Source organism: Psittacula echo (assembly GCF_963264785.1).
Source record: "Psittacula echo genome assembly, chromosome: 2".
Lineage (NCBI taxonomy): Eukaryota > Metazoa > Chordata > Aves > Psittaciformes > Psittacidae > Psittacula > Psittacula echo.
The window spans coordinates 118222797-118511154 of NC_137737.1; the positions used below are offsets into that span (position 1 = coordinate 118222797).

A 288358-nucleotide genomic window follows, 5' to 3' on the forward strand; every position below is an offset into this window, starting at 1 on the left:
GCTGTAAATTAGAACCACGCAGTCTACTTCCCCCCCCCCCACTCCCCAGAGGGATGGGGAGGAGAATCGAAAGAATGTAACTCCCACGGGTTGAGATAAGAACAGTCCAGTAACTCAGGTATAACACAAATCACTACTGCTGCCACCAATAATAATAATGATAAGGGAAATAACAAGGGAAGAAAATATGATACCGCTCGCCGGAAAAGAGCCCGACCGAAAAGAGGACGTGCCCTTCCGGGTAGCTCCCAGTTACATCCCCGGGCATGACGTGCTGTGGTATGGAATACCTCTTTGGCTAGTTTGGGTCAGGCGTCCTGTCCCTGCTTCCTCCCGGCCCCTCCTCCTCCCTGGCAGAGCATGAGACTCACAAAGTCCTTGGTCAGTCTAAACATCACTGTTATCAGCTCTGTTCCGAGGCTGAAAGTCAAAAACACAGTGCTGCAACAGCTACTAAGAAGGAGAAAAACTGACTGCTACTGCTGAACCCAGGACAGTATCCACCCCTTATTCCATACCATTCACGTCATGCTCAGATCCCACATTTTCCATATACCCTCACTCTCATTTCAGTGCACTGTTATCTTAGTGCACGGACCAATTCCTATAAAGCTACTGAGTCCGTTCGGTTCATGATGTTGGGCTCCATCTCTTGTAACAGTCTTTCAGAGCAGGAGAAGCTGTGTGCAGTGTTGGATCGTTGCCTGCTGATGCTGATCATTCCTTTACTGTAGAACTCATCCGGTTCTATCAAAGTTCATTCTCTGTTGGGATGATGGTCGGAGGGAAGTCAGGGCCAGTCGCTGGTGCCCTGCAGACTTCTAGTTGATGGCTATAGCAGGCAACAGCGTACAATTGAGTTCATTGTCTGTTTTCCCCTAAAATCAAATCCCCTTGAGGTACGCATCGGACTTCCCCATCTTCCTGCATTACCCACCAAGTATATCCAGGTCCCTGAGCAAAAGCAATCCCACGAGTGGGTTTGCCTTTACCTGAAGCAGGAATAACCCAGACTGTCTTCCCCAGCAAATTCTTCATGTGCACCACAGGAACTTTGTCCCCCTCTACAATATGTAAAAGTTCTGACTGGGCTGGGCCAGCCCTGTTGGCAGATCCTCTGGTGTTGACCAACTAGATGGCCTTTGGTAAGTGTGTATCCCAATGCTTGAAAGTTCCCCCACCCATTGCTCTCAGTGCAGTTTTTAACAGCCCATTATACCGTTCGATTTTCCCAGAGGCTGGTGCATGGTAGGGGATGTGATATACCCACTCAATGCCATGCTCTTTGGCCCAAGTGTCTATAAGGTTATTCTGGAAATGAGTCCCATTGTCTGATTCAATTCTTTCTGGGGTGCCATGTCGCCACAAAATCTGGTTCTCAAGGCCCAGGATAGTGTTCCTGGCAGTGGCATGGGGCACAGCGTATGTTTCCAGCCATCCGGTGGTTGCTTCCACCATGGTAAGCACATGGCGCTTGCCGTGGCGGGTTGGTGGGAGTGTGATATAATCAATCTGCCAGGCCTCCCCATATTTGTACTTCAGCCATCGTCCTCCATACCAAAGAGGCTTTAACCGTTTGGCTTGTTTAATTGCAGCACATGTTTCACACTCATGAATAACCTGGGCAATAGTGTCCATTGTTAAGTCCACCCCTCGATCACGGGCCCATCTGTATGTTGCATCTCTGCCCTGATGACCTGAAGTGTCATGGGCCCACCGGGCCAAAAATAATTCACCTTTATGTTGCCAATCTAAGTCCATCTGGGCCACTTCAATCTTAGCAGCTTTATCCACCTGTTGGTTGTTCTGGTGTTCCTCAGTGGCCCGACTCTTGGGTACATGGGCGTCTACATGGCGTACCTTCACCACCAGGTTCTGCACCCGGGCAGCGATATCTTGCCTCTTTTTTGCTTTTTCTCTTGCGTAGAGGGGCAATCGATATTGGTACGAATTGGTCCTCTGGTTTAGCTGCAGTCATCACTGTGGTTTGAGTAGCAACAGTACTTGTCGCTGGGGGTGGTGTAGCTGCTGTGGTTGGAGCTGGGGTAGCTGCACTGTCTGTTGCAGTCGAAGTTTGAGTAGTGGCTGTACTTGTCGCTGGGGGTGGTGTAGCTGCTGTGCTCGGAGCTGGAGTAGCTGCGCTGTCTGTTGCTTCGCCCTCAGATCCAGGGACATTTTTTCCCTTTTGAAGGTGCTGGATAGCGTTGAGCAAGGCCCGGTAGGCATAGGCCAAGCCCCAGCACGTTGACATGATTTGTCCCTCTCTGGTATGACCAGGATGACAGCACACCTCATTTAAGTGTTTTACTAATTCTTCTGGATTTTGCAGTTGTTCGATGGTGAAATTCCAAAACACTGGAGGGGTCCACTGACCTAGGTACTTGCCCATACTATCCCACACACCTTGCCACTCATGGCTGTCCAGCCTTGGGGAAAATCTCTCGGTCCCCCTATTTTGTCGTCTAACCCCAGACAAGACCCAAACCCGACTCTGCTTAACTCTTGAGATCAGACGTAATGGTTGTGAACAAAACACACTCTGTATGCGTGCCAACATGGTGACCCCCATCACAATCAGCAAACAGGTCTCAACAATATTAAAAGGCCACTCAAAAATTTCAAAACTCTCAAACGATGCTGTAAACGGTCTGGGAGGGGCACTGGGAGGGTAAAAGAATGTCTCCTTCATAGGTTGACCACCCAGGAAGGAGAAAAAAGATGTATAGTTGCTAAGCATTTGTATTATATACCTCCCAAAGTATAAAGGTGGTGACCACACTGGGAACACAAGCCAGATCAGTTTCATGATCAATCCTTCTATTGTATTACAAGTCATTGCCACAAAATACAACGAGACAACAACCTTAGCCCAAGCCCCACACTTGAAAAACACCAACACAGCAAATACCGGCTCTAAGTAACCTACGGCATATTGAGACTGTGAGATCAAAAACAACAACTTTGAGAGCCAATAAATCAGCATTGTGACGAGTGACTATTAATCTAAAACACTGAATGCTTATCAAAAATACGATTAGACACACTCCGGTCAGATCTGTCGTTATCTCAACCCTTCGTGCCCCACGTTGGGCGCCAAAAAGAACTGTCGTGGTTTAAGCCCCGGCTGTAAATTAGAACCACGCAGTCTACTTCCCCCCCCCCCACTCCCCAGAGGGATGGGGAGGAGAATCGAAAGAATGTAACTCCCACGGGTTGAGATAAGAACAGTCCAGTAACTCAGGTATAACACAAATCACTACTGCTGCCACCAATAATAATAATGATAAGGGAAATAACAAGGGAAGAAAATATGATACCGCTCGCCGGAAAAGAGCCCGACCGAAAAGAGGACGTGCCCTTCCGGGTAGCTCCCAGTTACATCCCCGGGCATGACGTGCTGTGGTATGGAATACCTCTTTGGCTAGTTTGGGTCAGGCGTCCTGTCCCTGCTTCCTCCCGGCCCCTCCTCCTCCCTGGCAGAGCATGAGACTCACAAAGTCCTTGGTCAGTCTAAACATCACTGTTATCAGCTCTGTTCCGAGGCTGAAAGTCAAAAACACAGTGCTGCAACAGCTACTAAGAAGGAGAAAAACTGACTGCTACTGCTGAACCCAGGACAGAAAGATATAAAGAAATCACAGAAATTGTATTTCTGTAGAACAGAGAAAAATAAGAAGGATGAATTTTATGACTGCTGATGTTTCACGTAGCTTGGGAATGACTTGGAAGCAACGTGTTACTGCTGCTTGTGTCACTACTCTTCTCACTTGATCCCTACTGAGCATAATTCTTTGCTTAACATTTACAGTTTGCTCCAAGGATTCATCCACTTGATTATCTAAAGACTGTAATTAGTTTTTTCTTTTACATCACCTTACCATTTTAAATTCTTCAACCTGTCCAAAGCCTTCTCAGTACTTGCTGCCAATGTCCTAGGGCAGCAGACATGGCATAGGTGAGGGTAAGAACTAGTCACGGGGTAGAGGTGCCATTATGGGCTCTCCAAAGTAATCAGTCATTGGTTCTTCAGGAAGAAACCACCACAAATAATGTAGCAAGTCTTGATTCTAGATGTAGAGTAAGTGCAGATGTAGAAGTGGGTGCAGAATCTACCAGTATTTTTCATCTTACGGTTGCTGTTTGTTATCTTGCAGTGCTGCCTGCCCAACTTCTGCAAGTGAGAGTATATGGTTTATTTTACACCTGTGTAAAACAGAGCACTTCGATTCCAGTACACTGATTCCCATGTTTAACTCTTGTCAGCACTGTGTTTTGCTTGGGATTGCGGGAAGCACTGTGACTTGAGCACTTTGACTGTGATCACGTACTTGATCGTATTCCTCCTTTTCACTCCTCCATTGTGATCAGAATCAGTGTATGCAACTTGCTGTTTGTACTGCAGTTAGAGTTTCTTCTACTAAGCTTTCTGCTGTTTTGAAATTGTAATCCCTCTGGACATCCTACGAAGCAGAAGTCTAATCTGCTGGAGAGTTGTCTCTTGATTTTACAGTTTGTACTAGACAGCTACATTTTTGAAGTTGAGTGAAAATGCACATGCCACATTGGCTCATCTTAATCTTAGTTTGAGATTCATTTGGCTTGAGATAATGCGTTTTTCATAAGGGAAAAATAACACCCCAACATTATTGATGTTTAGTCTACAGTATGGAAGCTTGGAATGTGGAACTCCTTGTAAGTGGCTTTTTAATGCCTGTTATGATTTCAAGGATAATTATATTAGTTTTTACAATGAAATAAAATTTTGCAGGAATTTTGAGTCTAAGCCTTAGGACTTAAGGAAAATCATATACTTTTAGTCTCAATAATGAGAATGATCAAACAGTGATCTCAAAAACATTTAGATTGCTTGTCAAATACTACAGAAAGAGTTGAACTGCTTAAATTCAAAGAATTTTAAGAACATCTCTACAGGTTTATTACATAAGTAACTCAGCATAGTCTTTTCAGTGAAATGAAGATAGAGCAAATGTCTAAAAACTGAAATAATGTGAAAAGAAATTTCTGACTGTGGGAATATATATATAAAAAAATATTGTTTTGTGAAGTACCGTCATCTATGTGAGTTTGATTATGCTACTGGCAGAAACTTTATAAGTATGTCAAGTAATGGCAGGATTGGTTCTTCTGACTTTAATAAGCTTGAGACAGTTTTGTCACTTAACAAAAGTTAGTGGGTTTATTAACAAGGAAGTTGATGAGAGTACCTGAACTATATCTGGAAATTTTTCTTGATCCACAGAATTCAATGGCAATACTTAAACCAGTGTTGTGGTTTAAGCCCAGGCTGTCACTCAGAAACCACGCGGCTGTTCATTTGCTCCCCCCCGCCTTCCTCCCCCCCCACTCCCAGAGGGATGGGGAGGAGAATCGAAAGAGTGTAACTCCCACGGGTTGAGATAAGAGCAGTCCAGTAACTAAGGTATAACACAAAACCACTACTGCTACCACCAATAATAATAATAAGGGAAATAACAAGAGAAAAGAATACAACTCACCACCTGCCAACTGATACCCAGCCTGACCGAGCAGTGATCTCACCCTTCCGGCTAACTGCTCCCAGTTTACATCCTGGGCATGACATGCTGTGATATGGAATACCTCTTTGGCTAGTTTGGGTCAGGTATTCTGTCTCTGCTTCCTCCTGGCTTCCCCTCCTCCCTGGCAGAGCATGAGACTCAGAAAGTCCTTGGTCAGACTAAACATTACTAAGCAGCAACTAAAAACATCAGTGTTATCAGCGCTGTCCCCAGGCCGAAAGTAAAAAACACAGCGCTGCACCAGCGCTTTCCTCACTTCACATGGAGCTTAGTTGTTTTGAAACATGTTTTAATTTCCAACTGGTAGGAAATATAAGATGTATCACTGCAAGTAGCTTCAAGAAGTACTTTTGTTCCTTTGGCTCATATCCTTTTGTTTCTTGCCCTAGTTGAGCTTATTCCCTTTACCAGCGATGTCAGTTGTCATGTTTTCTTCCTTCCTGTCCTTGCAAATAGGCCAGTTTATAACAATAGGTATGCTGAGGTTTTCCAGAAAATCCTTTTTAAAATGCTCATGGTCGTTTATTGTAATGGGAATGTGAAGTAGAGCTTACTGAACTCCTGTCAAGTGTGTCATCTTCAAAGTCACTACTTGAAATACTGGCCTTGTAAGAGACCACTCATTCTTAGTGGAGGAAGAAATGCTAATGCTGTGAAGGAAATAGAGAATGATGCAAACAAAAACTGGGACAAGGATTGCTTTGTGACAGATGGAGGTGAAAATAATGTGCTTAATTTAAAGCCAAAATAAATAAATAAGGGAAAGCAACATGTGACCAAATGTTAAATCAGTCTGTGCTACTGGAAGCTCTTCTATAGTTCTATTTTCTGTTCTTTCATCTAACTATTTATATCACATCTAGAAGTTTATATCTTTATATTTTGCACTAAGAATCACCTTTTTATAGGTTCAGAAATTACATGTTATATCACAGTATCACAGTATGTTAGAGATTGGAAGGGACCTCAAAAGATCATCTAGTCCAATCCCCCTGCCAGAGCAGGAACACCTAGATAAAGGTTACACAGGAATGTGTCCAGGCGGGTTTTGAATGTCTCCAGAGAAGGAGACTCCACAACCTCCCTGGGCAGCCTGTTCCAGTGTTCCGTCACCCTCACTGAGAAGAAGTTTCTTCTCAAGTTTAAGTGGAACCTCTTGTGTTCCAGTTTGTACCCATTACCCCTTGTCCTATCATTGTTTGCCACTGAGAAGAGCCTGGCTCCATCCTCGTGACACTCCCCCTTTATATATTTATATACACTAATAAGGTCACCCCTCAGTCTCCTCTTCTCCAAACTATAGAGACCCAGCTCCCTCAGCCTTTCCTCATAAGGGAGATGCTCCACTCCCTTAATCATCTTAGCTGCCCTGCGCTGGACTCTCTCCAGCAGGTCCCTGTTAGGTCGTGCTATAATCTGTATGATACATCTTAGTTGTGTCTAACTTTTCTTTAAATGCAGTCAGGAATTGATAAGTGGACGATAAAACCTCTGCAGAGCTTTCACGTAAATTATTTTAATAATCTGGAAAATACTTTTGGGTTTGAATCAGAACTCAAATTGTAGGATAAATGCTGTAAAATATCAAAAATAGTATAAATTACAGCCTGGATGAAAACACAACAAAATGTGGTGGACATTATTAATATTATTATTAATTATTTTCTTAAAGCCTCCCCTTGTTACTGGAAGGTTGAAAGAACCTGAATTATACACTGATTCTGTGCAAGAATGTTCTCCAAGTGCTTCTTTTTGCAATAAGCTATTGTTTCATATTTTTAATTTGATTTTGCTTGCTGCTTTGCTTGTATGCTGTCCTCTTTGGTCTTGATACTTCATTCTTTTTATTCTGTGTTTGCTTTTCATTCTTCTCTCTAAAGCAGACAGCATGGGATATAGAAAACAAACTGGAGAAAAATTCATACTCTGGGTATTTGTCTTGAATTACTGAGAAGCATGAAATTATATTGTCATTCATTTGCTTAATAAGAACTGAACAGAACAGAGTTTCATGTTCTCATATTTCTGATCAACACCAATGTTGCAGGTTATACACAGCAGGAAATAATTCTGTGCACAGACTTTTCTCCTTTAACCTTACTTCAGTACTTTGATCTTTTATGTCTTTCAGGTTCATATTATGGCAACTGGTTTCCCCAGGGGCTTGGTTGATAAGGTTGTATTAAAGGATGTAATCCTTACTTGTGGCTGTTTAGATCAGATACAAGGTCTAGCTTTCATTAGGATACTGAAGATATCAGCTTTGTAGCTACCTTTGGGATCACTTAAAAATGGTAAAGCTAAAATTTATGCTGTTGAGACAGGAAATGCCATGTCATAACTACCATTGCTGAATGTGAAATATCTTGGAAACACTGCTAAACCAGGACTGTACCGTTATAAAACCAAACCAAACCAAAACGCAAAACCTAACCCAAACCCCTGCCACCCAAAAAAACCCAAACAAACAAAACCAAACAAACAAACAAACAAAAAAAACCAAAACAAACCAAACAACCAAAAAAACCCCCACAAAACCTCCAACAAACCTATGAAAGCAGGATCTTCAGGTATTTGAGGGTTATCCGAAATGACTGCCATGACTATATTATGCCATTAGGTTAAGACTTAGTATCTTTTTCCAGAGTATTTTACTAATTAAAATCATAATAGTAGACCACAAACCAAACTGAAACAAGAAGATGAATTTCTGTCCATCTGCTCCCAATGTATTCACTTTTGTAAATCTTTTCTTATGTGTGCATACATAGTACATAAGAATAGCTGCAGATATATATACATGCAGGCCCCAGTGCAACTGCTGTACAGCTGTTCAGTAACTAACACCCATTTGTGTATGAAGAAATTGAAGTAGTTCAATTGCATGCTGTACAATAATACAGCACTGTTCATTTTTTAGTGCATCTTAAATGGCATTAGTCTCGGTTATACCCAAAAGGTGTGGTCAAAGAGGGTTTATTTCTTCATGAAGAAGATATCAAAGCTAGGTAGAATGAATCACCCCTGGAGAAGATGATGCTTTTCTCTCAGCTGAAGGGGAATCTAAGGCTAGATGTCTACCTTTTATTGAATCACGTTTGGTAAATTCCACCATATATAGGCCCTGTATCAGTTTTCTTGCTGTCGTTCTGCTGACTGTCTTCTGGTTAAAGACTAATTGTACATTTGTGTGTTTTATCACTGAAATACAAAATTATCACTTCATCTTCTGAGAAGAAAGCATGACTTGTTGGTTAAGCAAGAGTGACAGCACTGTCACAGAAATGACTGAAATCTTCAGAAGGGAATCTGCTGGTGAAGAGTAAAACAGCTGAGATGGCAGCTGGGTATTTTGTCCTTCTGACTGAAGGAAAAGTGTGGAAGATCATGAGAGTGACACATCTCTGTCAGTAGTGAGTTGCTCTGAAAAAGCAGAAGAGACATATTGTCACCTAGCTATCATGATTTCCGTGACTAGAAAGAATATCTTATGAAAGAAAATCCTTAAAACTATGAACGTTTCTCTGTTCCTTGATTTTGGTAGTGTTTTATTTAAATACAGTATTCTGCAGTACTTATGTTTTGTGGTGGAAAAGGATCATTCCTTATTTGAGAGATAAAATTTGGCCTTTTAAAAAGTCTGATTTTTCTCCTTCAGGCTGTCACTGGAGAACCTTTATCTGTAGCTATGAGTGATGGGCAGGATTGATATATTATTTGATATATTTAGAGTTTTTTGGGTAAGTAAAGAATTTTTTTTTAGAAATTTCTTTTTAGAAAGAAGAAAAGTGTCAGAAATTGCAAGAAAGTTATTTCTTTTTAGAAAAAAATCACTATTTGTTTTCATCACTTGATGTGGGTGATAGAAGGGTGTATAATACAAGGGAATCATTCAGTGATGTAGATAGCAGGTTTTCCTCGAAAAGATTCTCAAATCGTCATAATTTAGCAGAGTTTGTTTTTCTTCTTTGGGAATTAAAAACCACTTTCTTAAGTCTTATCTGAGCATATCGTTTAACAGTTCCATTGATTAGAGTTATTCTAATACTTGAAAATGCTGAGGGTACTTTATTTGTCTTGCACAACTCTTGTTAATCTGCAGTAAGTCATCTATTCTCCTTTCGTCTCTGATGTAGGAGTATGCTGAAAATCTACTCTCCTTGCTGTAAGTTCAGCAACAAAACCACTATTGAGTATATTCTGTTTGTATTTATCCCTTCTGGGAACCATCTATACTATTCTATCTATCAAGTAATGCATATGGTTGTATTTTCATCTGAGTTACTAATTCATTCCAAACTACATGTTTTTCCTTTCGCCTTTAATGGTCTAGTTATCTGTGGTCTACAGCCATGGTCAAGATAATTACTTTGAGTCCCTGCCATAAAGAGAAAAAGCCCTGTGCACTGTGGTGACCGTGCTTGTACTCATGTGTAAAGAGAGGGCTTAGACTTTTCTTACATATTTGCTGACAATGTGACATTTAAAGATATGTCAATGTATTGCAGTTATAAGGAGAAGTTTTCCCCATCTTTTTCTGACTCGGATGTGCCCGTTCAGAGAAAAAACAATGCATCATCCGTTTTATTTTGCCTTCAAGCACTATGTAGGAAATTACAGAACCTGTTTTCAGCTGGATCCATCCACTGTGTTAAACTCATTAACCATGATACAGTTAAAACAAGAATTCTAATGCAAAGTGAATGAAAGAGAATAGCAAAACACCAAGGTCTAGATTAATCCTCTCTAATGCTATATGTTTGACTGTGGTGCGTCTGACATGCAGCCAGCTGTTCTAGTCTTCCTTGCAGTGGATGGAGAGAAAGCATCCTCTGTGGCAGTGAAGGCTTGGATAGGATTGACTGTGCTGCAGAAGTTCCTGTCTCTCCACCAACTGTAAAGGGAGAAGAAGGCAACATTCCTCTTATCCTGTGAGACAATGTGTCCACTAAGATTGCATAACCCTTGAAATCAGAGTTCATAGCAAAGTATAGTTTTAGTGGCCTTCTGTTGAGTCCATCTTCAAAACATATCTGCTATTCCTCCTCCATAACTAATATATATGTGACTGTCGGTTCCTAGGTCAAGATAACATTAATTATGAATTGCTTTATCATAAACAGTATCAGTGCCATCAAGTCAATGGTGACAGAGATAATGGGAAGCAAATCTGTGTTATGGGAGTCAAGCTAATTATGAAGATCAGCAATACTGTGTTCATGGTGACATTAGTGGAAAAGTCTTCATTTCTAACAACAAAGTATTTTTTAAAATTAAGTGTTCCATTCAAAAATCCCAAAGGAAAAAATGCAAGAATAACCTGCTTGAACATCCATACCACACACTTATCATAATAAGTCAGTTATAGTCTTTCCATCTTGGAAGTGAAATCTGAAATACATAGATAAAAATGTTCTACACTCAACTAGCTTGTCAGACACAGAGTTCTCTTCTTTGTTAACCTGTATTTACGCTATGTTTACTATAGATGTATATTAACTTGTTTTTATTATTGGCTGCTTTAGTTGCTACTGTGTCAATACTGAGCTTATTAATTCATTTTAAAAATAATGTACAATAAACCTTTTAAACAGTGCAAAAAATCTTTTCTCTTTCTCGTCACAAGTATTTTCTTGAATGAGGGAATTCCTGCTCACAAGAGGAAATCAGGTGGTTTTTGTCTCCGTAGATCGAGAACAATTCATTAGCTGTGTGACCGGTCCATGAGAGAAGCATGTTAACCTTGAGAACTAGACCAGAGTTATCTTGAAGGAAAATGTAACATATGGGAAGACAGAAAAAAATTTGTGTTATGGGAAATTCTTTTTATGAAATATAGTTTCTGTGAAAGCTGCCCAGAAAATTAGAAGATTGGAATTGATCCAAACTCAAATAGATTAATAAAAACACTTCAACTAGCAAGAGACTTGACAGACAAATTGCCATGTAGTTGCTGCTGTAAGAATATAGCACCCAGTTCTCATCTTGCACATTCTAACTGGCATATAGTTGTTTGAAAAATTGCTTCATAAAATTAAGTTGGGCTGTACAGGTCTTGTATCTTGTTTAAATTCATTTTGATGGCCACATGGAGCAAGGAAAAAGTCAGTGCATGCCTTCATTTCTGCTTAACTTTAAAAGTAAAGCCTGCTGCTGTGGTGTCTTATTTATACAACTGTTCCCTAGGTATTTTCCTGATATTCCACATATCCTGTAACTAGCTACCTGCTAGATTTAAATTAGTAACAGGATTTAAATTATCTATCAATCTTCTCTGAAATGTAGAAAGTAAAATCTTGGTTTTTTTGAGTTTGTAGTAGACTCCAGCTAAATAAGTTGAACGGATATGTGTAGCTTGAGTTGCCTTGTGTACACATGTCCCTGGGTACAGGATGCTAGGAGACTGTTACTCTTTTGGGATCACAATTATTGACCAAAATGAATGCTTAAATGTTGTTTGTAAAATCTAATGAGTGTAAGAGCCTTTTTCATATGGAATATCTTCGCTGCGAGGAAGACTACATTGTATGAAGAGAGTTTGAGTTGGTGTGAGTGAAGATCTCTCACCGTGGAACAAGAGTACTTCGGTCAAATCAGACTCTAGAGTTCAGGCATGACATTAAAGGACTAATAAAGGTATTATGGAAAGCTATGTCTGTTTTTTGAAGCCAGGATAATTTACAACAGTATATCACAAATCAAACTGGGAAATACAAAGTGCTACTGTTAAGCAAAAATGTTCATGTATCAGGAACTTGTTCAGTTATGAAGACACATGTAATGATATGAGTGCAGAGATAAAAGCCATTATTTTCTTCATCCACCTCTGGGTATGATTTTTCAGAAGCCTCTTGTGTATTGGGCCTGACAGGGGTAGAATTAATTTTCTTCACAGCAGCCCGTATGGTGTTGTGTTTTGGATTTGTGACCAACAGAGTACTGAAAACACACTGATGTTTTAGCTATTGCTGAACAGCATCAAGGTCTTCTCTCTTTGTCACTATGCCCCACCCCCTCTCCAATGAATAGCTAGGAGATGGGCAGGATGCTGGGAGGGCACACAACCAATCAGATGAGCTGAAATAACCAGTGAGATATTTCATGCCATATAGCATCATGCTCAGCAAGAAAAAGGGAAAAGAGGGGGTTTTAGTTCAGTTAGCCATCTTTGCCCAGAATCTGGCTGGGCTTTGATCTACCCGTAGGAGGTGGTGAGCCTTTGCATCACTTTTGTTTTGTTTTGTTTTGTTTTGTTTCTCTCTTCTTTAATTTTTACTTCACTTACTTCACAGTTTTTATCTCGATCCCCACTTTTTTTTTTAATTTTGCTCTTCCTTTCCTCTTCCTCTGTCCTAGTGAGGGTGGGAATGAGTGAGTGGCTGAGGGGTGGTTAGCTGCTTACTGGGGTTAACTCACAACATCTTGCTAGTCTAATAATTTGCTTGCTTCTCCCCCATCCCACACCTATTAAGACCTAGGGACCGTAGGGCTCAAAGGTGCTGTATGATATATATATAATATTTATTACAAGTTTGGGAAATGTATCTCATTTCTTACTCAGATTATGCATTATGTATCACTCGGGTTTACTCTTTACTGCCTGCTTGAAGCCAAAGCGCTAAGCAGAGGATTGGTGTGTGCAATAGCCAAAAGAAGGCTTAAGATTCAAGAAAGCATTATTTTTTTCTTTTCAATGTAGCTTTACAAAATAGACCATTGTTACAATATTCAATGCCTAAGCAGGATTAGAACTGGTAGGTTTTGTTTGCACTGGCTGGAGTTTGGGATGTTCAGAGAGTGGAAAGATTACTGTTAAAAGTAGGGGAGAAGGTCCACAAATGGCAGAGGTTCTTTCTGAACATTTCCTGCAACAGCTAACAAAGCTTTAAGTTCCTTGTGCATCAGTTCCTTTCTGGGAGGCAGCTGGGTAACATCAGCTAATCTGTAAATGTTCCTCTTGTTGATTTCTTTGAAAGAGGAACCTGTTTTGCTTAGCTTAGACTGTATGCACTGTGTTCAGAAATAAATGGTACTTGTGTTGAAGCCTCTGTTCCTATGTGTTTACCACTAGCAGTTACCTACTGCAAGACTTGGCAGAGGCCAAGTTACTAAGATGAATTGATAGTCCTTGGAGTAAAACCTACAAGGCTGAATTAAGTTCAGGATCTGATGAAAAAAAAAAGGAATAAGCAAAGGCCTGGGAAGAGGTCTGGGGAAGTCAGAAGGGCGTATTGAAAGACACTGCTTGCCTATGAATATTGACTGTATGCATGACATGTAGAATAACAATTGGCTCCAGTTCCTGAGGAAGTCAGGTAAACTGTTAAGAGCTTACAATACTTGTCTTTGCATTGATATCTCAAGTAATGCAACCAGATAAAAAAAAACTGTGGACCATTTTCTCATGGGACCTGACATTTGCAGTTAAGACTGGGAACTGATTTTATGTTTTTGCTTTAAGGAGATACCCACAGAAAAAAAGGTATTATAGTGTTTAGCATAAAGGAATGCTATTTTTTGAGTGTACAGTGTGTGGTGTGATTTTATATCTTCTAAGAAAAATACCAAATACTGATACCTTCAGACATGGAAAACATAATATTTTCATCACTAAGAAGTTCACAAATTTCACATAGGTATTTGCAAATATCTCTTACTTTCTTCTGTGCACTTCATAGTCTGTGAGGGGGGACACACCCATGTAGAAGCTCTGTGGATGGATCTTTAATACTTAATGCTTCTGCTTGTTGCATTCAGTAGTGCTGGTGGGAAGGTGTCTGTCCCTTCTTATGTCCACCTGCCACCAATTCAATAAATAGACATTTGGCTGATTCTGCAACCTCTGTATGTTGTTTGGATCAAAGCTTTGGCTGAAAACTTTGATTAGATTTACTGTAGATACTAGGATATTGAGTTCTGTATTCTCCAGAAAGGCTGAATGTCATCACATATCTTGCTTTACCTCACATTTGCTCAAGGGTGACGTTTAAGCATGAGGTTATTTTTCTTATTTTTAAAATATGCAATGGATATGAAGCAAGGCTTGCACGTACACAAAAATCAGTTTCCTGAGATGTTTTGCTGGTTTAGAAACATGAAAGCAGTAGCATATTTTCTAAATATTAGTTTCAAATTATATTAAAGAACAAAGTTTTCTGTAACTTTACCTACCTGAAGTTTATTTCTTGTTAAGAATGCTAGTTATCTTCAGAAGTTTTGTGAGGGTGATGTTTAATTTTCTCAGCCATGTTTTATTACAAATTGTGACACCTTAACACAGGTATTCCTTTAAAAGAAAGAAAGGAACAATTAATTTTATAATGTATTTTATTAGCAGATTATTTGTTTTAGTGAACTCCATATTAATATAGGATTTTTCTATAATGGTTTTGTTAATAGAAGTTGTAATAATGGAGGCAGCTGTAAATTAATCCCTCAGTACAATCTTAGCAGTCTTGTTAATTTCCTAAATGTCTTTTTCCTCGTCTGTATTTCCTCTGTTACACTGACAAATACAATCTGTGATTTCACAGTTCTATGTTTCTTTCACTAATTTACAGCCTTGGCCACCCAGGCATCTCTAATGTTAAACAAGAACTGAAATAGCCCTTGTTTTTACTGGTATTTTCTTGCTTCCATATTTGGATATGCTGGAACTCACAGTATCTAGTGGTAAAAAAACCCCAACAGAATAAGGAAATTAAAGGTAGAAGCTGTTCATGAAAGAATATGAAAACCAGATAGCTATTTTTCTTGTCCTTGCCCTTTCCTTACACAAATGCTAAATGCATGCAAAAGTGATAGGCTCATATGTGTATGTAAAAATCTTATAAGGCAGGTTTTAAGCTTCTGGGGCAGAAGAGGAATACAATGGGAGGAACATAATTTATGTTTATAGAATCATAGAACCACAGAATGGTTTGGGTTGGAAAGGACCTTAAGATCATCTAGTTCCAACACCCCTGACATGGGCAGGGACACCTCACACTAAACCATGTCACCCAAGGCTCTGTCCAACCTGGCCTTGAACACTGCCAGGGATGGAGCATTCACAGCCTCCCTGGGCAACCCATTCCAGTGCCTCACCACCCTCTCAGTAAAGAATTTCCTCCTTATATCCAATCTAAACTTCCCTTGTTCAAGTTTTAACCTGTTACCCCTTGTCCTGTCACTACAGTCCCTGATGAAGAGTCCCTCCCCAGCATCCTTGTAGGCCCCCTTCAGATACTGGAAGGCTGCTATGAGGTCTCCACGCAGCCTTCTCTTCTCCAGGCTGAACAGCCCCAACTTTCTCAGCCTCTCTTCATACGGGAGGTGCTCCAGTCCCCTGATCATCCTCGTGGCTCTCCTCTGGACTTGTTCCAACACTTCCATGTCCTTTTTATGTTGAGGACACCAGAACTGTACACGATACTCCAAGTGAGGTCTCACAAGAGCAGAGTAGATCACCTCCTTCGACCTGCTGGTCACACTCCTTTTGATGCAGCCCAGGATATGGTTGGCTTTCTGGGCTGCGAGCGCACACTGAAGCCAGCTCATGTTCATTTTTTCATCGACCAACACCCCCAAGTCCTTCTCCACAGGGCTGCTCTGAATCTCTTGTTTGCCCATCCTGTAGCTGTGCCTGGGATTGCTCCGACCCAGGTGTAGGACCTTGCACTTGGCATGGTTAAACTTCATCAGGTTGGCATCAGCCCACCTCACAAGCGTGTCGAGGTCCCTCTGGATGGCATCCCTTCCCTCCGGCGTATCAACCGAACCACACAGCTTGGTGTCATTGGCAAACTTGCTGAGGGCGCACTCAATCCCACTGTCCATGTCACTGACAAAGATGTTGAACAAGACCGGTCCCAACACTGATCCCTGAGGGACACCACTCATTACTGGCACAAGTTAATAAACATCAGGATTTTCTTCTGTTATTTCCAGCATCTTTGGATTCCATGAACCTGAGGGTATTTCAGATTTTGGACGTTTCTCTCTGACTCTCTCACATCTCTTCTTCAGCATGGGTAGTTTTGGACTTTTATCTGAAGCTGCTGTCTTTGACAAAAATTTACATGTCAAAGATTTTGTTAATTATTTGCTTAATGATATTGCAAATTGTGTCTAAGACTACTCTGGATGCACAGGTTGTGAGTTAGCATTAGCTTTCCCCTGAGGTCTTTAAAATGATCCCACTTTTCCTTTCTTTATATGGTTAGGATGATGGAGTTTATATTTTTGGCAGGATTCTGGCTAGCAGGGCTCGAGCAGCAAATACTATACATTCCTTTGTGTTCTGCCTTGATTTATGCTGCATGCCATTGGTTTTGTGGTTTTTTATCCTTCTTGTGAAATAGGCATGTATTGTCTAGAATTGAGAAATGAGCCTGTCCAAATTGTAGATAGATATACACACAAAAAAAAAAGCTTAGAAGATGAAATTCAGAAATCCTTTCTGGTGTGTGACAGATATGAGATGTACCCCAGATCTCCTCTCTGCTAGCTTGCTATTTGTACACAAAGAGCAAATGTTTAGTTATCTCACAGGTCCAGAGAAGGAGACAGGGTACTTATGGTAAGTAAAATTGGAGTTGGTGTAACGATTAATAAAACAAGAGACATACAGTGAAACTTATTAGCTCAGAAGCTTAGCCTGACAGATGGATTCTGTGCTTCTACTAAAAGGATACAAATGGTATAAAACTGAAGTGATTTAATGAGAAAAAGAATACTACTTTAGACTTCAAATGTCACCAAATCAGAAGCTATCTCTGTCAATGTTTCAGTACTTTGATTTATTAAAAGTGAAAAGTTTGAACCTCAGTATAACTTATATTCACCATTTATTTATTTACCATTAGACCCCTGGTTTCTTGGACATCCTATTGGAGAAACAGTTTTTAGTATCTAGAACACTTCTGAGAATTTAATTAGAAACATGAATTTTCTGAAGTATTTTAAGGACAGAACATTTTCTTGGTCTAAATCTAATTTATAATTGTCTAGATTTTATTCCAAGTGGTTTTTTTTGTTATTAAACATGGATAAGATGCTTACTACAGATCAGTAACATTTTGAGAATGCCTATTTTCAAGAAAGACTGGGCAACTGGGTTAAGAATCACATACGTTAAATTTGTTTCATGTCTTGCAGTTAAAAGAGTGATAAAGACTTACGGACCTTGAAATCTTGTCATAGTTTTAATAGAGGTTTACTGTTCTAGCCAGACAGAATATGTTGTTACGAAAAGGAACAGAAGAAAGTTCACTTTGGTTTTTATTGTAATTGCTTTCTGGGAACAAAAAAGCATTTTACCCTACTTTTTCAGTTCTGTTCTAAATAGTTTCATACAGTAAATATATCCACCATTACACTGTTGGAACTGAACAAAACTGTTAAAAAAAACACAAAACCTGATTGTATTTGTTCTTGCTGAATTGTCAAAGGTAATTAAGGAAGTACACTAACATTTTGCGTCTTTATAAAGAAATCACTTTTGGCTGCTATGGAGGACTTTGATACTTCTATTGGTAAAAATGGTCAATGTAGACATTGAAGTATTTGGATGAATAATGAATATTTTCTGTTACAAAAAGATTTAACAGCTATTAACCGTATTATGTTCACTACCAGGTCAAAGGTATGTTTCAACAATTTTTTTTCCAATTTGTCTGCAGTGGAAACTGATGCAGCTCACATCTAAATAAGTACAAATTACACTGATTTTTTGTTTGGGTTTTTTTTTTTTAATTAATTACTGTGTTTTTTTTCTACAGTTCTTGAACAAATTTCTAGATTTGGGAACTAATGTAATTCCTTTTATATAGGCACAGGCAGTGTTTTTTGGAAGAATTCTAAAAGCCTGCTCCCACCTACTGATAGTTCTAAATGTTTCATTTATTATACTGTATGGTTTTGTATTGTATTGTGTTTTACTAGTGTTTTTCCAGCAGTGCTTTTAATATGAGCAGTCCGAGTAAAGTAAATTGATGTTTTGTTCCTGATAGAAAAATGTAGCAAATAATTAAATACAACAGCCTTTGCATTGTTGCTCTTGCTGTGACAGTGGGAAGAAACCCTTTTCTGTCAGGTAAACAAGCTTATCATAGAATCATAGAATAGTTAGGGTTGGAAAGGACCTTAAGATCATCTAGTTCCAACCCCCTTGCCATGGGCAGGGACACCTCACACTAAACCATGTCACCCAAGGCCTCATCCAACCTGGCCTTGAACACCACCAAGAATGGAGCATTCACAATCTCCCTGGGCGATGCATTCCAGTGCCTCACCACCCTAACAGTAAAGAATTTCTGATCAGACACATTTAATTTTTTCTGTAGTTGTCTTTATGCCCTTTCCTATTAGTAGAGGTGGCTTATTTATGCTATGGTTGTTAGCACAATACTATATGAATTTTAGTGAGGAAGGTATGCCTGTTCTGATTGGTCATGACTCTTGTCAAACTCTGACACCTGAATTTTGAAATTACTCTTAGTCCACAGGTTTAAAGATTCATTAATGTTACCAATTTAAAAGTATATGCTATATCTGGATACATGAAGCCCTATCATTTACTCAGGTGAAGAATTCAGAAAGCTACAGACCAATACTTCAGTCTGTTGAAGACATACTAATATGTCTGTAATATCAGGTAGGTATCTGCCACTTGTGCTTAGCTTACACAGTTCACATTTGTCAAACGTATATTATACAGCATTACAGTTCTTAATTATTTTTGCTCAAAAGTCTGTGCAGCAGATCTTCCTTTTATTACTTTTTTTTAATGTACATTATACTATCATATTCTGTCTCTGCATAAATTAATGTTTGGCTCTTATTCAACAACACAGCCATTTTCTGATATTAGATCAGGTTTGTTAGCAGTATCTTGGGGGTAGAATACTGGTAGCAGTATTCTTAGAGGGTAGACTCATAGAACCATAAAATGGTTGGGATTGGAAGGGACATTAAAGATTTTTAGTCGTTTCCCGACTGGGAGGGACACCTTCCACTAGATCAGGTTGCTGAAAGCTCCATCCATCAATGTGGTTTCTTCATTCAAATGTAGTTTCTTAATGTGAATAATCTTTTAAAGTTTTGCGGTTTAAATTTTATATCCATAAAGATTCCTTCCTCCCCCCTGGCTTTTATTACCTTCTGTAGCCTTTAATTTCAACTGTTTTCTGCAAGCCTTTCCTTGTATCTTCACAATCCCTCAAGCTATACTGTTCCTTTTTCTTAATCTTTCCTTCATGTTTAATTTTTATGCTTTCGATTTATATTGAGAAGTATATTTATATTACTTTTTTTTCCTTTTTTTTTTTCTATGTTATCTATAGTCTTCACCTAATAAGTGGGTTTTTGTTTTTTTTCTGTTCACATATTAACTTCATCCTCCCTCTTTGCCTTCAGATCCTTTTTGGTGTAAATAAAGGGTGCCTACACTGTTCCTCCATCACATCAGCTTTTCCCAACTGCTTTTTCAGTTAGCCCCTTCCTATTTTCCATCCTCTCTTACTTCTCTGCTCATCCTTTCATTCTGAGAGTTTCAGCTCACCAGTCTAACAAAAATGCTGCTATTGAAAGTCATGTTCTTCTAACCACATAACTTCTCTCTTTAAATTCTTTTGTGTTCTTTTACCTTCAGAGTCAGATTTCTTCTCTTTCCCTTCCAAACTGTACTTTCTTATCTGCTGACCTCAGCGTCACGCTCCAAATACCTCCTAATTATATGTTGCTTTGCTCTTGTTTTAGCTCTCTCTGTCAGCCTGAAGCTTTGTCTCCATCAATTCTGCCCTTCATAACAGTGCCCCATTTCCTCTTGGTCAGGGGTGTTCTATTTTCTGAGTGCCTATTGTCAATCTCAGAAAAACATCTCTCCTTAAGTCCCAGTGCATCACAGAATACTTTTCTGATTTGTCTGTCTCTCCAGTGATAACTGTGCTCTTTTTTTACTGAAGCTTTACACCATACCTGATTTTATGAAAGATTCTCTGAAGAGCTGATTGTAAAGTGCCATGTAAAAATGCAGTGTTATAGAAAGGATGATTAATATTATTATGAATTAATATTATTTCAGACAAATTTAGAAATCCTTCTAAAATACTTATGCTTTGTGCTTTTCATCTCATCACTTTTGGCTCTCACCTTGTAATGTACTTTCTGCTTCACTAAAAGTATGATAATGAGGCATGCATAATTGAAATGAAAATCTCTTCAGAACCCGTTTTGATTGAATATGTTGAGAATCATAATCAAGCACTCCCGAAGATACAAAAAACTATGCATATTTATGCACAGCAAAAGTCTGGGCTCTGCATGATTTGCTTAGTTGGCTGACATACTGTCCTTTGAATTATACTAATTACAAAAAAATATCAGGGGTACACTAATGGGCAGTAAAAGAAATAAATAATCTTGCATATGCACAACAAAAGAGGTCTATATATGAAGTACTTAAATGAGAGTGGTACTTACTGGATGCATCTTGTGTACAGAAGTGGTCTCCAAAGGAGCAGAAAATCCATAAGAACAAGAAATCTGTATGAATCTGATACAGCCCAGTTTTCTTTACAGATGCATTTTTCCCTGTTATTGTAAATACTTATGCTCTTAACTTGAATTTTGAAGCAATTATTTCCTGACTTTTGGGATAGTGACGCATGAGCCTCAACATTTCAGTTCTGATCATGAATCTTTCTTTTGACAAGTTTCTTTTGTTTAGGAGGATTCTTTTGAACAGTGAATTTCTTTCTCTGAATTGTGGGTATTAGTAAGTTCTATAATGCATGCCATGCTTTGAATGAATTACATATGTAGATAGTGACATATAAATGTGTTTAAAATATTCATGCAAGAAAGCCAATGCCTGAAAAGTTAGGAAATGGCAGCAGTAAAATTCTCTGTGCAACTTTAGCGCAATTTCTGATCCATATTTGGGTGAATAATATGTTTAACTGCACAATGATCTATTAAAAAACAAAGTGCCTCAATGAATGCATAAGGTACAGAGTACTGACAAAATGTGTAGTAACGCAACATATCCTTCACATAGTGTAATTGTGCCATATTTATTTTGACCAAGCAAGACGGTTTTAATGAATACTGTCATTAGCTGGTTTTTTGCACTCTTATGATAGTTTCAGGATGCTTTATTATATCAACAGGTTTCTTTTTATAACATTCCCCTTCACATACATGTAAAAGTCACAGGGAAAATGGTCAAGGCCAAAATTATCAAAGCTGGAAGCTCATTATTTCAGACTATTTTGATGCTGTAATACATTATTTCTTCATAACAGGCCTCTGTTACTAGTTAAGTAAACAAAGTACTAGCAGGATTCTAGGGGGTTGAATCATATTATGAGACTATTATGATAACAGTAGAAACATATCGAAACTGCAGGTGATACCCATTGGTTTATGTTTCTTGTCCATCATACTGCAGGGACTGCATGGTCATGCCAAGAAAAGAATCCAGTATTTCAGAGTAGCGTTTAACTTACTTAACTGCAGCGCTGCCCATTGCTGCCTTGCCATGTTCAGCTGTGACTGTGAAATTCATCCTGAGGGCACAGTCTGGCCAGTGCAACAGATGAAACAGAAGTTCTGTGGGGAGAAAAATGGTATATGAAAACACACAGTTAAGCACATATTAATATATGTATACCAGGAACTTGAAGTAATGTGTCATGGTGACTCAGTATTACTGTTCACTGACTCTGAAGTACTTGACTGCGGCTGTAATTTATGTGCTTTTTATGTTTAAGGGTTTTTTGTTTGCTTGTTTTTCATGTGTATTTAATGTGCTTTATTTCTAGCATTTTTGGGGTTAGTGTTTGTTATGTTTTGGTTTTATTTTCCTCTGAAGAAGCTGAAAAGAGATTGAATCAAACGTTCCTATTCCTAGTTTGGTTAGGTGTTTTCAAATATTGCACAGCACAATCCTCAGTGGTTGAAAGTAATAGTTTAAGTGAAAGAGTTGCAAGCCTTGTTTTCTCAATAGAGACTTGTCTCTGGTCGAGAACAGAAGCCTACTTTCCAGACTGATTTTGCAGCTTTTTGCTAGATAGCATGGAAACCGTGAAGACTCAACACTGGTTAATTTTGAGCCTGTCAAGCCACATCCTCAAGGTTACAGACTTTTTTTTGCCTATTGTCTACTGCTGTTTTGTTCCATCTTTTCCTATCACCACATGCCTAGATCACATCTTTTGATCAAATACTTTGGGCAGCAGCAGAATGAATATAAGAAGGAAGGCTATTTAAATCTATCTGTGTATCTATGTATCTATTTATCTGTGTATCTATCTATCATCTATCTATCCATTTCACTGTGGATCAAGAAGCCTTAAGATTGGATCAAGGACCCTTAAGAAATAATTCTAGGGACAACTCTTAACAACTCCTACAGCCGTAGGATGCCATTGTTGGGTACATAAAAAGTCTAGCAACATGAAAAAGCTGTAATGGATCTACCATGCATCATAAAGTTGAAATCTGCAAAGATGAGAAGAGCAGTGAAGTGTTGAAGGGTAAGGAGAATAAGTCATATGAAAACTGGCTGAGGGAACTGGGGTTGTTTAGCCTGAAGAGAAGGAGGCTCAGGGAAAACCTTATCACTTTCTACAAGTACCTGAAAGGAGGTTGTAGTGAGGTGGGTGTTGGTTTCAAGTAACAAGCTGTAGGACAAGAGGTAATAGCCTCAAGTTGTGCCAAAGGAGGTTTAGATTGGATATTAGAAAAAAATTCTTCATTGAAAGGGTTGTCAAGCCTTGGAACAGGCTGCCTAGGGAAGTGGTGGAGTCATCATCCCAGGAGGTATTTAAAAGACCCATAGATGTGGCTCTTAGGGACATGGTTTAGTGATGGACTTGGCAGTGTTAGGTTGACTGTTGGACTCAGTGATCTTAAGGTATTTCCAACTTAAACTAATTCTATGATTCTAAGGCATAGTCTTACATATGTGTGCTACATATGTCTGATAAAATAAATTGAAGACTTGCACCCTGCTTAATTAGATCAGTTTCCTGTGGCAATACCTGAAGAAGTATTTCTGACTTCAAAACTAATTTCCTGCTTAACTCAGTGTTCCTGGGTGTTATGATGCAAGATCTAAATTTCTAAGAAAGTTTTTTTAACATGGGAGAAACAGTTTTCTTTACTCACTTAAACTCTTAGAAAGAATTATTTTTTTTATAGCTAAAACTTTCCAGTAGAAAAAACAGAGGAATATCCAAAAAGACCAACTACATTTTCTGTCTGCAGTATTTTCTGTGTTAAAATGAGTGCAGAATGTGCTGCATTAAAATGGTATTCTGGGTTAGCTTGGATTTAATATAAATCCTTCTGTTATAGTCAGACTTTTAAGCTAAGGACTGCAGCTCTGGACATCATCCAACTTTTGCAGTTAATTATGGCTGTAGACAGTGTTCTAAATTTTGAATCTCAGTCATATCTGTGGTGCTGCTTCTTCAGTATCTAAAAGAGGTTTGGCTATTAATGGAAGTCTGTTGACTGAGATTCTATCCAGAAGGCCTGAAATTACATCTGTGAGCTGAAGGATTAATTTAAAGAAATGGGGGACTATTGGATCTATTTCTCCACCATAGAATTGTGTACTGTCTTCTTTCGAGGAAAGGAGTTTTCTTGTATTTCTCATTACAGAAAGTCCCCTTGGTATCTGTTCCACATAAGGCCAATTGTAAGACTGTCAGCTTTCCCTATGGTTAGCTATGACCTGAGGTACTTGTAAAAATGAAAATACATGCCGTACATCTCTTGGCTTCTTTTTACAGTTCTGTTACCAGTCTTTAAGAATAATTTGTACAACGCCACAAGTTGTAGGAGTTCTTTTCCCGTCTTTGACTTCTCACATTTAGCACACCATATTGTTTTCTGTGTCAGACCATGGGACATTCTTAGCTATCCTTTTCAGCCTCTGAGTTGCTTTCAGTCTTCATGAGAGTCCTGGTGTGCAAAGCCATGCCCAGAATATTTAATGTTGAATTATGCTTTCAAATTAACATTAATATGACTTTTGTCCAAGTTTTTTTATATACCACTGTGCAATATTTAGTAGTATATTAAAGCATTTGCTAATCTTTGTATGTAAGTTTTGTGTAAAGGAATATTCATAATGAGAAATAATTAAAAATCATAAAATTAGATGTGGAAAAATCATGAAAGCAGTGCTATAAAATAATCATATGAAGAAACATGTAATACTGCCACGTGACTTCTTAAATTTATTTGACACAATAAATTGAGAGTTTAAGTTCAAAAGCATGTCTTTTAAAATAATTGTTAGAAACTTTTAGCCACTAAAATGTAAAATATTTTACTATTTCATATGCAGTAAAATGTTCTACTTGTTAAACACCAAAGTATTTTGTTCTGCTATACCTGATATTTAGTAGTGCCAAATTGCTTATGCAACTCACTTCTACCAGCAAATCACTTTTTTTTCCAGCTGAGGCAAAAGAACTTGTCTTTTAGGTTGGACTTCTCTCCAGCCTTAGATGTTTTCACCTACAGCAAGTGCAGGACTGGTCTTCTAATTTCTCTTGGTCTTTATTGTGCATTTAGTAGTTGTTTTCTTTCAGTTATGATTACTAAAGTTATGGTAGAAACAAGTTTTTAAGGAGAAATACTATAAGCCATAGTTTTATCTGAAAAAGGACCTAAAAATCAGCAGATGATTATGGAGCAAATCAAGAATTCCCATTTTCCTGTCAAATATCCTTCAACACTAAGACTACTGTATTTTTCAGTTCAAGATTCTGATTAAGTGAAATTGTTAGGAAGTAGAAGGAGAATCGCAGCAGAAAAGCAAAGCTCAGGAAGATTAGTTGCAAAGAAAGTGGGTCAAATTAGAGTATTACATTTTGTGTGAAAGAAAAAGATTTTGGAAATCAAGAGACATCTGATCAAGTTTGAAGACTGGTCATTCTTGAGGTAGAATACTGGGAAAGATGAAAACAAAAGGCTGAAATAAGAGCGTTCAGATAATGGAAGATATTTTTAAGGCTAAAAATGCACATATAAAGGATAAAATAAGCCATACTGTTATTATATATGAGGAAAGACAAAGTATTTATTTAATACCTTTGGGAGGTTTTATAGATCACAGCTTCTTGCTTCAGGAAGCCTTATGTTACTAAAGTATAAGGTGGAAGAATGTTACTTGTAATTGTTACCTTGAAAAAGAAAAGTTCTTTTAGGAAATTAAAAATATAAAGCATTCAGTGTCTGTTATGTTTCTGCCCTGCATGAGCCTTTGCTGTGTTGGTCTGGAAGATACATGCGATCAGCTAAAAAGCCATTCCTTCATTGTAGGATTCAGTGTGGAAAAGCCCTGATGGTTATGCTTATTTCTGTGCCATTCATCTTTAGTAATCTTAGGAAAGACTAACAAAATAAATCAAAACAATACACGGGAAAACTGTGGTAATGTAGTTCAGATGGAAAAAAAGGCTAGTTCAGTAAGTGACTACCTGCCAGGTATGGAATCCTAATGTTGTGCCTATACAGTGTTTTCATTTTTGTTTTATTGTTTTGTTGAGTTTTGCTTTGTGAGTTGTTGGTTGATTGGTTGGTTTGATTATGATTGGTTTGCTTTGGTTTGGTTCGATTTTGGTTTGGTTTTGTGGTTTGTTTTAAACTCTAATGGGTTAGAAAGCACTTGACTGAGTACCTGGGCTTTCCATTTCTTTTATGTCTGTGAAAGAGTTGTATATGTTTAAGTAGCTGATGTTTTGTAGGTCTGTGAGATGTAGAGAGGGATGAAAATAAAAGGTGACCTTTCAGGATATGGGGTAGGAAAAAAAAAAAAGTGAAAAAGTTGTTTTTATCAGTTGTTAATGCCAATCAAGTAAATGACAGCTATCCTGAGGTAAACCATAATTTCTGCTCTTGGAAAAGATTCCTGCCAATGCCCAGTAACTGATTCTTTCCAAGTTCTTTGTAGCAGGTAGTACCCAATGACAGAGAAAACTGCAAACTAAATATCATATTACAAGGTAATATGGTTTCTTTTGAATCAATAAAATAATTGAAACCATTGGGGTTAAAGTTTTTTGAAGCAAAGCTTATAGAATCCTTTCTGAGCTACTTAAGCAGAAAATTGTTTTATTGACCTCTTGGTCCATCCCTCTTCCTCTGGGGTCACACACTTTGTTCCAGTTTATCTCCTTAATGCTGCTGTTTTTGCATTTTCCACTTAGTTCATTCCTTTTGATTTGCCTCTTATGTTTTTAGCAGAACTCTATTCTCGTTTACTGAGTTTTCACCTAGAACCTCCTTCAAAACTCACAGCTTTTGGGCTTACACTAAGCTCCTGAGTTGACTGGACTGAGCAAAAGAACCTCTAGTGTATAAGCTAGAAATTGCTGGGAGCACAATAGCTGCCACCGTCCAATAGCTGCCCAACTAAAAATACACAAGCCTAAAAATTTTCATAAAGCAGCAGCCTTGGAAGAAATTCAGCTTGCAAGGCAGGAGCCAAGTAAAGATATAGCACTGCAACCAGACAGTGAGTTGGAGGAAAATGATTCCCAGGATTAGCAAGCTGCAGGATTTATACTTAGTGAACTGTTAAAAACCAACGAAGGAGGAAAATGAGAGCTATCAACAGCTGCAGGGCATGAGAAGTGTGAGAAAGTGAGAGGTTTTTGGAAATAGGATGGCTAAAACAATGACATTTTGTAGTGGAAAAGGTTGGAAACATTCTTTTTTCATTATTTTTATTAGACAAACTCTGCTTTGAAAATTGAAATAAAGCAATCAAAAAAACCTGTGAGAGTCTGGTGTCTTATGAAAAGTCAACTAAATATTCCTGTAGCTCATGCGTCAAACTTAACATATTTCTTGCTAAAGTGGTAGAAAAAAATGTTACCTATATGACTAGCTTTATCATGATCCCTGTGTCTAGAAGAGGAAAAGTTTGGCAAGGGAGGAAGTGCTTGTGTGTAAAATGAGACTTGGACTTTGTAGTCCACCCCAAATTCATTTGCAAATAAAGAAAACAAAATCCTATTCAAGAAGTGAAGTGAAAATGAGCTGCATTAGCAAATGATGACCTATGCATTTATTCAGTGGGCTTTACAAATCTCATCAAGGAGTGCTTGCATACTTGAATTAACTCTTAATAGACAAGCAATTATAAATATGCAATCTGTGGTAATCTCTTGCCACACATTAGTAACTGGAGTGATTGTGAATGTGTAGGTGAATACTTTGTATTTTGGTTCTATTGCTTGTTTTCAAGTAGTTTTATTAGCAAAAGAAGGTATATATTCTGAGGAAATATGAGTATTGCTATGTTGATGAAAGCATTTTGAACTCATTAAATATTCTTAATAGCTTTGATTCTTATTTTCTTTCTTATTACATTGGCTTAAAAAGAAATTGTTACAACACTGTAGTAGTTCTCACTTTCTACATAAGTTATTATTTTTTTTCCACTGTTGGTTTACCAGTCAAGGTTTCTGGACAGAATTTGTGTGCTGGACAGTGAATATGTTCTAATTTGACTAATTTTGAACATATATATTTTACATGTGTGTACATACTGTACAGAAAACCTTGAGACCCTCAATTCGCTGAAATAAACTATACAATTGTTAGTACCTTGCCTGTTAGCCCTTGAGAGTGAGCAACTTCTGTTGCTATTTGAAATAGCTGTCCAGAAACTCCAGAAAGATGATCTGAATTTTCCAGCTTCCTGGAAGGAAAAAAAAAATAAATCTGCAAAACCATTTTAAGTGCTTTACTGGAAACAGAAGGTGCTGCAAAGAAGTAGTGACTCCAAAAAGAAAAGCAGCAACCTATGCCTCTCAACAGCTTCATAAAACTTTTTAGATGGAATACAATAGTGTCCTGGTTTCATCTGGAACAGAGTTAACTGAAAAGGTCTTGGTTTAGATTAAGCAGTACTTTAGCAACAACTAAAACATGATTTTTTTTAATCAACATTATTTTCATACTAAATTCAAAACACAGCACTGTACCAGCTACTAAGAAGAAAAATACCTCTATCCCAGCCTATACCAGGACTTAGAGAAAAGACAGAAATGGCTATGAAAGTGAGTGAATGAGTGTCATCTGTGAAGCAAGGCAAACCGAATCTCTGGCAGCATATACTGTTAGGATAACCATTTTGAAGTGGATTCAGGATTGATGTGTAGCTGCTAATGAAATGGACATACTTGTTGAAGAGACATGGACATAATGTAGAAGGGAGTCTGTTATCAGATTTACTATAAATCCAATATTTTCAGATTTATAAAATGAATATTAGGGAAGTTTTTACTGCAAATGTTTTAATTATCCATTGCTACGTAGGTAGACATTTAAATTGTACTATATAGCATTCAGCTATACAGTTATTGGTACAATTTGTACAGTAGTCTGTCTAAATCATTCACAATGCAGAAAAGTTGAGATAGTGTCTGAGGCCCAATTTAAATATCTGCTTTGAGCTTCAGATTCTTAAATTCTGCAAGATTAAACAGTATTCAGGAGTAGCAGAACAAAGCAAATTGTAAGAATAAAGGCAGAAATTAACTTGAAGCCTGAATAAAAATTCAGACATAGGAAAGATAAAACCAAACTCCACTCACACTTAGAAAATAGTTGGATGAGAGAGAGGTTGGAAGAGAATACATTCAAGCCTTATTTAAGTAGAATTATTGCAATTTATGCTGAAAAAACTTGTGTAACTCTGCTTGTTATAGTCTTTGCAAAAATAATTGTACTTTCTAAATTAAAGTAATTAATCAAAGATTAATTATGTGTCATCAGATAATCTGCTGCTAGAAGTGTATGAATTTATTGTTCACCATGGATTCTTGCTAAAACATCTTTCCTTTCTTGTATTATAAAATAGCTGAAGAGTTGTGGTTTGCTGATTCCTGAGATTTAAATGCTTTTTATTTTACCTCCTAAACAAACATTTTTTTTTTTTTTAACCATCTAATACAGACATGAGTGTGAGAATTAGAATATATTCTAGAATTTTTTAAACTTATTTATGGCTTTTCTTGGTTTTTTTTTTTTTTTTTTTGGTGGGGGGAGGATGTTAGTTGAAAAAAGGACACAAGCAGTAGTTAAAGGTTTGGATATTATTTTTTATATGCATTCCATTCATTATAATTTGAATTTTCTTTCTATTTGCTCATTCAGTCTTCTTGAGCCCTTCCAGGTGAGTGGAAGAAAAGCGTATATTACATTTCAGCAGTAGGCTACTCATTATCAGTTATGTATTCTGCTGAATTTTAATCTTTTATTTATAAGCAAGTCTAGCAACATCACTGGTGCTATGGAGGACTGACATTTCCTACATTAAGACTTTGTCTTTTGTTCCTCAGAAACTAATTTGCAAAACTAAGCATGTAACTATGTAATTAAAAGCTGTATCACAAAGCATTGGCAAAAGACTGCACTGTGATAAAGCAAGCAGTCTCAGTCCTAACACTTTCACATTTTTGAGGAATAGTTCTGAAACCTTCACAGCATTCTTCTAGTTTTGTTAAGCTGCTTAATTATAAACCTGTACATTGGCCATCAATATTAATTTAGCATAAATGCTCCAAGTTGGCATCCTATCCTTCACTAAAAAAAAAAAAAAAAAAAAGGTTCACTTGCAAAGAGAGAGGAAGAATAACTGTTCTTTCCCATATCTACACTTGAGCTCATGCATATGCGTAGATTCATAAAATTAAAAAATAATCATGTGTAGAGATGCATGTGCATGCCTGTGTGAGTTACCCTTTTTTTTTTGTTTCAGTTCTTAAAGATTAAGAATACTTTTGTTTCCTTACCCTGTTGTATTTTTTTTTTTTTTTTAACAAAGTAAATGGGGTATTTGTACCTATACTCAATATGTACCTATATATATAGTTTTATATATACCTATACCTATGCTATATATTTACAATTTAATGATCAATGTCTACACAGATATGTCAGATTACTGTGAAAAAAATGTTCATGTTCTTCATATTGTCTCCCATCAGCAGACATGATGAAGATTATATGTGTCTTTGAGTGTATTTTCTTTGTAGTATTAAGTGCCTTCCATTATTTTATACTAGGCTAGTCAGTGTTTCTTTTTGAAATTAGAGAAAGAAAAGGAAAAAGTCAAGTTTAAAGGTGGATTCCACATTATTTCTTAGTGCAGGCTCAAGTATAGTATCATAGAACCATAGAATGGTTTGGGTTGTAAGGAACCTTAAAGATCATCTCTAGTTCCAACCCTCTTGCATGGGCAGGGACACCTCACACTAGACCAGATTGCTCAAAGCCCTATCTAGCCTAGCTTTGAACACTGCCAGGGACGAGTCATCTACAACTTCTCTGGGCAACCTGTGCCAGTGTCTCACCACCTCATAGAAAAGAATTTCTTCCTTATATGTAATCTAAATCTATACTCATTTAAAAACCTTTCCTCTTATGTAGTCACTACAGCCCCTGGTAAGAAGCCTCTCTTCATCTCTATTGACTCCATTGTAGAGGAGCTAAACCTAAGATCTTCTATCCCGTACTCTCTTGGAGACACATCCTGTTGTTGGCAAGAGGACAGTTTATTGGGCTACTTCCTAAAGCTAGCAAACACCATATACACTGTAGGTTAAATGTGCCCAGGTTTCAGGCATTCTGTAGAGTAGCCAGTTACCCCGTGGATTCACTGTTATCTTTAAAACATGTTTAAGGCTGAATCTTCACTAAACAGTCCCAGAATACTGCTAATGTTCTTAAGTGTTGCTCTTAAACAGTGGGTTTGTTTTTTTTTCAATACTCCCTTATTTTGAAATGCATTGCAAATTGCAAAATACTTTGGGTGATACTGGAGAATGTCAGTAAGTAATGTGTGTGTGCAGCAAGAATGAACTTTCTTGTAGCCAGCAGCTGTAGGTTGCATATTTGGTTTGGTTTTTTTTTTCATTTATTGTGAAATATCTTATACAAGTACTCATCTAATGTGTCAATTTCTGTTTCTAGTTTCCCAATGGTTCTTTATGTGTCCAATGATAGACCTCTGTGGAAGGCAAGATTACTCAGGAAGGAAGGAGCTTAAAAAAGACTCTTGAAACCTGGTGTGATCTTCATGCATTCTAAATAGCTGATTTCTTGAATCATTTCACAGTGGTTGTGAATGTTTCTGACTATGCTGTTGAGTTAAGGGAATGCATCAGGCAGCTTTCTCTTGCAGTATATAAAAAGCTAACATCTAAACAGAAATTCTTCCTGACAAAAGCTGTGGCTTGTGTCAGGAGTGAAAATGAAATGCAGGATGGATAATCCAATCCAAAATGGCACTTTAGCTTTGAGGACACACTACTTTTTATTGTGCAATCTGTAATTAAAAGCCAGACAATATCTCAATGTCCCAGCAGACAAATGAAAATACAAAATATGTGTGTTTTACAAGCAAATGGCAATTTAATTTTTAGATTACCATATTTTGTGTGGTCAGGAAAAGGGAAAAGATGACAGTCACAAGCCCTGATTTTGAGAATTGTAATTGGGCATAATGTTCATTCTCAAATTTACCTCATAACTTAGAAAAATAAGGCAGTAGAGAAGGCAGAGACATGCCACTGTCTGTAAAATGAACACATGATAAGAATTATTTAACTGATGAGTTCATTAAGTTTTATTAATATTGATAAATTAAGAACAACTGTAGTAAAGTTAAGAAAAAAAGAACACTGGCTTTTTGGGTAAAATTCAAGTGAGCATTTCTTTAAAATAGAATATATTTATGTATGTTTTACAAATGCATAATAACAAAATAGGTAAGTGGAAGCTGTATTTCCTGCTTATTTCCATTACTCACTTTTCTTTCTCATATAAAGTAAGATTTTGTTCAGTTTAACTAAATGCAATTTTTTAAAAAAAATCAAACAGAAGTAGTTAGTCTCATATGTTTACATCTCGTTGTTAAATACAAAGTTGAAACGGATGTTTAAAATTTCTTTATACATTTTAATATCAATAAATATTATCTTTTATGTACAAATACGTATTAAATGTTTTAACTTTCTGATAAAAATGGCTGTATTTGCAAAAATGATCAGCAATTAATTCTGCCCCACTGTGATCAGCAGTAGCAGTGACTCCTGGGGATTGCAGAGATTTAAAAGTTCCACAACTAGAGCTGTCCTACAATATGTCCTACTCCTACTAAAACAGCTGAAAAAGCAGTGCTGCTGTTTCAAGTTTCCCAGAGTTTTCCTAGCATAGCACTTTTTTTAGTCTTCTACTTTTTTTCTTAAAAATATCTTATATTCCATGCATATGCATAGTCTGTATAAGCAATGACTGTAGAATAGTTTTGATTGGAGTGTCTCTTCTCTTAATATTTGCATGATTTGTAGCTGTACATGTGAAAAGTAGAGTGAATTCTGTCATTCCCAAAGTAGAACATGGTTTCATGTATTGTGGTTTTGGCTATTCTGGCTTGGTAGCCTTAGTTTTCCATTTCTGTGCACAAATCCATCAAGTATTAAACACCTAAATTAAATAATTATTAAATGCTGTATTGTGCAAGCCATGCAAGTTTGGTTTGCGGATGTTGACAATGAGCCAGATCTAAAGCTTGAATGGAAGGCTAGCTTTAGGCCAAATTCTCTTCCATAGCTTAATGAAAACTGAACTGATGACTTCCTGCTACTGTTTTAGAGCTTTATTGCTAATAGCCAAACAATCCTGTGGGAACACCTTCAATAGCAGAATTGGAGTAGAATGGAGTAAAATATGTATTTAGGACATAAAGATGTAGTAATCAATACAGCTTAATTAGCCTCACACCTCCTTTATGCAATTAGTGTTATTAGCTCAGTGTTGACATCAGGTTTAGTGAATAAAATCCTATATGTTATAGAATGTTTGGCTCAAGCTTCTCTAGTGCTGGTCTTCTTGTAGCAATCAATGATCACCATCTTAAAATGGACAAGTGATACTTCCTTACTTCTTAAGTACATTGTTAAGATTATAAAAACACCTAAAAAGATCATAGCTTCAATAGCTCTGGTAAAATAAATAAAGCTGGAGCTCCCTCAGCCCAAAAATAATCTATGGATTGTATTGTTTTGACTTTCAGTGACTTTACCACTGAAGACGACCTCTGAGTCCATCAGTCATAAAATGGTGCAAAGCTTTCCATTTCATGTATCAGAAATTTTGCACAAATTGTCTGGAGCTTGTCATAGGTGAATGCCAAGGATTCTTTCGTGCATTGTTTCATTGTCTTCTAGCATATTCTAGTGATCATGTGCTTAAAAATTCTAAACATTTTCATGAGAAAAAATAAGATCACAATTGTTTATTCTCTTATGAGTAAAGTGCATTGAATGAAGTCAATGGCAAGAAGAGTGCCCTGCTGGAACTATAGTTACTTTTGTTAAGTTTGTGGTTTCATTTTCAAGCATGGGATTCACATTTCCAAAAAATACAAGTAATAACATTCAGTAAAGTTGTTCTTAAAAGTTATGTTGGCAGCATTTGCATTATGCATTATGTGGATTAGATACAGAAAGATGTGTTTTAATTTGGGAAAATTTATATATTTAAAGATTATGGGAAAGGTTTTGTTAAAATTCTGGTTTTATTTCTATTTTATTTGTTGCTGTTATGCAAGAGAGTGTTTTCTACACTGACTAGTGTTTGTAAATTCATTAATAAACAATATGGACAAAGGCAACACATTGTGTTCCTTAGCTTCTCTTTATTCCTTCTCAATTTTTCACAGATTACAATTTATTATAGCTAGTACTCTCATTTTTATCTGTCTGAATGTATTTAGAGGGTAGAAGATAAATGCACAAGAGATACCAGTTACGTATGTATAGGCATCCATGCTCCGATTTTTCATTCCTGTGCTTAGATTTTAGACATATCTTGTACATCAAGAGAAATTTGGGAGAGGTAGAAATTCTTATTGGATTTTACTTCAGTTCTTTATCTTCCTCATAAAACAGTGTTGGTGAGAATTATGCTGTTAACAAAAAAAAAAAAAGTGTAAAAAGGTACAGTGGTCTGGCCTCCCTGCAGTTGTATGCTCCCTATCTCAGATTTTCATGTAACTTTAACTATGTTATGAGGCAAACCCCCCAGTTTTTGTATCTCTCAGGTGTGGCTTTCCCACTTGCATTTCACAGACCTGCTGTGAAAGTTATTTGATTTTTGATATCATATATAGTGCCATGATGCTTAATGGTTAGGTGACCAGATGCTTCAAGATGCTTAAAGCATTCAAAGGGTACCCTAGACTGAGACAGTCATGCATGAGAAAGCTAATTGAGTGCATAAGTCCCTTTTAACTTGAATGCCTAAGCAGTTAGGAAGGAATTTGGTGCTGAGAAAACACAAGCATTGAGGTCATGCCTATAAAGATGTGGGGTTCTTTGTTTTCTATTCTATTTTTCACTTAGAAATGAATGAGTTTGTATTGCACTGGTTCCTTTTGTTTCTTTTATTTAAACAAAGTACCTTAAAATCCTTATCTAGGAATGAAGTTTATACCCTTCATCAGTGGAATTATTTATTCAGAAAGGTACTAGTGAATAAAGAAGTATCTCTTTGTCATGGTTTAAACCCAACCAGGCAGCTCGTTCACTCACTCCCCCCCTTCCTCCCCCCCCCACTCCCAGAGAGATGGGAAGGAGAATTGAAAGAATATAACTCCCACAGGTTGAGATAAGAACAGTTTAGTAACTAAGATGTAACACAAATCACTACTGCTACCACCAGTAATAATAATGATAAAGGAAATAACAAGGGAAGAGAATACAACACCTCACGACCTGCCGACTGATACCTTGCCCCCACCCAGCAGCGAACCAGCCCTTCCGGGAACTCCCAGTTACATCCCTGGGCATGACGAGCTGTGGTATGGAATACCTCTTTGGCTAGTTTGGGTCAGGTGTCCTGTCACTGCTTCCTCCTGGCTTCCCCTCCTCCCTGGCAGAGCATGAGACTCACAAAGTCCTTGGTCAGACCAAACATCAGTGTTATCAGCTCTGTTCCCAGGCCAAAAGTCAAAAACACAGCGCTGCACCAGCTACTAAGAAGGAGAAAAAATGACTGCTGCTGCTAAACCCAGGACACTCTTGTACTAGATGATTTAAGTTAGACAAGACAGTTAAAATGGGCCCAGCGGAAATAGCAATGATATATTAAAAACAAAGCAGTTGAGTAGATTCAGGCAGCTTCAATGTGTGTGGATAAAGCTATGTTTATGAATTGGATCTGCATGTTTCAGTGTTATTATTTCATGTATTGCGAGGAAAGTGATTGCACTGCCTTTATTAGTATAGGTTTTGATTAATTAAACCAAAGGGATTCCAAAAATCCAATTTTCTTCTCACCATTTTGTAGTTTGATTTTTATACTTGTTCGTTTTGATAGATGAAAGTTTCTGTAGTTGGTTTTACAATCAGACTGAGATTATTATTACATTGTGCAGTGGAGTGAGAGTACAGTACTTAAGCCACCCTAAGAAAATTTTATATTAGTTCAGTACTGCATGTTAAGGTTTGAATTTTCAATGTTTCAGGAGAATGGTTGTTTATTTAAGAACAGTTTTAATGAGATTTAAAAACCCCACAATTACATTCTGGTTTATTTGAAAAAAGTTCACGTTTTTTGCCAATTCAAAAGTCAGTGAGTTCCTTCAGTTTAACTACTTCTATTTCGACAAAATTAAGTTAGCAATATGTTGAATACTTATTTGCCTTGGTTATCTCAACTATACTTCAAACTAACATAGCCCAGCAAGTATTTAAGTCACGAAGGATTTATGTAATTCAATCTATAGGAAAATACCTAATGAACCACACACTGTTTTGCTGGTTACTCAGGACTGGCTATGGCTGCCAGTCATTCTTTGCAGTTACTTCCCAGTGATACATTTTGTTATTATTGTCTGAGAAGGTGTCTCAAAAGTGTTAATGGACATGTCTTGCAAGTTCTGGAATTTCACTGTTAAGGAATGCCAAGTAACAACTCTTTTGGAAGTAGATGTAGGTAAAGGTGCATTGTGAGAAACCTTATAGTGTTCAAGCAGGAGACAGAAAGCTCACTTTATGCGCTAGAAGGAAAACTTAGTGAAGAAAACTTGAACATTTTGGTCAAAATTCTATCTAAGCAACATGGATGTAAAATTACTATTCCGGATATTGCAGTTTTATTGTGCATTGAAGTAGTCCCAAATACACTGTAGATAGAGAAATGTGCAGTGTTATGTTGGTGTTGTACAAGCTGGGCAGCCACAGGCTGGATGCCCTTAATGCGCAGTTAATGCTGGATGCCGTTTTGGCAGTCTCTGTAGTTCCTTGAACTGTTTAGCTTTAATACTTCAGAGGTTATATCTACGTTTGCTCACTGTGATTGCTGTGTCTGGAGAGCTATCCTACAAGTAAATGCAACTTTTGATATACCTTCTGTAATCAGCTTAGTTCTCTTTTGTGCTTACACTGGTACCAGACCAAATATCACTAAATAAGAAATCACTAGAAGGTGTGCTTAAACAACTAAATCACCTGGTTGTCTGTTAGCTAATAATGTAATTACTAAGTATGAGGATAACAGAAAGTTATATTAAAATAGTGACTGTAATAAAATAGGGCTATGTAATTTTGTAATACTTATGCTGGACAACAGAGGACATTGCTCTGATACAAAGAGGAAATCAAAGACTTTCATGAATGGGTTGCCTTCCCTTTAAGTGTTTAGCTCTGAATTCTCCCCAGATTCCCTAGGCTGTTTGCCATGTGCTGTGCCACTCTATTCGTATCTCTGGATATATACCTTAAAACTGTTATTCACCATTTCTACTTGTGAGAGCAACATTCTTCTGGTCTTTCTCTTCCTGCTTCAAATCCCTATGGAAAATGTTTTTTTTCAGTTCTTGTGTTATTAGTTTCTCATGGCCACAGTTTAGCTTGCCCTTCTTATTTGGAAATTTTTTAAGGCCGCTCACTGGGTCAGTGCACTTTGAATCCAGGTGGGTTCCAGTAACTATCTCTGGTGCCAGTGTCTCACTGGCAAAACCCAGGGCACAATGCAATATTAAAATGGTGATTTGCTTTGGAAAGAAATGTTGAGCTCAAAATCAGAGTCTAGAAAAGTAAAAAAATAAACAAAAGAATACACTATGTGTAACTGCACATGCTGTGGTGAGTGCGAGCCAAGGTAATGTGTTTGAAAGCCAAAGCATTTGGAAGCAGCAGCAGGAGCCCTAGCGGCTTATGTGACTTCCCAAGAGCTTGTAACTGCTAGCAGAATGTGCACAGCATGGGCAAGCAGGAGGACTAGTTCAGGAGAATTAGTCTCAGAAGGAATGAACAACTTTGCAGGAGACAATGAGTGTTTATAAGAAACTTGGAAGCTTTGTTGGTTCTACTTCTGAAAGAAGTGCATAAAACAATGTGATGCCAACAACAGTGGTATTAGTGCCAGTAACTTCAGCAGTTAGGTGAAGGCAGGGCTTACAGGGACAATGTCGTTCATGCTGACTATTCTGATAAACTAGACATCTTTGTCTGCCAACTCCCGATGAGCTGGCTAGCTATCCGTTCCTACCATGCAACAGAAAGGTGCCATGTGTTATACAGGGGGAGAATATCCATTGTTTGATTAAATGAAATCACTTCAACTGTGTTATATATGTTCCCCTGATAAAGGGAAGTAGTCAGCAGAAGGACTAAGCGTGAACACATAATGGTATGTAAAAAACCCATCCTTTAAGAGAAATGAAAGCTCTTGAGATCAGTGAACAAAAATCTGGAAGTGTCTGGGTCTTTGAGTGTCAGGATCCCAGAAATGTTCTTTGCCTCTAAGATGTCGAAAACAGGATGAATTTACTAACTGCTCTAGGAAAAATGGAGAGACCAGAATAACTTCTCACAGTATCCTGAAGGAATTACATTGCTGCTTGAAAGAGAACCTTTTCATTATTTGTGTCTAACAGAAACATTTTCAGAAACAGCAGGTGATATTTTTCTAAGCTCAGTAAATAGGATTCTGGCAGTTGGTCACAGAAACCAGGGCAGAGTATTGAGCACTCTGTTGAGGAAGTGAGCAGCATGGAGTGCTCTGGTGCAGTGCACAGAGGAGTTTTCCAAACCAAGAGAACTTCAGAAGGAGCTGAGAGAACTGTCAGGAGCCTGTGGCTTGTGCAACAGGGGCTGATGACCTGGGCTGAACACACAGACTGAAGGAACAGGGTGTGGCATTGGTAGCAAGTTCCTATCTAGCTCCACAAGCGTATCTCCTCAGTGACTGCCCCACACCCCAGGTGCCCTCGCATGAAGGGTGGGAGGCTCTGCAAATGGAACTGAACCCTAACAAGGATGGTGGTTTATCTAACTTGGAGGTATCACTGAGGTTAAATCAGTCTATGCCCTGCTTCAAAACTGCTTGCAACAAAATAAAAAAAGATTGGTCATTGTCATAGGAGACTCCCTTCTGGAGAGAACAGAAAGCTCAGTATGCAGACTGGACTCACGTCTTAGGGAAATCTGCTGCCCCCCTGGGGTCTAAGGGTGTGTAGAGAATGGTTCCTACCCTGATTGGGCCTCAGATTATCCCTTACTGATTTTTCAGGTAGGCAGCGGTGAAGTCACAACAAGAAGTCCAAGGACAATCAAGAGACTTCAGGGCCTTAGGACAACTGGTTAAGGTATCAGCAACACAAGTGGTGTTCTCCTTTCTCCTTCCAGTTACAGGGGATAATGAGAGAAGAAATGGGAATAGTTAGCAGATCAATACCTGACTCTGAGCCTGGTGTCAGTGGCAGAAATTACGTTTTTTATGATGACACCAGGCCTGCTGACAGCCCTTCTAAGTGTGTAAAAAAAAACAGAGAAAAAGCAGGCTTTCTAACAATGTCTGCTGTTGACCCTCATTTCAAAATGGAGCCAGAAGAGGCAGATGTGAAAAGAAGGATGGTTTAAATGGCATTTATCAGTTTGTGGCTGGCTTTTCCATACGATAGAGGTCTGAATTATTGCTTCAATCGGAGATGCTTATTAAACAGCCAGTTCATTCTGCGTTCATCCCTTGGAGCTAAATCCAGCTTTCATGGATTAGGACCTTCTGCTTTGCGTCCAGACAGACAGTCTGAGCCATCCACAGATAGGACACTATGGCCTAAACTCCTTTTCTCCTACATGCCGAAGATGTAATTCCTTACCTTGAAATTCCTGTTTAGTTTTTCATAACTTCTTTGACTTGTCCTTTCCTTTGATGTTTTGAATGTTTTAATTATAGGAACATTAGGGTCTGAAATGTGTAGAGTAATGTACAAACAGCCCTATATACTGCCTGGGTCTATATGTCTTTTTCTGTGACGGGTTGGCATACATGACAGCCAGTGGAGATTTTATATGTCAGCAGGATACCTAAGTGCAGAATGCAGCAAATCACTCTTCATTGTTGAACAATTTTGTACTTATCAGTACAGTAACTGACAGCTGTGGTGTTCTTACTTCAGCCTAGCTTCATGAATACCCCCAAACTAGCTAGAGCTTGTCTCTACAGAAGCTATTTAGGCAGAAAAGTGCATTCTCTTTTATAGTTTTTGTTTGTTTATGCTTTAATCCCTACCTGCCTTTCATGTTATTAGCCTAGTAATGACCTTTTCTGGTACTTGCTTCTGCAGTTCCCTTGACCTTTGTTCCAAGCATAGGCAGAAATGCTCCTCTGCTTGCTAATGTATGGTCACAGAGTAGTAGTAGTAATTCATCTAAGCAGTATATAAGTAAAGCAGACCTATTAGAAACAATGGAATTTGTCATGGCATGAGATGGCAGTGAAACCTTCCTATTATGTTGGTTTACTTTGTATCTATATCTGCAAATATTTTGGTTGGTTCACCTTTTGGTTCTTCAACTTCCTATGAAGTTGTGAATGTCAGTTCAGTCACTTCCTTGCCTTTCCATGTTATGTTGTAGTAAACACAATATGATTGCAGTTCAAGTAAGTGCACATCTTCGCTGTCTAAGGACATAAATAGGACAAGGGTGGTAAGGAATATCCATAGTCAAAGTAACTAGATGAATTCTTAGGTATACAATCCCCTTTTCATTTTAAGCTGAAAAAATACAAATATAGAGGGGGCAGGGAATGCAGGGAAAATTCTGGTCATTTGCAACCATGAAGTACGTGTATCAGGTATGGGATTTGGTGGAAGTGGTCTAAAATTTTTTTTTTGCATCATGGTAACATCAGAATACCTTTTTGGTTTGTGTCAAATCATATATTGTTTGTTATCATGTCTTCTCCCTAGGAGGAGAAGTACATACAGTGAAGTAGGAGTTTTGTGCTTGAAGTTTTCTCTTTATAGTATATTTGTATGTCTATACATTTATGGCAGAAAAAGACTAAACACCACTGCCCTTAATTCCTTGATACACTGGGGCATGCTGATGCTCTCAAAAGCTTTGGATTGGCATTGTGGGCAAAGATTACAGTTCTCCAGAGAGGTTATTTTTTTTAGAAGGTGAAGTAATCAGTTTCAGTCCTTATCTGGTGTTTTAGGAAACTTCAGTTGATCTGAATCCAAGTGTGGAGATCCCAACAGAAAGATGAGAGCGAAGAGCTTGAGTTTGATACTGTACACTGGAAAATTAGTATATAGAACTTATGTTTGATAAGGTAGCTTAGTCAAGCTACATGTGTGTCCTGGATTCAGCAGTAGCCGTCATTTTTCTCCTTCTTAGTAGCTGGTGCAGTGCTGTGTTTTTGACTTTCAGCCTGGGAACAATGCTGCTAACACCAATGTTTTTAGTTACTGTTCAGTAACGTTTACTCTGACCAAGGACTTTGTGAGTCTTGTGCTCTGCCAGGGAGGAGGGGAAGCCGGGAGGAAGCAGAGACAGGACACCTGACCCAAACTAGCCAAAGAGGTATTACATATCACAGCACGTCATGCCCACTATATAAAATGGGGGCAGTTACCCAGAAGGGTTAGATCCCTGCTTGGGTCGGGCTGGGTGTTGGTCAGTGGGTGGTGAGCGGTTGTATTCTCTTCCTTTGTTATTTCTCTTATCATTATTATTATTGGTGGCAGCAGTAGTGGTTTGTGTTATACCTTAGTTACTGGACTGTTCTTATCTCAACCCATGGGATTTACATTCTTTCGATTCTCCTCCCCAACCGTCCGGGAAGGGAGGAAGTGGGGGGGGGGGAGTGAGCAAGTGGCTACGTGGTTCTGAGTTACTGGCTGGGCTTAAACCATGACAATGTGTAATTCTATAGTAGCTTTCTGTATTTATTAGCGAGTTTCCTAGGTACCCAAGTACTTCCAGTATCTTCAGGTTTACTGCAATTCTGTAACTGAACCATAAGATGATAAAGAGGTGAATAACAGATAAGATTCTTATAAATGAGGGAAAATCTCTTAGTCAGGAGGGAGTACAAATCGCTTTCAAAGTAATATGTGAAAGCTGAGCTCTAGCAAAAAAGAAAAAAAGTTCTTTTGGAATACTATTTGTCATTCTGGCCTTCTAAATCAAGGAAATTTTACTATGGAGTAGGTTGGGTTTTGGTGTTTGGGTTTTGTTTTTTTTGGCGGGGGGGAGGGAAGGAGAGGAAGATTAAATTTTGTTTTCAGTTTTGGATGCTTATTCTTCCTCAGTGGCCTGATTTCTTGAAAGCACTTGTACAGGTTTGGTGGCATCATAGTAGTTTTATTGAGTAGGTAGGACAGTGTTGTTTCCATGTTATTAGCACTTGCGACTGTGCTGTTGCAGTACTTCTTCTGGAAGTGGCCTTTAATTTTTGAAAAGGTTCAAAAAAATAGTTGCATATGAGGGAGATCACAAATAAGAGGCCTTTTAAGCAGTTCCCCTGGAACCTGTCAGCATCCGTCACACAGTACAACCTTACCTTATGGTCAACTTCATTGAAGCCTGCAGAGAAGACTGGAACAAGAGGATGGCCATTTGCCCTTTATTTGCTAAAAGGAGAATGTCCCTGAAGAATCTGAAATTCACTTTTAGCTACCTCTGACCTAGTATTCCATCTCTAGCACACAAATTTTTATGCCAGCCCCAGATATGTGCATGTCTCCAAATGATTCTTCATCAACTGTGCACACACACACTGAACTTTTACCTCGCACAGCCTTTCTAAGTACTTCTGAAATCTTACCTACTGAGTGGAGGTAAAAGTGTATCTTGCTATTAGCAGTTGAAAATTTCAAACTGTGCCTGCCACAGGCACTTGTGTCTGACTTTTGAAGACTGTTATTTGAAAGTTTCAATGAAACTTTTCCTATTTACAGGAAGTCTAAAGCGAGTTGTGCTTTCCCATTTAAAACCTTAACAAAACAACAGAATTTGTAACATAAATTGCTAGTTTCCAAAGGTTCCATTTAATACTAATAATACTAATAACTAATAATACTAATAATTAACTTAATTTAATACTTAATAATAATAATAATACTAATACCATTTAATACTAAATAATAATTCCATTTAATACTAATAATTTAATACTAATAAAAATTTAATACTAATAATTAATAATAATTTAATACTTAGGCCATTCTAAAGCCTGTAGAACTCAGCTAAAGAGAAGCTATTTACTGCATACTGCTGTGATCCTGGTGACAAGTTCCCACTGAGAGATGTGTTTACACATATTCCAAAGTTCCAGTTTTCTTCTGTTTCTACAACACAATTTTTAACAGTCCTCAATTCTTTCTAACAAAAAAAGTGATGATTTAATAATAAAAGTAATAAATTCCACAGTTAAAAATAATGCTCTGCAGTAAGATTAAAGAGTGAGCCTGACCATGCACACCATCTCCGTGCCACAAACTGGAGTTTTTATTGATTGGAATGATGTGACAAGATAAATACACTGCAATAATAGAGGGTAAAAGTCTTAGTTTGAGATAAGACAACATTGAATACCAGTTCCCAGATACACGTATGCATGCAGATATGATACATCTTAAAGATGGGAGCAAATTTATTTCGTATAGTTGCTAGTAAAGTGGCTTGAAGAGAAAAAATCAGGTCCTGCCACTTGTCCTTTCTTTGGGATTTACCTTTCTCTGAAGATTCTGCCCATTTGCTCCTGTCTCCTCATGTTCTGTTAGTCCTATTGATCCTGCTAACAATTCATCTTCAGGGTGCTGAAAATCACATCTCCTCCCAGCAGAAGAAGAGATGGGGAAATGCAGCACTGGGAGAGAAATCCTCCAGAAAAAAGGCAGTCTTACTGTGTAAAAGGAAATCTCTACCTAATGAGTTGCTAAAATTCCAGTTGTGGTACTTTCAGGCCACACCACCCTTCCTTCTTGGGACTGCTGCCTATGTCTGCTGAGCCCCCAGAGCTGATTCCTCATGGAAAAAGGAGGGCAGAGCTGCAAGCTTATCAGGGTACCTTGGGCAGAGTGAACAGTTTGTCCTTGAAGAGCTCTTCAGCTGGATATCCTGCACACATGAGCCATCTGCACGCCTGTGGCTGTGGTCTGCCCTCCTGCATACCCAAGTGCGCAGCTGTGGAGTGAAGGAGAGCAGCGGGGAGGTAACCTCAGCTACAAGGTAGGTGTGAGGACAATAGCAGGTAGCTAGGAAGGACAAAAATAAGCCTGAAGCTGCGTGATAAAGCATGATGAGGAGGTCTTTTGGGTCTTTTAAAACCCATCTAGAAATGAGTTTCTAATAAGTGACTTACATTTTGAAGACTGTAGCCGTAAGGTGAAGGACTGGACATTTAAGTGGTCACTTTTGTTATGGAAGGACTAATATTACTGAGAGGTTCCCATGCATAGATTTTATCTCTTTTTTTTAAGAAATGGGTATACGTTAATAAGGGGAAAAAGAAAAAAATCTCAAGTTACAAATAGAGATATTTATTTTACTCTTGTTGTCAGATATTTCAAAGGTTTGATTGCACACTTACCTTTAAGTCTGATCATTCTTTGACATTGGGGTAAATTGTAAAATGTATTTTTCTTTTTTAATAACAAGGAAAATGCTTATAACTTCAGGAACCCATATTTTATCACACTGATAAAGAATGTACATATGTGTAGGCATAATATACTAGAAGAAATGATGGCCTATTTTATATGTTTCTGTGTATGTTTATTTTGCTACTTATTTGCTTGGATGGGAAGATAATGAATCCTTCTGCATACACAATGTTTCTGTTGTAATTATTTGTAATTTACATTAGAATAAGGTAGTAGAGAGGCACATAGGAAGCCTTGAAAATATTTATACATCCTTCACTTTAAAGTTTTAAATTAAAGAGAGTATTTGCAGTTAATGAACAGCCTTGATAATCAAGATCAGCCAATACCTCCAAAGAGATTCTAGTATTGTCTTCTTTAATCTAGCCTGGTCACCTGGCTTTTGTTTTCTGACTTGTCCATCCTTTATAAACTAAAATATGTTTTAAGAAAGATACTGAATGAAGGCTAATTAACAGATATCATCCCTTACAGAGAATAATTCACCAATATTAACTATATCATCTGAACTGACCATAAGAGCTTGTTTCTGCCCTCTGAGAGCAAAGGTACCTTAGAGAACAGAGACTTTCCAGGACAGCTCAAGTTAAAGGTAACCTTTGTGTAGATGTCAGCTCTGGAAGGAGTGGAATATATCACATGTAAAAGATAAATCCAAAGGATGAGATGATTAATGGTATTTCTGGACCACAGAGTGTGTTGAGAATTTTTTTTTCCCTGTCTTTTGCCTTAAAATATTTTGTAATTTTTAAGATTAATTCTGAAGGGACTAAGGACTGTTTTGTGCTTTGTCTAAATTAAAGCTAAGGTTGCTGTGAAAAAATGCTTATTGCCTGCTATTCTCCAGAATATGAAAAAGACATTCACTTTTTATTTTCTTAATTTATAGTTTTTAGCAAGACTTATAGTCATACAGAAAAAGATCCATTAGACCAAATACAGGTTTCCTGAAACAAAATAGACTTCAAGTTGTATCAAGACTGTGCTTGGGTGTTTTTGTTTTATTTTGTTTTGTTTTTTCTTGGACATCTTCTTAATATTTATCTATGTGCTCATCTGGCTTTGCTATAGGAGTCTGACTGTGTTAAAAAGTTCTGTAAACTAAGTTCAAGATAGATGTGCCCAGCTTGTTAACAGTTTATTGGCTATGCTCTTTGGATGGCTACGTAGCTTGGTATACACCGTGCTTTGGACAGGGAGGAGGGGGGTGTGTGTCTAGATATAGCTATTTGTGTGTGTATATATATATATAACCTAGGGTAGACATATGGCTTGATTCATTGTTTTGTTAATTACCATCGCAAGTGCAGAGCTGCTGAAAGGTGGACATATGTTTGCACAGATACTATATTTAAAGGCCAATAGCACCATTAATGTGGAAAATAAGAATCAATATTTATCCAATGGCATGCCTGTCAGATAAAATTATAAATGGAGTATCTCTGTCACCAATTACAGGTATAACTTTAAAATTTCAATCATATCTGTAGGAAAATAAAATTTATTTATAATTCATCTGGACATTGAAAAGGTCTTAGAAAAAGGGTGAGAAATGTCAGTACATATTTTTAAAGTTCATTATTACCCATTTGTGTTAATTTATTCTGTTCAATTTAAATGTCTCATTTTCCTGCTACATTGACTGCCTTCCATGGATCCTGATTATTTTCTTTGTGAAGGAGGATAACAGTGTAATAAAAGGTCATCTGACGTTGCCTATGCTTGTTAGTTGAAGATTTTATGCAAATCTGCTAATAAAAAAACCCTTAAGATGCTGGAATAAAGCTGATGCTTTTCTTCTGACTGGCTCTATGTGTGTATTGGCCTTCTAGATACTCATATTGATTGTGTATGAGTGAAGTGTAGGATTGAATTTTTTGTTGGTAGTGTATGTCTGTCAGCTAACTGACAGCAAAGTTTTCTATGGTTATCAAAATAGCTAGAGAATACTCTTCCAGAGAGTTTATCACAATTGCACAATATTGCTGGAATTTTAAACATGCAACCAGGCAGTTCTGCTTATAGGAGAAAGAAACGATGTAATGCTGATGAAATAAAGCATTGCATATGTTCTGTTCTTCTGTATTGTATCTGTGCTTAATAATCTGCTTATTTGCATTGACTTATTATCAGCAGAACATAATGACTGTACTTGCAAGGTTTATTTGAGAATCTTTCCAGACTTCCTCTTCATAGTGATTTGACATCCTCTATTGAATTAACAGATAAAAATAAACAGTAGGTCACTGTGAAAATCATTTTGATTTTTATCATTTTGATTTATTTAAAATAGTCACTGGACCAATACTGAAGAGTAGACACAGCTTCCATCTCGTGGCTGCCTACATGATGTGGACACCCTGTAGAGCAGGATACTTAGGAAATAAAGAGGAGCAGCCAGGTGAAAGTGGTTAGACCTACCCCATTTGCAGACTAATTGCATTCTTTGTGGGGTGCCTTGGGTTCTTTCCAGATGATTTAAACCCACAGCTGGGTATTGTTGTAGAAATCTTCTCTGTAGTTTCAGGAGTAACAAGGTTTAGATTATTCTTTTTTTTTTTTAATGAAAAGTATATTCTTATCACTTCTGTTACTGATGTTCTGCATGTGCAAGCACTGCTGATACTACAGTCTAGCTGTGGACTTCATAATTCAGAAAGCATCTGCCACGTTCAGTATCTAAAGTCTTAAGGTCTTGGCTTTCTGTATCATAGGTTTTGGTATGTCCCAGTAATAAGCTCCTACTATTTCGTTCTGGTTTGGTTTTCAGTATACCATAAAAAATACAGCACTTAACAATCCCATTTAAAATATAAAGGATTTAAAAAACAGGGAATTTCAGTTCTATCAGTATCTGAGGATCCTTTTCAAATTACCTTCTGATGTGTGCCATACTGACATGTACTTTGCTCCTCAGTTCCCTGGATAGAAGCACCTCTTTAGAATTCCATACAGCCAAATGTCTTTTGCGTGTAAACATAGTTTCAGGCTGAAAGGGGAAAGATGGAGGGAGAGGAGCATCTACCTCTACTGAGGAACCAGGAGGTGGTCAAGATGCATGTCTGGGATCGCCCATTGCCTCAAGCAGGATTTAGTGATTGTGAAATCTCAAGCAGCAGAGATTGTTGCCAGCCTGTGGTCTCATAATAGAGGTGAAGAACAGGCTGAGTGATCAGAATCCATGTTTTGTATGATGTTAGGTTGTCACTCTTCATTGATTTTAACAAAGTTGGCATGTACATCATGTATGTTTAGAGTGTCAAACATTTTAAAGTGTATCTCTGCAACCAGGTAGGCTATATTAATATTCCATTATGAGAGGGTTTTTCTGTGGCTGAAGACAAAAATCTTTCTTGGTCTGGTCAACTTAAGCAAATACTTATCTCCTCTCAATAAAAGCATGAAACCTTTTACACCAGATAATTCAGGCTAAAGCTTTATTCTGCTTTATTTTTGGGGTTTTTTAAGTGCTCTGTAGTCTTCAATTTTGATTATGCTGTTGCTGGAGGACTGTGACAATAATTTCTTAAAAAGTATCTGATTCTATCTTTGTATTCTGAGGCAGGAATATTTTAAAGTATTTATTACTTTTGACAAAGAATATATCAAAGAAATGGCATGCTTAAGGTGTGTGTTTAGGTAAAAAGCAGCTGAATCTAAAGTTATTTTTGTAAGGTTGGCTCCCTCTATTCCTCCTCTCATACTTCATGCTAATAGAATTCCTCCTTCACTTTAATACGTTTTTCTGCCTCAGTCTGGACTTCTAAACATCTGAGCATGTATTTGTTACAAATAAGACAGGTCTCTAGCTTCAGTCTTTTCTTAACTATGTTCATGTTAGTAAGATCTTCTCAGCTAGAAATAAGAAATATGAATGTTTTTTTTAACCATTATCAGGAGCTAAGATCCGTAACTTTCTTTTTCATTGCAAAGTAACTCAAGATCTACTGGTTTTTTGTTGTTGTTTTTTTTTTTTTTTTCCTTTTTATTAGCATGTTACATTGTTAAGAATTTCTTGTACTGCATTTTTCTATTACTTCATATTCTGTTTTGGTTTGTATTTAATCCATATAAATATATTCAAATTTGAAATAAATTATTTCATAATCCATATTATGTTAATGATTTACTAATTATTTGTATCTTCCATAATAGTTTCCTATTATCTTTCTTCTTGATCATCAAGCTGTTATGTCTCCATTATTTGTATTTCTTCACATTCTCTATCAAAATTTCTTTCTCAATATAATAATGAAGCATTTATTTTCATTCTTTGCTCTTTCCTGTCTTTTTCTGTGTCCTCTAGTATTCAGATCTTATCTCTCTTGTTGGCATGCAACTGTCATGATACTTAAAAACTGCCTTTATTTTTACGTACTTTTTTTTTTTACCTTAAAAATGATTCTCGTTCTCAAGAATGTCCATTGTCCTTCAGTTGATTATATCAGAAAATATTTTCTTAGGCTAACTGTTTTATTACTCTTGTTATTGACACCTAATGAATGTATCTTTCTTTTACCATTTTTGAATGTCCAAAGTAGTTTTCAAGTCTTCCTATGAGCTCTCTGTAGTACAGACAAAACTATTAAGGCTTAGCTGCAATCCATTGTATCTATTTTAAACCCTTGTTCTTTCTACAGAAACTAAGTTTAAATGCTTCTCACTAGCTTTAACTCGAAATCATTCAAATTTGGAATAAATAAAATATTTTTTTCTTCCAAGGAAATAGGTTGCAGTTTGGAAATGACAGTAGCTTTTTATAGTAATGCCTGCTTTTTATGGGTAAAAAAGCTTCTCACAATATGGGGTAGATTTTGCAGCCAAATCATAAGAACCTGTCCTGTGACTTACGGAGTCCACACAGATAGCTGTCGTCTGAGAGCTACTGTCTGTCTGAATCTTGCAAGCAACCTTGCTTGCTGGATTCAAGACAGTTGTGTATATAAGCTCAGAGACTATTTGCTAATCCTGGTTAAATAGGGTTCTGAGCGCAGATCTTGGGCAAACATTCAGGCACGGAAAGAACTGGCTGGACAAAAGGTTGAGCATCTCCTATCTGCTTCTGCTGACAAAGTCTGGAGTTAGCTGAAGATGTATTTTGGATATCTTGTTAAAAATTTAGATCTAAATGTTTTCATTTAAGGCATAATATAAGTTTATATTGAATAATAAACTGAAAGTGGTGTTTCTGAGCCTATATCTAGTTCAAAAACCAGTGGCCTATCTTTTGTTTCCTTATTGGTGTAATAAAAAGAAATAAACGGATAAGCTAAGTGTAATTCTTGGGCAAGAGCATATCCATGTTATGTTTTACAAGAAGACCCAGTGTAACATTGGCAAGTTTACTTATGAGCCATCTTTAGACTGAGAGTTGTGCAGCTTTGCTCACAATGTCATTCTGCAAAGCACAACTACAGGCCCTCCTGTCTGAAGCTGGGCTGTGTCTGGCTGCCTCTGATTACAGATATGCTGCTGTCCTGTCCAGCCAAATTGCAGATACAACTCCTCAGACTTTTACACTCATCAAGAGTTAAAGGTTTGGCCTAGGATTTGTTTTAGCTGTTTCTACAAAATCACTCATGCGTTTCATCTCCCTATGTGTTGTTCCTGAGATTAAATTTCAGGAAAGAACCTTATAGAGAATATTAATATAAGGAAGCATTTGCATCACTATCAAAATCTATGTCTGTAATGTTCAGCCTGCCAGAGAAAGAGGATTCCTCATAATTTTCTTATATATGCTGGGTTTTTTTGCTCTTTCTTAAATTTGTGGAAATTCTAGTTCTAAAGGGCGAACCATAGCTTCCTATTGCATGGATGCAACAGGAAAAAAAAAGTAGGTATCCTTGAAGATGTACAAAAAATTATCTAGGTTACTTTAGGTTGGACTTATTATTTGAGAATTAGACTCTATTAAGAATATATGAATTGAAGAGTGGCAGGATTTTTAGGTAGATGGTGGTGTATCCCCAAGGTTTTTATGGTCAGACAGGTAGTGGGATTCAGACCAATCTGTATTAAGCTCCCTGTCATTCTTCCTGAGAGTTAACAGCAGAATTGCTCTGAAACAACCAAGAGTCGTTTGAATGGAGGAGCTATGTTGAGTAAAATAGATTAATATTAAAATGCCTGCAATTCAATTTGCTTTCAGACTAATGTTTTCCCTGAGGATATTTTCAACTTTAAGGGCAATAAAATCATAAGCTTATATTTGACAGGTTGGAAATTACATAGAAGATGATTCCTTGTAGAGTAGTCTGTTTTTTCAACTAACAAATCATATCAGTTTGCCTGCAGGTTGCTATCTAGATCTAGAAACCTAAAATCTGCCATTTCTTTTACCTGCAGCATTTTGTTCTTTAGCTGACTGAATTAGCCTTGTCCCCTGACAGTGCTCACTGTTTGGTGTGCCTTGCCTGAAAAAATTCTGTTCACTCTCCAACTTCTGAACACGGAATTTCAGATGAGGCAGCTTCTCAGAAGGGTGATTGTGAAACAGTGCCAGATCCCTTTTCTTCTTTGTTTCCTTTTCTCAATCCTGCTTTTGATTCTTTGTGCTGTACTTAAAAAAGGGAAGTAGTAAGGAGAGATGGGTGAGTTAAAAAATGAAATTTCTGTATAAGTGGTAGAATAGCGGAATAAGTTGGCTGTCATCCCAATGACACTTAGCTGATTCTGCTTCCAAGATCTTAAGAGTGCTACTTGACAACAAAATTATGACTCATTAATGATAAATGAAGTATAGCTTTAAATGTCACTGGTTATTTTTGTACTGTAAAGTGTGCTGATTTTGGCTGGGATAGAGTTAATTCTCTTCACAATAGCTGGTATGGGATATGTTTTAGATTCGTGCTGGAAACAGTGTTTATAATTCAGGGGATGTTTTCCTTACAGCTTGGCAGAGCTTCTGCAGAGTCAAGGCCTTTTCTGCTCCTCACAACTCCCCACTAGCAAGTGGGCTGGAGGTGCACAAGAAGCTCGAAGGGACACAGCCAGGACAGCTGACTGCGACTGACCACAGGGATATTCCATACTGTATGGCATCATGCTCAGCATATAAAGCTGGGAGAAGAAGGAAAAAGGGGGGGATATTTGGGGTGATGATGTTTGTCTTCCCAAGTCACCCTTACATGTGATGAAGCCCTCCTTTCCTGGAGATGGCTGAACACCTGCCTGCCAATGGGAAGTGGTGAATGAATTCTGTGTTTTGCTTTGCTTGCATGCACGGATTTTGCTTTACCTATTCAGCTGTCTTTATCTTAACCCAGGAGTTTTCTCACTTTTACTCTTCTGATTCTCTCCCCTATCCTGACGCAGGGGAAATGAGCGAGTGGCTGAGTGGGGCTTAGTTGCCCTCTGGAGTTACACCACAAGCTAATGGTATTCATATATGTGAATTCCCAAATCTTGACCAAGATAGTCTGATAATACTGGATATTAGTATAGGTTATATGTAGGGGAGAAATGTCGCTGTTTGTTTGAAAGATCTTTTGGAGACTGTTGGTCAGAGTCCCAGTCACAGTAAAAATCCAGTGGAGTCTGCATATCTGCATTGCTTTTTCTGGTGTATTTTGTAAGCTCTCAGTCAGGAGCATACACCTCTATTTCCTTCTCTGTTGAGAATTTCTGTGCAGTTTATTTGTGCATGAATTACCGTACATGCTGGATAGGAACATACTATGGGGTTTTATACACACAACGTTGAAAATAGTTCCAAGCTTTCAATTTTCTTGAGTTTGAGAAACATACCCACTTCAAAACACTTTCCTAGTTCTTATTTATTTCTTGGTTTACATCTGTCTCTGCACACCAGTAGTCTCAGATCATACAGCTTACTTCTAACTCATGATTTAGATACATTTATGAGTAAAGAAACTACCCAAAACTTTTATGGAGTAGAGAGAAACAGCTTTCTGCCTCAGCAACTGCTTATGCATATTTATTGAACAACTTCTTTGAGGCTGTTATCATGAGCTTGCTTATCAGTGAAAATGACTTGAAGTAGTCTCAGATCTCAATATCTGTGATTCCAATTAGGAATTTAATAAATGCTGGAGCTGTCTAAATCTTTCATTTATTCATAATGCAGCATGACAATAAACGGCTGATGACAGTGGAGAAATTCAGCAGGAGCCTACTGTCTTGATTAATTTTTTTTTTTTTTTGTTTGCTTGTAGAGCCTGCCTCTGTGACCATGACACGCTCAACTTCAGAGAACTCATTATTATTTCCATTGTGCTCTAGCAGTTTTCATCATTCACAGTCAGAGGTGTGCAGCTGATGTTAAAGAATTTCCATGCTCAGGGGAGGGATAAACACTCTTTTATTATTTCATGTCCCAATAGGACAGCCATGTCTTCTTAAGCAGAAAAGTAAAAATATGACAGTGTTAGGGATGTACATTTTCCAGTGTTTTATTTTATATTTGTACAGAAGGATGAAATAAGTGTTTTCTTACTTTGAAGTAAAAATACATGACTCACTAACCTTGAGTATTTATGTTATTAAAAAGTAAGAAATACAGAATTTAGTTTTATGTCTAAACTTCCCAAAATTGATTGGTAGTGAGGTTTCTATTCTTGGTCAATGATTATACACTTCCTCTTTAGTGGATTTCTGCCTTTAAAAAAAAAAAAAAGAAAAAAGAAAAAGGTAAATGCGTTATTTTTCATGACCTTTTTCTACAGGTGCAGTTTCCCAATGAAAGATATTGGACTGGAAATAGTCCAGGCAGGCTGGTTTTGGAGGTTACATGTTTTCAGATCATAATTAAGAGATATCAGACTCACAGTTTTATGATTTTTATTTATTTTCCCTTTAAGCACTTCTGTCTTTTTCAGGTTATGGGAACATTCTGTCTAAATCAGTAAATCAGAGAAATTTATGATGGTGAATGTAAATTGAGATTCCTATATGTCAAAACAAAAATCTACTGTGTCATCATCACTAATGAAACACTGGTGATGAAACAAATAATTTGTACATTTGGAATGTCTCACTAAGCAATGTTTTTACACATTTTCCCTTCAGTGCTTTTTTTTATCAGTGAATCATACAATAGTTAGGGTTGGAAAGGACCTTAAGATCATCTAGTTCCAACACCCCTGCCATGGGCAGGGACACCCCACACTAAACCATGTCACCCAAGGCCTCATCCAACCTGCCCTTGAACACTGCCACGGATGGAGCATTCACAACCTCCCTGGGCAACCCATTCCAGTGCCTCACCACCCTCTCAGTAAAGAATTTCTTCCTTATATCCAATCGAAACTTCCCCTGTTCAAGTTTGAACCCATTACCCCTTGTCCTGTCACTACAGTCCCTGATGAATAGTCCATCCCCAGCATCCTTGTAGGCCCCCTTCAGATACTGGAAGGCTGCTATGAGGTCTCCATGCAGCCTTCTCTTCTCCAGGCTGAACAGCCCCAACTTTCTCAGCCTGTCTCCATACAGGAGGTGCTCCAGTCCCTTGATCATCCTCGTGGCTCTCCTCTGGACTTGTTCCAACAGTTCCATGTCCTTTTTATGTTGAGGACACCAGAACTGCACACAATACTCCAAGTGAGGTCTCATGAGAGCAGAGTAGATGGGCAGGATCACCTCCTTTGACCTGCTGGTCACGCTCCTCTTGATGCAGCCCAGGATACGGTTGGCTTTCTGGGCTGCGAGCGCACACTGAAGCCGGCTCATGTTCATTTTCTCATCGACCAACACCGCCAAGTCCTTTTCTGCAGGGCTGCTCTGAATCTCTTCTCTGCCCAACCTGTAGCCGTGCCTGGGATTGCTCCGACCCAGGTGTAGGACCTCGCACTTGGCATGGTTAAACTTCATCAGGTTGGCATCAGCCCACCTCACAAGCGTGTCGAGGTCCCTCTGGATGGCATCCCTTCCCTCCAGCGTATCAGCTGAACCACACAGCTTGGTGTCATTGGCAAACTTGCTGAGGGCGCACTCAATTCCTCTGTCCATGTCACCGACAAAAATGTTGAACAAGACCGGTCCCAACACCAATCCCTGAGGGACACCACTCGTTACCGGTCTCCAGCCGGACATCGAGCCATTGACCACAACTCTTTGCGTGTGGCCATCCAGCCAGTTTTTTATGCACCAAGTGGTCCACCCATCAAATCGATGTCTCTCCAATTTAGAGACAAGGATGTTGTGTGGGACAGTGTCGAACGCTTTGCACAAGTCCAGGTAGATGACGTCAACTGCTCTGCCCCTGTCCATCAGTTTCGTAGCCGCATCATAGAAGGCCACCAAATTGGTCAGGCAGGATTTCCCCTTAGTTTGCCAACTCTCCAGCAAAACTTCTGCAGTTCCTGCAATGGCATTTTGTCTGAGTCACAGTAAGACTTACTTCTGCTGGAGTTCAGCCCTGATATATTCACACACAAGGTGTATGCCCCATGAAAATCCTGTTTCAAGGGTGAATTTTACTCTTCTGGATAACATTTACATCTTTCAGCTAGCAAACTATTTGTACTCATGTCTCCTTGTGCATTTGAATCATGGCACTGAGGTTTTCATGGAAACCTACCAATTTTATGAAGACTAAGGTTTTTGCTAAATGTACATTTTATAATGTTATTTAAAAAAGACAAGAGGAAAAGGTTTACTGAAATGTTTTATCACTGCAAAAATAATTAAAAATGCAGTTCTGTTTTAAATGAAATGAGGTTAAATCTGTATGCACAATTGCATACAGTGTACATTAAGATTTTTCATGTAATTAATGTATCACATAGTTATATTTCAGGGGAATATAATGCTGGATTTGATTTTTGTTGCTGCAGATAAAAAAAAAAAGATATTTAAGGAAGTTGCAATTTAATTTACCTGAAATTTAGCTCTTAAAAATGGGAATATTCTAGAAAAAAAGGTTGGAATGAACTTTGAGAGATCATTCAGTCCAGGCCTTCCCTACAGTGTGAGATGAGCTGTACTTAAGCCAATCCTAGAATATCTATATTTAATTAGTTCTTAGGAAAAAAAAAACCAAAACCCAAACAAAAACCAAAACACCTCTTGTGACAGAAGCTTCCTTCAGCAATTAATTTCTGTGGACTGCTGAAGGGTTTCTACTACTGGAAAATTCTTTTTAGGTTGTAACCTAAATCTTCCTCACTATGATTGAATCCCATTCTTGGCCTATGCACAACAAACACAGACAGCAGTTTGTTTCTACTCTCTGTTCTTTTTATAGATACATATATACATATATGTATTTATGTGTGTATATATAGAAGTATATGGCTGCATGTGTTGTTTTTTCTTAGTGCTCTATTCTGGGCTAGAATGATTTAAATTCTCTCAGTCTATTGGCCGTATTTTTTGGATGTGTGATTGGTCGTAGTACTGTCCCCTGAGCTGTCTCCATCTGTTTCATGTTTGGTTTTTTGATATATTGTACCCAAAACTATAAACAGTAGACCACAGGTGGTTCTTGTAGTGCTTGAGCAGATTGGATGGAGCAAATGTTCTTTTATTGTAGTTATCTCAAGCCATCCTCCATTGGCAATGTAAGTTAGGGAAAACTTCTTTCAACTGCTTGACAAGACCTTCTGTTTCTGAAATTAAAATGAAGTCTTTACTAGTAACTTGTGCTGAAGAACATTAGAATCACACTACAGTCTCTGGAGTAAAGAAGATCCGTACAGAGTAACTAACAGTAGTGTCAACGATACTTCAGATATTGCATAGATCTGAAGGTTGCAATGTCAAAGAAACAAAAAATGAAAACAACACATCATTTTGGTACAGCACAGTGGGAACAGCTGTTTTTCTGTAAAGTACATTGTTCTCAAAACTAGTTTCCTAATCTGGCCAAGCCAACTCTTCATATGTTATTACAAGTTAGTAAATACAGTGAGATGCTTTTGAAGGTAAGAGGCAAGGTAATGGAAATGTGTCATCAGCTTTTGACTTTTCCTGCTGTATCTTTAGATCAGTTCACTGTTGTGGTTGATACTGTCCATTTATTGAGATATTGATACATACAACAGTAAGAAGTATTTATTCACCTTTCAGTGATTGGATGGCTTAATCATGGACATCATCGTGTGACTGGGAGTACACCTTAGTAACTTTGGCACATAAAATGCATATCCCTTTGGCTTTACTTTACGTTTTCATTTCTTTGGTAGGCTTCTTCATACGGATAAATATACTCTGCTGTAAGGGCAAACTTTTTTTTTATATCTTGCTTATATTCCTCAAAGACAAATCATATCATTGAGGAATATACAACCTTAATGAGATTTTCAGTAAGGTTAACTTCAAGTCTAGCGTTAAAATTTTGATTCGGAGTCTGTTTTTGTTGCTCTGATTTTTTTTGAATTTGGAAACCCAGAGCACTAATTTAAGCTGCAAAAGTCCACTCCATTTCACATTTCCTGCTTATTGAAAAATCTAGGTTACTTTTATATGTCAAATATATTCCAAAATAGGAACATATAATTTGCACATATTGCCTAATAGTGATGGCACTAATGCATATTGTATGCAGTGGCAGACAGCTGTGTCAAAAAAACTGAAACATGTAGGAAAGCTACAATAAAACAAAAAAAAGGACACTTTAATTTCATTTTTAGTTCAGAGTTTAGACAGGCAATTGTATGAAAGTACAAATCACTACTAGGTTAATTCTAGTATTTCAGAAGTCCTATCAAAACCTGTGGCCCAGTTAATTAATTGCTTTTATATAGTGTGAATGAGGTTTGAAGCACTTTGCAAAAACAAAAGGCTGACAGGAATTAAATTCAGATTAAGAAATAAATACTGAGTCTACTATTTGTTGAGGAAAACCTCAATGAATTCTGCTGATATTAATTGGATGCAGTGAATGGTAACACCTACATTTTGGGATTGCATATCTTGTTTAACTATTTTTTTATGCCTGCTAAAAGATAAATACAATAAAATAGTGTTGATAATTTTTTGTATTTACAACATTTTAGATCTGTGCCCTTGTTAAAGCTTTTTCCATCAATAGTGGCTGCAGCACTGCAATGTGAAGAGATGTCAGATATTGCTCCCATAAGGTTTTAGAAAAGACTAGAGGTTCAACCGTGGGCTTGTCCTTATTACTTGGAGAAAGAGGTGCCCACTGGAAAGATCACCAGGAATTTAATAACCACCTTACATGTAAATGGGAACTGTGGGTGATAATAATTCACTAATAATATCCTGAAAAAGAAAACCAAAACACACCCGGAGTGGGATCATTTCCTTACTGAAAAATGAAATAAGAGGCAAAGCCTTAGAGAGCATTCAAAAAGGCTCAGCAAAATAAAACCAAAAAACATAGAAACTTTTTAGTAGATTTGGAAAGAATGTGGTGCCAGGTTACAAGAACCATTCAATAAATAAGAGTGAGACTATGAGATAGTTTAGGTGACTACTTTAGGGCCAAAATATATGCTCTTTATCCATCAAATCATTGCTCTGCTGGTGTCATAGAAGTGCCTGTACTGACTTTAAAAAGTCTTTGAAAACATGGTAAACAGGAGAGGCCCTCATGCAGCTGGAAAAAACAGATTATGGCACAGAAGTGAAATTAAAAGATACTGCTTTGGTGCCTATGGATTGATAATCATAGGCTGAATCTGATTTGGGATAACAGTGATATGACTGATCAAATTTGAGAAAATTTTTCTTTTCTCTTTCAGACTTTTGGCATGTTTACTATAAACATCCACAGTAATTTCTTTGTCTGCTATGATTGAAGCAGATTGACCTTCTATGCCACATCTCTGCTAATGAGTTTATTGCTTACTTATTACTGAAGTAAAGAGAGTGACTAAGATGCAAATATCACAAAAGATTAAGAGAGTTATAAAGCATTGTTTTCTGATCAAACTCTTGCTTAAGCTACTGTAACTATTTGGTTTCCAAAGCTGAAATAAAAAGACAGGTTGAAAGAATTTGGTTTTGCCATTAACACTAACATATAGCTTCATACATATCAGAGAGTTTGCCCTTGTTTTGGCCCTAGAATGAACTTTGTAGTACAGATGATAAAACATAACTGATAAAGGTCCTTGAACATTTTTTTTCAATTCACATTTATTTAAAAAAGATGGACATTATCTCCTTTTAATGAGTTTAGTTTAGTAGTACATTTGTGACTGAGCTAGGTGCCATAAATTTCAAAAGTAAATAAAAATTATTCAATTTCAAAAATAAGCTTATGCAAGATTATAAATTGAAATAAAACCCTATAAAACAGCATTGTAGTGCAGTTCAATCATCATTAATGGCCACAAAAATGCAAAATATTGGCTTTTTTTCACTTGAGATAATGTGTTCATTTTTGCTATTTCTTAATTTCATAATCTTAATTTGTGCCTCTTTAATCTAAAAAAAATTGATAATTTTAAAGCATGTTGGTTTAATATTGCTACATATTACCATTATATTAGTCATAATGAATGATAGCTTCTTTTGAACATCAGAACGTGTTATTTCTGCTTAAGCATTTTGGTGAGCGAGGCTCTTTTGATGGGTTGTAACAGATGCCTGTTCAGTTACTATGAAAAGAAGTGTCATTATTGTCAATTATGTAAGTGAAAATATTAGTTATATTTACTGTGATGTACTTTGTAGAAGGTAGATTGTCAGGCTAGTGGAATATTGGTCTCTCAGTGAAGGACAAATACAGAAGACTCTTCTCCCAACAGCAGTCCCTGTTCTTACAACATGTTCTCACAACTGTGGTGTGAGTGAAACTGAAGGGGACTTTAGTATCATGACTGTACCATTGTGTAAAATGCCATATTACAGAATCAGGGGTTAAGGGGTGATTCCTTAGTTCTGTCAGATATTATAGCTTTAAAGATCCTAATAGGCATGTGAAAATACAGTGGGGCTCAACACCTTCCTGTTAACCAGGAATAACTTGCTGAGAAATGTGAAGCTTTTAGTGTCTTTCAAGATAATGGCAAAATTTCCACTGAGGTCATCAGAAACAAAATTTCATCTGTGAAACTCTGAAAAAATAAAGCATAACTGGGAATTGTAAAATATTCTTGGTGTCTGGTAAATTTGTTCAGAATTCAGAGAAGAACAAATTTGAGAACAGTAAAATATAGAAGTTAACTAACTGTTGCCACTTGTAAGTTACCCGGGGTTTCTCTCAGATATCTGATATATGGCTATAGATTTTGTCTTCATTGTTTAACTTCATCTGATTTTGTAAAATGGACAGAAAATTATGCAATATGGTCATTACCAAAATCATATTCTTTTAAAACATTAAATAGCCTGTGATGTGTAAGGTGTATCTAATTAATTTCATATTCAGGGGAAATCTTATTACTTATGAACATTTGAATATATGAAAATAAATGCCTTCCCAGTCTTCTGAATATTAATGTTAGACATTGCAATATAACATTTTAAAACAGCAAATGTTTTCAGCTACATTGCTGTTAAAGACAGAGTGACTTTATTCTTCATGCTGAATGCTGTGTTTTATACTAAACTTCAATATACACTATATATTTGTAAACCAATATTAGCACTGAGTTTTAGTCTTATTGTGTTTGGTCATTGTTTTCCCTTATCCAGTGAAATTGGTCAGTGTTATTTCAGTTGCTTCACACGTAGGTTTTCATTTGTAAAAACATTTTTCTTCATGTTGTTGGTGCAAAGTCATAGAAGTCAGTTTTTTCATAGAAATAACATTTCATCCAGTCACCTGTGCAACAGTTGGCTGCACAATCGTTGCCTTTCAATGAGAAAGTCTCACCTCATTCAGTTGCACACAAGACCGATTATCTTTCACTCCAGGGCAACTGTTTCTGTGGTGTGTGAGGGAAAGGGCAATGTGCTTGTGTAAATTAATCTGACTGAACATTTGGAGAGGAAATTACATTATTATGTAGCATTTATGTTACTCTATTGCTGAAGGCACTGAGCCTTCCTCCATAATTGTAGCCATAATTCCATCTGCAGTAATATTTTAATTTTTATGGCATATACGATACCCTCAGTGAAAAGGAGAACTATTAAAAATATGTTTTTGCAGCAAGCTGTATGATGTATAGCATAGTAAAAAAAATAAATAAAATTTGTAATTACTAAATACAATTTAAATGCTATTTATTTCTTTATGGAGTAAGGAAGGAGTAGCTAACTTTTTACGGTTTCTGACATGCAGCATAAAGAAAAATTCATTCAGTAAGAAAACTCTATACAAGCATACATCTTTAAGTGGTCTGGTTGGGTCCTACTGCCCAGAACAAAATGGATCTGTCTGTTGAGTCTTACCAGCTCACGAGTGTCCTTCTGCACAAAATTAGGCAGCGTTAATGCATCCTTCACAGACAGAAGGAAAAGGATGGTCTCCGGGCGACAAATGAGTGGTCATCCTGTGCCTTCGTATAGTCCTTGGTCATCCCGCTTTAAGTACCTTCTTCCACCTCTTACTTTGAACATCCTCAGTATTAATTTGAAAGTGTGGAAAGGAGGTAATTGTTGAAGTGGCACACAACTTTATGCTAAGCTCTGGATTGTCGAGTTTCCTGCATTGTCCATGTGCTGAGGAGTTAGGGTGGGTTGGGCTGGAAAGTTAGAGGACAGTGAAAACCAAATGAGGGCTATTCTGCCTGTGGTTTATAGCCATGTTCTCACTCCAAGTTTACTATTAAAACCCAACTGAATTAATGTATTTTCATTAATAAAAAGGTTGACTGAACTTGAATAAAATCCTGCTGTGCTTAATTTCCTTTACTGATTCCCTTTTATCTACAAGAGATAAAAGTGAAAAGATTATTGTTAATCTTAAATGAGCTATTTGAGTGATAGTTGGAGAGCTGGAGGCCTTTTGCTTTTGGTTAGGTGACTCTGAGTTAACATTAGGACACTGAAAACAATAGTATATTATCTGCATTACCTATTTCTGACTTGCATCAAAATGTGTTGCTCCTTCTGACATTATTCAGTGCAATTATGTCCTGAGATACATCTGCACCTGCTTTTCATGCCTTTTGGAATGGGGATTTTGGATCTAAATGTTACATGTAGATAGGAGTTTCTGTTTATTTATTTGGAATTTATTTAGTGAAGGAATAATGGACGGAAAAAGAAAGATACTCTTCTGTAGCATATTAGCTGAGATTAGAGCTCTTCACTCACTGAACCCCACAGCAGACACTGCAAAAAAATTTTGAACAATAATTTCCATGTTAAACTGTATATATTTGCATTTCCTCTTCATTTTCTTTTCATAACTGGCTCAATTATCAAGAGAATCCATAAGAAAATCTGTGACATTTCTTACTGGCTTTTGCAAAATGCTTTTAATATTCAGTAGCTATATACATTTTGTTCAATTCATAGGCCATACCTACCGTTAGAAGGCAGTTTCAGAGTCTCTGAATGGTCTTGCAGTACTTAATTTCAGCCTGGATTGCCAGGGTAAGACATAGTATAAGTGCCTGCTGAATGTGACTGATATCAATTGTTCTTTTCACCTGAGGATCAGGAAGAGACAGTTAGACCTTGTACTACTTATTGCTGTAGAGCAGAAGTGTGGATCTCTAACATGCTGACATGTTTAACATTTCAGCAGTTCAGATCTTCTCTCTGGAGTTCTAATTTTGCTTCAGCAGACTAGTCCTGCCATGGGTAGGTGAAATGTGAAAGAAGTAGTAGAGGAAAAAAAGAGAGTATTAGTCAGTGCTCTAGTTTAATGGACCCCTAATTTTTCATCTCAAATAGCACATTTCTGAGATGCTTTGTTCTGTATTTTAGAACAGTATCTTTGAAGGTTTCTACCTGGGAGATTACAGAGCACAGAGTATAGAGGGGTAAAGTCTCACTTTAGAACTGACTTAACAAGAACAAGAGCAGTTTTTCAAATCTGTTGCATTATATAAACCACAGTCAGCTTACTGTATCATTTGTCAGTGTAATAGGTGAAAAACAGGTAGCTACAAATATGTACAAAGCATTAACAGGTTTATTGTGCATCCTTTTCAAAGAAAAGTTGTAAAAATGAAGAATTTGGAGAAGTGCCTGAATTCTAATAGAGGTAATACAAGCTGATTGCACATTTAAGTAATGATGTCATAATAATAATAATAAAAAAAATCTATGAGCGATAGGTTTCATCCTGGACACAGCTCATCTATCAAATGAGTTGCATATTAAGAAATACGTTCTTTTTATGAATTTACACAGCAGACTGCGATGCATCACATCTTGCAGTTTTCCCTTCTTCTCTGAAACAGAATTTTTCAGCATTTTACAGGACAGTTCTCTAAATTCTTTCCACTTAGACTTGGTAAAAGTTAGGTTACATTGCTCTGCAAGTATATAATTTTTCTTTTTTTTCTTTTGTTTTTTTTGTTAAGAATTGGGAAAGACACTCTCGATTCCAGTGTCACTTTGTTTTCTGGTTTTGAATTCCCTTCTGATTTTGGTAGACGATTCTTGTATCTGGAATATTAAAAGGGAGAAAAAAAAAATCACGTTTAGGAAGCTGTTTGTGTATACAAGATTAAATGACCTGTAATTGCCCAAAAGTTGATAAATGTGATACTTCATCTTAAAAACTTAGAAATGAGAAAACTGTAGGACTTGAAGCTACAATATTACCACAAACTCTTTCAGCTCAAGCTTTTGAATATTTGTGTACTGTAAGGTATTTCTAATACTGAATCTTAGATTGGATGCTCTTAAACCTTAACAAGTACACTGCAATCAGTTTTGCATAGCTTTCAGTCATAAATAGTCAGAACTTGAGTTTAGGAGGAACTCCAGCAGAAATCGAAACCAAGACCTAATGTAACTTATAAAAAGAGAAGCAGTGAGACATAAAATTTTTAAAATAATAATGATAATATTGGCGGGTTGTGGAGGTGGTAAGATGTCACAAGCCAAAAGGTTGGAAGTGAAAGGGACAGAGTCATGAATCCTGTGTTGTCAGTTACAGTGCAAAGAAGATTTTGAAGTGGAATATCACAACTTTGGAAAGATATGAGGAAAATCCATATATCCAGTTCACTTCTACTTTTTTACAGTCATTGAACAAACTGTTACCCAATTTTCCCCTAATGGCAGTTGCATAGTTAAAGAATTATAGGTCTGCAGTGATGAATATTAGAAGATGGGAACAAAAGCCACAGTCGTGGCCTGGTAAGTCTTCCAACTCTGAGATCTCATCTCCAGAATACAGAACGAGGAATGGGCCTACACCATAGAGTTTCTGGGAAAGTATCTAAATGGACAGATATATTATACTCTTACTAGTTATTTCAGTTTTGTAGGCTTCTGAACAAGAGACTTGAAATTTGTAAGGCAAATGAAAAAGTAGGTTACAAGTTTTGAGGAAAAAGTAAAAGAAAATAATTTTGCCATGTAAACCATTTGAAAGTCCAAGTGATGAGTAACCACCCTATGTTCTTATTCTCTACAACCTGATCCTAAGCCTCCATTAAAAGCTTGAGAAACTATTACACATGGAAAGAGATGTCAGAACAGAAGTTGTATGTTTTCTTCCCATGGTTTAGCCTAACCATGACCTTCCTTGCCTAATGCTGTGCAGAGCTGGTGTTGGGTTGACTTATCTGGGGGATGCCACAGCTGCTTCCCCAGGAAATGTATAAACTTGATCAGAAGCCATATCAAAGCAGGCTTCTTGGAAAGAGTGGTAGGAGATATGCATATGCAGTGAAGGTGATCTGATAATTTTGTAAGAAAACGTGGTTTTGTATTGTCTGTTGCAAGGTTGGTATCTTGAAGGTTTACAGCAAACTAGTCCAGGGAAAGAGGAATTACTAAGGCAGCTGAGTTTTGTCAAAAATATTGAAAAAGACTGAAAAATCCCGTGATGCTAGAACTCTGTTCAGCAAAAGACTTATTTTTAGCCTGTTAGAATTTCTAATGATGGGATAGTTCTTTGACCATGCATGGCACTATATTGTGTGCACTGCTGCTATTATTTTTATTGGAGTAACATTTTTTACATTATTATTTGCACCCATATAAAAAGTTCCCATAAAAGCAGACCACAGACATTGTCTTTGTTCCTTCTGAAGACAAGCAGTACACTCTAGGTAAGCGTAATTTGGCAACCTAAGAGAGCACATACAGTCCAGCAGTCTGTTGGGAAATGTCTTAAAATACAAGCTTTATCTTCCTGCTCTGTTTCCATGAAGGAGAACAAAAAAGTTCATTTGATTGGCAAATATTAAACCGTTTTTGAGGAGTTCACTGCTGTTCTTGGGTCCTCTTAAAAATCTTATACGTAACACTACTACTGTTGAGAAGGTGGTGCCTGCTGTTTTCTCCTACATTATACTGCAAGTTACGGCAGCAGACTGATGTATTGATATCAATTGATTTTCTCTAAGACAGTCTCTTTTAAAAGTCAGAGGAGGTAGTAGAAGACCATGAGACTGCATGTAAGAGACTGCATGAGACAAGTTTTTTTTTTTTAATCTTTTGATCTATTAACATGTCATCTCAAAGGAAATAAAATTAAGTAATGAAGGTTTTTACTCCTGTGTTCTTAACAGATATGTCCTCTCTCTTCAGTTTTTTCCACAACATGATTGTAAGAATCCAAAAGAACTGTGGACTTAGTGTATATTTACTACTTGTCAGTTCTTATGATCTTTCCGGAATCATGCTATGATTCCCGAATATCTATTGAATCTATTCTATGATTCTATGCTCATGTTCAAGTGGTAGCTTACAAATGCTCATGTCAATACTTTCGAACTCTCATGATATTTTATAGGTTGACTTAACGATTGTTAAAACTGCTGCTATTTTTAGGGAGGGAAAATAGAAAAAAAAAAAAGAAAAACTGATTTAAAGAAACCAAAATATTTCTCACTGAGTGAACCATTGTTTTAAACAGACACTTATGGCTGTTAAAACCATGAAGAAATGCAAGAATGTGGAAACTGTGCTGTTGCTTTGAGAGGTAGTAGCATCAGCTCACTAAAGAAATTGCAATTTTCAAAGGAGAAACCTTTCCCAAAGAGTGAAACACTCTCGAATACCTTCTTTAGCATTCTTGTTTTCACTAATTTTTTAAATCAGGCTCAGTCAGTTATGATTTATCAAGAATTCTTTTAAAATATGGTCAAGTATCACAGACAAGCATAGAACAACACTTCTGAAGCTGGAACCATCATAAAGGATTCCTATTCCATATCAGTATTTTTACTGACATTGTTTTTTTCTCACATAGTTTCAAGCTCACATAAAGCTGCTTGATACCAAGATTTCCTAGTCTGACTTGCCCTTTGGCATGTTCATTAACTGGCAAAAGAACATACTTTGGGGATTCTGAGTAGCAGAGTTCTTGATATGAATTTTCCAGAACTTCTGCTATGCCATCATTTCACATTGTCCTGTATATGTCTCAGATTTAACTTGTCTGCCGTTTACTCTCACTATGTCCTTATAGCTTGCCCTGATGGCATTGCTGTCACTTACACTGAAAGTAGGAGACCAGTTTTTTCCCTGGGCTATGTGGACGTCAACAGTTTCTAAAAGTAGTCACGTATTTTGTTCTGCTGCATGGTCTTAATTTAGCTGAGCTTCCTGCCTTAATCATGCCTTTGTGACAGGTTTGCCAAATCCCAGGTCCTCAAGCATTTTACACAGCCCCACAACACCCATATTAATTTCCTGCATCAGTGTGTTGTGCTAACATTTACTTAAATTGCTTTAATTCAGTGTGTCACTGAACTTCTGTACAGAGGTTGTTTTCTTTAGATATCTCTCACTTGAATATTTCTAAAATGATAAAGAATGTTTTTAAGCAGTTGTGACTCAGTTGGTATACAAAGCTGCACTTCAGTAATTTGTTCTCAATAGGCATGTCACAAGCAATGAACTTCGATAGTTCTGATAATCTCATGAAAAGACTTTTTAAAGTACAACATGGTTACCATAATCATTCGACAGCAGATGTAAGGAAAGTATCTCTTAATGCATCTCTGACCCTCTCTTCTCAACAGTACTGCTTATAGTCACCTTATTCCTAAGGTTTACATGACTTCTCTTTCTCCAAGTTTAACCTTTTTTTCCTCAGGTCTGCTGAGGGTAACGGAGGGAAAAAAAGCCAACAAAATTTAAAGTTAGGTTTTTCATATACCTAAAATACTTTCCCTTCAGCTTACCAGTCATAGTTAGAATATGGAATACTGTTGGTGAAAAAAAATTACAATTTATCTTCGTACATATGGATTTGATCAAGCTGACTTGTGCATACAGTTTTAAAAAATAATATGTAATGGGGAAATGCAAATGATTTTTTAAAAAACGTTTCACTTTTCTCTCTCTGCCCTTCTTATAAACAATCTCTTCTCTTTCTCTCCCCTTTTTATGCTTTTTATGCTTTTTACATCAGTCTTCTCAGATTGGCACTGTGTTACATTTATTAACACACAAACTTTGTGGATAGTTTGAGAATTTTGTTTCCTACTTCCATTACCCTGGGGAAAAAGTGTGCTGAAAAAGAACCCCATACCTCCCTCTAGTTTCATATCCCCACAGGGATAGGATGGAGTCTTTAAACTATAATCTTTCTATTCCTCAAAATAGATTTTAAAGTGAGTAAAGGAATTGTGACCTGAACTCTGTATTCTTCCCTACTCTCTTGATTGAGAGTTGTGGAAAGTAAAAAAGACGAGCAAAACTCCTGCTTTAGTTCAGTGACTGTGTCTGAAGTGCAGATGTCTTTGGTACTGTTTAGTGTACCAATATAGATGTACACCAGTATATCTGTGGGTTTTGGAGACATCAGTAGAATTATTTAAACTTGTGTCCCATTTGATTTGAGGACGTTTAAAATCTTTCAGGTAAGTTAAAAAGTTAGAAAATGCTTGAATTAAGCATAGCTATGCAAACTGAAGCCATCATCCTTTTATGTATACATTATGACTTGGTTACACAATCACAATCTAAATTTTCCACTGGAACCTACTTGAAAAAAAAAAAAAAAACCCAAACAAAAAAAGTAACCCATACTGAGCTATCTTCTGGTACTCTCACAGGTAGGCTTGGAAGCTTTAGAGCTGTCATTTGAGCTCTAGCTGCAATGTTCTGGCACTTCTTGTGAGTTTCCGAAAGATGAAGCTCCTAGTTTACGTTTATCATTATCAATAAAAATGGCTTCTGGCTTTGAGGGTAGCTGCATAAGACAGCCTACATCCCTGGTATTCAACTGCCCTGTCCTCTGAAGTCAGGTGGCTGTAAGATAATTGTCTATCAAGAATAATCCTTATACTAACTACTGAATCATGTAGTCTGTTGTTTTAGAGAATACTAGTTGGCACGGGCTAAATCCGTACTTAATAGCTTAATGGTATATACATTAAATTTGCAGACATTGCTTAATTTAGTATTCTTTACAGTAAAATGGGTGTATGCTACTATGCCTGTGGAATTTTGGTCTGATTTTGGGGTGCATTTCCCTGGGGGCCAGTGCTCTGTGGTGGTTATAGACCTTCATTTTCACTCTCCTCAAGGTTGTCTCTTTCTTCCTCATCTCTCAACTTGCCCATCAATCAAAACCTTCCTCAGTTTGGCCTACCCTATTTCCTTTCTGCTGTTCTACCAAGTTTCATATTCCCTTCCACATTCTTCTCATTCTATTACTGGTACACTTTTTCAACATGACTTTCAGCATCTTCCAGTCTGCTTGACTGTATAGTTCAATTTTCTCATTATCTTCTCTCGTCTACATTTAGTGACTCTCACCTGCATTTAGTGGAGTGTGAAAGACAATCATAGAAGGAGTTACTGATATTAGTCCCACCCATATTATATTGCATTGTGATCATGTCCAAGACTTTTACAGACAAAGAAAAATTTCTCATGGGTTTCAGGTTTTGACATCCTGGCTCTCAATGAGCTCAAAAATACATTAAGTAATAAATATAAAAATACATTTTATATAAAATATACATTTTATAAAAATATAAAATACATTAAGTAAAATCTAAACTGAGTAGCAGTCAATTATGTAGAAAAGGAGATGACCAATCAGTGACTGATTAAATAGGGACGGCACCTATAGCTGCCCACCCATATCTGCCCTGCCTGGGTATCATTATGTGGTGTCTCAGTGTTCCTGGAGCAGCATATTTTACCACTAGTCTGAATCAACCTCAGTTTTTAAAAGTGGAGCAGGCTGTATTTGGTGTTTCTTAGCAATTTGTTACTACACCCCTATGGCAGGATTAACAACCCGCAATAAAGGCTGTATGGACAGCTGAGATGACCATTTCACCAACCCAGTCCAGTTCAATCCCATCCAGATTTTCCATGAGGGGTGCTGCTCTCATAGGGATATTTTCTGATTAGCATTGTTTCTCACTGGCTACTTAACTTTGTTTGTTTTAATTTTAAAGTACTTTAAGTGCTGTTTTCCTGTGTGGCATATTTTGCATATCTCAGGTTCTCTTTTTATGCATTTTGACAATGTACTACTGGAGGAACAGTTTGACAATAAATAAACCTGACTTGATGATATTACAGCAGTACTGCTACAGATTCCCACTTTCTGGATTCCAGAGAAGTTAAAGAGGCTTTTGCTGCAATCATATACTCAAGTGGAAGATCTAATTATGTTGACTAATTTTGAGCCAACTTGTTGGTGTTTGTTTTTTGTAAGTACTGAATTCTTCTGTATAGAAGTATTTGCTTTGAAAAAAGATAAATGTGGTGAAGGCCATGCAAACCATGATCATGATATATCTCTGATGGCTAAATTGCCTAGTTAAGGCACAGGATTATTCCTTCTTCCTTCACTGGCAACTATTTGAAATGGATTATTTTTATTTGTTTTTTTTTTTTTTTAACTTAACCTGAGGAAAATTGGTGTTTAATGGTGAACTTTAGAAGTGACTTTGCAGATAAGGCAACACTGTAGCAGCAGCTGCAATAAACCTTGGGGGCTCTTTGCCATAGTTTTGCTGTCCCAGAGATCACAAACAAATGCATGGTATTTAATGGTGACCACTGGACGGGTGTGCATGTTTCTTGTCATATGAATTCTTCTTAGCAGGAAGGTTGCTGTTGATGGTAGTAGGAGCTAACTTGCAGTTTAGTCTAAAGCTATTAAATGATTACTTGATCACATTAATTTAAATACTTTTATCAATTAATTTTTCAATGTATTAATTTTTTGTGATTAACTTGATTATTTACAGAAAATCCGTAAATTGATATTTTAGAAAAGGAAGGAAAAAAAAGCCATGAAGAAAATCAGTGACGTTAAAGGATCAATGACCTGACAAAATGAACAGCTCATCTACAATACAGAGATGCCTTAGTCCACTTTAAATGTTCACACCTATGGACATAATAGGAAAGCATTTAAAACACTTCCACTGCTCTATCTCAAACCACTTACAAATGTATTACATTGTGATACATAACTTGTTAATATTAAATATAAGTGTTTTGATTTTGTGAATGTAGACTAGGAATGTTCTTTTTAATAATACGAATCATTTCACAGAAACAAATGATAAAATAGTAAGGAAATAAATAGTAAAGAAAGGTCAAATTCAAACATTGGTTTGGTTATGAATTTTCAAATGAAACTAGGGTTTTATTTATGTCTTGGGGCAATTTAAAATGACTTGTCATTTTGTTTTCATTGAAGATAATGAAACTGCTGAATGTCTCTGAGATTAGACTTTGTCATTTATTTCAGTTATGCTCATCTTGTTAGTTCAAGCTCTATCAAATTTGTGATTCAAACCAGCATATTAGCAGAAATGGTGTCATATCAATTGAAAAATCCTAGTTTATGTTTTCCTTGGTATATGGGAAACATTTCTGTCAAAAAACAGAATGGAAATATGTGCTACTATATGCACTTATAAATTGGAAGAAAAACATGTTCGTATTCTTTTAATCCAATGAACATCTTCTGTATTAAGTCTGGTGTTATGTCCCTTTTTTATTTAAACTTGGTTTAATTTTTGTTGTTAACTTTACATTATTTTGATTATTTTAAGCATAAAAACAAACACTGTCAGTGAACATGGCATGTGCAAGTATCAACAGCAGTTAATTTAAAACATTTTTTTAAAGTTAGTAAGGATACACTTGCCTACAGAAATTGAGGGAAAGTCCTGTTAGCAGTGGGGAAATATAAATTATGTGCTGGTATTGCATTCATGGTTTTTTAGTCTGAATCTGAAATGAAAGAGGTAGAATTAGTGGGGATTGTGTGACTGAATTTTCTGATAATGGAATCCATTTCCTAAAGAAATACATTTAGCCAAACAATTTCACTAAGTGTGTTTTAACACTCCTTTATTATATATGCCGCATACATTTTCTTAGTCTGTGGATATATAAAACTCAAAAATATTTTGTATGCTTATTTCATTTAGTGATTATACTGATTTTTTGCACTTCCCTATTTGTGAATCAATTTATCTTAGTTTGCATTAATCCATACTGTTCTGGTCACATAGGAAAATTTTAGAAACTTTTATGACTATTTAAATATATATGAATTTAGTTATTACCACATGATTCTGAAGTCTAGTTTCTCTGGACTTTACATGGCTAAATGTGTGTTTTATTATATTGTCTGTTGAATAAATCACAGAGTCATAAAAAGGTTTAGGTTGGGAAGGACCTTATAGATCATCCAATTCCAAACCTCCTGCCATGGGCAGGAGGGACACCTTTCACTAGATCAAGTTGCTCAAAGCCCCTTCCAGCCTGGCCTTGAACATTGCTAGGGATGGAGCAGCCACAGCTTCTCTGGGCAACCTGTGCCAGTGTATCACCACCCTCATCATAAAGAAATTCTTCCTTATGTCTAATCTAAATGTGCCCTTGGTCAGTTCAAAACCATTCCTCTTTGCCCTATCACACTACGTGCCCTTATAAAAAGTCCCTCTTCAGATTTCCTGTAGTCTCCGTTTAGGTACTGGAAGACTATTATAAGGTCTCTCTTGAAATTTTTCTCCTCCAGGCTGAGCAAGCCCAGCTCTCTCAGCTTGTCTTCAGTGGAGAGGTGCTCCAGCCCTCTGATCATCTTTGTGGCCCTCCTCTGGACTTGCTGGAGCAGGTCCAAATGCCTCTTGTATTGAGGGCCCCACAGCTGATAGCATTACTCCAGGTGGAAGAGCAGAATAGAAGGGATAATCTCCTCCCTTTACCTGCTGGCCATGCTTCTCTTGATGCAGCCCAGGAAATGATTGGCTTTCTGGGCTGCAAGCACACATTGCTGGGTCCTGTTGAGTTTCTCCTCAACCGGTGCCTGCCCCCAAGTCCTACTTCTCAGGACTGCTTTAAAGACAGTTTCCACCCAGCCTGTATTTGTGCTTGGGATTGCCCTGACCCAGGTACACTTGGCTTTGTTGAACTTCATGATGTTTGCACTGGCCCAGCTCTAGAGCCTGTCCAGATCCTTCTGAATGGCATCCCTTCCGCATGTCAACTGCATCACACACCGTGTCGGCAGCAAACCTGCTGAGGGTGCACTCAATCACACTGTCCATGTCCAAAGATGTTGAACAATCCTGATATTGACCCCTTGGGTCAATGTTCAAAGTTGGAAGTAAGACAAAGACAAAACTTACATTAAACTGACCTTGCCATTAAGTATTATCTTACCCACATGTTAATTTGGAAAAGCATGCTCAGCATTTGAAGAAGTGGAAGCATTGCTGTCTTTAGCTTACTTTAGTATCTAAGCAGTTCCCAAATTAAAGTGACCTGAGTGTTTACAACTATTAATTAATTTTGTAACCTCTTGTAGGAGATTGGTACAATATTGTTTGGGGTTTTTTTTAAACTTAAGTGTAATCAAAAGATGCAACATGATGTGGACGGTCTTTTTCCAAACTATTAGTATTCGGCATAATGCCAGAGGCATGAAATTTGTATTTGACTGAGAAACAATTGCCTTGGCAGAGGAATGTCAGTATCTCTTTTATAAGGAAGTTCTGTGTTGGGAGATAATGGAGAGAAAAACTGTACTGCAGTGCCAAATAATCAGAAAAGAGCTTGTGTTCACCTTTGATAAAAGGCACTTTTAGGCAAGCCTGAGACATAGTCTAAATCATGACACAGTTCATGCAGCCTCCAGAGCAGTTAAGAATGAAGAGACATTTAGTCCCTGCTTGGGCTCTGACATCTGCACTACGTCTCTTTGGAATTAAGTACATAATTATATTTAGACATGTCTAGTGAATCACTTAAAGGTAACACTGGAAAAGTGAGACACAAGAGTTGTTCTTTTCTAGCAACATTCCAGGCTTTGACCCAAAGCCAAACTTTTTTGTTCCACTTTGCCATAGAGCATTTCACATAAAGGCATGCACTGGCAGACCGTTGGCATTTAACCTCACCTTATTCAGACGATTCACCTGTAACACTGCATTTTCCCCCTGAAAGACTGCGTGTTGCATTGTTCTTTTTTATTTTGCTATTTCCATCAGCGTGTTTTTGCCAAGCTGGAACAGACTGGGTTATTCGTTAGCTCAATTTGCGGGTGTTTGGTCTGGGGGGCACTAGATAGTTGTTAGCCCAAAGAGTACCAGGTAAACAAACAGAAGCCCAAGATACGTTCATTCACTTAATACTGCCTTGGTGCTCACTGATTCTTGTTAAAAAAAAATGTTTATACAGTGAATTCTTAATTGGACTTGCAGATTAGAAATGCTTGCAACTAACAGAATAAATTATGATTGGTAGGTAAATATCGTTCTTGTTTTAACCAAGGTAAAATGAATTAAACATTAAAAGCCTTGTCAGCTACTAATGGCAGCTTCAATTCTTTTGAAGCAATAGCTTTGCCAAGAGCTGGACATTTTGTTAAAAAGGTTTGTAAGGTGATTATTTTCCTCACTGCTGCAGAAGTGCACAGCTTTGCTGAGTTCAAAGTTCATCTCAGTCCTTGGAATTATCAGGTAGATTGAAGTGAGTGCAGCTTAGGGGCCACCAGCTGTATAAGCATCTTTCAACTTAAATTAATGTATTAAAGCTGTAATTCTGTGAAATGTATATATAGATGCCCCTTCATGTATTGAACTGTATAAGGGAAGTATGAGGCTGTGTTTGGATCTAGAGACTGTTCCCAACTCACTCAGAATTTTTTCACCAGATGAGTCCAATATGTTACTATCATAAATTATTAAAAATCATTATGTTAACTGAACATAAGTAACTCAGTATTCAAATGAAATATAATTCAGCTGTTCTGAAACCAGTAACTGAATAGAGTTTTATTAATCTAAACTGTTCCTTTGATTTACTGTGCTGTCTGCATGCCTCTGACTACTCTTCCAGTACTAAACACTCTGACAAGCCAGATGGAATGAATATGCCTTCATGGAATTTGCATTTAGAGCAATGCCTCTTTTTTCCCCAACATATTCTTCTTTTCCTTAAAGCACAAAGGACCAGCTATGGTACACCTAAGGATAATTTCTAATCCTACTTTTCCTATTTACAATATATGTTTTGAGGTTTTGTTGTTTTTTTGTTTGGTTCGTTTTTGTTTTTTTGTTTTTTTTTTTTTTGTTTTTTTTTGTTTTGGATTTGAATTTGGTTTGTTTCTTAATTATTGTTTAAAAAAACCCCGAAACAACCAGCCCCTGCAGAGTTACAAATGTGTATGTTACATTTCCTAACACGCACAAAAATGACAGATATTCCTTCAGACTTCTCCAACATGTAGAGCATTAAAGATCTTGGTAAAAACAGAAGCAAAAGAATGACTTGAAAAAGCAAACATAAAGTTTAGTAGTGAACTTGATTGTAATTAGTTGCAGATCTGATATTTGTGCATCTGAAACATGGTTTTAGTCCATTACCCAGTTACCAATTGAAACAGTTCTCAGACAATAAGAATTTATTGTGATCTATCTCTAGCAAGTAAGAAGTATAGAAGCTGCAGTGATACCATATGCTGAACTGAACTGCATTAGATAATACGTAATTTTTACATGAACTTGCATACAGTATTGTATTCTTACTTTGTATCAGTAACCTTGAGAATGTAGTGTTTCTTACTATTCCTACTGTATTCCTGCTGTTGCTTCAATAGTATGTTTTTGGTTTGTGGTATTCCCAACACTTTGCAAAGTGTCTCTTATTGCTGTTTTGTGCACATGAATTTTTTTTTTTTTGTTTTGTTTTGTTTTTCTGTTTGCTATCTTATTTTATTAAGTATATTGGAGTATTCAGTCATGGAAGTAGTTTGTGAAATTACATCTATTATACCACTTGAATATGACCTGATTTATTATAAGAAGACCAGAGCATAGCTCAAGTGCTCTGTGCATTATCTTGAATGAAGTTTTGTCTCTGAGGGCTGCCATATGCTTAAACTTTACTGTTTTATTTTAGCCATTGATTTGCCTTCAGAATACCAATGCCATAATAATATTGCTCAGTAAATTTTTTTGCAGTATTGAATAGCTGCTTGTTCTGCCAAAGGAGTGTCAAATTCTGTTACCAACCTGTCTATGTTACATCCTTTGCATCTATCAGCAGAGATGAACTAAATAAGTTTGGTAACTCAGTTTTGGAGGAAGTGCAGATTGCAAATTGAGTCAAAAGGAAGGAAAGTAACTTTCCTGAGCTTGCTTGTTTACATATCATGATTGCAGTGGTTCCCAACACTTTCAGAGGAAGCCTCACTGAAGCCATTCTTTCTCTTTGCATGCTGCTCAGGCCTTCCCCTGTGCTTGCACACCTTGTCTGTCCTGACGTTGCTGTTTCCTCTGCATCTCCTCCCTTCAAAGCCACAGGCAGCTCCCTTCTCACTTTCAGGTCCCAAAGACACCTAAGGGTAAATGAAGAAAAATAATAATATATATGTATATGAAAAAAGAATGCTGCATCTGAAGGGGGCTTTAAGCTGGTAACCAGTGGACTGTCTACATGAGGCTGAAGGAAGCTCCTAGGAGAGCTGAAAAGGTCCTCAGGTGAAAGTGGTGGTGGTTTGGAGATAAGGGGTTTGCATAGGTTAGCCAGAGGCTGATCAGGGATATCTGTCCACAGTGTCTTTCACAGTTTATCATTTTACAAATGTTTTATTTTCAGAATTACTTAGTTTTAGATTTTCTACCCTTTTTTCATGTATTACAGGAGGAGACAGTTACTAATCCTTAGGGCATTTTACCAGCATAAGATCACAGAATTTCTGCATGATTCATGATACGTATTCCTGTAACTTAATCATCTAGAGTGTTTATTTGGTATGTAAATGCTGGAAACAGTGATGTTTCTGAGCTGATTTATGAGGTAATGCACTTTGAAAGCAAACCATCTATATGCTGTGTCTAAAATATCAAGTGTTATAAAATTGCTGATAGAAAAAGAACATTGATAATGGGCTTAAGTTCTCTGTGTGCAGCTGCAGACAATATTGGTAGGAAATAGAGGAATACAGAAGCAGAGCCAGGTATACTGCAAAGATTAGTAACTGAGTTGCGGAATGCCTGAGTGTGATTTTTTGTTGAGGATTATGTAGTCCAAGGTTTACATTTTAGACAATATTTTTACTAGTAAAAGCTGTTGTTACAGACAGTGAAAATTGCCTAAACCCAGCTTTCCCAGAGAAAACTGTGAAAAACCTTTCTGTGAGAACCAAAGAAGTTATTTAGGTAGGAGATGGCTGTCAGGAGAGTATTTGTTGTATATTTTATTTTACCTATTTTTTGGTAGTTTTTAAAGGATAAAAAAAGCGGGTTTAAAGGGGTTTTTTAACAAAGAATTTTGTATTCACGTGAAACTTCATGCTTCCAAGATTGCTAAATTGTTATCTGAGCAGAATTAGAAGCTATTTTAGATTGTGAGCTGTGTGTACAATTGGCTATAATCTTGTGAAGCCTAGTTGTTCTTGACTATTCTTCTATGTGGTAATACAAATATTTCCAAAATAAATAAATTTGTAATAAATAAAACCAACAAAAAGAAGAAAATCGAGAAAATGGAGTAATACTGAGTTGTAGAAATTACCTGGATTAGATATGATTTAGATCAAAGAGTAGCTATAAAAGAACCAAAGAGGAATTGTCATTGACTGTGGAACCAAAGTTGCCCAAACCCAAGCTTTGTAGAACTTTATTAATAAAAGGCAGAACATAACATAAGTGAAAACACTTTTAACGGCACTAGGAATTCTGACCTGACATAACCAGGGCCCAAGAAAGGAGGACACTGTGCAGTACTTCAGTTTATGTTTTAAAGATACATACTTTTATAGACCCACAAGGCTAAAAAGTCCGCAGAGGACATTTTGTTAAGGTGACTAAAGCTTCTTTCCCACTAGAGTTTACTCAGCACCTGGAAAGAGAGTTCATAAAAATTACAAGGAAACACATTTCATTGCACAGACTATCACACCAGAGGGAAGATCTTCAAAATTGTAGTAGCAACCCCGTTTTTTACAAGCACCTTGAGAGCAGAAGTAGAGATATAGTTTTTTATTGCATCTTGGTGCACTTGTGAAGCTGATAAATGAAGGAATGATGATGGGTCCATTTTAAATTCCTGCTTTGTAACCTATCCAACTTAGTCTAGCTCTGCTAACATAGAGCACAGGCTGTGAACCAAGCAAAGCTCAGTAAATACGCTGGAGGGAAGGGATGCCATCCAGAGGGACCTTGACACGCTTGTGAGGTTGGCTGATGTCAACCTCATGAAGTTTAACCATGCCAAGTGCAAGGTCCTACACCTGGGTCGGAGCAATCCCAGACACAGCTACAGGTTGGGCAGAGAAGAGATTCAGAGCAGCCCTGCAGAAAAGGACTTGGCGGTGTTGGTCGATGAGAACATGAACATGAGCCGGCTTCAGTGTGCGCTCGCAGCCCAGAATGCCAACTGTATCCTGGGCTGCATCAAAAGCAGCGTGACCAGCAGGTCGAAGGAGGTGATCCTGCCCCTCTACTCTGCTCTCGTGAGACCTCACTTGGAGTATTGTGTGCAGTTCTGGTGCCCTCAACATAAAAAGGACATGGAACTGTTGGAACAAGTCCAGAGGAGGGCCACGAGGATGATCAGGGGACTGGAGCACCTCCCGTATGAAGATAGACTGAGAAAGTTGGGGCTGTTCAGCTTGGAGAAGAGAAGGCTGCGTGGAGACCTCCTAGCAGCCTTCCAGTATCTGAAGGGGGCCTACAAGGATGCTGCGGATGGACTCTTCATCAGGGACTGTAGTGACAGGACAAGGGGTAACAGGTTCAAACTTAAACAGGGGAAGTTTCGATTGGATCTAAGGAAGAAATTCTTTACTGAGAGGATGGTGAGGCACTGGAATGGGTTGCCCAGGGAGGCTGTGAGTGCTCCATCCTTGGCGGTGTTCAAGGCCAGGTTGGATGAGGCCTTGGGTGACATGGTTTAGTGTGGGGTGTCCCTGCCCATGGCGGGGGGGTTGGAACTAGATGATCTTAAGGTCCTTTCCAACCCTAACTATTCTATGATTCTATGATTCTATGAAATACAGAACATTAACCTCATATGTGTATGTGCTTGGGTTTAGTGAAACTGCATCCATGGCAGCAAAACAAACAAAAATGTTTCAGTGCTATTATGAAGACCTACATTTTTGTAGGTATAGTTTTTATATTTTGTTTTAAGCTTAGGCTAATGGGGCAATTTTTTGTGTGGGAGCTTTTAATACTATATTTATGCAAATAATTGTAAGCACATAATTAACACAGAATAACAGTAAAATGCTTGATGGGGACGATTTTGGTATAGGTTTCAATTCCCTAGCCATTGAATGCAATTACTCTTTTGCCCAGAAGTGTTTATTGGAAATGTTATTGGCTGATGCATGAGCGTTTCTATTGCAGAACCAACAGCGGGACACTTTTACTATCCTCTGATAACAGCCTGTTCCAGTGGCTTTATCCCATTAATAAATGCATGCATAAGTGTGCACTGGGATGCACAGACTTTCAGTAAAGGCCAGGCAAAGTAATATTCACAGGATTTGGTGTGACATTTTGCCAGCATTCACACATATTCTTGACTTTCTAACATTTGTTTTTTTAACTCATAAATATTTCTGCGAAGTAGGCACACTTAAATGACACTGACTTACTTGGAGACATTAAATATATTAATAAAATGTGAGACAAAAGTTATTGATGCATGATGGTTTTTAATTAGGGGAGGAAAAAACCCCAACAATCGTTTAGAAGAGAAAGCATATTCTGAAGAGCAACATTTAATTGTCTCAATTTCTGTTACTTTCCAGTATACTCTTAATAGTGGGGGGGGGGGAGGGGGGGGGGCGAAAAATAAAAGCAGCCAAAAAAAAATAATTTAGACTTAAATAAGAAAAGTAAGTTTGAATGCCCCATGGAGAGGAGAAGGCTGTGGGAACATAAGCATTCCTTTTATTATATTCTATAAAATCAGGTTGTATACTTTGTAAGAAACAGGAGCAACTTCTAATACCTCACACTTCCTAATCGTGTTGCAACTTTGATCATTTCTCTTTTTAAGCAATGATTATAACTGGATCTAACAAAAAGAAGTGCAGTCTCTCAGCTCAGACAGGTAACCTTTATGTTTTGCAATATCTTTTTTATTCTAATTAAATCTTTGTCTCCATTTTAGACAAGTATCACTTGCTGTATCATAGCACATGGATTTCAGGACCACCTGTGAAGAGGTAAGATCAGATGTTTTTCTTTTTGAACAATAGTAGAATCAAATTCCATGAACTTTTAATCCTTTTTATATGCAAAATCCTTTTTTCCTCCCCTTTTTTCTGAAATGAAAGAAGTTACATAATCAGAGACAAGTTATTCAGCTGATCACTTTATGGTGGCAGACAGACTTTGTAGTAGAAGATGAAAGAATTTGCCCAGGTGTATTCATCCTTAGCCCTCACCTCTGCCCATTCCCATTTGCTTCTGTAAGCACAATGTAGGTGCAGGTAGCTATGTTTCGTGTGATCTTTGCTCTTCATGCAGTGTTTATATCTGAAAATATCAATGGAGTCAGAAATCTGGCGCTGTAAAGGAAAAAGTTGAGTAGGGAGAGAGGGGAAGATGAGCAATATGAAAAGCAATTCCATTCTGATTTAATGATGTAAGAGAGTTATTTTTGCTTAAAATAAGCATAGTTTCGTAATGTCAGTGCAAAGTACTTCTTTCCCCCTTCCACTGACTTTGCCCTAAAGTAAATGAAATGTACTTGTAGATATTAAAAAGAGCATCTTATTTACTCAATGATTGTCTATGAACAATGTTTGTAATGCAGTTTCACATCAGCAATTGAGGCACAGTGAGAACTGTTTACACCACATTGCACAATGATGTCAGTGCAGTATTGTGATGAAAACGTCAGGCCTGTACACTGAAAATTGCAAACAATGTTTAGGAAGTTATGACTGAGAGCAAGAAAAATAGCCATATCTGTAAGTGTGATCATGATCCCATGAAAAAAAATGAAGTGGAGGGATAGGAGCAGCACTAGAACCAAGAACTAACTGCAGCTTAAAGCCAAATTTGACCTGAGATTCAATTGGTATAAATTAGGGGGGAACAGAAAATAAACAGGCTAAAGAACATTAAATCATGACAACATTCTGAGAGGAGTAGTAGCATCAAAAGCTAATACGACAGTTAAGTTTACCTTTGGGAAAGAATGCAATGATGGTTGTTCAGGATGCTATGTATCAGGCTTTAAAACCTTAGAAAATTCTTGCACAGTCTAAATTCTATAGCAAAGTATATCCCAGATTATTTGCCTAGAAAAAAGCATTTTTGCTAGTTTTGAGGTTTGTTTTGGGTTTTAGAAGAGAACATTTTCAGTTGGAAGGGACTTTCAATAATCATCGAGTCCAATGGCCTGACCAAAAGTTAAAACATATTGTTAAGGGCATGTTGATTACTTTTTTTAATATATTATCATTTATTTATTAATAAATTTATTGACAAAGATGCAGATACATATTATTTTTATTGTATTTTTATGTCATTATTTAAACTGTACAGTAGTGTAAATTATTTAGTGGCAAAGTGACTGTAGGAGAGGATCTGGTTCAAGACCATCTTAAAAACCTAAACGTACACAAGTCCATAGGACCTGATGAAATCCATCTGCAGGTCCTGAAGGAGCTGGCGAATGAAGTTGCTAAGCCACTGGCCATCATATTTGAAAAATCATGGCAGTCAAGTGAAGGTCCCGAACACTGGAAAGAGGGAAATATAACCCCTATTTTCAAGAAGGGGAAAATGGATGACCCGGGGAATTACAGACCAGTCAGTCTCACCTCTGTGCCTGGCAAACTCTTGGAGCAGATTCTCTGGAAGGCATGTTAAGGCGCATGAAAAACAAGGAGGTGGTTGGTGACAGCCAGCATGGCTTCACTAAGGGGAAATCCTGCCTGACCAATTTGGTGGCCTTCTATGATGCGGCTACGAAACTGATGGACAGGGGCAGAGCAGTTGACGTCATCTATCTGGACTTGTGCAAAGCAATTTGATGGGTGGACCACTTGGTGCATAAAGAACTGGCTGGATGGCCGCATGCAAAGAGTTGTGGTCAATGGCTCAATGTCCAGCTGGAGACCGGTAACGAGTGGTGTCCCTCAGGGATCGGTGTTGGGACCGGTCTTGTTCAACATTTTTGTCGGTGACATGGACAGTCGGATTGAGTGCGCCCTCAGCAAGTTTGCCGATGACACCAAGCTGTGTGGTTCGGTTGATACGCCGGAGGGAAGGGATGCCATCCAGAGGGACCCCGACACGCTTGTGAGGTGGGCTGATGCCAACCTGATGAAGTTTAACCATGCCAAGTGCAAGGTCCTACACTTGGGTTGGAGCAATGCCAGGCACAGCTGCAGGTTGGGCAGAGAAGAGATTCAGAGCAGCCCTGTGGAGAAGCACTTGCAGGTGTTGGTCGATGAAAAAATGAACATGAGCCGGCTTCAGTGTGCGCTCGCAGCCCAGAAAGCCAACCGTATCCTGGGCTGCATCAAAAGCAGCGTGGCCAGCAGATCAAAGGAGGTGATCCTGCCCCTCTACTCTGCTCTCGTGAGACCTCATTTGGAGTATTGTGTGCAGTTCTGGTGTCCTCAACATAAAAAGGACATGGAACTGTTGGAACAAGTCCAGAGGAGGGCCACGAGTATGATCAGGGGACTGGAGCACCTCCTGTATGGAGACAGGCTGAGAAAGTTGGGGCTGTTCAGCTTGGAGAAGAGAAGGCTGCGTGGAGACCTCATAGAAGTCTTCCAGTATCTGAAGAAGGCCTACAGGGATGCTGGGGAGGGACTCGTCATCAGGGACTGTAGTGACAGGACAAGGGGTAACGGGTTAAAACTTAAACAGGGGAAGTTTAGATTGGATATAAGGAAGAAATTCTTTACTGTGAGGGTGGTGAGGCACTGGAATGGTTTGCCCAGGGAGGTTGTGAGTGCTCCATCCCTGGTGTTCAAGGCCAGGTTGGATGAGGCCTTGGGTGACATGGTTTAGTGTGGGGTGTCCCTGCCCATGGCGGGGGGATTGGAACTAGATGATCTTAAGGTCCTTTCCAACCCTAACTATTCTATGATTCTATAATTAACTTACCTCTGTGCCACGCAGCAGTGATGACAAGAACAGCCACAGAAAGGTGACCTAGCATATGAGTTCTATCTTAGCCTTTACAGTGCATTACAGTAAGTTAATTGAGAGATCTGTTTTATTCTGTATCTGGTTTCTAATGGGGGCATTGATTTCAAATTTAGCTCTTTAAAAATCAGCTGCTTTGTTGGACTTTCCATGATAAGAAAGTTCTGTGGCCTGGAGATCCAAAAGAAGCTCCTTTCGCTTTTAGATTAATAAACTTAAATGCAGTGGATTCAACCCTAGTTTATCTGCTTTGTGTAAAATAAGTCTTCTGCCACAGAATCAGTGCTGTCACTTCCAAGAAAGTCTGGAAACTGTGATCTACATCTTTCCTCCCAATCTAATCAAAGTTAGTAAAATATAGACTTTCAACCTACTTTCATCAAATGCCTGTGTCTAAATAAATCATCAGCAGCCTTATGCTTACATATACTGAAATTTTTAACTAAAACCTCAACACTATCATTGAAAAGCATCATCTACTTTGGTTTTCATTCAGGGAAAAACATACTGAGCTAACTCTGAAAGCCCAAGAAGGGAAGCTGCTGCAGCTACATGCCCCAGGTCCAACCAGTAGTGAGGGTAAATATGTATCCGCAATAGACACACGCATACAGAGCACGCATATGCACTACATGTATGTGCTTATATACATATGTACTTATGTACATGACTAATACATGTCACATACTGACACACAGAACCCTCACAGAGACACAGACAGCACCAACAGGGAAAATACCTGGTATCTGATGATAGGAAAGTTATAGTTAATTTTTTCTTGTGGCTTGTCTGCTTGCTAGTTGTGGGAAAATTTGCATTATTTTATAATTAATTGTTCTGGATTCCATGCTCTTTTCCCTTACTGATCAGCAAATGTATCCATTGTGCTGTTTTTTGTACTTAACAATTTCTAAACTGTAAGACTATCTGTCTCCTCTTTTAGCCTTTATCCTGAGCTTTCTGAACTTTACAAGAGCATGAATCATAGAGTCACTGGGTTCTTTAAATGCGCTCCCATACTCACTTGCCCTTCTGTATTCTGAAAACTCTTTCTTGAAAGATAACCCCAGTCTCTGACATAATACTGTCCTCTGCAGTGAAAGTACCCTTCTGATGAAAGTGAGGACTTGAGATTATTATAATGCATGAGAACATTTTCCCTTTAGACACTCTTCTTATTTTTCTTTTTTTTCTTTCTTTCTTTTCTTTTTTTTTAACCTGATATTTTCTATATACTTTATGAATAAGGTGCATGTGCAGCTTTCTAACTTTTCTTGCTCCCTAATTTTTGAAATCTCATCCTTTACTTCTATTAGCTTGGCTTTTTTTACCTAATATAACTTCAAACTTGCTTAAATTAATAAATACCCCATTCGTTTTAATGCTTTTAATCTATTAATCTGTCTTTATAGTACTGTCCATTGTTTCTTTGAGGGATTAGTTTGAATTGGTAAACTGTTTGTCCTCTGCTTTATGTATCCTGTGAATGGTCTTGTAGACTTCACACCCTTTAAAATTTGATGCATTCTGTTTTTCAGAGGTCTAGTTGCCTCTATTTCAGCATCCATTCTGTATTGTTTTGGGGTTTTTTTGCCTGCCATAGAATGTGGTATATTTTGAGCAGTATTTTTATTTCCTTGTGACTTCCTTTCATAGATCTTGGTATTTACTATTTTGGACTGTTTCTACTTACCTTTATGCTGTTTTCTGATTTACACATTTCACCTTAGGCTGATGATCTCCTTTGTTTATAAATGCTGTCAAATGGCAGTTCTGGGATTTCTAATCCCTTGGGTTTGTGGAATTTTTCTTAAATCTAGCTTTCACTCATGAGTTAATCCCAAAATCACAAGATGGAAAATTACTGGCAATTTGCAGTGCCTGTGAGAATGCAGTGTAATAGGTGAATTAATTTTTAAGAAACATGCATGTTCTCACAATAACTTTCAGTTTTATGTTACCTAATCTCTTGGTCTCAACTGTAATGATATAATGATATAATCTAGTCCCAGTATAGTATGCTCATTGGCAATTCAAACATCAAAACTTGTTTCCTGATAGTGTCAGAAAATAAGAAGTTTTGCTTTAAGAAAGTACCTTAGTTCAGTAAGAAGCTCGTCTATATACATATTTATATAAATGTATATTCTCCAAATGTCTATTTTACATATTGAATTAATCAGACTGTAAGAAACAAAGAAATTCTCTCAAAGAAAATTACTTACAAAGAATGCCATGGGCAAATACTTACCTGGCAAATACCTGGCAAATCAAAGAAAATGCATATTAAGTCCAAATTCAGCATTTTCCTGCTGTTCTTTGAGTTGGAGTGTAAAATCGATGTGCAGGACTGGACTTGCTATCTTCCGAATTGGAAAATGTTGGTATCCGATAGAATAGGCTCCGAATGACAAGCTGAACACATCCCTGTGTATCTGGGCTGCATTCCAGTATTTTACAATAAAAGTGCTTTTAAATTGCGCTAGCAATACCTCCACAGAATGAGTAGCTGGACCATTTAAAAAAAGATCCTTTGTGTAGTTCTGACACATATTCCTACCTCTTGTATTCATTACCATTGCCGTCTTCTACCTCTGATCAATTTCCCATTTTATTATTGTACTTACAATTATAAAGCAGTGAGAAGCATATCTCCAACTGCTCAGGGGTTAGCCTCAGTTCAAATAAGCATGCAAAAGTGTTGATACTCATCTGAAGTGAACTGCATACATATTTAAAGCATTTTCTGCAGCCCATTCTCCTTACTGACATCATATTCTTGGTAGTAGAAATAAATTTCAGGGCTTAAAACTAAATTGCAGAAGTTTCGTTCGTTTTAGGATATACTGGCCAAAGCAGGCACTAAAAACTTGAGGCCACTTTTCATAGAAAATGTATTACTTTTATCTTCCTTTCTTCCACTGGTTTATGGACTAGCCTATTCTGGGGTATCTGTTGAAGTCTTCCTACTAATGTGAAGCTAGAATAAGCAAAGCTACTCAAATTATTTTATTACCGCAAGGCAGAGGAAATAGAAAAAATAGCATAAACAAAAATACATAGTCATGTATTGAAAACTAATGAAGACTATTTAAAATTGCCTGAAATACTGAATAAGTCTCCTCCAGAACAAAACATAGAAAAGGTTTTAGAAATTACATACATGACAAGGAAAACCACAAATAGGGAAAAAAGTAAACAAAACCATTTTCAACAGAAAACCTGCCAGTAGCCTTATTTAGTCAGGATAAATTAAAAACTATTTATGTTGGAAGTCCTACAGAAAATTTGCTTTGACATCAATATGTAATTTTAAAGATGTTTCTCATGCAGGATTAAGTTTTGTATATGCTTGGTAGAGACTGCTGCTAGCATAAATGTATAAATCATAGTTTTTCTGTGAAGTTATTTATTAAATATTTGGAAAGGCCATATACATTGCACCATGCTATTTATGGTATGTGTTTCTAAATTTCTTTTAGGAAAGTTATTAGGGCCAGATCTTATACACAGCCAATATGGATAATATGCTGTAAGTCAGGGTATAACAGGAAAAGATTTTTAAATGGCCTTTTTTTCACTGCCTTATTGCTAATAATGAGTGTGACCATATACTTTATAGAAGCAGTCTGCCTTGAGGGCTCTGGCAACCTGTACTGTTTTCTGATAGTGATCTGAAGCAGAAAGTTCAGCACAGACTGATGTGGCAAAGCAACGAGGGATCAGTTTTCAGCCCCTCTTATATTAGTTCAGGAACAGTAAGCAGTCTAAGCTCTTGCCAAGAACATCAGCTCTTGCCATATCAGTGTTCTTGTCTAACACAGCTTAAAAGGGTATAGACTGAGATGTCAGAGGCAGCACTGTGCAGGTGCAACATTCACTGCATCTGTCACTTAGGTACTGCTACCTTCCTTCATCACTGCTTTTGCATGAAGTCACTGCCTTCTCTCCCACATGGAAACCCATTCTTTCACCACTGTGTATTGCTTCCATATTCGTTCCCTAGACTACCTCATTCACTTCATAAAGATGTGAAACTTAAACACCCAGTTTTCTTGCCCTCACTACAACAGGTGCCAAACTCTGTAGATAGGGAGAAGAAAGTAAGATGGTGTAAATTTAAGTAGGGCAATGTTGCTGGTGATTTTGTCTCAGTCAGTCAAGGTGCATTGGCTGAACAAGCTTTTATCAGCTGAGCTATGCTTCTCTATCCATATTTGCTATAAGGTGATGCAGTTTATCATACATTTGAACACAAGAAAATGCCTTGCATGATCTCACACTGACAGTTACAGTAGCTTGGCTGACGTGCTGTATGCTGGTTTATTGCTGTAGGTCAGGGGTAGGGCAGAGCCCTCTGCCAGTGAAATATAAAAGGCTTGAAAGGAAAATTTTAGCACACCCTGTCATGGAATCTCTTAAAAATTAGTAATGGGAACAAAACCTAACATCAGCTACAACCCACAATCCCCCACCTGATCCACACACACGCAGGGACACCATCTAAGCTTTTCAAATATAAGAAATGGCAAGGGTGTAGGCTGGACAGATGATCTCTCTCCAACCAGAATAATTTTGCTGGGGCTACATGGGTGAAAAATGTTGATATGCATAGTAATTTACATGAAAGCATATAAACAGGATGCCTTCCCTAAGTTCCAGCTCTGGATAAGGATGCAGGAGATCTTATCTTTATTCAGTTTACTGGATGCTTTGAATGGAGTGGGAGAAAGAACAGCAAAGAAATTTCAGAAGGCAAAAATGAAACAGAATGAAATAATTAAATTCCAGTCACCCTTCTCAAGGACTTCTCTTGAGCTTAGCTAAGTGAAACTGAACTACGTTCTTCTCCTTTACATGGTTGTTAATGCTGCTCTCAGGTAGGAGAGGGAGGAAGGTAGTATAATTGATGATTTAATTTTGAACTGTATCATAAACCAGCTTTTATAAAGGCCAACAACAGTAAAGTGGTTCATTACATTTTAGAGTGTCTGATGTAAATAAGATCCCTGAGTGTGTGCAGTCAGTCTTTCCAAGGGCCAAAATATTTTACTGTTCCCAAGCTTGGTTTCCTTGTTCAGACTGAATAAGTTCAGCCCACATGCATTTAGAAACTGACTGGAATTTTAATTTTACTCTAATGGCTAATTGTGTCTGCTATGGTTCTGTTCCTCTAATTCCCACAATGAACCCCCTTAGCTTTTGCAGAAAAACTCTGTGGAGATTTTATAGGGTTATTGACCAAATCAGGACCATACAGTCAAGTACAGCAGAGTTACTATTATCAGTGTACTAGAGGCAGAATTTATTTGTTTTCCAGTTATCCAGGAAGGAGGAAAGTCATGTCTGCAAACTTTTCTGCAGGAGAAAGGCATTTTATAAGTGGCAGATGTTTATAGGCTACTCCCCTTTTTGAACGTAGTTATTTACAGCTTGCTTTGTTCAACTTTTGTTGTCACTTGGTGCTTACTTCACAACTCCATGGAAAAAGGAGTTGTCTTAGTTTATAAAGCAAAAGTTTCAAGGAGAGAACCATGGGAATTTAACTATTTTACATTCTCTTTTTATTCTCTTTTTTTAATGTTTTAATATTCTATGTATGATGTGAGAGGGAATTTTTCAGTGATGCTGAAAACCTAACAGATTTGATTTGTCTCTCCATGTCAGTTTCTATCTTGTCCTGTTTGAAAAAGACACCTAAATATTCAAACAAGGCTGTATGATGTTTTCTGTCCATGGCTTCTGCTGACCAAAGTGTGAGTTCAGTGTATGGAACTCTTAGTTTTTTCTTTTTTACACTTAGTTAATAGAATAAAAATGTCAGACCAACTTTCAAAGTTATGACTGAGTTATACACATTACCTATTGGTGTCCAAGGGAAAGCAACTTCCTAAGTTTGAGTGTTGAGCATTGAACAGAAGTGACAGAACATTGTATAGAGCTATTTAAAGGTTGTCCTCAACCTTTCCACCTCTTTCAAAGCCTTTTGAAATCAGCTTAAACCTTTATTCTGACAGTTGCCTACTGTCAGTTCCATATTTGTGTTTCTTCTGTCCATGCTATGGATGTAAGGCATCAGAGCACATTATGGGGAGATCTTCCAAATCCTCTTTTAAACGCTTGTCTGAGAAGAAGCCCTCAGATTCAGCCAGGTCAGCCTTGGTAGTTAAAGTTCACAGCAAGACTTTTGTTTCCTTGATCTCCTCTCAAATCAGCTTTTTACAGACAGTGGGTTGAAATGTGACCTGAATGAAGGCAAAGTTTTATTGACATTGAGTTGAAGATTTTAAATGCTTTTATATCTGAATTTTCTGCTGAAATACATACATGCATACATGCATATCTCTGTACCTATACAAATAAGTATAGGTATCTAATACTGTTTAATTACCAGTTGTAAGGCTGAATTTTTAAATTGTTTGTAAGCAAATTTCTCATACCAAAAACACTCTACCAACATGACTTTTGTCAGTTATGAAATGTTATAAAGAATGCCATTTCAACACAGCCTTCAGGGAAAAATTATTACATATTGGAAGAACTTACACGTGCAGGCTTTTTTACTGCTCAGACTACTGCCCCCAAAAGTAGTACAAATAGGTACTACCACAAAGAAATTGTAAAATTGTTGGCAAGTCACTTGTTCTATATTGAAGAATCCGACAGAATTCTTGATCTGACAATAAACATGGAGTTCAAAAGTTGAGTAAGAAGTAAGTTACTACAGGCAGTTGCATTATTTGATCTCTTTTATTCTTCACTTCAGCATCTTCATTTGAAAAGGAATGTAAAAGCATAAGTCAGTATGCTCCCAGATCATGAAAAGCCCACACAGGTTCATGTAGGCTGTCAGTGCTCACATCTGGCTGGTTTGGAGGTGTTATTGTTCATATATCTGTGTCAAAATTGGTGTAATATGTGGAACATCAACCTTGATTTAGTGTCCAAGTGAGGTGTCATCATTTAATACAAAGATGGAAAGAACACAGCTGCTCTGAAGCTGTTTGAAAGGAATTTCACAAATTCATCATGGTCAGAATAGCACCTTATTTTTTTGTAAAATCTGCCTTTGCTATTGCTTCTGTAACCATCATTCTCTTGTAGCCTGAGCACAGTAAACAAATACAGTGATTACTGGTTACAATTTTGAATATTTGCTGCCATTTTATAACTGTACCTATCTCTAAGCTATTCTGTTTCAAAATACCACTTCTGGCAATGCAAACTCTAACATAAAGCTTTTTTTCTTTATTCCTTCCTTCAAAGACAAAGACAGGGATTTGTTTGCTGCAGGATGGTAACCAGGAGCCTTTCAAAGTGCGACTGCACTTAGCCAAAGATATTTTGATGATCCAGGAGCAGGATGTGATCTGTGTGTCTGGTGAGCCTTTCTATTCTGGTGTAAGTAGTTTTTATTTTTTCTTCAAGATGTACTCTATGCAAAGCAGAAATACTCTTTATGTATGTGTGCTTGTGTATGCCCACACACATACGTATGCATTTACTCCCACAGCTTGATATTTCATTTTGTACTGTTAACAGTGTGTTTTAATACATCATCTTTTGAGAGTAAATCTTAGCAATACTCATCTAAGAAGCAGCAATAAGATAATGAATAAGTTATATGCATGACGACAGTATTGTTTTTCTGTACTCACCCTTGAATATTGGAGCCACTGAATGCAATAGGAATGACACAAGCAGAGAATTTTACAGTGAGTACAGACACCTCAATATACTTGCATATCCAAGTACTGTCAGTGGACTTGATAAGACAGTTGATGTGTAACTTTTATGGCAGGCCTTTGCTGATAGAGGAATTATCGGCTGTCCTCCTTTGCTATGGTTGCTTCATACGGTAGTGCAACACCAGACTTCATGCATGCTGCTAATTCATGCTGCAAGGGTCACTAGTTTTACCAGCACATTATCTTAATAAAGATGGACTTCAGCTGGAACAGTGTAATAGTGTGATTTATGTTTTACTGGTTTTGTGTGATGTGTCAACTTTCTTATTTAAGCACCATATTGAATTTTGTGGATAAGAAATTGATCTTTGTAGACAATTATTTGGAAGATATGTAAAATGCAATATAGAGTAATATTGTAGGATATGGAACTATTATAATACTAAGTTTTTATTAAATTCTAGAAGATCACTAAATATGATAGCAGCCATTTACTATTCATTTCTATAGACATTTTTATAGGTTCTGTAATTGTATCTTATAGAGATGTTCTTAAGATCTGTGGGAAACTATCATAAACATTCTGCTCTCCTTTTGAAGTAAATGAAATTATCATAGGATTTCGTGTTAAATCTTGTGATGCATAGTAGTCTGATATCTGTTTATGTAAATATTATATGACTGTTACTATGTCTGTCTCTTTTATTAATTAATTGCTGTTGCAACATCCCTGTATCTCTAAATACAAGTGTAATAAAAAGGTTCAAAGCAGAAACCAGAAATAAATTGGTAGAATATTAGTTGTGCTAACAGTGTGGAAAATTTATAAGATAATCCATCTCACTGTTATGAACATCTTGAGGTGAACGGTTCTCAGTTTTTCTCTGAAACAAGAGTATCACACTGTCTACACTGTCTCCATACAGGCTGGGTTTATTTGCATGACAAATCTGACATTAGCTTTTGACAGTTTCATGCTGTATGAATACAGTTTTCTAAGACAGGTCTGTGTGCTTTATGTGGAATACAGATGTTCCTTTTATAAATCAGTTCCTCAACACAGAGGACATCTAGCAGCTCAGATAAAAAGAAATTATGAGTTCGAGCTCTGGCCATAGTTGTTTAATTAGCAACACACTGTGGCACCAATACTCCACCAACCCTATTCTGGCATTATTTATTAAAACATTTTATTGCTTTAAAATATTACTTTCATTATTGTGCTGTAATATCTATTACTTCTACTGAAACTTATTTAAATGTCATCATGAAATGCATATTTATTATTTTTCCATTTCATGGAAAGGATTTCTCTTACAGTTTTGCCCTCTTTAGTTTTTCAGTGGCACTATGAAAAGCAGTGGATGATTTACTTCATCAGTTACACTCTACTTATCTTATTTGCATATTGAATGCATAACACAATATCTGACTGATATTAGTGTGGTGGGAAGGAGTTTCTTTATTCCTGGAAGTGTCTTTTTGGCTTCTGAGCACTTCACCCTGATTTCCTCTGGTCTTGAATCAGTAGGTTCATTGAAGCTACGGATGATTGGCATTTCACAGACAGTTAACTGTCCTTTTGTCACAGGTCATTTAAATCATCTGGAATCATGTGCTTTGATTCTATAGCTTGATCAGACAGGTCACACAGGCTTCCTTTTTTACTTTTCCCTCATTTTTATTCCTGATGTATTAGGTTTCTCATTTGCTTGTTTTATTATTTTTCACTTTGCTTCACTGATTTTGTTCTTTCTGTCATTCTAGATCACTGACCACATCTGTTTTTCTTTTACATGCATGCTACACCACAAGAGCAAGTGCTTTCATTAGCAACAAAGACATTGATTGCCTGATAGAATAAACTCTGAAGAATAAATATAAAATTTGTAGCTGAAGACCAATATCATTGTTACATTTTACAGAGAATAGGTACAGGAAAAGTGTTTTAATCTGTTCTAATAAATAATCTTCAAATAATTGATTATAAGGATTTACTTAATCAGTTCTGCACTGGTAAGGAATGAAATGCTATTACTGTGTTTCTAGTTCAAAACAGTGTCTCTTCTGTTTGTTGGATCTAAGTCAATTTGCATGCTCCTCTTTAAAGGACTTTAAACAGATACTTAACGTTCCAGCAGTATCCTGATCTGCATCCTGAGGAGCTGTCTAAATGAAATCAATAGCTCCTTAGGAATGAGGTGCTGCTTAATGTGAGTACATGGGATAAGGACCTAGTTCTTAATTTAGAACACTTCCCTTTTGGTGGAAAACAGTTCTTGTTTTCCAAAACTAAACAGGTGCAAAGGAACCTTGTCTCTTCTTTCATTGTATACAGTTTGGAGTAATAAAATAAAAAAAATCTAAAATATTACAAGCAACATTAACAGTGTTAAGCACTAAAAAAAAAGCATCTGTTTTTCTAGTAGGCTGAACAAAGTGATAGTGCAGCAAGTGTACCTCTCGCAATTCCATAAAGCATCAAAGATTGTTCAGATTACCATGGATTAGATCTAAATTTGAGCATCAATTGCATCAGTAAGTATTACAGAGATTTTTTTTTTTTTTTTTGACTGCTAAGGATTTGGCATCCTTGTCTCTAAATAGGAGAGGCATTGATTTGACAGATGGACTGCTTGGTGGATAACAAATTGGCTGGATGGTTGTACTCAGAGTTTTGCTCAATGGTTTGATGTCCAAGTGGAGACGAGTGATAAGTGATGTTGTCCTGGTTCAGCAGTAGCAGTCATTTTTTTTCTCCTTCTTAGTAGCCGGTGTAGCACTGTGTTTTTGACTTTTGGCCTGGGAACAGAGCTGATAACAGTGATGTTGGTCTGACCAAGGACTTTGTGAGTCTCATGCTCTGCCAGGGAGGAGGGGAAGCCGGGAGGAAGCAGGGACAGGACACCTGACCCAAACTAGACAAAGAGGTATTCCATACCACAGCACGTCATGCCCAGGATGTAGAACTGAGAGTTCCTGGAAGGGCTAGATCACTGCTGGGTGGGGATGAGGTATCGGTCGATGAGGTGTTGTATTCTCTTCCCTTGTTATTTCCCTTATCATTATTATTATTGGTGGTAGCAGTGGTGATTTGTGTTATACCTTAGTTACTGGACTGTTCTTATCTCAACTTGTGGGAGTTGCATTCTTTCGATTCTCCTCCCCATCCCTCCAGGAGTGGGGGGAAGAAGGGGGGAGAAGTAGACTGCGTGGTTCTAATTTATGGCCTGGGCTTAAACCACGACAGATGTTCCTCAGGGGTCACTGTTAGGACTGGTCCTGTTCAACATCTTTGTTGGTGACATGCACAGTGGGATCGAGTGCATCCTCAGCAACTTTGCCAGCAACACCAAGGTGTGTGGTGCTGTTGACATGCTGGAGGGGAGGGATGTCATCCAGAAGGACCTGGACAGGCTCTAGAGTTGGGCCAGTACAAACATCCTGAAGTTCAACAAGGCAAAGTTCAAGGTCCTACACCTGGGTCGGGGCAATCCCAAGCACAAATACAGGCTGAGTGTAGACTGTCTTTAAAGCAGCCCGAGGATGTGGACCTGCTCAAGGAAGTCCAGAGGAGGGCCACAAAGATGTTCAGAGGGCTGGAGCACCTCTCCTAGGAAGACAGGCTGAGAGAGTTGGGCTTGTTCAACCTAGAGAAGAGAAACCTTGGGCGAGACCTTGTAACAGTCTTCCAATGCCTACAAGGACGCCTTACAGGAAATCTGAAGAGGGACTTTTTACAAGGGCACGTAGTGTGATAGGGCAAGGGGGAATGGTTTTGAACTGACAGAGGGGACATTTAGATTAGACATTAGAAAGAATTTCTTTATGATGAGGGTGGTGAGACACTGGCACAGGTTGCCCAGAGAAGCTGTGGCTGCCCCATCTCTGGAAGTGTTCAAGGCCAGGTTAGACAGGGCTTTGAGCAACCTGGTGTAGTGGAAGGTGTCCCTTTAAGCTTTAAGGTCCATTCCAACCCAAACCATTCTATGAGTCTGTGATCATAAATCTCTGTGACAGTCTATTATATTATGGGACAGAACAGTAAGGTTTGTTCACTTCTTTAATCAAAAAGAAATGCCCTGAAAACAACTGAATTAAACCATGTGGCAACTTCATCAGTATTGATGGCAGAGATATAGAAGATCTTTATTTTATACTTCCTTTTAAAAATATTTCTTGAATTACATGAAATTATATTCACTAAAGTTTGCTTTATAAGCTGTTCCAGATGACAATGTGCAATAGGGGAACTCCCAGCGTTTTTTAGACCTGTGGGCCAATAGCCTGGACTAACAAGAATAGCTTAATACAGACCTTGCTGAAAATTATGATGGGAGGGGTGATAATCTAAAACATGGCATGTCTGATCTGAAATATGAATCTTCAATAGTTTTACCCCCAGGAAAATGTTAATCTTTGCAATTCCAGAATCAGTGTTATTGTTTAGAGTTAATCCTCACAATTCCTATCATCTTTCATGAACATCTGAAATTCAATTAAGAGGATTATTGTGTTTTATCAAGTAGTTTATCTGGGTTTTTTTCTTCTTTTCTTTAATAGGTTTTATTTCTTTGCTAATTGTACTCAGATTTTTTTTCTAACAGAGTATATGTGAGATCCGTAAACTTAAGAATATGACAGTGTACCATCTGACAAGATGATTTATTGAAATCAGCTACTGGTTTGCTAAAAGATTGAAAGCAAACTGTGAGCAGCTGGCAAATTGACAAGTTCAGCTACCAGGAGAATTTACACCTTTTAAAAATTTTCTTAAAGGCTCTGTTAAAGAGCCATGGATTTTCTGGAAAGCTGCTAACTCACCTGATGGTAACATGAAAGTGATGCTTTTGAGTAATGTAGTTGCATGCTGCTGTGTAGTAATGCATTATTTAATTAAATGTTAATAATTTCTTCAATATTTTTTAAAATTAAGGATCTTCTGGGGAGATTGATGTGAAGATCGTTCATAATTCCAATAATAATAAAAAGTGAATATTCGTTTATCTTTTAATTTATAGAGCAAATAATAAGTAGTAAGTATGAGCTAAGAGTATTATGTAATATAAGCTCTAAGAGTAGTATGGCATTTGTCCAGGAATTTAACTGAGATTAATACAAATATATCTGAATGTAACCTATGGACTGTAGCTGGGTTTTTGATGAAGAAAAGAACACCTTTTCCAAGATCAGAAAGGAACACTGACTTAAATTGTTGAACTTTAGCCAGACCTGATTCCTGGCATTATTAATCACGCAATCATCCTTCTTTTCTTGTAAAGATAAGAACATGTTATCTCTTACTTTTAAAGTTATCCTTTTGGTATTGTGAGATCAACTGTGTTGAAAGATTTATAACTCTATACAAAGCCCATTATGGTATTACAAAAAAATACATTCAATTAGAGATAGTTTTTCAACTCATAAACTGCACAATAACATGTTTTTCTTGATTTTTAAGATTTAAATCATAGAAGTATTATCAATTTTTAAGTATCAGTTTAAATTCAGAACATATTACTTTACTGTCACTTGCTTGAGCAGTCAGATGAAGCTATTACATTTCCCATGCTTGCACGTTTTAGTTTTGGAGACTTCCTGAGAGTGAGTTTTAAAGCTGTTACATTGGATGAGCCTCTTATGAAAGCTTAAAATTTCCTTTTCATGTATTTTGGTGTACGGAAAAGAAGTTCAAATAACATTATCAATGATAATGACTAGAAAAAATGTCTGAAAAGTTAGCTCAAAATAGTAAACATATGAGTTTATTTTCTCTATTGTATTTCATAGAATCATAGAATCATAGAATAGTTAGGGTTGGAAAGGACCTTAAGATCATCTAGTTCAAACCCCCCTGCCATGGGCAGGGACACCCCACACTAAACCATGTCACCCAAGGCCTCATCCAACCTGGCCTTGAACACCACCAGGGATGGAGCATTCACAACCTCCCTGGGCAACCCATTCTGTATTTGTGTAATATTTTGATTCTGTTGTGTGATTGAATAGTATGAATGATGCCAAAGTGAAACTCCCTGTCCTGGAGAGAATTGCAAATATGTGAACACATAGGTCACCTTTCAAGCGCTTTCCATTCTTGTTACCTTCACAAAGCTACCAGTAAGGATGGTGATTTTTTTTTTTTTTTTATCATGTTGGTATCTGTCAGCTATTCAGTGGAGTGAATCCATTTTTTTACAGAAGTCCTCAAATATCTATCAGATGGTGGTAACTTTTTTTTCTCCTGCCAATCTGGACAGCTTTTAAAAGTGACAGCCTGACAGATGTAAATGTGCTTATTTAAGGACAACCTAAGCTGGCTTATTTTTCTGCAGTTACTTAAAAATAAAAAGCATAACCATCTACTGAGGCTCAAACACAGGACTGCCATTTGTAAAGCCAAATATGAAAGAGCAGAATAGCTTTTTCTCATTGGGAGAAGGCTTTTCCCCAACCAAAAAAAAAAAAAAAAAAAAAAAAAAAGATAGTGCATACCAGAAAACACTTAGAAACCCCAAATCATTGGTCAATGGCAGTGTATGATATAAGGCATCAGCTGGAAACTACAGTTATCACAGAACTACTTACTGTAGTTCTGTGATATTCCTACCAAGCCTAGTGGGAATTCAGATGCATACTGACTATAGGTTTCTGTGTTGTGTTTTTTTTTTGTTGTTGTTGTTTTGTTGGGGTTTTTTTTCTTTTATTTCTATAATAAGAAATGCAGTATTTTTGAAATAAATTGATTTTAGGAGTGGAATTTTTATAAGTAGATATTCAGGTAAATGTTTCAGCTTTTAGACATACGCTGGGAACATTTTGAAGTAAGAACAAGCTAAGGGTCCAGTCCTTTGTTTGTTCAAATCAGTGTTAACAGTCTACACAACACAGCTGCATTTATCATCCTCAGTCTCTAGCATAGTTGCAGAGGATGGGGATTTCCAATTGACCAGCATTTCTCCACCATCCCTTACTGCCAACTTTCTCCAGTTGCATGAGGAACTGAAATAATGAGACAAGCTTCGAATGTCACACAACAGAAGTTGTTAGCAGATGAGCAAGTGTGCTGGCAAACCTTCTTAACACTATTAATTCAAGTTAGAAATGTGACTGACCTGTGTCCTGTGTCCTTTACACTCAGAATGAGAGCAAAGTTTGACTGCTCATGTCAGTTAATCCAAAGAAATGCCAGTAAGAAAGAGCAGAGCATTACCAAAATGAGGATATTAAATCTCTCTTCATAAAAATGTATGAAAAACAATTAATGAAAAATAAATTCTCATGGCATTTTTTTTTATTTCAGAATGTAGGTGATTACTAATAGCTAATAAACTACACGAGGTGATGGTCTTGAAGATACTATGGTATCAAATATAATGAGGTTGATCTATGAAGTTGCTGCCAATGTATTGATTATATATTTATATTTCATTGTTACATTTTAAAAGCTATAAAACTCTAATTTTTTCCCCTGCATTTTTCCATGTCACTGTGCTATTGTAGATGCCTCTCAGTATTTATTTCTCTTTTCCCACCTGCTGATTTGTTCCGCACCCATGCAGATTTTTTTCCTGTTCTTCCATACGTATAGTACCTTGGTGTCTATCTGCTGTGACAAAGAGAGGTCTTCTTTTCTGTCTGGACCTAGACAAATTAATTCTTCATACCTTTACTCTTGCAAGATGAATAACCAGACACACCAGTGTCCCAGTTTAATGTAATATTTATATCCTAGTAAAAAGGTTGAGTAATCAAATATTGAAGTTTCACACACTGTTAACTCAGTTTTATGAAGAGATTTGAAGTTTCTGCATCCTTCTGTTCAACTGTTATTTGACTACTTTTGCAGAGACAGATTATTAGATCACATTAGATTACTGTTTTATGTTATACAAAATAAATAATTTCAAAGTATTACTAATTATTCGTTATTGTTAGTCAGTTAAGCAATTATAAACTTCTTTTTACATCACATGAAAGTCAGAATAAAATATTTGAATCTTTCTGTGCCCTAAGATTTAATTGTTAAAAATAACATTAACTCTTGACTAAATGTAAATAATTAATGAGTACACAGGATTCTGTGGTTTTGTTTCCTATTTACTGTTGCTGTGCTCACAGAGTCACTCAGTCATTCTTCACTTGTAATCACATTTAAAATTATGTCCATGATCTCTAGAAGATTCTGTGGATTTTAAGGAGAAATTTTAATACCTCTTTAATTAAAGCCTAAAAAAACATTGCTTCTATTTCAGTGCAAAGCTCTAAGGAAGAATTTTTTGGGCAAAAGTCTTAGCTCTCTTTTCAGTCAATGAGCATATGTGTGGATGAGGAATTTTCTGAGTTAAAGGCATGGAAAATGCTGACAGCTTGGCAGCAGCTTTGAATTTTTCAATAAAATGATAACTACTTTTGTTCTGTCCCAGGAAGCAGCTTCTGAAACACTGCTCTAAATCTCGCATTTAAGGATCCTAGGAGCTCTAACTTTCCCTCTGTTTGGTGTAATGTAGATAACAAATGTGATAATGGAATAGCAAGCTCGCAGGATATTTTGTGTAGTTTTAGTATTGGACTAAGTAGCTTTTAATCAGAATCAAGTTTTAATTTGTAAACTTGAAGGTGAAGTTACTCTTGGAATTTGCAAAACCATTGCAAACTCAAGCATAGAGTATTATCCTTTGCCAATAGAAGGGAAAGTGAAGCTAGGTAAAATTTAATAGACTATCTACAGCTGACAGATATTTTTCGTTAGATTATATTTTAAGTGGATAGTTGGAATCAGTGAAGCATCACGATCCTAAATCTGAAATAACCATAAATGGTCAATCAGGATATTTAGAGCACTTCTTTACTGATACAAAATGTGCTGCCTTCAAGAGTTGTTGCCATATTTCATTATGGCCTGGGTTCAGGAGTAGCAGTCATTTTTCTCCTCAGTAGCTCGTGCAGTGCTGTGTTTTTGACTTTCAGCCTTGGGACAACGCTGATAACACCGATGTTTTAGTTGCTGCTCAGTAATGTTTACTCTGACCACGGACTTTCTGAGCCTCATGCTCTGCCAGGGAAGAGGGGAAGCCGGGAGGAAGCGGAGACAGGACACTTGACCCAAACTAGCCAAAGAGGTATTCCATACCACAGCACGTCATGCCCAGTATATAAACTGGGGGCAGTTACCCAGAAGGGCTAGATTAATAGTTGTAAAGCCTTTTAAGAACTTAAAGCCATTGGGCCAGTGAAAAGCATTTTATTATTGTGACTGCTTATTTGAAATACTAAATAAAGAAATCAGAACAAAATAATTTGCTCCAGATTTCTGGTCAAACTTCTTTATTTTAGTAATCATTCTATTACATTATTTTACATTAAAATATAGTGCAGGGTTTATTCAGGTCACTTTGATTGAAGATGGCACTGAAAATGAAACTTGGTTTGGGATTTTTTTACAAGTCACATGCAAAAAATCACATGCAAGTGATGCAAGTCGCAAAGAAAATCTTAGTTGGATAAAGAGTTTTCTGGCAAACCATTGCAAAGCTGGTATCTACCATCAAAATACTTATTCAGGTTACTTTGCAACTCTAAGGAGAGGGATTTGTTGATGTTCTGTCTCTCTACTGAATATAAGACATAGATGATGAAGATTATCACCTATCTTGGGCTCCTGCTTTGACTGACCTGCACTGAATATATTTATTTTTCTTTATGGATTACAGTTTTTACAGGTTTATGAAAAGTGTGATGTTTCTGAAAGTTCTGGAAAAGCTTTTTCACTATATTGTTGATGTAGATTTGCAGTTGCAGACTGGGTGATTATTGCTAGTTTACTGATGAAATACAGAGCTTGTGTAATTCTGATGTGTATTTTTGAAGATCATTAATTGTTTACAGGTGTGTAATTGCTAACTATTATGCTATGAAGCATATGTAAGTCTTTACGTTAAAGATACACCAAAGTCATTCTTTATCATAAGAATGAGAAGTGTGTTAAATTAGCCTAGGTTAAATGCAGTGCAATGCCTTCGTTGCACATAATCACTGAAGTGACTCTAGTTTGCAGTATTTTTTTAAAGTTCAATTCAGTTCAGTAACAGACATGAAATATTTAATATCCACTAGAAAAGATCCTAGAAAAAAAAACCTAGATGAAACTCTCTTGATAAATTATGTTGTGCGCGAAAATTACAGTTGCTTGAATTTTTTCTGTTCCCTTTGCTTACTTTTAGTGTTTTGTTTATTGAGTAGTCAGCTATGCTGGTGAAGTATTTCAGAAGCATGCATTTCTTCCTCTTAAAAAGTAATTCTCAACTCCAGTGGAAAATGTTTTTTGTTTCCTGTTAGACAGCACTGGTAACCTCACATAAGACTGCGAATCAAGAGTTTTCAGGGCTGATATGACTCTGCCTTCACTTAAGTGAAAATCAGAAATAATATTTTATTGAAGCTTTTACACTGGTTTTTGAAAATAAAAACAACGAGAATAGAAATATTATGCAGGACAGCTTTTTATGAGGCTTTTTTAAAGCATAGCTCCAGTTTAGAATATATTCATATGTCGCTATTTAAACTTCACGTATGGGCTACGAATTTTACTGAAGATTTATGTTTTTCTCTAAGCATACCACTTAATTTGAAATTTAATTGTAAAGGGTGATATTCTTTATTTCACTCATGGTTAATCTAGTACATCAAGCTGGTTTATTATTCAGCATCTTCTTAGGTAATGCAGATATTTTCTATTTGATTTGACATGTATAACAAAAATACTAGAATTCGTCTGCTAGAATGTGCAAGTCAAGCTTCTGTTCTTAACTAGATGTTCAACACAAGCTGGAGCTGAATATGAGGTGGAGTTAACAGGAAAAATACAGCTACCACTGGAGCCACTGCTGAGTGTTTCATGTTCATCTGTGTAAACTCAGCTTAGACCACACATCAGGCTGTGGCTTATATTGGTTTATCCTGAATGTACTGCCTGCAGCATTACCTCTGGCTGAAACCTCCTGACAGACTAAAGGTTTTATAAGTACAGTTAGTGGCCTGAAGGGAAATAACTGTGGACTGAACCCAGTTTCTGGGAACTTCGTTATAAAAACACCTTCCTAGATGGTGTGGGTTGAGAGCTGTGGAGACTCTTCTGGTCCTTCTGCACAGTGCAGAAGAACATAGATGAAACAGGATAGTCGTATATTCCTCTATTGCTATGTTATGCATTCATTAGTGGGTAACAAATATAAAAGTATATTTTTTCATGCATTTCAAATGTAAAAAAAATATTGAAACATTGGGCCATTTAACAACAAAATTATATACCTCTTTCTTAGAGTAAACATTTACAAGCTTTAGACTAAATAAATAAACAAACAGAAAGTCTCATTTTAGGCCACCCATTTTGTCTTGCCATTCGAAACACAGAACTAGTTTATGCTTGCTCTGTCTGCAGTTACTCAATTCATCAACAAATTTGAGAAAGAAAGAAAGCAACTGATTTCCCCTCAAATTCAAGTTCCCAAAACTCTTATGTGGTAGCCTCACATGCTTTCTTTTCATTTCTGCATATGAAATAAGGACAAAATACCTATGTAGATATTCCATCCTTTCTGTTACTGGTATGTTTCTGATAAGAGACGTTCAAATCTGGCTGACACTGGCTGATTATACTGAAATAGTTGAATATATATACATAAAATATATATTCAGACTTACATTATGCAATATATAATTTATAAGATCTAGACCACGTATAGAGGTCATTAAAAACTCCATATATTTCATGTATTGGTGTATGGATATATGGAATATCTGCTACTAAGGCTTTTTACTGCTAACCAAATTGACTAATTCTAAATGATCTTTGGAAATAAAGTCAACAAGAAAAACTAGAAAATCAAAAAGTCTTTTTTGTAAATGTTCATATCTAAGGGATACACTAGCCTACAGTTTTTACAGGAGTGCATTTAAAATGAGCAATAAAAGTAAAAAAATGGGCTGCTTTAAATAATTCTGTCTGTAACAACATCCTTTAAATCTTTGCTTATGATTTTTAAACCACAGCTATGACATCAACAGTGGCTGTGATTGAATTATTTTTTATTAATTTGGATTAGGACTGTGCTTTGAAATGGTTTTCTGGATGATGTGCACTTATGTGTTGGTTCACATCATTGAGTGGTCTTGGATTGCACAAGCTGTATTCCTTTTGGATTAAACTAAATTGGAAAATGTCCTACAGGAGTGCAGTTTATGTACTTCAGCATGTGTTGTTCAGTCTGCATATGGGACCAATTTCTTACTAGGCAAGGTTAAGACCTCTAAAATGCATGTGTTGTGCGGTGTTAAAACTTTACAGTTCTGTTCTTATTGCATTGCAGTAATTGCTAGTATGGTATAAATTGAACAAATTAATTCTAGTCTGAGACAGAACCTCAGTTTTTTTTTCCAGACTTTTTGTCTTTTTTCTCTGTGGCATAGGTTTCATGGGATTTTCGCATTATGAAATTCGCAAGTTTATTAAAACAAGAAAAATTAATGTAGGGAGAAAGCACAGGAACAACTTATCAAAGTGTGAATATAGATGTTATGGCAGAAAACATTAAACCTAACTTCTTTTTTTTTCAGGAAAGAACAGTAACAATTAGGAGACAGACTATAGGAGGATTTGGATTAAGTATAAAGGTAGGATGGGGTTTTGGGGTTCTTTTTTTCTATTGCTCCCTGTTACACAAAAAGTGTCCTTGTATATAGTTAATGTTACTTTTAATGAGGACAAACTATATTTTAGAGGACTAGAAACAAGAGAACAATCATATTGTAGGATGTAAGCTACTGTCCAGTAGGTAAACCAGCAGCTACACTGCCCTATGGAATGGAAGGCAATGTAAAGGTCATTCCCTTAAGATTTAAGGTGAGCAACTCTGTAATAAAATTTGATAGGAGAGTTGAAAACTGTTTGCAACTACACAGACTGTACTTTTGTTCAACAGCACTCTAATTCAAATGGTTATCAATGAATGCTAAATTACACTAGCAGACACATGGAACAGCCAGTAAGTTCATCATCAATTCTCCTGCAAAGGATATCACATTAATTCACTGCAGTTCATTAGTAGGACAGAGTGTTACTGCTTTTTCATATTTATTTTGCTGTAGATCAACCAAAGGTAGCAATTTATCAGGCTACATATTTTTGCTTTCTTCAGCAAGGCTTAGGAACATATATAAGTGTAGGTGATCCTTTTTTGAGGGAGAGGGGAAGGGTTATTAATTTTTGTCATCAAACTCTATGCTTTTGAAAACCTGTCATAGTGTAAGCTGTTTCCTTAATTTTGAATCTCAGTGTATACAACACAACATTAATTCTATCTTCTAGACAGAGCAGTCCTCAGTCTCAAGATAGCAATATTTCACATGAATGCAAAGAGGCTTAAATTACGCATACAAAGTGAAAGTATAGACTTCTCTGTGAACATCTGCTAGTGCTGACCCTGTAAAAAGGGACTCAAAAGAGGGATTAATGTGCATTTGTGTTGTCCTTGATAAGAATATTGCTGAATAGAAATACTAGTTATTAAAATATGTCTTGGTACACTTGCCATTATTGTCTTGACCCACTGAAGACCTCTAATCAACGAAAACTAATTGCTATTTTGTGCCCAAAGTTTCTCGCAAGTTTAGTCAACATCTCACAAGTTATTTTCCTCTAATATAAGTTACATTTCGCTGAATAGCGATGAAGTAATGCATATCAGTGTAAAATTAAGTGTATGTCTGAATGAGGTTTTATTTAGCTGGTGCCAAGAAATAACTGGTTACAGTAAGGACTTTTGAGGTTTGGAGAGCAAATCTCATTAAGAGTCACTAAAATTGATTTCTTAGGTATACATTACAGTGGGTTATCTTTTCAAATTAAAATTGCTAAGAAATTCAATATTATATTATTGAAGTATCAGGTACATTGCATAAAATAAAATATCATTGAGAAATATAAATTAAATAGAGAATGTGCAGTGGTCTTTCTTAAGTTAGTGGAGTGAGATATTCTTAAAATTTTAGAGCAAGATGTCCATTGTACTGCAGAAAATCCTTTGAAGTGCCAAAACAGATTGTTAATTCAGCCTAGACAGGAAAACAAATCTTGTCTCCATAGGGAAACAAAACAAAACAAAACACCTATATCAAGTGTACTAGAAGCAGCTGCAATAGAATTTACAAATAAAGGCTCTAAACTAAAATTATTTATTTTATTCCATAGATATTTTGATCAGTATTAATCTTAAGTAGTGGAAAGGTGAAGCTACCTAAATTCAGAGTTGAATAGATTATTTCTTTTTAATTTTTGGAATAACTAAAAATAAGGTTATGGAATCCCTTCAACAAATATATTAAATAGGAAAGATATCTCTTTCAGCAAAGGAAGCAAACTTACTCGGATGAAGTAGAATATTTAGTGAAAATGGCAAGTAGAATTCTATGTGTGTTAAACAGTATTATTTGTTTCTTTTTAGAAAATCAATAAACATGGAACCTCTTTTGCTAGATTCCATTTTTAGTAATCCTTAAAAAAGAAAGATTGACAAGCAATTGGATAGTCAACACAATGTAAACACAATAATTATAGAATAGAATCATAGAATGATAGAATAGTAAGGGTTGGAAAGGATCTTAAGATCATCTAGTTCCAACACCCCTGCCATGGGCAGGGATACTCCACACTAAACCATGTCACCCAAGGCCTCATCCAACCTGGCCTTGAACACTGCCAAGGATGGAGCACTCACAACCTCCCTGGGCAACCCATTCCAGTGCCTCACCATCCTCTCAATAAAGAATTTCTTCCTTAGATCCAATCTAAACTTCCCCTGTTTAAGTTTGAACCTGTTACCTCTTGTCCTGTCACTACAGTCCCTGATGAAGAGTCCCTCCCCAGCATCCTTGTAGGCCCCCCTCAGATACTAGAAGGCCACTTTGAGGTCTCCACGCAGCCTTCTCTTCTAAGGGCTGAACAGCCCCAACTTTCTCAGTCTATCTTCGTACGGGAGGTGCTCCAGTCCCCTGATCATCCTCATGGCTCTCCTCTGGACTTGTTCCAACACTTCCATGTCCTTTTTATGTTGAGGACACCAGAACTGCACACAATACTCCAAGTGAGGTCTCCCGAGAGCAGAGTAGAGGGGCAGGATCACCTCCTTTGACCTGCTGGTCACGCTCCTCTTGATGCAGCCCAGGATACAGTTGGCTTTCTGGGCTGTGAGAGCACACTGAAGCCAGCTCATGTTCATTTTCTCATCGACCAACACCCCCAAGTCCTTTTCCACAGGGCTGCTCTGAATCTCTTCTCTGCCCAACCTGTAGCTGTGTCTGGGATTGCTCCAACCCAAGTGTAGGACCTTGCACTTCATCAGGTTGGCATCAGCCCACCTCACAAGCGTGTCGAGGTCCCTCTGGATGGCATCCCTTCCCTCCGGCGTATCAACCGAACCACACAGCTTGGCGTCATCGGCAAACTTGCTGAGGGCGCACTCAATCCCACTGTCCATGTCACTGACAACGATGTTGAACAAGACCGGTCTCAGCACCGATCCCTGAGGGACACCACTCGTTACCGGTCTCCAGCTGGACATTGAGCCATTGACCACAACTCTTTGTGTGTGGCCATCCAGCCAGTTCTTTATGCACCAAGTGGTCCACCCATCAAATTGATGTCTCTCCAATTTAGAGACAAGGATGTTGTGTGGGACAGTGTCGAACGCTTTGCACAAATCCAGGTGGATGACATCAACTGCTCTGCCCCTGTCCATTAATTTCGTAGCCCCATATAATCTGCTACTATAATTTTAAGATAGTAGTAAGAAACAACTTAGAACTGGAATTTAATGGTAAGCAAACTCTATGAAGACTTACTGAAATGGACTTTTTAGGTATGTCATGAAATGTCAATCTAAATTCCAAGTATTCTGAAGAGTGCTAGTTCACTTTTTTAAAAGGTACCAATCATCGTATGCTTCCTCTTGCAGATGAGTAACAGTTTGTTACTTTGGGGTTTTTTGAAGATACCTAAACTTTAATAATGGACTTACATTTATTATTAGTTTTAAATAGAAAAGTAACTGTTTTTGTAGAAGTGAGGAGGCTTTTCCTCTTTGTTTCAGTAACTCTATTTCCCATAAAACCCTATATTCTTGTTGCCTTGCTACTCTATGGTTACTTGAAGACGGGGGTTATCTGAGGGCTTTATTAAAGTGGTGTGTATCAGGGGATGCAGTTTATCTGATATGTGAGTTATAGCAGTACAGTGATTAGTGCCACTTACCTTAAAATATTTGTGTTTCAATATGATTTTGTCTAGTTTTGGCATTCAGCTTTTTAAAAAAATCTGCTTCTGAGATTGCTTTACACAAGATCTGAACTTAAGCCCTTTAAAATATTGCTTATAATCCACTCTTTGAAGGTATGAAAGAACAAAAGAAAACCCATTTTTGTGTTTTGCTGTACTTTATTTTACTGAAATTAATTGTAAATGTGCGATTGAATTTGAAGCAGAACTGATCTGGTTTACAATCTTCAGAAGGATTTTTTTTTCTAATTTCTGAAGCCCCTTTAGAACTCTCAGTAATAAACCTCTCTGTGTGAAGGAATAGCCATGGAGTTAGATGTAGAAATTGTGTAATGTAGTATTTCAGTCATTTATCACATCTCCGACACGTCTATGATTTGACACAAGAAGCTGCTAAGTATATGACTTCTGAAAGAACATCATGTTTCTCAGTAATTGGAGTGTAGAGTTCTTGTGGAAATAGACAATAAAATTGATGGTTCATTAAATAAATTAAGGTTTGCAGTTACAGTCTGACTTCTGGCTACCAGGACACTGTACACTGCCATTTTCCTGACTGTGTTGTTTGTTCTTTTTAAATGATGAATAGCATTGCACATCTGCTGAGATTCCATGTGACTTTCAAAATTCAACTCAATCAAAAAATCTCTAAAGCAAGCATATGCACTTGTCCTGCTCACACTTATGTACATACTTAGATGATTCTTTTTGTCTTCATTCTGTGATATTTTTCATTAACACATTTTCTCTCTGTTTCAAATTGAAAGGATAAAAAATAAAATGAAAAGGCTAGAAAGCTTTAATTAAATAGATGAATCATCTAGCTTTTAGTTTAAAAATTTATCTTTTCATCTTTAAAGGCTTGTGTATGTGATTCCTGGCACAGTTTTGGCTTATACCAACTAGTATACTTTAAGACAGTCTTTGAAGACAGTTCAGAGCTTTACATGGACTACTTCCAATAGGCAACATGTATAATGTCGCCATTTTTCAGTTGCGAAGATTATCCTCATAGACATTAGCCATATTGTGCCATTAGACCTTAAAGCTGTTTTTGTTAGCTCAATAAATGTTGCCTTTTAGTATGAAATAAAAATGTCACCTACATTGTCTGTGGATGCTGAAGTCCAACAATTGCTGTAAGGTTGTATGGACTCCCTCTGCTTAGAAAAACAAAATAGTAATTTTCTTATTATACTTGGAGCCAAACACAAAATCAGCATTTGCCAGTAAAAGTTGCTAGTTTTAGTTCCATATTTTTCATTACTAAAATTTCAGAAAAAAACCCTCATACATAAAAAACTGACTTAAGAAGAAATCTTTAGAACTGTATCATGCAACACTTTGAAAGGAAATGTAGGTGACCTTCCATCAGTAATGGCCAACATCCAGGACAGTGACCTTCAAACAGCTGTCAACGATTAGAGCTTCCTCTGCCTTTTCTATCAGGACCACCTCCGCAGGTGTGTAGCTACCTTTATTCCAAGCTCATCCATGCCTGCCTAGAGAGAAATGACAGAGAAAATTTGTATTGCAAAGATGGGTGTTAGAGTCTGTTAGAGGTCTGAGCCCTTAAGACTTCAGCACAATTACTCAACATTACTTGACTCCTGGTCTGAGATCGTAACTACATTTCCACATTTAGAGGGATGGAAAATTTAAAACATTGGAAAGGATGCATTGTCTAGATAGGTGGTCAGCTATTTTCTCTGAAACAGAAGAGTAAGCAAATTCTTAACCAGGATTCCTAGGAAAAGTAATGGTGTGGCAGACTGTAATTTGAGAGGATCTGAATTTGTACAGGTTACATTCAGGCTTACATGTTGATATTCTTTACAGAGGAAAGAAATATTTGTGTCTTTGTGTGTATATGCCTTTCTCTTCCTTTGAGTTTACTTTTTATTTAAGGTTTCTTTTTAATACTTTATTGTTAAGCACCATAAATATTTCCAGTCCCCACAGGATAAATTGAATGAAGCAACAGCACTGAATTGCTGCTGAACTGTTGAATTACTGTCTAGCTTTCCTTTATTTCCTCCCATTTATTGAATACCTACTGTTCCATTTCATAAGGTTTCCTTTTTGGTTCCTTGTTACTTATTCCACTGCTCTGCTCACTCTTTGTGCTTGTGTAGGAGGGACAGAAACAAATAAAGGCTACCCTTGAGATGAAAAGTCCAAACTTGCTTTTCTTGGGCTTTTGTTTACCTATTTCTTGCCAGCATGAAAACTGATCACAGCATGGCTGCCATTGTAGTGCAATGTCCATTTTGCTTTTTGCAGAACACAATTTCGTACATTAATCTCTCCAGAATTCACAGGAACTAATGTTCTTTTTCTTCAAGCTTGTAGAAGTTTGAACAACATTCAAATCACTTCCTGAGCTGGCGATAGCAACTGGGAACTTCTTTATGAGAGGCAATAAGGAATTAATCCCAATCAAGTTTTGGATTTATTTTTTTTTTTTTGGTTGTTTGGTTTTGAGTTTGGGCTAGTTTTTTTTTTTTTTTTTTTTTTGCTTTTGGGTTTTTTTTAAGAAAGAGGAAATGCAGAATAATTATTTTATCAGTCTCTCTGAAACCTGCAGGTAGAGAAAGGGTAAACTTAATTTTAAGTAAAGAGCTGTTCCTAGTGACTGACAAAATTGCCATTTATTCTGTTTTCAGGGTGGAGCAGAACATAATATTCCAGTGGTCATTTCTAAGATTTCCAAAGAACAAAGAGGTGGGTGTCAGATTAGTACACTGTGTTTTGATGTGCTCCTTATAACCCAGTGCATTAAATCTTGAGATTCTCCAGGAAGTGTTAAACAAATGCTTTATCTCTCCGTGTTATTATGATCTCTATCCTCAGAACTGTTCTCTGAAAAAGTACGTAGTTTATTTCTGGAATATTTTGTGAACAGTCTTCTACATGATTTAAAAAAAAATAAAAAAAAGTTCTTGTAAGGTATTATTTTTAAGGTATTTAGAGAATAAAAATGCTTAACAGATTTAACTTTTGTGGCTTTTATTTCCAAATGATTATTGCCAGGAAGCTGTAGCAGATCAAATGTTTGCCCATTAAAGCATGGTAACACAAGAAGAGAATGTATGTTTTTTTATACTGGTTAGTAGGGTAGTACTTGAACAGGGGTGGGTAATGACAGAACCTTGATAATACCCCTGTGTTGTTATTAGATGCTGTGCTATGTTAAGCCTTTGCAGCAACTCATACCTAGAAAAACTGGTGCTGCATAAGGATTCATTTTTAATACAAGCAGAGCTGATGCTGAATTGGTTTTGAAGTATTGTTTTTGACTGGAAATGTTTTGAAATTACTGGAATGATGTAATATGTACTAGGAAGATGAATAATGGTTAAACAACTCATGATGTGTGCAGTGATAAGAGATGAAGGTTGTGAAACAGTACTAGCATTGGGTATTTAATGTCTGTATTAAGTTTGTGTATATTGGTGTACATTTGTATAAGGTCAGAAGCACAAACTTGGAAGCATTTCCTTCCATCTGTTACGCAGTAATTTTAGGTTCCTTATTCTGCACAATTAAAATGTGCCAGCATAAAAAAATTCTCATATTCACCCAAACAGAGAAAGAGAGGTACAGAGGGATCAGGATACTGAGAACTGAAAGGCAACCTTGAAAGGCAGATGTGAAAGTTGTATGCAGGGAGGCTATAGAGCAGCATGGAATGAGCCCCTAAGGAAGGCAATAACATTAACTTTAAGAAGTTATACTTGTGACTCTGTTCTTTTCAGTATACATATCAGAATATAATACATAATAGTGTGGCATATATTATCTACACTAGCTATTAAAATGCTATTAAGGACTAAAAAAAATAAAAAAGAAATTTAATTGAGCACGCAAAAGTGCACACTTTTTTTGTCATTTTTTTGCTGCAGTCGCTGATACATTTTCTCTAACCTCAATACCTATCTAGCTATAATGTCCATTACTGCTTTTCATAAAAATGCTACTGATTTTTAGAGCTAGTTTTGAGGGACCTCTGTTGTACAACTGTCTTGTAATATCATGCCATGCATCTGTACTAGGGATACAGATACAGAAAATGCTGTTTAACCCAGAGGCTGTACCTCAAAATTCTGCAGGCTTGGTTCTGCCCTCCGCCCTATTGACTCCAGCTCTTTCTTTGGATCTTTAAAAAAGAATGTGATATTTAATCCAATTATTAAAACTAGTGATGCACGTAAGGAGCTTAGGCTAGAAGATTAGGATGTATGTGAAGTGTTAGTACATATAAGCCCAGTGTCTGATGAATATTGAGATGTGCATTTATTTAAGAAAAAATAAAAAAAAAATTAAAATGTCAATCCTCCAATAATTTAAGCATCCTTCATTACATATATCTAATAAAAACAGTCCTTCAAAAACATATTGGAGTATTATAATTTATGTTAATATTGATTCCAGTTTTACAACTCAAGTAAATATGAGTAAAGTCTTTTCTAGAAAGTGTCTTCTGTGATGTTTTGGGATGGTATAGATAATAATCCCATATAATCTCTTAACATTCCTTAGTTCTTATGTTAGGGATTATTTATTTCTTTATTGACACTTAAATAATCTTGTTATATTTCTTGTGTATTTATAAAGTATATTTGCATTAGATAGCTCTGTAACACAACACAATATTAAAAAATTGTGACTTTAAAATTAGATTTTATAAATTCCCTTGTGATTTATAAAGTATAGATTTGTTTTAAAAATAAAACTCAGTTTGGATGGTGATTTTGTACAATACACTGATTATCTAGCTCTTCAGCATATAAAGTGTTATCCAGCATAAATCTCCACAGAGTTTACCAATGATGCAGTCTCTGAGGTATCTTTGGTAAAAGCTTGCAAGTTAAATTTGTCATTCATATGTAGCTCTGGAGTCTCCATGTTGCTTTTTCCTTGGAGTCTATAAGAAATGGTCTCTCACAGGCAAATTGGACATAGTCCTGCAGTCATTTTCTATTAGGAAAAGTATGCCATACCTCACCATAATGGCCTGAAATGTGTTAATGACTGATGGAAGATGTTTCATAGTCTTATATTGGGCTGGGTAACACTGATATGCCAGTATTTGGGGATTTAAAAAAAAACCCCAAACATCCAAATAATTATTTTTGTTTAAATTTTTAAAAGATTATGTAAACACTTTCAATAGGAATACATGTACACAAAATGTAGGATATTTTCTGCAAAATGAGTAAAAATTATGCTTTCTGTTTTCAGCTGAACTTTCAGGTTTGCTTTTTATAGGAGATGCAATTCTACAGGTGAGTAAAATTACAAGTTCTTTTGATTGTATTTTTCTAGAAAAGTAAAATGAAATGTATACTTATGAAATATAGAGTAAGTCTTCTCTTTATCTTTTTAATAACAGATTAATGGAATTAATGTGAGAAAATGCAGACATGAAGAAGTGGTGAGCATTTCGGGGTTTTTTGTCTACTTTTTTTCTTTTGTAGTGATTGAGATGGTAGTGCACACTGATTGCAGTCTGCTGGTATCAGTTGTATTATTGTTATTTCTAAACAAATATGTCTGTACCTTTTAGCATGGCAAGAAGCTAAGATCTTAATGCAGTCTTTTCTTCCTAAGTTTGATGTAATTGCTGTTCACAGATTGACTTTTCTACATTAAAGGTGGCTATTTTATTATGCAGATTTTAGCTGTACATATTCCAACATTTCTTCTTCTGGCTTATACCTATCAAATTTCAGCAGTGCTACACCTTTCTGATTGTGTGTGGTCATTTTAATTTCAAAAGCTGTAATTTACACTGTGTTGGAGATTTGCAGATTGGTTGGTTTTAATCCCAGTTAAAAATTGAAACAAAACCATTCATCTGCCTTTAATTCTCTGGCTGTTACTTATGAGGGTGCTCTTGTCCTTCAGTTAAGCAGATATCAATATGGGTTTAAAATAACAGTGTATTAAGGAGGTTCCTTCTAGAGGAGCCATGTGTATTTGAGAGCTTTATGATAGAATGATTCCCTTGGTAAGTCAGCTTTGCTAAAAGTATCATTTACATTTGTTATATTTGACTCTTTTTTTAGTGCTTTCAGAAGTAGGAAGACCTGTATTTCACAAAAGAATGCCAGAAATGAGAATATTACAAAAGAAATTATCTTTAAATTCTGTGTAGTTCCATAGAATTTGTACCTATATTTTTAAAATAATGTAGTAATGATATATTTGAAAGTTTACTTTTCTAAAATTTACTTTGCCAATAAATTATTCTGGATTTCATACAGCATTCCGTTATACACCAGATCATTGAACATATGGCATTCAGGTATAAATATTAATAAAAATGAAGTACTGATGAGCAAGTTAGTGCAGGCTGAAAGAGTAGATCACTGCACTATTCCTCAGTGCTTGTGTGAAGTGGTTTCATGTTGGAAATTTGTGCTGCAAATCATGCTTCATTCTTCAGAGCCTTCATCATACCACCTTCCATATACACTGGCTAATAGTAATATTTATAGTACTTTTAAGTTTTGGCTGTGCAACAGTGATCAGCTTTTAATCTTTTATAAGCTTACCACAGTTATTTGGTTGATCTCTCAATGGGATTTCAATAGGCTGTTGAAATTTCAAGACATGAGAAAAAAAAGAAGTGTAGACTTGCTCACTCAAAGGCATATTGAAAACTGGTAAGAACATCAGGATTGTTTTTTTATTTTTTTTTTTTTTGAGACAGTCTCTGAACCATTACAATTATACATAAATCTGTTGGCTATTTATGTCAGATTGAAGAGATTTTGGAAAAGCCAAAAGGTGCATATTGACAGAGTAGCATGTGCCATCATGTTAAATTTTGGTTTATACCTTGTTTGTCTAACATAATCTGCTTCTCAAACTCCATATAGATAATTTTCTCTGAATAATAGAAAAAAAGGTATATCTTATTAGTTTTGAATGCACATTTATTTATGTGCAAGTATTTTAGGAGTTTAAAAAGCAGATAAATTAAATCTTTATTCTAAAAATAATTTTTAAGAATTAATAATAAATATTGATCAATATTTAAATAAGATAAAATGTCCATACAACATTTTATAAACTCAAATACACAGAGGAGTTATAAAATATAAAAGAAATCCAAAAAACAAAGTGAGTGAACTCTGATAATCTGGGTTTTTTTTAGAAATGTTCACTATCATAAATTACATATTTGTGGAGTACACTTGTTGCAAAGTCAGCTATAGTAATGATAGATGTGGTTATTCCTTGTGCAGTAATCAGTGGGTTTAGTCATAGCACTGAGTAAAGGACAAGTACATGAACTGGTCTGCCTGCAGGAGTTAGGTGGGATTTTGTCTGCAGCTTGCCCTTTGCAGTTTGAGTTGTTCTAGCACTTCTGTCTGGTAGGGTCTTTGTCAAATACAGGATCTGTAATTCTAATCTGAAGGTAATAGAGAAAATAGGATTCTTGTGGGGCATAGTTGCCCACAGCAGGGAGATGAACAGTTGAAATTTTCAATCCTTATTACATTTAGATATTTTTCAAATGGCAATGTAAGGTACATGAGCTCAGAGGTTTGTTTCTTTCAGATTTTTTCTGTAACTAATTAAGACTTAGCAGGTAACATATTTGAGAATATGTTAGTGGTCTGGGTTGTCTTAATGTCTTGTTCATTTTAAACCAGTGTGGAATTTTTTTTTCACTGTGTAAAGCTGAAGATGCCTGTAGAAAATTCAGACTTCCATCTATCTACAGTGTGCATCAAAATCAAAAATCAGTCTTGTTGCTTGCAGAAACTTTTTAAGCATATGTCATATCTTCGTAGCATGAAAAGACCTGTGGCATAATCACTGCAGCCTGTTGTATTATACTGATGTTTAGTTGACCTTGGTATGTCACCATGTTTTACTGATGCATATAAATTTATTTGAATTTCAAAATTAAGTAGTTGTATCAAATTTGTGCCGTGTTTCATAGCAGAGAGAATCTTTCCCCAGTATGGAGTGAACTTGGTTGGCTTAACACTCATGGACCCTCCTTTGTTGTCTTTATCGTCTTCCATTGGTTGTTAGATCTGATGATACAGTATTCAGTGATGAACAGATCCGATTACTAAAGAACTACATATAATCGCCTGAATCTCACAAGGAGATAGGTAGATATAGGTAGGCAGATCAGATAGACAGACTCTTTTAAGACTGGATAGGTAGGTTTAGTCAATTCTTATTGTTCCTCTACACCATTCCTTCTGATTTTTCTTTTTTCTTTTTTTAGCTTTAGTTGAATCATTTAATTTTGAACTTAGGTTTCTGGTTCTAGAGGTGAGATGTTATTCATATTGTGAAAGCACATTATGAGTTTTTATCAAAGGCTGAATGTCAGTTTGTTGTTGTGGCTTGTAAAGACTTCCACTGGAGTACAGCATAACACTGCTTCAGTCTTAGTTCTTTCCTATGGTAAAATAAATACATGCTCTCTGTGTTAACATGTCATCATGGAAGGAGCTTGAGGAAAAAAAAAAATAAATCTAGCAGTTCTCTTAAAAAATATCTCTCAAAATCATACCGGCAATTTGACTCCAAAAATGCAGTATGAACTTGAATGTAGAAGTAAGAAGAAACCATTATATCTGTTAATTTACATAAGTCTGTGCTCTTTCTACTCTGTATTTCTTAATTTTTCTTTTCCCAGTAGACTGTCCTTTACATTTTACAGCAAGACTTTTTAAAGGCTGAGATTAGGATTATGCATAAACAAACCTTTGAGTTTAGGCTTCTTGTAGGCTAATTAAAATGGTCCAACAGTGCATAACTTGTCAATCCACACACCTAGTCTTTTAAGGGCTCACAATGGACATGATTATTCATAAGGCTAGAAACTAATATATTTGCAGTCTTGAAACTAATATACTGTAGTACTTACCTCCATTTATTGTCAAAACATAAAACAAAGATAGATAGGCAATCACCAACATGATGCAGTTCTTGTAGCCCACATGGACATTTTGGGGGGTTAAGTGTCTAGCCTGGAGCCACCTGACAATGGACAAACTTGTGGGATAATGTGAGAGGCCCTGCTGTGAGCTACTTCCCTTGATCTAGTACTGAGTGGCTTGGATTGGGAGAGTGCATGTCAACTCAGTTGCATGCTACCAAAAATCTTGTGTTGTATCTACTGTTTTTACTGTTTCCAGGGTTATAGTGCACCAAATCATCTGGGGCTCATGGAGAAGGAAGAATTTTAGTCAAATTAATTCTGATATGTTTAAGATTATGCCTCTGTGGTGACTAAAGCATCTCAGGTAGTACCAACGGCTATGGTTAGATATCACTGGTGTTTCTTTAGATCTTCGTATCTGTTCTTCTCTTAGGAAATTAAATAGAATTAAATTACTATAGATATGAAATAATTTGTTATTTATTATTTTGGAAAAATTCAGGGAATGTTTTCTAATGAAAAATGGTTCCTATGTACCAGTTAACGTGGCATTCGTGCATTCCTTGAAAAACAACGAGAAAAGCTCATGCAGAAGTATGTAGGTAGGTATCAAAACAGCATAGATATTTAGACTTTGGAGGATTTTTATGTAGCGCTAGCTACAATATGCAGCACTGTGTTTCAATTCAGCCATCAGCTGCATTTTGCACAAGACATATTTTTCCAGCAGAATGACCTGACGTCCATTCCATATGCACTGGATTGTATCATTTGCCTTCCTGTTTTCTCTGCATTTATAGCAGGGCCATAACTGTGCCAGCTCTCCGTGAGTCATACATGTTCTATGAAACAGACAGTGTACGGCTTGGTGTTGCTTAACTACAATCATGTGCAGCTGATGAAACTCATTCTTGATTGTTTTTTTGTTTGTTTGTTTTAAAACTGTGGTTTCATTCAAACTGATGTTTAAATCCCATTACAAATAGCTTAAGTAATCTTTTTTTGTAAATGGTTTTAAGCGGAAGAACAAGCATGATGCATTTCTAAGTTAGAACTGGAAACAATATGATCTGAAATCTCAGTACATCTTGACTTTGTGGATGTGTCTTTTGGTAAATTATGTTTTTATATTCTCTTTTTTTTTGCTTAATTGTGAAATAGAGACTTAGGCTATTATCAGATTTAGCTCCCTGGATTATATGAAGTACTTAAGGATCTCTACAGATAAGGATTTCTACACTAAAATTGTGCTGTTTGATGACAGTGTTAACAGCAAACTGCAAATACAGATTATCACCTTCTTATGTGGCAGAGATTCTGTACTGTATAACTCATACCACAGCCATCTAATCCTTTCCCCTCTAGACTGAATGATGACTTTAAATACTGGAGCTGTTTAGACAGCATTTCTAAAAGAAGACTATAATCAATCTGCAGTTTGTAACTTTTGAATTTAAAGTGAAATATAATTTTTTTTTTTTTTTTTTCAGTCCCGTATTTTTCGTAAGAAGAGGCCAAGTTATTATTTTTTCCATACAGCTTCTGTTTGCTATTTGAGTCTTAGGTAAAAAAAAAAAAAAAAAAGTGCTAATGTCACGTTAACTGCTCTGGTGCAATTAATGAAAATATCTGTTATTGAACATATTTATTGTTCATTAAATATGGATCTAATAATAATCTGTCAAATATTTCAGCATTAATTTGAAAGAAGAGCCCATCAAGCAGAAAAGAACTTACCAAGTGTAAATAGTTTACTGTTTTTTCCTGTGTGGTGGAAATTCCTTGGATTAGCTTATATCCTAGAGCAGTGTTTTTAACGTGTATTCAGATGCTTTTCTAATCTGGCTATGTTTTTTTCTTAATTTTTTTTTTTATCAGGCTCAGTAAAGACTTGAATTTATTCAAGCCCTATGATGTTAGACTTTTAAAATACCTTCATGTGTTGCTTGACTTCCTAATTTATATTTTCATTTTTTTCTCAAAATACCTGTAGCTATACTAGTAATTTTAAAACTACTCATCACTGCTACCAAGTTTTAATAGTTGAACATGCCAGCATGACTAATACCGTGCCTATATGACTAATGTTGTTATTTCCTTATTACATAGTTATGGTTCTCAAATCACCAGTTATGGTGCAGCATCCTTCAGATAACTGCTATTGGTTCCTCCTTTGTCATGCAGTAGTGGATTTAAAGGGTGTACCATCAGACATACGTCATTTGTGACCTTGTTTACATTGTTGTTTTACTATAATGACTCAGGTTTCATTGCTTCTTTGGGAAGCAAATAGAAATATTTTCATATTTGCTTGTACATCTGTGTGTTTCACTCTCCACGAATTTTTGAAAGATTTCATTCTTCATAACATCTTCCACTGGTGGAGCTATATCTCAGTTTGACTTTGGTACAGGGGCTCAATTTTTCTCTGCTATGCATAGATGCAATACTTCACAATAATTAAAAAATAAGAAAATGGGGCTGGCTTTCTAGTAGAGCACCAGAGTCCCAGTGATTTTTATTCTGTTTCTATGTCATTTATATTAGAAAAAGCATAGTCCTCTTCAGCTAGGGGTTTGAGGGGTTTTTTTCAGTTGCACTAAGTAGCCCATAATAATCTAGTAAGAGTAGACAAGAATGACATAGAAAGCATCAAAAGCCTCCAAAAGGCGGTGGTAATAAACATACAAAAAAAGACTCCGCTTTGATGTAGGAAAACTGAAACTTTCTGCAGGCATGAAAATTATCTTTCCTAACCACTATTAAACAAAAATTCATTTACCTTTAAAGACTAGAAAATACTACCTAACTGGCAACAACTTTATTTTCTTTAAACAGATAACAACCATGTGATATAGACTGAAAGCAAATACTCACTTCTGAAAAGCAACCTCTCTATTTCTTATGGTTTGACGTGGGCCCAAGGGAGCATATTGGACAAAATAGAGCATGCGTACTGATTTAGCTAGCCAGAAGGAGTCAGAAAAAAGAGGTGTGCTCAAAGAAGTGCAAATATGCACACGCACAGTCTTCTGACATTTTTCCAGCTGTTACAGTACCTGATTTAACTCTTCAGAATTGTCATTGTTTTGGCTATAGCAAAATCAGATGGGTGCCAGGAAGAAACCTTTTATCCAGGGGTTATCTAAAACCTGTACATATTTTTAGATCTTTTTTCTACAATGGGTCTTTGTCTTTTGACAGTTTGTTCGATGGAGGAGGAAGAGGAAAGGAGAATGGACTTTATATATTTTTCAATAGTATCCAGTGTTGAACTGTTCCAGCCAAATACATGGAGGTTTCCAGATGGCCCACCCCATACTTCTCAGCCACTAGTATGGTACAGTATGGTACTGGTGTTTCAGTATCTGTTTGTCCGCACTGGGCCTATTTCTAGATGTATACTTTTTTCCTTTTGCCATGATAGTACCAATGTCTTTCTACAAGTTCAGTTTGGTACTACATGTTTCCCATCAGCTATTTTGCAAGACTGTGACCAGTATAACAGCTTGCAGTAGTAACAGATTCACAGATACCAAGAAAAATTCTGGTGCATGTGTGATCACAGAGGGAAAAAAGTCTTCATTAAAAATTACAAAGGTTACCCGTTCTTCAGATTTCAGTGCAGAGACCGGCAGGAGTTGTTGCCTCCATGTGCTGTTAAAACTTTTCTGATCAAAATGGGAAATAGTCACTGCTAAGGCTGACATGGCATTACAAAGATAATTACATCTATCTTTAAATAAGTTCTAGCAAATGTACATGGCTCCGTTTCACTTCACATGCCCTTGTCAAGCCAGTACTGATTCAGGTATTTCAAAGGTTCTAATTATGCTAATCCATTAAAAGGAAATGCTCTACATGAAAAAAACTTTCATATTTTAATATGTTGGTGTGCTGTAGAAAGTACTGAGGATATTTCTGGATTCTCTGAAATACTGAAATGCCTTTGCTTCTTATACTATTCTGAGAATAATTTATTTACATAAATGGAATAACAGACATGTTTAACAAAATCTTCACCACATCTCAGTCATCTTAAATTTTTTTGACATCTTTTGTTCAGTCATATTTACATGAAAAATCTAGCAAAAAACACATTCAGAATCCCCTGTGCTCTTCAGGTCATCATGTACAATTTCTGAATCACTGATTCCAGTGAGAAATGTTGGTGAGAGATGGCATTTACCATAATGAATGCTAACAGATAAAATATTTAATTTAAGCATCTTTCATCCGGTAAGGTTACAAGGTTTTACAGACAGTATAAAGCATCTTTCCATCAATCGATAAGTGAAGCTTTAGAGTAAAATGAATCCCCTGCACAACAATGTTAACAACAAATCTGTGAGACAAAGTATTATTTTCTTTTTCTAATTAAAACACTGGGAGCTTTGGAATTTGGCAATACCACAACAGTTAATTTTTTACTTTAATTCTATGACTACAGCTTTTAATATCCCAGAAGGTATCAAACCCAAAATATCTATATCTCAACAGAAAACTGTTTTCTAAACGGGAGTAGGTTTTTTGAATCATCTTTCTGTATAAAAATTTTTTAGGTAGCTTTGAGTTACATAGTTTCTGTTTTGCTTTTTTTCTGAATTTTTGTAGAAACTGACAGCACACAGAATATTATAAAACCAGAACTATTAAGGTTTGAGGGACCTAAGACTTTCTAAAAGTGAAGCCTGTAGTTTGTGAATTCATGATGCTTTGACATATTCACCTAGCAGCAATGTAACAGAATTTTACAAAGCATTTTGGTTTTCTTTAATTGTTGATATTGCAATTTTTACTTCAGAAAACACGTCCACTATATATAATCTATAAATTATGAGGTTTATAAGATTTTATAGTCTCAAATGGTAATTAACTGCTGGCAAGAATGGATTTCCATGGGGTTATTGCCTAATTAGAAAATAAGAAAAGGTAAAATAAGGGTTGCGATGGGATATGTAGCCTGATCATTTTGGACGAACGTATCAGATTTATGCTTAACTTCAAAAGTCATGAAGACTTCATGCTATAAACTTATTAAACATGTAATTCAGCGCATTTTCATCATTGTGCTGAATTACAAATTAGGGTTTTTTTTATTTTAGTTCCTTGGAATTATATGTTAATCTCTTTTCTTTCCAAAATATCTGTAAATGTCCTCCAGTTAATTAATATCCACTGTGAGTACCTCCAAACTTAGTTTTGCCAAGACCCTTAAAATTTAGATGCTGATGAAAATGATTCTAAAAATGTTGAGGTAATATTATTTGTGAAAATTTCATGTTGCAGGATAACTATGTTGGATTTCAGTCCAACAAACTATATATGTATTTGGCTAAAAGTATGAATTTAAGGATTTTATTAAAACGAAGGCTTTCTCTTTTACAAATACTTATGGAGACCAAGCTAATTTTCTCAACTTCAGCTAGATGCAGTACAATTATTCTGCAGTAGAAAGTCTGCCATTCAAAGTATGTTCTTATGTATTTCTCAGCTGAAAACTTTTACCACAGAGCACACTCCCTGTAGTGCTAAAATATCTTTCTCAGAGATTAGAACCTTAGCTGACAAGAATCTTAGCAGAGTTAACTGCGTATATTGATCTAAGACATTACTTCAAATACAGATTTGTCCAAGAATTATTCTTTATGTCATTGTGAAGTTGATAACATTTAGAACTGAACAAATAGGAATAAGCTTGTACATTAATATTTATTCAAATTTAGAATTAAAATTTGATTTCAAACTCTTTAAGACCATTTTGTATTCATTTTTCATGAGCATTTATATGCTGGTGGTTGATTAGTGTGACTATTCATGAAAAGTAAATGTTAAGGTCATATTTGCCAGCAGCAAATTTTATATTGAATATGTAAATGTGAAATTTGCCACTAGCTGTGTGTTTGACCCCAGCCTTGCACTGGGATTAGTGTGAGCAAACTCTTATTCTGGACTGATCTTTTTCTCCCACAACCAGGGCTCTGCCTAGACAAAATATTAAAGCCATGTTTTCAACAATCTTAGATATGTCTCTCTTTATAAAAGATTTAAAAAATTAAGAATGTGCTTCGAAATGCTGTGTCAACCAGATGACTTTCACTCTGCAAGCACAAGGAACAGGAACACAATAGCTGACATGTAGTTTAGTAATGTGTACTGATTTTGAAAATTACTAATGACCTTTTCAGAAATTGCATGCAGAAAAAACTGTACCTCTTTAGTAAATGTGTCAGAAATTTCATTTCGAATATAACTGTAAGAGCACTTGCTCTCATAAATTTGAAGTATGGAAGCAGTTTTAAGTAGCGGTGGATTCTTACGCATTTAATAGATAAGCAGGCAGCATCATTGTTTTGTTAATGATCAGGGCTAGAAAACTCAGACCCTTCCAGTTCATTGCTTTAACAAGAACCAAAAAAGTGCAATATGATCGATTATGAAAAGAAAGAACTCAAAATCCTTTAAAACAAATAATTTGATAGAAATTATTTCCTTCTGTCAAGGAGTGCACATCACCTGCAAAATTTGGAGACTTGAATTCCATCTTATTGCCTAATTTCTGTTACAGTTTACTAGAAAAAAATATTTCCAGTTTCAACTTTGCTTTCATTTTTTACTTTCACTTCTTTATTTAAAAAAGTTATTTTTGGAAAGGTGAAATCTTCTCTCTGAAGCTTTCTAGCTTTAACATAATGTCTTCTGGCAGAAGAAAAATATCCGTTCTTAAAAGGATTTTTAGTGATTTTTAGTGATTTTTATTCTTAAGTTTAGCTGGGTACTCTAGGAATCATGCAGATAAATACAGAATGATTTTGTTCCTTCTGTAAATATACCTGATGTTATTTTTATTTTTCTTCATGTAACATGGATAATGTACTTAGTCTTTTTCATTATACTGTATGTTTTATACAAGTTTTGTATAGGGGATGGAGACTTCTAAGTCATTCTTCTGAAGTTTTCCTTTCTAATTGCTGCGTCTGTTGGTTTTGAGACGAAATACACAGCATTTTTCTTCAATTCAGCTTATGAATTTGTAATCTGTTGTTTTCTCGTGCACTGCTAGATAGCTCATACACTATACTTACTTTTTTATAGAATAATGCATGCTTTGTCATGAATTGTATGCCATAATACCTGGAAGCCACAAGCAAAATGTTAATATTCTACATTAAGAAATACTGATATTATTACCTGCTGTGTTGGCTTTCCCATTTTGTTTATTAGTAATTTCATAACTGAAGCTCTGGCCTGTATCCAGCACTGAGTGTTTTTGTGGCAGATCTTATCACCAGAAAGTGTCATTCCAGAGTAACCTGTTTTTTTGCAAATTACTCTATCATAATCAAAACTTTGCTTAAAAGTGTGTCAGGGAAATCTGTGATGGAGTATTTACTGTGGTACATATTATAGTATACTAGTCCATAAATAATAATTATTTTTTTTTTTAGTCCAAAGAATGTCTGATGAAATTTTTCTTTTCATTTGAAGATGGTTTTATCCATCTTTGCCATCTAAAGTAGCTGTTAGAGAATAAGAGTACCAAGAACTGGTTGGTACCCTACAGAGAATTAGTAAGTTATGGTTCTGGCTTATTCTTGCTGCATTATATCATATTGGACTAAAACCCACTAAAATGATATCTGTGTGAGTAATAAAGATAAAATTCACAAGAGTGTTGTGCCAATATGATGAGTAGGAGGCATTTCTACATATTACCTGAATATTAAAATATGGCCTAGATTTTGCTTACAAGAAAAGTCCTTGAAATTTTATGTGATAGATCCTTGAATGTAAATGTGCAAAGTGTCTGGATGTTGCTTAAATTCTGCAGGTACTGGCAGCTTTTTTTAAATATTCTCCTTAACATGCAGGGTAACATGAAAAGATATCACCGCAATCTCAGCATAGCCTACTATCAGAGTTGGTTTCTGATTATTACGAAGTTCAAAAACCTTGTGACTTAAATAAGAAATCTTCTGTAGACTGGTGGGGTAGCCTCTCATTCATCTGGCTGTACACATCAGTGCATACAGGTTGCTGTGCAACCTTTTGGCCAACCTGTGTAGAAAATAGTAGATGCTATTATAATGGTCTAAGTCGTTCTTCCATTTCAGTAGGAGTTTTGTTTGGTTTATTAAGAGGATCACACATTTTTCCCAAAGCAGCTTCAGTCATTATTTGATTTGACAATGTCAGTGAAATTGATCCCCAAAAATATCCAGTTCCTGTGTAAATGTATGAGCTATCATACCAATGAGAGGTTTACCCAAATATGGTAGAAGATGAAATGTCCATGTTAATACAACTAGTTGGAAACAGAATTAGGTTTATGGATATATAATATTTGACTGATGGTTGGGTTGAGTAGTTTACCTAAATACATGGTGGTGATTTTATCCATCTCATGGAGTTGTAATTTACAATTAGAAAACTATCTTAAAGTTTTGTGTTGTCCAAAAGAATTACAGTTTCCTACTACATATCCTTAAAAAAATTGTAGAATAAATGAGGTTTAGTTTCAGCCACACTAGGAACAGGTCTACTGGTATTTCTAGGTTTTGTTAAGGCATTTGCCTCATTTCTGTTAGCCAGTTGTTTTGGAGCTCATTAAATATATAATTACAAAATATATGTTCATGAATTAGCTTGGGAAGTGAGTGGGTGCCCAGCAGCTAAATACATAATAATGTTCATAAAGTGGAACAGCTGTGAGAGTTTAGAGGACTTTAAAACTGTATAACTACACAAATCATTTAGTGTAGCTGAGTAATTCTAGAAAAGCAGAGGCATGCATGGAGTAGGTAAAGTGAAAACAAAGATAGGCAGGTCTGAACTCTGGCATGTACTCACTACATACAGATATACTGAAAAAGCTCATGAAACTTGGGATGAGTTTGGTTTGGAGTCATCTGGTTCTTTGATTTTTTTGTGAGTTTGCATACGTATTTTCTTGTTGTCATGAACTGCATGTTATATAGAGCTGAATGGCTAATATATGGATCTTTGTGTATTTATTTCCTTCTGTGAACCACAGAATATAGGTTGGGAAACAGTAACAAGACCCATTGTCTGGAATTAGAATCAATGTTTGCCTTAGAATCAACAGTCTGAAGCTCAGGTGGGATGAGTCAAACAACATAGTGATAAATCATGGTAAAAAATGTATTAGAGTTGGAATCTATAGAAGGAATTAACGTTTTTAATTTTTCAGAGTATGGTATGAAGTGTTTCAGTTCAGGGACCTATGGTGTCCCCTCTGACCTATGGTGAAGGGCTCCAAGGTAAGGTGTTCCCAGTTTTGATAGGCTTAACAAGTTCTAGTCCCTTGCTTTTCATAGTTTCTGTATCGGAGCAATGGCCTTGTAATGATTTAGTGTGAACTATGACGACCACTAAGTGAAGTCTGCAGTGAAACAGAATTCAAAATTAGGGAAAATGACCTAAGAATGCAAATTAAGCACTTACAGCAGTATTTTTTTTTATGGGTGATATTTATTAATTATGGTAAGATTCATGAAAGAAAAACAGGAAAATGCTGCAGACTATTCCTTTCATATTTTTTTCCCCTCGGGTGTTTGCTTTGATGCCTTTTGCTGAGGCACTTAATATATTACTTTTGAAAAGATAAACATGCGACCACACAATAATTGCACTCTACTGCTATTCTGATTGAAAGATTATTAAACATTTTAGTTGATTATGGAGTTGATTAAACATTTAGTTAATTATGGAGCATAAAAAAGTTTAAAGATTTCCAGAAAGGTGTTATCAGATCTTTAAGACAAAGTCACTTGTAAATACTCTGCTCCACAAGTGTTATACTTAAAAGTTTAAAAACAGTTTATTTTTTCCAACTTGATTTTAAATACATCAGTGAACTGACAATATCATCTTTTTACCTTGGAACTGCATTGAAGAAAGAACTGAGGAGTCTGTGTCCTCTGTGTGACCTATATTTGGTGCTCTGTTGCCTGATGAATTTTATTTTTCTTTTTTGTACAAGTTAATTATATTTCCAATACATTATTTGTGAAATTAATCTCTTTCTACTACCTTCTTACACTTATTCTTGTTGCTTACATCTGATTACTTTATTCGTTTCCTATGAAGGAAACTGTGCAGATGTCTCTTCATGTCAGCTAATATAAATGTCATGCTTTGCCTGTAGGTTTGAAACATGATAAATTCTGTCTATTTTTAAAGGTGGATACTTAGTTTTCATACTAATACTTTACACAGGAGTCATGAGGTTGTGTGTTCCGGTACCTCTATGTCTAAAGCTCATGAGCTTGTGAAAACAGGTAGGGCAAGGATCAAAAAATGAAACCTGAATATAGCTATAAGGTAATTTATGTTGTTCATCTGAGAAATCACCTGATAGTCTAACTTAAAATGAGTGCTGTCACTTAGAATCAGGAATAATTTTGTCTCAAAGTGATCAGTCTTATGGGACTTGTCAAAAATATCAAACTCTGTGTATCTGTGTATGTTGCTCTGAAATGATCTTTTGTGTAGTGCCTTAGTAGCTGAAATATTCACTGAGTAAATGTTACCTTGATTCGATTCCTGTGTCATCTTAAGAAGCTGTAAACTTCTATGTGCCACTTTTCAGAATAATTGCTCAGTTGTAGCCTCAGTAGGGAATCTTTGCTGCAACTGCTTATCTTACTGCATCTCCTTGCACTTTTTTAAAGCAGTGCCAGTAGTAAGACACATGCAGAAGAGGGCTCTGAATAGAAAGGCATGTCTCGTGCCCCATTCTGCCCCACATTTCCTTTTGCCTTGTTTGAGGAATGTCACAGTTCTAGTATGCAGTCCAATTGTATCTAAATATATGACTGGTTCTGGAACCAGGCAGCAAAAATTTAAAACCTACAACTATGGTAGTGTCAAACAGTGGTCTGAATTGCACTTTGAGTCATGCAGCCTGAGTAGGAACTGCTGTCATAAAATGATGTTTCTAGTTTGCTCTGTATATCAGAAATTTTCTGAAGGAAATAAGCTTTGATAGGTTTTACTGTTTTATTTGTTGATTAACTTTCATTGTTGGCAAATACTGTGATGAATATCAGATCATAGGAATTAAAAACTCCTCATAAAGTGATGTGTTTTTAATGCAAATATTCTGTATTAACTACATGGCTTTTACTGAATAAACCAGTTAATTTTTAAAATAAAAATGATTCAAGACAGTTGTGTGCATGCATTGAACCTTCTAGCTTTGGGCTTTTGTGTGATTGTACCAAAATCTACCAATGAATTTGCTAGTAGTGCACTGTATAACTGCACAGTGGCTAGGAAGGTATCTTCTGCTTTTTTTCTTTTACTTCCCTCCTCCCTCCCCTCTCCCAGATGTTTATAATTCAATGTAGTCATCAAATAACTGAATTTTCCTTTAAAGCTAAAGAGTGGAATTTACTTCAGTTCAGAACACAGGTCTTGGGGACTATATAATCTTCTGGTTTAAATCTTTACCACTTCATTGGTGGGTAAATTTCATTGGTAATTTAATAAGGGATTTACTGTCTTATTCAGGAAAGAATGCTTACTGAAGTCAAAGGAACTTCATGCCTCAGTGCTTTCCTGAATATGTTGAGAGAGACTTCAACATATGCTGAAGTGTTTTCTTGAAGTGGGACTTTAAAAGGTTTTATAAAATTAAAAGGCAATATAATTGTAGACATTATTAAAAATTCAGACTAGTGTTACTATTATGTAGAGGTTTTATTCAGTGGTATCACACATCACCAATAAAATTAGTTTCTTTAAATGGCCCCCTTGCAGTCATTAAAGTAATTTCATGGAAATATAGACAGTGTTGCTTCAGAAACACTGGCTCTTCTAATTTTACTGTTTCACACAGCTACTGGTTGAGACAAGCACAATAGTTATTTTTGCCTGTCTCACTTCACTCAGGAGTATCCGAACTTTTGTAGGGCTATTTGTGGTAGATGTAAATTGATTCTTGATCCCACTGGCAGTAAGCTTATGCTTTGCATAAGGAAATTTATTGGCAGTATTTAATGTTCCTGTTTGTGTAATTCTTTTGACATCAACTCATTCTACATTAAATGCATAAACCTGATTTCTAAAACAGCATCAGGGATTTAATATAGAGCCATAATGTTGATGAGATGTTAAGACTTCAGTGTCACAGCTTCTTCCTGCTTCAGGGATGACTTCAGTAGACACTGAGCACTAGCAAATCAATAGCTAGTATTGCTCACTAAATGAAATTAAAAAATAAATCTAAATCAAGTAGTAACAGCAATACTGAATAGCTTTTTATTATTTAGTGCATAAAACGTCTGTATCAACACATTGCTACTTGCTAACTACTACTAAAGTTTACTACTATTCATTACTAACTACTAAAATAAAACCCTGCTATAGTAAGTTGAATTAGTTGCATGAAATCTAATGTTTTGTAAAAGATCTTGAAAACATTAAAAATCTAGGGCGTCACAGGAAATAAACCCCATACATCTTGAATGGTCAGTGCAGCCTCTGGGAATAAAATAGATTATTACTTTTCAGTGGTACAGAAAAAGAGCAAATCTTCTTAATGGTGCCTGGTCATGCATTTTCTGCAATCTGGGATGCAGTGCTTTAGAAATTTTCAGGTCAAGTGCATAGACATACAGATCTCTTCCGAAGGGAGTTTTTCCATGGATTATGTTGGGAAGATATAATCTTGTTAGACTTTGGAAGTGCTAGGTCCACTACTGAGTTAATTTTTTTCCAGGCAGATATTCCATGGATTTAGCACTACCTTATCTTCACCAGATTCTTCACATATGATGGGGGATCTTTTAAAAATTTTTATTTGATGTAAGTTTAGAACTGCCTTCTCTATTACCAGTAATGAACGTAAGATCTCTTACTTATTTACCTACATTTCATTTGCACTGATTTTTTTTACCATTTACATCCAGTGGGGATTGTATTTCAGAAAAAAACAATTAATTATGGCCTACTCACACACCAAATAGCTAACTTTAATGATCATAGAATCATAGAATAGTTAGGGTTGGAAAGGACCTTAAGATTATCTAGATTCAACACCCCTGCCATGGGCAGGGGCACCTCACATTAAGCATGCCACCCAAGGCCTCATCCAGCCTGGCCTTGAACACCGCCAGGGATGGAGCATTCACAACCTCCCTGGGCAACCCATTCCAGTGCCTCACCACTCTTACAGTAAATAATTTCTTCCTGATATCCAATCTCAACTTCCCGTGTTTAAGTTTGAACCCGTTACCCCTTGTCCTGTCACTACAGTCCCTGATGAATAGTCCATCCCCAGCATCCTTGTAGGCCCCCCTCAGATACTGGAAGACTGCTTTGAGGTCTCCACGCAGCCTTCTCTTCTCCAGGCTGAACAGCCCCAACTTGCTCATATGGGAGGTGCTCCAGTCCCCTGATCATCCTCGTGGCCCTCCTCTGGACTTGTTCCAACACTTCCATGTCCTTTTTATGTTGAGGACACCAGAACTGTACACAATACTCCAAGTGAGGTCTCACAAGAGCAGAGTAGAGGGGCAGGATCACGCTGCTTTTGATGCAGCCCAGGATACGGTTGGCTTTCTGGGCTGCGAGCGCACACTGCCTGCTCACGTTCATGTTCTCATCGACCAACACCCCCAAGTCCTTCTCTGCAGGGCTGCTCTGAATCTCTTCTCTGCCCAACCTGTAGCTGTGCCTGGGATTGCTCCAACCCAGGTGTAGGACCTTGCACTTGTCATGGTTAAACTTCATCAGGTTGGCATCAGCCCACCTCACAAGCATGTCAAGGTCCCTCTGATTGGCATCCCTTCCCTCCGGCGTATCAACCGAACCACACAGCTTGGTGTCATCGGCAAACTTGCTGAGGGTGCACTCAATCCCACTGTCCATGTCACTGACAACGATGTTGAACAAGACCGGTCCCAACACCGATCCCTGAGGGACACCACTCGTTACTGGCCTCCAGCCGGACATTGAGCCATTGACCACAACTCTTTGCGTACGACCATCCAGCCAGCTCTTTATCCACCGAGTGGTCCACCCATCAAATTGATGTCTCTCCAATTTAGAGACAAGAATATCATGTGGGACAGTGTCGAACACTTTGCACAAGTCCAGGTAGATGACATCAACTGCTCTACACCTGTCCATCAGTTTCGTAGCCCCATCACAGAAGGCCACCAAATTGGTCAGGCAGGATTTCCCCTTAGTGAAGCCATGCTGGCTGTCACCAACCACCTCCTTGTTTTTCATGTGCCTTAGCATGCCTTCCAGAGAATCTGCTCCAAGAGTTTGCCAGGCAGAGAGGTGAGACTGGCTGGTCTGTAATTCCCTGGGTCATCCATTTTCCCCTTCTTGAAAATGGGGGTTATATTTCCCTTTTTCCAGTCGTCGGGAACTTCACCTGACTGCCATGATTTTTCAAATATGATGGCCAGTGGCTTAGCAACTTCATTTGCCAGCTCCTTCAGGACCCGCGGATAGATTTCATCAGGTCCCATGGACTTGTGTGCATTCAGGTTCTTAAGATGGTCTCGAACCAGATCCTCTCCTACAGTGGACCTAGGGTCTTCATTCTCACAGTCCCTGCGTCTGCCTTCCAAGACTTGGGTGGTGCAGTCAGAGCCTTTGCCAGTGAAGACCGAGGCAAAGAAGTCATTAAGAACCTCAGCCTTCTCCAAATCCAGGGTAGCCAGTTCTCCCGATATCTTCTGGAGGGAGCCTACGTTGTCCCTAGTCTGTCTTTTATTTGTTACATACCTATAGAATCCCTTCCTGCTATCTTTCACTTCCCTAGCCAAGTTTAATTCCAACTGGGCCTTAGCTTTCCTAATGTGGTCCGTAGCTTCCCAAACAACATCCTGTATTCTTCCCAGGCCACCTCTCCTTGCTTCCACCTTCTATAAGCCTCTTTTTTCCTGTGAATTTTCCTGAGCAGCTCCTTATCCATCCAAGGAGGTCTTCTGGCCCTCCTGCTGCACTTCCTTCTAGTTGGGATGCAACACTCCTTAGCTTGTAGCAGGTGATCCTTGAATAACAACCAACAGTCTTGGGCCCCCCTGCCCTCTAGGGCTATATCCCATGGAACCTTACTAAGCAGGTTCCTGAAGAGGCCAAAGTCTGCTCTCTTGAAGTCCAGGGCAGTGAGCTTGCTGCATGCTCTTCTCACTGTCCTGAGGATCTCGAACTCGACCATCTCATGATTGCTGCAATCAAGGCTACCCTGGAGCGTCACATTTCCAACGTCACATTTCCACATTTCCTGCTGGTGAGCAGGAGGTCAAGCATGGCACCTCTCCTTGTTGGCTCCTCTATTACTTGCAAAAGGAAGTTGTCTTCCACACAGTTGAGGAACCTCCTGGATTGCTTGTGCCGGGCCGTACCTTCACTCCAACAGATATCAGGGTGGCTGAAGTCTCCCATGAGAACAAGGGCCTGTGAGCGTGAGGCTGTTCCTATCTGTCTGTAAAGTGCTTCATCCACAGATTCCTCTTGATCAGGTGGTCTTTAACAGATCCTCACAGTAATGTCCCCCATCGCTGTTCTCTCTTTAACCCTGACCCACAAACTCTCTGTTGACTGCTCACCTGTTCCCAGACAGAGTTCCATACTCTCCAGCCTATCCCTAACATAAATAGCAGCTCCCCCTCCCCCCCTGCCAGGCCTGTCTTTTCTATAGAGCCTGTAACCTTCCATTCCAACACTCCAGTCATAGGAGCCACCCCACCATGTTTCTGTGATGCCTATTATATCATACCCCCATAGACGTGAACACACCTCTAATTCCTCTTGTTTGTTCCCCGTGCTATAGGCGTTTGTGTAGAGGCATCTGAGCCAAGCTCCAAATGAAGCCGGCTCATTGGCTGGAGCAGCTGGAATATCTCTGCATCACTCCGAGCATTTATTGTAGGTGCTGGCAACTCACTGGGTGTGTTGGGATGAAACAATGCCCCCCTCCCTCAACACATCTAGTTTAAAGCATCCTTGACCAGCCTGGCAAGCCTCCTACCGAAACTGCTCTCCCCCTTCATTATTGGACCAGCTCCACCAGCCCCCTGTAGACCTGGCCTACAAACTTGGGTCCCATGTTCAAGACACCCAAACCCCTGACTATGGCACCACCCTTCTAGCCATTTATTAACCTGGCCAATCCTCCTAGCCTTTTTAGAATTCCTCCCCTGTATCCTGGAGAATTGGCGAAAAGACAGTCTGAGCTCCAGAGCCCCTAACCACCTCTCCCAGGGCTCTGTAGTCCTTCTTTATGTTCTCCAGGCTACTACTGTCTATATCACTAGCACCCACATGGATCACTAGAAGTGGGTAATAGTCCGTGGGACTCACTAGAGCAGGCAGCCTCTCTGCAACATCCTGATCCGTGCCCCTGGTAGGCAACGTACCTCCCTTGAGACTGGGTCAGGCCAACAGATGAGTGCATCTGTCCCTTTCAAAGTGGAGTCCCCTACTACTATGACTTGCCGCTTTTTCCTGGCAGCACCAGTAATGATATTCTTTAGCAGTGCACCAGCCGGTTGTTCCTGATGCGAGTGTGTTTCCTCATCAGCCTCCTGCAGGACAGCAAAGTGGTTCTGGATGGGGACAACAGATTTAGGAGGAAGCCCCTTGCTTTTAACTGTCCTCTTCCTCCTTTTCTCCCTTTTTTGTTGTGTTTTTTTGTTGGGGTTTTTTTGTTGTTTTTTTGCTGTTTCCTAGCTTCATGGGTTAATGGCCTCCTTCTTTCCTCCGTGAGCTACAGGGGATGCTTGATGAAAAGTAGTATTTGTATTCTACCCAATGCTGGAATATTTTCTGCAAGGGATAGGATCTTTATGGAAATCAGTGGTCAATCAGCAATTTTATGCAGTATCCCTAGTAAAACTGCTTTTTGGAAGGTCCAGAAAGTTCTTTAGAATAAAAACTGGGGCTGGAATAATATTAGTACACTTTTTCCAGTGACCCGTTGTTGCTTTTAACTACTGAAAAAAATGCAGTGCCACTTTAATACTACTGTTCAACCTTCAGTGAATCAAGATCTCCACAGTACTCTATTTTGCTCTTTAAAATGCACCTTATCCCTGAATGGGGAGAAAAAAACCCTAAATTAAAACCCATGTTTTTTTTCTGATTTATGTACTAACATATTAGGAATTCAACTTAGTTATATTAAAAGATGGAAGTAGACAATGCAAAATGAGAAGAAATTTGAGTCTTCTAAATTACAAATTTTTAAGAGAGCCTCATTTTTTACAGGAAGTAGAAAATAGTCCCTAGCTTTTTAGTCTGATGCCATTTTTATCAGGCATACAATATATGATGGTGCTGGCAAAAAAAAAAAAAAAAAATCTAGAGTTAGTTACGCTGATCAGCCTAGCTCTAAGGTTTTCTTATAAGTCAGAAAACATGCTGTAACTCTGAAAAATATGTATAAAGGATTTAGATACTCTATTTCCATCTTGTCTTTGAAAGTAACCTTCAAATATTTCTAGAATTATCACTGCCAGGAATAACAAACACATATGTTGTCAATGATGGTGCTTGATTGACAAGATATTGGCAATGTATATACAATAAATGAGGGAGCTCTTTTCCAAGTAAGAGAGCAGGATGGCTGAGTAGATATCTATCCATTTCTTTATCTAAAAAATTATATCATGATTGACCTTGGGTTTCTTCAGTATGTTCATGGGTTACCTTCAGTTGTAAAAGCTCACTCCTGCTTTGTTAGTGGAATATTCTACCGATTTTCAGGACTGCATGGATATACTTGTGCCGATGAATTAGTTTTCCATGAATGTACATTTTCCAAGCCTGAGGAAACATTTACTTTCACAGAGTCATCATTTTACTAAAATTGCGTTATAAAGTTGAGCTAAACTGATGTTAGGCAATAAGGAAGAGAGAAAAAATAATTCATATGCCAGTAATCTGAATATTGGTAGAATTCCACTCATGTTTGTAAAACTCTAGAAATTCATACTGTATTCCAGACAAATTGTTTGACTCCGTGTTTTCAAGTGGTTTGGGGTTGTTTTTTTTTTCTCATAGACATAACCCTCCATGACAATTTGTCACATTACTTTGGGCTGTTATATTTTTTTGTAAAAGATAGCAGTATTCCATTTAGGAACAAGAGCTGTTCTGGTATGCCACTAAAAATATTCCTCACTAAAAGTAGATTTCCTACTGTATCTTGTTCTCTTTCCGCGCAGAGAAATGGCGGTATGGCATGGTGTACATGTTGAATGAGGACACAAAGTAAATGATTCCTAAAAGGCATATTTGATTTAAAGCAGTTTAGTAATTATTAATTTCTTACATAAAATAAAAACAAGAAATATAAAATAACAGTAAAGCTTTTAACTGAAAGCTACAAAAAGACAATAAATTTAATTAACAATCCCATTTTCTTCAGCTAGCCTTATTTCACAGAATGTCTTTGTCAATGACTAGGAAGTAAGTGAAATGGAATTGATAGCTCACCTCCTCTTTGTTGTAATTATATGCCTACTAGTTTTTTAATCTTTTATATCTCTTTAGTCTTTATTCTGCATGTCAAAATGGATTACATGCTTCATACACTCGAAAATGCACTTCAGTGAAATAAGTATTACTAGTTCAACTAAAATGTATACCAACTTAAATTCTTCATCCTATAAGATAAAGAGGTGTGAGAGAAAGAGGTGTGAGAAAAAATATCACGTTAGACTACTTATGGCAACTTCTAGCCTTTAAAGGACAATATGTTGTCAAATGAAATCATACATGTTTGTGGCTTATTTTACTCTTGGAAGATAAAAGGTTCAGGGGCAGAGTTTACTGTCTCAGCTTCTTTCACAGATGATATCCACTTCTGAGATATCTTAAAAGGTGACTTCATAAATTAAAGTTGTAAATGCTGTAACTTTTCCACTTATTTCTTCCCCATTCCTGAGTGAAAAGAAATAATTTTTAGAAGTTAGGGGTATTCATAGTGTTCCTGCAGTTTGTGTATCCACATTTGTCCTTTCAATAGGTAATACATGCCTGTGAGTTTCTGCTTTGGCTATGACTACTCTGAACTGTGTGATTGCTACATAGAGAGGAGAAGGATGAATTTTCTATGAAAGCTGAGAATACAATAGGGTTTCTCTGGTGGAATTCAGGACTTTGCAGTCTTGATCTACTGTTCTGCAGATTTCAAGTCATTTTCTTTCTATGAAATATGTACACTTAGGAATTCTAAAGTATAAAATATATCAGAACTGATAAGTGCTCATCGAAGAGGCTCTTGTTAGAGATTAAGCTTTTTGGCATATAGAGTAAGTGAATGAATTTTTTTTTTGCTGTATGTTTGTTTATTGCACACATATGTATAAATACACATTACATTGCAAATTGTGCTGTGACAACCACTATACTTTTTTAAACAATAGAAAGCCTAAAATTTCAGAGTGTATTTCAGATACTGGATCCAAAATTCTGTCATCATATTGTTGAGGAGGAGGTATTGTGCTTGCATGTTTAAAGGCAAAGTTGACATTTTTTTCTTGAAGAATTTCTTTAAGTTAACTTAATGTAATGCAGTGATTCCATGTGTAACCATCAAACCATTTAGTTATATGCATAAATGTATACCTAATGTATAGTTACATACATTTATAACTAAATCTGTAGGATAGGTTGTTGCTGGGAATAGATTAAAGAATAGCAATCCTCCATAAATTATTTGCAAAGCTTTCTCACAAGCAGCATCATCACAGAATGGTTACCTGTGTGTTACCCAGCTACTATGAAAACACAGTATAAAGGGAGCAGATCTATGCTACTTTAAAACATTAATCTAACGTGTCACTGTGTAGCTGGCTCTATGCACAGTATGAGCACAGTCACAGAGATAGAGACATGGTCCTGTCTTTGTAAGCCCAAATTAAATCAACCCTTGAAGAGTTTTGAAATTATCAGCCAGAACAAGAAATGGTTGTTCTGTGAATCAGAGTTGTGTGACCTGATGCTTCTTGACTCACATGTTATAAACTGATTCAAATATTATTCCTTCACTGTAAGTATAGCATTTTTGCTTAGTTGCTGTTGTGCCTCCTTTGTGCCACTCTGGAGAAGTGCCTGGGGTTCCCTTTCTCTGCCTGTATGTCTTGAGGGATCTATCAGCTGTAGCACACAAAAGCTAAAGGCATGAACAAGAGCTGCAGGAGCAATTGTTGGAGAGTACAGGAATGCTAAAAGCAGTCACAGGTGGATAAGTAATTTATATGCATTCCTGTGTCCAAAATGCAAGCTGCCCTTTGGCAAAACCCAAGCTTGTGCTTATCTAAGACTTAAGGCTTAAAATAGGTACTTTTCCTCTGTGGCTGTAAGGAAGATTAGGTCTCTGATCCATGCTAGAGCGCTTCAGCTTAATTTAACTCTGCTGTTGGAAAGACTTAATCAGAGGATTATGGCACAAATGTGGAAACTACTGCTATTCTTTTGGTTGGGGATTTATGAGACAACCTGGGGGAAGGGGTGGTGTGTTTTTAATTTTTTTTTTTTTATGCATACAAGCTATTGTGGCTGATGCTAGACCTGAAAGAAGAAGGAGGTGCACAGCTGAACAGTTTCAGGGAGCAAGTTGTGCAATAATGCAAAAGCCAGTGCTACTGTAGGAGGCAAGTGGCCCCCCATGGCTCCACTACCTGCATGTGTGTCTAGAATCACAGAATCACAGAATATTAGGAATTGGAAGGGACCTCAAAAGATCATCTAGTCCAATCCCCCTGCCAGAGCAGGAACACCTAGATGAGGTTACACAGGAAGGCATCCAGGCGGGTTTTGAATGTCTCCAGAGAAGGAGGCTCCACAACCCCCCTGGGCAGCCTGTTCCAGTGTTCTGTCACCCTCACTGAGAAGAAGTTTCTTCTCAAATTTAAGTGGAACCTCTTGTGTTCCAGTTTGAGCCCATTACCCCTTGTCTTACCATTGGTTGTCACAGAGAAGAGCCTGGCTCCATCCTCGTGACACTCACCCTTTATATATTTATAAACGTTAATGAGGTCACCCCTCAGTCTCCTCTTTTCCAAACTATAGAGACACAGCTCCCTCAGCCTTTCCTCATAAGGGAGATGTTCCACTCCCTTAATCATCTTAGTTGCCCTGCGCTAGACTCTCTCCAGCAGATCCCTGTCCTTCTTGAACTGAGGGGCCCAGAACTGGACACAATATTCCAGATGTGGTCTCACCAGGGCAGAGTAGAGGGGAAGGAGGACCTCTCTCTACCTACTGACCACCCCCCTTCTAATACACCCCAGGATGCCATTGATCTTCCTGGCCACAAGGGCACAGTGTTGGCTCATGGTCATCCTGCTGTCCACTAGGACCCCGAGGTCCCTTTCCCCTACACTGCTCTCTAATAGGTTATTCCCCAACCTGTACTGGAACCTGTGGTTGTTCCTACCCAAATGTAGCACTCTACACTTCCCCTTGTTATATTTCATCACGTTTTTCACAGCCCAACTCTCCAGCCTAAGTCTCATTGGATGGCAGCACAGCCTTCTGGCGTGTCAACCACTCCTCCCAGCTTAGTGTCATCAGCAAACTTGCTGATAGTACACTCAATTCCCTCATCCAGGTCATTGATGAAGATATTGAATAATACTGGCCCCCGCACTGACCCTTGAGGCACTCCACTAGATACAGGCCTCCAACTAGACTCCGCCCCATTGACCACAACTCTCTGGCTTCTGTCCTTCAGCCAGTTCGCAGTCCACCTCACCACCCAACCATCCAGTCCACACTTCCTCAGTTTAGCTGTGAGGATGCTGTGGGAGACTGTGTCAAATGCTTTACTGAAGTCAAGGTAAACCACATCCACTGCTCTGCCATAATCCAACCACAATGTTATGTCTTCATAGAAGCTCAACTGACAAGTATATAAGAAACTTTAAATCTTGCTTTCTTTTAAAAAAAGTGTTATTGCAATTAATGGCTAAGCAGTTATGTTCTGGTATGTGAAAGCTATGTGGCATTGCTTGCATTTGCTGATGCATTTTGGTCATACATATTTCATGGTGCCCTGTCTGTATTTCTCTTCCAGGTTCAGGTCCTTCGCAACGCGGGGGAAGAAGTGACTCTAACTGTGTCCTTTCTGAAAAGAGCACCTGCTTTTCTCAAACTGCCACTGAATGAAGATTGTGCATGTAAGCCTTTATTAAGTAGCCAAAAGAAAACTCTATTCAGTGGTCATGAATGCTTGAAGCTTGCAAAACTACTGTGCATTGAGGGTGATTTACAGAATCTTTTTTGGTCAGCACTACTGCCTGAATATGAGCTGCTCATATTGCCAGGTCTTGTAGTAACATTTACCTCAAGCAAAAAATTGCTATCTTTGCTGATTCACACCAGTCAAACGCCTTGTGATTTGTTTTTAAGCAAAGTTGCAGGTAAAACAGTGGAATTACATTAGTTTACAGTACGATACAGAGACATTTTAGTCTGAAAGAATTACGTCTAGTAAATGTGACAGTGAGATTGTGTGTATATATTTAGATGGCTTAACTTTCCCATTTAAAATTCAGAGGCTTTCGTGGAGGTGTCTGTCTACCTAAGAATAAATTATTCTAGGATGATAAGTATTTTGTGTAAGTCCAACTTAGTTTTAGTCAACTAGCCCCATGGGAGACATATGGAGACAGCTGTCTTCCTTTAATTATATTAAATTGTAAGTGTGGGTGCATAATTATAGACAATTGCAGCATATCCAAGCATATTTATATGTCAACCTGTGCCTTTTGTCACCATGTTTTCCTTCTGTTTCTTGCTCCTAAGAGCGTAAAATGAATTGCTTAATTTTTAAGCAGTAAAACAACAAATATTTTGTTTCAATGCTTTCAACCATTTTTTGTAGTAATTAAATAGTCAATTATGAAATAATATTTTATACAATCATTTGTTGAAATACCCTCTTTTTTTTTCGCCTGTGCATTAAAATTTAGTGGGACAAGAAAAAACTTAGAACACCATAATGTTACATAACAGTACATTTGTTCCTTTTATGAAAGGTTGTGGTACTGCAGAGTACCCGGAGTAATGCATAGAAACATGCATTTACATCAATCCTATCATGTTACTTTTGGGCTTTAGCATATAGTTTCCTAAAATGTTACAAGAAGAGTTAGAACTGTAAACATCATCAAGACTAACAAAAGCATTGTCGTGACTGGTTCCTTCAAGTGAAAACCGAGCAAGGGGGTGCACACTTCCTTTTTATTATCAAATTTGCAAAAAACGTTGTTTTGTTTTTTTTTTTCTCGCTAAACAGACTATGAACTCTCTTAAGCAACGCACCAGGAGAGGTTTTCTTGAGCTTCTCTACTTAGCTGATGAAAGCTACCCATTCAAACCAGAGGACTGATACCGACTGAATGGAGAAAGTACATGAATGTTAGATATGACAAATCTAATGGGGGGAGGGTATATACACACATACAGACATACACAAATTTGAATTCTAGGATTATAAATTAATTAAGATTTTTTTGTCAATTCATTTTTGTATTAGGTGCCCCCAGCGACCAAAGCAGTGGCACATCGTCTCCCCTATGTGACAGTGGTTTGCATCTCAACTACCACCCCAACAACACGGTAAGAGCATTATTTTTTTTTAGTGGAATTAAATAAGAAAGTAATTATACTATAATACCTAAGTGGAAGTACCTAATAAAGGACAGCAGCATGAGAGAAGCTCTAGTTAACATTGGAGATAGACAGTTCCATAGAGGGCGAAAGAAGTTCCCAGACATTATGGCTGGGAATTAAACTAGACAAATATTATCAGCTGAGATTGTGCCTTGATAGATATGATTACTATTTTTATCTCGGCAGTAGGGATTTTGCAGAAGTTTTTTTCTTCTAGATTGTTTCCATGGCATAGGAATTAAAATTATAAAAATGAAAATATATCTATTGAAAGAAAGGCAGAAAGTTTTTTTCAGGATAGTTTTCTATATTAGGTGCATGGTTTTGCCAATTTTTAAGTTCAGAGTATTTTACTTCTAGTAATTTACACTTAAAATATTGCCAAAGAGTGATGACATTATAGAGCAAAGTCTCTCTAGGATGAAATGCTACAGATATCTGATCAGATTTTTATTAAAAGATGCAATGGAGTGCAATGAGGGTCTTTAAACAATTTTCTTACCCAGGAAATACAAAGTTTCCATCATTTTATATAGTTCTTAAGGGGATTTTGCTGTACATTTGTCTTTATGATAGGTGAAAACATATGTAATATCTTGTGTAAATAGGTAAAGCATATAGTTTTGACTAAACAATTTTCATTACATGTTAAATCCCACACACAATTACCAGGTTTTGAGGTGATTCGTTAAAATAGACGTATGTAAATGTCTACAGGGCCACAGGGAACGACTGAGTTATGGTTGTGTAGTGAATAATTTAGAGATCACCTTTATTCAGGGCACAGATATAAGGCTAGTAGCCGATGATGAGATACATAGTAAATATTCACTTTTATTCATAACTAGTCATTTAAAAAAGAGGACACAGTCTGTTTTCCCTAGGGTTTTAGAATACTGTTCCTCACACTTCCTCTAAGCCTACTGATGTTGAGGTTTATACAGATTTATTTTATTTGTGGGAAGTTCAGAATGTCTCCACTACTAGCTAAAACTGATGCCAAATGGTCTGGGGAAAGTGGAACACTGCCAAATAAAATATAAAGTCTCTGAAGTCTATCTCTCTCTTTCCAAATCTGCTGAGTCCTTATAATGAAGCCCCAAACTGATAAGGACCTTTTAATTTTTTCAGGATACATTATCATGTTCTTCATGGCCAGCATCCCCAGGACTTAGGTGGGAAAAAAGGTGGTGTGATCTCCGGTTAATTCCACTTCTTCATTCACGATTTTCCCAGTACCTTCCAGGATCAGATTTGTGCAGGTAAAGAAGTCCAGAAAGTTGAAACAACTTGACTTCTTGGTTGACATATAAAAGCTATAGGGAGTTGCCTTGTTAGAGGAATGGCATTATTAATTCTACTGCAGCTGTCGGAGACATGAAATATTGGAGCTTTCATAAAGGTCTGTTTAGATACACTTTCACCCATGTTCTGCTTTGACATCAGCCAGAAGGAGGGGAGGAGACGTGATCTTCCCACTTGCACCTAGTTGTCAGGCCCATTTCTCAGTTTGAGATTGCACACATAGATCATCATACTTAGTAACTGCTAATGCTCCTGTTCTGGAAAGCTTCTTTCTTAGCTGTTGTTTTTTAATACCTTTTGTTTTGCAATGTGCTGAGCTCAATATTTTCAGGCTCATTTTTTCTCACTGAGCTCTGCAATGTAATTTCATTTTTAAAATTTACTTCCTTCTGTTTGTGTTAAGTATTTTGCCCGATAACTTCATTGGGTGAAATAATCCTATTGTCTGAGAGCAGCAAGGGCTGGCTGCCCCGGAAGGGAAGGTGAGCCAAGAGCTGACAATGCTGGACAAGGCAGTGTCCATACAGACAAGGGCCCTGTCCTGCTTCCCTCAGTGGAGGAGCAGAGCAAGCCTAGAGGTGGTCTTCAGATGTGTCCATCATGGCAAGGTAGGGCCCAGGTCAGGATGGAAATTCAGCCTACACGTCAGGTCTGAATCAGTGGGATACATGACCAGGCACAGGCGTAGGTGAAACCGAACTCAGGCAAGGACCAAAGGCAAAAACTGAGCTCATAAGCAGCTCCCAAGTGAGGACGGCCCCCTACTCAAGCTGTTCCACAGCAGCCTGATCCCGCATCTCACAGCCACATCATAGCAGAATTAGCCTCAAGCACAGGCTGCTGCTCCCCCAGGAGGAGGAAGAGGGTGGACTCTGGGCCCTGACTCTTGTATCAATGGAAATGCTAAATAATAGTTTTTGATTTATGTTCTCATAAATTCAGATTACTGTCTTCTGTCTCTAAAATTTGAAGGATTGCTGTTGTTACTTTCTTCTAGGGAAACCCTTTCATAGATCTGAGTATCCTTCTTATTCTCTGTGTTTCTTTCATAATTCTAATGTATTTTCTATATGACAAAGTGATCAGGACTGCAAGGAGGGTCTCTCCTGGTTTATATTAAAACATAATGCTGTTTTGCATAGTTTTTCTCTGTTCTTGTCTAATACTTTGTAATAGCCTATTACCTTTTGACTGTTACTGAGCACTAAAGTGTTTTTCAGAGAAATGTTTGTTGTAACTCTTGCATTTCTTTCGTCAATGTTTATAGCTACAGTAGAGTTCTCTTTTTATTTACATATAGCTAAGGTTCTTTTTTCCCATATGTGTTATTTTACATTTGCTAACATCTAATTTCAGTGCTATTTTGTCTCCCAATTACTGGGAAAGCTGTCCAAAGCTCATAGTCAGGTTAACAAATATGGCATCACTCTGATGGATGCCGAGTGCCCACCAAACCGCTTTATCACTCCCCAACTCAGCAGGACACAGGGGAAGAAGGGTGATTGAAAAATCCTTGGCTCAAGATAAAGGCAGTTTAATAAAGCGAAAGCTGCACACAGAAGCAAACAAAAGATTTATTATTTACTGCCCATCAGCAGGTGATGTCCGGCCACTTCCAAGAAGTAGTGTTTCAGTGCACATAGTGGTTAAAACTTGTTAAAAGTTTTAAGTACCTAGGTGTTTTATGTATATATAAGAATGAAGTTGTAATACAAAAAAATCTATGAGTTACAGCATGTAAGTCCTTGACTGGAGGACAGCTGCATACAGTTATAGAGCATGTGTCTCTATTACTACTACTTCTAACTAATCAGAAACATTAACTCCTAAAATAAGCACAAAGGACTTACTTGTGAAGCTGTGAAGCCTTACTAATTGAAATAAACTCTGGCTTTCCCATGTAGCCTTCATGTCTTCCAGATTAGATGTGTGAGTCTGGGAAGAATAGTGTGTTATGCTATACCCTAGTGGCACATCAGGCACTAGCAGTTTAAAATTTCCTGCTCTTCCATTCAAACACATGAAAAACTATAAAATTAGTACAGAAAGCTTTGTTGCTATTTCTGGAAAGACTTTTTCATGGAAGAACCTTCCCGATATCTTTTCTCTGTTTCTATGCTCACCCTTCCATGTGTTTCTATGGGTCCTAAACTCAGCTGTTACCATCTACCCCAGGGGATGGGTTAATGAACCCCACCCCTGAAACTGGGGGAAGAGAAGTGTTCTTCAACCTCAGTTTGGGGGTTTGCATAGCTTTAATTTTACTGTTTCTTATCACAGCATGCTTCCTTCTTATTCATTCTCACAAACATTTGGAAGTCGGACAAAACCTACCCTTAGCCTCAGTTGATTCTAAGGGCTGTTGTTTCTTAGAACTACCTAGGTCTGACAGCACTTTCCTATTCACAGACCTGAAATTAAAGCAGGTTAAGGAATAGTTGTTTTACCAGTAGATAATTCTGATGCTTAAAACAGCCTGCAGCTTTTGACTAGCAATAGCAAAATCGTATTTATTTGACTCCATGATCCTTTTTCTCATTAATAACAATGGCAGGCTCAGGGAGGTGTTAAACCAAAGGCTACCACGGTGTATTGGTTGAACTGAAAGGGAACAGGTTGTATTCACCATGGAAACAGAAGGGGTTTTATTAAATTCTGTGAAAACCTTCAGCTCAATGTTTAGCAGTGGTTGAAATAGAAAAAATTAAGAGCATGAAGCATAAGTGACCCAAAATTGTGACGGTCAAATCTGAGATCTGTTCTGCTGTACACTTCAGATAAGATGTTGAATTGAATAGAACTACTGACATAGAAGATTAGAGCATAGTCAACTGTCATAGTTCTAGGGTTTTAAAATTCAGTCTTCTGCATCAATAGAACATGAGCTTAAAGTGCACATTATAGAACTTGTATATTACAGAGAAAGATTTCAGGTAGTAATGATATTCCTGGGATTTGGATTTCCAGAAAATAAATTTGAAAATATATTCATACAAAACAAAATACCTAAATCATACTTAAACCTTGAATAACTACTCTGATAATTTTTCTCGTTGTGTCCTTCTATGCTGTCTAACAGGAGGAAGTAAGAGTACTTAAAGAAAAAAAAAAGTATAAATATAAGAGAGGGAGTGGGGTTTTCTTTAAAAAAGCATAAACCAAACATGTTGCTATCAAGAAGTTAATAAGAGTGTTTTAAATTACTGGAATATTTTAAATTGTTAATCCATCTCAAAATGTGTTATGAGAGAAAGGTAGATAATTTTTAAAAGAGACTGCTATATAGAACAATATTAATGATAGGATATTGTAAATTAGAAAGCAACATGAAATGGAAGCTAATTCATTAAATTTTCTGTAGTTACTATTTACAAAGCTGTTTTCAGTATAAAAAGCCTAATAACTTTATATATTTCAGAGTTTGTCTGTGCTTATTGATACTTCGGCAAGAACACTGTGGATGAATGTTTTTTTTGTATGTGCATAGATCAAATACCTAGGGAACAGTAGAAACAGTCTGATGCCCTGAATGCATCAGATTCAATATGTGTAGTGTGAGGGAAGAAATTTGTTCATCAGGATTGAATCTGGAATGGGGTTTCTTTACTCGTGCAAGTTAGCGTCACACATTAATAGACTACTTGGATTCCTACTGTGATTTACCATAGAGTGAGCAGAAAGAAGGGGAGTCCTGAATTTTCTTGACAGAGATTATCAACAAATTTGAGCATCATGCTATGTTCTTCATGTAAGGACTTACTTAGAATTTTATTCTTGAAGAATTTACCATTTATATTTATAGCCATTTAAAATAAGGATATAGCAAATAAATGCTAGCTACATTATCTGAAGATGCTTTAAATAAACCTTTCTCAAAAACTTTATCTGACATAAGTACATGTCCATGTCAATTATGTGACCACTGAGTAGCTCTCAGTTTGTACCTTTGGGAATTTAATGAGAAGTCACTACCCATGTGAAAAGGCAACTAAACTGAAAAGTTAGCTGATGGATGTAGATAAACCACTGGTCTCTGCATGATCGTGTTAGGATATGTAAGTCTAATCCTCCTGTAAGAGCTAGTTCTCATGATGAAAATCTCAAAGCAATGGAGTGAGTCTAGTTCATTTTTAATGCTTCTCCTGACCAAAGGATAAGCCTGTACTTGACATGGATGCAGCAAAGACCTTTATGGTAGAGATAGCTATTAGCTGTACGTTTTATACAACTAGAATATAATTTCAAAAGGCAGAAAAAACCCAACAAACTTTGCTGAATGGATATGTGTCTTGAGATTTCAGAAATTGTCATCAGTGACACTCAATTTTACCCTGAAGATAATGCTCACTTTGCTTGAGCCATTCTTAAAGAATCCGAGCTATGTACTTAATTTTAAACCATTAATTGATCATTAACGGTGGGTTTGTAGCAATGTGCCAGAGGTAGAACTTGGTATTTTCTGTATGTTTAGTATCTCTTACTCTGGGATATGGATTAATATTGAAGTTTTTTGGTTCTGAAGCCAGATACCTGTGAGCGTTCCAAAGGCTGTTAGCCAAGAAGCCTGAAGAAATTGGGTCAGCTGCTCCTTTAGCGTCTGAAAGTTTTCTCTCATTCTGTAATTGCTCAGCACTCAGCTGTGGAAAGTCAGTCTATGAGATGTGACAGATTATTGCATACATGCCCAGATTGGTGCTGGGGTCGAAGCACCCAAGTGTCAACTGCTTTTGTCATTGAATGTCTCTTGGCATTTCAGTGTATTTTGGTAATGATCCTATATTCAGAAATGCAATTGGAAAAGTCACTAATGCAACCCGATAAATTTTTAATTCTACAGCTTTTCTATCAGTACTTTAGAAAAGGAACAAAATTTTATAACCAAGAGCAGCCAACAAGGGGTGTCCAGAGAGTAACCTTACGGTATTTAAACAATGTATTAGAAAAATAAAACAAAAGTTGTTGAGAAAAAGGTACCGGTAATTCCTGAATTTTGCAAATGGTTGTCTAGATTGTGCAATGCATGCTTTCCCTCTCTGTGGTCTGCAGTATTAAAGTATTGACTTTTTGGCACGTATCGGCTATTTCACTTGTTTGATTTCTGAAGTCATGCAGTGTTGGGCAAGGTTCTGTGGAGCTAGTCCATGGAATTTCTTTATAGCTTCATGGAACCTTAATATAGACTGAGTTGGCCTTTTAGCATGATCATTTTAATATGTCAGGTGTTTATAAAACAGGAAAACCAGCAATTTATCAGGGTTCAGTGGCTGACCTTCATTGTAATTGAAAGAAAAGCATTTCTACAAGCATTGTTAAGATGATATGCTAGAACAGATGAAATTTTCTTCTGACCTAATCTATTATGATATGTCTATAGGCAAAATGCATTCCAAGTAATTGCTGTGGATGGGGTTTGCAGTGGAATAATTCAATGTCTCTCTGCTGAAGACTGTATTGACTGGCTACAAGCAATAGCAAGTAACATTTCCAACCTCACAAAGCACAATGTAAGTATGGATCCAAGTAAGCCAGAAGGTTTCCCAATCATATTTGATCATAACTGTCATAAAAGCCTAGTGGATTCACACACAGAATTATCTGCATATAAACAGTGCTTGAGGCTGTCTGAGAGAAGTCAACTCAAGTTTGTCATCAAATCAAACTTTGTGAGAAACCATTGAATGGGAAAATATTCTTCCCTGAAGTCATGTAGTTCACTTTATCACTATCAGAGTTACTCGCTTCTTAGCCATACCAGCTAGGATTAGAAACAAAGACCAGACACACATGAGAAAGCCAGGTGTGATGGGTAAGCACATATAAAAAAAAATAATAAAATCTCTACTTTCTTCTTAGTTTGAGAAAGCACATCTGTATAAAGACTGGTATAATCAGATCTGAATTAGATATTAGGTCTGTTTAGGTATTGTTTACCACAAGGAGAATGGCAAGATGCTTCTGTGTTATAGACACAGGTGTTCATTATCAGCAAAGGTTAAATGCTTCTGTGATTCATGCACTGTGCTTTTATGATCTGATCTTGTTGGATAAGTGTCTCTTTTTATTGAAGCAAGAATAAATGCTACAAAAAAGTTTTACCAAACTACTAGTAAGTTCAATTGAAAGGTCTTTTGGAACTGCCTAGGATGTGTTTTGTATTTGATAAATGACATGTAGTTTTTCCTGTAGAAGATCATCATATAGTGATATCTTTCCTGATTTTCCTCAAAAAGTACAGAACACATGGGTAACTCCATTATTTTGAAATGAGTTATAACAAGGAAGCCCTAGACAATTTAATTTACATTCTCTCAGATTTCCTTAAATCTGCTTTAGAATCCCAAACCTGCCTCTGAATTTGCTTTTGTTTCAAATACAGGGAAAGCATTGAAGGAAGTTATATTTCTTGGAGATTTATATTCAAGATGCAAAACTATGTTCCATCTGGCAGCAATATGTAAAAGTCATTGTATTATAAAAATGTGACAGACATGAATTCATCCACCATCTGCAAGCTTCCATGCAGTACAAGCCAACTTTATGGCTATTTATTCATCCTTACAGTTCCGTTGTTTTAGAGAACCTTTCTTGTCTCAGTAAGCTTCCTGGCAATTGAGGGTGCTGTTTTTCTCTCTTTTCATCTTTATTTCAGACTATTAATGGTTTTTGCTACCTAAAGCAGTGTATTTGTTTACTCACAACAATACATTGATGCACCTAAATTTTACCTGATGATGCTTTATGTAGCTCTGCTGAGACTATAATTATGGTTGCTTGGTGTAGTTTGAATTTTGATAATGCGCTGTTGTTATATAATGTATTTTCAGTGGTTTAAAAATGAACAGAGTTTATAATTCTATACTAGTTTCCATAAAATACAGAAACAATGTATCTGATTCTATGATAAGATGAAAATAGTAAATGATACAACTATTATGCCAATCATCATATTTGCTTTATCCCAGAGACATACTGTAAAGTACTCTGTGAGAGTTAAGGCTTATGACAGTTATCCATTAATCTATTTTTAAAACTGCCCTAATTGTTCATAGCCCATATGAATTTATGGAGACCAATGAAACTCTCTTTTCTGTAACATACTTTGTTTTAAATTGTCAGTTGCCAGAAAGAATTAGTTATTTGACAGCATATGTGATAAGTGAATGTAAGAAGCATTAGCATACAGAGTGGAAAAACCAGAACTGTTGCTCAGTACAATGATTAGATGTGATTAGAGGTCCCCATATTTTCTTTCTTTACAAGATGGTTATTGACATATACATACTGTTGATGTTAGTGTTTTCCATTAAGAGAGGCATTTACTCACAGTCTCCCTTACTGTGGCATCCAGTACCAAAGAAACAAAGAGAGCATCGGACTTTATTTGAACTTTTGAACAATTTGGCTCATTTTTGGTTTCAGTTCTTATTTCTGTCTAGAGGTTATGAAAAACAATTTGTTTCATTTAAACACCATTTAGCAGATGGAAATGTTAACTTTCATACTCTTTCTCACATCTTTCTTTTGAAAAAGAAGGAAGCAGGTGAAGACTATAAAAACTAAATTGTTTCTGAAAGCATTTCCTTTACCAGTGTATCAAGTTTGGGCTGCGTCGATTTGAGTGGAATTGATCTTGCCTAACTTTAGATGTCTTAAAGCAGAATGTCCAAACAGTGATCCATATGATTTAGTTTGGACATCTATATTATGATGAGATTAATTCACTGAGGACATTGCTTTCTTTCCTTTCACTGATAAGGGGCGCTAGGGTGGTGAGTTCAGACTCAGCACCTAGAAATGCGTATATCACACATCTGTCACACCTGCCTTTGAGGGGCCAAAGAGAGTTTCTCCAAATAAATCTGCCAAATAAATGTCTGGATAATTTCAAAAAAAGCATACTAGTTTCAACCAGAAAATCTGATTTATTTTACTTTTTCACACAAAAGCTGGCTGAAAAAAATGATCTGATGGTTCAAGACCCACAAATGGGTGTGGGAATAACATAGCTTTCTATCCCTGTGATCCTGTATCTGTCTTGCAGTTCTGAGTCCCTGGCTCCAAAATTTCATGTTTGAGTCTACAGTTCAATTAAATTTTTATAAGTATAATATCAAAATCTCTTCTGTCATGATCTAATATGTCCCAAAAGGTTATGTGACTCACTCTCAGAATCATCAGCATAGCCACTATCTACCAGAGAGCAAGGAAATAACAAAAATGCAAGAGTAGAAGCAAAACCAAAATCTTGACATCATTATCTTTCTTTGATAGGCAGTGTCGCTAACTGAATATACGTGATGGAAGCTGGAATATGGTGCCTGCAAGCAAACACATTTTGCCTGCAGTGGTTAGACTATCAACCATTGTATAGTGTGAGATAAAACTTAGAATCATAGAATCATAGAATAGTTAGGATTGGAAAGGACCTTGAGATCATCTAGTTCCAACCCCCCTGCCATGGGCAGGGACACCACAAAATAGTTACAATTTTAATGCAGAGATATGTGAAATTACGTCCTGACTATTAAATAAGATTAACTAAAAATATCAATATGCTAACTGAATTAGTGACTTCAAATTTTCATCAAAGGCAGATTCCAGATATGCACTCTATTTCTTCATATTCAGTAAATTTGAGCTAGTGTCCACTAGCATTTCTAGAATACTGAGAGTGATACCTCTAATTTTCATTTCTTTAGTACCCTGGAAACCATGGAGAGCTCATATATGAGATGAAATACATCCCTTTAAAATTACAAAACATGAATTGACTTGGTATGTAACCAGACTGTATACTGTAGAAATGCATTGTTGGAAGTGACTTAATATCACACTTTAATTCATGATATGATGAATCCATCATGTGCTGAAGTTTGGATAATTGTAAAGGGATTCTGTAAGTCAGTAGTAGAGGAAGAGAACAAAAGTACAAAACAGGAGCAAAAAACCCTACAAGTATAATAATATGATCTGTTCCACTTGTTGGAAGAATAAAATATCACAGGACTACTGCAGTGTTTATTAAGTTACTGAAATAAATTAGTAGCACATGTCTCATTTTTTCTGGTAGATGCTTCCACCAGTAAGAACATACTGTGGAATGTTATATTACATGAATAAATCAATGCCACTTACATGAAGTGAACAGGTTTCACATTTTAATTTTTTAGCTGAAATACCATGGCAAACCACCAGGGTGCTCTGATGTTAGTCATTTTGGGGGATTTTATGCTCTTAGATGCCCTGCAAATTGTGTATTACAATAATGTTTAATTTTTTGTTGGTTATTAAGCATGTTTGGAGCAAATCCAAAAAGGACAATATTATTATCAAACCTCATACAGTGGTATATGCTGTAGTCATGGAAAGGACAAATAGTGGCTATAATTCAGAAGTTGAAAGCCTTGTAAAATGAAGGCCGAAACAACAGAGGATTATAGGAAGTCTTCAAAATATTACTAATAGAATAGTTTTTACAGATAACATTTTTTTTTTCCAAGACAGAACTGCTCAGATAAATTGGGTGTTGTCAAATAAATTTATGTTCAAGTGGTTTTTAGGCCGTGTTAAGCATTCAGGTGTTTACAGAGTCCTGACGTTTCAGGTTTTTGTTCTGCATCCCATTCTCAACCTTGTAAAGGGAAGTCTAGAGAGGTAGTCATTCCAGTGCTGGTATTTAGGTTTCTGAAGGAACATTTAAAACTCAGAGCTCGATACACTTGTAACATCCCGCTCCCTTTTTTTTTTTTTTTTTTTTTATTTTATTTTGTGGTTCTCTTAAGGCACATAGATCTAAATGAATAAATGTGGTGAAAGCAGCACCAAAATTCCAAAAACAAAATACTATTTTTCCTCCCTTTTTTAACGTGGGATGTTACCATTCTGGCATTTTTGAGCACATCTGTTTCTATGTCACTGTTATCAAATATTACATGTGGCCTTGTCTCATATTTACTTACATTTTGGGCAGTTTGATGCAAGTATTATTTTACTAGTTGCCCGTATCTTCTTGACTGAAGAATTGTCAGGTATTTTATATCTTCTTGGGTATGCTGATTTAGCTGTAAAGAAAAAGTTAGGTCTTGCCAAACTGTATAGTTGTTGCTCCTGTATGTTTCATTTGCACTATTATAATGTATCTGAGTTTAAAGAATAATGTCTATCATGTGACAGGTCAGGAAAAAAGCACAAGAAAATAGTATTTCTTTGAGAAATATTGCTTCCAGAATAGCTACATTATCTGGGAAATTTGTAGCAAGAAACTTCCATCTTCCTAGTTGAAGCTGTTGTTATGACACATTATGATGATAGTACTCAGGAAGACATACAGTCTTGATTTGGAATATACGTTGTAAACTTCAATTAGTCATGATAGCTTTTCAAATGAAACAAAATTGACTTTCTGTAGCAAACTTCTCCCCAGTGTTAAATCTTTTAATGCTGTCTGTAATAATATCTTTCCAGGTTTGCTGTACATAGTATCACAAGTCTTGCAGTGATCAGTAATATCCAACAACATATTACAATCTATATTATGATAAATTACCACTATATAGCTCTAAAATACAATTTAAGAGAAACAATGTCCTTAAGAGAGAATAAAATCAAAAGCCCTTTGTAATATTCTTCAAACAGAAGAATCACAATTTGCCTGTTAAATGTAAGCCTTAAAAAATGAAAGCCATGTTACTGCAGAGAAAGTATTTTTGCAGTTTTATATATGATGCTGTCACACAGTAAAGAATACCTGAACTTTATCTGATTCATCCAATTTTGTATGGAGTCAAATTATATTGTAGCCTTGTACTGGCATTTAAATAAAAGTGAAACACCAGAATGTTCAATATGTACTTTAATCTGTGTAGGATTTATATTAAGCTCTAAGACTTTCTCTCTTACTTCATTCTGTTATTATTGAAGGTTTAAGTTGACACAATAATAAAGACTATAATCTGTTTAGTTACTAGACACTTTGCAGGAATGCCATACTTGCTCTCAACATCCCACCCCTGTAAAAGGTAGCAAGGAGCATATAATTAAGAAAAAAAAAATAATCTCTTCATTAATTTAAAGTGGCAAAGAAGCAATGATGAGAATAAAGGAAGTAGGAGCAGTCTGACTGGGAACACAGGTAAGCCACTCTGGTTCTTGCAGAGAGGTAACACATGGAAAAAGAAAGTACTTATAAATTGCCTTTTCCTGCCAAAATGCCAAGCTGCCCTTTCAGTAGCAGTTGGAGATTTCCAACTACTTTAACCTAGGGTTTTTTTGTGCAGTAAACTGTTCAATATTCCACAGTCGGTTTACTTTTAAGTGAGAGTGTGTTGAAAGTGGCTGTTGAATAACAAACTGTTGTTGATAAAATAGCAACCGGGAACTGGAAGGCTAGACAATAACCTTTCTTTTTGTCTTCCTCCTCTTTGCAGTCTTAAAAAACCCCAAAACCAAACAGGAATATCATTATTTGTATTTTAAAGCAAGGGTGTCTTGTTTTCACATCCCTTTCCTCTTGCACACTTTTACAGTGTGTTTTTAAAAGGTGGTTACATCAAAAGTTCTGTCTTTCTTCCACAACCAATTAGAAAAAAAAAAAAAAGAAATTGAAATGCACTCAAAAAGCAATAAAACACCTCAGAGTATACATTATTAATAGGCTAATGTGTTGAAAGTACTTTCTCCATTTGATTGTCTTGTTTCATAAAGTGCTGTAGATATCCAGCACATTCAGATAATGCACAGTTTATATTCACCTGAGGAAGAGAATGGACTCAGAGTGGAGGCAGATGGGTGGTGGAAAAAGACAGGAATTTCAGTCATTCCAGGACAATTTTAAGAGGTTGGGGGAAACAAGCCCAGTTGATGGGAAAATAGGCAAAACAACGAATGACCACTAGGCAGAATGTGCTGCAGAGGAAATGAGCCCCAGATGCTCTGGACTTGCTATTTCTATGCTAAGAAAAGGCCTTATGAAACAGTGACATGTTTCCTATCTCCTAATAATACCTCACTTTCTTAAGTGCAAATTCTGAAAAGTCTGAAATTAGAGACATGCCCACCTGTGTGGGCATCAACATGGTTGCAGCATTTGTTTGTTTGTATTCAACACTTTGTTTATTCCAGAAAATGAGATAATTACATACAAAACTTATTTCAAAGGCTGTCGTTGAGGTCATGAAGTTAAACTTAAAAACTGAGAATGAAGCACCTTGTCTCATTCTCATTTTTCAATGCATAGTATTTATGACTTGCCACTCTGAAGAATTATTCATTTCCTTTGTTTATTTTTACCTTTTTGAACTGTTTACCATTATACTATGAGAGATGTCTGTTTGGGGTTTTGGGGGGAGGGTTGGGGGACGATTTGGTTGGTTGTTTTTCCTTTTTTTAGTTTCAAAATTATTTGAGCAATTTCACAGGAATTACAGTACAGTAAAATGAAAGGAATTTTTTTTTTACTGCTTTTGTAAAATCACTTGAGACAACTTTGGCCTTATATAACCCTAACTTACTTAGAAAGTAACTTAAAGCACAGCTGTCATTTACTTATTTGCAATTACCTGATTTTTCCACCCTTTCTGATTGTGTATGTAGCTGCCTTAAACATGAGGGGCTTTTGCTTTTCTGTATTTCTCCTGATTCTTCAGTATGGATAACTTTTAACTTTGCCAGTATGTGAAAAAGAAGACCCAATGCAGTGTTCTTCATAGAATCCTGAATTTAATCAGGGTTATTTCACCTTGGAGAAAGAACTGTGAAATCATAGAATTAAACCCTATCATTAAGTTTAAGGGGAAAAAAAAGAAATAAACTGCTTTAAAGTTACATATGTGTCTGTATACATGTACATATATATACAAATATGCACACACAGAATAAGATTTAGTAGGTATTAAGTGTTAAGAAGTATATTAAATCTATAAAAATGTATAAAACAATTTTTTTCTTGCTTCATTTCTGTCTGAAATCAAACCTGCAATCTTATGCTCTATGGAATAATGTCTCAGAAGGTATTAATCACATATATTTGACTGATATTAAAATTACTACACATTTTTATATTTGACGCAGGTAATCAATTCTTTATTCTCCAATTTTACTTTTTTGTGAGACAATTATCACTTATGCCTGAGTAGTCTGTCAAGAGAGTGCTTTATGACTAAGGTGTACATACTGGGTTCTTAAATTCTATTTTCATATGAGATCTTCTGTGATGGGAAAAGTAGTCACTAATTTTTAGATATGGAGAATGAGGAAATAAAAAACAATACTGGGGAGGAGGCAATCAGGTAATTACAGAAAGCCTGTACATCTCGTCTGTAACTACTTAATGTTTCACTATCATAAAATACAATATAAAATGCAGCTAAGGAAGGACTTAATGTTGGTTAATCCTTACACTGACTTTCAGCTATACTAGAATAAAGATGATGTAAGATCAATGCAGATACACAATTTGGCTCTTTTAACATGATAAATTCCAGTTTTATTCATGAGGCTATTTTTCAAATATCATAAAAACCCCCTTACTTCCATTTCATATTACTGATTTGAAAATTACTCCATTGTTCTTCAAGTGCGATACATAAAAAATCAGTAAAAAGTATTTTTGTACCCCACTGTGCCAGTAATACACTGACCATTTGATTATCAGGATAAAGTGAGATTTTTTCATTAGAACAAATTATGCAGAAGTAGATTTGAATATGTGCAACTAATCTATATGGAGACGATTTATTTGTGGGTTTCATAGATTTCTAGTTTATACAGACAAGGGGTCTTAATAAAAAATCAGGATAAAAATGTCCAGTTTAAAAAACTATTTATAAGTCTGTTGGTTAATAATCAGACAAAAGTACAGCAGTTTTCTCCAGGGAAGAATATGTTACCTGCCTTGCAGAAAATACTGTTTTCATTGTGTTTATTTCCTAAGGTAATTTTATAAAGTAATAAAAAGGATAAAAACCTTCCTATCGAATCTCCACATGTTGCAGCTTCTCACATAATTCATCCAATTTAACATTGTCAAAGGAGTTCTAGCAGTCCTTCACTGTATCTGATTGCCAAGGAACTAAACATCTCTTTTTGTAACTACATTTTTTGTAAAAATGTAGGAATTTAATCTAATTTAGCCAAATTAAGTAATCTCATAGAAATGTTAGGTATTTGTCCCTGAGAAGGCAAGATCCTGTCACCCAAACTTCCTACAAAGTCAAGGGATAGAAGAAAATGTCTTTAAGACTTGAAGAAAGTGAACCAGTCTTCCTATCTTAGGCACTTACTTCTATCCCATTAACCATATAAAGAATGCAGGTATCTCCAGAGGGTAATTCAGTCTCCTTGAATTAAATACCTACCTTTCCCACTTTTAATAGGAAATGGCAAGAGGGTACTTTAGCATAATAGCCTACAGGTTGAAAGAGTTACCATGACACCAAGCTGTGTGGTTCGGTTGATACGCCGGAGGGAAGGGATGCCATCCAAAGGGACCCCGACACGCTTGTGAGGTGGACTGATGACAACCTGATGAAGTTTAACCATGCCAAGTGCAAGGTCCTACACCTGGGTCGGAACAATCCCAGGCTCGGCTACAGGTTGGGCAGAGAAGAGATTCAGAGCAGCCCTGCACAGAAGGACTTGGGGGTGTTGGTCGATGAAAAAATGAAAATGAGCTGGCAGTGTGCGCTCACAGCCCAGAAAGCCAACCGTATCCTGGGCTGCATCAAAAGGAGCGTGACCAGCAGGTCAAAGGAGGTGATCCTGCCCCTCTACTCTGCTCTCGTGAGACCTCACTTGGAGTATTGTGTGCAGTTCTGGTGTCCTCAACATAAAAAGGACATGGAAGTGTTGGAACAAGTGCAGAGGAGGGCCACGAGGATGATCAGGGGACTGGAGCACCTCCCATATGAAGAGAGGCTGAGAAAGTTGGGGCTGTTCAGCCTGGAGAAGAGAAGGCTGCGTGGAGACCTCCTAGCAGCCTTCCAGTATCTGAAGGGGGCCTACAAGGATGCTGGGGATGGACTCTTCATCAGGGACTGTAGCGACAGGACAAGGGGTAACGGGTTCAAACTTAAACAGAGGAAGTTTCGATTGGGTATAAGGAAGAAATTCTTTACTGGGAGGGTGGTGAGGCACTGGAATGGGTTGCCCAGGGAAGTTGTGAATGCTCCATCCCTGGTGGTGTTCAAGGCCAGGTTGGATGAGGCCTTGGGTGACATGGTTTAGTGTGAGGTGTCCCTGCCCATGGCAGGGGTGTTGGAACTAGATGATCTTAAGATCCTTTCCAACCCTAACTATTCTATGATTCTATGATTCTATGATTCTATGATTCTATGACATGAGAGACAGGAGCTTTCCATGCTACTTAGCCTGTAGACGTGGTACCATCTGTCTTACCCCCGGCCAAAGGATGTCCAGAGACAGAGGATGGCTGAGGCTCTGCTCCCTCCTCCAGTTCTTTTTGCTATTCCTTGAGCCACATGTAGAATTCACACCAGTACTGTTTAACAGGAGGTAGGGCTCTCATCCAGGCTGTCCAGTAGGATTCATCCATTTGGAGTATTGGTTAAGTGCAGCAGATACATGCTTATCTCCTGCAACCTGAGTATGTCCCATAGCATCAATGAGTACTCTGGTATTAGCTATCATGACCAAATTGGACACAAGCACTTCACTCCTTATACTACATGTTCTTATTTTTGCAGATTTTTTTTTACCCAAATCATTTCACTAATCCCATAAAGTACAATTCCCCAAACAGTTTTTTTAGCACAACTGAAAGGTTGGGAACATAGGGTTTATATATAGTCAGGAAGAGTCAGCTCATCTTCTGCAGTCGTTTGCCATGATAGAGAAAGATCAGCAAAAAACAAGCACCATATAGATGAGCAACTAAGGATTTTCTATACTTACAAATGTTGTGGTTAGATAAGTCTTCTTTACCCTTTTCCTTTCTTTTGTCTACGATCTTCCTTTGCAATCCACAAAAGTTTTAAAAGCTAACAAGAATGTCTCTCAGATATTGAGATCAAATTAAAATCCATGCTTTTGAGGTGCTCTCACATCACAGAGCACTTGTCCCCACCACTTTGGAGTGCTGAAGCTTCTTAATTTGTGCTATTATTATTACTGCAAAACTATCCCACATTGCTTTGGGGAAGACAGGTTGATGCAAAATGTTCTGTTTTTTCTTGATAAGCAATGGACCTGGTCCTTGTAAATGTGTGTAAATGAACATATTTGTTGTTTTCCTTTTCCTATTTGCCTTCCCATTCGTTGTGGCTGTTGCTGTACCTTCCCAGGTGCATATGTACCTGGGGAAAATAATAGCCTTATTATTCTATAGGGTAAATACAAGTTTTAGTGGGCATTTCTAGATATGCTTAATACTCATTCACTGGAACACCAGTCTATAGCTGCTGTGTAGATTTAGAAGAAATCCTAGCATCTATTGTGTTGCTTTACCATTCTATTCAAAAAGAAGAAAATACTCCTTTCCTCATACATGCATTATGGGAAAGATAAGCTGAGGATTCTCGTTCATGGAGGAGAAGGGAGGTAATTAAAACATAATGGAAGCAAAATGATCTAATAATCTAAACTCTCTTAGAAGGAACAATAAATGAGAAGTTTAATCCTCCAAACTTTCAGTAAGGCTGATTTTGTTGGAAAATATCCATGGTATTGTGACTATCATTTTAATCATGACCATTCATGAAGAAAGGTACTGCCAAAGAGAAGAAAGGAATTGACATTCAGGCATGTGTTTTACAATTTCATAAATCTTGCCATACTAATGTTATTAGTCACTTCCATGCAGGATTCTGAGTTTTCACAAACTTTTTTCTCCTTGTATTTTCCTGAGATACTCCAGATGTCTGCAAAATAACACTTGAAGTTTATTATTTTAAGAGGAGTCATAGAAATGCAAATGTTAATATTAAGCAAATTTTAAAGGGCACAAGCTTTACAATTATTAAATATTATACAAGTAAGCAATTACTACATAGATGTTTGGGCTTTCAGCAGTGAACAGCATAATTCAACTCTACATGATCTTATATGATCCACTTTTTAGAGGAAGTGGGTATATTATTTTTACCACTTGTTTTGGTTTTTTCCAGGCAGAAAAATACTGGCCACTCATAAACTTATATTTTAATAATGTGTGCATTCTATTTAAATATTTGCCTCATTTTATAATGGTAGAAATATTAATTTTAAAGAGTTGTTTTTTTTTTTTTTTTATTTTACATCATGAATAAGGTGTTTCACAAGAATAAATATGTCCTCAGGCTGACACAATCCATGGAGTTGTGGAGCTAAACATTTTTTTTTTCAGCTCCTCTTTAAATAATTGAGAAATCATAGTCTGTATGCATGTTTAACATCAGAATTATTTTCTTTTCCACTAGTTTAGCATAAATGGATCTTGATATTGCTGGATAAACATAATCTATAAATTTTAAATACTATAGCAAACAAAATTCTGAAAGGCTCTTGACAAGCTGTTTCAAACAGATTATTTTTAAAGTTATTTGCAAACGAGTTAGTATACCTCTCCTGACTATTCAGCAAAGTATTCATGCACCTTCATTAAGCTAGCTACTCCTGCTGCAGCAATATGGAGATTAGCACGATCATTTACCAAGCCGTAACCATAAATAGCATTTTCATCTCAGAAGGTAATGAGCAGGTCAAGAAACCATAGTATGCAATATGAATAAAAACAAAGTAGTTTCTTAGGTTTGGATGGCAACTAAAACTCTGTGGGGCTTGCAGATGGTTCTACCAGTAAATTAAGTTGCCATTTACATAGCTGGATACGTTGCAGGCCAAATCTAGTTGACCGCGATTGTAGCTGCCTGACCTCTATTTAGCTTTCTGATGCAAACCCTCTTCCCATTACCTTTGTAAGTTCATAGAACAAATCACAACAAATCGCAGCTTATGCATTTGTTTTTGCATTTGTTTTTTAGGGTGTTTTTAAACCCTGAAGACAGATTCATAGAAACTTCCCACTTGCTCCTGGTTATAATACCATTCAGTCTTTACAGTGGAGTGACTTAGAAGGCAGTTTTCATCTTGACCAAGTCATCAGCAAATAATAAATAAACTCACTGCATTAATAGCCCATGTAGCTTCAATTGTCAGGTTTTTATCTGATCAGAACTACAACTCTGAGGCATGTTGGGTTGGGAGGGGAGTTGTGTTGGGTTTGAATAGACATGGATTTGAAAAACATTAATCTTTCATCTTAAAAAAAAGATAAAATCTTATATTGTTTGCATGTTGGTATATTCTGTCCTACGCACTGGAAGACAAGAAAAGTTATTACTAATCATGGGACTATTTTCAACTCTTTTTATCACTGTCATCAGCTTCTTAGCAGTTCTCTATATGTGTTTGTCTTTGTTCTGTTTACTAGTCTACTGGAAAAAAAAAAGTGCAAGAAAGGCCTTGGCTAAATGATGAACTCTTAATTATCCTAAATCAGAGGAAAGAAATAGCAGAGTAGAATTCAATATTAAGGTTTGGCTCAGGAAGTATCACATGAGCATGTAGAACCAGAAATATGGTAGGACTAGAGATTTCCTCAGTAATGATGAAAAGAAATGGTTTTGACATACACCAGTGATAATAGGGAGGCCAAGAAAAGCATTGGTTCACTGCATATTGAAAAGAAAATTATTAGTAGACAGTGACAAGAAGGTGAAATTATTGAGTGCTCTTTTGGATTGGAATTTATTTGAAAGGTGAGTTGTAAACAGATGATTGTCACCATTTATGTGACAATCTTGAGTAATGTTGGAACATGTTAAGAGACTAGACAGGGGACTACATTACATTAATGAGAAGGGTTTTAAATAGACACTTCCATTTGCTGAATACAGGAATATTCTAGATTAAATAAATATTACGTAGAAATAGTAAATTCTCTGTGGCTTAGAACACCCAATAAATATGGTTTCTTTGCATAGCTATGACTTTATTTCATTACTATTTTATTCAGTTCTGACCAGCTAAAAATGAAATCTTCTGCAAATTGTATTGTATGTGTTAATACCCACCTAATTACTGCTAAGAACAGTTAGTATTCATAGCGAAAAAATAATTCTGTATTTGATTTAAGAATTGCTGCCTTCATTTATCTTTGGGATATTTTTGTCTTTTGCTTTGAGCTTATGCTTTCACAGCAGCCGATTGTTTTATGAATAGACATGATATTATTCAGCTCCTTAATTGCTTTATTCAGGTTTAAATTCTCCAAATAACACACCATGCTGATATATATTACTATTTTAAGTGTTATTATAATAATGTCAAGTTTATATGCCTAATTTCTACATCATGACAATATATAACAATGTAACTACATACAATTTTACCCATTATACATCATCTATTTTTGTTGCAGCTTGACATACGCATTTCACTTGTTGCAAATTACAGCTTTTGTGTTCTTATACCCATTACCTCATTGTTCATTATACCTTTGCTGAATAATGTGTTTCCGTATATTTCTTTTAACTATACTGCTGTAGTAATTTTCTGAACATATGTGTGCCATTCCTTTTTCTTTCAGGAAAGATAATGTCTGTGACTGATAACTAAAACTTTACTAGAGTAATGAGAGAAGGCATTGTGGGAAAATTAATGATTTGTTTAATTTCTTCAAATACTTTGAGTGTTATATGCATGATTCTTCCTTTGATACTGATTTTTTATTGCTGAAACTTAGAGAATATGACACATGTTGATACCTTGAAAAGATGAAATGTTATTATTTGCATTTATTAGCTTATAAGGTCATGTTTTGCTTTGGACTACAAGAACTATTGGTATAGCAAAAATCTATACTTCTGACTAAACAATCTCTTTTACTGTTGAAATGCAGTTAGACAGTGATTTGCTGTTCTGAAATTTATTGACAGATGCATTTTCAATGAAAGATCTTAAAAATGCTTCTTGAACTTTTATTCCATGTGAGAACTCTCACTCATGCAGGAATATGTCATGTTTAAAGGAATTTGAAATTTGTTTTACCTTTTTTTTGTTTTCTGTTGAAAAATTATTTTCAAAGATTATATCTAGCCCAGTGTAATCCAATGAAATTCAATAAAAGTTCATAGTTTCCTTATAGGCAAGTCTGAAATGCACATTAAAGCAAAACTCATCTTTAAATTTACTTGTAGTAACCTCAGCGCTCATCTTAGTCATTCTTATTGCCAAGAAATTGGTAATTCATGAGGGGGAAATGCTCTTGATGCTGAATTATTCAATTCTCTTTCAGGATTACAAGGTCATATACAAGGCAAGAAAAATATATAATCAGTTGCTACAATGTCAATGAACATTATTATGGTCAAAATTTAAATAGTTTTCAAATGTAGTTCAGTATTTACGATCTTAAAAAAAAAAAAAAAGTTTCTTCAAAAAACTTTACCATACCCTTTTTGGTACTTTGATATACTCTACCCCTTGGCCTGCTTTTCAGCCATGGTCCCACAGATACACACATCTTTCTTGTGTATGACCGTAGTGCTCAGTATTTGAGCATTCCTTTTCACAAATACCAGAAAATACTTGAGAAAACCCATATTTATGAGGATTTTTGCTTAGTATTTTAATAGTAAATTCTTAGTTATGAGGTGAGATTTGAGATAAGTAGAAGGAATTGCATTCTTTAGAAGGGAGCTAAATTCAAGACTTTTCAAGTTAATGGCTCAGCAGCTTCTTAAGAGAAAGAAGGTTAAGAAGTGTCAGGTTTTTCCTACTTATGGCAAAGCAGCAGGTTTATTGCAGAAGAGTTTCTCACTGAAAACCAGCTCAAAGCCTAAAATACAGTGCTAGAGTGAGTCTGTGATTGACCTGAATGCAAAGTATAGTAAGCCTCATTGTGTATAAGGAGGAGGGACTAGACATATTTTACAAAATATGAGTACATGACCTCTCAATATAAAAGTACTGCAAAGTAATTTTAAGTGTTTCAAGTGAAATAAAAAATATTAGTTGTACAGATGAATTGTGAGCCTTGAGAAGAAACAAGTAATGAAAAAAAACTAAGGTTTTTATGCCTATCTCACAGTGACATGAAAATATTTATTTTTTTAATCTCAAAATTTGGAAATTGTGTTAATACCTAGTTCATTATTATGTGAACCTAATGTCTCAACAGCTATTTCATCTTGTGTCGAAAGAAGTATTGAAGTAATGTAATACGGGGCTTGGGGTTTTTTTTGTTGTTTTTTTTTTTTTTTTTTAGCTTGCAAGCAGTTTTTTGTCTGGTGCTGTCAGCCAAATTGTCTCATAAATATCGCTGTTCTTCCTGAGAGCTCCAAGAGAATAAAAGTATATAATTCTTTTAGACAGAAAAAGTGAAATGTGACACAGTACAGCAAAGACTAGGTGTTCCTATAGTTTTATTTTTAATCCACTTACACAAACTTGGGTTGGTAGTGGGGTGGTGGAAAATATAATACCTGTAAAGACTACAGGAAACCTCTTTAGCTTCATTGCCTCAGGTAAAGGAATTTGCCTATGCCACTGGCACCCAGCCAGTTTATTGAACTTTGCCATCAGGAATTCATTTAGACAGATATACTATGGTATAAATATTAAATGTATTTTTAAAATCACTAGCTACATTTCTATGGGACATTAGGTTCTGTCAAGAGGGTTAATTGTCTCATGTGTTATATACAATTGTGTAAAATGTATCATTTCGTCTGCCGTTTTACTACCCCCTTTGTCATATTGGATACCAGAGTATGAACTGCAAATTTTCTCTCTACTGAAATGAGGAGTACTGAAATAACGCAAACTTGGCAAACTGTGAACTCTTCATGGGAAACGTCAGAAGCCTGCTGATAAACTGAAAGCATCAGAACAAAACAGGTTTAGCTGCAGTCTTCAGCTGCCTGCCTCTCATTCTGTTTCAGCCAAGTCAGAGTGAAAAGATCAGATTGGCAGGAGGGTCACCTAAAAGACAAAGAGCCATATGACTAATGTGGGATTGGAGGGTGTGGATAGGATGATAGGCAACAAGCCAGGAAGATCCACAACTGCACCTAGTGAGAACAGAGAGAATCTGGCTAAGAAGAGGTTTCTGCTTACAGATCTTCATAGGGAAATGGTCCCTACTCAGACAGTGATGCATTACAGTGCTGCCCTCAGTAATAAAAGTTTCAAGCCTAATGAGAGTGGATTAAAAATAAAATTAATACCTGGCAGGCTGGAAAAGCTGTGAGATTAATGATCACCCTTCCCACGAGGAAGAGATGTATTGTCCATGAGTGACTCACTCCTGCAATGAAAAATTCAGTCCAGTGAATGGATGTAATATTGTGGGAAGCCTCTGTCTTCCAGGAGCTTAAATCTGAGGGATATTGCTAAAGCCATCTAGCCAAATGACAATTATCTGGGACTGCTCATTTGTGCAGCCATGACCAATTTCAGTGTGACTGTAAGCAGATCAAAAGTGACTATGAGACTCATGGAGGAAGGCTGAGGGGCCAGAGCTGTTGTAATGTGCTAGTCAATCCTCGTCATCATGCAGGAAAAATGCTTGTATGCAGAAGCAGTGTCAGCAAAGAGGGCTTTGGCTTCTTTGACAATAGCATGAACTTGCAAGGAAATACAGGGTGAAATAGGACTACTTAGCCTGAAGAAAAGAATACTCTTTCAATTTAGAAAAGCTGCACAAAAACCAAGACGTCCCCTCTTTGTTTCTGTAATGGATTACATGAGAAGTAATTGGCTTAAAATGGAACCAGAAAGAGTCTGTTTTGATACAAGGAAAGTTTCCAGTGCTAAGTGGAGCTGTACTTGATAATAAACTGGCTCACAAGGCATTGAGATGGCCATTGTGACAGGACTGTACAAATGAGTTGGGCAGACAGCTTTATCTTTAGAGTTCCATTTCAGCCATGTGTTTCTATTCTTTCGTATTATCACAGTATGAACATATTCATATCAGTGCTTGAAACTGCATTCAGAAATAGTCAGATAAGCCAGAGTGGTTACCATTATACTTAAGCTTTTCCTCCATTTATTTTTTGGCATTTTTTCAAAACTTCCAGAAGTAAACACTATATCCTAGGTATTATATTGTCTAAATGTTATGTTGTAATTAAATTGTAAGTGAAAAGAAAAATTGAAATTGGAGTTACTTACATTATTTCATTTCTTTGAGAAATAATAAAGTATAAAATCTGATGTTTTAAACCAGGAGAGACATCTAGATTAATTTTTAAGAATTTAATAATCCGGTTCCTGCTAGAAGAATGGTATGGGGTCGCTTATTCTGCAGTAATAATTGGTGGACAGAGGGTTAAGATCTGCAGACCTGTTAGTTAACCATCTAAACCAGATAATCAACTATCTGATTGAATATTTGTGTTTAGATAAGTATTCCTATTGAAACCCATCCTTGTTAAATACCAGTCTCATCACCTCACATGCAGTGTCACACTAACACTAGACACATCCAGTACATATTCATTTTTAGATTTTATTTTTCCTTCCTGATTTTAACTACTTTATTAGCTGCTATAAATTACCAAAATCTTTGTGTGAATACTTTCCAAATGATAAAAACACCCAGCCTTGTTTTTGTCTATATTGTCTTGTTTCCCGTTGTCCAAGTTTCATAAGCACAAATGTTAAGTAAATGTCAGTCTTGTATACTACATTTTCCCTTGTAAACTATATCAACTTTGAAAGAGATTAACACACCTCAAAAAAAAAAAACAAAAAACCATACAACTTCTGACTAGATCAATGATATTTTTTAACTGTATTTAGCACTCTTGTATAATAAGATTAATTTCTCTTCAACAGTTGTATATTCTGGCATTTCTTATGAGTGTTTGTACAGACAGATTTGTGCCATTGATATGCTTTTCTGAAGAAGAGTGACCCAGGGTTTTCTTCACTCTGGTTTGTACTTCAAAATCTAGTTATTTTCTTTGCCTTAACCTCAGGGTTTTTTACAAGTGCATATATCTTGAAGTGCTGAGGTGTTGGTGTTTTGACCTAGTAATGTGCTGAGGATGTAAATGCTTCTTTTGCATTTTGTCATCTACTAAAGCAGCCATTATGACCTGCTTCTCCTACCATATTCTGAATTTTAAATGTTATTTTGCTGTGTTCTGAGTCAAACTAAACTGAAGTATAATAACTCAAGCATGCTGTTTAAAACTAACTCATGTAGTGAAGTTTGGAAGTTTAGGATCCCACAATAAGTCAATGGTAGCCTGTGGAAATGAATTGTAGATTTGTAATGCCAAGCATGATCTTCCATGATCTTTTGATCTAATGATCGAGCATGATCTTTTCACTAGCAGTGAAAGTTTTGAAAGTTTAGAATTTCTTTTATTTTTCAACACAAGTCCTAATCACTATTGCGTAGAAGAAGAAAATAGCAACAGCTGAGTAAAGCATTATTGAAAAATAGGATTTAATTTCAACAAAATTTTCCTTGAATACTTGCAATTCAGAGAAAAAGAATAAAATATGTATTCCAGATGCATCTTATAGCTTCTAGAGTCTAATATGTCCAGCTATAGAAGATCTATGGAATTTATATTTACAGTATTTTGAGTACAGGTGACATAGAATTAATTTTAAAAGTTTAGCTGGAGGAATCTGGAAGTTATATTTCAGTAGAAGTCCTCAATATCTTCAAAGGAAGACTGGATTGAGAGATGCTAGGTATGCTACATCTTTACTCAGGAATCTATTTATGTTTTCTTAACAAGAATTAAAATGGATATGAATACTGATGAAGCATTCAGATAGATTCCTATTGCAAACTGGTTTTCTTTGGTGGATAGTAAAATTGTTTTAAGTTGCAAATTTAAGAGGTGCTCAAGAGGAATACATTTCACTATTTTGTGAATGATATGTTAACTGATTATTACCTACAGCAGCTTTTTTTACTCTTAGTGTGATTGATCCTGCAGTAATAATATTCCAATGAGCAACCACTATTGTGATATAAACCACAATTAACCAGTTGTGTTTCGTTATCTGAAGCAATGCTTCTTGTATCTCCTTCCAGGCTTTTTTTTTTTTTTTTTAATATGTATTTTTTCAATTCTCATTGTTCACAGTCTTTCTACTAAATCTTCAGTAGAGAGAGGAGTATGTTTCTCACTTTCAGATGGAACCATAATAGTTTTCCTAGGGACTGGGTATCAGTTGTTACTGTTGTCGTTAATAATATGCATGTTGCTGCTGGTATTTTAATTACGGAGATTCATTTTTGTGAAACTGTGATGTTCGTAGCATAAGTATCTTCTTTAAAGAAGCACAGGAGCAATATTATCATTAAGGTAATGTCCAAACCTAGTAATAGGTGTTAAATATTGCAGCATTAAGTGAAGTCATATATCTGCCAAGTCAACCTTTATTATTATTATTTTTTTTAATTTAAGTAAAAGTAATCCCAGTCCTACTGCTGGAACATCACAGATGTGTGAAGACTAGGTTTTGTGCTTTTGTCCTTAGGGCTTGCACTATACTTTCATATAATAGTCACAAATCTGGTATTTCTTTGTAATATCCATCTGTTACTGCTGTGCTGGTAGCATTCAGTGCATCCCTGAATTCTTTTCCCTGAGAAAGGAAGTGAAAGAGGTTTGATGATATGTAGGTTTTCAATCACAGTTCAGATGGCCTCAATATACAAATCTTGATTTTTTCCATGCATCAGTTCAAGACCCCTTTAGGAAGAATTTGTATTCAGCCAGTTTGTTTTTTGGGGGAACATTCCTCAGTCTTAGTAGCCATCCTTTGTTTTCTCCAAAAGAATTTATCAAATACCTGCATGTATGAGAGCTCACCAAAACATGTGGGCTCTCTGTATACTTTGTACAGCTGGCTAATACAAAGCCAGTCAGTACAAGAATTTAAAAAGTTTGAAGAATGCTTTGAAGGACTGCTTTCCAGATGAGACTTCAAAATTATCTCAGGCCTTTCTTCCTCTGCTTATAAGTAGGATTCAGAGGAAAGCTTTTGGTTTCTGGATGTTGGTTGTTATTCAAGGATCACCTTCTACAAGCTCAAGAGTGTTGCATCCCAACTAGAAGGAAGTGCAGCAGGAAGGCCAGGAGACCTCCTTGGATGGATAAAGAGCTGCCCAGGAAAACTCAAAGGAGAAACAAGACTTATAAAAGGTGGAAGCAAGAACAGGCGGCCTGGGAAGAATACAGGGAAGTTGTCTGGGAAGCTGGAGACCACGTTAGGAAAGCTAAGGCCCAGTTAAACTTGGCTAGGGATGTGAAGGATAACAGGAAGGGATTCTATAGGCATCCCTATAAAAGACAGACTAGGGACAGACTAGGGACATAAAATAGCAAATAAAAGACAGACTAGGGACAACATAGGCCCCCTCCAGAAGATATCGGGAGAACTGGCTACCCGGGATTTGGAGAAGGCTGAGGTTCTTAATGACTTCTTTGCCTCGGTCTTCACTGGCAAAGGCTCTGACTGCACCACCCAAGTCTTGGAAGGCAGATACAGGACTGTGAGAATGAAGACCCTAGGCCCACTGTAGGAGAGGATCTGATTCGATCTGGTTCGAGACCATCTTAAAAACCTAAACGTACACAAGTCCATGGGACCTGATGAAATCCATCCGCAGGTCCTGAAAGAGCTGGAGAATGAAGTTGCTAAGCCACTGTCCATCATATTTGAAAAATCATGGCAATCAAGTGAAGTTCCCGACGACTGGAAAAAGGGAAATAGAACCCCCATTTTCAGGAAAAGGAAAATGGATGACCCGGGGAATTACAGACCAGTCAGTCTCACCTCTGTGCCTGGCAAACTCTTGGAGCAGATTCTCCTGGAAGGCATGCTAAGGCACATGAAAAACAAGGAGGTGGTTGGTGACAGCCAGCATGGCTTCACTAAGGGGAAATCCTGCCTGACCAGTTTGGTGGCCTTCTATGATGGGGCTACGAAACTGATGGACGGGGCAGAGCAGTTGACATCAACTACCTGGATTTGTGCAAAGCATTCGACACTGTCCCACACAACATCCTTGTCTCTAAATTGGAGAGACATCAGTTTGATGGGTGGACCACTCAGTGGATAAAGAACTGGCTGGATGGCCGCACACACAGAGTTGTGGTCAATGGCTCAATGTCCAGCTGGAGACCGGTAACGAGTGGTGTCCCTCAAGGATCGGTGTTGGGACCGGTCTTGTTCAACATCTTTGTCGGTGACATGGACAGTCGGATTGAGTGCACCCTCAGCAAGTTTGCTGATGACACCAAGCTGTGTGGTTCGGTTGATACGCCGGAGGGAAGGGATGCCATCCAGAGGGACCTTGACACACTTGTGAGGTGGGCTGATGCCAACCTGATGAAGTTTAACCATGCCAAGTGCAAGGTCCTACACCTGGGTTGGAGCAATGCCAGGCACAGCTGCAGGTTGTGCAGAGAAGAGATTCAGAGCAGCCCTGCAGAGAAGGACTTGGGGGTGTTGGTCGATGAGAAAATGAACGTGAGCGGGCAGTGTGCGCTCGCAGCCCAGAAAGCCAACCGTATCCTGGGCTGCATCAAAAGCAGCGTGACCAGCAGGTCGAAGGAGGTGATCCTGCCCCTCCACTCTGCTCTCATGAGACTTCATGTGGAGCATTGTGTGCAGTTCTGGTGTCCTCAACATAAAAAGGACATGGAACTGTTGGAACAGGTGCAGAGGAGGGCCACGAGGATGATCAGGGGCCTGGAGCGCCTCCCGTATGAAGAGAGGCTGAGAAAGTTGGGGCTGTTCAGCCTGGAGAAGAGAAGGCTGCGTGGAGACCTCCTAGCAGCCTTCCAGTATCTGAAGGGGGCCTACAAGGATGCTGGGGATGGACTATTCGTTAGGGACTGTAGTGACAGGACAAGGGGTAACGGGTTAAAACCTGAACAGGGGAAGTTTCGATTGGGTATAAGGAAGAAATTCTTTACTGGGAGGGTGGTGAGGCACTGGAATGGGTTGCCCAGGGAAGTTGTGAATGCTCCATCCCTGGTGGTGTTCAAGGCCAGGTTGGATGAGGCCTTGGGTGGCATGGTTTAGAGTGAGGTGTCCCTGCCCATGGCAGGGGGGTTGAAACTTGATGATCTTAAGGTCCTTTCCAACCCTAACTATTCTATGATTCTATGTTTTGAGATGATCCATGAGAACTTTAAGTGCTAATATTGAACCAGAACAAAGATGTGTCTAGTGGTAGCAAAAGTATAATTATATTTCCCTTTGCCTTTCTAGCCAGCTGCTACTTTAGAACCTCTTCAGTCAGATGATTAGGGACTTCCTGAATTATGCCTATTGTGTCTTAATTGTCTATACTGTTTAAAAGTATTTGGTCTATTTTTGTTTTTTGTTTTTTTTTTTTTTTACTCTTAAGAGACATTTTACAACATTTATTGTAGAAGTTGAAATGTATTTCATCTTGCTTCTCACTTTTGTTCTCATCTAGAAACCATAGTGAGAATGATTCAGCTTACAGGTATCTATAGGAACAGACTCCAAAGCAGAGGTCAAGTTTATGCTTATACATTATTCAGTGTTGTATCAAGCCTCTTCTCTATATGAATGTTCATATATTCTGGTTTTCCCTTTTCTTTCTTCAAGAAACTTTATGCTGAGGTCATTCAGGCTGAGTGCATTTGCAATCCAGTGCATCTAGCTTTACAAAAAATTCAAGTTAGGCATGAAATGCTAGAAATCATGACAATAGTCCTAATATTTCCAGCTTTTGAACCATTTAGCTGGTAAAATGTGATCAACAGACAATACTGAATGGCATCATCCCTGATAGGTCAGGAAGTAACATAATTGTTTCACAAAGTAGTTTCTATGCTGCCATATTCTCCAGAACACATTGACAGATCACTTTGCAAATTATAGCTTATATGGATTTTCAGCCTAAACTCTAAGATCTGCTACAGCTTGTAAAACCAACACCAAGAATTCCTTCATTCACTCTATAGGCAGTTGTACATCAATTTGAATGCATCCACCAAGATATAATGTATTTTGTGTGGACTGTTGTATGCTTCTTTGAAATTTTCTCTGATTACCTGCTTTTTTCTGTGCACATATACTCTTGGATAACAAAATACCACCTTACCACAATTTATCTGTCACACTTAGAAAACAAAAACCTAGCAAGGACAGAAAATAAGAGTAACCAACTAATAATTCCAAATGTGAGTTATAGACTCTTTCTTATTCATTAACATAAGATTATCACAGCATCAATTCATGTTTTTTTCCAAAGTGCTCCAAATAGTAATGAACTTGCTACCTGTTTGCTGTCACTTAACATCCTAATGGCAGGAATTGCATTAATCTGCGAGACGAACTACTTAATAAATCTACATTATTGTCAAGCTATTATATTTTAATTAGCTGTTTGTGAATGTAAATCAGCAGTTATGTAATGCAAAAAAAAAAAAGATTGAGAAGCCTTTAGAGTCAAAAATTGGTGAAATCCAGCCATATGGCTAGTATAAATAAAATAATAAAGAGTTCTTTTATAATTTGAAAACACGATAACGAAGGAGACCTGCAAAGTTATGTGTCAACTACATGCTGCAAGAAAATGATAGATCAAATCATATGTGAAAATGTGGGAGAGTCTGATCTACTGTGTAAGTCAACAAAATACGGAGCAGGAACTGCCAGCTTATTCCAAATGATGCTTTTCAGTCTTGGCTGTTCCTGTAGGTTCTCTGAGGGAATAGCCCCTGTCAAACAGTAATACCTACTATATTATTGCTTGTTGCAGAGGAGCAGTTGTGGTACCTGAGACTCACACTGTCATTAATCTAATGTGGTCTTTCACAGTATCACATTAGAACTGTGAGCCTCTCATTTACAGTACAGTATTTTAAGGCGATAGGATTAAAGCAAGCTTGGGACACAGAGTTTTCAAACATATGACTGCTTCTATTTAAATTCTTAAGAATTTGAAAAAACTAGAATCAGTGCCCTTATGTTTAGATCATACTGCCCTTGAGAGTCCTTACGGTGGTGTGTGCTCACTGAAAGCCACATTTTCTCATCATCTCATGAGGATCTTGTGATTACATTGGAATAGAAAATTTCATTAAAATAAATAGGTAAAAAAGGTCAAACAGACCCTTAATAAATAGCAGGTTTGAGATTACACTTTAAAATCCTCTTATGGAAACTGAAAATAGTTATCACAATGTTATTTGCTCAAAGAACATCTGAAATAGTATCTCTCAGAGGAATGAACAATTCAGTTAAGTTTCAACTGAATTTCAACATTTAAAATCCAGTTTTTGTAAGCTTAATCAGCTGCGTTGCAGAATAGGGTACAAGTCACACAAAAGAGTAATAGTACAGAAGGGTATTCTTATGTATTACTGCTTCTCTGACACAAATAAAAATGTAAATAAAATAAAATAAAATATAAAATTTTGCAATCCTTGCACACACCTTAAGCTAATGCCAGTTCATCTGCTCACCCTGCTGTAGAGTGATGTGTTTCATATTCTCATTTGTTTCTTCTGCAGAACAGGCACAGACATCACTGTGAAAACTACCCATCTGTGGTGACAACATCTAGTGCACACAATTAACTGAATTCGGCCATGGTGCACTCTTGATGTCTCACTTCATATTGTCTTGTTGTCCAGTATTCTTCATGCCTATGGTGTCCTAATATATTTGGCCAGGTGAATTTTTGAAATATATCTAGTCATATATGTTTATACCCCTGTCACAGTTAAATATAGAATCATAGAATCAACTAGGTTGAAAAAGATCATCAAGTCCACTCTTTACCCCAGGACTGCCAAGTCCATCACTAAACCATGTCAAAAACCAGGCATGTTATCATGTAAAAAAACATTTCAAAACCATGTCAAAATTCTTTTATGATAGCTTCCGCTAAAATATATTCTTACATTATTAGTCTCAGGTCAACATCACTTGCCCATGCCAGATGCAATATATTGCAGAGACCTTATATTTGATGCCTATTTCCTCCTTTTACATTTAGGTGATTACCAAATACCAAACTATTTTCTCCATGGTGTTCTTGGATGTTTGGGGTTTTTTTTTCCTAATCTGCATTCACAAAAGATCAACCAGAACAGAATTTCGCACCTCAGCAACTGTTTTTTGAACATGAAGTAGAAACAGGTAGTTCTTGATAGCTGCAGTTCAGTTTCCATCATGCTTTGTGTGTCCGTGCCTTCAGAACAAAACAAATTTATTTACTAACTTCTTTTGTCTCCTTTTATGCCACTCCTGATTTTTATTGCTTGGATAAATACATCTTTCTAAAGAATACTTGCAGAGCACCTGCCTTTCTTTCTTACTGTAGTATCTGTCAGATTGTTAAAGGTTATGTGCGTATATGCTTGCAAAGTATCATATTGGGGTTCTCTGATGAAAACAAACATTATCCATATGCATTAGTTGCATAACATTGTGTGCTGTGATTGTGCTTAATGAGTAAGAGTATTACAATGAGTTCAGTAACGATATGGAAGACTGAAAGAACATTTCTCCTTTAGCTAATAATTTCAAGTAACAGAAGATGTATTTTTCTCCTTCTAGTTGTGAAAAATTTTTCTTTTTAGATTTTTATTGTTAAGGATTGGATGGGTTTTTATTCTTAAGGATTGGATGGATATTCTTTGTGGATCTGGATCATCTGTAGGTTAAATTTTATTCTATTTTGTAACATGCTGGGAAGAACAATGTTGGCTAATGTTTTTCTTTCTGTGTTCTCAGACACTGTATCTCATAATCTTGAAGATCAGTGACTTCTGCTCCTTTATTGTAGAATTTTTTCTTGGGTTTTTTTCATGTAACATCCAGTGTTAATACATGTGAATGATAACCATTTGCAATCTTCCTAAAACTAATCACACTTAATGTTTTTCAGTTTCTGATAGAGCTGAACACCTGTAATGCAGTTTGCAAACTATACTGCAATTAAAAATAATGCATTTCAAAAAATTATCACCATATTACCTGAAAAAAAACCCCATGATTATTTTAATTCATCAAAGTAACAATAGTTAGAACAATGTAGGTGTTTTGACCATGCTTAAAAAAAAAAGAGCTGGAAATCTGAGAAATGAGAAAATTAAGTTTGCATTATGCATTTAAACATTTCACAGGAACATTTAAAAGTACACTGGGCTCCTAATGTACTTTTTTTCTGTTAAAAAAATTTAATCTCGATACATGAAGTAAACAAAAATATTACCAAAGTATTTAATATGTAACTCTAACTTGCCACTAAAAAGATGTTTCCAGTATTTCATTTAGCATAGTAAATGTTCCTTCATAATGCATTTTTTTCATGGTACTGGATGCAGTCTTTGCTTAAACTAGAAGAAAATACACAGTTTTGACAATGATTTTAATAGCACCTACTAACACAAAAAGGGATTTATCATGCTGGAGTATTTCATGTTGGATTTAGGAATAAATCCCAGAAGTCTTGAAATCTCTGTTTTTCTGACAAAAACTTGTGGTTTGCCTTCACCTTTTCTTTTAAGAGCTCATATAAGGTAATTGTTACCTTCTGAAGTGTGGATTGATTTTATTTTCATATTTTGTTCACTGAACGTCCTAACTCCTCCAGTGTTTCTCCTTAACTTACATCGACTGAAGCTGATGTACATGCAAGAAGGGAGAAATGTTGTTCAGGCGCTTTTTATTCAGGGTACGTTTGAAAACCAGCTGAAAATGCTTGCTAGTATGTTCTTGTCAGTGAAAATTATCCTTTGATAGTGAAATTGTGGAATGTCAGTGACAGACTTAGAGACTTCTTTTGTATTTGCATGAAGAATGCAAAGAGTTTATCGGACAATACTCCAAGTGAGGTCTCACGAGAGCAGAGTAGAGGGGCAGGATCACTTCCTTTGACCTGCTGGTCACGCTCCTCTTGATGCAGCCCACGATACGGTTGGCTTTCTGGGCTGTGAGCGCACACTGCCAGCTCATGTTCATTTTCTCATCAACCACCATCCCCAAGTCCTTCTCTGCAGGGCTGCTCTGAATAAAATAATAGCTACAAAAACAACTGTGAAAAGTTAACATAAGAGAGAAAAAAGTAAATTCTGGGTATTAAGTGTCTGTCATAAATGCACATGGATTTACTAGCCTTGCTCAAAAGCTTTCAGAGAGTATGGTTAAAATAAGGAACATTTTTGTTTAAGTAATGATAAGAATGGGTATGTTCCACACTTAATTCTGCTTGTATTGGACACTTCTGTGTCAGAAAGCTGGCAATGTTTATTTAGATGGAGTCAGTGATCTATAGGGCTAAATACAAACTCCTGATCAATCAGGAGCCTCATGCTGTTTTTTTCTTTTTACCAAGGGGTATTGTTGAATGTTTAAAGAAAAAAAATTACTTGAATAATTATCAAAACTGACTTTGCACTCTTGATTTTCACCTAGGATAAGAAGGGTAAAGTAAGGGATGTTTCAAAAGGTATTCCAGACCAATTTTCCCTAACTTTCTAAGGAAAGAAATTTGCTTAAAGCTTGATGACTTTGGTAGATGGCAGTAAGTTGTTCTGAGTTACTTACATAATTAAATACTCCAATTTAAGTTATGGCTTCCAGCACCCTTCCAACACTAACAATTCTATGATTCTTATCAGATAAAAGCAAAAGATGTGGTTTTATAGAAGTCATAAATAATTTTGCATGTATTCTCTTTTCCAGTATTCTGACCAGTGGAATGAACTACATAGTGACCGAAATGTCCCATTATGCACATGAGCTTGACAAAGTTTTCAACCTCTTTAATGCAGATTTTATTCTTTTTTTTTTTTATACATAATTAGGAAGGATCTGGTGTATGTGTCTAAAATCCAATGGTGTTTATTTTTGTTTAGTTGTTTTTTATGTAATGACTGAATATTAATCTATTTCTTTATTCATTTTTATAGATAAAAAAAATCAACAGGAATTTTCCCGTAAACCAGCAGGTAAGAAAAAGAAAATTGGAGTTTGTTTTATTTATAATTCTCATTTCAACTGTATTTAATTGTATGGTTGCTGTGCATTATTCTAGCTCAAGAATTCTCAGTAGGTTTTCTTTAGGGAGTACCTTGCTGCCTCAAAATAGGCAGCTTTTTCTGAAGTCAAAGGGAGCTAGAGTGTTTGCTAAAAGTAAGATCATGCCTAATCTTTTAAAATTAACCTCTTCAATGCATGTATGTACATACATATATGTATATATAATTTTTCTTCAGATTGCATCTCATTTTACTATAAAAGGGGGAATGGGATTGTTATGCTTTATGGAATTATCCATTAATGTTCTAAAAATGCATGAATTCTGTTGTCCAAGTGAAGGCATAAAAAAGTATTTGCACAGGGTTATGGAGCAGGCTAGCAGCAGAACTTGGAGCAAACTGAATCAACTGATAGTCTCGAAGTTCATTCATTGACAGTCTCATATTACCTGGTTGGTTAATGTCTTTCTCACACTTAGGTATTAGTATCAAAATCTAATATATATAGTATATATAGTATATCAAATCTAATATGTATAGTGTATATACAGTATCAAATACCTATTAAAATTAGTATCAAAAATGCATGTGAACCCTTTGATTTTACACCTTTGTCTATGTAAACAAAATTTTCCATAGACTTTTCCATCATCATTGGCAACATTTCAAGTTAATCTTTCGACTGCTGTCTTCATCCTATTACACTAAAAAAAAAAAAAAAAAAGGCATACTTAAATTCACTTAACAAATACCCATGTGTTTCTTTATGAGCATTAGCAGGGCAATTGAAGGTTATTTTCACTTAGAATTTATGTATATGTATGTGTGTGCGTTCATGTACATATATATAGGCAAATAAAATTAATATGTATATATATGTATCTCTTTATATATGTGGATTTTAATTAGTTGTTAAATATAACAGGGTGAAGGCAGTTGTCAAACTTGAGTCAAGGAACCAATCCAGCTAGTTAGAATTACTTTATGAATATATTCTTGATTTGGAGAAGCAAATATCATCACAGGCATATGCATTAGCATTACAATAAGGAAACAAATGAACCTGCATAGGTGTGGAAGCTACTGTAGCACTAGCACTGTTTTCCAAATGTCTCAGTGTTGCAATAGGTTAAAAAGAGAAGAGAGAAAGTGATTAGGAAACTTTTTGACTGAATGTAATATAGCATCTTGTCTTTAAGACAGTAATTATGAATATAGGTCTGTCTGGAAAATTATTAGAAAAATAAGATACATTTACTGAAAATTAAATATTCAAAGATCATGAGTATTGCTAAGAAAGTGATATGGACAGCATGAAGCAATAAGTTCTGAGAATGGTGTTAATACATTTAATAGCAGTGGAAAGATGATGCAAAAAATGCTGGAAGAGGACCACAAAGACAACATACTGAGACAGCATACTGTTGAAGAAGATTATGAGAGAACAGGGAAACAAAGTTTTCCCTTTCTGAGCTGACAGTAATGAAGAAAACCACTAGACTGTGGCAAAAAAAGTTAGAAAACTGGTTATGTTTTCTATACTGGTACTTATGCACAGGCTACACATAGGGCCATCTAAGAGAATATCATCATGTCGAGAAAAAAAAAAAAATCATTTGGTACTGAAAACATAATGTGCATTTTAAATATACACTAAAAAGAATACTACATTATAGACAAAATTTCCATAATTCCACATGAAAAACAATAAAGACCTCATAGCAGAGAGGCACAAAGTATAGAATATTTCAGAGTTTCAGCTAGAAGCTGCTCTATTTGATCAGCAAAGAGAAAGGAAACTCATGTTTCCTTTTCTTGGAACTCGTCACTGCTCTTCAGCTGTTATGCTGATTACAGCAAATGTCATCTCTCACAAGCACCATCGTTAAGCAGTTGAGTTCTGAAAGGTGGCATCAACTTCCCCACTAACCGTTTCCAAATGACAAGAAAATACACCCTACCTTAATAAACTGTGGTGGTGTATTGAGGACAAGCACTGCCCATTCCTTTTCAATTGCCAGTCTTCACATTAGCCATCATGAGTTTGTGAATGTGCTGATCTCAGCTGAAAACTGACTTAATAGCATCTAAGGAAATCAGTATTACATAGTCTTTCTTACAAAATCTTCTGAGGCTTCTAAGGGCTGGAAACCAAATATATTGCCTCCAGTTACTGGAGATTTTACTACGCACTATGACTGTCATTTGCTATTTGGGTTATATTGAGATTTGACGTTTACTAATTGCCGCTCTAGGAGGATGAATTGGTTACATCTGGTTTAGGTGTGCAGTGGAATTGAAAGTTTAGATCTAAGTCTCATTCTTGCCTTCAATTCACCTCCTGTCCCTACATGTGCAAGTAGCTACAATGTTTCTAAATCACTGCTGGGAAAGTAGTACCTTTCTGATTGCACTTCAAGCTTCCTTTACTCAAAAAGCTGGCAGTGCAAAGCAGATTCAGTACCTGTCAAACCCAAGGAGCTGATTTTCCATTTTATTGGATTATGGCTGTGTTCACATATATGTTCACAAATGCAGCAAATAAGTCTTTCGTTTCTCTACTACACAAACAAATGCTGAGTCTCAAGGTATCACATGAAACAGAGATTAGAATATCTGGGCAGAGCACTGTATTTAAAACTTTATTTTCCCACACTGTATGTTTTATCTCTATTAAGATGAATTCAAAGGCCCTTCACCTTTAATCAATGTTGAATTCATAAAAAAAGAATAATGGGGAAGAATGCTATAATCCTTTAAGTTGAACACTGTTTCTCTTCAATCTGCTGACAACATGAGCATTTTTTGGAAGATTTGACTTGTCTCTGCAGAAGATAAGATGTTCTTGTTAAATAATTTTAATTTTCATTTTTAAGGAGGAAACTTTCCCTCTAGAATTTCCCTGCATTTATGGAAAAAGAATTGGTAGCTGTCCTGTTCAAAGTTAACAGTTTATAGTGAGAATTATATGAGAACGAGACGGGGTCTGTTTTCCTCTCCACAACTTTGTTTAACTCAGTTTTAAAACAATATCATGGCATAATGGACTGATGCCACACTAAGGCAAGTAAGTGGGATATAATTGTGCGTGTGAGACTCCACAGCACTTGATTGTCATGAATTCCAGTGTTTTGCAGGCATATTTACATCTTGATGACATTCACAAATACACGTGGATATGCCCATTTTCTCTTGCTTTCGATAAAATTTAATAAGAGCAACTACTGATACGCGGAGAGACTCCACAACTCGTAAAAGTTGTAAAGTAGGTATGCTTTTATTCAGCGCTGAGGTGCATCGGGATCGCTCCTTCAAAGTATGCACACCTCAGTGTCGTTTTCCCGCTACATTTATCCTCCAAGGTTACACGCCTATACATATTCATGATCTATCCCCGCTTCGTATTATAATGAGCTAAAAAGTCCTTTGCACATGCGCACTGCCTCCCCGTGGTCATGGGTGAGGGTCTCAGGATGAAGTAAATGAGTCTTCCTCTTGTGGGCAGGGGTCTTCAAGATGAAGTAAACGAGTCTTCCTCTTCTTAAACTTTTCACCTTTGTCACATCTGGATGCCCCAGTGATTACACAAGTAGCTGAAACCAGCCATATCTGTCTGTCTTTGGATTAACTGATAAGTAGAGAAGAATGAGAAGGAATAGTAGAATGGGCCAACTGATATGTAGATGTGGTGAGGAGAAGGAGAAGAATGGTAAGGAGGATGGGTCAACTGATAAGGAGGATGGGCAGAAGAATGGTATGTAGAAGGCAATTTATGTTTAGTGGGGCCCCTAAATTCCACAGCCTTCCAGGCGCTAGCGCTTCTTATATCAAGCCTCCTTGTATCACTACATGCAGCTGTACCAGGTCAGCAATGTACTATCACCTCATATTTTGGCTTACTAGGCTACAGTTCAGCTTGATTAAACTTACGCAGTTAGAACAATCTAATTTAGAGTCACTTCTAAAACTTCAGCTTAGTGAGTTTACTTAGTAAAACCTAACTTGTAAACAATGTATAAAGGTGAATACATGCAAATGTCAGAGTGGCAGGCTTACCTGTCACTCAAGCCACTATCTTTTGCTGCATCTCTAAACGCTTAAAAAAGTGAATTGCATTGCTCAGGTTGATGGATAGGACCATGCCTGTTCTAAACATCTGTATGAAACACCACCATTTTTTTTTAATTGCAGGATAATAAGTTTAAAGATGACATTGCTATTGTATTAATATTTTTAAATTGGAGTGATTGGAATGGTTAAATAAAATGTTGTACTAAAGGTGACATGTAATCAAATCAAGTCATTCTACACATCTCTACACATACATTAAGAACAGAGTTTTGTTCCCTCTCCTGAAGTGTGTTTTGTTGTGTGTTTTTTGGGTTTTTTTTTGGTGGGTTTGGGGGTGTGTGGGTTATTATTTTTCTCTCCTGAAATTTGCATGACTGTTGAATTATTTGTTTGGTTTTTTTTTTTTTTTATTATTTTTTTAATACGCCTTTACTATAGATCTTCAGAATAGCCATTCTGCTGCTCTTGACTGACAATTATTGAACTTTCAGGTCCTCTGGTATATCTGCTCTATCACCATCTGTTGTCACAGTATGGATTTGATCAGGTTTATTTTGAAGGAAATTCTCTAAAATTAAGCTTCTATTGTTAAATGTTTATAGAAACACACAGGGGGAGCTGAGTTCTTGCTGTTAAATTAAGCAGAATTGCATGATAGGGTGTAAATTGTGCTGTGCTAATTCCCCACGCTGTATTGTCAGCCATCTATAACACTCAACATGGATTATTACTCCATAACATAAACCCTTAAAAGGCTTATGTAGCTTCTTAATACTTTATTGAGCTTTCTGTAAAATAAAAGGAATATATATCTCTCTATATATAAATATATAAATATGTTTCTTTGGTTGACATGAAGACATTTCACTAAGCAGTTTCTTAATTATCTTAGATGCTTCTGAGGCCCTCTCTATTATAAAAAAACAATGCTTCCTATAGCAAAAAAAAAGTATTTTTCTTCCCTTTACATTGTAGACCAGAATAGCTTTTGAACTTCAGGACATAAAAACCTTGGAAGGACAGTACACACCATAGGCTGTTAGAGATTTTAGACTGAGGAAACCATGTTGATTTTTGAAAGGAAGGTCAGACTGCTTCTTGAAGATAGTGGATTACCTGAGGAGCTAGATGACATTCATGTTGTGAGTCACTGGATGCAATTATTAGATAGCCATGATTATGTCCTAGGGCTGCATTCCCTGTAGTTCATGAAAGGATGGAAGTAATTTGGACACCCACTGGAAATTCAGATGATAGAAAAGAGCAATTAGATCAAGTTCTTATTTAAATATCAAATTCTAAATCTCAAGCTGTGTATCAAATAATTTCTACATGTCCAGCAAATTCAGTTGTGCCTCAAGTATGGAGTTCATCCTCATTTACGTATTATTCTCATTTATCTTCTGGTATTTTTTTCTTATACTAACTCGTTAGTATAGGAAGTATTAGTTATCTATTTTTTGTCTCTGCAATATTAATGTTGTAACTGAAAATTGCTTTCAGTTAAGGTATGTTTTGCCTGACCAAATTTAGAGACCACATCCTTGTAGATCTGTGGCCAAATTTTAGTCAATACAGGGATGAATGTTCTGTATTCTTCACTAAAGATTTGAATAGGGCAGATGAATTAGGGGGGATCTAAATGCTTTGCTTCTACTAAGAGAGTTATGAGGGGCAGTCAACATGGCTTTACCAAGGGGAAGTCGTGCTTGACCAACCTCATAGCCTTTTATGAGGAAATAACACGGTGGATGGATGACAGCAGAGCTTTGGATGTGGTCTACCTTGACTTCAGCAAAGCGTTTGACACAGTCTCCCACAGCATCCTCATAGCTAAACTGAGGAAGTGTGGTCTGGATGATCAGGTAGTGAGGTGGACTGTGAGCTGGCTGAAGGACAGAAGCGAGAGAGTTGTAGTCTATGGGGCGGAGTCCAGTTGGAGGCCTGTATCTAGTGGAGTGCCTCAAGGGTCAGTACTGGGACCAGTATTATTTAATATATTCATCAACGATTTAGATGAGGGAATTGAGTGTACTGTCAGCAAGTTTGCTGATGACACTAAGCTGGGAGGAGTGGCTGACACGCCAGAAGGCTGTGCTGCCATCCAACGAGACCTGGACAGGCTGGAGAGTTGGGCAGGGAATAACTTGATGAAATATAACAAGGGAAAGTGTAGAGTCGTGCATCTGGGCAGGAACAACCCCAGGTTCCAGTATAGGTTGGGGAACGACCTGTTAGAGAGCAGTGTAGGGGAGAGGGACCTTGGGGTCCTAGTGGACAGCAGGATGACCATGAGCCAACTGTGTGCCCTTGTGGCCAAGAAGGCCAATGGCATCCTGGGGTGTATTAGAAGGGGGGTGGTTAGTAGGTCAAGAGAGGTCCTCCTTCCCCTCTACTCTGCCCTGGTGAGACCACATCTGGAATATTGTGTCCAGTTCTGGGCCCCTCAGTTCAAGAAGGACAGGGACCTGCTGGAGAGAGTCCAGCGCAGGGCAACTAAGATGATTAAGGGAGTGGAGCATCTCCCTTATGAGGAAAGGCTGAGGGAGCTGGGTCTCTCTAGTTTGGAGAAGAGGAGACTGAGGGGTGACCTTATTAGTGTATATAAATATATAAAGGGGGAGTGTCACGAGGATGGAGCCAGGCTCTTCTCAGTGGCAAACAATGATAAGACAAGGGGTAATGGGTACAAACTGGAACACAAGAGGTTCCACTTAAACTTGAGAAGAAACTTCTTCTCAGTGAGCGTAACGGAACACTGGAACAGGCTGCCCAGGGGGGTTGTGGAGTCTCCTTCTCTGGAGACATTCAAAACCCCCCTGGATGCCTTCCTGTGTAACCTCATCTAGGTGTTCCTGCTCCGGCAGGGGGATTGGACTAGATGACCTTTTGAGGTCCCTTCCAATCTCTAGCATACTGTAATACTGTGATACTGTGATACTGTAGGCATTTAAAATAAGTGAAATGAACAAACATTTCCCATAACTAGATGTTACTAAGTGGAATACTAAATTGATAATCAGATAAACAAACGTTACTTATTTTCTCCTTCTGAAAGAAGTGTTACTAGGTATTGTACATATTTTAGTAACCTTTCAAGGGTAGATTACAAGCAGGATTTAGGAATCTGTGGGGAAGTGGTGTGATGCGTAGCTGTTACCCACCCTGGTTCCTGAAGAACAGAGGAACATGAGGATAAGATCCAAAACAGCTGGTGTGTAGTTCTACCTTGTAAATCTCACGTGGACAAATCTGGTAGCCCTTCCGTCTTTGTGGCTTAGGGGTCTGAGTCAAAGGTCAGGTTCAAAGCTCATAATGCTTCCACAAAGACTCTAATAAACTGATGGGGTTTTTTTGCACTAAATAGCTAGCTAGCTGGATAGATATTAAGACAAAATCGATAAATACACATACTGTATGAAAGAATATGTTTATGCCTGGTTTTGAGTGACAGTCATAGCTTAAATATATTCAACTAGCATGTGGACAGCTTGATCTTCTGCTTTCCAGATTAAGGTGCTCTTACCAGATTTTTTGTCTGGCTTTAGGCTCCTCTCAGGTTTTAAATTAGGCTCTTTCTGATCCCACAGGTCTTGTGTGTCTTGTGTGTCTTCCAATGGGAGATGTATGCCTTGGATTTTATCTTGATAGTTAGGTTAGAAGATGAAAGATACAAGTTTGACACACTGAATTTGCAAGTACTGGAATTGCTAAGTTGCCATAATAAGGGCTCTCTTTTCACTTGCTACTGTTTGCAACGATATGATCTTAACATTTTGTCCTAAACCTGACCCTGCCTGTAGACGGTGTGCAGGATTGCTCCAAACTAGACACCCCTCCCCCCCGCCCCGAACAGATTTAGACAGAGGAATCATGGCTTCCTCATTTGTCATAAAACTTTAATACGGACAAAATTTAACAAACACAGCTCTTCCCAGAAGCATAATTCTGTATCTATGATGAGAAATCACTGAATTTAAACAGCAGTTGAAGGTATTGCTTTTGTTGCATCATTTTATCCCTGTGTTCTGTTCATATGCATGACATAATTAAATTTGGATCTGATATTTTGCCACTTACCAAAAAACTTAAGACATGTACCGTGAATAGGACACTTAAAGGAGTACTTGTGATTTAAAAGGCAGAATTTGGAGTGCAGTTGTATATTTATGATGTTTGGGACTGTGAACATAAGTAGCAAATGTTTTTATTTTTTGATTCCAATAGAATAAATTCTCGTATCCTTTTAATGTATTTTATTGTTAGACAGGATTTTTAGCTACTATCCAAACAAACCAACATAGCAGGAGGATAGGAAATAAATTCCAGCATCCTTGTTTAGAAATAGATGCCTTGAATGATGCATATGTCCTATACCACTCTGCTCTGACAAGTTCCTGAAATGTGGTAATAAAGAGAAGAAATAAGAAAAGGAGAGAAATTGAATCACCATGTCCACAAAATCTATAGGTCATGGTTTTGGTTTAGGGTTGATTTTTTGGGTTCTTTTTCTTTTTTTTTTTTTTTTTTTGGGGGGGGTGTGGTGGTGGTGTTTTTTTTCTTTACAGTTATACTTAGAATGATTAGGTATGGGGAAGACTTTGTTCTTTCCTCTAACATCACCTTAAATCCAGAATCATTAATATCCATGACTTACCAGATAAGCATTTGTTCTGTCTGCTATTTTGGAATTTTTATTGAAGGCTGAGGTTAGAAATAAAAATACTGCAACATTCCAGTTCTTTATTATAATGTCTCTTTTATTGCATCAAGTGAATGTAAAAGTTCCCAAGAATGACATTAATTTAGTAGATTAGAATGAAGGTGTTCAGTAAGCCTATACACTCAGCATTCCTTGGGGAATTGTGTCATCTAAATAAATTAATTGGAATCAATGAAGCATGTACTTTAACTGTAGATCTTCTATTGAAGAAGCATATGGGACTCAAAAGGCTGAAAGAAAGCATTTTTAATTACAGTTTACTTCAAGAGAAGCAGTAAATAGGTATTTCATTTTTTTCTCATTCAGTTGTTTTACATCTATGCAGGTGATTGGTGCTTCGTATTATACCCTGTGAAAAGGAAAAATATGTAGTTTCTCAAAGTTCTAGTAACAGTGGCTAAACATAATTCTGTGGACCATAGATAAGGATCTTTTCCTTTTCATCACAGTAATAGTCCATGGTACCAATGATACAGTTGCTACCTTAATTTCAGAAAATAGTTGATATATGAAATAATGCAGTTTATGGGTCACCTACAAGTGAAGAAGGAAAAACAAAAACAAAACCCAAGAAGTATTAATCACTGAAAATTTCTGAGGAAAATCTGATAATAAAATTAATGGAAAAATATTAAAAAATGTAGTTAACTGCAAATGCAGAAACATCTGCTAGAAAATCATAGTATTAGGACACTGGTTTTTTTTGTCCTTTTAAACAGTTACATTTTCTGGAAGGAGGCACTGTTTAGTGCTCAGTATCTGTTGCATCTTGTGCACATTAGAGAACTTTTGCATTCAGTCTTACTGTTTTGGGAAACAAGTTAAGTCCATCATAATTTATGACACAGCAAATAGAAAATTAACAGCAGCAAATAGATGAACTATTCTCAGGAGCTGAGAACTTTAATAATATTTATTTATGTATTTATTAAATAATAAATGTTTTCCTTGTTGGAGTATTTCTCAGTAATGCTGGGTTTAGAACTAGAAAAAACGTCTGTATTTACTTACAAAGAATGCTTCTGGAAAATGGTGCAGGTCTGGAGAGGTCAAAAGGCCTGAAGCAGTATATAGACAATGCCGTGGCCAGGAACTTCTGATCTAGGTCTAGACAGACATCCAGCTTCTTTCGCTAAAACAGGTCTCTCTACCTGATAGGTCTGGTGGTGTGTAAGTGCTGAGTGTCCAGAGTCATTCAATCCAACTGGCACTCTGAAGTTCATCAGGATTAAGATGCAACAGTAAGCAGCTTTTAGCTACTTTCTTTAAATATACAGCCAGAAGTCATGCTACTCCCCATGATTTGTTTAAAAACCTACTGTTTATGGTACTTGCTTAATTGAAGCAATAGTCATTAGTCACTCTAACATATTGCTCCCACGAGCCTGCCCTCACGGTGGTAGGTGAGATAATATGGCGTCCTCTAATTCCCCTCCTGTTGAAGCAGGCTGCCATTCAAAATCAACCCCAGACAGCAGGAAAGAAGAGTATGCGAATAGGATCCAGACCTCTGAGACTATGCAAAAATGCCTTGAAGAAAAGATCTCTCTTTGAAAGGACAGACTTCCAGCTAGATCATAGAATCATAGAATATTAGGGTTGGAAAGGACCTTAAGATCAAGTTCCAACCCCCCTGCCATGGGCAGGGACACCTCACACTAAATCATGCCACCCAAGGCCTCATCCAACCTGGCCTTGAACACTGCCAAGGATGGAGCATTCACAACCTCCCTGGGCAACCCATTCCACTGCCTCACCACCCTCTCAGTAAAGAATTTCTTCCTTATATCCAATCTAAACTTCCCCTGTTTAAGTTTTAACCCATTACCCCTTGTCCTCTCACTACAGTCCCTAAATAGATATTAATTATGAGTTTACATCGATCAGTTGTTTAATAATGTTCCTGTAGGCCATTATACGCTCTTCACAGAGCCTTGAACTATTCCATCAGGATCTCTCCCTCAGCCATACGATGGCACCCACAGCAGATTTTTTATGTTGTCTTCCATGTGGGTGAAGGAGCCTGCCTGTCCCTTTGTAGGACCACTTAGTATGTAAGTGATAAATGTATTTTCTGAGAGCCCTGAGAAAACCTGAAGAACACTTTAACCTTGATAATCAGATTGGACAGAAAATAATTGTTTCTCAGTATAAATAGCAGAAGATATTTTCCGAATATATATAGTAATATATTTGGAGTAGCTATTTCAAATAATAGCTATTTTCATCCATTTATAAGTATTGCCATTTAAATGACTAACAATAGAATCTAAAAATTTGGCTCCCTAATAGTTGTCACCCAGAATTATTTGCTAGAATTCTGAGGTTGGCTTCAGTATTTAAATATAATATTTTAAGTCTAAACAGGCTTTTGTATACTTACATATATATCTGCACTGCTAATTTTTTGAATAGTTCAAACTGAAATCTCACAAAAGTATAAAAAGGTTTTGAAGTCAGATCTTTTGAATTCATTTTTACCAAAAAAGGGATTTCTGACAGATATGTTTACTTTGCTGTGCAAACAGCAACACCTGAGATTTAAAAGCCAGCTTTAAGCATGCACTATTTGCAGTTTTATTCTGGCTTTGTGAACGCTTTGAAGTGTAAACATCCAGTTCTGTAGAAATGTAGTTCTAATGTTATGCAAACTCAAAACATGTATTACTAAAATTAATTTCAAACAAGTCTAACCTATTACCCATCATCTGTATTTTCTGTATACTTAGTCGTTTGGGGTTTTTCTCTTTCATTGTTACCTTCCCCTTTGGATGGAGCTTAGGAAACAGGTATTTAGTGAGCTTTCAGGATATGAGCAAAGCCACTACATGAATTCTGTGATCTCACAGAGACAAACAGATAGCTTAAACTGCGCTAGTCCTATCCAAGCTGCTTACCAGTCCTTTCCTGAGAAACAGAAATGGAAATCAAAGGAACATCTGGAATCAGTCATTGAAATCTAATTGAAAACTACTCCTGGGGTGAGTTAAGAATGATAATACATGTTTCTGTAAGTGCTTCACTCACACTGGTACCTGAGGAGAATAATTATGGCAGTTGTTTGCTCAGTGGTACTATCAAAAGTCTGAAAGACACTGTCTAGTGACTTATAATACTATGATCTTTTTCCTTCGTTCATCACGTTCCAGTAGTCTAACCTGAGGCGACAAAGATGAATGTGTCACACTGTTCATCAGAAAGGAGAAACCACGCCCTCCAGCTCGATTATCTGAAATATTTTTTTGTTTGACCCATTTATATTTTAGAGACTAAGAAATATATTACATTTATATTGTGTACGTTTATAAAAGCAGGAAAAAAAAGTCATTAATCAAAAGATAAATCCTAAACACAGTCAAGCTACTAGGCTTTAGAACAGATGATGTTTACTTTCTTGCCACCTGAGTGTTGAGCTTTCTGTATTGCACTGTTATCTGTTTAAACCCTGAAAAATCTCAGAATTTTTATCCTGGGTTAAAATTTACAGCCCTCCTTGTGCCTGCTTGTAAATTCAGTAGATGAAAAATGGACAGGCAAGAATTCAGATATGACCATATAGCAAAGATATTTTTTTTCCCAGTAAAAAACAAACCCAACAAAACAGAATCCTACTGGTTGTAGTTACACAACAGCAAAAGGGGAAGGAATAGTGACTGTGATATATAGTCATTTTAGTCAGGATGTGTGTGATACCTGCCCATTATCAAACAGTTTGCTGAAAGTTGCTCTGTTGAATGCCAAAGAAGATTTGGAGTTTCTCAGGTAGGCTGTAAAATGCCTGTGATGGCAGTGGGACTGAGTGTCCCCAGTGATAAACCTGGTAGCCAAAATAATTTAGCACATCCCGAGGATGTGCTAAGTTGCTCTGAAGGTAAGTTATGTGGCAAGTAGATAAGAGAAGTCTCTACAAGAAGACAGGAGGCTTATTAAAGTGAGGAATGCAGATTGCTCTAGATAATACAAGATGTATTTTTTTCATTATCTTGCTACCATACCTATTAACCAAGAAAACATTGACTCAATCCCATGTAAAATGAACTCATCTCTTGTGTGATTCAGGGGGTTTACCACTGCCTCACTACTCTAGTTGAGTTTTCTTTTTTTTTTTTTTTTTTAATTTTTTTTTTAACTACCTGGTCAATATTCTGCAAGCCAAGACTAGTATGAGATATGTTTGTACTGTTTCACTACTTAGAGTACTGCGTACAGTTCTAGTGTCCTCAACATAAGGACATGGAGGGCCACTAGGATGATAAGGGGGATAGATCATCTCCCATACAGAGGCAGGCTAAGAAAATTGGGGCTGTTCAGCCAGGGGAAAAGAAGGCTGTGTGGAGACCTTATAGGAGCTTTTCAGTATCTGAAGGGGACCTACAAGGATGCTGGAGAGGGACTCTTACCAGGGACTGTAGTGGTAGGACAAGGGGTAATGGGTTAAAACTTAAATAGGAAAAGTTTTAGATACAAGGAAGAAGTTCTTTACTGTAAGAGTGGTGAGGCACAGAATTGGGTTGCCCAAGGAAGTTGTGAATGCTCGTGGCAGTGTTCAAGGCCGGGTTGGACAGAGCCTTGGTTGACATGGTTTAGTGTGAGGATGTGGAACTAGAAAAATCTTAAGGTCCTTTCCAACCCAAACCATTCTATGATTCCTTCTAGTAATTTCACACACAAACTCCCCAAATTAATATAGATTGGTATCTGATACTGCAGTTTGCATCCAAATATATCTTTGTAAAAACAGCTACATGACTGCTTTCTTGGATTAAGTCTTAACATAGGAATGCTATGCTTTCTAAATGCTAATCACCCCTATTAAAATGAATTAATTCAAATTGTAATGAATTTTAAATACATGTAATTGTTCATTGACTTGAATAATTTAAGGGAGGCAAAAACCACCAACTTTTAATGTTGGCACTTTGACAAAGGCACATAGTTGCCCAATAAAAGTTCAAATTGACTTTGTCTTTAGGAGAATTTATTTAAATGAGCAGGTACTTAGAAGTCTTAAATAAGTAAAATGAGTGATTTGTGATAAACTGTAGCTATTAACATGTAACACTGGATGGAAGACTGAATGGATGATGCAAAATGTTGCTCAGGATTAGTAGATTATAACAAGAAGATTGCCAGAAAAATTGAAAAGCAAAACACAGATATTTACCTGTTTAGAAAGCTGTCCTGTATCCACAAGTAGCCATCACTTTTCAAATCTGTGAGGAAAGTGAAGGCATGAAACAGTCAATATAGTCCTGGTTTCTAACAAGATCTGGTAGATTTCACCAGTCAGGTGCTAAGATTTCTCATGGGATGGTGTTGGATGTGATGCAAACTGTAATGCAGGTGTTATCTGCAGAGGTGCAGTCAAGTTTTGTTACCCTAAACAACTGTTTTCACTCTGATTATATTGTATGCTAAGAAAGCAAGTGTACCTTGTATTTAGTCTTTGATATCAGTTTTCAATTATCTGGAGCGTAAGGAAAAACTCATCTTTGATAACTAAGAAGTATTTTCTGTTTTCTCTGGTACTCTTTAATTTAAGACCCTGAAATATTTCCTTATTTTTGCGTGACCGTTTGAAAAACAGAACAGGACAAAACCAAATGGAAAACCTATACTTAGCCTTGGTCTGGCAACAAGATGACAACATGAGTTGTTTTCCAGAGGGAAATTAATCTACATGCAATAAAATAAATGTGTAATCTTATGTCTCCGATAATAATTTTATAATCTCCAATAAGAAGTGAAATGCTTAGATATTGAATAAACTATTACAGGTAGGTTGGTCAAAAATACAAAAATTGTCTTTGTCAGTGATAGCCCTAAAGCACATAGGATAGAAAGAGAAAATAAACCAGAGGAAAACTGAGAGAGAAAACTGTTTTGCAAGCTGGTTTTATATATTCATAATTTTTCTTATTTCACAGAATCACAGAATGGCTGAGGCAATAAGAAACCTCTGGAGGTCATCTTGCCCAACCCCTCTGGTCAAGCAAGATCACCTAGAGATGCCCATCCATAACTGAAACAAAAATATCAAATTTCTAAATTTTGCAGTTTAGACATTAAAGTGGAAGGGGATATGTCCCAAAGCTGTTCCTCTGCTATTAATAATTTCATGGCATTGTTTTCTAGAAAATACTGACCATTACTGATCTTTATTTTTCACAAAACATAATGAAACAAGTGAGGCTTTAAATTATTTAAAATCTAATCTGAAATTTATGTAAAATAACATTTCATAGCCATTTGTCTTCTGTTTCTCTGAGATTATTTCATATGGATACTGCCTTGGTTTAGCGGAATTTGTGAAGATAAAAAACAATTCACAGGAATTAAAAAACAATATGGAAAGATTACCAGGCTCTTCACCAACCTGAGGAAAAGGATAATAAGCATTTTGATTACACATACAATGCAGAAACATTTTTCTAGCATTCACTCAAAAGTATGTATGATTAGTTCTGCTGTCAACTTTGAAAAAACCTTCTCAGCATAAAAATCCTAAGCCTTTTATAAACAGAACTGGTATTGCCAGTGATAGCATTACAGTCACACTTTTAGTTGGTTTTAGTGTGGTTTTGTTATTTTTCTGCTAACAATTGACTGTAATGAATTTTGAGACTATAATACAGAGAAAACAATATTTAAACCAGGGTAGAGAGCATTATCTTAGTTTCTCATCCCTCATAATTTTTCCCCTGTGTTGTCTGACATATTGAGTTGCCTTCAGGCTCCATGTTTATCCTGTTGCCCTACAGCTCTGTTTCTCATGAGTATGAATATGAGATTTCCAAGATAAAAAGCTGACAGTGCATCCGTTCTGATCTTTGATTCACCTCACTCATTTAATGTCACATACATCTTACTTTTCATTTTGGGTAAATTTTATTGTATTTTTATCTCACTGTTCTTCCTAAAATATAATAAAATTTGTGTAAAAACTTTGGAGAAGCCTCTCTGAAAGTCAAGGCTATTTAAGTAATTTTAGCAATCTGTGGGACAGATATTAAATATGGGAATTTATGGCAATTTATCTTGCTTGATTAGGATGTCTCTGTACCTACTAAATTAGGAGATTATAAATTTTTGACTGAAGCAAGTGTCCTGTTTCATTTATCATTTAGATATAGATTTTTTTAAACTGTACAAGATTTAACTCATAAACTGTAACTTATTTAATCTTTGTTACTGAATCAGCAGCCACTAAGTTAACTGATTTGTTTCACCATTTGATTTTGCTGCTTCAGGTAAGTTAGAAACCAGGACTGCAAAAAGTATCTTTTAAGTGGAATGCTATCACAAGTAAAATCTGTTTTCCCCACCACCGCCACCTTTGTGGGTAATGGTCAGCAGTTTATAGGGACTCATATAAACTTTTTTAAGATTAAAAACCTAAACTGGTTTTTAAGCTTACAAAGGGCATGTTATGCGTAGTTGTGACTCACATTTCTTTTCATTCATCATATATATGTGGTTTTAAACATTTCAGATATAATCTCATGACACTTCATATTTTGGGCCAGGTTCACATGTACGGCATTAATATATGTTTCAAAACTCACAAGTTTTGGAAGCTTGTGAAATTTCATCTTAATCCACTATTTCAATACATATTTACACATGAAGTTTGGAAAGTTAAGATCATTTTCCAAAGAAATAATTTTCTTTATGTTGTTCATAGCCAAAGCTTTTTTGGAAGTCAAAATATTTACCAATGACTTACATGTCTCAAGAATGTGGCCTCTATTTTAACTCTTAGGTGAATGCTTTTGAGGAGTTTCAAAGCTTCATTATGTAAAATTCATAATATTTTTTTTTTAGAATTTCATGTGTTCAGTGTGTTTAGATAAACTGAGGCCACTTTAGGAACACATAAGTAGAACACTTATCAAGTATTTGTTTAGTTTTACACTGTTTTCCAGAATCTATTTTAGTCCACACGTGAATATGCACATGTACTCAAACAACTTTGTAAGTGTCCCTAATTATAATCATACAGCCTTTGCTTAACAGTTCTTCTGTGTGTTTAATAGTAGATATTTAGTCTGAAGAAGAAATGCTTTTTTTGGTAATAAAATCTTGGTACAGCAGGTTGCCTGAAAAATCAATCTAATTTCTCCTCATGATCTAGAGAGACAAGGGAGAAATATCTAAAGGAGCAATTGCCTTAAATTTCATGGCTGCTTTAATATTAAGGCAATCAAATTTGAAATATCAATACATCTGCACAGCATGAGTGACTTGTAGGAGTCATAGGAGAAGTAGAAATGAGAAATGTGAAAAAGAAAAATGCTAACTGAAAACACATTGCATGCAGTGCTAGAGGCATATTAAATAATATCAGGCAAGATGATGTCTTACTGTGTGTCTGATTTTAATGAAACAGATCAAGATGGAACCAAATCAATTCTGTTTAATTAACTAAGCATGAATGTCTCAATTCCTAGAAAGCAGAGATCATTCATTCTCTTTCAGTTACAGAAAGGGAAATGTGCCAAACTTTTGTACATTTATTTTATACTCATTTTACTCTTCTGCGTAGGCCCTTTCAGTCATGAAGCTCTACAGATTCCTACCAAGTCAGAGTGATAAGGATCCATACTTATCCTATACTGAATAACTTATGAAACCACAGAAAAAAGGGAAACTGAATAAATGTTAAATTGAAATAATTTAAAACTTCTCTTACTGTACCAGTCAGTTGGTTTGTTTTTTTTGTTGTTGGGTTGGGTTTTTTGGGGGGTTTTTTTTTTTTTTTTCCTGACTATCTCTTCAGGAATGAATGAGGTTCAAAGAAAGTGGCTTTTTAGTTGTTGCACGAAAATATACTGTTGAGTACTCTGCTTGATTCTTGAGTATTGTACGGATCTGTCTTTCTGAGTCTTATACACTTGTTTAATCACCAAACAAGCAGATATTTAAACACTTGTTATTAATTAGACCTGAGACTATATTAAAGTGTTCGTATTTGCTTTTGGCAAAATAATTAAACGTTGAGGTTTCTGTGTAAGTGTTAGATGAATGAACCTTCTCCCTGTCTCTGTTTATAGACCATAAAATATCTCATAAACTGTGATGGAGTGTAGAAGTTCATACATGGGGATTTGAAAAAGGCATTAATTGTTAGAATTGTTACAATGTGCGTTACAATAGACCTAACAGAAAAAAAAAAAAAAAAAAAAAGAAAAAAAACACACACACACAAAAAAACCAAACAAAACAAACAAACAAACAAAAACTTTCTTCCATGAAAACCTGTTGATGAAAATCCTTTTCCTTACAGTAGTGAAATAAACTTGTGTAAAGCACTTTTTAGAAAGCATGTAGCATACAAAATCTCAAAGGCTAAAACATGCAGTACAAACATTCATTTTAGGTACATTTATACCATTTAGGTACCATTATAACATTTATACCATTTAGGTGCCGTTATAACATTTATACCAACTTACTAACTCATTGACTGTTAATATGATTGTAGTTATTTTTTCCAAAACTTCTTTCCTTATATGTTCATTACTGACTTTTAGAGACAGAGAATGCCCTATGCCTAGTTAATTTAAACATCAGTTTCACAAAGAGATTTAAAAATAAATTTATTCCATTAGCAGCACTGCATGAAATATGGGCTGATTTATTTTCCATAAATTGTGTACCATTGCAGACTGGAATTTTTATTTTATTACTAATGGCATGATTATAAATCAGAAGTTGCATGATGTGTCTACTCCCTGTTCAGATGTTCTCCAGAATTTGGCTTAGTGGTGACTCATACTGTTTCTCTTTAAGGATTTGATTTTAGATTACTCCAACTTAATAGATGGATAGGTAGGGAATTCAATCCTTAAATGGGTTTGAGTAAGTTCTAGTTCATGCATCTCTGTCAGATGATCTTCAAATAGTGGGATAAGTCAACAGCATTCTGGTTATTTCTTAGCTGTAGATGAAGTCTGTTCAAAATAGTGTCTGGAAACAGTCTTAATTTGCTATTTCTAAGCAAGGAGGTTCAAAATGCCTACACAGGGGTTTTTCAGAAGGGAAAAAATAAAGCTTGTCATTTTTTGGAAATACAATTTGTCAGGTCACATTGTTTAATGCATAATTGTGAATTTGTATGTGGAGACTGCGTCTACACTGCAATTTAACAACAGCTACTTAATTTTATATTCCTGCCTAGTGGTTCCTTACACTTCACTTGCATTAAATTCCTCTGACATAATCTGGCAGCAAATATGCAGAATTACTTCAGGGAGCTTTTAATAATGTAAGAGACCTTTAACATCCCCTGAGTATGTGGTTTAGCTTTTTTATTGTTGCTTATACAATAAATATTTGTTCTGGTGGTTTTGGATTGTCATAACAGGCATCCTTTATACAAGTACGTGATTGTAAGCAAACTGCCAGTACACCATATTTTGTCAGTGGTTCTAGGTTAGTAGCTATGTAAAATTTGACAGACATCAGCTTATTTTTGTGGAATATTTGCAATTCATTTGAAGAAAATGTCTGAGACATTTGTCAACACTATTGATTTTTCTGTCAGATAGTCTACATGGGCTGGACAGAAGAACGGGAACAAGACTCCCTTCAGGATCGAATGTACACACCAAAGTTTCTAGCACTGAGGGGATCTTCCCTGTATAAGTTTATAGCACCTCCAGTAAGTATATTTCTCATGCTTAGTGGGAATAAATTTTATTAAGTAAAATAACTTTGTGTAATATGTGCAAGGCTTTCACAATGAAAACCACTCATTGAGCTAACAGGATTACAACTTACAGCACTGAAAAGTTCCAGGGTATATGGTATAGAAGTGACAGAAAACAGCTGTTTATCAGATGATTGGGCATCTAGCAAGAATTTGTTTTCCCCCACTTACTTAAGCACTTAGAAAAATATAACAGATATCTACTTGTGCTAAAAAGGAGCATTTCATTTTCCTTTGGCAGGCAGAACAATCCTGAGGTAAGATGGTTAGATTTAAATTGAACTATCATTCTAGTCAAACTTCTGAGATTTGGGGAAATATCAAAGCTTTTCGCATCTGTGGAAGTGACAATATGTCTATATTCAGATTTCATCTGGAATGTTACTTTTATGCTGCTTGGAAGCACCAAAAAGAAGGTAGGGAAGCAAATGAAATTGTTTAGATTAAATATATTAATTGGAACCTGACTGGCAACACTGGACAAAATTTTGCCTTATATTTTGTCTTATACTCAGCATCTACTTTCACTGTTTATGGTACATCTAAACCGCAGTAAACAGAGGAACCCTCTAGCTAACTTGTAAACAAGTAGGGAAGGAGCCAGTAGCAGTACCATACCAGCAACAGGGAGTTATGTGGATTCGTTTTGTTTGTTGGGTGACCTTTCTGACTGCTGCTAAACCCTGTGTTGCCAGATCCAGGCTGTACCCCTTCCTGCCTGAATCAGAAACATCGCATAGTTTGGCTTGGAAGGGACCTTTAAAGGTCATCTAGTCCAACCTCAATTGTAATGAGAAGGGGCATCTTCAAGTAGAGCAGGTTGCCCATAGCCCCGTTGAACCTGACGTTGACTGTCTCCGGGGATGGGGGCATCTACCACCTTTCTAGGGAACTTGTTCCTGAGGTAGTTCAAAGCCAGTTTGCAAGTCTGTGCATCGTTCATCAGTCACTATTCATGTTTGTTTAGCACAGTGTTTAAAAACCTGTGAAAGACAAAAGAGATGGAAGTATGAACTGAAAACTTCATGTGTTCAATGTTGGTACACTAGTTCACTAGTGGTTCACTGGAGTTTGGCTCTCGCATGGCTAGTAATGGGGGCTTTTGTTGGTGGATATTATTCAGAATTGGTTTAAAATGTCAGATTATGCTGCCAAGCACCTTAATTCGAAAGCAACTGTCCTGGCTTTGGCAGACCTACCTGAGCATTTGCTGCCCATTTTAAATAAAGCCACCTCCATTCTAGACACTGGATAGAAGCAGAAACAATGCTGAGACCTCTGGTTCAATGCTAAAGAGGAAGACTCGTTTGTTGGCACTATGAAAGGAACTACAAGCCTCTTTACTGAGGATTCAATCATAAGTTTCTAGGAATAATATACTGCTGGTGGGTAAATGAATAATAGGTCATGATTAAAGGATGTTGGAGGAACATGTTCATATTAGGGCTGTGAACCATGGTGATGTGAGTCAGGACAATTTTGGCAAGCTGCTGTTGTATGAGACAAGCCACTGATCCTTGAAGTCTTTATAGGTCTTGTTTCAGTTGAGCTGCAACCTCGACATGATTTTGTTTTGCCAGATTCTGGTTCTTATTTCAAAATAGACAGCTCAAGCATAGAGAAAAATATATTCTCTGCAGGGAGTAGGAGGGGAGCAAAATGACAAACATGCTTTTTAAAGGGCAAAAAGAGGAAGAGTTCCTATTGACCTACCTTAAAAACATCTAATGTATATAATAATTGCATACTTACATGCCCAGCAAGAGTATGTTTTTATCAGACTGCAGTAAGCCTTTCAAAAGGACTTACAAAATCCTGGTTTTTGTATGCACACTTAAACACATGCAGTTATGTTCATTATTCTGCAGGTATATATATTAATCTCTTCCAGGGATTACAAAAGATTAAGAACACACGATGCCACAGTTTCAGAGCTTTTTTTTTTTTTTGTGTGAGATGCATAAAGTGTAGTTATAAAAAGAAAAACAGTTTTAAGTATACTTGCAGTATAAATTCCTTGGATTTAGTTGTTTTCTGAACACAGACGTGCTACCAACTGTTGGACCAGAAAATAAAATTAGTGTTTCTCTAGTCTTTGCCAAAGTCTAACACATTAGGGAAGCACATTTTAAACAGTGTGTATCATCAGCATTCTTCTGCCCCGTTTTTTTTATCTGTTTGATCATTAGTACTTCTACTTTCCATGCTCAGATAAATGAGCAATTCTAATGTGTTTTATTTGCATTTTGAAAGCTTTAGACAAAGCTTTTTTTTTTTCTTCTTTTTCTGTTATTTCCTAGTACATTTTCTCCTTTAGAATTATTAAGTGAATCAAGTCTGGTGGGTTTCACTTTCTTACACTTCATAGTCGGAAATCTCACAGAGAATGAGCTTTAATTGACAAAGAGCTGCCAACACCTTTTGCTACTCAAGCTTTTAAGTAAAATATTAAAAATTAACAGGGCAAGCAATTTCTATGAGTTTCTTAATTCTACAGTTGCTTTTGCTCTGCACATGCCTTTATATAGAAAAAGGATTTTGTTTTTTTTTTTCACCTGAAAAGAAGTCCTTTTATAAGTACAAACAGAAGTAGAAAACATGCAGAGAAGGGAGAACTCTGATATTTTTCCCCAAAGGCTGGAACCTACAGTAAGCTTTTGAACATAGCTCCGAATGCGCTTCAGAAGCAGTAGTAACAGCTTTTCCTAAGGGGGTAATATGACTTCAGCTTCTGTGGCTGGTGTTTTGGGCTCAGTGGAGCTGTAGCAAGACTCCTCTCCTCATTTCTCTGTCCGTGGTGAGAAATTCATTTTTTTTTGTCCACAGCATAAAGAGCAGACCTCCCTCCCTCCCTCCTTTCCTCCCTTCCTTTCCTTCCCTCCTTCCTTCCTTCCTTCTTTCCTTCCTTCCTTCCTTCCTTCCTTCCTTCCTTCCTTCCTTCCTTCCTTCCTTCCTTCCTTCCTTCCTTCCTTCCTTCCTTCCTTCCTTCCTTCCTTCCTTCCTTCCTTCCCTTCCTTCCTTCCCTTCCCTCCTTTCCCTCCCTTCCTTCCCTTCCTCCTTTCCTTCCTTTCCTTCCTTTCCTTCCTTTCTACCTTTCCTTCCTTCCTACCTTTCCTTCCTTTCCTTCCTTCCTACCTTTCCTTCCTTTCCTTCCTTTCTACCTTTCCTTCCTTCCTACCTTTCCTTCCTTGCTACCTTTCCTTCCTTCCTTTCCTTCCTTGATAAAAGTGTTTTATATGTTATTCATAACATCTCCCAAGTGCTTCTTAAACTCTTAATTAGTCTATTGTTTTCTAAAAGATAAGTTGGTCTCATACATCTTTTTCAAAGAACTTTATATTTTTGGATCTTGAAAACCAAATAAACTTCTGACTTTAATGGCCTCTTCATCCTGCTTAACAGTTGTTATCAACAGTTGATATAACTGTCTTCCTTTGGAGCTGGGCCACTATCCAAAATTTCTATTGAGATTTTATTTCTTTCATATGTAGCCTCAATTTGCATTCTGTTTTGTGTGTTCTTGTGTGTTTTGAGATTGTGAATAATTCTCCCCTTTCATTCTCAGAGTTTCCTTGAAAAGTTATTTATAGATTGCTGTGATATCAGCTTGACTCTTCCCTTACTGAATAAATTCATCCATCCCTTTCTGTCTTATTTAAATCTTAACCTTTACTCTTGCTTGTATCAGACTCTTTATGCAATTTTTTTTGGTGTAAAATAGTTGCTTAAAATTAATACTGATAAAACCAATTGTCAAATCATAAGACAAAGGAGAAATTGACTATTCCTCAAATCTTAGTTTGTTAAAATTTAGGTCTCAGGTTAAAAAAGGGAAAAGTATATTTGCCTCTTGTTTTTTATTAATTTTTCTCCCTGGATTTCAAAGCATGTGGGGTAAGTGTCATGGACATTTCAAGGCTGGAAACTTTGGTTTATGGACTTGCAAAAAATATAGGTGACGAAGCAAACTGTTGCATGCAGTTACAAGGAGGGAACTGGTGAAAATATGCCTTCTTATAGTCAAGGCTTTATGAGAGGAATTCAAGCTCTGGGTCTTCTCAGGTTCTCAATGCAATCCACACCAGTTCCCAGGGGGAGCTTCATCATTCAGCATAGAGCAGCCTGCATGCAAAGACACTGGAGAGACAGAAGCACAAGGAGACAGATAGGACGACTCGTAAGTGCTGCCTGGATGGAAAAATCTGGTCCCCAGTAGTTATTGCCCTGAGGCAATGCTTGATCTTTCGGTGTACATTATACTGAATGTAAATGGTTTAGGGACAGTTTTGGGTTTTTTTTTAATTAATTCTTAAAGTAAGCAAAAATACTTTCCTTTTTTTTTTTTTTTTTTTTTTTTTTTTGTTGTTGTTGTGTTTTTTCCAAGGTCACAACCTGGGATTGGACACGAGCTGAGAAAACGTTTTCAGTTTATGAGATAATGTGCAAAATTCTCAAGGTATGTTGTGAAAGTATAAAGTAAATTATCACTTTGTCAGACCAGTTGAAAATCCAGAGTATAACACTGCATCTGGAAACTGCATCTGACCACCTTACAAAAAGAGATCCATCTTTTCCTTTTGAAGTCAGTATCAGAGGTCTGGTGTCAGTACATACAGAGACAAATGCGAAGGCATGGCAAAATTCGAAATAAACTGATTTTGGCTAGTAAACTATTTTATTTCTCCACAATGCTGTATGTGTTTTATAGCTTTAGTTTAATGTCACATTTAACCAGTATCGTTTACTGGTTTCATTTTCTAAGTGAGAAGCTAAAGAAGTAGGGATCTATTTCATTGTTTTTAAATTTCACTAGGACTGAGAGCAGTTTTTGGAGTATGTGGTACCATTATGAAAGTTTTTATATTTTTTGCATTTTCTTCAGCCTTTCTTTTATTTTTCCATTTTCTTCAGCCTTAACTTTAATAAATGGGAAGAGATAATAAAATACGTTTAGAAAGTTGAAGCTATGAGTAGCAAATTGAATAGGGTAATTATTGCACATTATATTTAATTTTTAATTCTGAGTCCATTCAGGATTAATATATATAGTTTTTTCTCTGTCTTAAATGAAAACCAGTTTTCCAGATGCTCAGCATTTCTTAATCTAAAACTTAAGGAGAAGAAAAGGAAATGAAAAAGAAATGAAAACAATGTCTCTTTCCATTCATCTGAAGTGCTTTCTTGTGTATGTCGGGTTTGGGTTTTGGAGGTCAAAATAATGTAAAAGGTAATTCAGTCTTTTTGGGACTTTCATCTAGGCAGAGAAAAAAGAAAGTATGAAAAATCGTATTTTAAAGAAGTATTTCCTATTGGGAAGGACTTATCCTGACATATATTGTACATTCTTCGTTTCTGTAGGTCGCACACATGTACTGTACTTTCCTTAGGGAGGCAGATTACAGATGAAACATCTCAATAACATTCAGAAACCTTTTATATCAGAGACATCAAAAATAAGAAACCAAATTTATGGTCTAAAAAAAAAACAAACAAACAAAAAAACCCAAAAAACCTCTCTGCTAGCAGTCTGGAACAGATAAATGAAAGGATTTCTTTTACTGCTGTGTTGACTGTGAGGTCTTCGTCAAGGAGAACGTCCTAAATGCAACACGTCCCAGTGCTGTGTTATGTCGTTTAACTCCCAAGTGTGTGCAAACATTGACTCTTTAGTAGTGGTCATGTAGGGAGAGAATAAACAGGAAAATATTGAAGACATTTCACTGAGGGTATAATATGAACAACACTCTTAGAGCATGGTCAGGCTTTGAAAGAGATGAAAAATCTCACTTGTGACATGCTTTTTTTTTTCTTTGTGGTAACCTCTGTAAGCACCAAGCTACCTCTTCTCTGAGAAGTAAGCCTGTTGGAGCCAAGACAGCTGTTCCCTGTGACTCATTGCCATATGGTTTTCTCTAATTTAAATGTGCTTCTTTTCATTTCTTCTGCCATCTTCCTTCATTGATACTCTTCTCATTCACTCATTTTCACTTACTTTTCTCTTCGCCCCCTCCTTTATCCGCTATTTTTGTATACCAATGCAGGGATTTTTTTCTCTTTTCAGCTGTGTAGCAAAAGTAAGTTGCAGCCAAGGAATAAGTCCAAAAAGCAGTAAAACCTGAACAAATGCCTTCTTAGCACTGCTGTGTGGAAGCACAGAAAGGGGTACAAAGATGTTTTTTTCTTATCATCCGTCTCTCCAACGTGTCTGGGAAGAGGTGTAGACCCTTCATTCTCATTCTGTGTTTAAAGAGGATGTCCCAGCAGAGAGGCAATTCCTGTTTAAGTGGTAAAGGAATATAATTTCTGAGTTTCTTTGTTGCATTATTCATATTCTATTATTCCTTTATTTCTGTAAACATGGTCAAGCTTATAAAGTGTTCAAATGTTTCAGACAGGTTCTATAGCTGACTAAAACCTGTAAATAATAAAAAATGGAAGTAGAAAAACGATTGCAATCATGTTACAGCTTCTGATACTGGAGTATTAATCTTTACCATATTCTAGTTTTGTACAGCAGGTACTATAGGACTTAACCTTGGTTTCAATAGATATAAAAGGAAGTAAACCCAAAAAAACCAGCTTCCCATTACTACTACTACACTGAACCACTATAGAGACTCAAGGTTTTGTTCAGCTTTTATTCCAGCATCATAAATGTCTCAATTTTAACAGTGTGTTTCCAGACACAAACCCTATAGATACTACTGCAGCAGAGGCAACTTCACTTAGAAAAAGTTACACTAGTGCCTTGTGATCATCTTCAAACTTCTTTCCTTCTATAGTACCTCAGATGGTACTTTCACTGTAAATCTGTTTTCCTTAGAGAAAGAGTTGAATGGCAAAAGGGTAGGCTAACAGAGTTTAAAGCAATTATATTCTCAGAGATTGATAGATAGCATGATAGATCAGGAAACATTATGAAAAAATGAAGAAAAGAAACCTTGGCTCTTTTACCACAGAGTGTTCCCTCTCCTGCACTTCCTGTTCTTCCATGGCAGAGACAGAGTTCATGTCATTGTTTTCAGGAAAATCGAGAAGATAAAATTATTTTGTGTTTCTGCTCCAAAAACAAAAATCACATGTCATTGGGCAGAGATAAATCCAGGAAGACAGAAGTGCCTGTTTGCAGGTATTAGTTACCACTAATCCAATATTTACTATTTTAGATAGTGAAAACAAATTAAAAACACCCAAACCCTGACACCTATATTCATACATTACCAAAACAAAAGTGGCTTATAAAGAAAGGTTCTGTAGAAAAGTTTTTAAAATAGCACAGTGTAAAAATATGTATTTGTAAGTATAAAGCACTTCATTGTCATGATTTTTGTGGTGGAATAATATTTTTGACATGCAAAGTAAGTAAAGCAGGCTGAGTACAAAAATCACATTTTAATTATATAGGATTAAATTATTCATTGTGAAGTCATGGCAAACAGCAGTGGACTGTGTTTGATGTAAAAGGACATATATGGAGATGCAAATAACATAAGGCCTGGGGAGGATAAATGCATAAACTGATAAGCATACAAAGTAATTCATTAAAAATTCAATAGGTCTGTTGATTGTGGGGTAGAAGTACCTTAACAGAGAGAAAATACAAGATACTGAAGAATTATTTAACTTAAAAAAGAAACTGGTAGAAAGAAAGAGGAAGTAGAAATCAGTCTGGCAAGTTCAAATTGGGAAGAAGTTGGAAATTGTACAAGCTCTGATGATTAATCAGCGGAAGGTACTGGTAAGAGACGTTGATAGCTTTTAAACCGCTTTCATTTTTTACCACTAGTTTTATTCAAATTGATGATAGTGGGACAGTGACACTAGCATGTGGATGAAAATTTGTGATCCATGTTAAGCAATTTTTCAGGCAAGATACTGTAACAATACCACTTCTGATGTTAACATGCATCTATGAGTAATTTTAACAGAATTGGTGGTAGAATTTACTATGAATAAATATTTTTAATTCATTCTCGAAGGAGCTTGTTTCAACCTATCCTCTACTTCGAGGGGAAAAGCCTCATTAAGAGCCAACTAATTCCAGTGTTAAGATTGTTCAAATCTTCAACACTCCAAAAAAGCAGTTACTTAAATCACCAGCTTCAGAAATGGGCAGATGACCTTGTCCTGCATATGTCTTTTTGGTACCTCTTATATTTTCGATATGCAGTTTTAATGTGTGTATTTTGAGTGTGTGTGCATCTGCATGCATGCATAAGTGTATAATTTAACAAGATGTAAGTATCTTTGATAAATTGGTAAACAGATAGTTAAGCAATTTTTCCACGTGGGGGTTAGAAAAATATTTGTTAGATTTTTCGGGTAAATTATGAAGAATAATATAAAATATTACACTTCTCTGCAAGCAAGTTTGCTTTGTTTGCTTGAGTTATGAAGTTTTTTTCAGCTTCATCCAAGCATCTCCTTTTAATTGTGAGAAAATGCTTTCTGTTTTTCAGTCACCTGTCCTCTATCTTTCATGTGTCATGCAAAATATTTGGAGATTTACAATAAAGAGCACACTTCATTCAGCCTAAACCAGGAAACATATTCAGGTATTAGATCATGTCTGAAATTAAATGTGAAGGTAACTGTGAAAGGAAGTCTATGCTAGCAATATGTCAGGATGGGGAATCATTGATGTTTATAGCTGGTATCATTTGCATCAGTCAGCTACAATTTTCTTACTACATTAATCAGGACAAACTTGGTGTCTCAGGAGACTTGTGTTTCCTTCCTTATTTAGCTATTAGTGTCTGTAAAATCCCCAAACACAGTAATGTTAATTTTCCTGTTTGATTTCCTATAATTTTGTTGTCTGTTACCAGTAAGTCAAAGTATGGGAAAAGAATGATATATAAAGCATGGGAAACTTCTGAAAATGTTTATCTATTCAGATAAATTTTAAAATTAATGCCAACAGACACATAAACATATAAAGTGAAGGTATAGAACATATTTTGAGGTCTATTATTAATATAGTTTGCTCAATGGCTGAGACTTGCATCTTGATGTGATTCCACTTAAGTACTTCACACGTGCTCGAAACTGCTTAGGAGGCATAAGTAATGAATCCCTTTTTTGAATAGGTTAATGCTGCATCCAGGTAAAATTAGATTTTCAACCAGTATTTAGCTATGTGCCAGTTCTTGGGAAAAGTGCTAAGTTCTATGTTCAGTTCTAAGCAGCAGTTTGATTTCTCTCCTGTTCTAAATTTAAGAATGTTTTGTTTCCAAAGCAAAGAGGATCTGCTCCCACTCTAAGTAGATTTATATTTGTTTTATAAAAAAATAGTAAAAGTCCTAAATTATCTCCATGTCCAGTGGCATTAAGACCATCATTAAGTTGACTTCAGTTACACAATAAAGAAAAACTTCTCGGATACTAGTGTAATTCAGTACTAAAATAGAGCTCCTGATGACGCCATTGAATTTCCATCTCTGGATCTTTATAAGCTGTGTGTAGCTGCCTTGCATAGAGATAATCAATAGATGACCACACCTCCAGCCTAATCATTCATATTATCTGTGATTCTGTATGTAATATCATTTCATTTCTCTTCAGCATGTACACAGTAATACAATCCGTAATCTGTGGTGTGTTAATTTGGATAAATGTAATGCATTCTGTATGTTAAAGGTGTTACGTTCCTGCAACTGTGTAGCAGCATGCAAGAGTCTTTTTTGAAGACAAAAAGGCAGTGTTACTAGATACATGCCATCTGCAACTGTATAAACGATCGTTAACTTTTTATTTGATTCAGAAAAGGAAGGAAAAACAATATTTGAAATGTAAAGTTATTAAGCAAGGCTTTTCTTGTTTCCCTTTAACTTTAGAGGTGTTTCTTTTTTATTTCAAAACAGACAAACAAAAAACCTCTCTTTTTGGACTTTTTTTTTTTTTTTTTTTTTTTTTTTTTTTTTTAATACAATTAGGTTATAATACTATCACCTTTCAGGTAAAAACAAGTCTGGACTGGGGGCTGCCAATATAAGAGTCTGATCCTGCTTCCTGGAAGTAATAAGAAGAAAAACACAAAGAGGAAAATAAAAAGAACAACAGATACAAAAAATATATGTTTAAATGATTCCTGCAGTCTCTGTTGGTTAAGGGCATCAGATTTTCCTTCTTCTAAGAAATTGCCTGCTTGTTTAGTTCTGAAACTGACAGTGGTGTTGCGACATCATTGAAAGGCAAAGCCAAATTCAACTTTTAACATAAGGCATGATGAAAAGGAACAGAAATAAGGTGTGAAGTAAAAACACTGAATGAGGGTACTTGGGAAGGACAAGTATATTTCTTACATTCCCCATGTTAAATATTTATCCAAAGTTTGAGGTTTTCATTCATTGACTTAGTCTAATCAGAGCATTTCTCAAGATTGGACTGATGCCATATTTCTCTATTTTACCCACTAGTATGTATTGATACATCAATTTGGGTGGATTTTTGTGTAGCATTTTTCTCTAATTTATCAACTTGCTCTTATTTTTTGGTCACATTCACTAATTATTTGAGTTTTTTTCCTGTCTTTCTGACTATTTTTCTGCTATAAATTTAATTGCAATAATTAAACCTAGCATAAGATGTTGCAGTTTCATTGCATAAAGAATTTAAGACTATAGGCTTTCATGTAACAATGATCACATATTTTTTTCATCGGATCTGTGTCCCATTCCTTAGATGAAATAAACTCAGAAACAACTGTTCAAAATTCACATTGGTGTATTCTCTTCACAGTGGAGGTCTATATTACTTACTCTCAACAGTCAGACCAACACTGAATACAGAAATATTAATTTCCTAACAATTTTTTATCTTGCTGTTTCATGATAGGATCTTTTTTTCTATAGGCACTTTTGAATTTTTTTTCAGAGCACTATCACCAAGTACATGTAAAGTGTAATTTTTTACACATTTACTGATACAAATTTGCTGACATATTGATATCCAACACAAATGCCTTCACTTTGCTACCCTAATCTGTTCTCAGCCTGCCATAATGTATTGACAAGCTCTTTGAGTAAGGAATTCTGTTGAAAGAAAAAATAAAAAAACCAAACCAAACCAAACAGTATGCAGTCATGTAAGTAGTGCTTTTGTTATTATGAATAATCAATTTGGTGAGTAATTTTACAGACTTTATCAGAATTAATTCTTATCCTTCCAATATGTGTCCTCCATGAAGATGACCTTTAAAAGCCCTTTTCCTACCTTTAAAGCAAACGCATCTAAAGATGAAAAGAAAACCCCACAAAAAATTCACCATGTGAGAATTACAAGAACTTTTCTTCCACATAATTTGTCTGCTAACTTATGGTTTTGAGTCAGATCCTCTTTTTTTTTTCTTGAAGAGGTAGCTAGCCTCTAGCGTATCCTGTTCTCATTTCCCATGGCTAGTAGCATAACATGCCCTAACAGCTGGGAAAAGTAGTTAGGTAAGGTTCTTCTCTTACAGAATGGGAATGGAGCATGTTCAGCATGAAAAGTTCAAAATGGTATCAGCCAAATTTTGCCAAGAACATCTAAATTCTTTAGTAGGGCTTAACTTGTATTTTTTTTTTCAATGGCAGCAAAAGTTTACTCCCATCCATAAAGCAGTTTCAGGGATGGTTCTGCTTATTGGTTTGCTTCCTTGTTTTTAATGTGGACAAAATGATTTCATTCCTTTTCGTAATTTATTTCACATAACTGATTCAGCTGTTTCGACTTTATAGTCAAAATTAAAAAAAAATAGTGAAAATTAAAAAAAATATTCTCAGGAAGGAAAATAACATAGAAAAATACCCAGCTGCCAGTATTTAAATCTGAGAAAGTTGTAAGCAAGAGCTCAGAATGAAAGGATAGAATCACTCTTTACCATTACTATCTGTTAGCATTATGTTTAGTCTTCTGAGTAAACTTAATTTCCACCAAATAATGCCTCAAAGTTTGGAAAGGTACAAAAACCTTAATCACTGTCCAGACAGATGTTGAACACACTTTTTAATCTCTGTAATTATATTAATCTCTGATTTGTCCTTTAGCAGAAAATACCTACCAGTACTTCTCTGGAAGGTATTAGAGTAATTTCTTTTCCCAAAAGATTAGTCTATTTTATGAAAATAATGAAAATTTTCCTCTTCTGGCATTAAAATAAACACATTTCTGAGTGGGGCCATTAAGAAATAGGTATGGCTATGGCACTAGCTCAGGAGAAACTTGCATTCAGACTCCTGCTCTGATTCAGATGAAGTTCTTTGATACTGCATCAACTTTTAGTCAGGCAGAATAGCAGATTAATTTTCTTATTCAGACAGAATAGGAAAGTGAGTCAAGCTTTCTCCTGTACCTCATAGATTACAGAGAATGAACATTTCTGTTTCTCTCAAGCAGTCAGACAGATCTTTCTAATGTAAATTGAATTTAAACTGAAATTCATCCTTTTAACCTGTAATTGCAATTATTTTTTCCCCTTGAGAAAACATATTTTCATAAAATTTGCACATTGAAAAATATTCTGTCCAGTTTTAGCTTAATTGGCGTTCTGTTTTTACTTAAGTGCACAGATATATATATATGTACACACACATGCGTGCAATTTCAACTTTTTTTTTGTGTGGTTTTTTAACATCAAAATTGAGAAGTATCTACGTAAGATGAAATATTTACAAACACATGCATGCCTGCATGGGTAATTTTTTCTTCATTACTTGATTAATGAGGATGTGTTGGAGAAGCAGTATCTTTTTTTCACTTTGGAGTCAATCTGTTCCCTGCTGCCTGTAAATCCTATTAGAACCATCTCCATAGCAACTAATGGCAATGCTAAAGAAAAATGTTTCCAAAGTTTCAGATAAAGAAGTAGATCATTAGAATTCTTTAGAAAGAAGGATGCTTATGGAGAAGGATGTTTATGTAGATGGAGCTGGTAAATGAAAGGATACACAAACAGTAAAATAACCAAGGCACTGATGCCAGCAAGTGTAAAGGCATGATGTGGTTAGTTTTCACAGCTGCCTTGGAGTTATTGGAGTCTTGAACTAATGGAGAATGCTTTTTATCTTCAGAGAATTTAAGTGCTAGGTTTGAACTTCAGTTATGATAGGAAGGATTTCTTTTTGCAGGACTGTCTGGTCAAAAAAGAAAACAGGTTTTGTTTTCTTATCTGTATATCATTAAAAATTGCTATAATTTACATCACAATCATGGATATTTACCTCATTTTAACAGCTGAAATAAAATTGTCTCAAAAGTCAAGATCTGTTTTGTCCATTTAGGAATGCAATTCTGATTAGGATGATTTTGAGCATCCTAAATGAATTGTTGTTCATGTCAAAAACTGCTCTCCAGTGTCACTAATATTTACAGTTTCATCACCAAATTAGTCTTTATATTACATAGAACTTTGCAGGTAAGCTATTTTCCAGACAGTTCTTGAGCACATCCTGCGTAAATGTCATGCCATGATCATGAAACTGGTAGATTTAGCTTTGTTTCCTATTGCACAGACCTTTGTAGTACAACTCAACTCTCACTAGCTATAGTAAAAGTTGCATCTTAGTGCTTTTAAATAATAGCCAAATTATGAGTGCATTCATTGTATGTGAAATGAAAAGACACAAGTAATCAAAAAGGAGCAGTAGTGCTTCTGAAGAGGACAGTCTTTCAAAAGGGAAAAGATTATTTCTGCAGAAGAGAAGGCAATGTCACTTAGTGATAACGAAGCATTCTGCCTTAATTTGAAAAGATCTGCCTAATGAGCCATGTTTTGTTCCCTTAGACAAATTTATTACTCTCACTTAACATGGACATCATTATTAATTAGGCAAGAAGGAGTCATACCATCCTGTCAGCAGAGATGCTGGATTACCCTGAAGCTGGGTGTAAGCCGAAGACTTTCCTCACAACCTATCCTTCTGCAGGACTACTTCCAGTAGGGAATTAGCATAATGCTACAAGTTTTGTGACTGTTCCTCTTCAGAGAATCTTTAATAATTCATAGTGAGAACATCAGGGGTAAATGGTATACCTAATCGTTAAAGTATGAAAGAGTTCTTAAAAAATCAACATGAAATTGGCTCATGTTCATCATTGGCTAGTAAGTGATTATAAAAAATAGAGGGTCTTAGCAGATTTTTAAAAGGTTAGACTGACATTTTATATTTTAGATGAAATAATCACGTGTTAAAAGTTAATGAAGATTCCTGCTTAATCCATACCTGGTTTTGAGACTCCTGACAAGTTTATCTTAAATTTGCAGAGACTTTTGGACAATTCTCAGTTGGATTCCTAAGAAAACAGTTTGGTTTAAATTCCTACCTTCACAAAAACATTTAGATAGCTATCTTTAATTTTGCCTATGCATTGTTTCCTGCAGTTATCCATGTACAAGTAGAAACATGGTTAGGTCTATAAATTTGGAATAGAGATTTCAATTTTTAAAAGCCTGAGAACAAATGATAAACTAAAGAAACATAAAAGGAGCAGAAGCAGTACCAAACAGAACCTTGTACCTATTTATTTTTGCAAGTAGAAAGAAATACCACTAAGAAAGAAAGGAATACCTCATGTGTATGTCATCTTCTTTTTTTTAATTAAAGTACAACATTTAAATATATTTGACAGAACCTTTCTTACAGTGGATTTAACCATAGTTATTGATACCAAAATCACTAGAACATATATTGGAACTAGTAAAAAAAAAAAAAAAAATAATTATTTTTCTGTGGAAAATTATTATTTCTGCAGAATTGATGAATTGGTTTTCATTCCAAATAAGAACTTCACAAAATGTAAATTCCAATAATAAATGAGTACATTATGTGTGTGCCACAATATGATGCAGTAGATGAAATATTATAGAAATTTATATGTAAACCACTGAAGTGAAATGCTACCTAGTATTGATTAGATCTTTTCTAAAACAATGTTCTCATTTATCATAAATAGCAAAACCAAGGATTAATATTGTAGATCCCACTTATCACTTCTCTCTCTTTTCATTCTCTAGATTTGATGTAATGCTTAGTAAAATCTAATACAGTTATTGCTAGCTATGTTGATAAAATGCACAAGCTTTTATTTAATCACTTAAAAAAATTTTCTGAGATTGTTGTATTTTTCAAGTATATTTTAACAGAGATCAATCTCACTAAAATTTTTAACATTTAATTTTTCAGAGTCTACACAAGAACTCATTCCTTTTTCATACCCAGCATATTCTTCTCAATAGGAAAAAAAGCCTGTAAGGATGGGAAGGTCTGACAATGTAATTTAAGAACATCAAACCTTAACTGCACCCAGCTAAAGAAATATGGATTCTGGAATCAAGCACTGCACTAAACTTCCTCCCATTTAAAAATGGGATATTACTTCAGTTGCTTTAATGGCAGCGATTCCTGTGACGCCACATAGTGCTGTAGTCTTGTTTCAAATAAGGTTTAAGAGTTTGTGTTAGTAATAATTAATTGCTCTCTACTGACTGTTGTCAAGAATAGATGAAGATGAGTGAAAAGTATTTTTAATTTCTTCTGAAGTTGTAGCCATGAAGAAGTAAAACTTTCCTTGGAAAAGTTATGTACCTTACACAGCCTCCACACTGAATAGTCCATTAAGTTATGGACCAAGAGGCCCATTCATTCAGGTGTAGCTCTGGAGATGTAATGAGTTTAAGACCCTGCTTAAGACCTGTTAGACAAGAAGTGCTGTTACACTACACATAGTAGCTTTTCTTCGCTGAAGGAGTGAGAGTCAGTACTTTTACTCATCCAGTTCCTGCTGATGGGGTTTGTATAGCCAGGCACTAGATTATACTTTTTATGTTGCTACACAAGGTTAAACAACAAGATTAAACATTTGTCATAGTGGTACTGCTCCATGCGCTTTGAGGCTGAGTGGGCATTAGAGCTTAGGTGCCTTTAACAACAACAAATACATTATGACCTCTTTATTTGAATGCTGTCAATACTGTGAGCAGAATTGACATTTTAGTTTTAGAGAAAAGGCAGGAATGGAGAGGAAAAAAAGAACAAAAGTATTTATCATAGGACATAGGCTATTTTTTAGCTACATCTAGCTACTTAAACTACAGAACCCTCTGTAAACTTGGAAAAAAAAAAATCTGCGAGAATATTAATTTTTTTGAAATGCCTTTTTTAAGATCTAACAGCCTATGTGCATTCTGATTTTTTTTGATCCATAACTTCATGCTATAGGGCTAGTAGGCTTAGGCCTTGATGGAAATAATGAAAGATACTGTTTCATAGTGACTGGTCATCTTAAAATCTGAGCAACTGTTTTTCATCATCGTGGTTGCAGAGATAGGGTGTATTGCCTCCATAGATGATTCTTCTAGAAACTGTAAAGCAGTTTTGAAACAGGAACATTTATGAATGCGTTCTGTACTGACTTTATTGAGCAGGTCTGTCACATGTCTACTGAATGAAAAGAAAGAGAAAAATGGTGCTTACTCTACTATTGCCTACTTAAATATTGCCATTCTTGGCCAGTATAATTTCCTGGTTCTCTGCACCAGAGAGCTCTCTTGAACAATGTAAGGTGGTCTTCTATCATGTTCTTTACCTCTCTGAATATAGGTGTCCTGTTTATTGAACTGTCAATGTTTAGACCAACCCCCTAATTTTCAGTTCCTCAGTTCTTAGTAGTTTTTTACAGTGTTATATCATTAAAAATGCCATTTTAAAATGCTAGGTTTCAGGCATAGATGTTTGCAATTAAAAATATTAATTGATGTATACCAGATTATATAACTTCAAGTTTTCATCAGGACAGTGATTTACTGGACCGGCGGAAACATTGCTTCAGTGTCCAGTCTGAATCTGGAGAAGATCTTTACTTTTCTGTGGAACTAGAGCCTGACCTTACACTATGGGAAAAAGCCTTCCAAACAGCAACTTTTTTAGAAGTTGAACGTATACAGGTGAGAGCAAACTGTCTTGGTAATTACCTTTTGGTACCTTAACATATAGGTCTGTATGAAATGGTGGTGCAGTTTAAGAATTCTCTGACCTCCTGCAGCTCTCAAATTGTTCTATGTACATAATTACCTAAAACCCCTTTTTGTGTTCCTAGAAAGCTTGCAATCTAGCATTCAGAAGAGATTACCTCAAATACAATTATTGAGTTATTATGACTAGGCGATATGTATTTATTAACTAAAGTTCACAGAAGAAGAAGAACAATCTATAGATCAGGGACATAAACAGCTGTTTAGATATTATATACTAACATGCTATTTTATTAGTTATTGGATAATGCAAGAGAATCTTGCAGGAATGAAATTGTCCTTGTAATAATCATGAATGAGAGTACACTGGATAAGAGTACTTACTGGATACAAGCAAGAACAAAATTGTACCTCAGGTACATTATTCTTTTTTCACACAACTTACATTTCTTGTGTATTTACTCAATTGCCAGATGACAGAGCAGAGATAGATGACATTCATGTACAGATTACTAGTGAATTTTTATAGCGAAGTTATATATGAGGGTGTTTAAAGATAACACTGGTTTTTTTTCACATAACCAAAAAGTCATGTTTGGTTTGTTTGGGTTTTTTTTATTTAAAATAGAAGGAAAAAATATCCACCACAATTAGAATTCAGCTCATTCTAGTTGTTGTATTGATATTCTAATCACAAAAAAATACATCTTCTTGCAATAGCTTTAGTTGAAAACACACCTACAAAAGTTGTATTAGCTTATTAGCTGTGCAAGTACTGGCTAATGCTCAGTTTCCCTGCATGCATTTTCTATATCCCCTGGGAATGGAAGCACTGACAGTTTTTTATTTAGACAAATACTTATGTGTTGGCCTTTTTCTGACATATAAACCAACACATGCAGATGGACTGAATTAGTATATACTAATGATTATGCATTTTGCAAAATTGCGTTGCTGTCAGTTTTAATGCATAATGCTTTTGCTGGAGGAACATTGAAACAGGTTCAACTTTTATCTTTAAATTTATGCACTCTGCTGCCTTTTACAGGAGCTATTCATACCTTTTCAACTCTGTTGTGCTGAAAATGTAAGTGTAGATTTTCTGCATAAAAACTATATGTCCTCTGCTATTAAATATTTGAGGTGCTTTGTCTTTCTTGTATAACTGACTGTAACAGTTTGTCGAAGCACTACTGTGCCATCAGTAAAAGAATATATGACAATTTTCTTGAATAACTTTTAGCCTAGAAGCCACTTCGTATTTCTTCTACTTTAATATTGATTCATACTTTAGCATTCCTAGTTTACATTTTTCTCTTAGGTTTTAGAATTGCATTTATTCAAACTTGCTCCTGTGTCTCCAAAAAAAATTTCCTTAATAATCTTAACCTCAGATTAATCTTAACCTTTCCACCTTTCTTTTCACTCAACCGATGTTCAGAGTAGCAATTATGAACTCAAAGTAATGATTTCCTGAGACTGATTGATCATAGCAAATTTGTGAAGGTGGTCAAACAGGCTTCTCATGATAGACTATTATTGTGGAACTCACATATACTATTTCAGCTTTTTTCTTTATTTTATTGCCTCTCTATATCTCAATTTTGAAGAAAAATAGAATATTAAATTTCAATATAACTGGTCTTGGCCTTTTAATTTTTCTTTCAGCAATGCGAAACTGCTTTCATTCACCAATTTTCAGATTTAGGTAAAATCTGTTTTGACTAAGGAGTGGTATAATTCATCTCCAAGAAGTTCTTTCATTGCTCTTTGAGAAAAAGTGACAGGTTCAAAATCAAAGTATCAACTGTACATTTTTAATAAAATTGTGTTATATGCACTCATATGATTATTCATATTTCACTTGAATGATGATCCAGCTGTGTGCAGGTTTTTCTTACTATGAAATCATATAATTTTGAAAATGCAACTGCAGTTTAAAACTGGCATTTAAAATTATTCAAATGTGTTGTGTACTATTCCATAATCATAGAAATAATAACAGAGTTAGTCAACGAGTATAAATTGGCATTAACCTCCACAAGAGGTTAATCAGGACCCTATTCTGATGCAATTCTAAAGAATACATCACAAATTAAAGTATTTTTAAAGTACTATAAATATGTAATAAATTCTGTTTAAGCCTAATTCATAGTTTCTGCCAGAGTTATATGTAAAACAAAAATTAGGCAGGTGTTGGTTTGCTTGGGGTTTTTTTTGTTTTTTAAGAAAGAAATATATTAAAGGAGAGACAGTCAAGCTGAAGATATTCAGCAGTAATATGTGGTATGATATTGTACTGCTGCCATTGTGATGTTTCACAGTCACTCTTTATTTTAAAGTAGTAAGAGATGCTAACCCTTTGTCAGAATTACTTATTAAAAGAAAAGAAGGATTTGGAATGGAGTTCCTTTTTCCTTACCGTCTAACAACACTGTTGTATGAAGTACTTGAGATTATTCTAGCTTGCATAATGATGTACAATTATATATGATTGTCAGGTTTACTTTGTGTTCCTGCTACTTTATGCAAAAATTTTCACCTCTTCCATCATGAATTTTCCTGCTTGTTTGCATTATGGTTGTTTGTTCCCTAATATAAGGGTTATTGTGTAAACTGCTTTGTATTACAGTACTTCAACGTTCGTCTCCGCTGAAGTTGAATCTGAGTTTGAAATTTTGAATTAAATCTTGGACCCATAGTATGGTTTCCCTTATCTTCAGAGATAGTTTCACACAGGGTTTAAAACACAGGATTCTTTCCATAATTTAAACTGTGTGCATTGAGGGACTAGAATCTAAGGAACAACTTTGGATTGCTTCCTTCAGCCTCCCGCCTGACCCACTGCATTATTAATAAACCCAATTTAAGATTCTGTATTCTGTGCAAGAACAAGAAATCAGTGCTGAAAGATCTTCTGCTTCTTTTGGGATGGGAATGCTTCAGTTCTGATAAGGTTTTCATACCCTCTGTGAGAAATCAGCAACCGCAGCCAAACATCCACAGTATATATTATTAACAGTCACTTTTAATAATTTAAAGTGTTTGTTAAATGTATATGAAATTTTAAAGTCTCCTGGGAAGAATTTCTGTATTTTTTTTCCCAAATGTCTGAATTGAAAGACAAGTTAAAGAAAACAAAGATGAGAAAAATCTCAACAGTTAACAAGTGTCTGAAAGTTCACATTCCTACTCTGACCTGTGACCAGAATCGTGCAAGTGCACACAGCACATACATAAAGCAAGGGACATTCTTCCCCAAATAAACTAAAATCTTGCTGTCCAGAAATCTTTTTGTTATTGTCACAGTTTTGCTTCTCTGCGTTATTTTGAACATCATGGAGTGTATGGTCAAAGGGTATAGACTGGTCTTATACGTAAGTAAAGAATAAAGAAAGAATCAGCTACTACCGGTGGTCTGCACATTACAGTGGAGTTTCTTCCTACTGGTAACCACATTGAGCTAAACCAGATATTTCTCCACAGACTGTGCACTGCCTTTTGGCGAAAGACTCTCCAGTCTGGGAAGCAGGTTGCTTTTAAGTGCAGCATTGAACCAAGACTGATACGTCCTGTTTCACATAAATCTGTACTTCTCAGTGAGGCTAATTAGCCCAGCCATGGTGATGTACTTAGGCAGAGGTAGCTGTGGAAGCCCAGCATGGTGCTGCAGTGCACATTGTAAGCTGACCTGCAGTGTAGAGGTGAGAGGTTAGATGACTTAAGATGGCAATACATATTTTAAACCTGATAGACTGTCTCCTTGCCAAATTTTAATTTTCAGTGACAGCTTTATATCTTATTTAGGTATTTTCGAGATCTATAAATAAAAACATAGTTTGCGTCTTGTAGGAAGTTAGTAGGATAATTCTACAAAACTGTATATTTTTTGCTTTGCATGCAAAACCTGAAGATTTTTGCATACATGAAATCATTAAGTAATGTCACTGTGAAAATATATTTCTTACACTTTTTTTTACTAATGAGGTGTTGCCAAAGGCAAAATCCTCTCCTTTTCTAACAACACTGATTTACAATCAGTTTACATATTCATAGTAGTTTTATTGTATAGCTGCTGCTAATATAAACAAAAATACCATATGACTGCAATACCATAGAGCTGAATCATTAATAATTAGCAATTTGCAGGGTTTATCTATTAATAGTTACAATGACTAAGTGCTTCTTTATGAATTAAGATTTTATACGTCGTGAAGTACACCAAGTTCTTTCAGTTTTGGAAGCTACAGGAACAGACCAGTCACTCCATTTGACCTCAGCAACAGCAGTAGGAAACCTTTCATTTACTGATGAACAGTTACAGCTTTTGAACACCTTTAGTGGATCACACAGTAACATAGGATTTATGGTTACTCTGCAATAATGCAAAATCATCTTGTAAGGCACATGTCATGGATTGATTTCACTTCTGAATTACAAATGGACACGCTTTGCCAACAGACTGGGTTATAATGCTGCACTTCTGCCCTAGTGCTAACCAACAGAAAGTGTCCTTCAGCTTCAGTGATGGATACCACTCTGTTTGAAACCTAGATTCTAGAGCTCCAAGGTGTGTGCATGAAGATTAACTGTTTGCATGGTTGAGACCTGTTTTGATCAATGTAGTTGAGGCCTGTTTTGATCAGTCAAAGCAATTCACACAAATATTTCAGTTCCAGAAAATAAATATATACTGAAGTATAAGAACATCAAATTTAAAATAACCAGAGAATCTATATAGCTATGAACTGCTACATTTTCCTTTATTACAATGTCTATTTCAATTCTTAGAAGCTATTAATGAGCCTTTCAGCTTGTGTTCTGGGAAAGACCATTTAGAATTCAAACAGCCCGCCTAAAGAATATATAAGTAAAAGCATGTGATTTATCCTTACTTATCAAAATGCCAAAAATAGCAATACGTACTTTTGTAACACTGATATTTTAATAACTTACTTTGTTCCCATGTCTACAATTTATATTTTGGTTCTTTGACACTATAGATCATGGAAGTGTGTTTAGTGTCCACAGCAGCATTTGAAGAATGTAACTACATTTCATTTAATCTGGAGGGTAACATTTCTATAAAACAAGAATTTGCATCAGGTTTAAAAATGGTTTTTATTGTTTATGTAATTTGTGGTGAAAAAATAAAAGTGTGTCATTTTATACCTGAAGTCAGCACAGTAATAGTCATCCTGGAAATTACAGTTATAGATGTCTCACAGCATGTATTGAAGTGTTATGGATGTTATGGAACAAAATAGATGCATAGCAGACAACAATAAATTCTTTCAGGATTTCTGAGTTTCTCATAGGAACCTTTGACATATTTTGGTCCACTAGCTGAAACAGAAAAGGTATTTCATATTATTACATTAGTTGCTACATTGTGTGAAATACTGCCTTTTTCAGTGATATTTAGCAGAACACAAAAACAAAATAAAGAGCATACCAAAGAGATATTTTACAGATGCATTTATTTCTTCTTAAAAAGATGAAAGGCATATATTAATGTTAGAGGAAGTTACTGGGTACCAAAACAAATAAGAGAGTTCAAAAATAATGAAACTTCCCTTTTACCTGTTGTCATTGATAAGCCACAGAGGCTATTCTGATTCTGATTTTTTTTTTTTCCTAATGGAAGCAAAGACTCTTTTTACAATACTTAGAAAACTTAATCACTGATATAAAATCCTTTGATTTGAAATAAATTAGCAATAAATTTATTTATACACAAATAATTTATTTCTGGTAATAATTTTGATCTATGTAAACATTAGAATAAGGAAACAGAAAAACTGGTCCTGGAAAGAATTTCAAGATGTGTATTCTGTGGTAAATACCTTCTCTGACTTTTCTTTTACAGTGCAAGACATATGCCTGTGTTTTGGAAAGTCATCTTATGGGACTTACCATTGACTTTAGCATGGGCTTTGTCTGTTTTGATGCTGCCACAAAGGTAAAGTTCTGTCGTTTTTCCATCACATTATTATTCCTTGTTATTTTTTTTATATTGTGGGATAAGTAGTATTTCCTTAAATTGCACTTGGTTTTATTATTGCAAGAGATCATCTGTTGTCAAATCTCTTTGTTTTAGTTTAAACATGGGGGTGATTTTAAAATTATGTGAGAAGTTGTATTCTGCTATATGCTTCTTATTGAAAAGTCAATACCGCTGTCAATTGGAAACAAGAATCAAGTCTTTATTATTTCATTTCACTTGAAAGCCCAGACTGATTAATTTTTAGGTTTCTTTCACTGATGCATCCTTTGTTTTCAGAGAAAATAATCCTGGTTTCAAGCTGATCTGTGAGCTGTATTCTGTTTCATGGGTGGGAATGTGTGTTATTATAGCAGTTCTCAGTTTATGTTTTACATATTTCTGTTCAGGTGTCTGTAAAAACATCAATCAGCCATGGTGTCTATGACTTATGCTTTTATCATTAGTCTTAATAAATTCAGTACAACTGATGAAATAGTTTGCTGTATCAAGTGACTAATAGAGCATCAATTTCTAGATTATATTAATGCAAGTCCAAATCTCAGTAAAATCATTGGGAGCCTAGGTATGTTTGCATTTGCACTAACTGCTAATAAGTACCAAGATGTAAGCAAGCTTTATTGCTATTGCTTGACACTGCTGTTATAGGAGAACATTGACTGAGCATTGGAATAGATTGCCGAGAGAGGTTTTGGAGTTTCTTTCCCTGGAGATATTTGAGAACCATCTGAGCACAATCCAGAGTAATGTGCTCAGGTGACCCTGCTTGAGAAGGAGGAGGTTGGTCTAGACTACCTCTGGTGGATCTTTCTAGCCTCAACCAGTCTGCAATTCTGTGATTCTGTGTTTCTGTGAAGGTGAAATATTTTTTCGAAGTTCCAGTTCTCTTCAACCATCAATTGGTGAAAATGCCCTTTTCTTTACAGAACATGCTCCTATCCTTTCCCTTAAGTCAACCTTTCCCACCACATTACTCCATTAATCAGAACCCTTTAATTTTTCCTTCTCCATTTTACTGCTTGTTTGCACAAGGTGTAGTAAATTTGAAATTCAAATAAGTCATTGTGCCTTTCTGTTTGTAGAAAAAATTATGAAAAGAACATCTTGGTGAATAATATTACTTATAAAACAGGTTCTTCTGTGTGTCTACCACATTTTGATGAGTACCTAAATACAAAAACCATTACCTACTCTCCATCATTTTACAGAAAGGTAAAGATTGTGATTCTCTTAGCCAAAAATTTATTCAGATATCTTCTTTAAGGTTGTGGCCGGTTTAGGTTATGTCTATGCTAGTTGTGTTCTTCAACAATATTGCTATATGCGCATGAACTGAAACATAAACTAGATTTTCAGTTACGTAAGCTAATAATATTATTTCTCCACTTTATGAAGGAGTTCATATGAAGCAGAAGTGTAAAATCTCTTTTCCAAGAAAGATCTGAGAAAACAAAGAATAATGGAAAAAATTTTGCAGGACAAGGAAAATATGAATAAAACTTAACTTAAATATATCCTATTAATATTTAGATATACATTTGTTCATTAAGAGTGTACAAAAGTCACACAAATTAACAAAATCCGTGTAAAAACAAAGCTTCTATTTAAAATATCACAGTGTTCATGAAAAAAATCCACATCTAATTTTTTACAAGTTGTATGAATTTTTAAAATAAGTATTTGAAAATTCAGTGCAAACTATTATATTTCCACTTCCAATGATGGGCTATCTACGACTTCTTGGAGAAACCTGTTCCAGCAACTTACCACACTCGTCATAAAAATATTCTTCCTGATGTCCTATTTAAACCTACCCTCTTTTAGTTTAAAAAACATTACCCCTTACCCTGTCACTGTAGGCCTTGGTAAAAAGTCTCTCTCCATCTTTCTTATAAGCCCTCTTTAAGTGTTGAAAGTATGCATTAAAGTATTCCTGGAGTCTTGTCTTCTCCAGGCTGAACAAGCCCAACCCTCTCAGCCTGTCTTCACAAGAGAAGCGCTCATCCCTCTGATCATCTTCATGGCCCTCCTATAGACCTGCTCTAGCAGGTCCATGTCTTTCTTGCACACATTCACTTCTATTATTTTGACCCTACTCATACCAAATTCAACCACTCTTTTTTGGGTAAAGCTTAACTGAAAGCCATTTTTTATATACTTCATAGTTCAACGTCAGATAATTCATTCAGCCCATCTCTCAATTCTCACAGAATAACACTGCAGATGCAAAATCTTCTAATGAATTCAAAGGTGGTCTTGGACAAGTACTTGGAGGACAGATCTAATGAATATAATTGGATACTTTTTATAATTATTTAATCTCGACATTCTCACGTTTCCCAGAACACAAAGCACAAGTAATAGTTTCTGAGGATACCTGAGAAGTCGTGTCTTATATTTTGATGCAGTGGAATCTTCAGTAAATCTTCAGGAAGTTTCTATTTTATAGATAACAAAGTGCTCATGGTATTTTAAGTTTTCTTTCTTAATCACTACTGAATTGACTGAACTATTTTCAATGGTGAATATTCACCAGTAAAATGAAGTGAAACCAAGTTCTGCAACTAATGATTTTACCAGCTGTTCAGCTATTCCAATATTTAAGCAATGAATCAATATTTAAATTGGTTTCCCCCTCTTACATTTCAAGTTAATAGATTTTTTTTTCCCAGAGTGCATGACAAATTGCAGTCAAAATTTTACAAATGTTCTGAAACCTAAACTCACTACCAGTGCTCATTAATGAGATTATAGAGGGTAATGAAAGTTATGGTTTCCAGTCAAAAAAACATGCAGCCCTGTGTGGCTTGTTTCCTTGTTTACTGTCATTTAATCTTCATATAATAGATGACAATGTTAAGTCAAAATTAGTGGTTAAAATCTGTCATCTGTGCTAAATGTATTCCAAGTCAAGTGCATTATAGTTCAATAAAAACATTGTTTCTATGTCTGCACAGATCTATGATAAATATAAGTACAGAAGGTATTAGGGTTCTTCAGAACAAATCTGTACTGTGATGTGTTTATAACAGCACTGGCATAAATCATAGCAGTTTCTGCTGCATATCCGCTGCTATCTCTTGCTCAATTTTTGACTGATAGCTTGTAGAGCTAGCAGGTTTTTTATCATTTAGAGCATTTGGTATGTTGCTTTATAATAAACTGTTGTGATTTCCTGAAAGGAGAATTAGTTTTTAAGATTGCCTAGTTAAATCAAATTCTTACAACATTTCAGTAAATAATCTCTTAATTCAGCTAAACAGTCTGTAAACTACCAAATGTAATTACAGACACAAAAGAATTTCTCTCCCTTCACATTAAAAATAGTAGCATATACTTGTGCTCTTATTGTTCTGTACCACTCTCTAAAGCCAAAGCTCCAGTGCAAGATGTTATCCCTTTTTTTAAGTAATGAAGTATAGTTTGAAAGACAACTGCAACATAAAAGGCAATCAGACCTAGAGAATACACTATGAACAATAAATAGTATTGCAAATATCTTTAATTTGGTTTTCATACCAAAAGGCTACTAAATAACACAAAACATAATATATATCTTAATTTCTTTAAGAGCACACTCCATGTTTTCTAGGGATACTTACCTTAACGTCTGTCTCTTCATGCAGATAATACACATACAGCATATTGGAATAAAACAGTATGTAAAAAACCCTTGATATCCGAAGTTCAGTAATAGAGAAGGCCAAAAGAAACCAAGTTCACTTCAAGGTCGAGATTTATTAATGTAACTCTTATGAACAAGTATTTATTCTATGGTTAGAAATTTAAATGCTGACCAAATAGCTACTGTAACTGTAATAGAGGCTGTTAAGCATAGTTCTTACAGTCTTACGTACTGTGGCTAGAAACAAAAAAATCCTGGTAGGTCATCCTTTAGTACTAAACAAACTGTAAACTTTTAACATTTGGTGTAACTTTAGTAACACACAAGAACAGTTATTTTATTAGGGCTGACTTTCTTGCTTTTTTTCCTTTGTTTTTTATTCTCTGTGTCTTCCCCTGTCTTTCCCTTTACAGTTATAAAGCCGCGGCAGTTGACAATGAAAATTATCTTGGACCATAATTCTTTCCTAGTAAGACACTCTCTAGAGATCGATAACACAGTAGAACTGAGCATGAGCAAGATCTTAATCCTACTCAGTTTCCTACTGCTGCTACCAGTATGGACAAAGTGTCACTTTGCAAGAATGTAATCTTTCTCAATTAGGTAGGAGACGAACAACTAAATTAAGGCATATCCCAGGTGCCCAGTGACCCAATTATTTTTATTCTTGAAAATGATTCCTGTGAATGCTCCATCCCTGGTGGTGTTCAAGGCCAGGTTGGATGAGGCCTTGGGTGGCATGGTTTAGTGTGGGGTGTCCCTGCCCATGGCAGGGGGGTTGGAACTAGATGATCTTAAGGTCCTTTCCAACACTAACTATTCTATGATTCTAAAATAAGGACCTACAAGTACCTCGTGTAAAAAACTTCCTTAAAAGCTAAACAGAAGAATAATATAGTCAGTCAAAGTGTCATATAAACAAAAAACCAGCAGTGCTGAAAAAGTACAGCTACAGCTTTTTGAAGATGCAGTGGAAAATACAACAAAGGGATTTGTTAAAACTAATATTTGAAAAGTGACTTCTGACATCCTTTTTTAATAAAGATGGTTTCTTTATTTACTCCACCATTTACAGTCGGTCTGAGATGTATCTGTCTAATCATTATAAAACACTGACAGTATCTTTCAGGTTTTTTCCAAGCATCCTACTAAAGGCCAAACTTCTTTTGCTATTATGTGATAAAATCTGTATGATTCATGTCAATGGTTAGTGTAGAGGATACCTGAATTTGGTGATGTGCACTGGCAGGTGCAAAAACTATTTCACAAGTTCATTAAGCGTAAATGTCCTTTTTGCATGAACAGAATGGGTCCAGAACACATAATCCAAAATAGAGGATGAAAGACTGCTTAATAATAAATTGAATGTAGATCATCAATGAAGCCATGGAACACAAATTAATTCTGTTCTGGCTGGAGACTCATATGTTGAAAAAATGCAGCTTTTTCATTCCTAGTGATAATGCAAAATTCCTTGTACATCTTTGCTAAATTTTATAGCTATCACTGAGCCATGGACTAATCAGACATTCATATTTCTATAAATATTCTTTAGATTATGGTAAGTAAAAATACAGACACCCCGATTTATTCTGTGTTTGTTTGGTAATCCAGTCTCTGTTAAGGGTAAATCAAGCTCCGTGACTGAAAACAAAACAAAAACCCTTACCAATACTTATACCCTACATTAAGATAATTATGATGCATTCTTACTTTTCTGATACCATTTTCTAGATAGGAAGTAATTTTGTTTGATGCCATCTCATCAAAATTGTATGTAGTTTAGTCCAGGATTCTGAAGTGATGGGAATGAGTAGCAAACTCACATATAATATGAATGTGAAAATATTTTCTAAGGTCCCTTGCAGAATGTGTTCTAGATTTACCACTAGTGCTAAGAATAGGGGCAATATAGTTTTCTTCATTTGTGTGACTATAGGAAACATCAGCAAATTATTATATGCGCTGAAGTCAATAGCTTTTCTTCCATGTGCCAATTATGTATTGCATTTAAGTCCCATCTATAAAACAAAAATATGCAGATAGAGAGCATCCTTAGGTAATTGTAGCAAAATAACACTAGCAGAAGACAATAGGCAGTAATTTGGTTACAAAGACTAGAACAAATCAGTCCTAGATGATTAGTTATAAATAAAATATTTCTCATTAAGAAGTATTGGTGGAATATCTTGGTCCCAAATATGTCAAAGAAAAAAAAATCCATTTAATTTCAGAGAAGACAGAATTTCAGTTCTTTATGATTTCTGATGCAGTAATTTAATAGCAACTCAAGAGAAGTCTTAAATCTGTCACCTTGTCTGCACTGTTTGTTTGCATTGCATTCTGGTATTCTTTGAAATTGATGTTACTAAATGGTATAAAATGTAAAAAGCAGTTTAAGCAATCTACAAATAATAATTGGGAAGATTTGTATCTTATTGGTTGTTTTAATATTATGCATGATATATACAGTATTTGCTCAGTGAGATTGTATTCTTACAGTGCATTTCTTAAAAAATGAATTAACTATGTCAGATTTTCCATGATCACACTGGATGTATCCAAATGGTGAAGCTGTTGGTATTTTCAGCATATGCTATTTTGCCTTGGTCCCCAATTTCTAAATAGGTCTTCATGAAGTTATTCACAAGTTTTGTCTCGTGGATTGAGAGTTGCCTTTTAAAGGCAATAAGTAATGCATACTGAGTTTTCGTCTTGGTCTTCCATCAAGGCATCATAAAGTTGTGTGGCTCAACTTGAGAAGTGTCTCAGGATTCTCATGAGTGGTTGATGTCAGCATCAGCCACAGAGTTTTTGCATTTGGTTGCAATTTTTACTTTAAAAGGAATTACCACCTGGTCCCTGGTCCATGTGTCAATTCTACTTTAGGGTCAACAAAAATTTAGTGCTTCCTAAAAATGCTATATGTAGTCCTGTAAAATATTCTCAGTGATGCAGGTTATTCACAGTTACTGATGATTAATAAGGAAAGCACTTGAAGAGAACAGACTGCTTTTATTAACTAAAGAAGCACCATGTTAATGTATTACAGAGTATTGAGCTGCATCTTCAAGCCGGTAAGAACGTCTGCTTATATTTTATAATTCATAAAAACTGATTTAGGAATAGCACACATTTAGGTTGTTTTGACAATTTGTGAGAAAGCCAACATGTTTTACAAATGTACATATTGTTTAGAAGTCAATCTATACATATATATATTTATACAAATTTATATCACCCTATATTAACTCTCTGAGACAAGCATTAAACAAATGGTTCTAAGGATCTGTGATGTTCAAAACCATGAGAAATTCATTCACTTGGCTTTGACAGTGGTATAGGTCAATATCCCCAAGGGTGCCTAGTCCCAATGCAGGAGAATTAGCCTTTAAAATTAGAATTCAGAACAGTCACCACAGCAAGCTCTGTGATACTCTCTCATGCATTTACATCAGTGCTGTAGCTACACATCTCTGTGAAACTGTGTACTTTGGTGAGTAGGTCTTGCTTCTCTTTTCTACTTGAGATAGTCTTTGAATAAAATAGTTATTGAAAAAGAGTAAGTCTGGTTTCTGTTCATTGCTTATGTATTTTGTGGTAGTGAAAATGAAAAGAAAAAAAGCCACCCAGAACACACAAAACAACAAAGTGTTGCAAATGAATGGTTTAGGGTCACTCAAAGAATCACCATCAGAGGTATTAGCAAAAGTGGTTTTCATATGAATTTGTGAAAAGTGTGACTTGACAAAGTTAAATGGCAAGGTTCATTCCATTACTTACTACATGGATGAAACATACAAAAGAAAATTGAGTTAGGATTGAGCTAGAAGATTTACACAGAGACCCTCACATTGAGTCACAAGATTCGGAGTAGAACCTCTTGCTTTCTAAACTCCTGATGGTGCTTAGGGTGCAGCTAGGTCCAATCCTATTCTCAGATTTGGCCAATAGTTTATGTCTACAGGAACTAACTACATGGTCTTCATTACCATTGATTTAGCATGCTATCAGCAACTTGGTGAGGATCTGTTGCAAATAAGGAGTCTTTCCCTTGGGAAAGAAAGAATTTCTCAGTCTCAGATAAGGAATCTCAAAGCTTGAGAGGCATCCCAGCTCAGAGGGAGATCACCACCATGCAGCCATGCTGCCTAGCAGGGCAAGCTCAGAGAAGGCTCACTTAGGTTGTCGTGGGATAAAGTGGTTGGCTCATGTCAGATTGCATGAAATGGGAAAGGTATGCATGAGGCCCTCTGTACCCACAACTTTGTTTCTTGATAAATGAGTCTTGAAAAAAACCACCTTCTATCCATGTGTTAATCGCATGATTGGTGTGCCAAGCTCATATGTATTGATGCTCACTGTCACTCTGCTCTTTTGTGAGTTTCCTGGAAGAGTTCTTCTTTCCTGGACCGGCTACGGCTTAGGCATTTATCTCATTTGGAGCCTGTACCAAAATACTGCTGGTTTGGTTAAAGGGCTTTAGTGTATTAATTGTAGGAAACCAAGGATCCTCAAGATAGTGTATTTTAAGAGAATGATCTGACTGGTGATATCTTTATAATCTTATACATCTTCTGCAGTTCTGGCTACATAGGGGAGCACTTCAGCTTCTTTGGTTGGAGACAAGGAATTAAATGTATCTTACTGGGCATATACCTAACTAATTCACCGAGTTTTAGCTATCTGCAATTGGACATCTAGTTTAACCTAGTTGCTAGACTTTTCATGTTGTGTGGCACATCAAGGTGTAGACACATCCAGTGTATCAGAGTGAACCAGCATTCATCCCAGTTCAAACAAGGATGAAGGAATTGTTATTAAGAAATTGTCTAGAACAAAAGAAGTAGCCAGGAATACTTTGTATCCTGACTTAAGAACTTATAATGAAATTTCTCATTGAAATTGAATTTCTCATGAAATTTCCCACTTTTATTTTTGCAAAAAGAACCCTCCTCCTCTGTGGGAAAAAAATGTGCAATTCGTTGAAGATCACTCAAGAGAAACATTTCATTTTTCTTTCATTTGGGAGTCATTTCATGCATTGTCAATGGCATTTTAATTCCTTTACACTATAGATAAAGAGTGTTTAATAATCTGTGTGAAGTATGCTATTGAACTGTCAGTTCTCCAAACTTGTTTTGATATCCTAATGGAAGAAGTGCTGTCTTGTCTTGAAAACGATTTTGTCCCCTGCACACTACAGACCTATGTTGCAATGTACTCAAGTAAGAGCCATTGCTAAGTAGGGCTCTCCAAACTGATGTTATGCATAAACTGAAGTGTGTTCTTGGGTCATGCCTGTCATTTGGTATGACTGTCATTCTCTTTCCTCTGAGTGGGAATGAAGCAAGTGGCGAAACTTCGTGGTAAATGCCAAAGTGCTGCAGTTCTTTACAACTTTGATCTTCACTTGAACTTAATCTGATTGGGAATGACAGGTACCCTGGTATTTTGCCTACCCATCTAAAGGTCCTTGTTACTACTGTGCCTCTCTCCTGGCCTCCCTATACATCATCAGAGAAAGATGAAAGCTTGTTTCCTTGATGGTTCTCCTGAGATAAAGAGACCATCAGTGGCCTTGACATTTATCATGTAGGAAATCACATGCTTAAATAGACTCGGTTTTCATTCAGAAACCAATGATCTTGATCTTACAACTAGATTTGTTGAGCTACATAGGTCTGTGAAAAAGGGAGTTTACAATGTATGTGGGAAGTATGGCCACCTGAATGGTATACTGGTTTGGTTGGTTTTATTTTTTTTACTTCACTATCTACAGGATGTAAGTAAACATCATTGGTCAAAAAAGATGAAAGGAATTGCACACACTAGGGGATGAGGGAAGCTATTCTATGTTCTGTAGCACAGCTTGATGGGCTCAGGTGGACAGCTTTTGAAACAAATATGATACAGTTTCACATAAATTGCCAAATTCCTCTGGTTTATCTGGAACAGAATGTCCTTAACTGTTTATGGTAGATGGGAGCTCACCTGTCATATACACACAGAAAATGAAAGTGGTGCTGAGATTATGGCTTTTTAATCTGCAAGAGGCAAATTGGAAATTTGGAAAAAATAATTCTAAGACTTGCTCTGTGTACTGTGCACGGTTAAGTTACTGTCCTTTGGGGTTTTTTTCTCCTTCAAGTTGCTAAGACAAACACAGCTAACTTTATTTAGCTTTGTGCAGGTTAGGAATTTTTACTAGTCATTAATTTAAAAAGATTAACACATTCTGAAGTAAAGGGACCTGAATAGATTTAGGATACTTGAAAAATTTTACCTCCCTCATATTGTTTAAGTACATACTAAATCATTTATCAATATAGACAAAGGACACAGATGGGAAGTATCATCCTATACCACTGAAAAGATTTAATTTACAAACACTCAAACAAAAGAAAATGGAACAGCACTTCCTGCCTTAAGTTTCTGTGTTGTCCAATCCATGTGAAATTAACGTGTCCTCAAAGTATTGGCACATGAGTGCAGATGACTTTATAACTATGTGAAATATTACTGAAATCACAATGAAAAATGTTAGGGCTTCAAAATGGAGGGTGAAGATATCTTTAAATGAGGCTGAAAAGACAATAAAAAATAGCTCTTTTCCACTTTTAAGCAAAGTAATTTGAAATAGTTTTTTTTTCCTACATAAATCCACATGAGATATGAAAAAGAAAGATGCATTACTAGCCAGCTGTAAATTTTATTAATTGCATGCTTATTCTGTAGTGCAATCTGTTTTTCTTTTCAGCAAGAGACAATGTAATTCATAATATAACTACATGAAATGCCACTGATATGCTTAGAATTAATAAATTGGTCATTCCTGAATTCCTGATTAGAGCTCTCATAAGTAAACTCAAAATGAGTCCTCATTACAGAGTTTCCTTTTGTCATTTTATAATTTAAAAATGGATATTTGTTTTTAATTTGAAATTCCCTATACGTTAAAACTAGATTTTTTTAATATGGAAAGAAAAAGAGAGGACTTCTATGGCAGTTTATCATTTCAGATGGAATGGGGAATCCACATATCATCAGTGGGAAAACATCTTTGGAGTTTGGCATGACAATGAATTTACTAATCCTCTCTTTTTTGTTTAATCAGGGTTAAATATAGATAAAGGAATTTCAGACTAAATTTCAAAAATGTAGTCTTGACAGATCTGAATCACACACTGACAAAATACAGTACATCCATATGTGTACATATAGTACATAGGAACATCAGACCACATAACACTAAACTGATTTAATTATGTACCATAGAAAGGTTAAAGTTCCCTTGAAAGGAGATTAGCTATTTCTAATACAATTTTCAATGATAACTACACTAAGTTGCTTGTGTATGGTTTTTTTATGTTTCTTTTTTTTTCCCCTAGGCTGTACTTTGGAGGTACAAGTTTTCCCAGCTCAAGGGTTCTTCAGATGATGGGAAGAGCAAAATCAAATTTTTGTTCCAAAACCAAGATACTAAACAAATTGAAGCAAAGGTAAAAATAATGTATTGTGAGTTTTGTACGTTAAAAGCAGTTATCAAAGCATCTAGGGGAATGCAGTAGTAAATTAAAATTAATTACTTAGTTTACTAATTACTAAATCAAAGCAAGCTCAATGCAAACAAGACCAAAGAAATTCCAAGAAAAGAAAGCTGAATCAATTGCTTGAATTTTTGCGAGTTGAAAGTCTTTTGAAAGGTGCAATTACATTAAAAATTTATAAAACCCAAAACTCGCTGTGTATACATTTAGGCACATTTACTGACTCTCCTCTTTATCATTTTGACAAAGCTGGCTGAGAGTTTGACCCTACTTTTCACCCTATATTTTTATCATGAAGAAATGGTGCAAAATATATCCTCAAGTCAACCTAGGGACAAAACCCAGCAAAGAGCTAAAATCTGTTTTTATTTCACAGGAGAAAAAAAAAGTGTGGATTAAACACATACTCCCTTACAAGACTGAAGCTTTATGTCTGTGTCTAATTGAAAGTCAGTAAAGTTGTATTTTCAGTTGTGCTTTTGTTGCAAGACCTAATTCATGAAAACAGTAACCCTGAGAGTTTGATTTATGTCTTTTGACAATAGGGCATTTGCTTTCCCAGTGTGTGCGAGGAACGGTGATCTCTCAAGTTCTTTGAAAACTAGAACTGCCTTAGAGTCTGGATCAAAGGTCTTTTAGACTAGGATCCGAATTTTTACGTTAACCTAAAGACTAGTTTCTTGGCCACATTTAAGCCTTGCTTTTGAAGCATCTGCTATACCATTTTTCCTTATCATGTCAGAGAGAAAATTGCAGAATGAATGTGGTAACTATATGGTTCTATGAGCCAAAAGGAAATTAATAAATAAATTGCTGGCAAAAAGGGCTAAATATGTACAGCATGATAAAGCATGTAAAGAAAAAAGGCACTGTGTCAGAGGCAGTCATGAGTTTGAATGCAAATACCTGCATTAAGCTCTTTATTATAAACACAGCCTTTCACATTGATCAATTTAGAAATAAAAATTTTTACTTTACATTAATTTTCTCAGTAATCAAAGAATACCAGTTATATCATGATCAAAAAAAGGTTATGTTGTCTTTGGAAGGTGCTACGGCATTTATAGTGAGCACTTTATTCATTCCAGTTTGTTCATATATGAAGTATGTTGCTTAGTCTAAGAAATGCAAATAAATTTGGCTATAAAATGAATGTCATTCTTGGATCATATTTTTTCACCTTTGGTTAGTTTAAACTTCTATGGATTGGCCCCTTCAGTATCCTTTAAGCTTTTCTTGGATTTAAAGCACTATTCAGCATGAGAAGAGGTGGAACAATCTAGCCTCTATTTTTTGGACTCTAGTAGCATTACAGATTTAGAGGTATAACTATTTGCAGAACTCTTGAGGCATTAGGAAATGTTAATCAGATTTGCAGAAATGCTTGTAATGCCAGATTTCATGCATACTGTATGCAGGCTACATTTGGAATCAGGTGATGGGAATTCTGTAAAACATCTGTTAAAGGTTGTGATGAATATTCATGAACGCAGTTATCATCACCTGTTAAATGCATCTCTGTGCTTCAAATGGCCTGGGGACCGACTGTTGTAAGGGGAAATACAGTGTAACATTTTCTCTACAGAAAAATAATTTTTGCCAGTTCCATTACACAGGGACTAACAGTATATAGTGAGATGAGAGCTCATAGCTGAGAATGAAACCAAAACACTGAAAAGTCATTGCCCCAGCATATAAGGGCTCTTAAATTCTGCATTCCCAAATAGTAATGTGGAAGCAGGGCATGGCAGGGAACACTGATACAGCTTAACAAAGTCACTGGAACAGAAGTTTTTTTTTCCTCTTCATGGTTAACACTAACCCACTCTATGCAGAACCTGTTATGGCGTATGCATACCTGATCTGAGACTCCTTCTTGTCTTGCCTCCAAGATCTATTTTTCTCCAGCTCCAAATTTCAGCTATAGTACTGACAGAATGTATTCAATGTATATAATGTGCTATAATTCAGTTACCCCCTGCAAATGTGAGGTGGCCTGGCCTTTTTTGTTATTTTGGGGTATTTTTAAACAATTTTGCTTTTGTCATGGTCTGCAGTTGGCTGAATATGAGCAGTGTGCCCAGGTGGCCAAGACCAATAACACCCTGGCTTGTATCGGAAATACTGTAGCCAGCAGGACTTGTGGAGTGATCATCCCCCTGCACTTTGCACTGGTGAGGCTGCAGCTTGAATCCTGTGTTCAGTTCTGGGCCCCTCACTGCAAGACAGACTCTGAGGTGCTGGAGCATGTCCAGTGTCCAAAGAAGAGCAACAAAGCTGGTGAAGGGCCTGGAGCACAAGTCTGATGAGAAGCAGCCAAGGGAACTGGGGTTGTTTAGTCTAGAGAAAAGGAGGCTCAGGGAAGAGCTTATTGCTCTCTACAACTACCTGAAAGGAGGTTGTACTGAGGTAGGTGGCCATCTCTTTTCCCAAGTAGCAAGAGGAAATGACTTCAAGTTACATCAGGGGAGGTTTAGATTGGATGTTAGGAAAAAAATCTTCACCAAAAGAGTTGTCAAGCTTTGGGACAGGCTGCCTAGTGAAGTGGTGGTATCCCTTTCCCTGGATGTGATGGGGACACATAAATGTGGCACTTAGACTTGGCAGTGCTAGGTTAACAGTTGGATTTGATGATCTTAAAGGTCTTTTCCAAACTAAATAATTCTATGATTCTACATAATTCTTTCCTGTACAAACATGAGTTATAAAAATCCAAATGCTTCCTGTCTTCTTTCATTTACAATGCTGTGCATCTCATGCTATCCCAGTAGTGTTGATATGGCATGTTGTATCAGTGTGATAATATCCTTTAGCTTTAAAACATTTATTATCTACAGAATTAAGAGTGTCAGAGTGCTTAGATATTGAATTTTGATCCAAAAGTTACTAGTCTGGAAAACCATTCAGATTTGTATGTGGGCATTGCTTGGTAAAAAAAAAAACAAAACAACAAAACAAACAAACAAAAACAAAAACAAAAAACAGGTTATGGAACAGCATTTTAAATTTTAGCCTTTCTGTCTTCATAATTATGCAGCAACTAGTCCATGTTCTTGTGGAATATACAGAGATATCACTGTTAATTTTAGAAGAATATAGGAAAAATATGAGAACAAATGCAGAACCACATCCATTTATCAGTCAGCTTCTTTTTTGTTTTTGAGAAACACACTTGTCACCAGAGTTTAGCTAATATTTATATAATGCTGTCAATGTTTTTACAGCATGTTTCATGCCTGACTTAACAAGACTCAAAATGGCATGCTCTGAGACACACAGCATGTGCTATGGATTTGGTTACAGTTCCACCACGCATACTTCTTTTCCACTTGGAAATAATTTAAGATATTTGAACATTTGCATTATTCTGTCAGTTATTGTGAAAAATACTGCTTTTTACTAGAGACTTTGTACTGATGGTTTTGTTTGGCTTCTCTGTAAATAATAGCACGTTACTATAAAGATATATAGTGTAGTGTAAAAGAAGTGTCTCCTTGTAGATTTAAGCAATTCCAGTCTGAAAAATCCGAACAGTAATTACCATAGGTCACATCAGTAGGTTCGTGTCAGGGTGTCTGGATGCAAAGACCTAACTTTGAAGGTCTCTAAGGCAAAGTCTATGTGGTTTCTGAGAAGAAAATCACTTAGGGGCAACATTAATCACCAATACCCCTTAGACAATCCAATCTGTAGGTTATTTCCCAGCTGTCACTCAGCAGGAAATATTACACAAGTTTGCACAGTCAGACAGAATTTTTCTGATTAAGAGCTACAAAATAGAGCTGGTTTGGCAAAATGTGGAACCTACATGTCTCCTTTGTTCTTACTGAGCTGTTCGGGTTGGGTTGAAAAAAACAAGTACAGAAGGGCAAAGCTTTCTCCTTATCTATAAGACACAAAGGGATTCACTTAGGCACCTTCCTATCTAGTTACCTATTTCTCTCTTTGTTTAGCTACAGGTTAATGGTCCAATAATATCTTTCCAGTATCACAGCAGCTTCCAGATGCTAACACAATCTCAAAACTGTAATAAACTCAGAGTCCTTTGCTGTCCTGTTTCACCTGGCTAAGTATTGGATCACTGCAATGGAAGCTGCTTTATATTTTCTGACAAATATGAAGAGATCCTGTTTCTTTACATATATATGCTTCCAAACATAGGAATATGTCATATATATAAAAATCAGTATCAGTGCTGTTTGTCTTATTACATGCAATTTCCATCTGAATTTTCTAGGTAAGTAAACACACCAGTGAGTAATTTCTGTGAACTAGGAGTTGCTGTGCCTTGTAAAACATATGTATAACTCAAAAGCTATGCTTTGGTCTCTGTTTTCACCTTTTTGAACTTGCAGGACTTTTACATAGCTCAACGGTTTTGACAGGAAAACTCAGGCAAGGTCACACAGTTTTCCTCCATCAGGTCAGCTTTTGTTCACAAATTAGCTGAACTCCTAAGCTGAGTGTTACAAAACTGAAATGAATTAAAAAATCAGCACATCAAGATGAAGATCCAGTCAATTTTCTTTGCCTATATGAATATGGAGAATTGAAGAGGGCAGAAATAAAGGCCAGGTTGGATGAGGCCTTGGGTGACATGGTTTAGTGTGGGGTGTCCCTGCCCATGGCAGGGGGGTTGGAACTAGATGATCTTAAGGTCCTTTCCAACCCTAACTATTCTATGATTCTATGATTCTATGATTAGCAAAGGAAGCAAAGTAACTTCAAGGATTTATCATTAATACTTATTAATCAATTAATACCTTAACAGTAATTAATGTCAGTTAATTCATACTTGAAATTATCTTCTATAGAAGTCTAATCTAAAATAAGACAAATAGCCCAAATTACTGCTGTTGTGAAGGAAATGCCCACTTTCAGCTGTTGCCAGGTGTCTTAATGGATGCTTGCACCATTTTCCAAACTGACATTTCTGCTTATTTCAAGTATATTCTCTAAAATACAATTTTAATTTAATTGAAAGTTTTGTTGCATGTGTTAGAAGTCATTACCCTAGATGATTACATTCATGTATCAGTGTCTTCTGGTGAAAGCATTTTTCCCCAAGTCCTGCACAATTATTGCACTTCAGTTCCTGCATTGTCTAACATTAGCTAGCATATAGACATCAATGTTTTAAAGAGAAAATATCACCATTTTGTGGACAATTTATGTTAGGTATGGACATAAAAAGATATTATGATAAGCATTTATAAGTAAGGTTTTGCAGCTAATGCAGCCACATTAAGAATTAAGGATGGAGACTGACAGATTAGAAAGCATAACAAGATGTGCAAAGTTCATCTGCTTTTCTGAAAGTGATCCGATGTATAGAACTACTTACTCAAATGGTATTCAGTAGCTTATTTTAAACATACTTCAAGTTTAGAATATCATCTTTAAATGGGTTTTAAGTGTACCTACTAAGGATTTTTACAGAGGGACTTCTCAGTTGCAGTGACTGCATTCTGAGTTCTGATTTCTAACCTGTGTAGGTTTGTGTGATTCAATTACAGGTTTTCCGTGTTCATATCCCTCTTGTGTTGTTCGCAGTACTCCAGGTGGAGTCTCAAGAAAGCAGAGTAGAGAGGGAGAATCATCTCAACCTGCTGGCCTTGCTCCTTTTGATGCAGCCCAGCATACAATTGGCTTTCTGGGCTGCAAATGCACACTGCTGACTCATGTCAAGCTTTTCATCAACCAATACCCCCAAGTCTTTTTTCCCGACGACTGGAAAAAGGGAAATATAACCCCCATTTTCAAGAAGGGGAAAATGGATGACCTGGGGAATTACAGACCAGTCAGTCTCACCTCTGTGCCTGGCAAACTCTTGGAGCAGATTCTCCTGGAAGGCATGCTAAGGCACATGAAAACAAGGAGGTGGCTGGTGACAGCCAGCATGGCTTCACTAAGGGGAAATCCTGCCTGACCAATTTGGTGGCCTTCTATGATGGGGCTACGAAACTGACGGACGGGGCAGAGCAGTTGACGTCATCTACCTGGACTTGTGCAAAGCATTCGACACTGTCCCACATGACATCCTTGTCTCTAAATTGGAGAGACATCAATTTGATGGGTGGACCACTCGGTGGATAAAGAACTGGCTGGATGGTCGCACGCAAAGAGTTGTGGTCAATGGCTCGATGTCCGGCTGGAGACCAGTAACAAGTGGTGTCCCTCAGGGATCGGTGTTGGGATCGGTATTGTTCAACATCTTTGTCAGTGAGATGGACAGTGGGATTGAATGTGCCCTCAGCAAGTTTGCCGATGACACCAAGCTGTGTGGTTCAGTTGATACACCGGAGGGAAGGGATGCCATCCAGAGGGACCTTGACACGCTTGTGAGGTGGGCTGATGCCAACCTGATGAAGTTTAACCATGCCAAGTGCAAGGTCCTACACCTGGGTCAGAGCAATCCCAGGCACAGCTACAGGTTGTGCAGAGAAGAGATTCAGAGCAGCCCTGCAGAAAAGGACTTGGGGGTGTTGGTTGATGAGAAAATGAACATGAGCCGGCTTCAGTGTGTGCTCGCAGCCCAGAAAGCCAACCGTATCCTGGGCTGCATCAAGAGGAGCGTGACCAGCAGGTCGAAGGTGATCCTGCCCCTCTACTCTGCTCTCATGAGACCTCACTTGGAGTATTGTGTGCAGTTCTGGTGTCCTCAACACAAAAAGGACATGGAACAAGTCCAGAGGAGAGCCACGAGGATGATCAGGGGACTGGAGCACCTCCCATATGAAGAGAGGCTGAGAAAGTTGGGGCTGTTCAGCCCGGAGAAGTGAAGGCTGCGTGGAGACCTCATAGCAGCCTTCCAGTATCTGAAGGGGGCCTACAAGGATGCTGGGGAGGGACTATTCATCAGGGACTGTAGTGACAGGACAAGGGGTAACGGGTTCAAACTTAAACAGAGGAAGTTTGGATTGGATATAAGGAAGAAATTCTTTACTGTGAGGGTGGTGAGGCACTGGAATGGTTTGCCCAGGGAGGTTGTGAGTGCTCCATCCTTGGCGTTGTTCAAGGCCAGGTTGGATGAGGCCTTGGGTGGCATGGTTTAGCGTGAGGTGTCCCTGCCCATGGCAGGGGGGTTGGAACTAGATGATCTTAAGGTCCTTTCCAACCCTAACTGTTCTATGATTCTATAAGTCCTCCTCAGGGCTGCTGTCAATCCATTCTCCACCCATCCTGTGCTTGACCTTGCGCTTGGCCTTGTTGAACTTCATGAGGTTTGCATTGGCCCAAGCCTGTCAAGGTCCCTCTTGATGACATCTCTTCCCTCCAGTGTGTCAACTGCATCACAGAGCTTGGTGTCATTGGAAACCTCATCTGAAGCTGGTGTGTGATACACAAAATCCTGACTAGAAGAAAGTGTATTCAGACAAGAGGATAAACATATGACAAAGTGTATACAGAAACAAAAGGGGTGGTTAAGCATGCACAAAAGCTTCTCGGTTCCCCTCATCTGTGGAGTAGACCCATGGACAGCTAAAAGTGGAAGTTCTAGCAGAGGTGAGGGAATGTTTTATTTGTCAGCAGCTCTGCATGAAGTCTTATCTGTACATTAAGATTTCTTGTGATTAGGCTAATCTGAGAGAAAAGTCTTGTTCCTGATAGATCTTGTTCCCATCGATCAGGCTGTTGTGAATTGAGCTGCAGCCATTAATCAATCCTGTATGTGCTCCCCACATGCCAGTCAGCCTACTGTGCTTCACATTGATTGAATTTCCAGTTAAATATGCATGCCTACATTGAAATGGGAATAATGTTTCAGGGCAAATAGTAATCCATTATTTGATGATTTTTCAAAGTTTATCTTTGCAGTCGAAGTAATTTCTGCACTGTGTTACTAACAGTAATCCAGTGGTACCTTCGGAGTCTGTTCTATTGCCTTACTTGTTTTTCTTGAAAGTCCATTGAGCAACGCATCTTCCCAATGTGTTGCTGTTTCAGAAACACCTGTGATAACTGTTGGTAATTATTGTTCTAATGCACTGTGAAAATTCAGTGCCCAACAGGTATAATTATTATAGTAAGAACTTTCAGCTAATAGGGTTACCTAATTGACTCAAACAATTCTCAAACTGTAATATTTAATAGGCTTATCCTCTTGAGATGTAGAGGGAAATGTTGTCTTTCTAGATGTAACACGTGGAATTGATACTATGAATATTTCACTTTTCCGCTAAATATTTATTCTCTCATCTTCACTTTCATTTTTATTTTTATAAAGAAGAGTAATATATTAATAAAAAAACTGTTAACTGAAAAATAATTTAATTTTAATGACTGATAGTTCTTATTCTGAAATAGCTTCTATAATTCTTTGTTTCTTCATTTTGAATTTCCATTGTATTCTTATTTATGATACATTTTCTTATTTTGAAGTTTAAGGAGCTAAAAAAACTTTGGCATAGCGATAAAATTGCCCTTCTCCCAGTGTTTGAAAATCAGAATGTCTCTAAAAAGGTGTTTTTTTAAATGGACACAGATGGCAGGTTTGTGAAACTTGACATAAACTTTATCTTCTTTATTGAGAATTGGTGGTTAAGGGATTTTAACGAATCTCATGGGACGTTTAAAGAAGACTTTTTAAAGAAGCTCATGGAAACTTAATTTCTGAGCATGTCTGAAGGACACCTGCTTATGTTGCAAAAGAGCTGAACAAAGCTCTACCCATTCAGTACGTCACTGGACACTCTGCACCTGCAGCTGTCCACTTTCAGGCAGTTGTTCTCCCTTGCAAAAGAGGGATTTGTGAACATCTCTGTGAATTACCTGAAGCAATATCTCCCAGGAAATCTCAAGAGGCAGAAAATTGCAGGTTAATGTTATTTTGAGAGATTTAGCTATTTTTTGTTGAATTTACAACATTATCAATATTCTTTAAATAAAAAAAAGTAAAACCCTCAGCTCTTCACAGCCTGGAAATAGCAGTGCTGGACAGAAAGATAAATAGAATATACCACAGATATCTATTACTGTCTTCATATTACAATGAAGGAGTCCTTATAGGCAGTGAATCAAAGCAGAAAGATGCAACTCTGCACTACCAACCCTAAACTTAAATGTATTCAAATACCTCAGTATTTGCTGTCAAATAAACCAGGTATTTACTGGTCAAATGCCAACTCCAAAAAAAATCATGGTGAAGATAGATAACCTAAAAAAGACTGATGAGGTAAAGTCAAACACAAAGGAGCAAATTTATATATGTAAAAAATATATATATATATATATTTTTATTTATGTCCTCTAAAGGTGGTGTCTAAAAGGGTCCCACCTAGTCTAATCACATGCTTTGGAGCTTTAGAGATGTAAATTAAAGTAGGAAAAGAAGGAATTGTCTAATATTGCTAATAAATTTAAAACATGGAGTCTGTTCCTTTTTTCAGTCCAGTTACAGGTTACTGTTGAGAGGGTTACTTCTCAGTGAAAACAGATCACTATAGGTGAATAACACTGTGTGATCACAGCACTTTTTGAAAACCTGTGGGTGTTTTGGGTGGGAAGGAGGGAGATTTTTTTCTTGGTTAAAGAATCAGCATAGGTAAGATAATACCTACCAGTGTGAAGTGACATGATGATGTGATGAGGAACTTGATATTATTGATCTTTATGGGTACATTGTATATACAGTAGCAATCCAGAGATGTGTAGATTTATGGTGCAGTCCAATTTTTATCTAAATTAACCTGCAAAAGTGCCAGATTTGCATTAACCTGAGGGAAAACAAATATGTAGCATCACTTTCCTTCCCTTTAGCTGGTAGGATCTAATATCTCTATGGAAGCATTTCTTAACTTAGAAATTTGTCCATGTTAACCTCCAAACAATTACTGAATGGGGATAGCTCAATGTCCAAGCCCCTGTAATGGAGAATTGTCAGGCACATTAGAAGAATTACATTAAACTATTAAAATCATTGCTATTTGAATACTGGTTCATTCATGGGTATATGTTTGTGAGGTGTTCTTTCTTTTTTTTCATATTTAATCTTTTTTTTTTCACTTCCAGGAGCTGGAATTTTCCAACCTGTTTGCAGTTCTTCACTGTATCCACTCATTCTTTGCAGCGAAAGTGGCTTGTTTGGACCCTTTGTATGTAGGCAGTCAAGCCACAGCTTCTGCTGCTCCCACAACTTCTGGTACTGGCAAATTAAAGTATGCTACTTGACTTCTCACATGACAGCACTGCCACTTAACAACAATGTATATTCATAAGATGTAGACCTTTGGTGAACCATGTACATGGAAACCAATCCTGGAGGCAAGACATCTTGCAGCATCAGCAGATAAATGCTCATGTGGGATCATAGATTCATCTCTGTTCTGCAAGACATCGATATATAATCCTAGTCGAAACCCCAGAATAGGACAGATATGCTTTTAGTATGATCTATTTGTACTTACATAGTGCTTTAAGCAACACTGGAAACAAAGGAATAAATGACGAAATGAAGCACTTCGGTATTTAATAAAATTTTCAAATTGCTGTAATAATACACAAATAGAATTGTCATTTTGCTGGTTTCAGATGTTTTTTATGACAATATACTAAACTCTGAGTATGAACTTAATACCTTATCATTATAAATGACATAAGAGCAAGCAACAAGCATATAGTACATGGTGACAAGGAGATAAGCATGAAAAGGCATTTATGTAAGAATCTTCTCAAACAAGAAAGCACTTTAAGCACTGTTGTAAATCCATATTTGTGTCCATACATGGAGTCATGCTACTTTTTTCTGTTTTGTACTTTTAGTCTTAACAGTAACAGCAACAAAGATACAGCCATATTGGAGTGATAGATTAAAAAACAAGTAAGCTAAGCCACAAAAAGCAAAATACCTTTCCACAAGTAAGTCCCTCTTCTTCAAGTAAAAATAATGTGATAAGAATTCAGTTTGAGTAACAAGTGCAAGTGCATAAAGTATCATGTCTGCTATTCCTCCTTTTTTTTTGTCAAGAACTAAATTCTGTAAATCTCATAGTCTTTGTTCACAATAATTAACTATTGAATTTGTTTCAGAGACAATCCATCTGATACATTGTTTCCATGTTTAACCTTGTTTTCACATCATAAATAGAACCTCTGTTCCACTCAGGCTGTCAACAAAAGAGGTACTCTACATTATGCTTGAAAAATTAGTCCACCCTTTGAATGTTTTATTTTTTTATATATTATTAGTAAAAAGACAGGAATAAGTTAAATAACCTGTAAAGAATAGATGACAGTACATAATGTTAAGACTATTACATCACTCTGGACCAGACCACTTACTAGTTCCAGAATATCATTTAATGATGAAATCTGATGGAGTTGATAAATTTAAAATTAATGACTTTATTTAAATATAATTTTGCAAAATAATTTAATTTTCTGCTATTACACACAGAAGTGAAGATGGAAAAATGGTGGGAGAATGTGTGGGATATAGCTGAAGCAACAGAAATGGTGAGGTATTTCTTTTGCCAGACATGATAAGAGAACCTAAAAAGCTGCAAGAGGAGCCATTAGTGCAGCTACAGTATGTGAATAAATATGCATAACATTTTAAATACTACTTTGTGGGGTTTCTGTTTATTATATTGAAATCAAAACTCTTTTCTTTTTTTCTTTTTTTTTTTTTTCCCCTACTTAGACTTGTTATAAAAGCACATAGAAGGAAAGGGTTATGAGCACCATCTGCCTTGTTTAACAGAAAGGCTAATTCTGTCACATCTCTTTCTATGTAATAAGGTAATTAAAACTTTAAAAGTTAAGCCAGAGAAAAGCCTTTTCAAAATGGGAACAACTAAAAATGCAAGGCAGGGACAAAAGATGAATTAACTGTAGGGGAAAATCGTATGTCCTGTGCTTTGCTTTGCATTAGAAGTACTTGGATTTATGTGTGTGAATATCCTTGCCTTGAAGTATAGCTACTAGTTCCAAATAATCTGAAAATATATTTTTTGGGGACTCTTATTATCACTTTCAAATGGCCTTCACCGCATGCATGCTTCTTATTAGTACACCTCTAAGGGTTATACATTTATTTTCCATGCTAAATACAGTGGAAGGATGTTGTAATCCAGCTATCAAATGCTTTAAGTGTCACCAAAATCCAACATTTTCATAGTCATCATTGTGTCTTTGTTTATATGAATTGTCCCTAATTGAGGGGGTCACATTCTGGTCTCTGAATGACACATGAAACTACCATGGCTGTCCATCAGATCTTGAGTTTGTTCCTGAGAAAGTAAAAACCCCAGATATTTTGAATCCAAAGCTACGGCAGTCTGAGAGGTTAAACAATGGTAACTCAGGCACTGACCTTGTCAAGAAAGTATGTACTGGAAACACAAATTTTGACAGAGCACTGACAACACTGAAAACAGAAGCCCAATACCTGTTAATGACAGTTCTCTGTGCTCCCGAATCATCTCCTTCCTTTTCTTGAATTGCTGTGGCATTTAGCCATCGGTGTTGGCATGTGCTAACACTTCAGTAAATGCTGTGCTTGTAAGAACAGAATCTAGAGCTAATCAGCTGTCAGTTGAATGTTTTTCTTTCAACTGTTGATGTTCCGTGCACAGTTGTACCACTGAAAGTGAGAGTTCTTAAGGGACATTGTTTAACGTGCTTAAATTAGCATAACATTTACCCATACCAATATTTATGTCATTCCAGATTGCTGCACATTAAGGGATTCTGTGATATGAAAGCATCTCCCTCTCCTTTCTAACAAAAATGCTCCTTCTGCAGGACTGAACTAATGACATGAGCTTTTGGGACTTCACCAGGGTATCCTAAAGATCTCTGTCAAGTATTCTGTATGTAGAACTGCTGTATTCATCAGTGAGACTTTTGTAACTGGGCATTAAATACACCACATGTAAAATACAAACATTAGCCTGTAAATTGACTTTGATTTCCTAAATCCCTATATTTCAAGGATCTAAACTGGTGGGGCTTAATCAATATTTTTGTTTTCAAGAAAATAAAAGCAATGTCGTGAGAATGCAAAACACAATAGGCTTGACTGCAGGTCAGCATTGGTTTGTAAATGCAGGAGGGGTTTGTGCGCTGACTTCACAGAATATTCAGAGGTGACTCTGCATCCAGGCTTGCCCTTTTAGAGGAAATTGGTCAGAAATTCAGTCCAAAGAGGAAAAATTTTAAACTCTGCATTATAACTAATCCTGAAATAGCAAAGTGTAATTTAAAAACATATTAAATGACTGTATTTTTAATTTAAAGACCTACAGGAGATTCCCATTTAAACCATAAGGAACTTAATATGTATATGTCAAAACCCAGGCTTTATGTTGCAGTCTCTCATTTCATACATAATGCATAATCAATAGAGTTATTCTGTAAGTCAAGAGCCCAGTGACAAAGAAATCCCACAATTATAATGAGCTATTAGCTTTTGTTAAAAATCTGTGTGCAATTAAGAGAAAATTATTTAACAAACTCAGAAACCCCACCAACCCATATTGTAAAATGTAATTTGTTCTCTTTATGTCATGATATTCTTAAATAAGTTTAATAAAAACAAATCTTTATAGTACTGTGCCTATTGAAGTGATGTCATATAGTATACCAAAAAATATGTACTCTTAAGTATAACTTAAGATAACTTGGTTTGTTTTGTTATATCATGGAAATTTTAGATGATCTGACCTTCACAGAACTCACCATATGCTAAGTTATGGTGTTAGCATTGTTTTATTATGAAAGTGCTACCGATTTGAATATGTTATTCTGGATTTCATCAGTGAATGAATACTTTTCATTTCTTATATCTGTTTAAAGATACAGTTCTCAGTTTCCAAAAGAGCTTTTCATACCAGTATCATGAAGGCACCTTTGAAATAAAAATTAGCATATTTTTAGATGTTGGTCATTTTATTTTGTTAAGTGCAGCAGGAAGTTTGTGGAGACAAACTAGTTGTAAGAAGTGGGTTATTTTTAAAAACCAATAATTTGAAGTTTTGTGTATTCAAACTAGAATTCATAAGAATGCAAACCAATAATATATAGTACCAATGTGCTTTGAGATGACAATGATGAGAAATATTATTTTCCAAATTAGTCCTTGATTCCACAAAAATATATTTATTTACTTTGTGCTTGTAGACTTCATCAGAATATTTCAAAGTGGACAGTTAAACACAAGTTGGTAGTTCTCAATACTGCAGCCTGTTACGTTAAATGTGATTTTGTTTATTCAATGCCTTAAGATGTTTCTTACACCAAACAAAATGTTAAAAAGGCTAAAGATCTTGTGAATGTACAGTTTCTGCCCTTAGAAATTCAGCAGCTTTGCTACATATTTTCCCAATACCGTCAAATATTCCCTATGCCAAAAAGAAAGACCAGTTTTTATTCTACTTGGTAAATAAATACCAGGGAACCTTTTGCAAAATGTAATTTTATTAATATTAAACACTAATCCTTTCATTGCACTTCCCATTTCCTTACAGGCTGTGGTCTCTGAAAAAATGTAGTGTCTGAAAAAAGTTTAAGCTGATTTTAAAGTGTCCAACCTCAGGCAATTATGAGTCCATACCTTGGACTCACTGGTTCTGAGTAATGGGGAGCATAAGAGACTCACTGAAGCTCCTGCAATTTAAGTACCTGTCCTTAGATCCTGAGGCAGGACTTGAGGCTCTCAAAAGGGAAGTGCAAGGCAAAAATGTAGCTTAGGATCTCTGAGGGTGCATGCGTGTGTGTGTATTCTCTCTCTAAGGAGCTAATGGTGCTTCTACGTTAGCATTTTCATTTTATCAGGATGTGCTTTTGAAGCCAGGCTCCTGCCTGCTGCCACTTGCTGTGCTATTCTTCGTATCACAGAGCAGTCTTTAAGCATGTGAACTGCGTTTTTAGGATGAAACTAGACAACCATGACACCTATAGAAGTTCCATGTCCTGATGGGTTTTCAGATCATGTAGCCCAACTGTTCGAGTCCAGAGGAAAAAACCCTCTGAGATGCAAACAGCAAAGGTGCCAGCTTCTAGTGCCAGCCATTTCTCTCTCCTCAGTGGCTGCTGCTGGTGCACTGTGGGTGCTTGAAAGACCCTAGAAACCTGAGCACCACTGTGTAGCCTGCCAGAGCTTAGTGCCTGAAGGGGGATGCTGCAGCAAGGGCAAAGTGAAGCTGACGAAGGCTGGTGGATGTCCAAGCCAGGTTATTCTCCATCACCTTCTTTCCCTCACTACACCAGGACAGCAATGACTGCCAGTAGGCCACCCCATGCTAGTTAGCCCTCTCCCTGCTGCATCTTTCCCCCTGTCTACCACAAATACAGGCCTGGATATTTGCTCTGAGGTCCCAAGCATACTTCCCTGTCCCCTCAACCCCTTTGCTCAGACAGACAGCAAAACTCTGCCCTCGGCTATGAGACAGACTCTCTAAACCTCTTAAAACAGCCAAAGGACAGTACTAAGAATTATGGCAAGGGCATCCATGCACCAGCAAGAGTGCTTCAATGTGTGACTAACAATTCAGGTTAAAGCAGATAAGGTCATATCTGAGCTTAAGTGCTTTCCTCACCTGGAGGGTTCTTAAGTGCAATTTTAGTACTTTCCTGGAATAAGGTCTGTAATGTCAACAAATTTCTACTTGCTTGGGTCCATTTTCAGGAAGTTTAGCAGAAACAGCAGTTCATATCCTGTTAGAATCAGAGAAAAGCATAGGAATACTGGAATAAAAATAAATTTCTGTTTGGATTCTGTGTATTATTACAGTACATTACATAATCTGTTAAAATACACTGAAAAATGTAAAACCTAGTCGGTTTTCACCATGGTATACATGCCTTCCACTTTCAACAACTTTCTCCACAAGAATCCCAACTATATATTACAGAAACTCTTTTATTATTCAGTATATACTAATATATAATGCATAATGTGTATGTGTGTATGTGTGTGTGTGTGTATGTATATATTAGTATATACTAATGGAAGATACTAAGTATATATTAAGGAAAACTACGTATTAGGCACAAGTATAAAACAGAAGCATAAATCCATGAAGCTTTACATTTAAAAACTGAATCTTATAATACTATAAAGAAAAATATGTATATTAGTTAAAGAAATGGCTATTTTTGCAAGATATGCACAATCTGGATATACCATAATAAACTGATAAACATTAATCAATTTACTATTTCGTACCTCCAGGAGCTTCGATTTTTAAATTATTCTTATCCCTTTAGCATATTTGCAAAATACGTCATAAGTTTTAATTTGTTATGGATAAAAATAACTGAAAAAATGTAATAGAAAGTGCTATATATTTTATAATTATTAAAATTTAAGAAAAATATTCAAATTATTTATTTCATTTTTAGTTATGGTTTTGTGGTTGTTTGTAATATGTATTTGTGACAAGCATAAGTCACCTAGTTGTTTAAACTCATTAATGTACCACTAATAAAATGCTATCTTCTGTTTTGGTTTTGTTATGCTTCTTTTTGTAATGGAACATAACAGAAAAAAATAGAAAATAAATATTTTTTAAGTAATCCTTTGCATTCGGTCATAGAGTGTATGAGTTTTATATCATTGGCAGCCAAGTCCATTGAAAGCCAAGTCTGAGAGATTGAGAAAATAATTGAAGAGCCTGGGATGGTAAAGTTATTTCCCAAGACTATGTTCAACTGTTATTTAATAGAAATTATGGTGATTCCTTACTTGTATGATCATTTCCACAAAGCATGTCACCCACTGAATATCTTGACTAGGATTTTGGAAATATCCGCCTCTTTGCTGGCTAGGAAACTCACCTACAACCGGATTATTTTATCACACGAGTACCAGATTAATTTCTCATCAACATTTAATTGCTCAGAGCGAACTTGGTCCTGATATTACAGTGTTTGAGGGTACTTAGGGGTACATCTTTGCAATCAAATAAGAATCAAATGGTACTACAACTATTAGAACAAAACCAGCTTATTTTATCTTTTTGCCTGACTGAGGGAAGAGATGCTAGAAGATATGCTGCGAATCAAAAGATAAATTTAACTTGCTACTAGAAGAAATATGGTGGGGAAAAATCTGATTTCAGAAAGAGCCAATGAACTTAAGAACATTTACACTTGCATCACTGTATGGTTAAAAGGAAATACTGCTTGGCCCAAGTGATTATGGTTGCAGTTATGTACAGTCTGGAGATGATTCTCAAGAGGCCATAAACAGAGATTTATTAATTTTCCTCAAGCACATAGCATAGAAGCAGTAGCATCTGGAAGAAAGTATGTGTCAGCACTGCCACTCCATACCCCCTGATTTGGCCTTCCAGAATTGTGATATAATAGTATTTTACCTGATTTCTATTTTTCCGAACTATTTAAGGTGCAACCTGAACCTTTTTCAGACATTTTTGCTGTGGGGTAGAGGGCTAGAAAAATTTTTTTCTAGATGCTTAGATTGTCATGTGAAGATATCTTTTGAAACTGGGTGTTTAAAAAAGGCAAAAAAGCTCTATTGAGTACCTTGAGCTTCAGTGAAAAAACCAAGAGAGAAACTTCTTATGCAGCCAGATCCAAACTCTCACCTTTTTCTTTTGAACAGATATAAAATCCTTTTAGCTAGATGCCTTTTTCGTTTGGTTTGTTTGTTTTTTTGGGGTTTTTTTTTCCTATTTTTCTTCTATTGGCTAGTGAGGGAAGACAAAGGTCTCAAAGCTCAAACCCCTTCACTAAAACAAGGAAGAGAGGCAGTGGTGTGGTTGGCTGTGGTCTTTGTACTTCAATACCACTGAGTGCAGCAAAAGCTCAGGTCAGGGCAACATCACAAACAGCTTATGTTCTGCTCACATCAGAAGACAAATATTTGAAAGAAGCATGAAGTTAAGGTCTTCCATCATTTCATTAGAAACAGGAGCTCAGAGTATGGTTAACATGGAAACTCAAAAGCAAAGAGAACTCATACCTGGGTGGTTCATGTGGCTGGAAGCAGTTTCACAGGGATATGCATGGGATTCCCTCCTGATAGGGAGGTCAAGGGCTCCAGTCCTGGTGTTGTATAACAATGATCTGAGCAGTCCAAGAGGATGAGGGGAAACTAGTGACCTACTGTGAAGGACTGAGCGGCTTGTCAAATGGTAGGAAAACGTTAAGAAGAATATAAATTTAGGAAGAACAGCATGAGTCACTGAATCTTATCCAGCTTCCTCAGCAGTCAAATCATATAACCCTTCTCACCATATAAAGCCCTTTCACAAATGTTTAAACTTAATTTTGAAAGCAATTAGGCTTTTTGGCCCTCTTCCTTTTATTGGAAAGTCTTCTGGAATCTCACAGCTCTGATGGTTTGAAACTGTCTCCTAATTTCCAACCTAAACCTATCTGTAACTAGTTTATATCTGTTTGATTTTATGCCAGCATTATCCCCTAATTTAAATATTTTTTTCTCAGCCCTAGTGTCAGTCCCCCCTTTCCCCTCTTCACCTAGATATATTTAGAGCAAGCATTCATATGCCCTGTCAGCTTTCATTTTGCCTGAATGCACAAACCAAGCTCATATAGAAGATGCCTGTGCAGTGCAGTGAAATTTGGTGCAGACATTCCTGAGCTACTGCTGACTCTAGCTGATATGTCTACCTGTTGTGCTGCAGCAATACCAGCTCAGGGTCAGAAGCAGCTCTTCCACTTTAATGCAATTTAAGATAATAAATAAAGCCCATCAGCACCACACTGTGATGCACTGCTTCTGGAGCAGATCAAGTCCATGGCAGCTCAGGGCTTTGTGCAGTGCTCTTCGTTGCTCAGTGCAGACATTCTCTAATCCGGTTCCCTGGCTTGTTTCCATACCATCATAATGGGATGCAGTCTTACTCTAAATCTGCTCCAATCTGCCCTTTCTTCCTGACTGTGACTACTTCTGAACCTTATACCTCTTTCCAGATATGATCTCCCTTATGTCCTGCCCTGTGGCCATATTTGTCGACTGTCTGCGAAGACTGTGACTGGTTGCATGAGTTATTTCCATGGCCACATCACACCGGTGACTCACAGGCGTCTTGTGAAAAGCTAGTATATCATGGACCTACGTTTTCTTCCAGTCATATGATCAGCTCTCAGCTCATGAGTAATGAGGATGGGGTATAGGAACAGGTCAGTTTATCACTCAGAAGATAAACTAGGAGTCTTTATCTTCCACCCTCTCCCCCCATTACAGGGAAGAAGATGCAAGGAGAAGCAAGCCATTATTTTAAGAGTTAGCTTTCAGTGAGTCAGCTCCAAGGGTTGTGAGGGTAAAAATGCAGATTTGGATGCAAACATTTTTTTCTATGAGACAGGTTAGAGAATTTATATGCCTGTCCTCCCCTTTCCACATCTTCTGGCTTCCAGACAACTAAATAGAAGAAAATAAAAAGCCTTGTAAAGGGCAAAGGGAAAAGAGTGAAAAGCTTATAGGAAACCTCTCCTTTATGGTCTTCCAAAGGTAAAATATCTACAGCATTTATTAAGTCTTGTTCCATCTTTGCAATCAGACAATTTCTGAGTGACTAACGTTTTTTGTTTGGTTGGTTGTTTTTCAACCCCTGCAGTTGCATTATATTCAGGCAGCCTTGGTTGGGGCAGAACTCCAGTGCCAAAATCAGCACTATATTCCATGTATTTATTTCTGTTTGTGCCAGACAAATTACATTTTTCAAAGCCCATTCTCACTTTAGGTGAGCAGTGGTTTTTTTTGGAACACAAATACACAACAAAGAATTTTAAAAGTTTCAGTGGCTGAGTTGTTCTATTTTTTGTTCTGTTTTGTTTTCTTTCTAAATATGAGCAGATGAAGCTCAATGAATTGATAGCACATTTTTTAAAATGTCTGAAAAGAAGGCTTTTATGTGTTTTCCTAATCAAGTCATCCTTTTTATGAGTACCCCAAGCAGAAAAAATTTTGCAGATGTTCACAGTATTTTTGTAAATGTGATTCTAGAGGTATGGCCAGATAATGACAGTAAAAGGCTTAGTGCAAGTTATGTAATAAATATTCCCTTAGCTTTTCCCTTATGGCCCTGTATAACTTTTCTGCATGCCTTTTTTCTTCTTTGGATAGATCAGCTCTCTGCTGTAGTAGCTTGAATTGGAGTAGAAGCTAAATTAATCAGAAAAATGCTTAGAAGGCACATAGGAAAAAGAAACTATGAGGGAACATGAAGGAATACTATTAACTGGGGAACTGTTTACTCCCTCTGTTGGGATGACGACAGTTTCCTAGATATTAGCAAAAGTAAAAGCAAATAAGTTTTCTGTTCACTGCTTTGTTTTTGCAAACCAAAAGCAGTGAATAGAAACAGTGAAATGTTCTGTTGACTTGCATGTAAGCTGGAGGTGACTGGCAATTACATTTAAGAAGGATGTAAAAAAGCGATTGCAGGACCATGTCTTTGAATTTTATGGGATGTTTGAGCCTTTAAAGTTGGCAAAGAAAACATTAATAATGAATAATATTCTCTCATGCTTCAATGAGCATATTAGGGAAAGAAATAACAGTTGTACTACAAATACAGATCCTGTTCTTTCTGTGGATAATCTAAAACAAATTTCTTAACTATTTTCTATTTTTGTGGCCATGTTTTTTTTCCTGACGTGAAATGCAGTAGCCTCAGAGTCACTTTCTTTGACTGGAAGAATATTTTCTTTTTTTTTTTGCAAGACCATATCCCACTGCATTTTCTAACATTTACATTTCTTCTCTTATGATCCTGTGTTTGCTGAGATAGCCCAACGTACTTCTTAAACCAGAGTGCTCTTATTCTGATATTACCAAAATGCTTTATAAAAAGTAGGGTTATAAGTTATCATACAATTTATATACCTGTTTTCTTATTTCCCTCCTTTCTAAATGACAATCAGATATGGCTTTAATGAATGGACTGAGGGACCTGGACAAGCTGAAGAAGTGGACCCATGTGAATTTCATGAGGTTCAATAAGGCCAAATGCAAGGTCCTGCACCTAGGTTTGGTCAGTCCCCTTCACCAGTACAGACTCTGGGATGAATGGATTGAGAGTGAAGGAGTACTGGGGGATACTGGTAGATGAAAAATGGGGTGTGAGCCAGCAATGTGTGCTTGCAGCCCAGAAAGCCAACTGTATCCTGGGCTGCATCACTAGAAGCATGATAAGCAGTTTGACGAAGGTGATTCTCTCCCTCTACTTCTCTCTCATAAGACTCCACCTGGAGTACTGTGTCCAGCTCTGGGGCCCTCAACACAGGAAAGACATGAACCTGTTGGAACAGGTCCAGAGGAGGGCATCAAAAATGATCAGAGGAAAGGAGCACCTTTCCTATGAAGACAGGCTGAGAGAGTTGGGATTGTTTAGCCTAGACAAGACAAAGCTCCAGAAAGACCTTACTGCAGCCTTTCAGTACTTAAAGGGTACCTGTAAGGAAGGTGGGGGCAAACCTTTCAGCAGAGCCAGTTGTGATAGACAAGGGGTTTTGAATAAAAGAAGGTAGGTTTAGACTAGATATAAGGAAGAATTTATTTTTATAATGAGGATGGTGAAACACTGGAACAGGTTGCCCAGATTGGTGATAGATGCCCCTTTCCTGGAAACAGTCAAGGTCAGGCTGGATAGGATGCTGAGCAACCTGATCTAGTTGAAGATGTCCCTGATTCTTGCAAGGTGGGTGCACTAGATGACCTTTAAAGATTCCTTCCAACCCAAACTGTTGATTCTATGATTCTATGACAATGTCTCTGTAGGTCTTGAGAAGTCCTAACTAATCCACACGCTATTACTTTTCTATATGTATCTGGGCAGATTCTCTCCAGTCTGGATATCAAGTCATAGCCCTAGACAATGTCCCTTTGAATAAGACACAAAGACACAAAGGTGTCTTCATGGTTTCAGTTGTGTTGGCAGGCTTTTATCCCCCCTCAGGCCAAACCAATTCCATAAGTTGACAGAGGCCAGAGGCATCAAATCTAATAGTTCTGGCATTATCTCTTAAAGACCCTTTTGTGGGCTATTGTGAGTCATCTCCTATTTTCTGCTCAACCCATTTCAGACAGTTCCAAGTAAGAGACACTTAAGTAAAAATATTTGTATAAAATCCACTAGGTCAGCCTACAGCATTATCAAATTATTTCAGAGTAGCTCTAGGTGAGTCATAGCAACAACAATGCAATGATGAGTCCTGCAGAAATCAATAGCTGTCTGCATCTGCTCAGCAATCTGTATAAATTGCCACTGTAGACTCTAGAACTGGGGGCAAAATTAAAAGTTATATGTGAAGAATGACTTTAATCTTACATTTGATCTTTAAAATGTAATAGGTCATCAATCTTTTAGAGGTCAGTGAGAGTCAAACAAGGATAGTTGCTGTAGTGCAAGGTTTTAAAAGATTGTTTAGCATGCAGCAGTATCCCCTCCACAAACAAGATGGATTTCTATCCAAGGCACCATTTAAGGAGTGATCAAAAGAAGGGTTTGGATCCCTTTTTTCTCCTCAGAATGTTTAACTGTAGATTTTGAAACCAACAAAACTTCAAGAATACATTAAACTTGCTGCTTCTCAGACAAAGAGAAAGGGCTTCCTGGGGTGTGGAAGAAAGACTCCCATGTTGTAAAAAGCAGTTATTTACTTCTGCCTACTGTTCTTTTCAGTATGAATATTGCCAAGTAAACCTCTGTAATGCTGTGAGTACTCACCACACTATTATGCTAAACGGCATTATATTGTACCATAGCATCTGATATTACCATGATTTTCAGGACATATACAACATCATATATAATAACAACAATGTGGAATGATAGCAAATGTTGAAGTTCCATACTGTCTTTAAGTGTGTATCAGTGGCAAACAATGTAAATGAGCAAGAAAATTTTTGTAGTCGTCACCAAGGTTACAAAAGTTGACCGAGAAGACAGGGTCCTGAACTTAGGATTTCAGCTGCTGATTGAGAAAAGTGTGTGGGACTATAAGCCACGAATCAATTGGATTTCAGTTTGGGAGAAAATCAATTTAATTAGCTAAGTATGTCATGAGATCATATAGTGGTAACACAGGAATAAAAATGATGTATTAGTCTGTAAGTGGATTCATTAACAGAAAATGCTAAGGGACCACCTTTTTAGCAGTAAAATTTTTTTGCCAATTTGGTAAGATAGTGCTGCAAAAGTATTTATTTCTTCTTCACTTTTTTTTTTTTTTTTTTTAGGTTTAATTTAAATAAATAGCAGTATATCTGTACCATAGAATGTAATGGTAATAGTTTGACATATTCACGTCATACCAATCTTTGCAAGCAAGCCAGAAATTTAATGTGACTTCACATACTGTCATATCCCCCTTGTAAAAGGGGAATGTGACAAATCTTATGACTTCAATGGAATACAATTCCCCTCGAGGTTTCAGTACTTTGGATAAGAGTGTCTGCTTTTTTAGACCTTTATTATGAAGTGATACAGAAAACACTCAGGGTAGTCTGACAACAAATAGAAAGTTTCTCAGCAGAATTGATGCTGGTGATGTAAGTGAAGTGATGTTAGGGAATATTGTGGGCACTAGATCTGAACTGTTTTCACTATTCATTCATTATGGTCTTATACTCCTACTTATGTTGTTAAATTATTAAAACAATCCCTGGCATGTATGTAGCCCAGGCAATCTCCAGAGCAATTTGAGGTAGGATCACAGAGTAAGCACTGAGCAGAACTATTTGCCATAAGGGGATGGAATATTGTCCTGTTCTGCAGGGTTGGAGAGTGCAGCACTATGTGTGAGGGCTATTCCATGCCAGCTTATCTCAGTGCCAGAAAACTGTATTGGGCATGTTTAATTTAGTAGGATAGATGTAGCCTTGGGGGCCTTTTCCTGTGTATTAACAGAAAATCACTTCAGAAATCAAAGGCTTAATTAGAACCAAGGCATTAGTTTAATTTATCCTTGTCTACTGATATTTTAATGTGTTTACATAGTAAACCAGTAGCTGCCTGGTCATTGTTTTGCATTTAAAATATGACTGTTACTGTCAGGCCTTACAACATGTCTGCTATTATGAAAAAATGGGGTCAGATGTTTCTTATGGGGAATCATACAAATTTGGAGTTTTCTCTCTCCTGCTCCTTAAGGGGCGTAGGAATACTATAGCAATTCAGATATATCAAGTGTGCTTGAAAACAGAGTACGAAGAGAAGGAAGGGACCCAGGACTTAGAAGGGTCTGTTTCACACTTCTGGAAGATGGAGCTGCCAATATAGTTTGCTCAGGAACAGATAAAGCCTGCTGTTCCAGTGGAACAGAAGATAAATAGCACTACAGATGGCTCTGATAACTGCTACCTCACCAGACTTAGAATATGATAGAAAAATAATGAAATCATGGTGTAATTTATACACAGAATTGTTTCCTGGTCCCACTGGATTATTATCAAAGTATTTTAATTACTCATCTAAGGAGATAAGTACGTTTACTGGAAATATAAAGCAAAACTCAATCACAATAGATTTCTTCAGAATATAAAATGACCTTATGGCACTTGTAATAGAATTAGAACTGTTGTCATCAACTATACTGTAAATCTTCTCTCAATACATTTGTCAAAAATATGCAATAATTGAATAGCTTTCTGAAAGACAACTAAGGAGTACAACTAGGAAAGAAAAGCAAATGATGGTCAAATGCAGCCATATGTTTCCAGCAGATGATAAACTATTTCTGCCTAATGAGGAAGGTATTAAGCTTTCTCAGGTAAACTACTGCAATATAGTGTTGAGATCCATATATTTATACATCTGTTTATATGGATAACTATATATCCATATTTTTAAAATGCATTCACCTGAAATAAACGCTGAAGATATCACAGGCAAAACCATATCAGCTATGGTCATGGTCACACAAGATGAGCAAATATATCTTAGGAAATTCTGTACATGAACTGGTTTGAAAATGTTTAATAGAGTTATCAAAAACTTGAAAGCATCTGGTAATTAAGAGTTCTCTCATCTCTAACAAATTTTAATGTATTAACACCTACCACCATCTTTTGTTTCCATTTAGAGTATATATTGCAGCCTTTTGGAAGCTTAATGTGGAAGGAGACCTAGTTCCTAGATCACCTACTCATGCCACTGTCTTATGATGTGTCACAGACCCTTTCCATTTGAGAGCGCCTGAGAACAGCTCTAACATCACAGCAGGCATGTGGTTAAATTAATATGTCAAGTTTCTTGAAATCTGAGCAGCAAGTTATAAGCTCCAAGCTATCATTTTTTCCTAATGACTACTTTTTGGGTGTTGGAAACATACCTGAAGGGAAACGATTATTCAAATGAATAGCAGTCTATTCACAATTGAAATCTTAAATGAGCACAACTGAAAAATAAACCAGCATGTGTTATGAGTAGAGAGTGCACTAGTAATTCTGACTTAACTTTGAAAGTTTGGTTCAGAGTTTATGAACTCAGCTACTTTCAGGGGCTATTTTGGCTTTTAATTTCTACTTGCTTTATGGGGAAGAGGTACACAGTACTTTGTGGAAAAACATAAACTTAAAAAAATAAAATTAAAACCAATGGGCTAGGGAAATTAGGCTTTTACACAGTAGATGGCTTTTAAATGTTTATGGTTCCCACAATAGGCTTGAGCTCTCAGCATCTCTTCTAGGGTGCTCCTGTAACTAGTCCCCAGTGGCAGCAACAGTGGAAGCATTAAAGGAGAATGGCTTTTGGCAGCAGCAGCCTACTGAGACTTTTCCTTTCCATGGCAGAGCTATAGTGACATGCATGCCAACAAGTTGAAGCAGACAAAATAATTTTCTGACACTCTCCAATCAAAAGCGTCTTTTGATGCTACCTATGACTAGCTAATAAATACCAAGTAATGCAGATCCAACATGTCCTATGTCTGTATTCTTTTCCCTACCTTTTTATGACAGATTGAAAAGCAGTGAGTGATGGTTAGTATAAGGTCCATGCTCACTTAGTGACCGACAGCTGGAAAGTCAGATTCTGTCTGCCATAACTGTAGGACATCATTTATTCATTAGTATTCTTCATGAATAAGGTGGTTGGTTTTTTTTATTTCTTTCTCCTTTCTTTTCCTAAGCCAGTTTGCTTGGGAACCAAACCACACCTTCTGCAATTATGGCACTGGATTTGGAGCAGCTGGGATAGCAAATCCTAAGTGTTTGAGCCTAAAAGAGGCTAGGCACAAGTAAGCAAATTTGCCTGAATTTCCATTTTCTGCAATGTAGTGTGATTTGTGCTCTGAATTAAACAATAGTTGTACTTTCCTGTTGCCTTATCTGCCTTAAGGATACAATAGCCTTTATCTAGTTTTACCCTGAACACCTTGTCTGTAGCCTGTATGTGAAAAGTACTATGACAGTTCCATTAGTGAGGATTTTACTGATAATTTTAAGGTGTTTAATGGTATCATGGTAGTACTATTAATGGAAAAGGTGAACCTCTTGATAAGTTCTCCTGTGAGAGCTTGACTTCTGTTATGTACGTACATTTGCAACAACTGAACGTTATTAGTATAACTTCATATGCTCACATAAATGTCACCTATAAATGACATGCACTTTTTGTGCAAAATAAAGGATGAGAATTCATATTGATCTGAAAAACAGTAGCATAATTCACAGAATCAAGACTAAAAATGTCTGGTGCTTCAAATGAGGTTCCCAATAAAACATTTTTCTTTATTAAAGGTTTAATATTCTAATGTTTTTACTGACTAAATTAGCCACCTGTAAGAAACCATCACAGAACTTTGCTATACCTTGCCAGTATCAAAGAAATAATAAAGCAGGAAAAAAATAAGATAAAAAAATGTATTTTACAAATATCTGAAGATAATTTATGTGAAAAGAAAAAATAAAATCAGTTCACACTGGAATTGTCTGAAAAAAATTCAGTTTCTGTCAATGGTCATAGTTTGATACAGGTGAAAGACACAAAAAGCTTGACATCTGTTTAAGTGCTGGTTTATAAACAAACTACCAGACAAGCATATCTTTAACTCCCTTTTGAGATAGACTCTATCATTGAAACATGGAACTTCATATATTTCTTAAACTATATCAATGTCTAACCTACCTTTGAAACTTGTTACATCCTTGGCCTCAATCTTGCATGTTCCAGCTCATCCTGTTTTGCAATAATTCATAGTTCAGACTTTTTTAAAAAAGGCATAACTTGGTGCATTTCAATCTCATTGATTGCTCCTATTTTTTTACAGTGTAAGACACAGTGAAAATTTCTGAATAATCTTCTCTATTACATACTGCTTTATGTATTTTCAACTTTTTTTCTTCATTACCTTTATAGGTGGCAACCACAAGTTTCCATACCTCAAAACTAAGGAAAATAACCCTTGAAAACCCAACAGAAACCACCTGTTAAGAGAGCAATACTAATATTGTATTATTAAATACACTAAAATTTTGACCTCTTTAATTGCATTATCATCCAATTTTTTTTTACAGAGGTCTCCTGTCTTATTCAGAGCACAAAATAAACAGTACTCAATGAACAACTATTCAATATTTAGTTTTTTACTCATCATTCAAAATCTGTCTATGCCTTATTTACTGCATGCTCTTAAAATCCACTCTGAAGAGAGAATTTTTAAATCTCCTGGGTCTTCCTGTGGTACTCATCACTGTATCTAAACACTGCTGATATAACAACAGATTTGTTTTCACAAGCTACTGAAAGACCATTAGGTATTTTGCTTGTTTGCAGGCAGTGAATTGAAGACAGAATGATAAGAAGCAAAAATTGACCACTCACTTTCAGTGTCAGTCTTTCAGGACAGTTTGATAGTCTCCAAATCTACAACTGCTGAGGTCACAACTCTCTTGCAACAGTCACAAGTATGCACACTTGAAAACAAGCCACTCAAACCTAGTAAACCTGGAAACAAGTTGCACATAATACAAAAATGGGTTGCATTAGTTTTAGTAGCCTCAAAGGAGTGGTATCAAGGACAGAAAAAACCCCTAATTCTTTAGTCACAATTCATTTGCTTCAAATATAAGACCATCATTTCTTTACTAGCAAGGTTATCTCATTTGTGTCATTTCTTTCCATGTCTACAGCAAAAGAGGCATCAACTTTGCAGACAGTTAAATTTTCTTAACAGTGCTGTTCTACTGTCATAGGGTGAAGCACAGGAGAAAGCTCAATAAAAGTAAGATCTTGACTGCATCTGTTCAACTCTAACTTATTAGATAATTCTGATATATGCTGGGAAAATAAAGATAGCAGAGATAATTGTCATGGAAGAGAGTTCCCCTGAAAAGCTGGGTTGGATCCGCTCTGTTTTAATGGTTTAGGCTTTCACAGAAAAGAAACAAAGAATCACAGATGAACTCTCAGGGACTTTATATCCATCTAACACCTTTAGGGCAAGATGTGAGGCGACAGTGAGCCAGGTAACAGCAGTTCTTTGGCTTTAGGTACAAAGAAAATCAAAGAGATTGGCCTGGGGTGACAAGATGAAAAAAAATATTGTAATAAAAAGCACATTTTTTCCTGACATTAATTATTCAGAGTACAGTTCTGAAAAAGATATCCTCCTCTGAATCTGGTCTCCCACAGCAATATGGTCTGACCTGATACAAGTAGTTAAGAGTTCTTACCATAGCTTGACGTAGCTGCATTAAAACTTTGTCTGTATTATTCTCAGACCTATTAATTTTGCTAATTTTTTTTTTATTTTTATTTAAATTTTATCCTGCATTTCTCATGTAGCTGTCTATTGCAATATCTAAGATTAGCCCTTAAAAATTATTTTAGGAACACCCTCCAAAGAGAATATCCTCTTTTCTCTGCTCTGAAATCCTTTGCTGGCAATTTGACTGCCTAGAAGGCATTTCTTTCTTCTTTGCTAATAGATGCAAAGGCTCTGACTATGGAACCCCAGATCCCCTTGGTCTCCCTTATAGCTGTATATCATTAGAACATGCATTCCCATGTCTTGATCATTCTCCTGCTTTGTCCCAAGGCTTTTATTTTTTACTGGCTGGCAAAAATTTTAGATCAGTATCCATTTACCTGGAAATAACTAAAATAATTCCCATCCTGAGCAATATATTAGTGAGGTCTCATTTGGTTGTTTGTTTTTTTTTTTTTTTCTTTTTTTTTTTTTTTCTTTTCTTTCTTCTTAATTTTTTTTTTTCTCTTTTAACATCTCTGGAATCACTGAAAATTGCATGTTGCTATATAAAGAAATCCTAAAATTAGTGACAGTATTTTAACATTTAAACTGTCAGCAGCCACTTCATGAGCAGCTGGTGTGGAAATGGAAACCTCTGAGAGGGCACTGAGGAGAACAACTGAAGGAGATGCAATTACTAACATCCATTATTATCAATAGTGTACAACAGGGACATATAGATTTGAATAGCTTCATGACATGCAGTCTTGAATACTAATCTTCCTTGAAATACTGAAAACAGCAAAGCACCATTACTTCCAGGGTATGAATCTCTGTATCACTAAATTGTCTAATTCAGACATTTTGGAAAACACTTTGGTTTGGGCATTTGGAGTGCAAATAGATCCCTATCGTCCAGAATATGCTCAGTATCCTTGAATTTTTAGCACATATTCAAGCTATGGGATTCACCAAGGCTTCTCAGCTTCCAGGAGAGGATACTAGAATTCAGGTGTAGCTTAATTATATCCAGACTGTACAATGTGGCTGGCCAAGATGTATCATCACTCTCCATCTGTTCCCACCTTCTCCTTGCCTGATGTCCTAGTTTAGCTGGAAGTAAATCAAAATATGTCAGGAAAAAGATTATGTTCTAGCAGGTTCCTGGCCAAGGTTGTAAGAGAACAGGAATTGAACGTCCCACTTAAACGACAGCATTAAGTACATTTGAGTGCAGAAATTAGGTTGATAACTTCACATTTAGCATTCCACTTGGCATCAGAGCACTTTGGCCAAACTGAAGCTGTGCAGTTGCAGCAATGAGCGATCGGGTGATCAACTCTCAGTTCACCTGGCACCTAGCTGAAGTCCCCCGGGCTCTTCTCTTATATGTAGGAGCATAAGGTTGAATTGTGAAGATTTTAAGGTTATTCTTTATTCAGACTTAAATATAATGTATCATTGCCATATTAATTTCTGTATGAGTAGAAAGACACAAAAAGAAAACCTCCCAGGACTTTGTGGACAAAATATACATCTTAAGAGGTAGCAAGGGGGAATTCTTAGACAAAACTAGAATTTCTCAAGATGTCTGTTCTTGAGGAATGGCTTTATGATTACCTGCATTTCTTTCTATGTCCTTAAACATCATCTTTGTTTCCATGGAAACTAAAATAAAGCAGAAGCACCAGGTAAGTTGGATAGATGGGAAGAAAGCTGTTTGAGTAGTAGCTATGTAACTTCAGTAGAAGGAAAGCATCAAGCAAGCAAGCAAGAAATTAACTGTATAATGGCAGACAATGATGACCCTAAAACGGTACCCAGAAGACAATCCTGCCCAGTGAGAGCAAGAAAAAGTCATTGTGACAATAGGAGTATAATCTGTATGTGATTGTATGCGTTCAGTCCAGATTTAGCTGAACTTAATTGCATAGTTCTGGAAACTGAAGTATCACCTCTTTCTCCGCAGTTGTGTTTATTGTCGAGGAAGCTACTTGCAGTCATAGCTCAGGAGCTGCATTACTTATTTAGAGGTATTACTGTAATATGTCATATAATTCCTGCTGTGCCCATTGAATTCCTAATCCAGAAGGCAGATCTCACTATACAGGAGCTCTGAATTCTAATTTAGCCAGTAAGTTGCTGAACTCACTCCTCAGCTCCCTTAGTTTTGGGTCTGTTTTGTCCCACAACAAGAGTTTTATTCCAAGTTTCTCATCACCATGAACATATTTATGCACATTCCTGCATCCACATATTGTTTTGCAGTCCTTCAGTCAGTCGTTAGGTCTCACAGATGCCACTCTCTCCTATTGTTACTACAGGAGATGAAGCAAATGAAGTGAATACATGGAAATAATAACACATGTTAAAACATTAGAGGATTCAAGTGTTTGATTCAGCAATGGCAGCTCTCACTGACATTCTCCTGTAGCTCATGGTATCCCAGTACATAGATGTTTCAAAAGATGACAAAGAGCAGTGTTTAATTTGGTAGATCTCCTTGAAATAGCTAGTAGTGATATAGTAAATGTATGTCAATAAGCACCATGAGGGCTAAAAGGGGACTCTGACCACACTTGATACTTAGGAAGCTCTTGACAACTTTCCCCTGAGGCAGATATTTATTCCTAGAATTATTGTAAGTTAGTGTAAATTTATGCTCTTGCTAAAGCCTAGCTGATCTGTCAAGTTGCTTTCCTAATGTAGACGGCTATGTTAAATGGCTTTTGCACTTGGACAGGCAGAGCACATGGAAATTCCATGCACATGGCGTACATGGGTTAGGCTTCTGAAAAGAGTTAAACTTTTTCTTTACAAAAACTTTACATTAACAAATTGTTACAAGCAAAATGTTGTAGTCTTGAACTACTCTACAATTACAACAATAAGTGTACTTATTGTATTGAACTACAACTACTACTACTCTATACTACTCTGCAACTACAACAATAAGTGACCTTCAGATGTTTCTCAAGAACTCTAACAAGTGATCATCTATCATTAATTAGTTCATTTCATTAATGAGTAGAAAGCTGCATTTTAAATTAAAACTTGCCACAAAGTTCTTTCTTTTTTTTTTTTTTTTAGAAATTACAGACTTCTGTAGTAGAGTAAATAGCATTTTCTATTCAACTTTTCTCAGCCAAAAATTGTGGCTCAGAATTTTTTTTTTTTAATTTTTATTTTATTGCTGCCCAGGTGGCATCCTCCTCTTACTCCATATATAAAACCACGGGTACTAAAAACAGATTTTCATCCTGGATATTGCAACTGACAGTTTACAAGGACAAATATTTTGTAACATGCAAGAAATTGCCAATTCTTTGAAAATGAAATGCAATTCTCAGTCAGTGGAGCTGAAACTGAAAAATAAAAACCCTGGAAAATTGTATTTTGCAACAGTTTATTTCAGTGTTGCATTCTTTAACAATGAAAGTGAAGTTATCAGGATAACATCTTATATCTGTACAATTTGTTCTCTTTGACAAGTACTTTCCACACCCCTGGAATGCATTTAGCAGTAATTACATTACCTATTCTCAAATAATTTTTCATTGTCAAATATACTAAAAAATGATAAACAACGGTTTCCGGCATTAGCCTTTCTAGCTCAAAATTTTAATTAAATTAGCTGATGAAAATACCATTCCATATATCTATCTGGCAAAAATTCTTCCTTTGTTTGCATAGCAGAGTTGGGAACATTGGTAAAAAGTTATATACCCTGTTTGCCCCAATTGCCAGCTTAAACAAAGGAATAATAGAATCAGAAATATGTGCATTTAAAAATTAAATGCAATAGCTGTCAAGGTATCTAATTCTGGGCTTTTAGCTATTCTGGACATATATACCCTTTTGAGTTCCCCAGCTGCTGAAGCATAGTCAGGTGTAAAGTCATGGGACTGTAGAAAGGAAAACTAAAGTCACTGCATGATAGGAGAAAGCAAAGACAGGTTCCTTTCTCTGGATCTTAAGTCATACAATTTTACAGTAGGCAGCAAACAAACAACAAAAAAATCCTGGAAGCAGATCTGAAATTGTTGTATCTCATTTTGAGTAAAAACTCTAACGGTGAAGCTGTAGCCATTTTTTTCCTTGGATTTTTTTTTTCCCCTCTCTCTGTTTCCATCACTCATTTGCTTAGCACAATGACAGCCTCAATAGAAAAAAGCCCCTTTTTTCATCTAAGAGTAGCTTTAAAGGCATTCCCTATAGAAATCAGAGCTATAAGTTCAGATTTCCCTGGGCAGACACAGAACCTTAATTCAGAACATCCAATTTACTGGACAAGCAAATGTCCTTGGCCAGCAGAAAATTATACAAACAATGAATTTTCTTCATTTCTGTTTTCAGTTCAACTACTCTAGAATTATAGATCAAGCCTATCACAAAACTATGTTGTGAAATCATTTAATCTGGACAGTCATCCTAGAGTTGTGAGATTGTGTGTTCAGAATCTGTAGTAGACAAAATGAAAATACTCAAAAATACACCAAGATGCTTTTTATGCAAATAGCATGCAGACACCCAAATAGAATTTTCCTGATCAGTGTCCCTAATCGAAGATAAACAAAAGCCAGATGAGAAGCACTTCAGATAACTAGTTGTTCATTTGAATCAGAAGTGCATGTGATATAACATCCCTTTATAGTTGTATAGAATATTGTTTTCTACTATACCAATGAAGTGTCTAAAAATGACTTGCTCAAAGAGCATTCAACTACTTGAGGACATGAACCTGAGACAAGGAACTTTGAGTAAAAGTGATTATGAAATAATAGAGGTCATAATCTTTAAGAAAGAAAAATGTAATATCAGGAAAATGAAAAAACAATAGATTTCAGAAAGGCAGAAATAATAAGTTTCGAAAACTGGCAGTCTCTCAGTTGAAAATTCATTCAAAGGGAAAAAAGACAACTGGCAGGTTCTTACTGAAATGATGGTAAGGTCATAAGTTCACAGAATTCCAATACAGAAGACAAATAGAAAAGTGGATAGGAGATGAACTGAACTAAATCATGAATTCTTCTTTGACTTCAGAGAAAGAAGATCTTCAAAAAGTAAGATGCAGGGATCAGAAAATTGGTTGTTACAATCAAATATGAATATACAGCATGAGAATACAGAGAAAAAAATAAAGTACTTGGATGTTCATGATCATAAGTTAATGGGAATAGTTAGTGGGAATGTTATGCTACCTACAGGTGATACCTACAGATGATACCTGATAATTAATGAACATTTTTACATTAATATTTAATAAAATCTTCACTTTTGATCACTTGACTTATAAATCCTCACAATAAGGGTAAGAGATCAGCCTTCAGTAAAGACTGTATAACATACTGTGTGTAGATAAGATGCTTTTAAACCAAGTAGGCTAGAAGAATTTCATCATAGCATATGTAAAAAATAGCTTCTGAATTCTTAGAATCCTTATGGGTTATCTTTGAGATCTCATACGAATCAGGCATCAAGAGAATGGAAGAGCATTTCTTTCTTTATTTGAGAAGAGGAAAAGGAAGATATATGAGCCAGCCAACATTCAGTACTACTACAAATGATAAAAAACTCCTATTCCTATGTCCCTGGAAGAGAGCAAGGAAATGACTAACAGCCAGAATATATTTTCAGCCTCACTAGGAAACCTTCTTCAGTGACTGATCTCCCTCACAGTAAAAAATTTTCTTCTTTCATTCAGATGAAGTTTCATGTCTTTTAATTTATACTCATTCCCTCTTGTCCTGTCAATGCTACTGAGAAGAGTCTGATTCCCTCTTCATTCTTTCCCATCACATCTATAAACACAACAACCTCCACCTGAGCCTTCTTTTATCCAGGCTGTCAAAATGTAAAAACCAAAGATGCCTTCAAGAACCCTGTGAACGCGGAGTAGATTACATATTGCCTTTATTTCTGCTTCCTATCATTTTTGTTCATAATTTTGACAGCTTTTCGTCTACTTACCTGTACCCAGATTAATTTTCTCTAAAACGCTAGTATAATTTCAAGAGCCCATGGGCTAACTTGGGAACCAGAGAACTGGGTCCTCTAAAGCACACTAGGGCATGTCTAGCAATGTTGTGTCCTATTTTGATATATGGGAAATCTTTAGGTTTGGGTCAGTGGTCTTTCAGAATCGGTGTTAAAGCTTGAATTTCTCTGGGCAAAAGGGAGAGCTGTATGTATTGTATGCAGGGTGCGAAATCCTAATGATACTCTTCAGGGTGTCAAGGATTAGTTCATTTCTTCAAGGTTTTTTTTATTTCAATGATGTGTTGTTAGGTACTTTAAATGGCTGACTGGTTTTAATTATTGTTCAGATGAATATATAAAAAGTATAGCTACAAGCTCTGCATGTTTTTATGTTATTACAAGGCTTTTGCCCAAGTTTTTCAGATTTCATCTCCACATAGAGTCATATACAACCAAGTTCTGAGATCCTATGACAGTCACTGTGAAACAAATCTCAGTTAAGACAAAGGAAAGAAGAAAGAAACAGGCAGAAGAGTAGTTGATGGAAACTTTCCTGTTGTTATCAGTTCAATTTCTGTACTATTACATTGCCTGCAAAAATTAAGTCTTCATGCACTTGAGGCAGCACTTAATTCTCCTTTTACCCAATGTATATTCAAAAGTACTTTTTGAGATTTACCATTCCACTGTGTAGAATCCTATCATATATTTACAGATGTTTCTTACCATCTTTGTTTTGTTCTACAAAATTAATATATGTTCAGACTATTCAAAACAAATCCTTTTTACTCAGAATTACAAAACCAATTTCTTTGGACTATTCTTACAAAGCACTAGTAAAGTCCAGGCATGTAAGTGATTCATTTTTGTAGTACAAACAGAAGTATTGAAAAGTGACTTTTTATTTCACCACCTTTGTTCCATGTGTCCCACCCATTCCAAAATCAGTTTCAAATCTACTCCAGCCCACATATAATGTTACTAGAAGCGTATTCAGAATAAGTGCAGCATGATCACTTGGGGCCAAATGCACTTTCTCTGATAGAAGATGTAATTTTACTAAAAAAAGAGAAAACACATCTGCTTAGAGATTAGAAGAATTCAGGATTAAGGTGTGCAGGTCAAGTTTCTAAAAGCTTTTATTGGCAAAACATTTCTTAGAACCATTTTCAGACATTATTAGAGCACTTGGTTATCTGTATCTCATTGAAAATTAATGGAAACCAGGAGTCAAAGGACAAAAACTGAACTGCAAATAGCACTTAAATGAATTTCAAAAGTTTTATCTTGCTGCTTCATCTGTCATTTTAAAAATGTAGTTGACAGGTTATAGGGATTCTTGTTGATTATGAAAGTTAAGCACAGTGAATGTTTAAAAAAAGGATAATTTTTCCATCTCTGCTTAAGTACTATAGTGTACTCAGTATTTAATATAGTCTCATATTAATATGGTATTCAGTATTTAACAGGGTCTGTGAAAAAAAATTGTTTCAGCCTGTTTAGCATCATATCACAACACAATATCAACTGTCTAATTTCTTAACAATGCTATTACTTTTAACAAATTCTATGTTTTACTCCTGTTCTTATTCTCTAGGTTTATAGATTACCTTTTCTCATAAGAGGCACTTTTTTTTGAGAGTGACATTGATGTCATCAAAATATGCTTCATTGGAATGCATAATGATACAACTCTAAGATTAGACTTGAAAAACATTCAGTTTTAAGATATATATTATTCTCGTACTAGCAGAAGACTACAGGAGGGAAAAGGTTTATGTACACTTCAACTTTTGTTTTCTCAAATGCTGGATTTCAAACAGAAATTATCAAATGCTACTAAGCAACTTAAATATTTTATGAAAATGTACCACCTGTTGGAGATGTGTACATGCTTTCAGGAAGTCACAACTGAATAAAGCATTCACATTAAATTCCAGACATATGCTGATAACATCCCAATCAACTCAACCACTCAGTTCACTCAAAGCAAAGATAAAACAAATGATACAAACAAGATACGTTGAAAACCTTACTTCTCAGACATACAATATGCAAAGAAGCCTCTTTTTTTGAAAAGCATGCTACAAAAATGGGTTGTCCTTGCTCAAAGGTTTCACAAATGGCCACATGCACAGACCCTCATTCATATTCGTTCCCATCTTTGGAACAGATGATTTCCAGGTTCTATTTGTTTCCCTGTACCATTTGAGGAAAATGGTCTTTAGTACCTCAGTGTATATGAGGGTAAGTACTGCACACTTGCTTCTAGAGTGCTGATAAGTTTTCAAAGTCCTGACTTATGTATTTCTGTTAGAAAATCTTTGAGGCTTGACAGAATACTGTGCCATGTAGGCATTGCATTGATTTTCAAGATTGTATTGTCTTTGATAGAATACTGCTTTTCTGATGATGCAAATCATTGAAACTGAATTCAACATTACTGATATTACTGACACTATAGAAGACTTTCCACAAGCTCCTACTTATTTTCAGAAAACTATTTTTCAAATGAGGAAGGCAATAAGTAATAACTTGTCCTTAAATGAATTCTTATTAAAAAGTGAGTAGATCTGTGAACATGCACTGGGTGAGATTGTAAACTGTGTAATTGTTGTAGCTAAATGCATAACTACAGTTGAACTTTACTGACCTTTCAGACATTGTTGCATGTTCACCAAATTGCTATTGACTAATTTAATGTCTGTAGCCGTCAGACAGATTGATTATATTTATAGACATTTTTGCTGTTGTTTTCTATGAGTCTAACTCGCCATAATTTTTTTTATAAGAAAAATATACATATAAAAAAATACACTAATTGTTTCAGTTTTTGATAATTGAAGACTACAGTTATTTTAGTACTAGCAATTTTTCTAGGGTCCTATTTCTCATTTCCTATTTCTTTTTCTATATTATCAAACATTGCCTTTATATCCTCCCCTTCCATTAGACTTTACTGATTAGCATTACCTCTCAGTGCACAGTTCTTAAAAAAAAAAAAAAAAAAAAAATTTCTTAAATATAAAGATTCATTAAATAGAAAACCACAAGTGGTTCTTTGCATTTATTACTAAGCTAACCCAAGTAGTTTATTTACTATTTCATACAGAACAGAAGCCGATTTTCCTGATTAATCAAAGAGGAAAGATGATCAATCTCCCGAAAACAGCTACAATATGCTACTTTTTCCTTAAAATAGCCAGTAGTGGCTGCTGTGTTTTCCATCCACAGTAGGCAGACATGTACTTACAGGCCAGATTACTACTATTTTATATCAAATGAAACAACAAAGGAGGAATGAATAAATTTGGAAGGAAAATGCCTCCAAGAGCACTTGGGCAGAATGTCTTTGCTCCATTAGATGAGTAGCCTTTCAAAAAACTAAAACCTGGCAGGCAGATGGTTTAGATTTGATCTGCAGGTTCAAAAGATAAAGTTTATATTGCTCTAAAGCAATATAAAGTGCTGAACAAGATGATTAGTATTCATCAGACTTATTCATCAATTTATTCATCCTAATAACAATATATTTTAGCATGTTATAATGGGAATCAAGACTCTACCATTAATAAACTCAGTCTTCCTTGGTAAAGAAATAAAATAAAAGTCTAAAAGAAGACAATCAACTAGTGGCAGGTAATTAAAAGTTATTTTATTTCTTTCATTAAGTTTAAAAGAAACAATGGCATGACATCTACACAAAGAATCTGGACATCCTGACACTTAACTGAATTTATAATACAGTGATGCTCACAGTGAAATTACCAGAGATGAAAATAGCTTCTACAAAAGAAAAGTTTTTAAGTGCAAGCTTAGAAGAGGGGTGCTTGGCAGATAGCATATGAACAGACTCCTCCTCAAAAGTCAGGAGACATGAATAAAGAAGAGCAAAGCAATAATATAGTTAGGTTGTAGAGAACATTTGGATTGTGACAGTCACAGAAGGAAATGAAAGCAGAGAGATAAACCATGTGAAAATTTTAAATATGAGGATGTCCTAGAATCCCAAATGCATTACACTGAGGGAACAGCCATCCATGATGAGATTTTTAGGAGGAATAATGGAGCTAAAAAAGGAAGAGAGGTTATGCGGCGTTTTTAGAACAGAAGCTGACACTTTCCTTGAAGAGAGGAGTGACTCATCCCTAACATGGTTTTTAATCCATCCTACAACTGGCATAGAGATTTAAACCTTAAACTGTATTCAACTAGAATGCAGCTAGAAGCAACTTGGCGTTAACACATACACTAGTTCACCATGTAGAAGAATATTCCATCAGAATTAACAAGCACACTCTTGCCTGTTTCCCTTGGCTATTTTACTTAGAGGACTTGCCTATTTCAAAATATGCAGAAAAACCCATGGGTAAAACTACACATTACTGAACACTTGCTTTTTAATGTTCTGATTTCCTATTTTGCTCTGCACTGCAAAGAATTCCTATTACTTCTGACCTCAAGTGCACCCTCAGAGTTTATCAACATCAGAGAATTGAGCTGTGGCCTTTGGAATGGGCCTTGGATCCCCAGTGTATAGCTGTGCTACATTATATGATTCAAGATTAGCACTGTGATAGATTACATGATATTTCATCTGACTGTATGATAAGACTCCTCCATAAAGTAATCCTCAGCGATAATTTCATCATCTGAATTACACTACCACATTATCTCTGTGCAGTTTTGGCCTTCACAGTTGTTCTAATTATATTTTTCTTTTAATGTGATTGATGCAGATTCACCAAATCATATAGCAAATACGTGTCACAATTTATGTTTTAGAAGGCACGGATCAGCTGTGAAGCAAATCTGACGTTAAAGCATCCAGCTAATAGATTGCCCTATTTAGTGTACGTGCATCAGCAAACTCATTTTGTAAGCATCCTTGAGTAAGGACATACGTGTTTTGGATTTGAAGATGTCGATGACTTTTCAGGCAGCTAAATCTACATAAGATCATAAAAATTTACATAAGATCATCAAATTCACATAAGATCATCATCATATGCAGACCATCTCCACCCATGGAGTCAAAGCTCCCATAAACCACAAAGTTTCTATCAGGTTTTGATTCTGCTCATGACATTTTTCCCAGTTTTACTATTCAACAAATTTTGTTTCACTTGTACTGTATCCAGAAAGGAAGGCTGATTAATTTTCTGTTCAAATCTCTGCAACTTCATCAGTCAAACAGATCAGAATAACTTTTTTCAGTAAAGGAATGCCCTGATGATTATCATATGATGACTGATTTTATTTCCCTGCTCACAGATAGAAACCAGTAACGTCTTTGAAATCTTTTTCCTAGCTTTTCAAGTAAAGGTTATCAAGTTTTCTTACCAGCTTGCGCAAATCACATGCTTTGACATTTGCTATTTATTTGTTAGCTTTCACATCTGCAGAGTTACTCACTGATCTTGAAAACTGATCAATTATTGCAAACAGTTTGTAATTATCTTGCACTCACTGTATATCAAATGACCATTGTGTTTACTATGTTAATGACTGACCCATTTTACCAGAATCATTGTGTGACAGTTAATAGAAGTCACTTAGTGACATTGTAGCAAGAATTTGACTGACTACTTTCGATTAATCAGAAACAAAGTTTTGTTTGTCAGCAAAAGCTGAAAGCTGGAACTTTACAGGTACATTTTTTACCAGTTTCTTTCCCAGAACTTGATTGCCCATTATTTGGAATAAGATGTTTTGCTTCCCCTGCAGACAAGTTGTATTTTGTTTGCTTAGATTGTTTAAGCTTTCCCAATACTGAACAGACAATCTTAAGACTAGGTGGTAAGTATGAATTTTCTGTGCAAAGGTGCAGCTATTGACCCTTTTCCTGCAAAGAGTTGCATACATATTAACTTTTAAACAAGTTGAGCAGTCCCGTTGCCAATTTCAGCTGTGCCTAGGTGTTCATAATAGTAATTGAAGCCATTTTTTAATAGATATTTCCGCTATTGATGCGGGTGAAGAGGTGAGGTAGGAGAAAGAGGTCACTAGAGTTTCCCAATAGCTATATATAAAAAAAAAAAAAATATCCAAACATCTTCTTAAATTTATATCACTGCATGAATATTTTCTCTTTCTTTTCAAATCCACCCTTCAATAATTACAATCATCTTTAGGGCAAAGAGGCAAAAAGAAGTATACATTCATGTTGCTTCTTCAAACTATGGTTTAGCTCAAACTTAGCAGTAAGGATTTGTAGCAGTGTATGTGGAACTAACATAAATAAAGTGATATACAATAAAGAGTATTTTATTTTCTCTGACTTGTATGAAATAACCTCTTGCTGTGCATCTTGATTTTAAAGGGAAATCTTGTCCTGAGGCATAATTTTGAGCAAAAGCTCCAGGAGGCCGTGACTGGTGGGTGCATCTTTGAATCATAATCCCTTCCTTGCACTTCTGTTGCCAAGAGAGGGACCTCTTGGGGATCTGTAACATTGTGCCACTTATCCAAATATCAGCTATGCAATGAACAAATGGAAGCAAATTAAGTAGTGAATGTTTATCCTTATGTGCCTCATACCACTCTCTGGTCATCCCAAGATCTCTTTCTGCCATGTTCTGCATTATTACTGCAGCTATTATATTTCACCAGGTAAACAGTAAATCGTGTCTTACTTCTTTTCTCTGTTTTGTTTTTTGTTTTGTTATGTTGGGTTTTTTTTTCCTCCAGGCAAGGAATATATATTTAACATTTCCTGGTATTTGGACTCAATTTCACTCAATTTCAACATGTAACATCCTTAAAATGTTGGCTTTTGCTATCTAGGACTACCTGTTTGAGGCTTTTTTTTTTTTTTTTTTTTTTTGTTTTTGTTTTGTTTTGTTTTGTTAAGGATTTCCTTTTAAATTGCTGGGTTTGTCGCTTTTTTATGCTGAGATTGTAAAACAAGTAAACAAATGGCAAATGAAATATTTAATGGTATTGCCACAGTTAGAAAGGCCAAGCTGGTAAGAAGTATCTTTCTATTGAAAAAGAAAAAAAAACCCAAACAAACAAAACACACTGATACAGTTGTAAAAGCAGACAATTTTCCGGCACACTAACGAAATTCAACAGCTCTGGCAGAGACAGATCAAATCAGTAGCTATGTATAAGTTGAGGACAATAACCTTAACTTTGGGAAAGGAAATTATTCAGCCTCTATACAACAGAGACAGGGGCTAGTGTCTCCTTGACAACCAGGAGTGAGTTATCAGAGGTGGAGAAGTATTTTTGTGAAAAATTTTCTTTCACTAGTAACTGTGTTGTCTAACTTCTACAGGTTGTCTGTAAGGATGTATTGTGGTGTACAGCAATTTCACTGCTACAGTCTATGTGTGTTAATTTGCCTTCCTGAAAGAGTACGGTTATGCAGGATCCATGAAAATTAGTCAGGGCATCCTGTCATACACACATTCTCCCCAGCCGCTGCCACAGACGAACTCATGCAATCAACTTATAAAAATACACAAAGAGCAATCAGAGTATGTTTTTCATGTAACAGGTATACTATCTGAATCTTCAAAATTTGACTCTTTGAAGGAGATCTGCAGAGCAGCTTCTACAGATGAGACAGAGTAAAATTCCGTTAACTGCCAAAAAAACCGTGGACATAAGTTAGATGATGATGAGACTAGGGATATCAAAAGACCACAACAGTCTTCCTGTTTCTCACCTGCTGCTAAAAGTTCATTCTCTCACAAATGCAAAGTGCTTGTATAACTCCCTACTGACCTTGTCATCTCTTTGCTTGTTAGTATCCCATTATACCGTGCTATCACTAACTCAAAGTGTATAATATGTCAACATAATACATGTTATGTTTCTCACCATGGTTTTGGGTAGCCTTGATTATTTCTTTGCCTATCAGAACCAGGAAATGAAATCAGTCATCATAAGTACTTGTTCATTTATCCAATCATATCAATTATTCACTTAAAGAAACTATTTCTTAATACAAACCTTACCTTGGTTATATTTTTAACATATCCAAGCATGGAGTCAATTTAAATATTTGCAACTAAAATATTAGTGTGGACCTACAGATCAAAATACCTTTTTACAAAATAAAGCATTTAGTTAGTCCTTGAAAATGTAGAAAAAGGAAATTTGTGGGGTTTGCTTCCTTGTGAAGAAAAAATTTCCAAAATATCAAAAATTCTGGTTTCTGTTTCCTGTCACAGAATAAGGAAAAGCCACAGAAATGGAGTCTGCATTAAAACGGTCATTTTAAAATGTCTTCTGGTCATTTAACTGAAATTTTATTAGAATTTTGATGCTTATGATTAATCATCTCTGATATTCAGAAATTTGTACTCAAAACATAACAAAAACTTTGTCCGTGAAGGACATATTTTGTTATAGATTTGAATGCAAGCAGACCTTATAAAATGATGGTTAATTAAGATCAAAGAGGATTAACTCCCCTCTGTCACAAACAATCTTTTCAAGGGGAATTCTATTCTTCTGCCCTACTGAGGGCTACTGCATTTGCTAATACAGATGCAGCATGCTTTAATTTTAATAATCATTTGCCTCATGCTATAGTAAAAACTTAAGTTTTATTAACATCGTATCTTTTACAACACCGAATGACTTGCTAAAAGTGATGCATAAAGCCTGGAAAATCTGAAAGCCTGAGACATTTCTAAATATTTCTGAAATTTCCAGCAGACTGACTGCATGACCTGCAGTAAAAGGTGAATTTTTAAAGTAATCCACATAGATTAAGAAAACCCCTTTTGTATATTAGATAGGCTGAAAATTATGAGCTATAAATAAGCTAGTGCTACTTCAAGAACATCTTGTAGGTCTTGTAAATAGTGTGAAAACGGCTCGATAATCAGCTTAACTCAAAAGAATGTGAATGGTAGGAATTGCTTCATATGAAAAAAGAAGGAAAATGCCATAACACTGTTATATACGCTTAGATTATATCCAGTCTTGAATATATGTGTTCTGTTCCTTGACCTCAAAAGATGAAAAGGTATATAGAAGTTATAAAGGCTAATCAAGGGAGTGTGGTGGCATCTGTACTAGGAGACCTTGAATAGACAGACTATGACACTCCATCTCAGAAGAGAAACTACCAGGAGAAGGCATTATGGAGGTGTTATGCGGTGGGATGAAAGCAAATAGAGAACAATCTTTTTTTTTTTCTAACTGTACATGAGCACACCAAATAAAATGATCAGGCAGCATGTTGGAAACACAGTTTTTCTAGCAGCAAGCAGCCAACTGCTGAAGTCCTTGCTGAGATGTTTATAATCCAAAAGCATAAATAAGTTCTTGACAGATTAGATAAATACATTAAAGAAATACCCCTAGAAAGTGCTATTAAACACAAATATTGTGGCTGAGACAGTCCCTAAGCTGCAAATTGCCAGAATTTTTCATAGGGAGGTTTTCCCTAAGCATTGCTGACTCCATTCATGGGCCGGATTCTAGGAAAGATGGATCTTTAATCTGACCTAAGGCACCTATGTATGTTTACTGACACTGTTCTGAAAAACTCCAGCTCAATTTGAAACCTTGATGCCAGCAAGTACTTTGATGTGCTGCCAAGCTCTAAACACTCTGCTGAAGCATTACCTTTCACAGTAATACTTCACCTTTTGTGCAGCATAGTATACTCTCCTTTTCCATCTCTTATTTTTGATTGAGACACAGTTTACTCTAAAGGAAAGGTTATGGCTCCATTAACACAAGGGTCAGTTTTATTTAAATGCAACACTGAACCATGACAGGCAAACAGTGTGTTGTAACTGGGTTCTTCTATTCAGTAGGATATGCATTTCAGTTGAAACCTACCAGTAAGTGTCATCATATCAAATAAGAAACCATGACATCTAGCAGCCATCCTTATTAAATGCAAAAAAAAAAAAAAAACCAACCAAAAAACACCAAGACATCAAAAGTGAGTGGACAGCTTTTCTACTGCGGGATTTAATAAAGTAAGTAAGAGCTATTGAATGAAGGGGGGGGGATGGGGAAGCTGTCAGTAAATGTCTTTTCATATATATATGAAAAGAACACTTCATACTTTGCAGAGGGAGACTGTTTGAGTTACAAATTAAATGTACTCTCTTAGAAGACAGTATTCCACCAACTTCTAGCACAAGATGACTGAAGAAGATGTCTTAAAGTTCATCTGGATGTTTTTAGTTAATGGATGAAGAGATCCTTCCTGATCTGCCCCAGAGGTCACAATTACATTTGTTCACGACTTAGACTTCTCTGTCTTTACCTGAAAGATAGTGTGCCACTTCAGTCTTTTCCCCTTTTTCTTTTGGCCAGAATCTCTACCTTTGTTTCCAACAAACCAAGCTCAGCATTTTTCCCTAATTGCAGCCCAAGTAACACTTTCTGATATTCAAGACTTTTTAAATGCCAGGGCAAGTGGTATAACAGAAATTTTTCTGCAAGGGGCCATAAAGCTCACTGTAGGGGCCAGATGGATAGAGATAAGGTATTTTTAATAAACCTGTGAGTTTAATAAACTCACTCTTCACAGTGGTAGTGAGTAGTGCTGTTACAGTGTTCAACATGCTTCCAGATGAGCTGAGTCAGAATGTGCCACTGGCCAGCTACTGTCCACTTTTGGGTGAGAGAGTGCATTTTGGTAGATGTCTCTTTGATTTGAGAGAGATCATTCACAGGGTCTTGGGAAAACTGGTTGTGCTCAAATCAATCATCGCAGGCTATGTTATGTAAGTGAAAATAAATAACTGAAGAGCCAAAGGGAGCTAAGTGCTGAGAACTGGAATGCAAATCCCTGAGTCTGTCACTTCTGAGGCAGCACACGGTCTTTTTGGAGATATTGATACTTTTCACAGCTTGCCCAGTGTATGCATTATTTCAGAAGTTTAGCTTAAGATGTCAATGGGGACCATTACAAATGAAGTTACAGTATTTAGGACATAATTTTTATGTGGAGGAAGTGACACTATCACAAGAAATCATAACACCAAAGGATCACACTGTCACAGAGAAAAGAGGAAAAAAATCTAGCTTTCCACCGTCTGTGCAGTGGCAATGACAGTCTTCTTTTAAACACTAGGTAAGACTTCTACCAAAGCCTAGGCAAACAAATAAGACTGAAAATGAAAGTATTTAAATATGTACAGCAGGAAAAAAAAAAAAGTGTTTTTCATCACCACAAATCAAATAAATTAAATGAGCATACTGAAACTTCAGGCTACCTCTAAAGATTACCTTTACTTCCAGAGGAATGAATTTAATTCTGTGATCTATAGCACGTAAATGTCGGAGTTTGAACTTACATTTGCATTTGGCAAAGGCAACATGTTAGTGAAAGCCACACAGTCACTGAACACGGCTGCAGTCATGAGTGATAAGTCATTAAAGCAGGAGTAGTCTATAGATTGTCATTGTCTTCCCACAGCTTGTGAAGTACCACAATCCAGATAATTTCTGAAGGCTGTTCACAGAGCTAGTGTATAATCCTAATCAGACAGACAGTGATTCTATAAAGGAATTTGGCAACACCAGGAGGACTGGGGAAATGCAGAGACACACATACAGAACTGCGGGCGACAAGAGTCATGAAGACCTTCCTTTAGCACTTCATAATGCTTTACATCCTTTCAACTATTGACAACCAAGTTGAAGACATGATGGTTCTTTGAGCTCTGGCACAAAACCTGCCTTATTTATGACAAAAATTCAGCACACCTTCTTTTAAAGCAAGGGGGGGGGGGGGGTGCTGTCCTGGGAAAGAGGATGTTCTGTGGGCCTCTTTTCTCTGTAAGATTATATTCTGGGGGGACAAATGACATGGGATTGATTCTGTCTCTTTTTATTATTAATTGAAAATGATGAAAAAACTGACCCCCAAATTCAACACAAGATATTATAGAGAGGATTGTGGTCCTTCTGTCTCAGAGAAGGAGAAATTCATTAAAAAATATCCTCAAGGGACTGGTGCTTTTAGAACGAGCAAGCTCAGAGTACAAAAATCAGAAGTATTAAGATGTCCTTCTGCTGTGAGCAAGGGCTCTACCATGCAGCAAGAAACAAAGAGCTTCAAGTAACTAATAGGTTTTAGTGGTACGTAAAGAAGAGCATTGTACTAACCAGGTACTTTTCTCTGAAGTAGATCCCCTTCCTTCCTAAGAGCTGACAATCGTGCTGCCATCTGGTGGCTCCTATTTAATGCAGCTGCCTTGGATTAAACTTTATTAGAATTAGAGTGATTTATTCAAAAGCAAACATCCCTCATTGGGCATCTATTTGCAAATTGTTTCAAGCAAGGAATTCAAGCATTAGTGGCTAGTGAATGGATGCTTTCGCAAGTAATGACTGATTTTCTGAAGGTTCTTTTTGGCATCTACATAAGAGGGTACGCTGTGATATCATTTCTCTAATTTTATGAATACACAATTGAAAGTGAAGGCTGAAGGAAAATTATGAAGAATAAATTTAACACTTTATTGTGATAATAGCATTGGTTACTACTAATCAATTTTAAGTTAGCTGGAATAATGAGGAAAGTGAAGATAATGAGGATTATGCAAATTACAGATAAAACAATATATAAATTAACCTATAGAAACATAAAATGAGAATAAGGACATAAACCAATAAAAAGGTTGCAATCAAGTACTGCATGAGTCTGTAATGTCAGAGTACATTACAGTTTATGCTGTGGAGATATATTAACCTGGTCTGCAGTTACACTTTTATAAAATGGTTCTGCACCTGTTATGTAGCCCAGGATAACTGAACATGAACAGTATGATCAAAAAAAGAATCTTTCACTCAGGTTGTACATATTTATTACTCCAGTGATATTCTTACGAAGTTATCTGTACAGTTTTGGTAACTAAAAAAGTACGGCCTTAAAATATTTAACTCTCTGCATGTCGTGGTTTAAGCCAGTCGGCAAGTCAGCCACTCAGTCTCTACTCCCCCCTCCCCCCCCCAGAGGGATGGGGAGGAGAATCAAAAAGAATGTAACTCCCACGGGTTGAGATAAGAACAGTCCAGTAACTAATGTATAACATAAAACCACTACTGCTACCAATAATAATAATGATAAGAGAAATAACAAGGGAAGAGAGTACGATACCACCTGCCGAAAATGAGCCTGACAGAGCAAAGAATATGCCCTTCCGGGAAACTCCCAGTTACTCCCTGTCCCCGGGCATGACATGCTGTGGTATGGAATACCTCTTTGGCTAGTTTGGGTCAGGTGTCCTGTGCCTGCTTCCTCCCGGCTTCCCCTCCTCCCTGGCAGAGCATGAGACAGAGTAAACATTCTGACCAGCAACTGAAAACATCAGCTTTATCAGTATTATTCCCAGGCCAAAAGTCAAAACCACAGCGCTGCACCAGCTACTAAGAATGAGAAAAAGTGACTGCTGCTGCTGAACCCAGGACACTGCAACTGAAAAATTTAGTCTTTGCAATTGAAATAGAAAATCGATAGCTTTTACACTCTATCAATCTGATTTTCATAAGACCTCATATTCCAATAGATACTTACACAGAACTTGATTTAAGTATGAGCAGAATTAATCTGCTACAAACTGAAAAGAACATTCTATAAATCAGCCTATACGTGCTTTATCCTGACTAAAGGTGAAAAAGAAATTACTGATTTAATGTGAAACTTTCCTTTGAAAACAGGTGAAGATTAATTTTACATTTACATTTTACAAGTGCATACTGCTCCAGCAGTTTGCTCACGCAAGACAAAGCTCTAACACATTGAATGTTACTGTGAAATCTACACTAATTGCTAATTTTGCTGGAAGTTGAGAAACAGCACTCTTCAAGTTTACTGGGGTAGTTTCATCCAAAAGTGAAACACCCTATCATTACTGTTGCATCATTTATGAATGCAGACTTTAACAAGGTAGACTATTATTACAGTATGTTGTTCAAGTCTGATATTTGAAAAAAACATTACTTCCCAACTCTTTTTTTCTATCCCCTTATAAAGCTGTGAACATCAGCATGCATCCAGCTGCCAGCCACATTCAACTACTAATTACAGCCGAAGTCAATTTTCTGTGTGATGCTGGGGCAAATTAATGCATAAAGCTTTCATTCTACCTTGTTATTTTGTTTTGACTACTATGCATTTTTGTTTACATTAGTACCAACCTCAAATGTCTTTCTAATATATTTCATGTTGACACAGAATGGCAGTCTGTACAAATTGCAGTTTCAGCTGACTGGTTGCAAAATGATTGTCAATAAATTAAATCTATAGCTACCGAAATAAAGTTCCAACAGCATGCAAAATAACATACTTTCCCTGCTGCTTTTTAAAGATTTAAATACCATTACCTATGAACATAAACAAGTTGTGAAGGACTATAAAGCTTTAGTGTCATCTGTGTTTATTGGGGTTTTTTTTGTTGGCTTTTATTTTGTTTTGTTTTAAGGTTTTTTGCCTTTTTTTGGTAAATATTATCATTTTATGCAGGAAACATTGTTCAATGTTTCCTTTTCCACTCACAGAAAAGTTTCTGATCAGGTACTAAACTGAGTATAACACTAACGAAGAGGTAACTATGTCAGCGGCAATTTCTGTACAGTTACACCAATGGAACCAGAGATACCCCTGTGAATGGTTATCACATAAGTTAAACTTTCTGAACAATTTCCTTGATTTCAAAGTAGATAATATCAGAGCTTAAGTTTGCATTTTTAATTTACTCTGAACTAATATCTATAGTGCAAATGAAGGCATATTCTGACATCATTACCTACCATAAAGCTTTCGTTTCAATTTTCACTTGCTTTTAGGATTTCTGTTTACTCTCTCCTTCCATAAGGCTCACTATCTTTCTCCTTCCCTTCTCTGTACCTCCTACACTCATAAATTCAGTGAAACAAATATAAACAGAAATTAAAAAAGTGAGAGACAGCAACATTTTTTTTTTCCCCCAGGAAGAACTGGTTTATTTGAAGTAGTGTTTTTTTGCTATTAACCATGTTAAGAGTCCTAATATGAAAAGAAATAATCTGTAGGAGGTCAGTGACTATGTCTTTGAAACATGCAGACTGATATTTCATATTGGAGGTTGTGATTTGGTGCACTAAGGCAGTTGATTAACCAATGGTTAATCATTAATGGTTAGCTGTTGAGATCTTTATGTGCCACTGGGACCAAATAACATTTTTTTGATATTGCAGAAGAAAGTATTGCTTTACTCACATTCTCTTGTCAGCTCCCCATATAGCTCTTGCTCTGATTCTTTTTGAGTAGAAGTTGCCTTAGTGTGCCCTAATGTAATTTGTGTAAATCACCACTTTCATTTTCCAAGACATTGAACCTCATGGAAAAATGTGCATCTAGGTCCCAAACATCATCACTGGTAGTGGATCACCAGTGCTTGTGCAGTGTGGTTGCTAGTGTTAGCTGCAGTCAGTGTAACAGATTGTCGGGGATTAGGGACACTGAACCTGTCACCACTGTCCTTATCCCATACTCTCTGGTATAGAGGGAATGAGTGTAAATATAAGAAAAAAACTGTTTAAGATTTTATATCTTGAGTCCAACTTTAGGCTGGGAACACAGCATTAACAGAAGCTTTTCCTCATTAATGCTTTACTTTTGCAGGTACTAAGGCAGCTTGCCCAGGAAGCATATAGTAAATAACAGACAGAACAGTTGTGTAGCCCATGAGTATAGAAGAAATGAATATTACAGCCCAGCAGCTGAAAAACTGGGACATGGCCTGGCAAGAGAGCTGTTCATTACATGACTGGCTATTGGCTGCCTTCAGTCTTGGTCCATCTGTTCTTCCTTCATCTCCTCATGAGCCCCACACCTCCCACTGTCTTCAATGGCAGTTGATTATGGACTATTCGAGGCAATGCGGTTTAAAAGAGACTGTGTAACATTTGATGCCAGAATCTGAGATTCATTTAATGCACAGTGCAGTGGTGATATTTTTCTAAAATTGATAAGAAATTGGATGGCCTCTTTCTTTGTAGTGGTCATCATGTCTTCTAGTTATATTCAGACACACTCTGTGTTTTTATTTATTATATCCTCATTGAGAAAACAAAAGATCTAAGAGTAATTCAGAAAGTCAGCCTCTTGTATTCAGCTGTTGATCATTTCAGATAAATCATGGCCTCATATGTAACCAACAATAAAAACGAATGGCTGTTACAAAGACATAAAAAATTCCAGCATCTTCCTTTTCTTTTTTGCTTTCATTAAATAAAGAAAAAAGTTACAGTTATGATCAAGGACTCTATTTACTTCTTGCCAGGACTGAAACATGTTATAAAGTCTATTTTTTCAGATCTTATTCAGACTGAAGAAGGTAAAAAACCCCACAAAAATAAAAACTTTGTGTTTCTTGTCAAATTTCTGCAGGTAAAATTAAATTACTGCTCTTCCAATTGGTTTTTAGGCTTATCGCGAGGAAGTGTGTATGAAAATGAAAATTGGAAGACAAGTGCTTGTGAACATGTCTAATCAGTGTTAAATTTACGTCTATCTTTTTTTATGCTTATGAAGGCTTTCTTTGCATTATTTTTTTCATAAACATTCATTTAAAGGCAGAATTTGTTTGAGATTGGTTATTCATTATTAAAAGATATTACCTTAAAATCTTACCTCACTAGTAGTCTTTAGGCATTTTCCCAGTGAGATCTTCTTAAATCTTCTTACAGGCCTTTTTAAAGAAGTGCTAAATTGTGCTGGAGTTGATTTTCAGCCTGTGCTGAAAATGAGAGTGAGTACTATGCATGAGACACCTGTGATTGCGGTCATCAGTGTAATTATTTTATCAACATAATTAAGTCTCAATCAATTGCAGTCACTAAGCACTGTAGTAAACACTGCAGTATGAATAACTGCTGAAAGTAATTTAGATAATGCTTCTTGCTAAATTCTACTTCTACTATCAGCTGCTCTAATAAAAAGATATTTTCCTGAGAGGTCTTAACAATGAAAACTGGTTTATTCTTTCAGCTCCTCAAATAAAGTAAAATTAAACCTTACCTGTGGCTAGACAAGCTTCTAGAGTGCTCGTAAAACATTTATTGTTTGTGTTTACACTAAAAGTCAATAAAAACCCAAGCATACTTGGTGCACAAAAATGAGAATTAACTTCTCCATCCCACACTTTTTCAAGTGTTTGTTTCAGAGACTGCCACCCAAACACATCTCTTTTCAATCCTACTTTCGTATGCCTGCTTGAAGCTGATCAGAAAGTTGAAATTCAGCCTGCAAGAATGTCTCACAGCAGGAAGAATTTAGCATTTGATCTTTTCCTTTGTTCCATGCTGTGAGGAATGTGTTTCCTTTTACAAAGTAAAAAGGTATTTAAATAGTGAAAATCTGTATTTAACCTCAGAGAAAAAAGAACCCAAAACGTGAAAAAAACAACAACAAAAAAGAAACCCAAACAATTTTGAAATTTAGTGAGGAAAGAGAAAGGATTTCCTTTTTTTTTAATGATACTCTCCCCCCCAGTTTCTCTTATTATAAGACTATTTTCACTAAATAAAGAATTATATCATAACAGATTGGACACAGGGATAGAAGGTCCTTGATGTATCTTTATGGAAACACCACCTTTTCATCTTCAAACTTACATTTTCAAAACTTCGTATGCCAACATGTGTAAATTTTGGCTATATATAAATATCTAGATAAGGGTGAAAGATCATTGATAAATATCATTCTAACTTTCATTATTTTTGTATTTTTAATTATATGTTACATTTTTTCTATCAAATGTGAAACGAAAGTGTTCCGTTTTGCCTTTCAGAGAAATTAGTTCATGCATCCATGTCATCCAACATCAATCTAACAGGAGAGGAGGGGACTCTGTTCTGCTCTAGTGATAATATCATGAGTTAACAGAGGTAGTGTTTCCCTTCCAAAATTGTGTTTCATTTGACTGGAAAAAGCAGATGTTTTATATGGTGCTATTAGCTTTATGCTTCTGCAATGTGACTCACTACCTGAAAGCAAAACGTGCATCCTTGTATATTAGCCAATATATATACGTGCATATATATATACACAATATGTGTATATATATAATATATATACGTATGCCCATATTTAAATTATTAAATTGAATATAGTTGCAGACAGATCAAACCCAATAAATGTGGCAGGATGGCATTCTTAACATTATAAATACAGTTTTTACAGCTGGGGTAGAAGTATATGTCAGGGATTACATATCTTCTTTTCTTTTTTCACCTTTCTTCTGCAGCTGAGTTTCTTCTACCTCAGAGCCAAAAATATGTATCGAAGAAAGTCGAAGGTGTGTTCTGTGACTGAAAACAAAAAGGTTTTCTGTTCTAAAAGAGTATTAAGTTGCTCAGTCATAGCAAATAACAGATTTTTTGCCACCTGCAAGAAACAAAAGTGGTTTTACTGACTAGAACTCTTCAGAGTGAAACATCAGAGAAGTGTGTGTGAAAGGAGACTCCAGGTTGTTCACAGCAAGGCAGAAATTAACAGGAAAATAATCTGCTTCTTTATAATTCTCTTTTGGTGGAACCTTTTCCTTGGTGCTAATTGTAAAGAGGTTCATCTCTACTGAAAGAAGAAAATTAGGTCAGTTGAACAGAGAACAATATATCTGCTTTAGGGAAAATGTACACATATGGCTTTATGGATAGATACAAGCTATATGCACAGGTACAGGTTGACTACCATACCTATAGAGATATACAGACACAAGGGCATATGTATATATATATATATGCATGCGCACACATACCAAAATTATATGCATTTATTTCTGCCAAAGAACAAGGTAACTTATTTTTCACTTTGAACATCTGGAGTAGCTTGTAAACGATGAGAAAACATTACTTCAGTTAATAAGAGATGTTCTTTTTCAGAATGATGTTACTTTCAAATTCAAAACTGAATTTGACTTTGCCAAAAGGCAAATGAAGTAATACAATATGCTAGTTTTCTCACTAATCACGCAGTGTAAACACATGATGTTTGTAACACCAACATAAAAAAAAAATAATATGAAAAGAAAGACCAAACTGATAGTCATATTTACATTTACTCAGAAGTAGAAAATTCATTAATCTTGGATGAATACAGTTCTTTGTAAATAATCTTTGTACAAAGAGTTTTCATTTTGAATAACTAATCTGAATTGGACTCAGGATCAAAGACCAAAAGAAAATTATTTCCCACTGACTGCCTTTTCTGAAACATCAGAAAATGTAAAATAACTTGGATGGAATGCTTTTTTATAGTTGTCTTTTGCATTTCAGAAAACTGAGTACTTTGATATTTGATATTGAGAGCCCACATTATTAACAAGTGGCTCAAGGGCTGGTGTCGTCGGCAGAACATTGGGTTCTTTGACCATGGGACAACCTTTACAGCACCTGGCCTACTGGACACGGATGGGTTGCATCTCTCTGTTAAGGGTAGAAGAATTTTTGCTCATGAATTGGCAGAACTCATTGAAAGGGCTTTAACCTAGGTTTGAAGGGGGAAGGGGATGCAGCTGGGCTGACTGGAAGCAGGTCCAAGGGTAATCAGCCTGGGTCGGTGGTGAAATCGGTGATCAGCTGAGGTGCATGTATACTAATGCATGTAGTATGAGGAATAAACAAGAAGAGCTGGAAGCCATGGTGCAACAATATAGCTATGATGTAGTCGCCATCACAGAAACGTGGTGGGACGAGTCTAATAGCTGGAACATCGTATTGGATGGCTACAAGCTCTTCAGAAGAGACAGAAAAGGGAGAAGGGGTGGAGGGGTGGTCCTTTATATTAGGGAGGTCTTAGATGTTATAGGTATTGAAATTAATGATGATGAAGTTGAATGTTTATGGGTAAGAATCAAGGGGAAGGTCGTATTGGGGGTCTGTTATCATCCACCCAACCAGAAAGAAGTGGACAACTTGTTTTATAAGCAACTGGAGAATGTTTCTGGATCTTCAGCCCTTGTCCTTGTAGGCGACTTCAACCTACCAGATATATGTTGGGAATTTCATACAGCTCAAAAAAGGCAGTCCAGAAAGTTTTTAGAGTGTGTGGAGGATAACTTTCTGTCACAGCTGGTGAGCAAGACTACCAGGGGAGGGTCTATGTTAGACCTGTTGTTCACTAATAGAGATGGACTGGTGGGTGAGGTGAAGGTTGGAGGTTGCCTGGGGCACAGTGATCATGAAATTGTAGAATTCTCAATACCCAGGGAAATCAGGAGGAACATCAATAAGACCTATACTTTGGACTTCCGGAGGGCAGATTTTGGCCTGTTTAAGAGACTCATTTGGAGAGTTCCTTGGGAAACTGCCCTTGAAAACAAAGGAGTTCAGGAAAGATGGGTGTGCCTCAAAACAGAGATCTTGAGGGCACAGGAAAAGTCTGTTCCTGTGTGCTGAAAGATGAGCCGACGAGGCAAGCGTCCAGCCTGGATGGGTACTGAGGTTATGAAGGAACTTAGAAATAAAAAGAAGGTGTATCATCTTTGGAAGGAGGGTAGGGTTTCTCAGGGAGTGTTTAAGGAGGCTGCTGGGGCATGTAGAAAGAAAATTAGGGAGGCCAAAGCTGAGTTTGAACTTAAATTGGCAATTTCCGTAAAGAATAATAAAAAAAGTTTTTATAAATATATCAATGGTAAAAGGAAGGGTAAGACTGATCTTTGCTACTTATTGGATGAGGCAGGAAACTTAGTAACTAAAGATGAGGAGAAAGCAGAAGTGCTTAATGCCTTTTTTGCCTCAGTTTTCAGTAGGAAGACACCTTGCCCTCAAGATAACTGTACTTTGAGGTCGGTAGGTGGTGTTAGGGAGCAGAATGGTCCTCTTGTTATTCAAGAAGAGGAAGTTAGAGAATTGTTGAGGCTCCTAAACATTTACAAATCAATGGGACCAGATGGGATCCATCCCAGGGTGATGAGGGAGATGGCGGATGAGCTTGCAAAGCCGCTCTCCATCATTTACCAACAGTCGTGACTCACTGGTGAGGTTCCAGATGATTGGAAGCTGGCCAATGTGATGCCCATTTATAAAAAGGGTAGGAGGGAGGATCCTGGTAATTACAGGCCAGTTAGTCTGACCTCAGTGCCTGGAAAGTTAATGGAAAAGTTCATACTGAGTGCTATTAAGCAGCACTTAAGAAATGGCCAGGGTATTAGACCCAGCCAGCATGGGTTTATGAAGGGCAGGTCATGCTTGACCAACCTGATTTCCTTTTATGATCAGGTGACCCATCTGGTGGATGTGGGAAGGGCTGTGGATGTTGTCTATTTGGATTTCAGCAAGGCTTTTGATACTGTCCCCCATAACATACTCCTGGAAAAGCTAGCAGCTCACGGCTTGGACAGGAGCACTCTTTGCTGGGTCAGTAACTGGCTGGATGGCCGGGCCCAGAGGGTGATGGTGAATGGTGTTGCATCCAGCTGGCAACCACTCACCAGTGGTGTCCCTCAGGGGTCTGTGCTGGCACCGGTGTTGTTCAATATTTTTATTGATGACATGGATGAGGGTATTGAGTCTTTCATCAGTAAGTTTGCAGATGACACTAAGCTGGGAGCTTGTGTCGATCTTCTGGAAGGAAGGAGGGCTCTGCAGAGAGACCTGGATAGGTTGGATAGATGGGCAGAATCCAATAAGATGAAATTTAATAAGTCTAAGTGCTGAGTCCTACATTTTGGCCATAAAAACCCCTTGCAACATTACAAGTTGGGGACAGTGTGGCTGGATAGCGTCCAGGTAGAAAGGGATCTGAGGTACTGGTGGATGGCCAGCTGAATATGAGCCAGCAGTGTGCCCTGGTGGCCAAGAAGGCCAATGGCATCCTAGCCTGCATTAGGAATGGTGTGGCCAGCAGAAACAGGGAGGTTATTCTTCCCCTGTACTCAGCACTGGTGAGGCCGCACCTTGAGTACTGTGTCCAGTTCTGGGCTCCTCAGTTTAAGAAGGACGTGGAAATGATTGAGCGCGTCCAAAGGAGGGCAACGAGGCTGGTGAGGGGCTTGGACCACAAGCCCTATGAGGAGCGATTGAGAGAGTTGGAGTTGTTTAGCCTGGAGAAAAGGAGACTCAGAGGTTACCTTATCACTCTCTACAACTTCCTGAAAGGAAGTTGTAGACAGATGGGGGTTAGTCTCTTTCACCAGGCAGCAACTGACAGAACGAGAGGACACAGTCTCAAACTGCACCAAGGAAGGTACAGGTTGGATATTAGGAAGAAATTTTTCACAGAAAGAATAATAAAATATGGAACGGTCTGCCCAGGGTGGTGGTGGAGTCACCATCCCTGGATGTGTTTAAAAAGAGATTGGATGTGGCACTTGGTGACATGGTTTAGTCGAGGTGTAGGGCATGGGTTGGACTCGATGATCTTGAAGGTTCCTTCCAACCTGGTAATTCTGATTCTGATATTCAATGTTCATGCTTTTTTTCCAAATAGCAACTTCACTCTTCTCCACCCATAACCTCCACCAAAAAAAAAAAAAAAACAAACAAAAAACAACAAAACAAAACAAAACAAAAAAAAAACCAAAAAAAAAAAAACACCACAAAGAGGAGGGAGTAAGGAAGAATAAAAGCAATTTTGTACACAGAAGAAATTGTAAGACCAAACAGGAATTGTACTGGATACTCTGAATGTATTGTTATTACACTCACCATGAATAACTTCTTAATTTTTATTCAATCAATGTCATAATGATTTCAGTGAAAGATCTGTTTTACTGTATAAAGATCAACTTTTCGTTCTTAAAATTATTGTGCAATTACCTATAGTTTTAGAATTATACTGAGCTCTAGAAAGTATTTTACAGAGCAAGTATTACACTGAACAAGTTGTGTTGTGATTACTCCTTCAGGAAACATGCAAGTTTGGGGTATAGTGGCATTACTGAACTAGACTGTGGCGTTCTTCCCAATCCTTCAGAATCAAAGTCAGTTGCATAAAGAAACAACATGTCTGTGTGTAGGTAAAATAGCAAAAAACCTGATTGTCCATCTCGAAATTGGAGGAAACCAAAATCATGCCTTTGAATTTGCCATGAAAAGAAATCAGATTTTAAAGAAAACAAGGCCTAAAATTAAACTTCCACCTCTCTGTAAATCCTTGAATTTTAAAACTTTATGATAGATATATAGATAACGTCCCTTACTTTTGATCTCTATTTGCAATGAATCTAATTTTTATTAATATGCAAAAATGTAAAATATATAGTATTTTTAATGAATTACATTTTAAATCTTCATTTTATAAAAAAAAAAATATTTTCTTTCAGTCACATAGCTGGTGAGAAACACATAAAAAAAATCAGAGTTTACTTGACACTAGAAGTTGGGTACAGGCTTATTTTAGAGCAGTATCATAAAATCCTATGGTGGGCAAGTGTTTGTCAATGCCATTTTTCAGCTCTTCTCTGTTCTCCCCTGCAAAGGAGGGTTTGCATGTCCCAAATGTATTGCTTTAAAACCCGGGCTGCATGTGTCCTATACTTCAGTGGGGAGAAGAACCACACCAGTGTTTGTCTACTTTTTCTAGTTACAATGTAATATTTGCCATGAGCATGAAATAGTTTCAAAGGAAAGTAGCTCGTGCTTATAATATTCTAGTTTCCACAAGTCTAGAAACCATTTTCGTTTATCTTGATAACTGATCACTTTAACATACAAAGCTGAAAGTGTTAACTACTACCATTACACATGCAATGCTCAACAATAAATAGGTCTTTTCTGTCCAACATTAGACAGAAATCAGTTCCAAGATAAATAGAAACAAATATTTAAATGAGGTAGGTTAATAATTACAAATACATTCTATAAAATATATCCTTATATGTAAAAAAATACGTACTTATGTTTATGTGTGTGTATGCATAATACACAGTTACGTATAATTTCAACTCATTTGATTCAAATATTTCACATTATCTGGCTACTCATAAGCTTAATTTTTACAGTATTTTTGATTCATTTGCACAGTTACAGATGCACATATAAGGTATGAACCCAAAAGAAAGTCTGGTCAGTGCTGTTAGGTTTGGATAAGTTGAAGAAGGCCATGGAAGGGAAAAGAAGGGAACGGAAGAGAAGAAAATGGAAGGAAATGGAAGAGAAGGCAAAAGAGAAGGGAAAAGAGAAGGGAAAAGGGAAGGGAAAAGGGAAAGGAAAATGGAAGGGAAAAAAAAAGTAAAAAGGAAGGGAAAAGGGAAGGGAAAAGGGAAGAATAGTTGGAAGAGACCTACAACAATCATCTAGTCCAAATCCTGACCACTTCAGGGCTGACTAAAAGTTAAAGCATGTTACTGAGGACCAACGCCTCTTAAACATTTGGAGCATCAGCCGTCTCTCTAGGAAGCCTCTTGCACTCTTTGACCACCCTCTTAATAAAGACATGCTTCCTAATCTCCAGGGACAAGATGTCTATGATGAGTATTGCAGACAGTAGCAAGCTTGGTTCTACAGTGAAACTCTCTGCATTACTCAGAGAATAAAACAGAAAAGTTCTTTTCGGATTTGATTATTTAGAATAATTAAAATCTCTATTTATACAAATTAGATTTTTTTTCCCCAGTTGCCAAGGGATTTTATTGTGAAATGCATTCATATATTTCGTTTGGTTATAAGAAGTAAAACACATACATACAACATTAAAAGAAGTAAAACACATACACGGTGGATAAAGAACTAGCTGGATGGCCGCATGCAAAGAGTTGTGGTCAATGGCTCAGTGTCCAGCTGGAGACCGGTAACAAGTGGTGTCCCTCAGGGATTGGTGTTGGGACCGGTCTTGTTCAACATCTTTGTCGGTGACATGGACAGTGGGATTGAGCGCTCCCTCAGCAAGTTCGCTGATGACACAAAGCTGTGTGAGTCGGTTGATACACTGGAGGGAAGGGATGCCATCCAGAGGGACCTCGACATGCTTGTGAGGTGGGCTGATGCCAACCTGATGAAGTTTAACCATGCCAAGTGCAAGGTCCTACACCTGGGTCGGAGCAATCCCAGGCACGGCTACAGGTTGTGCAGAGAAGAGATTCAGAGCAGCCCTGCAGAGAAGGACTTGGGGGTGTTGGTCGATGAGAAAATGAACATGAGCTGGCTTCAGCGTGCACTCGCAGCCCAGAAAGCCAACCGTATCCTGGGCTGCATCAAGAGGAGCGTGACCAGCAAGTCAAAGGAGGTGATCCTGCCCCTCTACTCTGCTCTCATGGGACCTCACTTGGAGTATTGTGTGCTGTTCTGGTGTCCTCAACATAAAAAGGACATGGAAGTGTTGGAACAAGTCCAGAGGAGGGCCACGAGGATGATCAGGGAACTGGAGCATCTCCCATATGGAGACAGGCTGAGAAAGTTGGGGCTGTTCAGCCTGAAGAAGAGAAGGCTGCGTGGAGACCTCATAGCAGCCTTCCAGTATCTGAAGGGAGCCTACAAGGATGCTGGGGATGGACTCTTCATCAGGAACTGTAGTGACAGGACAAGGGGTAACGGGTTCAAACTTAAACAGAGGAAGTTTAGATTGGATCTAAGGAAGAAATTCTTTACTGAGAGGGTGATGAGGCACTGGAATGGGTTGCCCAGGGAGGTTGTGAATGCTCCATCCCTGGCGGTGTTCAAGGCCAGGTTGGATGAGGCCTTGGGTGGCATGGTTTAGTGTAGGTTTGGAAGTGTTGATGATCTTAAGGTCCTTTCCAACCCTAACTATTCTATGATTCTATTCCTTTTTAAATAGGAAAGGAATCATGCTAGGGTTAGTGGTTCGTTTTCCTGACAAGGAAAACCTGTTCATTTGTCTCGATGTGACCTTGTACTTCAGATGATGCTACAACACTGATCATTCCCCATTAATGATTTCATTAATACCTCTGACTAAGTTTATTTTAATAATTTATTATTTCAAGGCTGCTTTACAATAGGCTTTGCTGACCCCCACAAGCAGTGACTTAAGTTAAAAGGATTTCTTTTTAAATAATTATTAGAGTTTTCAATTACGTACTGTGCCTTGAAAGCCTGAACTCTAGTGAAAATATGCAACCGCTTGTTGTCCTAAAAGACATTTACAAACAAGGTAATGAAATCAGATACACAGGAGTACAATAGGATTTTTCTT

The 288358-nt window shown here is 36.6% G+C and overlaps 1 protein-coding gene across 1 annotated transcript; it reads left to right on the forward strand.

Moving 5' to 3' along the window:
* Positions 1-88214: 88214 nt before the first annotated feature.
* Positions 88215-238041, forward strand: SNTG1 (syntrophin gamma 1; the record flags this gene model as incomplete). The annotated part of the gene is made up of 17 exons (XM_080609708.1): positions 88215-88289; positions 89394-89528; positions 102431-102487; positions 108812-108869; positions 111390-111433; positions 111541-111582; positions 137135-137237; positions 138599-138681; positions 139867-139997; positions 145415-145544; positions 173982-174020; positions 193391-193507; positions 197940-198011; positions 210324-210476; positions 216373-216465; positions 227524-227634; positions 237694-238041. The coding sequence occupies 17 exons, from the start codon at positions 88215-88217 to the stop codon at positions 237850-237852; spliced, it is 1602 nt and encodes a 533-aa protein (XP_080465834.1). The 3' UTR covers positions 237853-238041.
* Positions 238042-288358: the final 50317 nt, after the last annotated feature.